This window comes from Xylocopa sonorina, chromosome 7 (genome assembly GCF_050948175.1).
Source record: "Xylocopa sonorina isolate GNS202 chromosome 7, iyXylSono1_principal, whole genome shotgun sequence".
Taxonomy (NCBI): Eukaryota; Metazoa; Arthropoda; class Insecta; order Hymenoptera; family Apidae; genus Xylocopa; species Xylocopa sonorina.
In genome coordinates, this window is record NC_135199.1 from 9,752,137 (window position 1) to 10,040,494 (window position 288,358).

At 50.7% G+C, this 288,358-nt stretch overlaps 2 protein-coding genes across 23 annotated transcripts in view; one reads left to right on the plus strand and one right to left on the minus strand.

The window, feature by feature from the left end:
- Positions 1–13,515: 13,515 nt before the first annotated feature.
- Positions 13,516–239,678, plus strand: LOC143425658 (uncharacterized). 3 transcript variants are annotated; one of them, XM_076898631.1, is made up of 13 exons: positions 13,516–14,016; positions 14,607–14,965; positions 122,138–122,197; positions 172,665–172,769; positions 229,728–233,903; positions 234,107–234,409; positions 234,526–234,595; positions 235,184–235,599; positions 236,231–238,189; positions 238,271–238,393; positions 238,470–238,636; positions 238,726–238,940; positions 239,032–239,678. In XM_076898631.1, exons 5-13 carry the CDS (start codon positions 229,746–229,748, stop codon positions 239,451–239,453), a joined length of 7,833 nt encoding a protein of 2,610 aa, XP_076754746.1. In that variant the 5' UTR covers positions 13,516–14,016; positions 14,607–14,965; positions 122,138–122,197; positions 172,665–172,769; positions 229,728–229,745; the 3' UTR covers positions 239,454–239,678. The 3 variants fall into 3 exon arrangements, with proteins under 3 accessions (XP_076754746.1, XP_076754745.1, XP_076754744.1); XM_076898630.1 differs by lacking the exon at positions 122,138–122,197 and having other exon boundaries at positions 13,516–14,020; positions 172,656–172,769; XM_076898629.1 differs by lacking the exon at positions 122,138–122,197 and having other exon boundaries at positions 172,656–172,769.
- A 7,734-nt stretch (positions 239,679–247,412) lies between these two features.
- Positions 247,413–288,358, minus strand: part of Dlg1 (MAGUK family member discs large 1) — a 430,262-nt gene continuing 389,316 nt past the window's right edge. For 15 of the 20 annotated variants that reach the window (XM_076898648.1, XM_076898641.1, XM_076898639.1 and 12 more), the window contains 12 exons: positions 253,728–253,941; positions 253,474–253,631; positions 253,146–253,395; positions 252,942–253,044; positions 252,122–252,160; positions 250,966–251,007; positions 249,683–249,781; positions 248,371–248,520; positions 248,084–248,256; positions 247,910–248,019; positions 247,740–247,831; positions 247,413–247,614 (listed from right to left, as the gene is read on the minus strand). In XM_076898648.1, the coding sequence (XP_076754763.1) occupies positions 247,505–247,614; positions 247,740–247,831; positions 247,910–248,019; positions 248,084–248,256; positions 248,371–248,520; positions 249,683–249,781; positions 250,966–251,007; positions 252,122–252,160; positions 252,942–253,044; positions 253,146–253,395; positions 253,474–253,631; positions 253,728–253,941 (1,540 nt within the window). In that variant the 3' untranslated portion in view covers positions 247,413–247,504. The remainder of the gene's footprint in view (positions 247,615–247,739; positions 247,832–247,909; positions 248,020–248,083; positions 248,257–248,370; positions 248,521–249,682; positions 249,782–250,965; positions 251,008–252,121; positions 252,161–252,941; positions 253,045–253,145; positions 253,396–253,473; positions 253,632–253,727; positions 253,942–288,358) is intronic. The other 5 variants (XM_076898636.1, XM_076898644.1, XM_076898646.1 and 2 more) reach the window with 5 other exon arrangements.

Sequence of the window (288,358 nt, forward strand, 5' to 3'; positions counted from 1 at the left end):
ATACAATAATTATGCATAATGAAATTACGAAATAAAACGATTTGGTAATCACTTTGTAGCTCAATCAATATTACTAGTAAAACAATAATTGTATTGAAGAGAAAGATTGCGAAAACTTTGTTGTTTTATATAAAACCTCTAAATATGTGCACATTTGTGTAGAGTTATATAGAAATTTGTCATCTTCTCATTGTTTGTTTCTTGTCATGCTACAACTTGCCTGTCCTAATAAGTTATCAGCGCAGCTGAAAATTAAAATTATTAATTGGTGCTTTACCGTTTCTTCTGTACAAAGCTGGCGCACAAAATGATTCAGATACTTTCCGAGGTGATGCGCTCTTTTCCGCGTAAATAAAAAAGTATCTCTTAAAATATGAGAAACGGCAACCAAAGTGAAACTAGTTGATGCAAGTTTCATTTATCCAACGCGACAACTTTGATCGATCGTCCGTGAAAAGGTTATTCACGTTACTTGGATACCAATTTATTTACGTCTACATGAAAATAACTTGTGCGTTTGCGAATAATACGTAGAATACGTTCATTAAAAGTTTGTTACCTTGTTATTCTGGCTAAGGCTACCGCTTCGTGCACGTAAAATGTGATTCAACGTTTGGAGAAACACGTGTGAATATATGCGCGCGAGTATAGAAGTTCGCAGACGTACTGATACTGACCGTGTATTACAATTTGTATCTCAATTTGTATGTCTTGTTCTTTGCTCCCACAAATATAAAAAGACAACATTCGTTAAAATTTACGTGTTTCCGAATCTGCACGCGAGTATTTTATTGTACGCGATAGTCGCGAAAAATCGATTGCACGGTTCGATTGCGAGCAGAAGTGTGTAGGACAAATCGCGGCAGAAGTTACTGCTTATACGTCTAGAAATCCCTATCATTATTCAGAGGTACGAATATAACGTGCGATTAGCACATGCATTCATAACAGATAGTATGTTCAACACGCGCGAACGGGCATACGTATATTACGTACGGTTAAAACATGCACGGAAACCTGTACGGAGAACTCGATTATATGCTTATGACAGACAATTAGATGCTACACAGCGACACGGGCAATATCGATTTGCATATCTACGCAAGCACGTGCGTTTATCGATGTGGGAGGAAAACGCGCTCGCCGACGATTCTCCCGGAACACGGACGGAACATGACCGCCGAAGAAAAGGACGAAATCACCGGGGGCACGAGTCGAGTTAATTTTAAGTTATACGTGAAACCAACGAACTTCGAACGTACAATATAGGAAGATGAATTAATATCCAGAGATACATACACTCGCGCGCGCGAACAATACGTGTTCCACGACTCAATTATTCTAGCTTCCGTAACTCTGTCGATCGCGAGGTTAAGGTTTCACCGTGTTTCCTTCGCAGTGTCAAGTTCTCGCTCGATCGCACTTGAAACATTTACGAAACACAATTCTCCGTTCGTCTTCGGTTTCCTTCTCCCCTCTCGCGAGTAAATAAAACTCGAAAGAAAAAGAGAAAAGAAATAAATAAAGCACGTTCCGGTCTGTACAGTTTTTAAAGATTCGAATTCGAGCGTGACATCCCGCGGCGTACAACGACGACTGCACATCGCGAAACGATAAACCGAAACGGACAAACCGTGCGGCGTATGCAATGGACGCGATAAACACGGGTTAACCGCGACGACTGTGGCGCGTCGCGTTATCGACTCGAAATGATCGACGGCGCTTATTTATTTTCGCATGCCGTGCGCGTCGATTTCACAGCTTTTCGTACGAGGGAACGCGTTCGGTATCGGCGCGTGCGTACCCGTGTCGTCGTTGCGAGGTCAGTGGAACGGCGACGGCATAAATCGGGCGCTCGTTAAAACGTGACTTACGGCACTTTCACGACCGAGCGAAGTTACCAGCGTGCTTGCAGCATTCTCGTTGCTCCCACTATCCGCGATTCGCACTTCATCCACTGGTCTCTCGTTCCCTCTACTGATAGCTTCTCATACCTCGGTCCTCTTTGCCGCGTTAGCGATAAAGTCGCGGCTCCGACGACAAATGCTAGCGACACCTTTCCGCGGTAATCTTCTTGTCAATTTTACTTTCCGTATACTGTTTGCCTTCTTTTTTTTTTGTAGGACGTAACGGAGTAATTGATACGCGTAACTTGAAATGAAATGTCGCAACGAGTCCTTATTCCGCTGTTCTCCTTCCATTCGAAAGTAATCGATCACAGACGCATGCCAGGATTCGCTCGGCTGGCTTGGACGACCGATAATCACGTTTTAAACGAATCGATGTAATATTCCATTATATAAGACAACGATAGAGTTCTCGATGATCCCAGAGCCCGATGATCCCAGGTTGCTCTATTAATAGACTGACCTTCCTTGCGCTCTCTAAATAGGTGTGTTAGTAAGATAGCGTGCGTTGCGTCCGCGATTAGACTCGTTTCCATTACAGGAAGGAAACAGTTGAGTAACGAGGGAAGGGCTGGGTGATCCTCAAGTGAGAATAAAAGAAACTATGCCGGCATCCCTGTGCGGTGGGGATCAAAATACACTCACCATATCCTCTGCTTGTTGTAAGAGGCGACTAAAAGGGGGGAGAAAGATCAGGACCTCCGATCGGTTGCAGATCTAACGTTTGCACGATACAAATTTCGAATTTGTATATGTTAAAGTATAAATTTTCGGTCGTTATCCCGTCGATTACATTGCGCTCGATCCCGTTTAATTTGCACACGCGTACACGTACTTTAAAGCGGCTGTGCCGATCGGGGCGCATTTGCATGATTCGATGTTACGCGTGTTCGAACGAAAGGGAACTAAGTTCATTTCGATGGCCGCGTGAACGAATCGACGCGTATGTCGTTTTCATTCGGCCCGTGGATCCCCTTGGAGAAGCGAAACGTAATACCAGAGGAGGAGGGGAGGAGGAGGAGGAGGAGGAGGAAACGATGGAAAGACTAGCGCGGGAAGGAAAGGAGCAGGCGAAACGAGGAGTAGGAGTAAGAAGGGAAATTGTGTAATTTATTCAGCCGAGCAAGGGGCCAGCAGCGGTGGATCGGTGTGCACGCGTAGGTGAAGTCGGCTGACGTAAGGGGTGGGGTGGCGCCAACGTTTGTATCGCGCGGGGGAAACTTTTGCGTGCTTTCGAAAATTGCATCAACCACCGCGGCGAAACAACAGAGCCGAATACAATCGTTCGTCGCAATCTCGATAGCTTACGGCATCTGAGAAAATCTTCTTCCAGGCTTTCCGATCTTTACACGAACGATACGCTCGCTGCACCACTTACGTAATTGGAACGTAGAAGAGACTAGGAACGAACGTAGCGTTTTGCCTTTTGAGTCTCGTTCGAGAGTTGCGTTCGAGTTAGTCGAGATTTTTAAACAATCTATACTGCTCGTAAACGAATGTAATCGCACGTATCGACACTTTCCGCAGGCACCGTAATTAAATAAGCAACCGTGAATGCCCACACTGTGTTGCGGCAAGTTCCCGAACGACGAGGGAGGGTTTGTTGGCGTTAATCTACGATACACAGTCGCGGTGGCGTTCCTCCTCTTTGTCATCGATGCGTCGTCCCGGTGCAAACGATATCCGCTTAAGAATCGAGTTACGAGACCACAAGTAGCGAGACGAGCACCACTTCTGAAACGAAGTACTCACCCGGGGAACCCTTCTTGTGTCTCTCGCCCCCCCCCCCCCCCCCCCCACCTTTTTCGCCTTGCTCTTTCTCCCGACGACGCGGTATAGCGAGTAGTCGATCGGTCGGTCGGTCGGTCACTGAACCGCCCGCGCCGCCTTGTAACTCCATGCCATTCCATCCCATCCTGCCCCGCGATCGAGCCGCGGTACCGTTAGAATCTTGTCCCAGTCTACCTGGAAACTAATTCGACGACGACGGCCACGACTAAGCGGACGGCTACGTCGGCTACACGTTCACCACGCCCCGCGGACAGAGACACACACACCGGGGCCCGCCGGACAAAAGAAAGAGCTTTATCTATGCTATTACACGGCAGACAACCTTGAAATTGCAGCGAGGAAAGTAGCTTGAGCGCCAGCGCGCCCGCGTTTCACGCTTAATTCTCGGTGAAAAAAGGAAAAGGGAAGAAAAAAAGGAAACTACGTTTCTCTGTTCTGCGGAATTGTACCGATAATGAAACGGAGATTTTTCTTTTCCTTCGCCCCCCTTCCTTTTGGTATTCGAGTTTTTGCACGCTGAAAGTTATCCGAGTTTAATTCGAGTATCTACGTATTGGACGATTTTCGCTCAACGGTGACTATTTTATTGTCAATGAACGTTCTTCGAAGGGTAAAAGTGAATAGAGCGTGATTGTCCGTAACCGTTGGTTAGAAGGAAATGCCACGGTAATCAGCGCTCCAATTACAAATTCCCTTCCCGATTCTGGAATTAAATTTCGTTCGTGGCCGTTGCGTTCGTAATTATGCGTTGAAAGTTCCGTGTAAACTTTCTTGCTCACATCCTTCTCCCTTTTTTTGTTTCCCCTAGTCAACTTCTTATTAACTGGCCTGGTTAGGTCGGTCTTACTCGCGGCGGATACAAAGTTTGCCGAGTCTAACGAGGAAATCTCTTGAAAATTCTAATCTGGGGAAAATTGCGCGACCACGCTGGGACGTTTCGTGTTTTTAAATAACACAATGCGAAATATCGTTGCGAGCACACGTTCACGAGTGGAATCAAGCTGATCAGATGGAAATAAAGAAAAGAAGGACGACCACTTAGAGAAGTAAACGTTGCATTGGATAATTGGTGCCAAATACAAATGTCAAATTTATCGATAAAGCCTCGCGATTAATTAATAACATCGAACGCATTTGCATAGTGGCCATCAATCACGAGGCGGAACAAATAATCGGACGATCGTACGGTAATCGATATCGTGAATTGATATAGGGACGAACGGTCGTCGTCGAACGGTATCGCAAGGACGCGGAGGGATGAAAAATGAAAAAGATCGTCGAAGGAGGAAAGGGAGGCAAACACGAAGGCAGGGGATGGACATTGGTGGCGGATGGTAGCGGTGGTGGTGGTGCTGATGGCGGTAGTGTGGGCGTCGGCAGAGCAAGGGGTGGAAAATGGGCTACGGAGGGTTGTACGAGGCAAGTACGAAGAGGGGGATGGACGCGGTCACCATGGCAACCATGGCTGGGTTTCAGGGCCCCGGCCGATGGTTTGGGTAATGTTCCGCGCCTTGGAATGGATTTCTCTCGCTTCGCTACCAAATGGGGTTTAGTCAGTGTGCTAAGCACACGCTAGTTCTTTCTCTTCTCCCATCTTTCTATTCCCTCGCCGTTCTTAGTCTCCTCTCTATAATTGTTCCTCCTCAACTTCATATGTTTTCGCGCCCGCAGCCACGTTCTTGTTAATCGAGCAACATTCCAGTCCTCTTCGTCTCGCAACAACCGGATCTGTTGCATTCTTGCGCTTAAACGTGGATTCTTTCTTTCGAACCGCGTTGGGAAACGTTTTCATCAACGACAGATTCTCGCGAGGGGGTGAGTAATTTACCGTGATGTTAATTCGCGAACAGTTTGTATCTCGGATTCCTTGGGGAAGATGGCGCGCTTGAACGGTTGCATAGTTAACGCGACTCGTTCAGGACGAGGCCAGGATTACAAGGTCCGTGGAAAGCAGTTGATTAATTTCCCTGGGACGTTCCAAACAGTCTTTTCATTCAGCGTTGTCGAAAGCAAGCTTCGCACGGTGAGCCGAAGGCTCGTAAACAGCGGTAAAACTGTCACGGAACTATGACACTCTGTTTATTTTCCCCGAGAGTTCGAGTTCTTTCGAACGGTTGATCGTTGTGTCCGCGTTCTGTCGCTTTTCGTAAACTTCTTACGCGTCAAAAGAAATATACAACTTCACGTAATTACATAACCGACGGTTTGTTTTTCTAGGGTAAAACGGGGTGAGTAGTAACGAGAAATTGGTCGCAATTATTTTTCACGGCGCTGTCGCGACCACCGTGACAACAAGTGTGCTCTTTAACTTTCGAACGTGAAACAATTCTCTAAGAGTTAATTAACGGCGAACAATGATAATAAGACGGTTAAGCATAGGTCATCGAGACGGGGTTTACCCGTGAAGGGGTTGCATTGTTAATTCCGAGCGGAGGATTGCGGCAGCGCGTTGCAACGGCATAACGAAATCAGCCCGCGGTGTAGTGTGGCTGATATACCGGCGTAGTCATGTACTTGATGGGCTTTCCGCTAACGAGAGTTAATTGCAGCATAAATATGCCCGTTATGAACGGGTGAAATGATTACGATAAACTAGAGAGCTGGAACGGTGCTGGAACGAAGGAAACACTCGTAAAATCACGAGGGCAAATAATGAACACCGATACACGCCGCATCGGGGTCGTTCGAATATCTATAAGGCAGTAAAACGATTTATTTGTTTCCTATCGAGTTTACACGATCGTTCATTACTCCTCTATTGTCGTTATTCAACGTACACGCATGTGCTACATACCTACACGCGTACACCTACGATAAACCGCCGTCACGCTTTTATTTTCGCTTTCTTGCTTTCGATCGGTCGTCCCATTTCTTTCCGATTCAATGGTCTAACGTTACGTAGAACGCTCGACGTTTCGAGGAGGATTAAGGAAAATCGTTATTCACGATACGTAACTTTTCGCACGAGTTTATACGTTATGCTTGTTGTCCGCCGACGATTATCGGGGGATTGATAAGTAAACGTGAAAGAAATACCCGTCCGTTTGCTGCCCGTTTGACCTGGATATCTATAACCCGTTTCTGTCTCGTGTCCACCGGCTCTCCCTCTCTTTCTCATTGGCTCTTTTACTTTTCTCGTCATCGTCGTTTCTCTCCACCCTTCCGTATACCTTTTTCCTTTAGTAGCTCGTGAACACGAGGAGCCTTGGAGCACTTTACATAAATAACGGGGCTCATTTCCGTGTCGTGTGAAATGTTAACGATAATCATCGGTTTAAGTATGCTGACAAACCACTCGGTTTCAATTTACACGCGTAATATACACATAGTTACATCGACACAGAGTAGATAGCAGTATTCATAAACCAATTTAATTTGTAAGATACACGGTATTTTACCCATTAAATGAATTGGAAACCTAGTATAATTCTATCCATTTATATGCATACGTATCCGCGTATTTGTAATAATACCGCGAATGGTACTATGACTAATGGTAAACTTGCTCGTCACTGAAACAACCATCCTTTCATCTTTCCACCTTGACTACGAGACAACTGTACAATGACGTTTATATACATAGGTAATAGCTATTCGAACACAATAGAAGCGCGACTCGTTCAAGAAACATTCCCTTTGACCAGGAAGCTTTTCACAGTGCCAATACGTACGGAGCGTCCCTTGATAGATAATGATCGACGAAAACACTTTGAAATCCCAACTTCTTTCAACCGTGCACGTCTGAGACCTGAAAAATCTCGAACCGAAATTGTTATCAAGCATCAGATTCATGGTTTTCCCTATTAGCTTAATATTTCCTTTCTCATTGGAGCGCGCGCGTGCTCGGAGGCTTTGATGTTCAAGATGCATTAGCGTTTCTTTCACCGAGGCAGACGTCGTTAAAGCGAGGACGCGTGGAAAACAGAGATGTGGCGCATGGGAAGGCGAGTGTGCCAGAAAACAGTCGGAAATGCCAGGGCAATCCATATTTTCTATTTCGATAAAGTCACTGTCGTGCAGTTGGTTCAAGGTCACGTGTACGGCCTCCACGATTCAATCTGACCTCCTCCTCGGATTGCAATCACGATCGGAGTGTCAGGTTTAGACGTGACTTGACCTGCCTTGACCAAGACTCGCTCGACTCGTAGTTGACGCCGTGCTACAATCTCTTTCTCTCCCTCGCCATTCTCAGCCAGTTTCCGTGTCCCTACGGTGCAACACCTATCGTTTCAACAAATAATGTGCTCACCTTCAATTTCCATCCCACGGCAACGCTTCACTTCTTGCGAGAGTAATTGAAAGTGCACGAGAGGCTTCGTGGTATATAAATTCACCTAGAAGTTCGTCTACAATTTTGAAACCATGGATGATTTCATCTTTATCCGGTCATTTCTACCTGGCCTCGTTTCTTTTCCAAGGAACCAGGATTGAGTCTGCATTCTCAGCGTGTCTCGTATAGGCTGAGGTAACATTGATTCAGAATCACCCTTACTGCGTAGTAACGAGCACTTTGGCAATAAGTAATGCGTATATCTAGGTCATCTAGGGGTTAACGTGATTATAAATAATCAGTAATTCCTTCTTCAATGACGCGCCATTCGTTCACAAAGTAAATAAATACTTGCACGTAAGTCAGTCGTACACGTACGATAAGTTATCAGTAATAAGTTACGAGCTCGTTTAGGAATTCGTCGGGTGAATCGCGAAATGTACCAAGGATTTACGATAGATACACACGTTCGTGAAATTTCCATTACGTCGAAGCTAGTTTAAAGTAACGCAGTTGTGGTTGATTAAGGAAAGTGAATTGATTCTTTTTGACAGCACGTGGTTAAGAAAATTATGCAGGCAGAGATAGTACGTTATAAAATCCAATTACATTGATTATTTATATTCTTTCCGACTTCAAAGCGAACGTGTACACCTGCGCCGTTTGTAAGGCGGACAGCATAATTAAGCTGTTATGACGCGTTCGGAAAGATGGGCAAGTGTGCGTGTTTCCTTTTAACCGACGTACTGACCTACCCTCGCTTAGACCTTGGAGTTTGTTCGCAACTCGATGTTTCGTTACCCGTAAACGTTCCTTTTTGAAAACCACGCGTTGAGCCATTCCGAAAACTTTTACGATTTCTACTCGTAACGGTTGTATATCTCCGTCTACGATCTACCGATGATACAAAACACAAAGCGATTTTGGGAAATTTATTGCACGCACTGTCGTCCGCTGACTACTTTGATGGGATTAGTCATTTTACTGCTCCCCGTACGAATTTCATGGCCCGATCTTGACGTCATTTACAACCTATAACATTACATCGGTGTTCTTCGTAGGACGCGCACGGGAAACGAAACTAGTTGCATCACAAAGCGGAGTAGAAAATGCCTATCTGTATACCACACACGGTACGGGAAAGAATAGCCCAGAGAAAGGAACAAATCGGAATACACCGTTACGAAAGTTATTACAGTTACACGTATATATTTAGCACGGTTGACTGGCACAACCGTGGCCCTCGACAGTGGACTCGAACTGGCATTCAGCCACTATTCCCACGCACCGTCACTACGCGAAACTATGTTATCCAATATGTATCCCTTCGTGCGCACGATTCATCTCGACGTGGCTGCCTCCCGATTCGCTCGTATCCGCAACGATAAACAAAGAATCACGAATCGGAACACGCGTACGCTCGACAAAATTCGGACGCGTAACTCGGCGTAATTACCGCGTTACTAAATCACACGGCTGGTGGCGTCACACTGAGCGAAAACTGCGCGTGGCAGGCAAGCGTGTTAATGTATCATCGGCATCGCACTCTCGACTTGCTTCGAATCTAACCGGATCAAGCCGAGCGGAATGTAATCTGTAAACAAAACGGCGCGCATAACTAGCTGCGGAAACGTTATTTGTCCGTAGGATTTCGCTCGACGGTCCGCGGTAGTCGCGAAGTTTGAAGGCTGAAACCGCGGGCTCGCGTAGTTCTATGGGAATGCCGGTTGATCCGAGATGGCTTGGCAACAACGCACACGGTTACGGGTACGGTACGACGACGGTGCACCCGCTGCACGGCATGCAACGCTGCAACCGTCCTGTGCACGGGCTGGCCGAGTGTGCACGCGTGGATCGTTGTTGGCTGCATATATACCTACGCGTGTGCGTGGACGTAGCTGACGACCGGGAGAAAGATCGAAAGAGTCAGCCAGCCGATCGACCGACCGACCAACCGACCGACCGACCGACCGACCAACCGACCGACCGACCGACCGACCGACCGACCGACCGAGCCGTACGAGAGACGAAACGTCTCTGAACGTGCGCGCCTCCACCGCCCAGAGAGCTTTCTCGCGTGTTGTTGCCTTGTGCGTTTTACGAGGCACGCGCTCGCGAATCAAGTGCACTTTCAAGGCTGCCGGCAGAAATTTCCTCTGGCCTCGTTCGAAAAACACCCGGGGACACGTGTTACGGCTCCGATCAGTCCCGTTCAGGAATATTCCTGACCGCCAGCTTAACGCGACGCGGAGGCCTATACGGAATCGCATATACGGTTCCTCGAACGATTTTTCTCTTCTACATGTACGCACACGTGTCCCGTTGCGATTGTCACCGGAATGAAATGGAACGCTTTATTAGCTGATAAATTTCTCGCGTTTGTTTCCCCCTCGAACGTTATCGAGAGGATACGATCGAAATCCAGTCTAGCGGAACGGAATAGTAGAGCGGATAAGAAATAGCGTACGTAAGAAGCGCGGTGCCCTATTGTAAGGATACGAAGAGGAACGTTTCGTGCCGGAACATGAAATATCTACGCTCAAGCTCCGACAAGGAATATGTATATCTAATGCGCGTCTGGCACACGGTGGTTTTATTCGAGGCACCGCTCGAGATTCAATTGGAGAAAACGAGGAAAGCTCACGGCGAAACAGCGCGTACTCCGTCGGGGCGGGGGCTTTCGAAACGCTTTGGGCACTTTCATGCATTGCGAAAGATTCAAACGGAGGCCGGAGGAGAATGATTTGGGTCGTGACCTAGATTTCATATTCTCTGCTCCGCTCTTTCCCCGTCTTTTCTTTCGTTTTTGCGCCTTCCTCCACGTACGCCGCTTATTCGCGTTGCTACATCGTCGAACACCGTAATTGGCTCCGGTTGATCGCCGCCCTTCCATAAGAGTCGTCGATAACTTTGCAACTTTGCCAGCCTCAACGCTCCGATGGTTACCAATTAATTGTAATACAATACGGACGTGTTTCACGCGGAGCCTAACACTATCAAAGGAAAGCTTTAACAGCGTGTCCCTCGTTTACGGTGTTCTCTTTTATTCTCAAATTGCTGCAATCTCGTTATTTATCGCTTAATCAAACGCTTCGTTATTTGCGTTACTCGCGCGGCTTTCTCATTTTATTTGCACCCGCGGTACGAAGATGGACTCGTAAGTGTTTCGCTTTAACGAAATGACTCATCTTTAAGCGGCGCTACAAGGGATACGAACGGCTGTTCGCACTTCCGTCGGTAATCTTCGCGTGAAATTCCCACTTTGGAGAAGTGCCAATTCATTCGCGCGCGTTCTTAACTAGGCGCTCCTCAAAATTGGCCCTAACACTTATCTGTACGATCGAAAATGACGCGATACCGTTGACAACAAATAATCTCAGTGATCAATGTCGCGTATTCTCTGTTAGTCTCGTTTTTTTTCCCCTTCTCTATACAGCGACAACTTGTTGGACACTAGCGTGATCGCGACTAGACACGTACAAAGATTACCCAATATCTTTGGTAAGACGTAAGCGAAATTTCATAGCTGTCGGTACATACCGTCATGACTAGGATTTCGACGGTGTTAAAAAGAATAAAGACGCGCGGAACCTGTAATTTATCATTCTAGTGGCGATTATCGCGTGAGAACGCCGATGGGATACGACGAGATTATGTGCGGATTTTATTAATTTCGCGTAATTCAAGGAATCTCGCATCATATCTTGCAGTTACTCATTCGCGCGATTTTTTTTTTACGGAAATAAAAGATAACCGTGGTAATGTTTTTAATTGCTCGTTACCACGTATACTTGTGTATAGCTTGCATAATAAAACGAAGTGGCACAATAATGCCACTTTTGTTTCGGCCTTTTTTAAAACGGAGACTTTCGAAGGTATTACCGCGAGAGGTTAACGCTATACATCTTCTGGATAGTTTCCAGAGGCAAGCAGGAGCCACGGTAAAGTAATGATCTCTTTTTTGGAAACCTTCCAATGTTTCGCGATTCGATAGTTTTTATATTTCATGATGTTTGCAATATTTTATGCACGAAGATTTACGCGTAAACAGGCTTGTATTATTTTGCAACATATCCAGGAATTCCTGCTACTCACGTTTGCAGTGCTACCATTTGTCACTTTTGAGGTACAAAATGATTGTGCATACATCAATCGGGCATTTCTTTGCTTCTGTCTGGGGAAAGTTAAAAGCACCAATATGACCTATCAGAAACTGTTGCATTTCATTCTTAGAGATGCTATAAACATTAATTAATTGAAGGAATTTGGAACGTTATGTCGTGCGATACTAGAGTCACACAGCTGTTCGCGAGCAGCTTGCGAACAGGTCCTTTGATGTACCGCCTCCCAAACGAACACTGTTCGTTGATCAGCTCGTTGTACGACACTTATTGTTCGCGAAAGTGTCTTTATTGTCGGCAACTTAGCGCAAGTTGGCAGCGCAATGTTGGTTCGAGTACGCATTTTTATGGTTATGTTGTTTCATCGATACTTAAATTATGCCTACTTATCCTCTAAGAAACGAGAGTTAACAAGTATAAGCAATAAACCAAAACGTACTCACATTTTGTTGGTTTTGATAATCATTTCTCTTGTAATGTTGCTGCTATATACCTGCTACGTAAAGTGTTCCAATGTACCCGTGTAATAACCTATCTCCTTCTTGTATCGTTTAGCGTATCGTTCCGAGGCAAACGGGAGACACGAGCGTGCAACCGGTGCATGATTAGTATTCGTGGCCAAACCTCTTTACCGATTCCCTGAGCAATTTTCTCCGTAAGCATTAAACACTAGGATAGCTTTTCACTGAACTTCTTGCTGCAATGTCTCGCTCGACGACGACATGCCTGGCAATTATCGACGACTCGTATCGGATTCGTTGAAAAATGGCTTTTAAATGGTTGAGGTCATGTACTCGTTCCAAAACGATTTGTTTACACCGAAGCGTATACCGAAGAAAAAAAAAAAGAGAAGAGAGAACGTTCCTCCCTTCGTCCGATTTGTACGACTAAGTAGCGCGCGCAACAGTCGGGTTCTCGTTGAATCGATAATTAATCGTTTAATCTCGATACGATCGACAACGTCTCGAGAATCGAAAATGGCGCCTGATTATCGAAAGAGGCGGCAACGTTCACGGGGAGCTGTTTTAAAATCCTTTAGCGTGCATACCGTTCGCGCGTTCGGGTACGGTTGTGCGCGGCATTATCGCGGTGCACGCGGTCGCTCACGAATTCGGAGTAACGAGTAAATTCCGATAAGTTACCGGTGTGTCGGAAAGTTTGGTGGGACGAGCCGGGAGGGAGCTGGGTGGCGAGACTCGACGGCTCGCTTGTTCGAGGGGAAAGAGCGGGAACGCGAGAGACCAAGCGCGAGGACTAGAGAGAGGAGTGCGCGCGGCGAGGAAGGTGAGCGGAGAGTCGAAGCGAGGGAAGAGCAAGAGGCAAGAGGGTGGCGGCTGTGAAGCCGTGGAAGGCAGGCGGGGTGGCGGTCGGCGGGGGTATCCCTAGTAGGAGGGATAGGGAGGGAAGGAGCGCGCTATCGGCGAGCGCCTCGGTTCGGCCGAGTCGGCCGTCGTCGGCCTCGATCAGCCGCTCGGCGCTCAGTTCGAGTCGGACCTCCGTCGTAGTCGGATTGTGTCGTTCTGCCGCCGCTGTCTCTCTCTCTTTCTCTCTTTCTCCTTCTCTCTTTCTCTCATTCCCTCCCGTGGGCACGCGCGCGCGCCGCCATTGTGTATGTGTATACCTCGTTCTCCCTCTGTGTCCCCCTTTCCCCTCCCCCCCCGCCCGCGACGACAACGAGTTCCGCCCAGTGAAAAAGAATCGAGCTTTCCTGCAAACAAGACGCGTCCTCGACGGCAGTTGTTTGTTTTCTGGTTTCGCGGTGTCGCGGTGACACAAACAGCGAAGTCGAAGAAGCAAGGGACCGCGCGCGCGGTGGAGAGGGGGAGAGACAACGAGCCGCGTGTACCGTGCCGCCAGTGTGGGTCTCTCTTCTCGTTGTCGTCGTCATCGTTGTTGGTGCGAAGAGTTTCAGTCAACGGAAGGAGAAGTAGGTTAGCACACGGTGCCTTTCGCGTCCGCGGTAAAATATATCCGGTTCTCCGACTAGCACTTCTCTCTACACCTTTTACCTGGTACCGCGGAGTGTGTACCATCCCGATGCGGTGACGTTCAACCAACGCGCATTTCTTTTACGTAACGAAAGCGCGTTAGAACGCGCGCGTGCGCTCTCAATGTGTAATCCGTCTTCGGTTTCTATCCTTCTCGTTTCTCGGTTGGAAGCGAGAATCTTCGATCATCGGTAGTAGTACGTCGCGTTCTCGTGCGTGCTCGTGTTCCATCGGATCGGCCGATCGGTCATTTTCGTCTTGTTACTGGTGACTCTCTATGGCATTTCGTGCCGCATTGCTTTCCCGTGTTTCTTGCCTGATACATCGATCACCGTGCGCGCTTCGATTTTCGCGCTTTCGTCGCGGTTCGTTTCCATTGTACCGAGTTACACGATTCGACGCGAGATTCCGTTTCTTCCGATACAGCCAAGTTCACGTAGTAAAGCGCGCGCCTTCTACGCGAACACGTCAGTCTTCGTTCGGCCGCCGTTACCAGTGTTATCGGAAATAACGTTCGTTGCTTTTGCAGTAAGGAGTTCTCTTCGCTCGGATACGTTACCCAGGCGGCTACATACGTACGCGCAGACATTGGAGACCGGTGTTATTCAATCAACTTCAACATCGAGTACTTTCCATTGATCCGTTTTCGTATTGTTTTGTGGTGCTTCGTGAAAGATGTGTTCCTTTAAACTTCCAAGTGGTGCGACTGTTCTATGTGTGATTTAAATTAGTGATTTGTAAGAAAAGCCGATTATTCGGTAGATAAAAAAGAAAAAAAGTGAAAGTTTTATCAGTGCAGTACTACGCTTATCTCTGTGGATTATTGGATATACTATACACTACTCTGCGTCCTGCCGACGGAGCACAACATCACGGCTCACAATTTATGTATGTACTAAAATACTGTCTTAAACGTTACTTTCGTGATTGCGATCGATACGAGTCCTGGTCTTGTCAACCTCGCGAGTGCTATCTGTTTTTCGGTCAGCAACCATGCCGTTATTTTTCTCTGCTATCCTCGATCTTCTATTTACTTTTCCATTATCTCTTTCTACGCGAGAATTTCGAAAATTTCTCGACGCTCGGCGTTCTTTTTTTTCTTTCCTTTTTTTTTACGAACGTAACCACAAATCGAAAGAACCTACAAGTATGCGTAATTGCGTCATCGACGAACTCGTTCGTTACGAACGCGTTCGTATTTCGTCGCGATACTCTGTACGAACCTTTAAAAAACATCATATCGCGTCTGAAGTTGGAGTCGTAACATATTCCATGCGTTTCGTTAATGTTCGTCGATTCGAGAGTTACGATTGTCGTTTGAGGATCATTTTTAACCGCGTACGGGACACGAACGGCGTTCTGGATATTAATTAACGAGTCGCGGCTCAATTTCGAGCTGTAGGGAAATTGAATTGGCTTCGACGCGGTTCTTGGCAGCTGTCACGGAGCTCGAATATTTGGCCACCGCGATAAATTCCATCCCGATGACTTTTCTCTCGCGAGCTCCGATCAGAGGCTGTTTGCAAACAGATTTTCCTCGGATTCACGGCTGGATGGTCCTTTCGAAAAACATCGAATTCATTTTCTTTCCCTACCGAGTCGTACCAACGACGTCCTTGCCTCTCCGCGTTGTTGTCAATACCGATGTTTTTCCTTGGAATTCGAGCGACTGAATAGTTACGCGGAAATGTCGAACGATATGGAACAAATGTTCACCTGTTTCGAAAACACAGTAACGGAGCGGAATCTTATTGTCCTTGAAATTGCCTGCTTTACGGATAACGTTGAGGCATAATCTCGAGAGTACTTGGAAGGCGTATTAGAAGCGATAAATATCAAGGATAAGAGTTCGTTTGCGACGATACCAGTGCAGTATTATCATATCGTTAATCGCATAAACACGTAGATAAAAAGTGCGCGGGAGGGGGAAGGATTGCATAAATTCGTCGAGAGATTCGTTTGCTAATGGATGGATTTATTTGTGCCTTTTTGTGTTCGCAATTACTTTGACGATTAATGGGAAGTTTTAATCTCCTCGCGCAATATATACCTCGGGAAGGGAACGTCGATGGCCGTTCGACGATCTATTTAAAATTCTTCACGCGGAAATGTTATCTTATCGGTGAAAGAATGTTCTGCTGAGAAAGCGAAACTTCGGAAAGTCGTTGCGATCGTCCTAGACTCTGTTCTTCGTCGTTGTTTACGATTTGTATCGTACTTTTATCAAAGAATTATTACCGAGAACTGCAATGTCATCGATATGTTGGTATTGCGGTACACTCATCAGAAAATTGACCCTTCCAACTTATTCTCTTACACGATCACCGTTGTTCATTTATTTAATGTATTTCATAAAAATAGTACGTGCCAATACGTAATATCATATATTGTAAAAGTTTTGTATTCATCGTTGTTAATGTAGAATATTCGTGCAAGAAATCACGAATAAATCCACTCGGCTTTAGTTGTTCTAACACGACGTATCCGGAATAAAATGGAAATGAAATTTAAAATATTTCATACAATATGTATCGACAATGTTCGTCGAAATAATTAGTGAAGTGTGTTCGTAGAACGATTAATTCAATGTTTCGTGAAATTCGTTGTAACGGGGAATTTTCATCGAATCGGTGAAACGTACAAAAAGATAAGTCGCGAACGTTCGAATGAATAGGGTCGCGAGCTGCTGTGAATGTTTGAAAAGCTTGCATAGAAACGAAGGATCATAGCGATACATGCTCCGGAATTCCGGAATGTGTAATTAAATATAGAAGGAACTTTTTAATGCATAACTATTTTGCGCATCTATATGGGGAATTGTACGGAAACCGCGTCGACAATTCTATTCGCCTATTTTCCAGCTTTTTTTTATTAAGCGAAATGTTTCGTACGTTCCAGCAAGTTTTAACGACGCCCGCTATGTGAACGTTAGAGAGACACGGTTAAACTGCTAAAACCGCCGAGAGTACTTTCTTTTTAATTGTATTTTAATGAAGCCCATGTGCGCTCTTTAATCGACATCGATTGACTTTCCAGCCTGTCGAATGCGAGCCGTCGCGACTTTCGTTCAGAGAAAAAGTGTTCGTTCGTTGGTCATTCCTATCGAGCGCGTAGCTGGAATAGTTTTTAACGAACGTAATCGTACATTAATAGAACTGCGATCGGAAAATATAAATCTATTATACCTGTAAGGCCTGCGACATTGATTGAGATATAAATACCATGCAACGCAGAAACACGTGTAAAGAACGGTTTTGGTTGAAAACCTAGACTCGACTAAAACGCGATCCTGATGTATAAATAGCATACTCTCTCGCGACAACCGCGTTTTAACGCGATATCGTCGATGCGTCGTATCAACCCTTTAAGTGGCTGCACTTTGCACAGCCAGAAGCTGGGACTTTGAATAATTATTCGCAGAGCGTAACCGTTTGCAAGCAAATTAATTGTGGGACGTCCCGGTAACCTCGTTACTCTTGCTCCCCTCCTCCTGTTCTCTCTTCTTCCTCTTTCGCGTATCCAAGGGTCTTCACGTGTAGATCGACCGAGACGAGAGCCGTAAAACGTTGCAACGGAGATACCGCGAAATTATCGACGTTATCAACCGTACAGTTTCTTCGTTAAGAGGTCGTGCTTTCAACATTTATCGCATTACGCGTGGCACAACAAATCGGATGACGCGGTTCGACCGTTCTTCTTTTCAATCGTATCGGGTAATCCGAATAATCACAATAATAAGACGTGCGGCTGAATAACAAGGAGAATCTATACTGATTGTCCTATTACGGACGCGAGTAATTAAAGATACTTTCTAGTCACGACGTTGTACGTAGGTATTCGTGCGCGTGCGATTAAAGGGAGCCACGTCGTCATTTATCTATCGCATATGCGAACGACGTCAACCTTGCATTTTTATCGCCTACTCTGCAATTAATTGCTCTATGGAAGCGTAGAAAACAATCGTAGTCTGCCATTTCGTATCAACGTTCTTTATAGCTCGCTTATATTAAAAATCCTCCGTGTACAGTATGAGATTTAATAATAATATATTTTAATGCTCCTTTTATCGAACATTACCGATTGTAATGTTTGTAAGAACAGCACGCCCACGCACGCACGTGCTTACAGACTCCGAAGGTGTACGACGTCGCGTTGAAGGTTCGTCTGAAAAGGCGAGCGCAGGTTTCATTCTCAGCACCTGCTCACAGATTGAGAGGACAATGTTCCGGCGTCTGGAAAATTTCCCTGCTCTCCTTCTCTCCCTCTACTTCGACTCTTTCATTCACAAAGGGGAACCACCGGGTTTCACGAATGTTCGCTGACCTTTGTAACCTTTTATTATACGTACACGCTCGCACAATGGAACGGTTCCTTGCGCGGCGTAGCGTCCTCGTAAAGTCTCACAAAGAAAAAAATCGTGACCGAGATGGCAAACGTTAATGGCGTTCCCTTTCAACGTGGAATTTTTTACCGTGAAAAAACCGCACGTCTGCCTTTCAGGAGGCTTTCGAATTGAATTCGATAGGAAATTGCGCTCACTTTTTTGAATCGCGTTCATGACACACAGTCGATCCTAGCGTTTCGAACGTCCTTCGATACTATCTAACGGATCGAGCGTGCAACGATTGAATTAGTTCGTCCCAACGCGAAGGAAATGTACGTTTAAAAACAGGTGTGGGAATATATAATACATGGGCGGAAAAGGCTATATCGATTTCGAGGTAAGAACGGAGCGGTCCCTATGACGAAGCCATCCTGCAGCTTACGGCATAAATCTCGTCAGCTTAGCCCAAGTAATGCTGAACACGCGACCAAGGATCCTTTTCCGAATGTATGTATATATACGCTCATACAGGAACGTATATCTTCATTCTCCTACGTATTTTTGTATCGGAGCGCGAGCGTCGCATTTCAGATGCTCGATAAATTCACGAGTGAAAGAGGAAAGCAGACAGCCCCTCCGGTTCGTATTGGGCTTCGTCCTCGAAGAGAAAGAGAGCAATTTCACTCGTTTCCCTTTGGAATTTAATTCGAGTCCCCGCAGCTTCCTTTTCTTCGAATTAAGATCGACTCCGTGTTCGGACTCGATCATTTTTCACTCGTCATTTCTATCCACTGGTACCCACTTGAAAGACGAGGATGATTCATAAAGGGAATCGCGAAGGAAAGAATGGTTAGACGTCCTTGCGCGCGTCAAAAGTTCAATCGAAGGAGCGGCTCGATGGGTAGATGCATGCGTTGGATAATGCGCGTTGTGTAGTCGTGTGTCGAAGCGATCGGAGAAGATCGCCGGAGCGGCTCCTCTTTCTCGTATCCATCGACCTTGAGTAGTTGTCGGGCTCCCTCGAAGGTTACCTGATCGGTTCGGCGTAAATGAATCCAGGTAATCCGGCCGTAGCCAATGCGGACTGTTTCAACCGCAGATATTCCTCTCGTTCAGGTAGCGAAAAACGTCTGGGCTCGAGATTAATACGGAGAAAGAGAGAGCCCGGCGGCAACGATATATCTCGACACCTATCGCGAAAGATTTTAATGAAATACGAGTGCGCGTGTTCCCCGTGTAAAACGTTACCGGTAACGGATAACGCGTGACGTTTTACGAGCTCCCCGGCCCGTTCGCATTTCTCATATTTCCGGCGTTAAAAAATCGTCGAATGTCACGCGTTTATCGCGGTCGTTCTTTCGGAATTCTTCTGGGAACGAAGCGTTCGAGCCGCGCGTTTTTCGCGGTAGCCGCGTCCCTCGCCGCGTCCTCTGAAAAATGGCCGCGACTTTTCACGTGATTCACGGGGACCAACTTGAACGACGCGTAAAAGGACGACGCGATATTCCTCGACGTTTCTCCGGGATCTTCCGTTGTCCCCTTCAATGTGGCGTTTTTTTTCCGGTATAAAACGCGAGAAACAGAGGATGCTGGTGTTCGCGGTCGATCCGCAACGCGTTTATCGACTCCGACGCCTACGATTTAAAGCGCTCGTCCGCGAGGTAAGGACACGTAGACCGCGCGGTGGTTTTTGCTCGACGCGTTGGAGGAGGGTGGGCATCGTTAAAATTGATATCGAGGAATAATGTAGGAACGTTTCGTCGACGCGGAACGGCTAGACGATGGAACAAAGGGAGAAGTGTCGAGGTTGAAAATACAGTCCGCGACTCCTTTTTTACAACCTTTATGGGATAGTAGACGGATTATCATAATGGTAGCTAGTTCCGCGAAACTTCTTTTGATCGTACTCACGAGAGACGAAGGCTCTCCATTGTTGAGCGTAGAGCAGATTTATGATGCGATCCACTTTGCCCTCGCTTCTCGCTTCCGGTTATTACGCGAAAGTCGGACAAGAAAAGCTCAACTAGGATACGCCGGCATGGTTAGACTCGGCCGTGGGTGGCCGGAGGGTTTCTTAAGAGAAGGATCTTGAGCGAACGGATCCAATCTGAGAAGAATCGTTTCATATTTTTCGTCGAACGCGTCGAACGATCGGGGGGAAGAAAAACTGAGAAGTTCCTCTGCTTTTCGATCCGATTCTTCGATAGGTGTACATATATACCACCTCTCTACTACTTTTCTTTTTTTTTTTCAGAATATTACATCTCGTTAATGCGAGCAATTTCACCTTCTCGATCTAGCTTTTAAACCACTTTCTCCGGTAATCCACTTAAACGGATTCTGCTGCATTTTTAAATCTCCCCGTGCAACAGAGGACTCTAGTCACCTAGGCAAATGAATTGTTAACACGGCGCTTATTCGTGTCGCTTAAGTTTTCCGGCCGAGTTGCTCGCGTTAAAACAACGCGGGGCGGCCGCGCGACGCATTAACAGAATTCGCATCCCGATATTTATACCCCATTCGAGCCGACAGAAATAATCCAGAAATTGCGTTCAACCGTTAACTTAATTGCAATCCACCGTGTCAATCCATTAACCGTTTCTCTCCGTCGTCCGGTGCATCCGACTCTCTCGCTCTACCCCTCGTTCGCTGCCCTCCTCTTCGCGTGAACGCTATCCATGCAAATTTGCTCGAACACCGTAACAGACGTTCCCCCTGCGGATCGTCTCTCGAACCGAACGCCCGAGTGGTGTGCGGAGCCTGCGACTTGCTATCAGTTTCGAGGGATAGAGAGCATAATGGTGAAATAAAATGAGCGCGACGGAATAGAACGCCGTAGAAATGGAGACATCGAACTACCAGATTTATCGTCGGTACGGCAATTCTCTCTCTCTCTCTCTCTCTCTCTCTCTCTCTCTCTCTCTCTCTCTCTCGTCGTACAGTGTACCGGATATCTCTCACCGATACGATACTTGAAGGTATTTGTGTCATTCTCCGTGAAACAGAGGGATATCGTCGAGGGCAGTTGTTTGCTCGTGAAAGGAGTATTGTATGAGAGATGTTTCTCGGGGTCATGGTGCTCCAACTTCCAAAGTAATTCATGCGTCGTTGTTCTTGGCTTTGACTGGAAAGACAGTTTGGTACGCGGAGTTGTGTAGGCAAACGTACGACGTTATACCCATTCGATTATGGGTACATTAATCGATCGAAGGAAGGAAGAAATTAGTTTTTCGTGTCCAACGTAGCTTCGAGTGAAAGTAAACGTAAAGGAAGTTGGTGAATGTCCGTGAAAAATTGTTTCGCGAGCGTGTTTCTGTACTCAAACAAGGTCTCGTCGATTGTCCTGTCGAATATGTATATTTGTCATGAATAGCAAGGCCTTATCGAGCGAATCGGAAGTAGTTCCCGTAAAGGATACCCGTGGTGGACTATTAGATAGCGGCTAGGGACAGATAGAGTGTGAGAAATATAGAAAATGAAATTTCGAAGCTTTTAGAGGTTTGTTTGGCGCGTAACAACGCCCCGACGATGTCGGGGACCCTTTTTTGGAGGCACACGCCGGAGTGACGAAGCCCTTTCAACCCTCTGCTAACTGGCTAGGGTGGCTCTGGAATGGCCTACGTTATTGCGGAGCATTGTATGCGACTGGTTCTACCAATTACCTACCTGGAACCTCGTATATTTCGTGTCTACTTTAATAAACTTTTATCATATTCCTTGTATTTTATGTATTAAAGTCCGGCTCAATTAGCCATGCTGTTTCTTCCGAAACTTTATCCGTAATGTCTTCGAGTTACTCCTGAGATTCGAATGAACTTAATTTTTTTTAAATCGTGCCTCAAAAGCGAAATCGTTTAAACGTTGTTCACCACTGAACTGCCTCGGCCATTTGTCATTTTGTAATTTAGGAATATTAAGCGGGTCGTTTCGGAGAATTTGTAACGAGTATAATCCGTAGGTCGAGATCTTCCACCGCCCCTTCTCTCGAAAGAAAAAACAAAAATAAAATACAGGTACTCTGACAAAGGATAGAGAAGAGGCCATTGATATTTCCGGCGCTATAATCCTGCTTGTCGGACGATTCCGAGGGTGGCCGAGAGAAGGGTCGCCGGTTTGGGTAGAAGGCGGCGGGACAAACCATCGCAATAAAGGATTCGTCGACCGTGGAAAGCCCTCCCAGCGGAGCTGGCCGAGCTCCGGAAAAACTGTCGGGTTCCTATCGTACGGTGTTTCACGGGAAATTATACCCAGGGCAACTAATTTCAATTTATGATTTCGTCGTCGCGTGAAACTAGCGCGGACTTGCATCGCACCCCGATCGGTTTCACCCTGCATTACGTAATTAAAAAGGATAGGATACTTGTTTCTTCTTCTTCTTCTTTTCCTCCTCTTTAGTTTGTTTTCGTTCGCATCCCTATCGATTCCCCGTTGAGTAGCATTGTTACTCCGGTTAAAAATAGTAATATCGAATGCTCTCTCGTATGCGCGATATTATATCGATCCCTGGTACGTATTTACTCCGCCCTCTTTAATTCCGTAAAGAGAGACGGACTGTTCGATTATTTTCAGTCGGTATATTTTTACTCGGTTTCGATCGGGACTTCCGCCGATATGCTTTCCCAACAGCGATACGCTGGCGATCTGTAATTCCGTGATTACACGGGGCGGCCGCGTGAAAGTCTGACTGATGCGTTTCGCACAAAAACTTTCCCTTCCCGGCTGTCACAGGGAAATCGATCGATGCATAACCGTAAAACCGACGCGCGGGTACGCTAACGAATCGAAGAGATTGATGGATCGTTTCGGCGGCCGTTTCTACCGCGGGCCGGCAAGTTTGGGAAACGAAAGCGACGGAGGATCGACGCGTCTGGATAGAGAAAGCGCACCGAGATTTGTTTGTACGTCTGCGATACTACCGCAATTTATCACCACGCTCGAGGGCGCGAAAGAGGACCGAGCGAGGGTGGGACGATAGAGAAGCGCGGTTGAAGAGGCGAGGCGGAGGGACAGGGCAGCAGGGAGGATAATCGCAGGCCCTTCGGTAAATAAGGTTATTCCTCCGTCGAGTCGGCACCCATTCCATTCTGTTCACTGCTATCTCGACCCATCTTACCGGCTTCGTGCTCTCCCTTTTCGTTTCCTCGTCCATATTCACACTCGGCCCTGTGGAGGTACGATTTGTTGGAATTAAGCGGTATTTCAGCGGACTGCGCGACTTCGTACCGCGGGACCTTCCCTCGTTCAATTCTAATAACCGCGCGCACCGCTCGTGTCGTTTGTTTATTTAACGACAGAATATTTTAGCCACTCGCCGATCGCCATATTTCCGCTGCCCCGGTTACATTATTTAGCAGCTCGAAACATAAGTCGTTGAGAGCCGAATCGGACAGTTTTAAATTTAATAAGGTATCCCGATACGTTTAATTCCAGCGTTCTAATTGAAACCACTTTGCGGGCCGATACAAAATACGGTACGATACATCGATACCGTGTATCGCGAGCCGAAGCGTACGAAATAAAAGCAGCCGCTCACGGTATCGTTTCGGTTTTTCTGGCTGCTTGAGCCAACCTCTCGTCCTGGCCAGTCCTCTGTAGTTTGTTTTCCAGTTTAACGAGCCAGTCCTTGCCACACGATCGAGTCCTTTGAGCCGGTGTACTTTTTTCCCTTCCTTTTATCGCCCGCTTTTCACCGTCTCTCCGCCCGTCTACCCTTCCGCCCGCCCCTACGCCTTTCCGTACCGCCGCCACGGCAAGTCCCGATCCGTTCTTTTCTATTCGCTCGCGATTGGCTTAACGAACTGTTATTCGCTCTATTAGTATGTTTTCTATTATTCCGGTTAGCACGCCTGCTAATACCGATGTATCACGTACCGTTCTCACGGAAATTAGCGGATTGTTCGCCGGCAGCTCGACCTTCGGAGATCGATCGCGAGAGCAGCCTTTGCGGACTCTGAATACGCCCGTTACGGAACATTATACGGGGGCTACGCGAGATCCTTCGTGACTCTCTGACTATGTTATTTAACACGTTCACCGCGAACGATGCCGCGCGGTAGGGTTTTTCGAATCACCCTGCTACGGAGTGTTGTTACTTGAACACATAAATTTGCCTTCACGGGTGTAAACGATTCGACTCAGGGGAAATGAATTGCACGAAATTCGTATTTAATAGGTTGAGAGGTATATTGAAGTACGCGACGCGTGCAAGGTCGCGAGAGCAATAATTTCCATCTCGGCGAGCAACGGTATTCGATTCGACTAGTTTGAGCCGAGACCGGCGCGCGCTCCTCGAATCTCTTCTAAATATTCTCGCCTCGACTAGCTGCTAGGTACTAATTAGTCTCGTCGAGGCTCCTCCCCCGGTAGCTTCTCTGTTTATCTACGCGAAGCGCCCCGGAAACGGAGTTTAATAATCGAGCGTGAATTCGCTCATTAACGTTTCGCCTGGGAATCAGGTGGAACCGAAAGGGGAACAGCCATTAGGCGAGAACGAGCTGATAACAGGGTTATCAGTGATTCGTGCCGCGTGACAGGCGAAGATAATCGTATCGGCCATTGTATTCGTCTCGATTCAGTAGGAAGTTGAAGCGTAGCGAACGGAGCTAATCTCGGCTAGTATGTAGACAGACAGACAGAGAGAAAGAGAGAGAGAGAGAGAGAGAGAGAGAGACTGTGAAGGCAACTGTTACAACGTTTTGCTGACCGTTAGTTGAATGTCTAAACTTTATCGTTTTTTCTCGGCTACTGAAATACTGACGCGCAGGAAATCGCATTGTCGCGACGGTATATACCTAGAAAGTGACATTCTTTAGGATTTTCATCGTCGCGCGATCCGGAGCACGAAATTGCAAGTCAACGCGAACGAGAACTTCGATTCGCTCGACTTAAAGACGAAGATAACACTGTTGGATTTAATAGAAGTTTGCGGTCGATCGAACGAAATTCAAAGTGAAAAGAACAGCGCGAATTACCATTCGATCATACCTGTTCAACCAAATCGTAATTCATGGGGTATGCTTTTTCAATTTCGTTTAGTCGATCGAATTACTTGACCAAAATGAACCGTGTACTTCCGCTTCAACCGCAGCTTTATGCGGGGTAGCTCGATGCGAGATCCTCGGCACACGTATCCCCAACCTCGAAATGTTGCACAGGCGAGCGTAACCGCGAAAAAGTAAATCTTCTTCTAAAAAGCAACAAAAAAAAAAAAAAAAGAAAATGCAAGTAAAGGTTGGTCGAACTGAATTTCCCCCACTGTGTCACGCGGAGGCGGCAGTCGCTTAACCGAGCGTGCACGACCAATTAAACGATTTACCCGATTAACCGCTTAACTGTGTCGCTGTCCTGCGAAAGATAAATTCTTAATAAATGACCATCTGAAACGCGAAGAGTTGCAGAACAAGAAAGCTCGCCGGTGGGGGATGCGTTTCAATTTCCGCTTTCGCTTTTAATTTCGCTAGTCGCTTCTCAGCGCTCGCCTCTCGACGTCTGGTTGTGCATGCCTCGCAGCCCCTGGCCACTGAAATTTCCCTCGTCTCGCCCTTGCTTTTGCCACCCTCGCAGCTTGCCTGGATCTCTCTTTGTCCGCTTTTCGAGAGATCCGTAACCGTTCTCCCCGCGTTTCCCCTCTCGGTTTTCCCCGTAACCCGTCTTCGTCCGTTCGCGACAACTTCTCCGCAATAATGGCAGGAGTTACCGTGGCAAGGGCTCCCACGTTCTGTCGGTTTCTAAACGCGTCCGTCTCTCGTCTGGTGCACGAGACTCCGTTTCTTTTCTTCTGTGTACACTCGTCCTTCCTCTTTTTTTGTCGTCGCTCTCTCGTCGTCTAGTTTCTTGTCGCCTCACCTTGCCACAACAAGTGTCTCTGGCTGGTGTTTTAAAGATCGTCACTCCCTGTGTGTGTGTGTGTGTGTGTGTGCGCGTGTGCGTATATGGTTTCGCTTCGGGGCGTCGGGATAGTTGAAAGGATTAAAGCTTTTTTTTTCTTCGTTCCGAGGCGTGTGTTACTCGAGTCGTTTCGTTGAGAAACGTAATCGATACCGCTTCTATCTTTTAAATGTCTCCTCCTGTGGCAACGATGTTGGATTTAAAAGGTTTGGGAATCGTAAAGGAGCTGGCGATTCGATTGGCGACTGTTCTACGTACCTTGAGAAGGAGAACGTGCAGTAAGCGGATCCAGGAACATTATCATAATTAAATGCCCGGGGAGATCTCTCGTTTCGTTGTTCTGTGATTATGTTTGTATCACGGTCCGTGCCCGAGAGGGGAGGAGGAGAAAAATCGATTTCACGGCGTGATAAAGTTCTTTTCCCCGGTACCTGGTTGCTTCCTTTATTCCACGCTCTCCTTTCCGACGATTTGAGCGCGCCAATGTAAATGCAAATACGGCTCCTCTCTAGACCGTCGTCCCGTCGTCTCCGCTGGTCCTCTTTAAATTCCTCCGTGCTGAAGGACCGTCTGCCTTTCCTTCCAGCTTCGTGCCTCCCTTTGGGAATTATTACCACGACTGACGCGTCGCTGACTGGGACGAAGGTAACGCGTTCGTCACGTCGATGACTTCGTAGTTTGTTGCAATGTTTCTTTTTTTTTCTCCTCGTTCTCCCTTTCTACACATTTTTCTTTCTAACTCGCTGTTTTTTTCCCTTCCCTCCTACCGTCACGCTCTACTCGCTCTTTTTTTTATTTGGTATTCGTTTCGTCCTATTTCTTTGTTCCCAACGAAGCGTCCTCGATGGTGATACACGCGTTGCACACCGTGCACGGTACGGATCGATCGATATTTTCCGGCCGACGTATCGCTTTAATAAATATAAGTTCGCTGTAAAAGGTAATCCGAAACACGGGAATCGGTTGAAAACGAAATAAATAAATATCGCGGGCGCGCGAGAGGGTGGAGACGATCGAACGAAAATAAAACGCGCGGGGCATCGTGGATGCGCGCGGCGGTGAAGTGGAATCGATGAAAGGGGTAAAATTTGAAGCACGTACATCGAATTTACGGGCGGCTCTTATTAAAGCGTGTTACACACGTCCGCCCTTTTACTCCCTCTCTGCCTATTTTTATATATATATTTTTTTCCAGTTGATATCGTGCAGTCGTTATTAGCGTAACAACGCGCGTGATATCGTTAGTCATCGAGATCCATTATTAAAATTATTCGAAATGTTTTTCGTACAATTAAATAATGCTTGTTAAAAACCTGGTGTTGTTTCGCAGCTGTGTAAATAACCGGATTTTTTCCAGACCGTAAGCTCTGCCACTTTAATCGATTTACCGATTTAAATTGATTATTCCAAACGATGTACTTCCTCTGATCTCTCTCTATCGCTATCTTTCTCCTTTTCTCGCTCGATTCCCCGAAGTGGTTCGCGTTCTGTGGAAACGTTCGGACGTGAGATATGAATTATATAGGTGAGAAGATATCGTAGCGATTAGCGTAACAGCAGGGTTGCTTCGACCCTCCGTTAGCGTGGACGAACCTCTCGTGCTCCTCTGAAACCCCTTTCGTAACCGTTCAAGTTCACGAACTATCTGCAAACTGCTCACGGATAGGGAACGTGTTCCTTCGTCGTTCGCTCAGGAGTCAACTGCTTCAAAGGAAAACTCGTGTACGAGCTACGCGAGCTGTTTCCTCCGTCAAACTCCACTGTATTTCCCGCAATCTTTATCTTCTCTTCTAATCTTCTTGGTCGAGCGAAAACAACGTTTCGAGTAGAAGTATTAGGTAGGATATATTCCTGTTTCCCGTTCGATACGTACGATTGATTGTAAATAGAACGATTAGTCGAATAGGATTAAATAGAAGGGCCTTTCGCATAACATTGAACGGTATCGTACGAGGGAAACGCAAATATCCTTATCGCGTGTGTCCACGGCGGTACCATTCAATTTCACATTCCCCTCGCCGAGAGCACGATTATCGAGAGAGCAGAACGGACCGGAAGAACGTAACGTTCACTTAGCGGAATCCGATCGAATTCTATTAAACTACATTTTTTGGTCGAATCTCTTTTCGATTTAATTGTTCCGGCCGAGCAGAGGTAGGGGAAACTAGCGGAAGGTCGCGAAACGTTCTCGCTTGTTCGTTACCGAACACCTTACGCACCTTGCACACCGGTTCCACGATTTTTCCACGGGAATTCCTTCGTCGACGGGTTTCCGTATCATTCAATTATCCTTATCCTTATCGCGGTGGCATCGAGGACTTCTCGACGGGAACGGGAAACGAGAGAGACGACGGGGCAACGGGATAGACAGTGAGAAGAGAAGACGCGGCTCCGTGGAGAACGCGCGGTGGGTACGGTTCGTTGGTGGAAGTTGGACGGGAGCGAAACCCGTTTCATCGGATACCAAAGAGAGTCACGAAGAGAGAGGCAGCGCGGATGGAGGGACGGGCAGAGGGAACCGCGTGCCAAGAGTGACGATGTAAACGTCATATATCCAGAGGGAAAGGATATTTCGATCTCGATGGGTGGGCCGACTTGTCCCGGCGGTGTATCCACGGGACTCCACGAATTCCATCCTGCGTATCGAGCTGGTACGTGTACCGTTTCGAGGATCGGGACCGCGCTACGCGTTTCACCTCGCTTCGAGATCGAACCGAGCCAATTTCATGGAAACTCAAGCGGGACGTGCCGAATCGATCCGTGATAACGTCAAATTGTTACCAGCTATTACCGCAGCGTACATCGGAATACAAATAGAAGCAAAAACATCGAAACGACGGTCGATCGACAGTCGTCGTGGAAAGGCATCGGGAGCAATCGTAGCGGTTCTCGAGGAGGCAAGAGAAACGCTTAGCTATCGAGAGTTTCCGCAGAGGCTGGGGGCCTCGAAGAAGGGCAGAGGGGGTACGCGAATTGGTAACGGTTGGGAGAAAGTCGTTTCAATTTTCGCGGTTTCGAGATAATGAAATTTACCGGTGGCTTGATTCCGTTGACGAGCGCGAATCCAGTTCTGCCCGTAAGTGGGACGACTAACGGCGTAACGGTGTCTACCTCGACGACTCCGACCGCGTTCCATCGTTGTTTTCCTGCTGTTTCCGCGATTCGCTGCCTCCTTTTAATCGCTCCTGGAATGGTAACGAAGCCCGTCTCGAAAACGAAACGAGGGGGGGAAAGAGGAAGGAAAAAGAAAAATGAAACGGAGCGTCGTATTTTAAACGCGTCCTCGCGATACGCTGAATCGTGAAAACTACTTTCGCGTAGCCTCCGATAAAAACGGGTCTCGCGTAGTTCATAATTAAACCAGCGGATGGTAAAGGATCGCTGGGTGGAGGATCGTAAACTTGCCCGGAGATTTGCATACGGGGAAACGGACTCGCGGGAATCAGCGAATAAAGTTCGCGCGAGGAAAAGTTGTCGGTGTAGAGATAGCGAGAAAAAGAGTGAGAGAGAGAGAGAGAGAGAGAGAGAGAGAGAGGGGTCGTTTCGAATTTTCGATAAAAGGTCCGACGATGTCTCTTGGAAGTATCGCGTGATCGATAACTGGTCTGCGGAAACGAGTCGCACACCTTACCGCGCCTCGTAAAACACGCACAAATGGATGTACCAGCCCTCCTCCCGTCTACGCTCGCGCGTAAAATACGGACTGGTTCTCGTCGGCTCTCTGTATTTCCCTCGTTTTTACGCGGCGTGCTCCGCCGCGTCTTTCGCCGTTTTTCCTCCCTCTTTTTCTTCTTTTCCCTTTGCCCCTCAGCCCCCGTCTCGCTCGCGCGTTGGAGACTGAAACTTTAATTGAAGGTGGTTTATGCGTTTCGCCTGGGTGCGAATTCATACTGCAAATGGACGAACGCATCGCGTTGTTTGCCGAAAGAGCGGACTTTCCAGCGACGTCCGTCGCAGTTTCGCGAGGAACAGGAGGGAAACGGGGAGACGTGTTGCGCGTTCGTTTCGTAATTACGAGCGCGTGTAACGTCAGCTCGCCGATGACTGTGCGCCGAGTCTCACGAGGACTGGCTGATTACGTTGCCGAGTGGTTTCTTCGACGATAAATCGCTGAGAGAGCGACATCGTTCGAGGTCGAACGCTCGTCGCGATCGTGAAAATTGCCTTAATTAGAAAAACGCGAGTCTCGGTGCCGGATCGACGTGCGTCTGCACGCGCGAATCGCCGCGGTCCCGCGGTCTCGAAAGAGAGAACGTTTCCGCTCTATTTACATACGATTCTATCGGCCGTCTACGGTAGTTACCGCTCGTCGATTCATTCTTCGCGTAATTAGCGCGCACCGAGATTCCCAACGCGAACCTCGTTGATTAACCCTCGACTAATGTACGTACGGTAACGCGCTCTGACACGTTTCCACGGTCGAAACTCTAATCGAATGACTTTGAACAGCTTCGGCTGGCAAATTTTCAGAAAATTCCCGTTAACAGCTCGACAGGTGTATAGATGGAAGCTTTGATACTCGGAAATCAATCACGTGGAAGTATTTTATTAACGGTAGTGTGTAGCGAAGTGTTAGTAAATTTTTGAGTTGTAATCGCATCGGTACGAAGCGTTAAACAGTTTTTAATTAAAGAGAATCGTGGAGAAATTTCTCTCACAAGATGATTTCAATTTGCTAGATATTAATTGCAGTCGAGCAGTTCCGTGAGCAATGAACGATTCATAGAACCTCGTTGGCGTTGAAGTTTCTCCTTTTATACGAGATCGCCGGGCAAAAATGATTCTTTCTTTTTTTTTTTTTCTTCTCGTTTTCAATCTCGCTCACCCGTGCTCGTTCGGTCTTTTCATTTCGCTCTCAGCAGACTGCCGCTGGATCTCACCCGTACGCGTGTTCCAGGTGAATAATAAAGGCAGGCGTTGTCGCGCGCGTTGTCGCATTGTTTTCTTTCGCGTTGAACCCGCGCGAAACCGTTCGCAGGATGGGATTCCGGATCTATAACAGGCGGTAATTTTCGATTGTTCCACGGCTGGATGTCCCACGGAGGATCGTAATTTCACCGTTACCGCTCGCCGCGTTTCAACTCGACTCCTTTCACGGCGTCCTGGCTTTCAAGGACGCTCCTCCACGGAATCGTGTAAATCACCTGAAATTCTAATAGCGGCCACGATACGCATCTCTTGCGCATCCATTCATTCTTAATTGCGCTTTGTACTGGATTTCTCGTTACCGATCCTCGTAAAGATACACGGCCCCATAACTCTTATCAAACACGACGTTCAGCCGTAAACACCCCCGTCGAAAAACTACTCCGCGACGTGCCATAGCAATGTGAAATAACTGCGAACGATCGCTCTTCGAAGTGTCGTCAGCTGTAATGCTTTCGTAACCGAGGGGACGATAGCATCGTACAATTTTTGCTTCATCGTTCTTCGCCGATGGACGAGTAGAGTCGAGCTGAATGACGCGCAAAATCTCTCCTCGCAGTTGGCACGAGGACGTCGAGAGACCAGCCAGCGGCCATGGCCGAGGGAGGGCGAACACTGGCTGCGATTATTCGGTTAAAATGTTGATTCGATATCGGGAAAACGCGTGCCCGGTGATTTGGTATTCCGGCAAGGACCTTAAACGGAACGGCGGGGTCGGGACGGGTGAGAACGGGGTAGATGGAGCAGGAAGGGCGGGCCGCGCGTGTCTGTGACAGTAATAACTGGTCCCCCGCGTTGCAGTTGCGCCGTCCACGAGGACACTTGTCACCGAGGCTCGAGCTAGTTCGAGTTTAGTTGGCATGCGCTAATGCATACAGTCGTGGCGCGCCGCATACAATTATAAACGCGTTTATATCCGTGGACGTCTGGCCGCGGCTGGCGTGCACGAACCATCGACTTTCTCTTTTGCTTCCGCCGAACAATACACCCTGAACCTGCTCTCGTTACTCGTTCTTCCCCTCGCGTCGTCCATCGCTCAATTTCGTTGCTTTTTCCCCCCTCGCCTCCATCTCCTCCAGCACGTGGTTCGCGTTCCGTGTTTTTCCTCCCCGTTTGATCATCTCGGCGATTGTTCGTCGACCAGCGAGGAAGGGCGGTCGGACTGGGACAGATTGTACGACGATAGGGTTGCAAGGGGTTCTCTTGGATTTTCTAAGGAGATTCGAAGATTTCGTAGAAACGAGCAAGCGTGTAATCTAGCTGCCTCTCGGTTGGAATTTTATTCGACGTTTGTTTAGTGCCTCTAAGATTACGTGATCGGGCCGTGAACAATTTGATTACGCTTACACGTGTAACTAACTACCTACGCACGATTCCAATGTGCGTTGATTCGTAAAATAAATTCTGTATCCTTCAGCAGCCTCGTAACGTACAACTTTTAATTATAAACGAAAACTGCAACATCACGTCCATGAATTAATTGTAGATTGCAGGAGTTAATTTTAGACTGCGATAATTACTTGAGCTTTTATTGTATCATCTAGATATTTGCCAACGACGCGCAGGGGATCGCGGTGCGTTTCCAATTTGCTAGACCACCGTTTGCGTTTATTTATTTTGCGAACCGTCGACGCGGTTGCTGGCTATATCGGTGGCTATCCGGTACCAGCGCAGCGCGAACGGTATTTCGAAGCGGTGGTAAAAATTGGCTTGATTTTGTCTCGAGGTTTCGTGAACGCGATGTTCGACGTTGAGGAGATGTACAGCGCCGGGGGAAGAACGCGTCGCACTCCGTTGAACCGATCGGAACAAAGATGAGAAGCGAGAAAGGCCGCCGGTGTATCGTGGCGAGAGATGAAAGACAGGGCCAAGGGTTTTCTCTCGACCTTTCTCTCCTCTTTCCCTCCTCTTCTTCTTTTTTCCAGTGGTCGATGTACGCGTGTGTCGTTCGCGGAACTTAGGTCGAGCACAATGCTTCTCGTTTATGAGAGGGACCCCGGGGTGGTAGGTTTACGACTTCAGGCTGCGCCGTAGACCCAACGAGGCAAGGGCCGTGCCACGGACGGGACCGAGTTCAGGGAACGATAGAATAAAGAGGGAAGAAGCTATCTTCGAAATTTTCTGCTCGCCTCGTGGGCCCTTCGAACGTTATTTCGAAAAATCCCGGCGCTTAATTGCCCTCGGAGTAGTCGACCAAATGTTTACTCTTTTTTCTTTTTTTTTTCGTTTCTTTTCTTCTCTTACCTCCGCCCTTTCTCTTTCTGCCTTTGCACGGCTCTAGCCGGAGTATAGGGGAGCCGTCGAGTTCTCTGGACGAAGTTACGAAGAAGTTTCTTGGGCTTAAATTGATCGTTCGACCGTGAGCAGCGAAGGATTTCATAAGTTTGCCTTTCAGAGAATAATGATCACGGCGATGGTATTGCATCGATCGAACCTTCTTTCGTTTTGATTGCGGAATTCATTGTTACCGCTTCCCTTCGCCGCGAACCGTAACCTTTAACTTTTTCAGTGGTGAATCTCTTTTTTTTTTACACAGACGTGTAACGTAATAATTATTTGCATCGCGCGAAGAATTCGGGAATAGAAATCGGGGCTTGGTAGGCGTAATTAGCACACGTGCAGATAGATCCAACCGTGGATACAGTAATCACTGACAATGAAAGAGTTAAGAGGAAAAGTTGGAATCCCAAGTTTTGTCTAACGTCGGAACGCCGAAGCAAACGTAACGAGAGTCGAGGGTAAAGCTACCCCGTCAAATAACCCGGCTCCTGCTTCCGTTCTGTGAACGCAGCCGGTTTGTTCCGTCGAAGTTTCCTTACGAGTTCGAAAAGACAGTTACCTCGCCGCGGCACGATTTTATCCCTTTCGATCCGAGGTCGGGGAACCTCGCTACGCCGCCGCGAACGATTCTCAACCGCGCACGATTTGCACGATTATTACCATGGAAATTATATAATCAACGCGCAATTATCTGTTACCACCTTTATCGAGGTCCGTTATGATAAACGCACGCGATTATCATTGAAACAGAGGCATCAAACTGGCTGCGGTCGACGGGATCGAATAATTTAAACGCAGCTCAACCTGATTTTCAGAGCGTTGCATCATATTTTATCGCGTATTGCACGTAACGCGTATACCGCGATGGTTCGCTATTACATTTTTCCATCGGTTTTCGCACGCGTTCCACGTTCGTGCTTCGTTCGACGGAGAGCCACGTGCATACTGCATTTAATCGTCGGAATCACCAGGAACGGAAAGATATACGCTCGAAACGAGGCTGTTCGTCGCGGATGAATTAGAAATACGAGAGGTTAATGTGTTTCTCGCGTTTTGCCAGTTGTATATCCGCCATCTTTTCGTGCTATGTTCTTAGGGAAAGGAATATATCGTCCTTTGGGGACGCATCTGTTGCGGGGTCATAAATTTCCACCCCCGCTTCTCGGGGTCCCACCTTTCACTCCCGCCTGCACGTTTCCTACCCCCTCGCGCGATCGTTCGCCCGCGACTCTCGTAAATCATCGGGATCACAATTTTTCTAATTTGATACCTCGACCCTCCGTCGCCCCGCGCGGATTATCGGTCCATGTCACGGCCCAACGGCCGCATAAATGTTCCTAGGCTGCCAGCAAATTGCCCGAGACCTTTCAAGGTCCACCTCGAATACGAATGCGCCGCTACCCATCGAAAGTATCCATGCGGATCTTTACCTTGTACATTTTCGAAATGTCATCGTTGCATTATCAAACCGTAGATACGGTATATCGTCGTTAGAAATCGATTAAAAGCTTCGGATACGTTATCAGCGACAGTTCACATGAAAGAGAGTTCTTACGGGAGACGAGAGAAGCCAGAGGCAGGCACGAACAGTTCTAGGTTGTCTGCAGGGAAACCTTTAACTCGACACGATTCGTGCCCTTAACGAAAACACCCCGCGGCAGTATCGGCCGGGCTCCGTTAACGAGTCCACGGTTCTTCCTCGCCTCGACCACACAATTTCGAGTCAGCGACGTCAACTTCACCAGTTAAAAGATATCTCGTCGACGATAAGACCAAGCTCGGCAGTTCGACACCCGTCGTAACAGCGCGTAGATTCGTCGCGACGATCGAACGTCCGCCCGTGGTCGAACTGTGTTCGAAGTTAAGATGGAGGGTAAGATTTCATCGAGGTTGGAAGAGCGGAAAAAAGAAATTAATGATAATCGACGGAAGGTAACCCGGTATCCTTCGAAGGTCTGGTTCAGGGCTGGGTATACACACACACATATATGTATATACACACATATACTGGAAGAGGCTGCGACGATCGTGCCGCTGGCGATGGCGATAGTAATATCGATTTAGCAAAGGTCCTTCTCCGCCTCCTCTGCCTCCTTACCTCTTGTATATACTACGTGCTCCGTAACCGAGATAAACTCCCACCGTATTCCTCCTCCTACTCATCTTTGCTTCCAACCCGCTTCGCTCGCTCGCTGGCTCGCGCGCGCGCGCGTTCTTCCACCCTACCTCGTTTTATCTGGTTATTTATTTCTCGTTGCTGGGTCTCTCTTTACCCGTTACGCGTTCGCCAACTTCTTTCGCGCAGCACGGGATCCGCTCGTTTGGGCCTCTCGTTTAAAACGCGCGCCGCTAGAGAAAGAACACGGGAACCCCCGGGGGAACGATAATCACTGTTTGCCCGGGAACGTTTTCGGTTCATTCAAAAATCGCGATGGGTCTTGGCTGTGCGGAGTAAACAAGTTTCCGCATCGGTTAGATCTTGCTGCTAATTCGATACGATTCGCGAGCCCCGATTAACTTCGATCGAAAAGTTCCACCGTTGTTTCGAGAGAAGGTCGCACGAGTCTCGGTAGTAGCTTGGAAGCGTTTACACGCGACATATCGGAGGAGCGTGTGTCGCGTCAGATGCAGGCCAGAGTCGCGTGCAACGTGTTGCTCGGCTGTTGATCGAAATCCGTGTTAACGTTTACCCTGGCTGGATGGTACGCGGGTATCGAGCGCGTCTGGCAAACACCGTGTCCTCGGCGTTGCGCCGCGAGCTTTCTCGCAGGTTAATGAATTATTTAACGTGTCTTCCCTGTCGATTGTCGGGAGCGAAGACAATCGAACGATTTCGCTCGTCTTTTGTTATTCTTTACCGCGACCCGTCCCGCTACGGCGAGACGGGGCTTCATAACGACCGGCGCGAACGGTTGGGTTCTGAAATAAAATTTCATTAGCGGTTAATTCCCCCGGCCGGACTGTCGATACTACTCGGCTTCGATAAATTCTGTACGCGCGAAGAATCGGTCTCGATCTCGAATTTCCCTTTAATTTCATTAGCGCTCGCCTGCGGCTTACGCGGGACGAGATCGATCGATCTCCGGTGAATTCCGCGCGGCGCCACGAACGTCCCGAGTACGGTTGCTCGATCGATTTTCGTTAAGCTCGACACGCGTTCGCGACGTCTCCGCGCTCCTCTCCGTCGTGTAACGAGTAGTAATCGTATCGACGCGCCGCGGGAATAAAGCCTGGCTGTTTTCGGGCTCGTTTTATTCGGCAACGGGCCCGGTAAAATCCGCGGAAAAGCGGCACGGCGACGCTCTGAAATATCTCCGGTGTTTCGCAGCACCGTCGCCGTTTCATAATTTAAACTGTTCCTCCCGTGGCGCCTCCGCCGGCGCCCGGCTGCTCGATCGAACGATTGTAATTTTCACAGAAATAGAAGCGATTCTTCGGGGAAAACGCAGCTCCGTCCCGTCTGCTGTATCGTTGCATGCATTATGGATGCGTTTTGTCGTTGAGACGCGCCAGGGTTTGCGTTCGATTTGATTTGTTTCGAGTTTATCGATCAGCGCTGGTATATGACGCGTCGAAGGAGTATATTCGTACGTTTCTGCGATCGGGATCTCCGTGGAACGATCGCGAGCAGGTAATCGAAGGCTATCGAAACGAGAAATCTTGTTACGCGTCGCTTTCGGATAGAAGAGAGCGGTGCTGCTCGTGGGAAACGCGGAGACACGATTCCGCCGGTGGAAAATGCATAAACGGCGTAAAATGCGTTCGAGGGGTGAACGATATCGTGGTCGTGGCACCGGTGCATCGTCGGAGCGCGACGCGGCGTGTCGTACAGCAATTTGCTTAGGATTGCGACAGGAATAGAGGCTTGGAACGGGTGCTCGAGGCAGAGGTAGGAGTAAATGGGAAAGAGAAAATTACGTCTGGCGAAGAGCAGCCAGGGAAGGGAAAGGCGCACGAGACCCGGCGTCTTTGCTACCGTGTTCTTCGTCTATTGTACTCTTTGGCGAGTCGCTCTCAGGCAAAATCGTACTGGTAACTAGGAAAGCGAGCCTCTCGTCTCAGGAATTAGAACGTTTGTCTACTCTTTTCCCTCGCTCTCCTAATCCGCGCGAACGATGATGCTCGGTTGATTTTCAAATTGCGTACCACTTCCACCTGGTACTTTCCTCCGGTTTTTCTATCTTCGCTCCCTTCCCAACCGCCTCCGCTTTGTCGCGTTACGTAAACCCGTTTCTCTGGCTTTTTACGCTTTCAACTTGCGAACCGGCCACCGTTTAACGGCCAGCCTTCCTTTCCTTCTTTTTTTCCCTCGTCCTGCCTGACGCGATACGTTTAATTGTTAACGAGACACGCTACTCCATTTGTCCAGGAAGCATTTACTCGCTTAACTCTAATCGAAAGCTAGACGTAAGAACTGGCTGCGTTCGTTAAAGGTAATAATTTTCGAGGAAATTTCAAAGTATTGGCATTAAAAAGTCTCGATTCGTGGAACGAGGCTTTTACCCCTTAAAAAGAGATGTCGCTTTTACTGTCAATTGTTGCATCCACGCAGAGTCCCGCGATCTTCTTCGTAAAAGTGGACAACTTTCGAGTAAAATCGAGTTTCACCGTTTATCGACTGGTTTTCGTATTGATCTTGCAATTGGCGTCTCTGCAAGAAATCGGTCGCTGCCGGTATATTCCACTGGGTCTTCCGCTCGAGATCGAGACGAGTCCTGGATCACTAAAAATAGTCGGTTACGGGTACTAAGAATAGCGAGCTCTCTTAACGCAGTACGTAAATATGATAATTGGAGGAGAGTCGAGCGGCGGAACAGCCGAACGAAGAGAAAGGACGGAGGATCCCACTGAAGTGGGACCGCGGTGGTAAAGTGGATTAAATGGAGTAGAAGCGCGATTTTCGACGATTCTTGTTACTCGGGGCATCGAGGGTTCGGGTTTTCATTACGGATTCGTTCATTGTCGCGTTTCACCTCGTACGAGAGAGAACGGGAGGGACGGAGAGAAAGCTAGGAACGTTTCGACGCTTTTAACGACCTTATAACCGTTGTGTTTTACTGCGGCAACATTTTCCCGGCTACCATCTCCGTAAAGAATTCAAAGCCACGGGGCTCTCTCTCTCCTTCCGCTTTGGCCTTTTTACAGCCTTAGCCGCGTGAAAATGTATTCGCGAGGGAGAAACGGGGCTGCTGTCAGAGATTTAATTCCACGCGTAAAAACAACCGTTCGATACGCAGAAAAAAGAGGAAATTACTGTTTGCTCGGTTGACCAACATCTTCATCGTTTAACCGCTCTCTTGGAATTTTTGGGAAACTCTTCCGTTCTGTACGCGATTGCTTTAACCTCGCCGTTTTCCGATGGCCTTCCCGTTTAAAAAAAACGGCTCGCATTAACGCGACCGAGACAGATGCAAATCGATCCGTCATTACACCCGCCTCGTTATCCGGTAGCGCGACACTGTTTCCGCTGCTTACTTAAGTCTTTCTTCCATTAACTTTCATTTACTCGAGACGCGGCATAACGAGCCGAAAGTAATTTCCATTTCATTACGGTTATTGCACGAGACGTGTTTATCAAACCGCTATTAAATAGTGGGAAATTTAAATGCTAGAACAAGCGGGGCTGATAAAAATACGTTCTATAACCGCAGTTATTTTTAGATAGCACGTGCCTGACCTCTGCTCTTCTGCGAGCTAGTCTTCTGAAATCGCTGCTTTTTCGTTCGTTACCGTCCTCGCTCCGATTCTGTCGTACAACGCGAGTACATAATTAACAATTATACCAGTCGCGCGTAATTATTAGTTTCGTTGGGACGATAATTGCAGCGGGAACGCGGTACGATTTTCTATCGTGCGTCGTTTCCTGTAAAAGCTCGTATCGAACGATAAACGTAACGAAGTTAACGCGAAGCAACGCCCGATTTCTTCTGCCGTCGTGTTATCACTGTGCAATCACTACCACACCATCGGTGTCATCGCTATTTTCACGTTGGACGTGAAAAATCAACGAAGTAGCTAGCAGAATCGTTGGCGTAGATACGGCCGATACAGATTTCGTAAGATAGTCCGCGGTATTAACTGCTGGGAAGCGCTGACAATTCGCCGATAAAACGATCCCGCGGTTGACGCGATGGGATCGGAGATCGGTTCGATACGGGCAGCGTAGATATTTTGGCAGCCGCGGAATAATAAAAATAGTTTTCCACCGCGGTAATGGAATCTGGTGCTGGCAACGAAAACGGCTGTATTAATAGCCGCCCCCGTATTTTTAGTTAACGAGAAATACGGCATACAAATCGGTCGGTTATTGTTTCGAACGGTCGAGCGGGCTCGAGCGGAAAAATTCAACGTATCATTCCAGCGCGATAATTAAAAGCGCAACCGTTATAACCCGACTCGGTCAATATTACCGACGTTCGACTGTTTGCCGATTTTTTTCATCCCAACCGTAATTCCATCTAAATAATGCTCGGAGATACAGTATCGGTTGGACGTCGGGACTGCTTTCTCGTTAAGACTTTATCGTTAAAAAAGAACCATGCCGTTTATCAACATTAGCGTTACTCGTATTTCGCAACTTTGGAGAATTATTGCCCGGCGTGCGTCGGTTGCTTAAACGCTCTGTAGCTATTGTTCCTTCTTTCGTCGGACGAATCGCGCTCAGAATCTAATTTACCCTGGAATCGCTGGCAGCTACGGGAAATTCCGGGTGCCCAGCGCGCGTGTCGCAATCGTCTCCCGATTGTCGTCCACGGGCACGGGGACATCGCGATACAAGCCGTGTGAAACGTGGCAGCTCGAGCGATGAACAAAAGGAGGATAACTCGGAAGCAATTTGGTCGCTAATAGATTCGTTGGTGCGCGCGGCGAGCGTCGTTCCTCGCAGCGTCCCTCGTACGGGACGCGCGAGGTGGCCGAGCGAGCGGTTCCCCGTTGTATTCCGGGAGTCCTCGTTCGCTCTCGCGGTTATCTTTCTCGGGGCGATCGGCTGGCAACGGCTCTCTCCACGGGTCAACATTCTCGCGGGCGAAAACCGTGGAATCTGGCGTGCCCGCGCCTCTCGTTCCGGCTGTATTCCGGGCTGCTCCGCGCGCCCCGTATTAACTGGAACGGTGTACGCGAACGCGCGCCCGTTCCTCCTCGATTTTACTTCCATTCGCTCGTTCGCACTTCCAAAGGAGATATCGATCGCTTTATTCGCGGTGTTCGCCGGGTTTGCCTCTGTTTATTCGTTCCCGATCGTCGGCTAGATACGCGTCCGCCGCTACGTGTACGCCACGCTTATTCGTTTAACACTTTGCGGTTCGGAACGCACTTTATCCGAACCCGATAAGCCAGCTTTTCGAACTCCTATACGAAGGGAGGCACTGTGCTTTCGAATTTTTACAACCTCTAACGTACCGTTTGTAACGCGTTATTTATACGTGCTTCTCGTTACACGAAAGGGGTTGAAACGATACCCATCGAGTTCCGTTATACCGCTGCCTGAACCAGATCTCTTCTAGCTAAATGGAATAAGCAAATAATAAAACTCGCTAACGATCTAATAAAAAATCCCGACGCGTAGGAATGCTCGATGCAAAACTCGACACCGATCGGTCTATTAGCGTTACCTGTCAGCTGCGGTTATTAAACGACTCCTACGTACGGTGACGTCGAATGTATTTCGATCTGATTCGTCGCCACGGTTTCGTCGAGCAGATATCGATCGTTTCGCTCTTGTTACCGGCTAATTGTAATATCAGACGTAGATCGGGCCGGTCTGTCGATTCCGATTCCGTTCGTCGATTTACCGCTCCGGTGGTGTAAGACCCTTCGATCATTCGATCCGTCCCGGGGCCGTGTTTGAAATTTTAATTACTCGCGAGTCGTTGCTCCGCGTTCGTGCATCGATCCGACGCGATTCTTTAATCCGCGCGTCGCGACCGTTGATGGCGGTGGTGCACGCGTCGATGGACGCGAACCTGCACGGTCACCATTCCGAGTCCTTCGCTCTTTACGAGCCGCTGAGTAATTAGTTACAAGGTTACGCTGCTCGTGCATACGCAGACTTGATCGGGATCGCGGGCACTTATCGTCCGAGCAATGGGATCAGCTGTGCCCACCGCAGTTGCGTACGGTACGAATCTAGGTTAAAACGTTGCCCTTTATCGAATTTTCCGATAAAGTACCTTTTACGTCGACGAAGGAGTACGCGTGGCGTGTATTCAGTGGCGATAAGTCGGTTTGAAACGTTTAAATAGCAGGTTGCATTCAGAATTATAAAAATATCCGTCTAATCTGGAAGAAATAATTTAGCGCGGCGAGCAGAGATAAGGAGAGAAATCTCGCCAAGTGCAAAGATAGCAAGCGCATCAATTGTCTCTTATCAGACGCACATCCCGTAAACCTCGACGAATTTCTTTATTAGTATCATTGCCAAGCGAACGCCTCTGGGAGTCGGTACCAGTGCGATCCACTAAATCGCGGAGATATCAACACTCGTTTACCGTACCGATCCGCGCGCGTATCGCGGTCTTATCCTCGCGTTTCACCTCGCGGAGAGAAGAAAAGGGAGAAAAAAGGCGGAGTTTCGCTGGGAAATTAACGCGGCAGCTGGACGCAGGCGCTGAATAAAGACCGTTTTGTCGCGTTTTATCGCGCGCACGGCCGCGTAATTACAGAAGGGTGCGCGCCACCCACTTGCGTTCCTGGCCTGTGGTACACGCGCTCATTCACGCCCGTCGTTGTTAGGGACACACTTGGCTCTGCAAACTTACTTTACGTTCGTTCGCGCCGAGCAAAACCGAGAGAATCCTGCGTGGGCCGCGAAGGACGCTGGCAGAGCAACGACTTCATCCGTTATCGAGCTCATAGGAGAGAGAGCCGCGCGACTGTTTAGCCGTCTCACGGTTCGCACGGGAAAAAAATACCGCGTCCTTTTTCGGCGTTTCGCGCGTTGGCCCCTAATATTTCAAGGAGAACTGGTTTCAGCGCAGGAGACAAAGCGGGACTTTTATAGCCTCGAGGTGTGTCTTTGGACGGGCGCGGTCGTTTTCGTTTTACGTTAATCCAGGTTTAATCGCGAGGTTCTATGATCGAGGGGTTTTCGGTGATGAAACAGGCAATGTTCAAGTTCCGCAGCTGTTGCGATGTAAACCACGGGGCGCGGTGTAGTTTGTTCGTTCTTTGTTATCGGCTTTTTGTATGCTTTGGCTGTTCAATTTACAGAGGAACAGTGGGCTGGTGGCTAGCGGAATATACATGTAGGCGCACGATGCGGAAAAATGAAACGGGTACGATGTAAATGAATTTTAATTTCCCCACGGACAGTAACTTTATTCAATCGCGTTGTTTCGGCTATTTTCCTGTTACGCCAAAGCAAACGAGGGTATCGACGTTTTTCGATACCCAGCGTTCCCTATCATTGCCTGTATGCAGGTTGTTGCAAAACCTGGCTCGTATAATACGATACCCAAGTTCGAAATCCCTTTGTTGTATTCGCTCGCGCGCGAAAGGCTCGCTGGAATTGAAGTCCGTTTACGCGCGTGCACGAAAACGCATGCGAAACAACTTTCGACGCACGGAGGCAGGAACGACGACTTCGGTTTCGTCTTCTGCATGAAAATTTGATCAGACCCCGCTAATGCGAGGAGAAACGTTCGAACGCTAGGAGAGAATTACGCTCGCGCCACCCCGAAAGCGAACTTCTAGCATCGCGTTCCGCCGTAAACACACTCGCCCATTTACCTCCCATAGAAACAAACACGATTAACATAATAATTCACTCGCGCAATTATAAACAGAATTACTCGCGCTAATGCATTTCCCCCATTAGGCTCTCGCGTGCATACGGGCGTGCAAAGCGATTTCCTTGGATATCGAAATCGGTGGACGAGCCAGCGCCGGAGAAAGGAGGCGGAGGGTCGCGCGAATCGGAGCGCGCGCGGTCAGAAACGAGCGGCCGATACTTTGGTAACGCGTTCATTCCTACCGCGTTATCTCGGACGTGTAATCTTATCCACGATCTGTAAACACCGAGAGATAAGTACCACCGGATAAGCGGTTACAGGTGGTTCCCCTCGTTCCCCACCATTTCACCCTTCGCATTTCCTTCTCGCCCGACGTTTCTCGGTCTCTCCTTTCCCCCGTGGCGGTTTCTTCTCTCGCGCTTGGCTCGACCGTCTTCGCTCGATCCCGCTCTTCCCCGTTTCCAGCCGGACAGATCCGGAGCACAGGTACTTCGCCGCGATAGATGCACGCTCCGATCGGCAGAGTGGTTGTTGCGTCCACGAACGTGAATTTAAACGTACGATCGCGTAGGAAATGGGTCTAAAGATCGACCGAACGATAAAACGAGCTAGCCGAACGACGTACTAAACGGGTATAATTGATTTGAACGGGAAGTGTCGCTATCGTCGTCGTTTCGTAAATGCACGATCGCGTCGAGTCACTGTCGCGCATTAAATCGATATCACGCGTTATCAGTGGCACGCGTTCCTATTCTTGAAATAACTGGACAACCGCGTCTACCTTACCTGCTAACCGGATCGTTCCTCCGCGAGCGAAAACCAGTTCCACGCACGGAGGCCAACAATTAATTGAATCGGCAGGGAACGCGGATCAATTAACGAGCTAACGCTCGATCGCGTGTTTCTGCTGTTTATTATTTGCCCGGGATTCGTTGCGCGGGGGCACGCGAAAAACACAGAGACGGCGAGCGTTTTCCGTTCAAACGTAAACGGTAACCGGGCGCTATCCTAATCTTAGAATACCATTTGGCGTGCGCGCGCGCGCGCGAACGAGCGCCACGGCATTTCAAAAAGAGCAACATTCGAATTGGCGACGATCTCGAGGCGCGCGAAACAGCCCGCACCTTTTGTCCCGTGCGTCCCCGCGGTCGCGCTCGCCGTCGAAACAGCACCACGGTAGACGAAGCCAGCCCGACGGCGGCGGCGGCGGCGGTGGTGGTGGTGGTGCACCGTGCAACGCGCTACTTTAGGGTCAACGCATTGCCAAGGTGGCGGCCATGTGGCACGTTCCGGCGCATGGCAGAGCGCTTGCGTGCACACTCGACCCGGCTTATCCTTGATTGGCCGCCTCTCTACGTGCACGCATCGCACCAGCGTGCCGCGGTTCTGCACTCACCGCTATTATTAATCCCTTTAAGGGGCCACGGGCTCTGAAATCGACGAATCTCCGCTCTCTGCTGCTTCCTCTTGCTTTTCTTCGCGAATTCGCTAACTAGATTGCCGGACTACTTTGCGCGTTTGTTGCTCCGTTCGGTAGGATCGGTCTCGCAAGCTGAAACGTCCGGTATTTCCCGTCGTGTTTCACTCTCGGAAACTTACGGAATTTCCATGGAAAAAACTGGAACCTATAAACGAGCCGCGTTGGCCTGTAATTTATTTTCAAGAGGTCGACAACAATTTGTACGCGCTTCTTGTCCACGCTACGGTTAGACGTCGGTAACGATCAATTCAATATTTGCTGACGCCACTTGGAATACTGCCGACTCGTCTTATATATCCACTGGTTGCGGAATAAAGTAGACCAATTTCTCATATCCCTCGAAACGCGCAGGCACCGCAAGGCCGATTCGACGTGCCAGTGTATCACCGGTGCGAGCTCTATCTCTCATCGTAGCGAATCGATACCAGCCGTTTAAAAAGACTCGAGGGAACGCGGCGAAGAAACAGATAGAAAACCAGGCCGCGAGTCGAGTAAAATCTGGCCAGCGAAAGGATTAAATGCATCGAGGCCATCGCGCAAGTAGCGCGCGAACGTGTCGATGCGTCGTTACGCAGACGCACCGTCGTAAGTCGTTCGTAAACACCTTTCTTACTCTCCGCTTCGTCCGACACGGTGACTTCTTCGAGCCCTTCGCCAGAGATCCTGGTACACTCGTACCCGTAATCCGCGAGATCGACGGTTCGCGTCGATCGTAAAGCCAACTGCGAGTATCCACGGTACGATTAATTGGACACGAGTCCGCGATGCGTTCGATTCATCGACGATGCGCCGGTACAGCGGTCTTTATGGCGTCGTGAAACTTTATCGGCTTTCGTAGTGGAATCTTGGCGATGTTAAGCCGACGGTGACTTCCGTAATGTTTAACCTACATAGGCGCACGTAGAGACGTGCTCGTATGGTTTAATGCTCGTCCTCTGTCGACGTCGGTGCCGCGCGGTCGGTTGTCCTCAGAGTCCCGTTCACTTTCTAAGATCGTTAAGGGATAAATGTGCGAGCCGAATCGGGCATTGTGCGTGGCGTGGCCCGTTCGTTTTCGCGCACCGTGTTACCTAAGCCCCCGAGAAGGAAAGTCGACGGAGAGAGAACGACGGCTCGATTTACTCTCGGCTGCATTCTTCGACGTACCCCGGAGGAATGGTGCGGGGGAGCGTTTCCAAACTCCGCGAGGATCCCCTCGTTGATTTATAGGCGGTGGGTTCAGCCGGTGGACGGAGCCTGGCAAGTGTCTGGCACGCCCGAACCGAACGCCTCGGTTATTGGTTACGTTCACACCCGCGTGGTAAAGGTCGCAACGGTTATGGAAACGCGGTTGTTATACGATCGCAGTAATTTTTCCAAATAAAAGAGAGCGGTTTCGGTCCGCGCGAACAGATTGAATTAAATTCCGTTAAATAGAGAATCGGAGAGGATATATTTTTCAATTTCACGCAGACGCACACCGCGTACGCGCTCTGTTCATTTTATTGCCCGCGCTATGATAAATTCCAGCGGAAAGAGCATTCGTGTTTCGCAGAATTTCGAGATAGACAAGAGAGACGCGGTGGCTGTTCACTGTTTAAATTCAATCTATTCCACGACGTATTAATTAACCGAAGTACTCGAGCGTTCATCGACTTTAACGTAGCGAGGAATTTTTGCCGCTCCGTGTGCTAAATTGATTTCGACCACGGGAAAAAAGAGAAGCAGCGATACCTCTGACCGTCATTTTTTTCTTTTTTCTCTTGGCACGCTGTTGTACGAAACCACCGGCAGCGGCGAAAACGTAAAGTAACGGCAACGAGCGGTCGGTTGTGTCACGCGCGACGCTTCTCATAAAAGAATCGTAGCGTTATACATCCGGATTTGCGTACCGTTACGCGGGATTGCTGTTACAATAGGGCCGTGCGAAAGCGGCCGCCACGAGTCGAATAGTTATCCGCGGGTGGGTAACTCCTCTGTCGTAACGGAGTTTACCCACGGTGCACGTGCTCCGGACGTTTCGTTCCGCGGTTCTAAAAGCGATCAATTTAAAGGTGGTCATTTAATATTATCTCGACGATCGTTCCCTGCTCGACGCGAACGGATTTCCTTCTGGTAGCCGGCTTTGTTCGAATTAGGAGCGCATTACTCGAGACGGCTGTCCCAGTTTTTCGACATCCCCCATAAACGGGCCATTCATAGATATCGCTTGTACGGAACACAAAGGACTGCCCCGTCCCCGAGTAATCAAGAATACAGTTTAATGCGCAATTGTAATCGGAATATCGCGTTTTGTTATCCGAGGGTACAAAGGAAGAGCGAGGATACTTGGAAAATACGAATGGTTAAGCGGATACCTTTCGTCACGGATGACCCCGATATATAAAACGGCGAGCGGTTAAATTGTTTGCGGTTGCTCCCACGTGTATTATCCCAGCTATCACACGCCGTGGCTATCCTGCGATCGGCCACTCGCAACGCAACAGTTGACGTCCGTCGACATTCTTCCCGTTTCCTTTTTCCTTCGCTGCGTTTACGCGAACGCGAATCCTTTCCTCGTCGATCGTCCTCGATTGGCTTTCTTTAGGCCGTCGTCGTTCTTCTCCCGTCTTAATGGCTGCCTAGCTTCTCGTCCCTCGATTCCATTTCCGTGTCTCCAGTCAACGATTTACCGAAGTGGAACGCGATATACCGTCGCCGCTTAATCATCTCTCGTCCCTCTTCGTGATCTCGCTCTCGACCCTTTCTTCCCTCCTCTTCCGCTTACCCATCTCTCTCTCTCTCTCTCTCTCTCTCTCTCTCTCTGGTTTTTCCTTTTCCATCTTCCGTTACCCCGCGAAAGTTTTCACTCGAGCCAGCAAGGACTCGACTAACTGGATGTTGGCTCCTTAGTCTGAGCTTCTGGCGCGGAACTTCCATTTAATTAACCGGCAACTCGCGTCGCGATACTTCACTATCGTCTCTCCGCCGCTTATCCTCGTTCATCTCGACGTCGACGTGAAAGTTTCCCGAGAGAATGCCTCCTCTCTTTCTCTGCTCCACTCTCGAAGAAGTTGGGCGGTTACAGTTTGTTGCAGTGCGTGCACGCAAAGACGTTTCCAGCGATACTCCTTTCCGACGGATTCGCGCTGTCTACCGTCAACGCGTTTACGTGCATCGTGCGCGATCAATTATGGATCTCGTTCGGTAATTTTTATTACGCATTTTAGCATTTTCCTATCCTGTTTGCCCCGTTCGATCGTCACTCGAGTTCACTTCGAGGAGAGCTACCGCTTTGCCTTGTGAATAGCGACCGTTTACTTATGAATTCCCAACGGAACGGTTTCGAATGACTCCAAGGTTCGATTTTACCATTTCAAATGCTTGCCGTGTAATTACACCCGAGTTCCTAATAATAGCTTGTTTCGACCGGTTGCTCGACGCGAACTTTGCCCCCGTTGATTCAGTTTTCTAGACGTTCTCGCGCATTCTCGTGTCTTGGAATTAGCTTTCGTGGGTCGATTAATCTTTTACGATGTGATGATCGATTAGGAGGACCGAGCACGGCAGACCGTGTTGTCACATACCAAATTGGTGTTGCGTTTGGTAACAGGAACTGGCCGGGTGTTTGATATTTCTGGACGTAACAGTTAGCGCTGCGATACAATGGGCGTTAAAGTGTTTACATAGGTACCATATAGGAACTGGCTGCGCTATTGGTACGAGTAATTTGAGGCCTATCTAGCCCTATAGATCCTCGCCCGGCCGAGCATAATGCTCGGTAAACGTTATAATCGGGGACGATTAGTAACAAAGTGCCAAGTCGAAAACACGTGGCGTTGTTACTCCTCTATACGAGTATCAGTCTAGACTGTAAAGAGCCAACATCGTCCTCTGCTAATCCGACTCGGTGACTCAGTGCCAGCCATTCGATCATTTTTCTTATTTAAACAGACGGAACTTTACACCGTTTCCATTGTGTCGACGCGTATAATAGGACTACTGTAAAAGGTTTAAACGCTCGAATCGGTCCGGATTATCCGAGTACACTCCAGTGGCAGCGATATTCGTCGCGAACGGTGCACAGTTTCCCGGAGTCCTTGGCTTCGATGGCTCGTTGGCTCGTTCGGTGGTGAAATTTTCAAACGGCGGCGCACCGTTCCGTTCGAACGCGACGCACTGCCAGTCGCGGTAACAAGGCCGCGGTGAAATTCCAATGCATCGTGCTCGATAAAATGTACCTGTTCGAGTCGTAGAAAAATTGGATGGGGAGACCGCGACGATGCGTCTCGTTCGACTCGCGGAATAAAGGGTGTCACGTAGACGCGCGGTTCTTAGCTTATCCGCGTTGGGGTTGGTAAAAGACAGAAGGGGCGAGGGTTCCCGCCTCGACTGGCGCGCAGCGTCGAGGAAGACGCGCGTCGAAGTTGAAAAGTTGTTACGCAACTCGCACGTTTCCTTGTTTTTCCACCGATGGCCGGTTTTTCCTCGTGTCAGCGGTTCGTGCTCCGGCGCCGTTTAAAGAGACAGGGCGGGAACGCGGCGGTGATCGCTACGTTGAAACGCCGGATAAATATAGACCGACCGCGGCGTACCTCACGGACGACGATGAACAGGCTCCCTGGCCGCGAGCGCGCGAGCTCCAACCGTAATTATACGACAATTAGAAAGCAAGGACACGGTTCGCACCGTCGACGAAGCGTGCACCGAGCCTCCGTTACAGTTCCGCGGCCGTCCATCCCCGCTCGCGGCCGTTTAACGAGCCTTCCACGGAATTTCCACAGGCGACGCGCGTCCGCCGGTAAACAGTGGCGCTAACGCTATCAAAAGTGCCCGCCGCGCGTTAATAATGTGCCCTGCCACTCGTTACTTCGACGACGGCCACGTTAACGCGATATCCGGACGATGATTTTGTTCCGAGTATCCGTGACCCAGTTGATCCGCGCGTACGTGTATCGGTTTTCGTAACGCGTGCAAGCTAGTTCGACTTCTCGTTTGCAAAATTCCAAGTATCGAGCAGAGTGCTTATCCATCGATCGCGAGCGACGAGTAACCGGGAGTGAAAGGTCCTCGTGGAAGTTTGTGAACGCGTTTCCGCGGATTCCAATTCGAGTACCCGCGAAGTCGTTTGGAACGCGGTAAACTAACCTGAGAAACTAGCGACTTTTTTTCCGAGTGGCGTTCGATCCCAGGTATTTCTGTTAATCATCGTGACTTAACGAATTTCACGCGGGACGCGTGCACACACGAGTGCGATAGCGCGTTTTCGATCGAGGTCGACGTCGCGCAAGCAGAATTTCACGGCTGCCTCTGGGATCCGCGCTGTTCGAGCAGTTTTAACGAAACGTTTCGCCGATCGAGTTGCTGAACGCGATAAAATTACGGGCAATCGAGATCCGTAGCGGCCGCGATCGTAGTTACGCTCGTTTGGGGAATAAATATCCGCCGGATTGAATATGCTCGTCGTGTCGTTGCAGCGTTCGAGCACGGTTAATTGTATTTGTATTAGGGGCTATCGTATAATATTGACGCACGGCCGATTACCGAAAACGGAATTAGCGCACGGGCCGACGGGTTTCGTACGTTCGCGGTTCATTTGCCGATGAAAATCGATTCGGTGAAATTTTCATGCCCCCTCCGCGCGCTTCAGGAAAGACGAGTCAGTTTTCGCGGCGGACGGATCTCGATCCGAGATCGTTAATTAATTATTTTATATCGGCCCCCGTACCTCGGCCGGATATTACAGTTCGATTCCGTGGAATTACGCGAACGATCCGTGCTCCGATGCAGTTTCCGATTCAATTCTTTATATCGCCGTTTAACTGTACCACGGATAAGCCGATATAAATTTCGTATCAATTTTATTCTGTATTTCACAATTTCGCGGCCCTCCGCTTTGCGTGCCAGGCTCGCGGCGCGAACGCCATCGAAATATCTCCGCGCGAAAGCGGTAACCGTGTTCCACGAGGAGCAGCCGAGTTGCATAACAAGTATAAACAAGACGAACGGCACGATAACCTCGGGTAAGGTTGATTTTATTGTTAAAAATGTTAATCGCCGAACGGAGACGAGAGAGAAGATTTCGTTTTATCTTGCACGCGTCCCTGATCTTTGCACGTAGCACGTGAAAAAAAGTTGGAACAATGTTATCGTCGCCACGTAGCCGGAGCAGCGCGATTTCGAACAGCTCTTTTCATCATTCGCAACGGGGGATCGTTTCGAATCCCACTTGCGATTTCCTGTCTCGTCGTCGTCGTTCGATCGTCGATATCGATAGGAACGATTAATCTCTCGCCAGTGGGATCATTGAAAATGACAGATTTTTCATTTCGATAGCGAGTGACGTTCGATTTTACGGCAAGTTCGATAACACGTCTTGGCATTGTCGGCGATCGTCAAGATAAAACGGAACCGGGGATTCGAGGAGAGAAATAAAGATCGAAGTCTCTTACTCGCAGGAGAAAAGGAAAGTGGGAATCGAAATCGATGCTCGATCGTAAGGAACGCGATTCTCTCGCTACCGTCTCCCAGAGAATCGATTCTTCGATCGATCGTTTCGAACGACAGAATATTTGTTCGAAGATCAGGGAAAACTGAATTGCCATTTGAAAAACTGAAAGACGACTCTTTAGCGAAGACTTTCGCAGGAAACTCGTCGATTTTCGCCAGCGTGGCGGTGAAACATTTATCGATATCCCATCGCATCTTCGTCTCCCGTATCCCGCGATATTTTCACCAGGAACGATTAAAGATCTCGGCGTGTACGTTGCAAGCAACAAAGGGGTGTTTAACGCGTGACGGGGGGGTTACAAACTGGCAGTTTTCGCAGATGTTCCGGGTCAGCCGGCAGCGAAGGGAAATAATCGGTTGAGCGGAATCTCTGGCTGAAATTACTGAAACGCGCGGCGAGATAGGGTCGACGCCGCACTCTCTCTCTCTTTCTCTCACGAACGGCAAGATAGCGATCCTTCCGCGGTACCCTAATTAAATTGAATCACGAAATACCCGGAGCAGGAAATACCCAATGAAGACGTACATTAACAAATTAAAGTGCCTCCTCGTTCGAGAGATCCCTGGACGCCTGCCAGTTTTCATAGGAGCGCCGGTAAAAATCTGGCCCCCCCTTATGAATTCCCTTCTACCGCGATCCGATCGGTGCGAGCAACGCTCTCTCCATCGGCCCGTGTCGATCTCTCCGCGAGAAGCTACGAGAACCGCTGGCTCGTTCGATCCGACGAAGAACCTTGTCGGTGGCCGTGTAAATTCACTTTGTCGCTTTGTCCCTCCGCGTCGCGACCAATCGAACCCTGACCCGTTTCCAACGGATGTTATCCAGCCTGTTCAGGTTATGCTTCGCCGCGGCTATCGATCGCCGCTTTCATCCCCTAACTTACTCGTCCCGTCCGCCGATTTCACCGATACGCCCGATCTTCCATTAATAGAAACGAGCGAACGCTCCGCTGAAATTTTCTCGATCGATCTTCGCAGCCAGATACTTGAACGGTGTTGTTTCGATGAGAACGCGCGATGGTTCCGTTCGAGGAGCGGGACGCTTTTGGGGCGTGTGCTCCGTTCTCGAACGGATGCCGATTAAACCCGTGAAACGCGAATCACGAGATGCCCAGCCCGCAAATACGTCGACGGTGGGATAAACCGACATCGTCGGCCGGGAGGAGATGAATCAATAAACCGCGGCACCGTGATCCCGCATACTGCACGTTTACACGTACCGCCACTTTGTCGTTTATTTCCACGGCTGGCGTGGTGGAACGTCTGGAAAAATACTCCGTGGTAACCTGTCCTAAAAACCTTCGCGTTCCTTTCCGCGAACTGTCTTTTCTCTTTTCTTCTTCTCTTCTTCATCTTACTTGAACGAACGATGACCGCGGATACTCGGTACCGTGTCCGTTTCCCGTGGCGTTCCTCTCTTATCGATTTGAACTTTGAGACGAGCCTCGCTCGGTAGAAGATGATCGGTCGGAGGCGCGGAGAGCGGTGAACGCGTTCTTTTGTTCCGTCTCGGTCGCTCGTCGGCGATTAATCGCGTTCCAAGCCGCGTAGTCAGCCGCGGGTTATGGAAACGCGTAGTTGCGTCACACATCCGCGCGCCACTTACCATTTTACGATTCGGCTCGCTGATACGTTACGCGTTCTTACGTAAGCATCTGGGTTTCAAGGGTGAGGACGCGTCAGCGCCGCGAATTCCGCAAACATCGCCGACTACCTGCTAAACCCGCGCAATCCGCCTGTTATCTCCCTCGGACCGCGGCGATAAAATCATTATCGGTGGCGATAACGCTTCAGACATTGTTGCACCGTCGAGCTCGGCTTTAATACCTCGCGCGATTTAATCGCCAGGTCGTAATTAAAAAGCGTCGTTCGCACTCGTCATTGTCGTCGAGTAGACCGGGAGGACCGGCAGACGGGAAGCGAAACGTCGCTGGTAAATTGATTATCAATTCGCCTTGTCGGAGGCAAGGAAAAATGTTAGCTATGAAATGTTAAGAATCTACAGAAACCGATGGAAACCGGTTCCACGTAGCCGCATAACTCGAGAGCTTGCGTTCGACCGGCTCAAAGACGCGCTCGCTATCCCACGAATGGTTCGGACGGGCCCTCTACCTGCATCAGGGAACGGGTATTGACGTTTCTATCGTCACGGTTCACCGGACGAAACGGTCGTGCCGCATGAAAGTTAAATTTCAATCGCGAACACATTGCCGGACGAGCGGATCTCCGGCAGTCGTGACCCATTTCGCTGAAAATTTCCTGCTAACTCCGGCTGGCCGAAAGTCAGACATCGTGGACCGCGAGCGTCGTTTAAAGCGCCCCTCTCGAGGCGACGACGCTTTACACAGCCCCCCCGGCTCGTCGTCAAACGCGACGAGATCGCGTAACGATCGAGGGAAATTCGTCGCGGTCTCCTTTTTCTCGGCCGCTCGCATTACAGCTTTTACTTCGTAAAGCCGGAACAGAAAAGCTGTAAACTCGCTCGCCACGTTCCTGCGCGACCTTTCGCGACTGCGGTTTCCAGCTTTCAGATGTCTTCGACGCTTCCGAGCTTCCGTTCGTTCGACGATAATCTTTGAAACATTCCGTGGGCGTCCTCGCGATTAAGATACCGCTCTGCCAGTTCCTTTCCACGATCGTAACCGTTGCTCTCTTTGATCCGCGAGCGAATCGTGGAAAGCTTAACAGTGGATTCTCTATCGTTTCCTGATTTCGCGTGGGTATTTACGAGGGTATTAGATGATACAAGAGTAACGCGATCTAGAATCCCATTATACAAACTACATGTTCGCAGACAACTGATATTCGAATGCTTCCACCGTGCGGCATTAAAATTGATATTCGTAAAAGGATGACAAGCATCGGCGCGTGCCATCAGGTTCTCATTAATTTCGCATTTCCCTGAAATTCACGTGCCGTTACAAATCGTTCAAATTTGTCACTAATTTGACGTTAATCCCACGTCCCGATAAAATTCCCATTCGCGTTCGCTCCGCGAATAAAGTCAGGAATTACGAGCACGCTTGTAACGGATACGAAGGATACAGAGTCGATCGTCGATTCCGAATAGTTCCTTCGAGCATCGAGGTACATCGTCGCATCGCTCTCGTCGCTTATGCCGCGTGTACCTGTGTGCGTGGTGTATACTGGCCTTAAACAAGGAAGCTCTCGCCCGAAAATAGTCGAGCGAGGGGAACAGGAAGAGAGACACGAGTATAGGCGCGAGTACGCGATAGCGTTCACGGCGCGGAATGTCCGTGATACCGAGGGATCGATAATACCCGGCAACGTGTCGGTCTACGTGACGCACACGCGGACACGCGCGGATGCACCGCCGTTGGAGGGTTGGAGAGCGCGCGTTGCACGCGTGTACGTGTTTCGAGGCCTCCGTGGAAGGGTAACGTACGAACGTGCCTCTCTACGTGGGCAGACACCATCGTCGAGAGAGAAAGAGGGAGGAAAAAGAGTTAAAACAAAGTGTACGAAGGCCGTTCGCATCGGTTTTGCACGCTTCCTCGATTGGATCCCCGGCTCTCTCCTCCCCTGCGTCGTTCCTAGCGGTCGTTTTCGTTCGCGCCGTTTCGCGTTCCCTTCTTTTCGCTCGCGTGTTATCGACTCGCACGCGTGTGTCACGGTGCGCTCCGGCTGGCTCGTTAAAGGTTGATTGGCAGAGTGACGCGACGAGTTATTAAAGAGATACGAGGTAATCGCGCGGGCGCCCTCGAGCCGCTCGAGCCGCTCGAGCCGCCTCGTAAATACCCGTCTTCCGAGCACTCGATGAAGCGATTCTTTTCAGGACCTTGTACCGAAATTCGAACGCGACCACGCGAGCCAGATCTCGCTCGTCGATTCCAAGTAAATCGCCTTCATGCGCGATTACATTTATGGCTGGACGAGATGCTCGTTGTATGCAAAGATATGCAAAGTATTCGTACCAACGTGCAAATTATAATCTCCGCTGGCGAAACGAATCTTTATTTCGCCTCCACCCTTCGAACTAACCTGTTCCGTTTATAAAAAATACAATTTGCATATGTATCTACGATCCGGTGAAACACGATCGAAAATTAGACCCTTTTGACACGTTCGTGCTGTAAACAGCCACGAGCCTCGGACCTTTAATCCTTTTCTTCGACGTTCAACTTTTTATTTATTCATTTAGATAACGTTACCGCTAAAAACTGCCTGGTACATCGTGTATACGAACGTTAGAACGGTACACGGGAGCTCATTAGCGGAGCGGAATGCTTCCGTTCGCCTCGTAAATTGTTATCCGGCCGCGTTATGTTCGCTTCTCGGAGTGGCTGCGTCCATTCTTGGCGGGGACGGGGGTTGAAAACGGTATGATACCAGCCGCGAACGCGTCTTTTATCGCCGTGTTAACTGGCCGCGTAATTTAGGAACTCCGAGGCGAGGAACAGGTCGAATTAATCGGACATCGAATTTCCACGCTCCGGCTACGGTCGTTCGACGCGAGACAGGAGGCCGCGATGGAATTCGCGCGTTCCCCGCGAACGCGTCGACCGTCTAAAATTGGATTTCGCCGAGAAAAAGTGGGATTAGCCGGTGGATCGCGAGCCACGGCGGAGGAAGTTGTTAGTCACGTTCATGACCGCTCCGGAGAATGACGGGGCGGTTTGGCTGGCGGAACGTTACTTTGGATTTATTGCGTCCCCTCGAACTCTCTCGACAACGCTGACACCGTTCTGGCCTCTTTGTTGGTTACGAGGTTCCCAGATGGAATTTCGGCCAAACAGTGATCGATTTTCTTCGGAGGAATGTGCCGTTTCACGTCCCGCGATTGCCGCTCCTTTTCCTCTCGAGTTCTTTTCATTTTCTCGCGAAGCAGCCACGAATTTTTAACGTCTCGAACAATTGACATCACAAGGGACTCTTCGCGAGCGATACATTAGAAATATCGTTAATTAAAAACCCAAGCTTCGTTCCGCTGCGCCGCTCCGTTCGCACCCCCCCGCGCGGTAATAAATTTCAGTTTGCCAGCTGAGACAGTTTCGCATAATCCGGGCCGCGCGGCGGCCGGCTTTTCCGTTCAGTTGACCGAAACTGATGTTAATTTTCCCCATAAACCCCCGGTAACGATCTCTAATTTCAGGTATATACGCGCTGGCCAATGTGCCGCGATTCGAACGTTGGTTCGTGCACGTACGGTACAGCACGTATCCCGGAGCCCTTCGCTCTACCCACAATCCGGTCCGTTTCATCGTCTCTGACCGTCCTCCACCTGTCAGTCTTCGCGCTGGTCGTCCTCGTTCCCGGTCTATTCGCCGCGATTATTATACCGACGGACGGAGGCGCGATTTCACAAATGGACGGTGCAACGAACGCTCACGCTGACCCGCTTCTGCTATTGCTTTACGCCCCCGCCTTTTTTTCGCGTCCCGTTGCTAATTGCCAGGAGCAACAGGTTCGTCTAGGGGCGCGCGTAGGTGGACCGTCCTTTCGCGAAGCTCCTAGATAAGCACCGTTTCCCGTGACCATCCCTACGCGTAAGCGTATCAATGGACCGATTGAACCAAGACGTCTCGCTCCCCGAACTCTCTCGACCGAGCATTGTCAGTAGTGCTCTCCAGTGGTCTTTGAGTTATTTATTCGACCCTTACGGGTGATAAGTACGCGCTGTTTTTTTCTCACACAGCGAACGCTTTGTGCGGAGCAATCGTTGATTTGTAGCCACTTAACTCGCGTATGGCTATCGGCACGAACGAGCGATCCCAGATATCGCGCGATGATCAGGCGACGCGAAGTCACGTATGTACTTATCGGCTGCGATAGGATTGATCGTTCGAAACGAAGCATGGGAAAGTTTGGATCCGTCGACAGGCTCGCGTTCCGTCACGGGGCAAGAGGGGCGAGGGTGTCTTCCGTTGAGAGGATTAGAATGCACCCCACGGCGCCGTCCTGCTAATGCACCCTCCGAACACAGAGCAAATGTTTGACCAACTACCCTGTTCGATCGCTTCCGACGCTTATTCGTTACTTCCAACAGATTTCGAGGAGTCGTTACAAATATTTATTTAAACAGGAATCACCTGTCGCGCGCGTATCTCCCTCGAATTTTATTCCGTCCGTAGGCACGCGCGTTTCAACGCGAATCCAACATTGACGTAAATACCGTCGCGTACTCGGCTAAGCGGGACTCTGTATCGTCGTATCAGCTCGCTTGCAAACTCTCTTATCTTCCTCGAAACGAGCATTTCTTATCCAATCCGATGCTCGAGCAAATAATCGATCGAGATCCTCGCAGTTGCCAGTTTCGCCTGTAAATTCGCCGTTGTTACGCTCGGTTCGCCTCGAATCGGGTCCCGTCGTTCGCGATTTAGGTAACAACCGTTTCGCGGTACGTACCGGACGATTAAGCGGTAGCAAGTTTCCGCGAATTCGTCTGGCGATCGTATCCGGACACTTTCGTCGTGAAGCGACCTCGAAAGAGCCGAATCTGATCGAAAAGAAAAAAGGGATCCCTCCCCGTCCGAGTTTCGCGGAGTTTTACAAGCGGAAATTGCCCGCGGAACGCGACTCGGATCGATCGAGGCTGCACCGGTGTCTCTCGCGAACTGATTATCGGTTTCGACGAAGTTCTATCTTCGGAAGATAAGCTTGGATAACACGGAGAGGGTGGTTCGGCTGGGATCTCGATAAATCTTTAATGCGATTTGCGATCGAACTTGCGTATAATTTAACGAGAAGTACGAGGCACGGTTGTATAACACGGGGCGCAGGGATTAACTGCAAAGCCACCGGGACCGTGTAAACAAAACACGATCGGATCGATCGGGCGAAGAAACGAATTAATTTTTTGCCCGGCCGCCACCTTCCCGGTTCGTTCCCAGGGATAGTTGTTTAATTCGTTCCATTGAAATAGTCGCGTATCCGTTTTGCTACGTTAATCGAGTTACCAAACCGTTGTCGTGCGGTTCCAAAGTTCTAATAACGATCGAAATCACCGAAAATCGAGAGGCGTGAAGAAACTCGAAGAGCAAACGCGACCGGTTCGCAGCGAAGAAGTTGGTGGCTCGACTCGTTCGCGATCGAGGAAATGAAATCGTAATTAGCGGCCGGCCGATACGAAATCGTCCGCGCTGCACTTTCGCGTCGCGATCGGCAATGACGGGAAATGGATTGCCTCAATTTGTCCGATTGAAACTATCCCGACACTATGCTCGGAATTCCTATTAACCTTCCTCGATCTCCCTTTCGCCGGCCTCTACCACCGCCCTCCGCGTTTCAGCTGAGTTCTCCTTTCCCTCTCGTTCGCGCCCTTTTTCCGTCCCTACGGTGCGTCCGTTTCTATGTATCAGCGTCCACCCCCGCCGCGGCGCTTGGTAGTTTCGGACCGCGCGGCGCGATATTTCATTTGGTAACGCCAGGAGGGGAGGATCTTGCCTCGATCCTTTAAGGGTCCTTTTCTCTCCCTCTCTCTCTCTCTCTCTCTCTCTCTCGCTGTTCGTTCTCCTCGTTCGTCAGCACGTTCGTGTGTTCCTACGTTACTTGCATTTGTACACGTCGCTTAGGCAGCCCCGGAATGCGAGCCATTTTTTAACCCGGCGATACGCCGCTCCGTTGATAGTTCCTTCCGGGAGAAATTAGGCTCGCGGTCTGATTTATGCGTCACGCCTTCGTCGGGAGATGATATCGCGATCGTGCTCGATGCGTCTACCTTCGCCAGCAAATCGTTTCTTTAACGAGCGTTTAAGACGACACCCCGACGTCTTGAATCAATTCACGAGCACACGTACGCGCACACGGGTAAGCTAGTTTACAGGAAAAGTTCCGAGACGCTGTACGCGAGATAATTGAAAGGAACGTCGGAGGATCTGTTGGCGAATCAGTTATAGGTCGTTACGGAGTCCGTTCGAGTCCCTCGAAGTCGGCTGAGAACGGTTATTCGATTGGGAATCGAATAAAGCGGGATTACGTTCCGCTTTAGACGTCGACCGTTTCAATCGGTGGCTCTGGAACGCGGTTATTAATCAAAAAGCACGGCTGTCTTATCGGTGCCGTTCGCGTTCGTCAAACACGCGAACAGCCCGATCTCGTTAATCATTTATTCGAACGGAACGTCGACGACCGAGGTAGGCCGGGTAGCTAGTATAATGTATTAATCGTTGAGCAAGTAGAGATCACCCGGAGTAGATCCGTGATATTTCAGCTGGAAGACTCGGCTCTTTCCTCGCCCCTCGGAGGCATTCGCATTTATTACCAGCTTTATTCCGTCGAGCTTTCCCAGCGATCGGCTATATAGTCGACGCGAACACGACCCGCCCCGCTTTCGTTCACGGCCCGGAAATCAATTATTCATACGGGACCGCTTCCTCCCAATTCTCGACGACTACCACCCTTCTTCTCACGCGTTTCTCCTCGCCGCCGTTGCATCCGAATCGCCAGGAAGCTGCGTAAAAAATCAAAACTCTCCTCCGCGTATACCTCTAACAAATTTATGTACCGTTTCGGTGGTTGTACACTTTAAAAGTTGTTCGAGCTTGAATTTCACGAAAGTGTCTTATCTCCCCTTCTAATTGGAATTAAGAACGGGTGGTTGAAATATCCTTAGGATTCGTTAACGACAACGAGACGCAAGGGTCTGCTCGTGGGGTGGTTTCCCTTGGTTCAACGGCGAGCATCGGAATAACGAATGACTCCGGTCGGTAATCCGTCCGTGCTCGTTTCTGCCAGTCGATGACAGGCTGGCAATGCCGGAGTGGCGAAAAGAGGGACGGAAACGAGGGACACAGGGTCTCGGGTCATTGGTTTTCGCAGGAGCGGCACAGTATCGCTCGAGTTATCGTCGCGCACGTGCCAGCTCCGCGACGCGAACTGGCTTCTAATGAACACCCCGGCTAAATTGAACCCCGCACGCGGCCCTGTCGGAGAAACCTGCGAGAAATGATCCTCGGCGCTGTCTCTCCCGAAATAATGCCAATATTCGTTCCCTTGCCCCATCCTCGAAGCTACACGCGTATCCACGTACAAAATCAATCGGTTCTTCGAGGTCTTCGATACAGAATCGCGTTACAAATCGCTTTGACACGGATTTGGGACAGTTACGAGCAACGTAACAATTGACAGACTGTGTGACTTGGAAGGTGATTTTCGAGCGACCAGTCGATTGGTAGCATCGTGGTGACGATCTTCGTCGAAGATCGCGCGAAACCCACCCCTGTTTAGATTGTCGCGCGGACGGCTCCCGCGATCAATCGACGAATCAATTAACCCGAATTCGAGCGGTGCAACGATTTCGCGGCGACGGAGATTTATCGCTTCTTCGGTGCGGCCAGCAATTTTTCATCATTGATACATGGCCCGGACGAAACCAGCGACACGGTACAGGATGTTTTCTCCTCGACTCGGGGCCTCTGCATCGATAGATTTCGGGGATACGAGCGGCCACCCTCTTTCCCTTTTCCCCTGCGACTCGCCGCGATCTCGCTACCGAACATTAATCACGAAAGTTTTCAAGGTTGTGCCCGGCCCGGAATTCTGGCAGCCGAACCGACGAGACGCTCGAGACCTTTTATCCTGCACGTGATTTCGTTTCCCTCGAGCGTGTTCTCTCCGTTCGTTTTCTTTTTTTCTTTTTTCCCCTCTCACCCCCCCCCCCCCCCCTTTCATTCTTTAATCAGATACGCGTTACAGATCGGCTCGCTTTCGTTCATTTGTTTCATTCGTGCCCGCTCCGCTATTTATCTGAAAGTGAGTCATTAGCAATTGTAATTGGACGCAGCGAGATGCCGATGATAACAATTATTGCGGGCAGTGTTGAAACGATCCCTAGCTGATACGATATTCAGGGATTACGAAGGTGTAACAGTTTCAAAAGATCGACGATTATGGCGTATCCATTGTTGTCCGATTCGACGTGGAATAGCTCGTAAGTTGAAGCCCATTGTGCCCCCACGGTTCCGTGAAACGCTTCTCTCGTTCCTGACAGCGTTGCTTTCTCACTAGCGGACCTTTCGACCTCGTTGCGTTCCCTCCGAGTGCTGCGAGGGAATTTTTCACTCTCGAAACGCGCGATGGTAGGCGCGAGATTAGCGGTTGTAACATTTTATATCGATCCGTTCCTCTCCCCCTCGTCTCCCGTTTCCCGAATGCGTCGAATCGCGCGGGCTTTTTGCTCGTCGTCGATTCTGTGCCGCTCGAATAAATGTTAGTAATATTACATTGTGTTCCCCCGGACCATTAATAATCGCGGCTTAAATTAGTTACGCGCGCGCACACGGAACGAATCGGTAAGTCCGTCCGGGGGAAGGGACTGGTAATTAATTTCGACCTCGCACAAGCGACTGTAAATTACGCTCCGGTCAGGTATCGAGGGCACAAATTTATCGATCGTTCAATGTTGTTTTTGCGAATTTTCTCTCCGCGTGCCACGCTCTCGCGTACAGGTAAACAGCCCCGTCATACATCGGCCGCGAGCAACCTGTAAATATTCCAACAGTATGTGTACGGTAACGCGCTTAAAATTCCATAAAAAATTACACGCCCGCGATGCGTGGCGCACAGGCGTAATTTAAAGAAAAAACCATTCGCCGTTTCCTTCGTTCCCAGACACCGCTCGGGTCAATTTACCCCTCGAGCAGACGCGTTTCCTTCGTCGAACGCACCCTTCGGAGAGCTCTAGCCTGTCGTAGACTAAATATTTCCCCAAGATAGAGCTCTCCACATTCTTTCGTTTCCACCCTTAAAACCCAGTCCAGGCAAACAGGGACTTGTATCAAACCAGATTTATCCCCTTCGAGATCTCTCGTCTTTTAAACGCTAAACAGAACGAAACGCTTATTATATCGTTCCGAATATAGTTCTTGTGTAAATCGCATATACCTATTTCAAGCGTATATGACCCACAATTTAAAAAAGTGATTCAGCTCAGCCTGTTCAGCTTACCTTGGAATTCTTCGGGACCTTTTATCACGACGTTTACACCGGAAAGGGCTCTCTCTGTCTCCGGGGGCGGCGGTGGTTCTCGGAATGTTGAATCTCGTACATGTGTTTCGGGCTGGTCGTGTTCTCCGCTCGAACGAGCCTCCGCTTCGCCGCCCCATCCACGGTTTCTCCACCTCCGTTTGCCCTTTCTCCTACTAACACCCCTCTCTGTCTCTAGCCATAGCTCGCGCAGGGCGGATAATAAACTTGGTTTCAATCCCCAGATATTTCTGCCTCCTCCGCTATTTCTCTGTTACAAACGGATAATCGCGCGGAACGCGAGAGAACACGCTCGCTAATCTGTGTAGTAGGTGGCCGAAGTGCATCGCTTCGTTTGCGCCGCGGCGATTATAGAATTTTCAACGTAGGAGCAGAAATCGCGCGACAAACCGTCCGTGAGAACAGGTTTACACAGTCAGACTTAATACCTTCCTTTAATCTCTCGGCTGTGAAAGACGCGTGCGTGGGTGGTATTGCTCTCTCACGCGTCTATTGATGCGTACAAAAGCCCTATCCGCGTATGCCCGTACACGCTCGTTTATACCCACCAAAGACACACGCCCGTTTATATCTCTACCAAACAGGATGTTTTCTATGATACAATCAAATGTAACGCGTTCTAGCTCGTCTACTTTGTCTTTTACCTCGACATGGTGTACTTGGCAAAGTGTCGTAGATCTTTCCTTGAAACTCGTCGCAGTCGAAAACGTTCGATGCTCAAGATCGTCAATTTCCACTTTCAATAACCGCTCGACTGGTTTCACTTACCTCGACGCTCGAAAAATATCAAGCTACTCGCGGGCCTACCTCGAACAGACCCCTGTATCATCCCTCCAATTACCGGATGCAAATATCGCCGCGGTCGTTTCGTTGAAAACCTCGTTCTCTCGAGCGTCGTAGACTTTTCACCGGCGATTACGCGGCAATTAACCGATCCCGCTCGATTTCGCTCGATTTCGCGAGGCGGTGGGGCCGCCTCGCGCACCGGATCAGGCTCGTTAGTCCGCTCGCGCGATTTATTCTTGGCGCGGGCGTCATCGCGTTCGAGAGCCCGTCGTCACGGTCCTGGGAACGACAAAGCTTTCGATACGTCCTCGACGCTGATAAACCGGCCGCGGGAAATGGACGCGGGCTCTCGACGGCGGCGGAAGGGTGCGAGGTTTTATCGTATCGCGGATTTTCGACGATTCACTCGACGGGCCGCGATCCCTCTCTGCGAGAACTGTTCCACTTTTTCGTAGAAATCCCACGATCCACTGGCTACGATTAATCGGCTCGCTACCATGTGTACTTTCGATTACTCGAAACGAAAGCGCTTCGATTTGAGAACCGCTCTTTATAGCGGTTTCGTATTGATAACGCGGTGTTGTAAGCGATAAAACGTAAGGTTGCGGAGCACGTCGCATAAATAACCGCGCGAGCGTAAAACGTTTCAGTCACACGTTTAATACGTCGTTATAGGGATTTAAAGGGCCGATAATCACCCGCGGAGATCGTAAAGAATCCTGGGTGCGAACGATAGGAGGTTCGGGTCGCTCAGTCTCGGAAGTTTTCAGAGCGTCGAATTCGCTCGGTCGCCGCCACGAGTAAACGGCACGGGAACGTGCCGTCGTAACCGTTACGAACTACCGGTTTCTCTCGTGTAATAACGCGGAACGAAGCGTTAGCCGCGCTCTTATCACGAATCGATTCCAAATACTCGTCCGGATTACCCGCGATGCTCCATTTACAACTCGGGCCGCCTGTACGGGGACTCGAAAAACCTGTTTTATTTTCGCGCGGAGGAAAGTGTTCGCGCGGATGCACAGAGAGCGTAACGACGCGTTCCTCCTGTTCTTTCAATTTCACCAGGACACCCCCGCGCGGTCTCGCGCGGCGTTCGCCACGAAACGCTCGTCGTTGCCGCTCTCGCGATCCTCCTGTTCCGAGTAATGCTAACATTAGCCGAGACACGTATCAAAAGCGTTCTGTGTATATCACAGCCGGCGAATCGCCGTACGAATCGTGCCGAGAAATCGTTGGAACGCGGCCAATCCGCGTCGGCCCTTTTAGAACCGAGTACCGAGTCGCGTGCTACGGAAATCGATAGATACTCTCTCGGTTCTCGCGGGCCAAACATTGATTTCGTCTCATCGTATAATTTCCCTCGGCCCCGGGTAAATGCGTCAGTGCGAGACCCTCTCCGTGTTCCCTCTTACCACCTTTCCGACCCTGAAAACTGCTTGGCGCTACGGGGATCCGGTAGCGACCGAGGAAACAATTATAGATTAAACTGTATCCAATTTTCTACTGGATCTCTACCAGCCGTTTCGATTCCAAAGGGGGCAGCTTTAAAAGGCTGCTTCGCAACGTCGTACATTCCCTGTTATAGAGCGCGTTCTCGTAAAAGAATTTCAGCTTTCCGTTTTTCTGTTCTTTTTTTCTCTTTTTCAACTGGTATTGCGTAAACGCAGCGATCGACGCGTCCGAACGAACGACGCCCGGTTTCTCGATGCACGCTAGACAGGGGCTATCGCACGGCGGAAGAAAGCCGCGCGAGTAGGTACTGTTACGACGAGATTCCACCGCGAACGTGTTGTACGCGTAGACACCAGTCGTCGGACGGGAGGCGAGCGTAATTTCACGGTGAAAAGTCGCGGGACAGGCAGCCCGTTGCGGTTAAAACCACGAGGAGGTTCGACCAGTCGCGGAGGCCAGCTCCGTGGAAAGGGAAACGGAACTGGGCAGAAGTCGGTCGTAACGACAAATCATAGAGCGAAGCCGGTGCTTATCGTCGGACTGGTCAGCCAGCGGGTCTCTGCCGCGCCACCCGTTGGCATAAATACGCTTCTTCTTAGCCGTGGGTGGCATCGCGAAAACGTGACAACTCGCGGAAAGAGACGCGCTTGGCGATCAATCAGTTGCAACAGAGCGCGAGAGAATTTTCGAGCGCCCAGGAAATTGAAATCTCGAGACTCGTATACCCAGTAGCATAGATGATTTTTGGTATCTATTTGGGAACTGTTGTCGGTATTGGAAAGTTGTTCGCGTTTCGACTATCCTTATGGTAATCAACTTTCACGTTCTGGTAATAGGCGTTCACGAGCAGACGGTTTCGAGCAAACGGTACCGGATGGTTGAAAATAAAAGCCAACGACATTAGAGACGGTTCCGCATTCGGTTCGCTATTATGGAGATGGCTTGGTTAAGATTAGGTAGGGCACGGAGGTTCCCGTATCGATCGTGCTAACACGATGGATTCCAATTTGGATGCCAGCGCCGCGTTAAGCTGATCGTTAACCGGCGCGAACCTCGACTTGGCCAAGATTCCCTGCTTTAAGGGTTATTAGTTGGTACTTGTTAATAAGCTGGTTAACGGTGTCCTATGCTCGTCAATCATGGGAACGCGCTCGCCCAGCGTGATCGTGACACTGTCTATTAACGAGCTCGGGGAACTGTTAATTATTCTCGAACACTCGGCGTATATTCGCCTTCCGAAACTCGATCTTGCGGTACCCGTGTACCTCTACGACGTCCAAGCGGAATGATTAGTTTCACGCGAACGATTTATTCCCGTTTATCTTCGATTTATCCGTGAGCCACCGAAAGATCTCTATCTCGCTGCCAATATTTCCTCTCTATCGCACGAGATCCCCTTTTCTCTCGTTCGAAATTCCTGCGCGCGACTAAATCGGTTCGAAAATTTGTAAGGGAATCGAATGGCCACGAGCGTTCGCGCGGGTGCTGGAGAGGAACGGGAAGGCGGAGAGAATCCGGCAACCATTCCAGGCATACTTTACGTCCGGCTTGATTTGCGACGGGCCCACGATATTAATAGCTTATTCGAGGCGGGAATTGGAGCGAGTATCGGCCAGCCAGCCCGCGTTTGCATCGCGCTTGGCCCTCTGCACCCTGTGCACCCTGCGCTACGCCGTATTCTCCCCGCCTCTCGTCATCGTTCGCTTGTTTACATCTCCTCTCTTTTCCGCGTCCACTCCGCTCGGTTCCTCGCCGATCGATGCTCTCGTCTGCATGCATTCTCGTTCCATTCGCTTTGCTATTCCTTTCTGTCGTGATCGTCCCACCGCGAGCTAATTATAGCCGCGGTTGTATTCCACGATTAGGGACGAGGAATCCATCGATGACCCGAATACCTCGGTTGGCACCGTCGAACGGTGCTTGTCCAGCGATTCGATCGATTTCGTTCCCTGACTCGAATCGTAGTATTCTCGATGTTGATTGCTCGGTGAAATTATTCGATACGACGACAATGGGTCTGGTGCCAAACGCTCGAGCCAACCGGCTGTAAACGCGTAGATCGGGTAGCGAGAAAAACGGGCGAGAGATCGAGGAGTGGAGATTACGGCGAGCAACAACTCGGTTCGTCCCGAAAGTAGCTCAGGACGCGATCACCGTGAAACAGTCGCGTTGCACACCGGGTTCCGCGAAGTAATTACAAGCACCCGTAAGCCCAGGTTCCATTCCGCAGAGTCACCGACGCTACTCCCTCAGGTGCACGTACCACGAGCCATCGACTCTCGCGTTTATGCACCACGCTCGGCTACTTGAGCGTGTTCTTCCTCGCAGAAGCGTCGCGTCGCACTTCATTGCTCCGGCGTTGTTAGCCTGGCTCGTCCATTACCGCCCTCCTCCTCCTCTCGCCGTTCCCGCTAACAACCGCGCGCCCTTTAAAGGGAGAGACCGGGCCCGCCGTCTTTCATCCCCTTCGTTACGCGCTCCTCGTACGCGACGAACCGCCCGAAACTTTTCTTGTTAACCAAAATGCCGAGTGGCCGCTGCCGCGGTTCGGTTCGCCGCTTCCACGAGAAATGGACGTTGCGAAATTGTGTTGATACAGGTTTATTTGATATAACGTTCGCCGCTGCGTCGTCGGGGCTGAAATTGCCACGGCGAGTCACGCGGACGCGGGGCGAGCCGGGTTCTGCGGTTTTCCGGAATTTCCTCGCGGATATACCATTGACCTCGCACCGCGGTAATTCCTTCCGCGCGTCCTCGAATCGGGTAGAGACGCGTCGCGGCTGTTCACGGATCGACTCTCAAGTTGAGAGTAATATTTTCCAGGCAGCGATAGATTCATGGGGGCGAATTGTCGCGGGAAGTACGCGCGCGAGGCGAGGATAGAAATTGGAACGAGCGATATCCGCGTAGAAATGTAGCCGGTAACTCTGTTATCGGCTCGGCGACTTCGTAATCGTCGAGTCGAGGAGTTCAAGGTCTTGGTAGAGGATTGCCAAGTGGTACGTACGTACCACTTCCCGACGCCAGAATCGTAGCTTCCGGCGGAAACGACGTTAAGGCGAGGGTCGCTGGTCGACATTGGGAATCGATCGTCCCTCCGACGGGCAACGGGGACTGACGTCCTAACGTCCGATCCCAGTGCGCGCACGACCACGTACGCGGGGACTCGTCGTCGCTTCCCACTCGGTTTCACGCCCACGCGATACGCGTTCGAAACAGTTTCGCGCGACGGCTCGCCGCGACGTGGAATGCTTAGGTAAATGTCCAGAGCAGCCGAAATCGGCGTCCCCGCGGGTTTCCTCCGAGTTCCACGCGGACTAAAAATGGTCACGCTCGCGGGGCCGATCGCGCCGTAAAACGCTCGATCGAAGCCTGGGACCGCTTAATATTTAGATGGATACTCCGGCTGGGTGAAGTTATCGACTCGATTGGAATTCGAGAGTCCCCGTGTCTCACCGGGGAAGGTGGCAGCCGGTGGATCGATGGAATCATAAGCGAATACCGATGCGAAAAGTATTGGAAATACATTTCGAGCGAAGACTGGGATGGGAACTCGGTACCGTTGTTCGAACTTGGATTATTTAGATAAATATTCCGGATAGTTGAAGTTCCTCCGTGGCCTGTTTGGAATTTCAAATTCTGCGCGGTCGACTCGCCGAATCGAGAGAGCCGGTTTTCGCGAGAGACGCGACACTTTGGCTGGTTAGCCGCGGGAACCACAATCGCGGTTCAACGAGAGGACGGAAGGATCTCTCGCGTCTCCCGTCGATCGCGCGTCCGTCTAACCGAAGACAGAGAGACGGCGAACACGTGCAGCGGATAAAAGCATTATCTCCACCCGTAACCACTTAAGTTTCGCCCGGTAAGCGGGTATAGACGGGGGACAATGGACGCGGGACGCGTGCACGAAAGAAAGAAGGGAAACGAAGGGAGAGGAAGAGGCGCGCGGTATCACGAGTACCACCGTGGGGGGATAAGGAGAGAAAGAGAGAGAGAGGAAGTAGATCGGCGGACAAAGAAGGAACGGGAAGGTGGCGATGGCGCGGCGAGGCGTTCTCCTCGATCCCCGAGAAACCGATGCTGGACTCGGGCCAGCGGCAGCATCCGCTCCACAAATGTCGCTAAATATATACCTAAGCTAACCGTTTCTAAACGGGCCACGAAACTTGGCCGATACCGCGATACCGCGGTCCTCCGCGGACGGGGTAGTCAAGATGGACGGGACGACGAGATGGAAAGACTGCTATTGGGAACAATGAGCGACCCACATAGACAGGGGCAAATAACAAGCGTGGCAAAGTAACGGAGAGATAATGCGCGGCTCCGTTATCGTTGCCCGATAACTCGTGTGTCGACGACACACGAACCTCGCGTGCTGATCTTTTATTTAGAAGCGAGCGGAGAGAGTCGTTCTTTTTTTAATCGTTCGCCTCAACTTTGAGAACGACGTCCTCGACGATCGTCGGATAACGCGTACGTAATTGTAACAGATCGATCGCGCGTAACGCGCGTCGGTTTTGCAATCGACGCGTCTCGGTGCACCTTGTACACGCCTCCCGCTATCGATTCGTTTCGAGAGCGACGAGGCGAAGACGATATTCCGTTCTGGAAACGGTTCCCGTCGCAGCGAGTCAATTTTAACGCGAGGATCTCGCGAGAACGACTTCCCGTCGAGGGAACGGACACGGATCGGGCGTGATCGAGACCAGCCGACGCGATGGAAAGTTGATCGCGAGAGAGAAACGCCGTCTCGACAATGTCGAGTCGATTTCTGCAGCTAGTTCGGAAACCAGGCCACTTTTGCTTGCGGAACGACGCGCGGAGGGTACCGATTTCGTTTCGATCGTTTGCTTTTAATCCCGGATGCGTTTACGAATATACACGGCGAGAGATTCACGGTAATAACAGCCAGGTATTATTGCAGGATTAATTCCTGGCGTGTATCGCCGTTAAAAGTAGAATCGGATCGTGTATTCGCCGACAGAACCGGTTCCATTAGGTTATTGCGGTTTAATTAATTTCCCCGTAATTCAGAGGCAGCTCGACTCGTTCGCTTTATCGATGTACACCGTATCTGCCTATCTTCTCCATCGCGACATTCTGCTCGTCGTACGAACCAATCTTATCTCCGGACGGAGATTTAAACGATTCGCCTTTGTTGGCGAGTCGATTCGAATCGATCTCAAGGAGAATTTAAAGGGATCCATTCTCTCTTCAACCGTATCCATATATGTGCGCGTACAAGAAGGAGATCTTCCGGCGAATTGTTACATTTCATAATCGAAAGTACCAACGATGACGATGGGAGGCACGTCGTCTTCGTTGATTGCGTCCGTACCGTGTTCACACGAGGGCAGCTGAGGAAAGCGAGGTCGACTAGTTGTCGACGCTTGTTTCGCGGTCGTTGGTCCCCCGTCCCCTCTTCGTTACACCTCACCTTTCCTCGTTCCTGGTTTCGTCGGTCCTCTCACTTTTTTTTTTCCCCTCGTTCTCGGAGCTCGCTCGCAGAGAGGAACGAGCGAAACGAGAATCGAAACGATACGACGACGACGGCGATGGGCACCAGAAGCTGCGTTTCTGGTTGACCATGAGTACAGGACTCTCGACCATAATCCTCGGGTAGATCCAAACGCGAGAGGAGACCATTTTTTGCCTCTATCCCTCGTCTTCGCCTCGTCCTACCGTCGTTTCGCCTTTGTCCTTTCGTCGTGTTTCGATTTAGTTACAATCGAGCAGCTCCTTCCCACCAGAATCGCCGACTATCATTAAATATCGGAATGGCTCTCGCGTTTCCTCCCTATCCCCCCTCGATCTCCCGATCTCTTCCCACTCGCGAACTTCCACTTTGCCCCGAGCTGAACGAGCTGACGATGCAAACGCAGCTTCGATGGAACGGCCACGAAAAAACGATCGGATCGGAATTCTCCGTGAGAGGGGAGACACGAGAATCCACGCTTGACAATTCCGCCGTGGTGAACACCGTCGATGGAAAGGTCTTTCCAGTACCTTTCTTAGGTTAAATCGTGCGAATAGAAACTAATCTAATAGCTAAGAGATTTTGCAACGGTTTGCTGCACGGTCAGCGAGGATCGGAAGCAGCGAGGTTAAGTCGCGTCGACTCGACACGACGTCGATGCGCCGGTTGCGAAACCGGCACGATTGCGACGACGAAACGGCCGCGTGTCGGCATATGATATACCGGTCGGTCGGCTGGTCTGGCTGTCGGCCGGGATGTCAAGGCCGCATACATTTACATGGAAATAACGCCACGTTCGAGGCGAACGCGAACGAGCGAACGACTCCGTGCGAGACCACCTTGCCCGTGGACAAGACCCGCTCCCTGTACCGACTCCAGGTGTAAATGGCGCCTGGTGATATAAGCCTGACGTAACTCGGACCGTCTCGACGCTTTCGAGAAAGCTATTACGAATTTTCGAGGGTTTCTGCGTTGCGCAACCATCGCTGGTGGTTCTTTATCCGGATAGCGGTCGTTCGTAATCGAGGGATCCGTAGGATCGTACCACGGAAAAGAAATTTCTACCTCGCGTTCTCTCACGGTGGTGTTTTCTTTCGTTCCCATTCATCTCGAACAATTTCACGGCGTTGGTATCAAATTATACGACGTGATATTTCTCTATCGCACTCGAAGACGTCTGGGTAGCGGTGGATAAGCGATCTCCATTTCCCTGCCTTCCGTCACGGTAACGAGACACTTTAGGCGGAAAAGTAACATATCGTTGGGCGGACGAAAATGTTTGCAGCTTCTATCGTCGACGTGGGCCGAGGGTCGCTCGGGAGAAACGAGGGAAATATCTATCCCGCGGAGTAATATCCTTTTTAGTAGCCACTAAAAGTTTCACCTTCGCGTAGCCGTAACCGCGCGCGCTCCTGCTCGCTGGTTGTCGGTCGCGCGCGGAATTCTAAGGTTTAACCGTTGTCCGTGGCATTGTCGCGCGCCGAGGGACGCGGCCTGATCCGTGAAAGGTTAGCGGAGCCGGTGAAAACCGAACTCGATTCGCTCGTAACTCAGCGCGCGTTCGCTCGACTCGATAAACCGATATACGATTTGCAAATTACGCCCGACGCGCGCTATCCTCCTCTCCTATTCGAGCCCAGAGGAGCGAATTCGGCTCCCGCCGCCTTCGGATGCCGAGAATACGCGGATAAATATCGACCAGACGTATTTCAATCGAGACGGATACCGGCATTTTATTCCATCGATCTATTCTCGATCGCGAGGCATCGCCGCGGCGACATCGTTCGCGTCTCGTCGGGAATAATTTCCGCGCGATTCACCGAGCCGAGTGGATTTTCGCGTTCGCCGCGCAACGACTGGAGAACGACGGTGGTATTTTCGCGTCGGAGCCGCGAGGACGGGTAATGTATTCGAGACGAGCGGCGCGCTTGTGAGTCCGAGCCGGTCGTTCTTCGAGAGGACGATAAAAGGAGCTCGCGGGGACGACATCGTGTACCGTGCCCGTACGTGCAGCTGATGGAGCGCCGATCCGGTCTACGCTCTACGTGGCCAGGCTTCCGCGCCACGGATTGCCGTTATTTTAAACGCGCCACGTTCCATCGCTACGATTCTCGTCGACTTTATTCGACCTCACCGACAAACCCGATGAAAATGAGCCTGGCTCGGTTCGTAATTCGAAATAACGCTGTCGAAGGAGTGGCGCGCTTCGTTCGCGCGTTGTTAGTTCGCAGCGACTGCTCCGTTTTCGAGCATTAACGCGAATCGATTCGTCGCACGTTCGACGGTTTTTTTTTTTTTTATCGCGTTCCTGAAATTAACGCGTATCAGCGCGAAACGCGTTATCGGAACTCTCCGCTGGTCACGCTCGAGATTAGAACGAATTCTCGCGGAGACCGCTCTCCGGCCGATCGTGCGACAGCTTCGGTTATAATTGCTTCGAACGCGGCGACAATCGCGAGCAATCACGTTCCTCGGTTTTAACGAGGATCATTGCCGACATCACGCGTCGACCCGAATCCATCTCGTTTCTCGGCCGCTGCTTCTCTCGGCAGTGTGTCAAGGTCCTCCGCCTCGCGAAGGATGCACGAGATCGCATCGGGATGCGCACGTTCGCGCCGGTGCACACCGGTGAAGGTGACGCGGTGACGTTTTACCACCGCTAACGGAAAACACGCTCGGTTTTTTTTTCCTTTTCCGATCGCTTCGTGGCCGGAGAGCACACCGTATGACGTCTCCTCTGACCTTCTCTCACCACCGAGGGACACGCACGGATGATCGATGGTCGAGAGAATCGAAGGTGGTCGAGCAAAATTTGTTTTAAACGACGTTGGAAATTTTATCGGATGGTTCGCACAGGAACCCGTGCTCGAACAATAAAAATTATGAGTCGTCGCGGAAGGTTCGCGATCGAATTATAACCGAGGAAAAAGAGGAAGCCTGGCAGCGCTGTTGTGCTCGAAGCGCATCGCTTCTCAATGATAACGAGCTGCATCCTGTTATCGCGCCTCCCCTGCTCGCAGCTCCGACACAGATACCTTTTCAATTCCCCGTGTCGAAAGACACGTGACGCCCAGCGAACGTACGCGGCTCTCCCCCGTTGGAGAACGCGCCGACGGCATAGCAAGCAGCTCTCGCGACTCGAGATTTCCTCTCGCAGCGGCGTTACATCGCAACGCTCTCGCGGTTCCCTCGCGAGTTCGAACCCAGCGGAGAATCGTACGCCGGAAACTAGGCTGCTCCTGCGAAACTACCCTCCGCGATCTTGCTCTCTTACGCTCCGCTTCGGTACGTCGAGCTCTATCCAACGGTACATACGTTGCCACCTAATTCTATTACCCACTCTTCTCGACGAGAAACACGCGGAACTCCCGCTGCAACCGACTCGCGAGCCACGGAAATTTCAGCTGGAGAACGTTCCGCGAAAAATTTGCATTCCGCCTAGGAAACGGGGAAGACGATCGCCTATCGTCGATAGAGGGAGACGAGGTTGGAAATAAATTCGACTGGAGCGTTCCTCGATACCCGTAGCCGGGTCCCGCGGAACGGATAGTGGAAATCCAGCTACGGGTAGACCGATAAAAACAAAACACCGACGCTCCCTCGCGAATCTGGGATACGACGTGTATACAACTTCCATTTCTGTAGGTACGATTGGACGATCGCGACGGGAACAATTCCCACCGATCGTAGCATGAATTTTTCAACGCTCGCTACCGTCTTTCCTTTCCTTTTTCCTTCGTAACGGGAGAGAAAACGTTGGTAACGAAGGACGCGTGCTTTATTACACCTTCGCCACATCGGGTACGTCCACGCGCGCGTATACCATTATCGCTGAAAAGCGTCCGGATTGCGGCATCGACTGATTTAGTAGCGTTTGTTGTGATTCATTGTTGTACAGCGGAACGTTAGCGCGAAAAATTGGCGTCCACGGTCGGCCAGGCGTATATTTTTAGTCGGTTCGATTCTTAAGCTACCGGTTCGGTAAAACGAGCTGCGTGATTAATCGAATCGCTCGTATCTAAATCTGGCTCATTTATACTTAACGCTTCGCGCGCTCGAGTATGAATACCAGTTGCCATTGGCTGGTTGTCCCATAAAAAAGTTGGCCGGCGAAAGAATCGGGTGATTAATTTCCGCGACGACCCGACGGAAGTATCCGAATATTCATGAGCGATATATAGGTACGCGTACGTTCTACACGCGCGACACGTAATTCTCGAACGTGTACCTCGGGTTTGAATAATTCCGACGCTCTTGTCCGTGGCAACGTAATCGTGGACGGCGATCCGCGGGATTTGAGAAACGGCAGATGTAATCTATTTATCACGGTGGCCTTTATCCCGGGTTATTATCGGGCCTCCCCGCGTAGACGGGGGCGGCTGCGGCGGCGAAAAAAGGTCAGGGGTGGCACCCGGTCTCGGGGTCGCTGTAACCGAGTTCATTAACGATATTAACCGCGAGACGCTATAAAACACCGGACGATACCAGCTCTGCCGGTTTTATTATTCACCCGCCTCGGTGTTGGTGCGCATCCATGTGTACAAGAACGCCGGCCGTGTCCACGGGCATGTTTCGAGAGATATTTGAATTGCATCAGCACGAAGTTGTTATGAAGTTATTCGTTCGAGAATGTTGAACGAGTAACGGGGAACGAGCGGGATTTTACGCCGGATTTTATGGCCCCGTAGAGCGTTGAACGTAATTGTTTCTGTTCGAAAATGCACCGCGTCGTAGTTTCAGTTTCGGTGTACCGTTTCCTTCTCGCGCGCCCGAGAGTTCCGTGTCTATTCAGTTTCTACGTTATTCGCGCAACCGGCGTAATTTCTTCTCTACATTCCGATAATAACGTGTCGGCTATAAATATGCCTGCGAACTTTCCAACATTTCTCCCCCCCGATTCCTCCGCATCGAACGGTAACAATTATCCTCGCCAGTGGTCGTAAATTAACTCGATGGCTAGTGAAACCGATTAATATTGCGAGATACTTGCTACATAATTTCTCGTTAACAACCGACTTAACATAGTAGCAACTTCACCGTAACCCGATTCGTTGCGATGCACATCAATCTCCCTCGACTAGCTAATCCCTCGAACGTCTTAACCATGCGACGACCCACCCGTCGCTGGCCTAGCTGCCGATCGAACCAATTCAGGTCATCCCTCTAACGTTTCTTCCCTCCGAATCAATCTTCTGCTCGGTCCTCGCGCACGTCTAGCAGATTTCCCGCGACGTTACCAGCCTCTGTCAGGACAATTTCAGTTAGAATCTCGAAACGCGCGGCTCCTCGCGACACTGGGGTCGTTTCGAAGGCGAAGTCGAGGGTGGTATACTACGAAACTCGGGCACGAAGGTGCACGCGCTCGAGCAGGGCAGTCCTGGAACGCTCTGGAACGTTGCCAGACCCGACGAGGCGAGCGAAACCAATCCGGTGGATTCGAGTCGCTCTCCAGCGCCTCGGTTATGGGGCCTCGAAGCGCGTGGACCTCGTCGAAAATTCATTTTCCTCGCGATTTCCACCGTCCCCTCGTCGAAGAGTAACACACGTGCCGCGTCTTGAGGGAAAAATTGCCTCGCAGAGGAAGCGGAATCGGTCGACGCGCGATTCTCTCTCGTTCCCCGCGATACGTCGGGTCAAATCGACCGCGCGAGTCGGCCATTCGTTAATTAAATTGCCAGGGACGCGACCGTTTCGGGGAATTTACGATCTCACCGGTCGAAGTTAATGACTCCTTTCATTCGGTGATGTTCCGGCGATTAAAGTAAACTGGTTGGGGATCGAGGTCGCGACGGGGCCGACTTCGAACCGGTACCGGTGAAAAAGTAAAACGCCGAAACGCGATCGTAATTAATGCTCGCGCGTTAACCGTCGCGTTGGCGTAACAAGAGATTCCTCCGCGAGTACGTAGAGGGTTTCGATCAATCTGCCAGATGAATAAGATTAAACAGCGTTGCCTGGTAATCGAGGTAATCGTTGCTGGATGGTAACTCGTAAATATGAGGGATCAGCTTGAAACGAGAATGGATCGCGGGATACCGTGTAAACGATTGATTACAGGCATTTTATCCGGTTGATCGTTCGCTGAAAAGGTGTACATAATGGAGGTTTTTAAAAACGGACTCGCATACCTCGCAGCCAACTTAATGACAAGATTACGTAACGGAAAGTATGATTGATAGAACGTTAATTGACGTCTCGAGTAATTTCGATGTTTACCAGGAAGCAGAAGATTTCGACGTATCTCGTCAGAAATAACGAAAGGGTTCGAGCGACAAACGAGGGTGCATTGTAGAGAAGGAACGAGCTGATAGGACGAACTTGCTAGACCTCGAACGTTCCTCGAGTACCTTTAATTGAACGACGAAGACGAATCGAGCTCTCCGGAGTCTCTTTTGCCGGCTCTCGAAGCCCGTCTGTTTCTTTCGACGTACGTGCACGGCCCGCGTCCCCGTCAGAGAACTCTTGCTCCTCGTTTCCCGTGGGCAATTTTCAACGGCAAATTAGCCCCGCGGGGCGAGTCCCGCGATTTCACGCTCCCACCCTTGCCACCGCGTTACTTCCCGCCTTTTTTCTTCGTCCCCTAAGCGAGAGGAACGCGCGAATTCGATCGAACGTTCCTTTAAATACACATCCACTTGGATAGCTGATTAATAATAAACGAATCTGGGTATCTACGAGTTTTTACAGGACGGTCGCGCATGCTGCTGGATATAATCGATGCTGAAACTTAAATCAGCTCGCAGTTCCGCCAAGTTCCGTAACGCAAATCGAGCGGAGACAGCGGATGAAGTATTAACGTTTCTTCTTAAATGCATGCGGCGGATACGCGCAGGGGATGAGAATTGTTCGCCAACCCTCTATATTGGATTTCGATACCCTGCACCGTGTTATTCTCCGCTCGTCTCGAACCCGCAAATTTCTCAGCTGCACTCGAAACTTTAACCCCTGCTTCGCGCATCGATTTTATCTCCTCTTTTTTATTCACAGATTCCGCGAGATAATTTTAGTTTTGTTTAGAATTTCCGTGGTCTCTCCCCGTGATACGTTGGGCCGATTCCGCGAACAGTCGTTAACAGCGCACGCCGCGTATTTATTACGTCCTTGGAAAGACAGAACAGACGCATCCGCTCTGACGTCGAGATAGACTTAATTCCCTGCTTGTAGGTCTCAGCTTCAATTGTTGGAACTCGGCTGTTCTCGACGGTTTAGTACGTTCGTTTGCATACTGTAATTCGTTGCGCTACAACGTACCGCGGCACACTTTCGCCCGTTGGGATCCGCATCCCGTGTCTCGGCGCTCCAACCTCGTTTCCATCGGGAAACTTACAATAACGTATCCCAGCTGCGCGTCATTAACAGCAATTAAGAACAAAGTTGCCGCGTTTAATAATAGAAACAGCGTTCCAACAAAAAACTGGCGAGCGATCGTTCGAGAAGCGACGTTTTCAGCCCCGTATCGATCCTCGTTTTAACGAGAATCAGATTCCTTTCGAACCTTCCGCCGTCAACAATGAAGTATCTGTCGCTGCGAAGCGAATCGACTCGCGGACGCGACGCGTCCCGATGCTAATTGCAACGACAGAAAACCACTTGTTCCTCTGATCGAAGCAAGACTCGGCTCGTTCGAATCGTGAGAACATCCTCTACTCGCGTCTCCCAATCGATACGCCGGGAAATCGCAGGAATTTTTACCACGCCGCGAGGAACGTTCGCGTAAGATTCCCGAGGTGTGCTACGCGTAATCACGTCCCGGCGTTCTCGTCATTCGCTGGCCCACGCGGCGAACCGTTCACTCCAGGCCCATAAACCATTCAACTTTGCCCACCTATCGACGGCATTGTTAGCCCCGTCGAACACGCCCAATCAATTTATATGCCCACACGTTTCGATCGATTTCGGAGTAAAAAAACAAAACAAGGAACAAATTGGGGGAGGAAAAAAAAAAGAAAGAAGAACGGAACAACAGGGGAAAAAACAGCGGGGAAAAAGAAGGAGCGCGATGAAAATCAACGCCCACGGGTAAAATCCGATCGATGATGGAACGAGCGGCGCGGATTCGTCGCGTTGGGCGTTTCGACGATTAATTAAAGCCCGTAACACTTTCGATAAGCTCGATCGGCGCGCGTAGAAGCTATCGCCGGATCAAAGAGGTTCCTACCGTATTTTCGCGTCTCCACCGGCTAGGCCTCTCGATCGCGAATGATTTACGCAGTTTGCATAAATACCACGGACGAAATACCTGTTAGCTGCGGCGTGTAATTATAGTAGCGAAGCGTGGTCGTATCGGCGCACGGGTTAGCCGAGGTGTGCGGTGAACGCAAACCGGTGCCTCCTCTCCTTGAGGATAGAACCACGCGTGCGACTGTGTGCGCGTGCACGGTGTAGACGGTGGCCACTGGGAATCTCCATACGTTGAAATCCGTCAACGCGAAGCGCAGAGGGTACGACGCTTCTTCGATTAAGGAACTCTGATAGATTAGATCGTTATCCGGCTGGAATGCGAATAACGCGCGCCCCCGGCGTCGCTTTCAGCCAGCTTCGTTCCGAATTCCTACAGCCGCGACGAGGAACGGTGGTGATTCATTGCTTATTGCGCTCGTTGAAGATCGTCCGCTTTGATGTCAACGCGCGGATTACCCGAGCGCGAGGGTTCTCTTCGTGCTTGGATTTTCGACACGCCAGTTGGCAATTGTTCTTGCACCGATTCAGTATCGCGAATCGATGTTCGGCTCGTATTCTAACGACTGTCGATTCGATCGTCGAAGATACGGTTCTTTTGTGGAGCTTTTTCAAGCTTCATCCTATGTTATGGTCCTTGAGGCAGCGTTGTCGGTAATTGGAAAATGTAAGGTTCAAGGATGGAGGCAGGCTCTTCGGAGATGTCGCGTCCAATATGGGACAAGGACGCTGGTGTCCCAGCGAAGCCACTTTTCCAGTTTTCCTATGCAAACTCTCATTTTATTACCAGGAATTTTTCCACGAGGCAACCATAGAGCTATCTCGCGCCGCGCTCTTCGCTGCCGAGACAACGTTTTTATCTGCAAGGACAACGCGCGCGCGGGTCTTTTTTGGTTAAACTCCACGTTTTCTTGCCCTTAAACGAAGGACTTGGTGCACATGCTACGGGACGCGGTTATTATAATAAGGGGCGCGTGTTTAGTCCCGCCTAGGGCCATCTGTTCGCTCGGTGGTATCAGCCCTTCGGTGTCAGACACATGTCGGACAGTCGTGGCAGAGAAAAAAATGTCTATCCACTATTTTAAGACCGACTTCATCCTCGCTGGCGTTGCAATTTGTAACCCATTAATACCAGCGACTCCGCGACGCAACGCGTCTCATTTGCAACATTGTTTTTCTTGGCGATTTAGATGGAAAAGAAGAGAATCGCGAACGAAGCACGGCGGTAGCGCGACGTGACCGCAGGATGGTTTAATGGTCTCGCCGCTCGTACGTTTAAGGTCGGCTCTCTGTTGATCGATTACCGCTGAAACGAGCCGGAACGAAGCAAAAATCGAGGATCGGGTCGCAGGCTCGACGGGTACGCGACACGGCAGGCAGGGAAGCGGCGCGCGCTGGGATCTTCCGGTGGGCAATTTTCCTGCGGGTTAACATTACCAGCGTGGTAATTATCCGTTCGCTACCGTTACCGGATCCTCGACGAGCCGCAAGCTCGCCGAGCCAGGGAATCGCGGTTGGCAAAAATTACTGGCCAATTAGCGGCTGGCTTCTCACCCTTTTTCCCCCTTTTATCCTCCACCTTTCATCCTTCCTTCTGCACCCCCGTTTTTTGCCCCTTTATTTCGCCACGAAATTGCGCGCCACGGGATATCCACGTCATCCGCGCGATTGTTTTGAACGCCATTACGAGAGAGAAACTCGCGAGCCCTTCATCCTTTCCACTTTCTCGACGTTTTCGGTTAACGAACCTTTGTTCAACGGATCTCGACGCGGCAAAGGGACCATCGATCGACTTCTATCGAGCGCGTTCGCGGATATCGAACGTCGTCGAACACTCGCGGAAGCAGCGTTCGCGTGAAAACGAGAGAGGCCATAAATAACTGTCATTGATTACCGATAATGACCTAACCGGATCATCCGTCAGCCCCTGATCAAAGCGGTTGCCTCGAGTTCCTTTTTACCTTTTCCTTTTTCGCGGATCGTTCCGGTTGAATCGCGAGCCAGCGGAACGGGTTAGCGAGCAGGAACGAGCGTCGAACGGCGAGGCGGCGCAAAGTGGCGAGGAGAAAGCGACCTACTTCGCGGGCCGAGTAATTATAAGCCTTGAATCGAGTAAACGAGTCGTTGAGGCGGATAGCGGGAAACGTTCCGGCGTCCCGTCGTCGTTCGCACCGCGTCATCCGGTTTAATCTTTAAGTTCGAACTTTAATCCCAGCCCGATCCGCAGGCTCTCGTTCGCGCTTTTCAGCTTGCCCCCGCGTCCCCGTTTCCGAGCAGCGCCAGCGACTCGTGAACGACACGATTTCGCAGTCCGCGATTGATTTATCGAGTGACGCGAATTAGACGGCCAGATATTGTTTAATTGCCGAACCGGGCGCCGCGGTAATTCGCTTGGCTTGGCTTCGCGACCAGCCACGTCGAAAATTATCCTGAATTACAGCGAGCGACGCGAAGAGTTATCGTCTCGATCGATGAGCTGTACGATTTCTCGATTCGCAATCGTTCCACGTCGGAACCGGAGGCTTCCTTTCGCGCGACTCCACGGAATTACACGAGCAAAATGGTGGCGCGTGTACGCGCGCGAGCAGTTAAGGGTTAAGCCAAATTCACGGCCAAGATAATCCTCCGTACGTAACGTTCCGAGCCGTAAACTCGGAGATTTCCATAGGCTCGCATCCAGCGAACTCGTAAAACCGCCGGGACGCCGCGTGGACGTTAATTTTATCGAGAAACTCGGGCAGCGAGACCGCGGGCGATAAAAGAACTCGGATCCATCGAAGGATCGCCGTGGCATCCGCTAACGCGGTCCTAACGCGGTCCTAACGCCGCGAGAAACGGCCGAATTAAAAGTTAACCGACTATAAAACGGCGCTCGCCCGCTATGAAACATCATCGCGCGTACTCAACGACGCGTCCTTCCACGGTTGTTTAACCGCGCACGAAGGTCGACGCTCGACGGCGTTATTCCTGACCCGGAGTAACCGGGACGGCCGCGAAAGGGGAACCGGAAGCGGCGCGTTCCTTCCCGCTTTAACGCATCTCTAACGCGAGCTTACGCAACCTCTTAACCCTCTCTACGTAACGTTAACGAGCGCGTAGACGTCCGGTAATTTATGCTCGAACCGTGGCACGCACGCCAGTGTAAATTACGCCACGCCTTAGCCCGCGAGCGAGGCAACGCGGGATTCGTCCCTGTCGTCCGCGAACGCCTTCCACCGGCTCGATTCAACGACGTTAACTTTCGTTCTCCATGCGCGCGGTGACGGGGATTGAAGGCGGCGTCGTGTATCCTCGAAGGGATCCCAGGATAATCCTTTGAGAAGGAAAGGCGGAATGTCTCGCGCTCGTCGGAGCGGTTCGATGCTAAGGAAATTCCTGTTCTTCTTTGCGAGCAGCGCTCACTTAATTCACAGCATAATCTATACCCCTACGGAAATTAACATTAACCCCGCTATATATATATATATATATATATATATATATATATATATATATATATATATATATATATATAATATTTACTCTATCCATCGAACCGCCCCAACTCGTCCAACTCCTCGATCCTTCGATCAGAAAACGGATACAGGCGAGACTCGCGCGTCCGCGTAGCTCGAAATCGAGCGTACGTGTTGCACGTGCCTTCCACCGCCCTCGGAAACCGCGGCACCCCTCCGCTCAGGGGAGAAAGTATACGAACTCTCTCTCACCAACCGCGCGTCGTTTCGCAATCGTCCGCGATGGTGGTGGTGGTGGTGGTGGTGGAACAATGCGCGGACGATGCACGCGCGCATCACCCTCGTAAACGCATATGCATGCACGTGTTAACGCGAAACCGTATCCACCCCCTTTCCCGACCGCCGCCGGTCGGATACCGGAGACCCGTCGGGATCGTCGAGCGTCGGGGGCTGCTGCATTGATCGGGAGGGTTCATCCACCCTCCTCGCGCGCCTCCTCCGCGCTCGGGCCGAATAGCGCGCGTATGGGTGGCGACGGGGGCGGTTAGGCAGCCCGCAGACACACGCGTCACCTTTAAGCTCGGTTTACGCGGTACGATATCGGTGCTCGTCGAGCTGGAACACACTCGAGGAGCGGAACGGGGAACCGGCCTTCGTGGTTCGAGGATTTCTAACTGGAATGGTCGGAGTTCGATCGTTTGAGAAACGGAGTTGAAAAGGTGCGAGGGTCTCTCTGTAATCGTAGCGATGTTCGTTTTGGGGGGTTGAAATCGTCCACGCCTGGTATTCACGGGACGCGAGAACGTATCGATATTTCAGTGGTTCGTTTCGTGTACGCGTAACGTTTGCGAGCAGTTGTCTATTCCCGAATCGAAAACAAATGGCAGCGCTGAATTCCGTTTCAGAAGGGAAGTAGACTAACGACGAGGTGGCGTCGGTTACGAAAGCGAGGACTATTTAACGAAGCTGCGAGCGTGTTCGAGAGGAGGAAATCGGCGAATTTTTCTCCGGCCGTTTTCGCGAGAAACGGGGTTTCAGTAAATTGCGTTCGGGAAAACAGGGTAGCGCGAGGGGGAGCAGGCGTTACGGTTACTGCGAGGCGGGTATCGGGCGGGCTGAAAAGCTGGAGAAGAAAACGAAGAGCGCCGGTGGATGGATTACGTACACACGGGCGCGGGCTCACAAAGGCGCGGCTCCGTGCATTTTCTAACAAAGGATTCACGGTCACGCATTTTATACGAGGCACCATTTACTCCATTCATATTTGAAACCGATACGCTGTTTTCCCAGCTACGCCGTGGATCCCGTTGAAACGTCAAGCGAATTGAACGTTCCGTCGTTTCGTAACCGCTGGAAAATTTTCGAGAACCGCCCATCGAGAGCACGATTTTCAACGCGTTACAAATTTCGATATCGAAATAATTGAAACGGTCGATCTCGTTATTTTATCATCTCTCTTTCGTAACGGGACTCTGCTATTTTATCGGGCTAATTTTTCCCCTCCGAGCGGAAGCATTTGTTTGTTCAAAACTCGATTCGCCGTGGAATCGCAACGCGTTTAAACGGCAATATTTGTGCGATACTCCGCGGAACAAGCGCTACTCATTACAGCGAAATAAACGTCGAGCGAATCGTAAAATACTGTTGACGAAAGATAACTCTCGGCGACTCGATTGATTCCATTTCCATCGAGCGAACCGGACCGCCGAAACTTAAACGGCGCTGCCGTTATCAGTCGTCCGCGTTCAGCAGCCCGATCAAACAGAAAAAAAAAACACGCGCGCAGCCACCGTCATCCCAGCCACTGTTATCGCGACGTCCCGATTTTACAACACCGTCGACGTCTCCCTGATAATGGAGACCGTATCCGCGCCGCGTTCAAATTCCATCGCGACGATTGAAATTTCCAATGCCGGTTGAAGGACGTGAAACTCACGTCGCGGAATGTTGAGCAGGTCCAGGACAGTAGGCTACACGGTGGTGAGTGTGACAGAGGGAGAGAGAGAGATTGAGAGAGAGAGGAGAGTCTATATCGATCGTGAGCTCCCTAGTTTCCATGGTCTCCGTCTCCATGGGATTGGTGCACCCACGGCTGTTGCACCCTGTCTCTCCCTCTCTCTCTCTCTCTCTTTCCCTTCTCTCTATCCATCTATCTATCCGTTTCTATCTCTGTCGCCACTCTGCCCTCCCTTTCTCTCATCTGTTCCGACTCTCATTGCCCCGTCCCCGCGCGGAATTACCACCAGCTTCCGGGTAACACGGCCTGTTTTACCGTCGCGTCGCCCGTTCCACGAGCCTCCGTGTAAATCTTTCGGATTACCGTTGCCACGATTTTTCACAGTTCCTCAATATCGCAACGGCGCTCCCTTATTCGAAAACGCACGCCTCCGACGTTTATCCCGCTGGCTGCTACCCCCGCGGGTTTCGCGCAATTTGTACTTTATGGGTCGCGGAGGGACGGTCGACCTTAACACGCTCCGGCTGCGTCACGTATCTCTCGCGCTGGTACGCGTCGCGCATCGATTTTACTCCGCGAGCCTAACGTTATGCACGCGTGACGCGCGATTACGGACGTGATAGAATTATCAATCGAATTGAATCAGATATGCTCGATATATACGAGTTTATTACGTTTCGTACGTTGGTTATCATCTTTATTGGCGTCACAGATCGCGCGACCTTACGCGTACGTGGAAACACGCGCGCAAACTGGCCTGCGAACGAGCACAGGCTGCGTTTGAGGGTGGTCTCCTCCTACGCTGCGAACGTGTTAACGAGACACAGGTTTCGAGTCGAAGTTGGTCAGTAATTAATTACGAAAGCAATTACTCGAGCGATTCGCGATTTTTGACGTCAGTCGCGAGGTAATCGAATCAGCGAAGCGGATCGACGCGACTGTTCGAAAGGCGGCTCGTGTGGGTGTCGTGATGATGCTGCTCGCGGGGGCGGCGAACATTCAGAAAATTGGAAAAACCACCGATAGCGAAATGTCAAGGTTTAAGGCTCGGACGCGTGCATGGGTCGCTCGATGGAAACCTAGCCAGCGGTTTTCCATTTTTAGTATCCCGCGGTGGTGGATGCCAGCGTCTCGATGGCCCCGTTACGTGCGTGGAACTCGTTGAAGATGCTCGCGAGGCGAATTAACGAAAGTGGATCGATCGATGCCTCGTTCGACGCCTCGTTGCCCTTTGCTACTTCGGATAAGATACTCGAGATGGGTCTCTTGCCGAATGACCAATTCGACGCGTCTCTTCCCTATCGTTTTTTCGTCTCTCTTTATCGCAGCACACTTTGGAACTTTCGACTGTTGACTCCGCGAGCGAGCACACGGCCAATGTTGTCCGTTTCGCGAACTTTGCCGCACAACAGGTCGTTGAACTGTTGATTCACTCGAGCGTAATTGAAGATGCGCGCGGATAAAAGTGTCGCACGGTTGAAACGTTTGTCACTGCGGCACAGCGAGAGTGCAACGCTTCGTGCGTTCCACGTTGCACTTTTCTACATCACTGTCTCTAATTGTTATCCGTTGCACACGTTTCCGCGCGACGCGGCTCAGTCTCGCGCGCTTCAGGCGCCTCTCGAGGTCTTTAACTTTCTCCCACCTAATTTTCCGACTCTCTAATAGCCACTGCGCTTTTTAACCTCGGTTCAACTACTTCTTCTTCTTCTTACCTCGTCGTGCGCGCAGTCACGCTGTTTTCACTCGAAAGAGAAGAATTGCCAGGGACGTTTCGTAACTTTGGCGGTCGAAAGTGAAGCGAATCCGCGGGAAGTACACGAAGCATCCGACGCGTTCAACGTCGTTTCATTCAGCTCTACGCGCGTTCGTCGCCAGCGTCAGCTCGCAAATTAATCACCGTCCCAATCGCGGACGATGGGATCGTGAAAGAGCGTCGAGAGAAATTCGAAGAAAGGAAAATGTCCCTCGCTCTGGGGCTGCGGGACGCGACTGCTCTCTCCTCGCGTCGGGTGGAGAATTTCATGAAAATGGGAGCGACGTAAACTCGCCGGGATAGCCGAAGAGACGCTAGGTTCTTTTTTTCATAGGCGAAAGAGAAAGGAGAGAAGCGGAACACGGCTGTCTCGATGGAAATTCGATGAATACGGGAGACGAACGCCAGAGTTTTTCTACGGACTACGTAAACGCAGCGTGATTAGCGATTACACCGGCTGACTGACTTCTCTAATTGTGAAACGAGCGCTCGCGTTAACTAACGACTCGCGTGCTACACTATTCCGCTTTTCACATCGACTCGAGTCATTTTGTTAACACTTTGAACGATATTTACTCGTTAAGGTATATTCGACCATAGTAAAGTGTACACGCGATAAAGCTCCATTTGTCTGAACCCGTTGAGAGAAGACGATAACTAGAATTTTCCCTGCTGAACTAGCTCGCGGCAGTGGACAAGGTAATAGGAGTCAGTTAAGACAGGAGATCCAGTTAACCAGACTGAACGCGGGAATTAAAATGCAACGACGTGGTCGTAAAGCTTCGCTAAACACACGGATCGAAAATACCGAGCGGGTATTTCAGGAGTCCCGACGAATCAGAATGGCGGGATGCCTAGTTATATTTTTAATCTTCCAATGGTTGACGTCGAACGGTATTCACGGATTCCGCGAAGCAGCTTGAGTCACGGATTGGAAATTGCGCGTGTACCGTGGACCATCGTCGTTAGTTGGAGTCGCGAATTCTCATGGAAATTCCACGGGACGCGACGGTGACCCACAAAACGATCGCAGGCTGGCTGATTCCAGGCTAGGCTGGCAAGACGCGGACCCGACCGACCATTCCATCCGCTTTAAGAAAGCTGGGCAGAGTAAATCAGGTTCAGCGGAGCGTGGTTGGGTCTTGCAGCGAAATTTCGAGGCTGCCGCCACCGTTGGAATATCGTCCCTCGTCATGCGAACCCTTTCCACCCCCTGTGTCTAGAGCCGGGAGCAGCCGCTCGACGACGCGCCTCTAGTCGGAAACCACGGCCAACTTTCGAATAAAGATTGCACGCCCTCGAGAGCAGACTAGGGATCGTTCTGAATAAAGGGTTATTAGTAGCACAATGTCTCCTCCTTTGGATGCTTTTTTCTTCTCTCTTCTCATCTCGTTCCATCGTTCTTTCGTTCCTCCATTCTATTTTCTTCGTTTGGCGGCATTGTTTGCTCTGTGCACTCTATAAATACCTACCTAGGATTCGTTGAACCGTGTATTATTAGAGTTCGTGACGAACGTTGGATTCGTGAGTTTTAACGGTACGTAGAGCGTTTCTGCTGTGGCTCGCAATTTGTGGAATTTCAATTTACTAAGGAAATCGTCTATTATTCAACGAAATAATTGTCGCTGCGTCGATGCAATCACGCGTGTGCCCAAGGGTACACTTTTTCTATCATGCAAAGCGGCTTATAAATATTCGTTAATGTGCGCGCGTCTAGTAAGGAATTAGTAATTGATATTCCACCCGAAGTTTGTTAAGAACGAGTCACGGGGCAATTAAACTCGAAGTCAGAAAGCCATTTATTTCAATGAACTTCCAGCTTTTAAAAGCATGTAAATCAAGGCCCGCTACGTTCCGGGGAATAGTTTGCCTATGATAATTAGCACCTTTTCCAGCGGCGATATTCATCATACCGGCGGTTGACCACGTAGTAACCGAAGGGTGTGGTAGGAGCGGGACGAAGGTCAGGCAAAAAGGGGAGAAAAAAGGGATCGGAACGAAAAACGTAGGGTTCGGAAGATTGAACGTTTCTGGTCTGGCTACTAAACCCGACCGCAACTTCGTGATTCATATTAATACGATGGTTTCCGCCCGTTGCTCTTCGATGCTTATTTCTCTGAACTCCGTTTAGAAATCCGTGAAACGCTCAGATTCTCGTCGCTTCCGTCCGAGCACTTATCTCAAAATTATTCCCTTCGAATAACTCGATAACAACCAACTATCGTTAAACGTCGATGAGAAATGTCCCCGCTTCGCTGTTAAAAAAGCGTCGCGAAAGGGCAACGGAGGTGAAACAAGAGTGAAAGCATTAAAAACTTGGCACTCGAAGAAAGCACGGACGCGCTCTCGTGCCATAATTAGTTTTTCGAGCGTCGCGATAGCTCGACGGGAGAAGTTGGCCGTTTTGGAATCTCGTCGCGATAATTACAATCCCCTCGAGTCAGCGGGGAGAATTATACGATTCTTCGAACGACCAGGATTGTTCGCCGGAAACGCTAGGTGTTCTTCTTCTTTCCTCGACTTGTTGTCGATGTTTCCTCGAACTTTCCTCCCCCGGCTAGCTGGCGGATAGACAGCGCGAGGTGCCGCGCAGTCGGAGAAACGAAGACGCGAAGGGGTGGAAAGTTTTCCTTCCTCTTCGACAATTACCAGACCGATTTTCCTCGTTGATGGAGGCAGCTCCCGTGGAAACTCGGTCGTTCGAGCCAAGAAACATCGATGCGTCGGATAATTGCTGCATCGTCGCGTTCTCCGTTCACGTTTCAGATAATCGTATCGCGTGCTGCGTGACATTTTTTTACGCGCTGTCAGAAATGTTGGAGCCCTTCGACTTTTCCGATCGAGTCCCCGTGGATGGAACGCACGGGCCATTCGTTCTCGCGCTGGTAATAAAACTGAAAAAATCAGAAAGTTGAAATTAGTCACAGAGACTCGAGCGCAGTCTCCTTTCCGCCAAACTCATGAATATGCGGTCCGATAAATTCTGAATATTCATACTCGAAAATATGATCAGATATCTCACTTAAAATGTTTACTCAAGTGGATTTCAAACTTTACACCGGCTACGACGTGCAACCACGTGAAAATCCGTGCAGTCACGTATTTGGTTCCGAGTGACAAGAACGGTGTAAGAAGATCCTTGCCCCCGGACTCGATATCAACCGCTTGGAATCAATTAATCACCTCTCACGGTTAATATTCGCTTTACACGAAGATGAGGCACGTTCGCCTTGGAATCGCCTCGCGTCAGATCGTCGAGTGAATATCGAACGTGATTCCATCGTGCACGCGTGGTGCGCGGCCCCAGTCTCGACAGACAAAGCCAGCCAACCGGTCAGTCAACCGTCCCCGTAGTCGTGCTCGCGCGTTCACGCGCATGGACTGTCGAAAATAAAAGGGGTGTCTCCCCTCCCGTTTTCGAAAAGAGAACGGCCGATAAAAACAGAAACGTGCGCGCGAAGGCTACGCGAAACAAAGGCAGAGGGTCGCGGGGAAGGGGGGTTGGAGGGGAAGGGTGGTGGTTCGCCGGCGCTTTGAAATGAAAATTCCATTTCGCCGGCTGCTTTCGTGCGGTGGCTCGCATAGGCCGCGAGTGGGCGGAAGCTTTCCGGGGGAATCTCGTTGGCCCGGTTTTCGGCGCGAAAACGTTTCGCGTTACCGGAGGGAAATGTTTGCGTCGGCCGTTTGGCAAAGCGGAAAAACCTCTCCACAAAGGAACAGGCGATGGACGTGGCCTCGCTGTTGCTCGCCGTTTCAGCGCGGGATTCTTCGACCCGCCGCGGAATCGCGAACACGCCGAGCGCGGGAAACGTTGCGCGGTACTCGGTGAAAGCGGTGGACCAGTTCTTTTTCTGTCTTCGATTAACGAAGAGGAACGGATTGTGATTTCTCCGCTGTTTACGCACGGTGTTTTGTGAACGTTGTGGCTTCTTTCTCTCGTGATTACACGTAAGGATCCTCTGCTGTGCTCGAGTCGAATGCGTTCACCATTTTCGCGAACTCGTGTCTCGAATAGACGAACGAGGCCTGTTCTAATCCAGCTCAGTGCGCGTCGCTCAAACCCGATCCCTCGTCGATCAAAAGTCGAAACGAGACGCGCGAAAGCGACATGGTAATTCACGGGTGTAGCGCGGCGCGGGAAACAATGTTTCCTAAAATACGCGCGTAAATAAAGGTCCGCCGAGAGACAATTTGGCACATGTGCGCGAGCGTGCTCGAAATTCGTGTCCACGGCACTCGTCCCCACGTCCCTCTCGCGCGGCCCTTTGTTTTTCACCCCCTGGCCGCCGCTTTCCGCGACGGTTCCGTGCCATTGGAAAAATATTTGTCGACGCGTCTCGAATCCGGTGGAATTTCGCGAATATTCGCGGTCGTATAAACGCTGGAGGTTTTAAACGATGACGTTCCGGGTCGTGGCGATCTTCAACCACCCCCTTCGACACCCTTCCGTTTACTTTCCGTTTATTTTTTTACAAACGAACCTCTCTCGACAAGCTCGTATCGATCAGCTATCGTTAAGCAAAAATGGTTAGAATAATTGTACGTGATAATTGAGATTTATCGCACGGTTTAATTGTATTCGTTGTTCCTCTTGTTTCAGGTAAGTTCCACTGGGGTTTCCGCAAATTGGAGCGGCCCGTTCGCGGCGTGTGCGTTTTAATGGGATTCAGGTATTTGGAATATCGAGTTTACTTTAGCCCATTTAATTTGTATGAACGCGTGCCGTAGAAAATTATCGAATATTGGGCATCGATAGAATTCCCAAGCTCGTGATTTATTTGCCAAAGCCCCTGTGTCGGTGAAAAAAGTCGGGTCAAAAAATCGGTGCTTTTTCACCGCCAGGGAAAGGGGACATTAATACGCGAGTACGCTTCTTGAATGGAAGCGAGTTAAGCAGATATTTATCGAAGAGATCGGTATTTATAACTGGAATTTCCATCGAAATTCTTCCGTCAAATTCAATCTCACTTCCGAACGATTCCCAAATCCATTCTGATCGCCGTGAGTGGTTAACGGTCCCGTCGTCGAGGAGAACGATCGGCGAACGGAATTCACAGATTCCGGAAGGGGCGAGGGTCCCTATACAGGAGGCGGCTCGTGAATATTTGAGAATGGCCGCGTTACAGGTTCCTCGAAATCGCGATGCACGGCATCGGCCGGATAAGAGGTCCTTGGACCGTTGTCGAACGAGCCGTCGCGTTCAGAGGGAAGTCGAGTGCACGGCTCGATGCATTATGTAACCGAGCAGAGTTACCCTCGGAGATTCCCGGCCTAGCTACGGCCGCCATCCTCGTCTTGACCTGGAAATTTTCGGATACCTGCGACGGAGCTCGTTCTACCTCCTCGCGTGGATCCTTCGAATATTTTTCTTTTTTCTTTTTCATAGTAGGCGCGTAGCTACGTGGCAAATGCACGCGACATTATTGAAATCGCGATAAAAGAATACTCGCCACTTTGGTTATCGTCCCCGACAATTTGAATGCAACACTTGTTCAAACAGGGGGGGTTGCACGAAGTAGTCGAGTGGTATCGGTATCTCGACAGTTACATTTACCAGTCCATCGGACAAGATACAGAGTCCCCTTGGCAACTTTATTCAAACAGACAGTCTTGAATGAAGTTTGTTCCGTGGAAAGGGAAGAAAAATGTTCGCCCAAGGTCTGGATGTTTGAAGAATAAACCGAGACAGAAACCGGCTCGACGAGCGCCTCGCGCTCGAAAATCACGGTGTTCGAATAGCAAACCGCGAGTAGCGAGACGCTCGACGGATGAAAGAGAAACGCGAGACACAGAATCTTAAATCGATCCATCGAATGCAGCCGCTCGAATCCGCGTACCCATTGTGCACGATACATAATAGGCGAGCAGGCGTTCGTAGGCGACGCGCGCCGAAAACCAGCGGGGTGGCAGCGCCATTAAGGTAACCTGCGGCGGCGTAACGATTATCATAACTGTAAATATTTGCCGTGACTGTGTAGCGGCAACGACGTAGCGGCATGGCAGCCGACGATGTATCGTTGCATTCGCCAGGCATTCCGTTCCACGATGCCGTTTACCGTCGTAATCTTTCGCTGTTCCGACCGTCTGTCTCTCCCTCCCTCCACCATTCACGGTTAAGTCTCTGCCTCCCCGAGGAACGGGATCGACGGCCGAAAAAGAACGGGGACGCGCTCGGTTCCGGAAAGGGGGTAGCAGACGAAGGACAGGCATTCGAAGCGTACGGTTTCCGGAACGGAGCGCAGAAAAAGAGACGCGCACGGTTAGGCACCGCCTCGAGATCGTCTGCTCTCGCGTTTTCGTTCTATCGAAGACTAGGACGCGTTATCGATACCACGTCTAACGATTTTTATTGTCGAACCCTGGAATCGTTGAGTCTTCTGTCTTCGCAACTCTGTCAACGCCAACAAGTATCGCTGTAATCGAAAGTACGAAGGCAGGAATGTTTAATCGCGGTCGACGGCTAGAACATCGTTTTTCCATGCGGACGCACGTACAGCGAGCGTGTCGCCCTGTTGAAAATTCAACGATTAATTGCCCGTGCACCGCGTCATAATTCGGCCTGGCTGGTATTTGCCCAGGACCGTCGGAGAAAAACGCGAGCGTGTTCGCGAACAGTCGAGTCACCGCTCCGATTTTGCGAGCTCGAGGTCTTGGGACCGGCAGTGGACCGGTGGCATCTGACGCGTCCACGTTTCTTGCTCCGTTTGATCGATTCGAGTTCAAAGCGGACGCGACAGATTTTCCTGGCTCGAGCCAGTGATATTTGAATTATTTTTAATCCCGCGCCTGGAGAGCCAAGGTTAAACAAATAGGGATTTTTGATAATGGAGAAAATTGGAAGCATTGTATCCGGCGATTATTGTTCCGAGGGTATTTACCCTTTAATACGGAATCACGCACGCAATTTGCTCGTCAGAATCGAACGAGTCCCCATTGAAACGGGACGGGGAGTTCGGTCGGCCGCGCTTTCATTACAACGGCCTCCATCGAGCCGCGAGTTTTTCGCGAGCATTTGTAAAAATAGCTGCGACGCGTAATGCCACGGCGACGGATTGAATTACGCTACCCCCGCAAAATTTCGTGTCGCATTCAACGTCGTAATTTCGCCTCTGCCCGTTCGCTGTTCTTTTGTTCGCCCCGATCGATCCGACCGTGGAAAATCTCCGTTTCAACCCCTTTCTCTCTCTCCTCCTTTCTTCGCGTCGCCCTTTCTCCCCTCGCTGTACAGCATTTTTCGCCCTTCCCCGCTGTTTCGATTGATAACGTGACGCGAGGAGGGTGGAAGGAGAAGAGGGGGGAATCCGATATCCCTCGTCTGAGCGAGTAATGAAAGTTTCGTCTGCCGGGGCACTCTTTCCGCTTCTTCTTCTTCTTCTTCTTCTCGTTCCGTGGCCGGCTCCTTTGTCCGCGGCCGCGCGCGCGATCAGCCGAGGTGAGGAATCTCGAGACGGTTCAGCTCGAAACAAAAAGGCGAGAACGTAGAAACGAGCGAGCCCAGCCGGTGGGCGTAGCGAAAGCTAGAATAAATTTGCCCAGGGATCTCTGGTGTGTATAACGACGAGACCTCTCGTTGGTGATTCGACGCCGAGAGTCTCCCTGCTCCGACCCCCCGTTTCTCTTTCTCGCTCCCTCTTCCCTTTTATAGTCGAGTAGTCGATGTAAATCGATCGTGAGAATAGTCGATTCGATGGGTAAAAACGCGACGGGAAACGGGACGCTTGGATACATTCTATCGTTTCTTCTCGCGAAACGATACAGAGAGTACTGCCGCTGGTTTCTCTTTGTGCACTGAGCCAGAGGAACGGAGGTGGCGTTGAAAATTCCCCTCTTTCGGAATGGGAACGCGTTACGTATACGCGGATCGTTCGCGAACGCGCTCGCCAGAGCGAACGAATTGGTCGAGGAACGTTTGTGGAACCGAATAAATTAATCGAGAAGATTATGCGAAACTCGAAATCTATTCGAGCCTCGAAGGGGAGATCCACGGTGTACTTATCGCAAATGAGTCGCGCAAAACTTGCGTTGTATCGCAGCGAGTGCACCTCCGAATGCTTCCCGAAAGACCACTCGCCCTGAGAAGTCCGAGAAATCTGGGAACTCGACATTTTTCCAGCGATAGCGAGGAGCAGTTCGCTTTTAACTAGCTTCACTGGGAGCTCGTTACACAGTTTCGAACAGCTTAACCTCCCATTCAGCGCAACTTTCGCGGAGGAGATCAATGAACTCAGGGGTGGAAACTGTCGTTGCGATACATTCGCGAACCACCGATCTCGTAGTCGATCGCGGTGTTTATCGCTTAAGAGAAGGAGCTCTCGATGGTTCGAAGCGGTTCGTCCGCGATGGGTTCTTGCCACGCGTTCACCTTATTACCCAGTTCTTTAATGACGCGGCCGTTTTCGCCATTGTGTCTAACCATTGTTTCCCGCGAAACAGCCGACTTCTATTCGATCGCAGTTGCATAACGAGTGCCGACGATTCACGACTTCGTTCGTCGGATCCACCCACCCTCGCTCGCTCGCTCGCGTCCTCGTCCGTCTCGATGGATCGTTGTCCGGGAGACGACCAATTACCAACGAGTTTCCTCTCATCCGCTGTCGATCGATAGCTTTTTGTCTCGGGAATTCGTCGTATTCGCGTTCCACCCGGTGCGGATCCCATAAATTCGCGACGCGACGAACGATCGGCTCGCGGACTTTTATCGCCTCTTCTGGGTTCGTCGCGTGCCCCTGCGCGCGGTCGATTCGCTCACCCTCGCGAACGAACGCGAAGTCGTTCGTAACGCGACTAAGAACGATGTAATCGAGGCGGGGGAGTTTAATTGGAATCCGTAGTCGATTAATTTCTGCTGGAAATACACCCTCGGAGGACGTATTGTCGGAGGTTTTTAATGATTTCGCAGGGCTCCCGTTCGCTTTATCCCCGGGTACTCCGCGTGGAAGTGGGAGCACAATTAAGCTGTGTAATTTACCGCCGCGACGGTATTGTCGCTTTGATCGACGCTTAATGAAACGCTGTAGCCAACAGAACCACCGTCTAAATTTAGATCTGGGTCGTCGGTTTTATTAGCGCGATTGAACTTGAACGCGTTCTCGATTCCGCGGCCAGAAAACCACCCTCCGTCGACGTCCAAAGGACGGGGAAGTAATTTAATCAAATTGTCCCGACATTTACGCCTTTTACCGTATTAACTCGGTTTTATAAAGATTAACGAGCGTGCCGTACGACCCTGGTCTTTATCTCGGTCGAAAACCCAGTTTTCTCGTATTATGCTCTCGAACGGAGGAGTTATCGATCATCGAGAAAGACCGTGGATAAATAGCTGGCCGCGGTATCGCCTGTCTGGGAGTCGATCGAATGTGCTCGGCGATTTATTGAAATCAATTAGCCTGATTAAAACTTCATCTGTCTTACGTCACGCGTTTCGAACGCCTAATCATCTATCGTCCGCACGATAACGCACGATATTCATAAATCATTCGATTATTACCATCGAGATTCCAGATCCAGAGTCACGCGTGAACCTTCTTCCATTCCCATCGCAGAAAATGACACGATTTCGCGTTTAACAATAACAATCGTAGCAGCTATAAATTCCCCACAAATCCCAGTAAATCACGGCTATCTCGCATCCCTCCGTACCAGCGTCTGTCTCCACGCAATGCTTCCTCAGCTCGAGATCCCACCCTCTCTTTCTCACTCTCAGCTCGAAGACGGTGAAGAACGAGGAGCGTCGCAAGAAATAGCGAAAAGCTCCGTTGGCCGGCGCGGTGACGTCGGCGTTCGCCATAACGGACGCCTAATGGAACCGAGCACCGGGAAAATTAATACGGACGGGCGCGATAAGTAAGAGTTTGCCCGACGTTTCAATCTCGCGGCCGCGGGGCGGAAAACGCGGGCGCGACGCTCATTTCTCTCCTCCGCGGCAACATCTCTCGTCGCCCCTGTAGTCGACAACGGGGACATGGAAATAATCTCGTTCGCCGTTCACGCGCGCCCACCCGAGAGACCGCGTTGATGAAAACGCGCGAGAGGAGGCGCGGAAGAGTTCGACCGGAAGAGATCGTTTATTACTGCGAAGGCCTCTGGTTCACCGGTTCCTACCGCGGTCCGTGACGGGTCATTCGGGGTGGTTGAAGGATGATTTAAGACCCTGCTTGGGTTCAAGGTTGAGGCTGCTGCTTGTCGATGGAAATTTCGAGGGTGGCGATCGTCGAGTCTTGCTTACCCTTCAATTTTTTTCTCATCAGAATCCCCGTGTACTCTTTTTTTCTTCTTTCTTTAAACGAAAAGGAAAGGTTTTCGGTTCGAAACTATTTCGATTTTCCGCGCAAGTTCACGGTCGAATATCCGTAGAGATTGTTGACGCTATCGCGGCGAGGATTACGATAACTGGTTGGACAGGTCGCAGGACGAGGCTCCTGCCAGGACGAGAAGGAAAGAGAGAGTTCAATTACGGCGGCACGGGGCGAGCGATCGATCAATGCAGGTGAAACACGCGCGTGAATGGAATGGGCGAGCAGGAACGAAGCGCGCGGGGAACGATCGACCAGCCAGCATTCGGCGGATATTAATCGACGTTACGTATGCTCTCCCTTACATCCGTCTCTGTTCGTCGTTGCGTGTATGCTAATGAGCTTACCGGGAAACCTGTACTCATCCTGAATGCCGCCGAACGATCGCCCCTCCTTTATTTCGCGTGCGCCCCGAGACCAGAGGGGGTGATCCAGTTACGTTACGTCGTTCCGTAAACTCAGCCGCCGTTCAGCGCTTAATTGTCAGCAGCCGTGCGTCTTCCGCGCTTACTCTCTCGCCTCTGCGGTTTTTAGCCGCACGGTCACGGTCGTTCTAATTGAATCTTCAATTATCATCGGCCGTACGACGCTCGGCGTTGTTGTCGTTTCATTCCGCTCGAAACGTTCACCTCTGCTCTTTCTGCGTTCACAACAGCTGTACCCGCGGCTCGAGAACGAGCACGATCGACTCTGTCGTCGGCGTAAAAAGCCTGGAATACTAGATTAACAGGTGCATTAGCCAGCTAATCCGGGCAAACCGGTAAACTGGTTTCATGAGTGCCTCGCGTTAAGCGACGACGATAGGGAAGCGTCTAACGGTATGCTTTTTCCGCGACACAGTTCTCACGGTAACCACACGTCGAAGCGGTTATTAATTCGACGGGGGTACGCGGCACTTTATCTGTCGCGTTTTCTTCACCGCGATCCCATCGATCACCCTCCGGTCGGACGGCTCCCAGCGCCGCTCGCGTTCCTTCCGTTCGCCGGCCGTTTCGCGGCTCGTAGCGCCGGTTCACGTTCCAATTAAAAGTTCCGCGTGGCTCTGGCGCGCGATTCAAAGCGACGCCCCCGCTTTTTCGATCGTTATCTTTCCAATTCGCCGTGCTCCTCTGCTGCCCCCCTCGCCCCGCTCCTTTTATCGCGCCGCGACGCGTTACGTTGCGCACTGCGACGCGAGTTACTCCAATTTGCCACCCCGTTCCGGATCGAGCGGCGTTTCCTGCTATTTTTCCCCGTGGAACGCCCGCGCCCGGGTCCCCGCCGCGTTAACGAGTCCCGCCTATTGATTCCCGCTCCCTTGAGCGTGTAACGATTAGAACGAACGGCCGGTGATTATTGCCGCTCTCGAGTCGTTGCTTGCTTTATGGGATCGCTCGACGGCCGCGAGGATTACGTTCGACTTTATTTATTCGACACGCAATAGATATGAAATCATACGCGCATGCATATTCATTCGCACCGCGCGATACACGTGTGCGATACGTGTTACTTACGCGCTTGTGAACCGAGGCGCGTGGTCGCGATTCTTTGACAATACGCTGCGACTCCACGGATCGCGCGCTATTCAGATAGCCGTCGAGAAGGTTTCGCGAGGCTCGTCGAAATCGCGGGCGCAAATTGGCCTCCCGCCGGGGCGAGGGTAGCTCTCGAGCCGCGGTGCTCATTAACAAAGTGGAACGAATCCAGCGTTGCGCGTGAACGCGCCGTGCGAGAGTTAATCAGCGTTGGCTAATCGAGTCGATTCGCGATAACCTCGCGCTGCTTCGACTCCGCGTCGCTCGACCGTCCGATCGGCGAGGGATGCTTCCACCCCTCGCGTGTCGCTCCATCTTTTCGGTTCCGTTGTAAAAAACCTCTCTCTCTCTCTCTCTATTTCCACTCGCTCGACCCGTTGTGCAACACCTGTTGAATCGTTAACCCGTCTAGGTTTAACGAGGATGCAGGTAAGTCGGCGAACGGCACAAATTGCTCGCACCCGCACGCGCGTGCAGGAATAACTTAATCGACGGTGTCTTTCGAGTCGCCATCGCACGGGTAAAAGGGTTTCCGATGGCGTCGCTTCTCTTTTAGCGTTTCAACGGTTTTAAATTATACAAGGACGCAGACGGACGAACACGCGCGTCCTCGATCTTAAAAGCGTGAAGGGATAACAAAAGTGTGGAGGCCGTGGTAGATCCGTCGATAGATTTCCCACAGCTGCGCACCCGCATAGAGGATTAATCCGTCCGTCGAGCCGAAATTGAGCGTGTCCCTCTGACCGTGTATCTCTCTCACGTGGGGAATTACTCGGATATTTCGACGGGTGTTTCAGCTGGAATCGAGGTAGAAAACTCGAGGCGCGAGCCACGCTAGCCGGGTGAACGCGAGACGAAAGGAGGAGAGAGCCGCGAGGCCGATTAAATCGAGACAAAGCGCGGTTTGTCTGTCGTCGAGCGTTATCAGGGATCGTTAAAGCCCGAGCGGCTGCTTCGCCTACGTAACGTCGGCGCACACGCCAACAGGCGGAGAGTAATTATCGAACAATAAAGCGCAAGGTGAACGGGAATCGAGCGCTCGTGACCGTGCATCGCCGGCCGCGAATGCAAACTCGTGAGCTGTTTAACGAGCCGCGCGCATTGTACGCGAAGATAAGGTCGGGACTGGGTGTTTCGATCGACTCCGCGAGGGAATCGTGTCGGGTTGAAAAACGCGGCCAACAAGTCGGTCGCTTGCGCCACGCGCTGCTTTTTGCTCCTCGTTGCTCCTCGAGTTTGTTTCTCTGTGCTTCGTTGCTCTCTCGATCCTTTGTCGAGCCGACGAGACTTTGGAGTGCGGTCGTTCCGCGTCTAAATCGGAACTCCGCCATCGACGTTGCCTCGCATTGTCCGACGGTGGTTCGCTTTCATAACGAGTCGCTGGTTTTAAGATACGCAAACGCCAGGAATGGAATGGGGCAATTGCTTGATCAGTTTTCGTTCAACTCGATTTTGACAATGGGCGAAGTTTCGACTGCGCGCTCGATTCAGCCTACTTCGAGCAGGGGCTCGTTCGTCAATCGTAATCAGCTTCCCAACGAGCGCAACCGTAAAGTCCACTCGGCTCGTCGTTCGAGCCTCGAGCGGATAGCGAGAGGGAGGATGTTGTTCGAAACTCGACGAAACCCGATTTAGAACTGTAACGAGTGCCCGTTCGGAGCTCGATTAAATTGCTTTTAGAATACCGCGCTAAGTAACAGGCTAATTAAATCTCGGCCAGCTTTCTCGGCGCTCGAACGAGCAAAATTGATACGTTTAAACACGTCGCGTAAATTAACCGCGTTATGCTCGATAAGAACAACTCCCACGAGCAACCGTTGCCGTGGTTCGACCAGTGTGTTTCCGTTTAATTAATTAATGCCAGAAGGAAACCAGCCAGGAATAGCGGCGTTGAAAGTTTCCGCCTATCTGATCCGCGAATTTTTGCCCATCCAACGGATTATCCCGATAACAGCGCGGGCTGGGTTTGTTGTTGAACCTCTCGTCGTTCATTTTCTCCGGCGTATCCGACTGTGGAACTTGGTTGACTCGATCCTCTAACAAGCCCCGGGCGGCTGCTGAACTTTCGGCAAACATTACGATCAAACGTGGCGAGAACGTCACGGAGCCCCGAATAAACTGTTGATTCGTGTCACCCGCAGCCTCTCCGCGATCCGGCTCCGAATCGCTCCAGGTTTCTACTCGTCGACGACGACGACGGCGACGCAGCACACACCGTTTCTCTCGTTTACCAGCGGGTCGCCTTGTAATCTCTCTCTCTCTCTCCCTTTAAATTGTTCTGAACCAACAACTAATATCGAGACGCTACTAAAAACGTCTATAGAAGTGTCTTCGAGATCTAGCGCTTGCTAATAACGACTCTCTTCTTCTTTTCTCACCCTCGTCACGCATCCATTTCCACGTATGCTTCCCGATAAAGCGACGAAATCGCGAGAATCAAATAGCATCCATTTCGAAGTTCTGCTGTGCAACGAACAAGCTGGACTGAATGAAGACGCTGAACAAGCGGTTTGGAAGGATCGCGTGTTACTTCGACGAGCAAGCCCCCGGACCCGTGTTTACCTGGCTCCTCCGTTCGGAGTCGTCGGATCCGCTTGTTCGGGGACCGCAGAGTGGTGGGTATCGCGGTCGTCGGGGCTTGGTAATTTTTCCCCCGCAGAGGAAGATTCGTGCCGGCGATAAAACGGCCGGGGCGACGGTCTACCAGGCGAAAGAACCCTGAGGAAGAAGCCGGCGAGATGCTGGCCGCAGATAAAATCACATAGCACGCACGAGCCATCGCGACGCGGTGGCGGCGGCGGCGGCGGCGGCGGCGGACCGTCCCCGCGAAATCACGTTCGTGGAAACGAAAACGAGCCGCTTGTCACTGCTCGGGTCTTGTAATTTTCTCGAGGGAACGGCCACCGCGGAATGCCTCGCGCGAGCATCGCTATTCTGAGCGCGACCGACCGCTTATTCGAGGAAACTCTATATGAGAGGCGACGCGTTATTTAGCGACCCGTGAGGAGGAAGAAGCCCGTCGCCGTCCACGGGAATTCGCCTGGAGAACTCATTGTCGCGCCGCGCGCGAGATACGACGGTGCGACGTCGAATTTATTCGCACCGCCGTCGGAGGGGTCGAGGGAGCTGGTGGGATCGACCCTTCGCGTTCGCGATTAAGAGATTACTAATGAGGAACAGTGTCTCTCGTGGTCCAGATATCTCTCCTTCGATTAAGTGAATTATTCTTCGTCGAACGCAAAGCGTAGTGGGCTTGAATATTTTTGTACGCTTGACGACATATCCTTGTCAGTAGACGCGGAAGGGTTAAGGTCTGTTTACGCGTATCACGTTGAAGCTGCGTCAGCGTTAATATCGATCCCTGTTCGCGGTCGAACGCGTGTGTTCGCAGCGAGGCGGATACGTCACCGATACGTATAAATAGACGTGTGATCGATGGCGTTTCTCGCGGCGAGGCACGGGATGTGCGTAACGACGCCGAACGACGTCGACGGCGAGCTCGCGCTCGACGCAACAAGTCCTCCTTATCCGACGCGGCGGTTTCTCTTCGAGAGTTACTTTCCACCGTCGGCTTTCGAATACCTGCGCCATCGCAGCCGCGAGGGATCGAGCGTGTTAAGTAACGCTGAACGAGTTCGTTAAAATTAATTTATCCGCGTGTTAACACGGCAGATAGCCGGAATGGATGTTCGGGATTCGGAATTCCTCGGAGGGTTTAGGGTCCGCCGTGGTGGATTTTTCGGTGGGCATTGGGTTACCAGCCGTGATTTATTAGCCAGTATATCGCCGTTAAGATATACCACCGAGCATGCTAATTTAATGTCGAATATAGTTAACATTTTTATGGATATTACTTTCGTTGCGCCGCGACTATAATGCTTGTGACGCGTAAAATGAACATTCGTGGAACTTGCGCTCGTAAAAGTCGAAACGGGCTGCTCAAAAACTTCATCGACTCGGAGCAGTCGCCGCGTAATCCGCCGTCGTCGGAATTCCGCTGTTACGATCGATGCGCATCGACTTTGTAATTTCCCATAATTTCCGGTGCGCGCACGCGAGGTCTGATTAGGGAAACGTCGTCCACGAGGATCCGCCATCGCGTCCGTTTCGAGCGCGAGGCTTCGACGACCTGGAGCAGAACGAAACGGATGCGCGATCGCGTAAGACCAATTAAAGCCGCTTTATATACGTATCGTGACATTAACACACAGTGACGCCTCGAGGCAATATATTTACACGGTATCGAGCGGGTAATTAAATCGCGATTTATTTAGAATCATCCATCCCCTCGTTACAGTCGCACACTCGGAGTCCAGGTCGCGGTTACAACGCGCACACTCTGAAAACTCTCCGCACCGTCTCCAGTGGAACTCTATAAAATCACACGGCACTCCGTCGTCCCGTCGATCACTCTCGAAACAATGCCGTGGCCGCGTCGCGTCGCCTCGCCTCGCTTCGCCTCGCCGCGATAATCCAATTACGAGCGACGCCGTCGAGGGGCGGTCGAATTAATCGGCCGGGAGATAAATCGCGCGAAACGTCCCAAGCCCGGTGAATCGCTTTTCCCCTTTTCGTCGCGATTTAACAGCCTCCCTCGCTTCCCTCTTCGCGATGTCAGGTTTTCGCGGCGAGACGGACGGTAGATGGTTCGCCGTTGGCGCGTGTAATTGCCGTAGCCTGGGCTGCGCGGGGAAGACGGTTTCGAGCGGAAACCGCGAGGGAACCGGAGGCTCGATCATTCCTCGAGGAGCCTCCTCCAATCGCTGCTCGTTACGCGTTCACCTCGAGCCCGTGTCTCGTTCTGGACGAGCTCGTTTCACCTGCACGCCAGCCAGCGCCTCTCCCTGCTTTGCATCGGCGCCGCTCACGTGTTCCCTTCGTTGACCTCGCGTGTACCGACGCGCGTGCAGCCGCGTTGTCGCGGGTGCATCGCGAAATCCCACCGGGATCGACGACATTAGACGCTCGGGTCACGACGGCGCGCTCGTGCGGTTCACCACCGATCACGCGGTTACATGTGTTCAAGGACGCCCGTTCGAGTTGGAATCCGTGTCTGTTCGACTGGTGCACGCTCGATAACCCCGTGGCCTTGGTGGATTTAGGCGCGAACGAATTCATTCCTTCTCGATCGCTCGTTCACCGTGTTGCGTGCGATCCTACCATTTCCGCGATGATGAATGTGTTTCCACGATACTAAAATGACCGCGTGCGGTCCCAACAATTCCGCGACGAAAGGTAGTCAGCTTATAGACGCTTGGAGTTTTATGGGTTATAGAAAGTTTGATAAGTAGGGTGTACAAGTGGCGCGAGAGCGTTTCCTTCTTTTTTCTCCGTTCCACGGGGGACCCTCGTGAAACCTGCTAGACGATATCCGGATCAGATGCCGGGGTGCAATTGCACGGGGCGTAAAGGAACGATCGAGTGCGATGCTCGTTCTTTGATCGAGCGTAAAGCGAAATAGGGCCGCATTCTGTTCTAACGGACGAAATAAGAGGAACAAATGGAACCTTGTAGTGGTATACACGCGATTTAGAATCGCGAAAATTGTTTGGATCTTTTCTCCAACCCATTCGATTCGTGTGGCTGATACTTCGACGCTGTCTATCTTTGACATTCGGAAGCTTCCGCGCTCTCATTCCGCTCGGCAACCCCTCTCGTCCGGCAGGCGAAAGATTGCGCGAGGGTCGACGGGTAGCGCACGGGGTACGCGCGTGCGAGCGTGCGTGTCCGGAGCAGCTCGCGGCCGGGCAAGAGGACGAGGGAAAGAGCGAACGCACGAGTGGGGCGCACGTGCGTGTGCGTGAGCCAGGGGAGGAGGCGTAGGGAGACGCAAGGGTGAACGCACTCGATGCACCACGCGCGACGGAGAGCCTCGAGCCAGCGCAGCGACGCGCGACCGCGAGAGAAAGGGAGGAAGAACGCGTCGAGCGAGGGTGGCGGAGGAGGAAGGAGAGTACGCGAGCCGACGATCGTGAAAGTGAGGCGCAGCCATCGATCCGGCTGCGCTCGTGCGCCGAAACGGTAAATGGCCGTTCGGCGATTCCGCTCCACCCTCGCCGCGTTCGACTTCTCGATCCTCCTCGACGTTCGCGGGGAAACTTCGCCGCTTGGCTGTTGAAAACGTTCGCGCGCGGGGTGGCTCGATTCGCTCGCGCGATCTTTTGGGTGAAGTTTCGATCGCGACGTTCGTCGCAAGCTGAGACACATTTCTTTTGTAGACACTGTAGACGTGGGATGTGTAAGTCTGTACACGATGCATTTAATGGCATCGCCATTAATGGCGGTGGAGTTGGCGATCGATAGTTTTTGGGGACACCTTTGGATCTTTGTCAGACGAGCGATTAATTATCCAGTTGGTTCACTTTTTTACGTTTCAATTACGATTCCGGGGGAGGACGCGTAATTGGCTGCAAAACTAGTGCCGTTTATCGCGATGGTGCGTCGCGCGCGCCTTAGCGAGCGTTAAGTTCGCGACAGGTGTCACTTACACCGGTTGCGACACTTATAATTTCATTAAGCGGGAGCTTAATCTGATATAACGAGTGCGTAGCGATAAGCGCCCGCGTAAGCGGAACGCTGGTTCGTCGTGGCTTGGAGTAACAGTTAAGTCGATCAGCCTTCGAACAAAAATTCTGGTAAACGCGTTCACATTGATCGTGCCCAGTAATTACTCGTCTCCTGTTTCTTGTCCGCGAATGCAACACGGTCGTTCAGTTCCAATCGAATTCACGCGAGCACCGATCGTAGAACGAGCAGTAGGTGAAATCTTGGCAGAACGCTTTTTAAAGATCGATCGGATTCGAGGGCGCGTTACGAGCACCGATAATTTACCAGCCGGTTCTTTTTAAGCCGATACCACTACATTTAACAGCGTGGCATCTGAAAAGTAAAGCCCGCAGCGTGCGCTTTCCGCGGTAAATATTTGTTTGATGAAGTGGCAGTTATCGCGGTGCTCCGCGTTACGGGTAGAATAGATGGTATGAATAAAGTGAAATATTTACTCTCGCCACGCGTTTCAACGCCGCGCTTAGGACGCCGTTCCTCACGGTCGCGCAACGCGATCAGAAGTCGATCGATGCTGAAGTACGCATCGCGAGCGCTGCGCATTTCGCTTTTGCTCATTTTTCCACGTGTTTCAGTAATCGTTTCGAAAAGCGAGACAAGGGCGAGCGAGAAAGAAATATGGCACGTTCGATCGTTCCGCGCAATTACGAGACTTGTAATTGCACGGTTAACAAGGTTTCGATGACGCGTCGCGCCGTGGACGTTACGAACTTCTGCCAGCCTGATCGTTTAACATAAAAGTTGAATTAACGCGCCACTGCCAGTTTTAAAGGTACAAAGCTGCGCGACATTTTTAATCGTCCGCCGTTCAGAACGGCGCGCGTATTATCGAGCAAAGCTGGCGAGCACTTAAAACGTTCGATAACCGCGATTATCGTTAGCGCCGGCCGAACGAAATTTCGAAAGCAATTCTCGTTTTCGTTAATCCCCGTTGTCCGTGTCGGAACGATCCGTTAAATATTCGACAAGCCGGGCGGAGCGCCCGGATGAAATCAATTTTACAGGACCGTCGCGCTCGGTCCATCACGAGCCCGCCTGCTTGTCCTTGCGTCTCGTTCGTTTCGTTCGATCGATGGCTGGACTTAATTCGCGACGATATTGCCACACGTATCGGTAAAATACACATTGCACGCCATTTTTGAAAATGCAATCACTTAATCCGTGCGCACCAGCGCGATCTTTCGCGAATGAAAGTCGGACGTAACGTTTGTCCCTGATACGATGTAACGAAATTGCCAGCTACATAGTACTTATAAACATATTTACGGGAAGCACACTCTGTAATATCCATATAGACGGTCCGTGCAATCTGGATAATGGAAGGATTTGCGGAGATTAATAACGATAAAACAAGTGCCTACGCGTGGATACAAACAGACCAATTCCTCTCAGCTCGCACGTGTGAACATTGAAATCGCATCGGAATCTCGACAACCGCCGCTTTAAGCGTGCCACCGTAATTCGCAACCCTTCCTCCGTGTCAGCGGATCGTCCCGTACGGATTTCGTTCCGCGTATCGTAAAACCGTACACGTGCGCACGTAGCGGCGCGATTAGATATCAAGAGAGTGCCCCGAAACACGGGGGCAACCGTGAAACGGAAGAAAGCTCACAGCGATGAAACAATTTGCGGGGGCTGCGTCGAGAGAGCGGTACCGGAAACGCGCGAGTTCCACGCTCGACCAGGAACGGTCCAGCACCCAGCGCAATAAACAGAAACATCTCACGCATGCACCCACGCACACTATTGCGCGACACGTACACCACGAACGGTGTACTACATCGAGCGAACGTCGGAGGGGTTCGTTAGTATTCCGTTCGTATCTCGCGGACGATAAATCTGGTCCCGGGGATCGTAGTCGTCGGCGGCTGGGTAAAAAGCGTTTTTCGCGTTTACCCGGGGCAAACGGTCCGCTGGACGGGACAAAGGAACGGTTTTAGGTCCGGTCGGCGCTCGCGCGTCCACTCTCGAAACGTAAACGGGGTGTTTGCTCGATCCGCGGAGGGTGATTAAAGGGACTGGGAATCGAGAAACGTCCGACCTCCCTCCCTGGCGTAAGTTGCCGAGTTCGAAAGCCGCCGCAGCAGGTTCCCGACACGCTAACTCTTTTGATTCCCGGCGCTCGAGTTCCTGCCTGGTAATTAAATCCCGAGCTCCATCACTGCCGCTCGGCCCGTTCAGACCGCGCGCGCCCACGGCCAGGGAGGGCTCGTCGAGCTTTGAGCTCGCAAAGTCCACGAACTATCGAACGCCAGCCAATTACCGTAACTAATTAGCCATTCGAGCTCTCGAGCTTCGGAGTTGCTCGCTAAGCCCCGCTTTAGCGCCGATGCCGCGCGACGAAACGCGCGCGCCGCCCCTACCGCCGCGGAAACCACCGCTGGCTGCGGGACCGGAAGCTCGCTGCCACCAGCGCGCGACTTTGATTCCGCCACGCGCTGTTCGGGTATGCTTCGTGAGATTTGCTTTGACGCGAGGACGAGTCGCATCGTCGTCGAGCGTCGTCAGTGGTGTCCAACTGTAACGAGCTGAGAAGCTTCCTTGGGATACTGGAAATGTATCTCGTCGTAACTGGCCGTGTAATCGAAACAATTGTTCCGTCGCGACAATTAGGACGGTTGTCTTCTTTATTCGATAAGTTGCTCGAAAGTGTAAACGAGCAAGTTTTTCACAAAGGGTACTCGACCGCGCGTAACTCGATTTTAAATCTTTCTGTTTACGTTCACACGCTGTGAATCGCGGACAAGCGAGGGAGAGAGCTTTGTGGCGCGCGTATGAATGTTTAAAAAACAGGGATTGTAAGAACGCGTAGACCGTCGACGGTGTATGAAAATGAGATTCTTAAAGGGCAAAGGGTGCACGTTGAATAGGAGGTTCAACGTATAATACGGGCTGGAGAGCAGAAACCAGACGTTTTTAGATGGAATGAATAACTATTCTCTTTAAAAACAAATCAAAGGAAGCTTCTTGAACTCTAGAACGGGTGTCAAACAACTCTGACCCGGGGTTTCCTAAAAATACCCTCGCCGATTGTTATGTTATTCTGTATACGTCTTCGCGCGCGTTAAAATACGCGCAATCGTCGAAATCGATGCTCGTAGGGTGTGTTTATTCTCCCTGAGATAGCGGAGAGAATAGCCAATTGTAAAAACAAATCGCCACGGTTGCTCTCTAAACTCCAAAACTGATATCGAGCGGAGTCCAGTTCGCGGGGTCTCTGGAAATAACTTCTTCGATTGCTATATTTGATCGTCCGTGTATTATACGATATATAAAAACCGATGCTGGACCAACGATCGCGAAACGAAAAAAAAAAAAAATAGTGAAATAAAAGAACGCTTTCAGAACCGACGTCGAACGACTCCGTGACCCGAGCGTGACTAAAAATACCTTCCTGAATTGTTACACGATTGTCCGTGCACGTCCATTAGGGGGCATGCAATCGTCGAAATCGATGCTGGTCGAGCGTGTCGCGGAGTTTCTCCTCGGAGCGGTACGCGACGTTCACCGTTGACCGCGTATAGCATCGATACGATCGATTGGACCCGGGTAATCGACCCGACGGAATAACCGTGCCGACTTCTTTCCCCGCTCGTCCAAGTAAGTTCGATCGCCGCGCGCGGATCGATCGCTAACCGATTTCTGCGTGGCGAGGGGCACGAAAGGGGCGCGCCCGTGGGAACCTCGACCCCGTCCTCCAGCCGGCGCGATCCGTCAAGCTATTTGGCAAGTTAATACCGCGCGGCCTGCTCAAATTAACCAGAGACAACGTTAAGCCCGTATTTGACTAGCCGACAGCCGAGAATATTCGTTCGAATTAATCTGCGGCCTGAAGCGAAACTTTGTCGCGCGTTCACCATTTCCCACCTCCTGGTCTTGCTCTCTCTTTCTCTCTCCAGTTGTTGTGCAGTTGCTCGTCGGACGATCCTCGAGATCGTTCGCGGAGAGAAATGACGCGCGATTACGGATCGCATCTGGGAACTTGGTTGATCCACGATTACGCGAATCGTTTGGCTGAGCTTCCTCCTCGTTGACCGTGGCTCGCAGCTCGGTCCCGGGCAGGAACGAGTTTCGCCGCGGACGGGAGGGACGCGTCGCAAAAGTTTAAGCCAGCCGGACAGTTTACAAGGGAGCTGGCTTGCCTGTAACTTGCGGGGCCAGAGTTCGAAACAGAAACGTACCGTAGCCGCTCTCCGTGAACCGGCTTGAACATTGAATAGCCGAACGGTCAAGGAGCGGTAGAGATTGGTCCATTAAACTTTGCGCCATTCTATAAACCTTCTCCACCGGGGTGAGGCTCGTTTCTTCGTGATCGCGGTCAACTGCGATGTAGGCCGGGTATTTAAAAGACCGTTTAGAGGGGATTTGAGAAAAAACGTTCGAACGAAACATCGCGGTACGGTAATTTCAATAAACATCACGGGAACACGAAACGTTGCCACCTAAAATTGCGGTCCGCGTTCGAATAACGATCGCGTAAACACCGCGAAGTTATTGCTCGTGTCTGGGAAAATCGCACCTCTTTAAATCGAGAAATGAACGCGATCGATTTCACCGAACCACCTAGTTCCCCCTCGTTTTATATTCGTACGATCAAAAGGAGAGCTCTCGATGGTCGGCGATCGGTAAATCTCGCTGGCGCACGGACCGCGCGGCTCCAAAAACTTATGCGAATTACCCCCGGCGAACGAGTGTAGGTTCGCGAGCGTAAAACGCGCGCAGACAGAGGCGATAGGGCCCCTGGCAGGAAAAAGAAGCGGTTCCGCGGCGGGGAGGAAGCTGCTGGCTGTATAAAGAAACCGGTACAAGCGGGGCCGTGCCAGTGGAAAACGGCGCGAAGATGAAGAGGAAGGAAGAGAAGGCGAGGACGGGGGGGTGGCCCTGGCGCAACCGTGGCAATAAAGTGTGTCAGAACTCGGTGGCGTTCCACCTTCTCTTCTTTTCCGGCGTGCTCCGGTATAAAGTCGCCCCGCGTGCGCCTCGAGGATACGCCGGCGGCGGAACGCTCGGGAACCACGCTCGAGATGAACGTATCGCTGAAAAGCGGAATTGCATCGTATCAAACATCACGATCCAGTAAATCTCGTGAATTTGGTATTCCTCGAAAGGTTTATCGTTTATTGGCAATTGTACTTTCGTCGGCTGAGGGGGTGGAACGAACGAGCTGCGTATCGCGCCAAGGAAAAATAGCTGGCGCGAGTTAAAAATTGTGTCGATCATTAAATTTGGAGAGTCGTCGATCTTCAATCCTACATTTGAAGCGCGTTCCATTTCCGTGCTCCGCGTTCGTCGCGGCGAAGAGTTCGACACTATTATCCGTCGATTCGTCAATCGGTTTTCGTCGTTTTCAAGCGACAGCGTACAGATATCCGATCCGATTGATACCAGTTGCCAAAATAATGACTCGATTGAATATTCATAATCGATGCTGTGCGGCGCTGCCACCGTTCGAATCGAGCCAGGACGAAGCGCCAGTTATCCAATTTGTACGGCATAGAAGATCATGGATCCGCGGTTTGGGCGTCTCTCGCCCCGGAATTACGTTCTGTTCGTCTCCTCGTTCAACGTGCACGAAATCGGAATCAATTTCATATTAAATATCCAATTAATTCGGTAGATATCGCTCCCGCGAATTTTCCCTCGATGCGATATTCCGGGAGTATTATTTCCAGGGAAACGGAAAGATAAAAAGGGCGGAACGAGCCGCGGCGCCCGCGCCCGCGCTCCTCTCGACAGTATTGTGCTCGATAATTAGTTTTCAGGCAGGATCGTACGTCGTAATTGGCGAGGGGGACCGATGCAAAAATCGAGAGGCACGATCGCTTAACGAAACCGTTGTAATCGTAGTTAATAAAATTGCCGCGGCTAATTTTATCGCGTTTACCAATGCAAACCGTTTCCGCCCCCCCGTCGTCGCATCGACCGCCATTCTTTCCTCCTCGTCTCCCTTTTTCCTGTCTTGCCGCGCTCTCTGATATTTCTCCTAGCAATTTTATATATTCCGCTCTCTTTCCTCGGTCCCAGCTATTTCCCTCCGTCTCCACTGTCTCGTCGTGGATACCTACGTACGGCCGTTGCTCGCGAGTATTCGCGCTGCGCGTCGATTTGTAACGACAGCGCATAAATGTTCTCGAAATGCATAGATCGATGAAAAATTCATGACCGAACGGCAATATTTATCGCCTTCTAGACCAATTTGATTTGAAATTTAAATGGTCGATTAAACGGTTAAAATTAGTTGATCGATTCGCCGATGTAAACGCCGCGTTCAGCGTTATCGCTGTCTTAATTAATCGCTTCGCAGGACTTTCGTTTCTTCACACGAACAACTTCTTTAAACGCGGCACTTCGTCATTCAAATTTATAGTTTCTCTTTACATCGCGTACTACCATTCTACCTCGCATCTCGTCGAGGTGTTTTAAAAATAATTACGAATCTTATCATTCACGTAGAGTTGAATCCTATAAAAGAAACAAGCGAGTGTCCGAGAGATACTTTGGAGCGCTACGTATTTATGTACGGCTTTCCAAACGGTACGTGCATAATGTATAGCCTGTGTCGTTCGCGTTCCACCCTCTCTCGCCTCTCTTCTTCCTTTCGCTGCTACGATCCTCGCAGCCCTTACCGTTTTCCCATTCGCGTGCGAAACGTACGTTCGTACAGAGCCCGGGCGTAGTTTAACTAGGTGTCAGTGTGTAACGTGTATGGTATACGACGTGCAACCGGTCGGACCGTAAGATCCACTCGGCCAGGTGATATTTTTCGCCGGAAAACGCGCCGCCTGGCCGCCTACGTCTCGTGACCCTCCGGCACGCCGCTGGCCCCGCTGCTTACCTGCCGGAAACTCGCCGGCAAATTATTTACGTTCCCATCGGGAGCCAAGCCGCGCCGTTTCGACTACGGAAAATTTTCTACCGTTTGAAAGCGATTTTAAAAAGGCGACAAGTTTGCCGCTCCTCCCCGCGGAATAGGGTTTAATCTTCCGGGAAGTTCTTTCGAGGGTCGCTGTTGGAATTCCATCGCTATCCGCTCGTTCCCCGCAACTTTTTAACGCAATAACCACGGGTTTCCTCGAAGCTTCCGTCGTAGGAGACAGAGCAATCTGCTGTTTTATCCTTTGGAGCGCGTGGCTTGGCGCGTGGTTCGCTCTGGGGGTTCAGGGTGGGAAACAATTAAGGGTAGAGAGCATCGTGGCTTCGTTCGATAAGAATGAACGCGCGTATGCTCGACTGGATGGATTCAGCTGATTTATTTCTCGTACAGTGTGCAGAGTGGCCTTTGGAATCTTTGAACTTTTTCCCACCCCTGACTGTTTGACTTTTACCCCCGCACCTTTCGATCTCTCCGCGACCTTTCGCCATCGTTCCATCGTCGTAACTCACCACCCACGATCCCCGATCCGGTCCATGCGAAATGTTACGCGTGGACTTCGATGTCGTCCCGTGGATACGCGAACCGATGGCGGCACCTTTGACCTATCGGAGCATTTAGCAGCGTTTAATGGGGTAGCGTTTAATTGGGGCCCCTGACGCGGAGGACCGTGCGCGTAGATTGGCAACTGCGACACGCTGCGAATACGTCGTTCCAAGTTTCTCTAATAAGCAACGCGCTCAGGTGTCAAGCATCTGGTGCCCGCTAACCGCTTCGAAGCCGTTTTAGAAAGTCGCGCGGCGATTCCGTCGCTGCTACCCCAACAATATCCTGGCGCGAGCCAACCCCTTTCGCAAAGTGCAATGTGACACAGTCGAGCGACAATCGATACCTTGCGTCCTCTGACTTCCCTTAACTGTCTACATCGCGTTTAGCGTGTTTCCCGCGAACAAATTCCACTCTGAAGAACGAAGAATATATTTGGCGGGTTTTTGAATTGGTGGTAAAGTCGATCGCTTAGTGGGGGTCAGAGCAATTCCTCAAGTTGGGACACGGGAGAAAACTGGAGTTCGAGGGGTGCATTATAACGCGCGCCGCGCGTTGTAACCGACTTCTACGATCCGTGGTAGCAGCCGGCGGCCGCGATGGCGCTTACGCATCGATTTCCCGTCAGAGACTTACTTACCGTACGTCGTCGTGGCTGAATGCGACGACCGAGGCCAGGCCACGACTGTTAGACGACATCGTCACTCGGGCAAAGAAAATCGTCGTAAACAAAGTCGAGCGCCACGTAGCTGAAATATTTAAAACCGCCAACCTCGAACCCACGGCGAGGAGCGTTTCCGTTCCGCGCGACCCCTTTTTCGCCCACCCCGCTCGTTAATTGAGCCATTTGGAAGTTGAACCGGTGAACTTTCCGCACATTTTTTAGCTCCGCCGTTTCAGCGTTTCATGACTCGACGGGCTAATTAAACGATCGCGACTTTTCCCGTGTATTTCATTCGACGCTACGAATTTTGCTTGAACTTTATCGTTCGGAAATGAAATCGCACCGCTGGATTACCGTATCGGTCGTAACGTTCCACGGTTATTCGCGTTCGATTAAAAATACACGGTCCCCGTTGGTCACACGGATCGCCTTTATACGCGTCGCGTTCTGATGTTTGTGCAATGTATCTCCAACGGATTCGATCGTCCTGGCCAGCGACAACTATTGGAAACGATCTCGAACGGAATCCGTGTTACGTAAGGATTTAATGGGTCAAAGTCGGTCGGTTTTGGGCTAGCTGCGATCGGTTTAGACGGTGGTCGTGTCGCGGGCGTGCACACGGTGAGTCTTCTCTCAAGTGCACGGAATTTAGAGCGAGCGAATATACAACTGTCTAGAGTACAACTACATCTATAAATACGTTGCGTTATTAATATCAGAGAGCTGTCGCGGATGCGGAGTACCGTGTAAGTTTGATACGAAGACACGTCGCGGCAAACGAGAGGCGATAATGAATTCATTAACTTTCTAGATATCGTCAATCGCCCCGATTAACATCGTCGCGTTACGAAGCAGTCTTGAAATAAACACGGTTGAAGGTACTCGCGCACCGTCGAATGGCGAGCAAAATCGGACGGAGAGACACGCAACGATTTGCATACTCGTATCAGGGCACCGGTTATCTTGGTTTTCTGCGCGACGATTCGTCGCGTGTACATTAATCGTCGCATCGACTTCGGCCTCGACACGCACGGGGCCAGCAGTTGAGTCGACGACGTCGTTGATGCTCGACTTTTTTCAATTAATTACTCGGCTACGGAGGATAGCCTGTTTGGCAGCAATTATTGCGGTCGATCACGTGGCGAATCGGCCTTGTCAGCGACGAAATACGAGTTGGCGTCTATTTGAACCGAAATCCGTCGAACGATCCCGTAGATTCTACGGTCAAGTGACGAAACGTGACGTGCGCTCCTTTCGTGTTTTTCAGTTACAACGATTCTCGTCGACTCGTGAATTTCCATCCCGCGTTTCTCTTTCCTCTTTTTCCGGCTACCGTTGGAAAACCACGACACGGATATGTCATATTTTTCAAACTTCTAGATTTCACTTGGAGAGCACGCGTGTCAGTTCAGACGAGAATTGGGCGTATCAGGTTCATGCCATCCGCCCACAGAGTTATCCTTTATCCATGTCCCGCGAATTCGAGCTCTGTTGCACGGTTCCATCTAACAGACGCGCGGGTTTTTCACGAAACGCGATACCGTCCCGGCAATTCGACTCGAAATAAAACGGAACGATTTCCGTCCACCGATCGGAGGTTAATTAACGATCCGACCGGCGTTATTCGACGATTTACTCGTTTCGCGAGAAAATGAGGCGAATTAGTCCCGAGGCGAGGCGATTTCGCGTTGAGCGTCGTCGAGCGACGACGGGCAACGATTTCGATGGTATTAAAGGCCATAACGATTGCTGGGGATACGCGTCGAGTTAATTAACGATCGAAGAAGAAGAAGAAGAAGAAGAAGAAGACGACGATGGCCTCGAGTTGGGCGCCGCGCGCTTTCGAGCGGAACCGTTCCGAGGCTCTTAAGCAAAATTAATGAAAAATCGATGAAGACCAAAGCGGTACACACGGTGGCCGGGTTACCAACGCGAATTAGAGCCACCACCGTTCAACGTCCATTTTCGTGAAGCCTCTCCTCTGGCCGCGTCACGCGAAGGCGACTCGCCGCGTAGACAATTACGATCGTCCCCCGTTAATTGGTACCCTTCGATCTTTGGTCAGGACGACGGCAACAGGCGGGCCTTGGATCGTATCTCCTCTGACATTTCGCTGTTTCGTCGCGTTATTAGCGCGCGTTTAATACGACCTTGCACGCTCGCAGATTTACGGCTGCTTTAACGTTTCAATTTGTGGCCATTAATGGGCAATTAGTACTCGTCGCGGTTTATGCGCGGAGAGCGAGGATCGTTCTTGCCCGATCTCCTCCGTTCCATTGGCTCGCATTGAAAATAACGCGTAACGCGATTATTTTATTCTCGTCCCGTTCTTCGCCCCCCTCAACAGTATCGATTCCCCCGTATCGTTGTCGAGGCTCGTAAAACGGTCGTAAACCACCGAAATAACCGTCCACCGATAGTCGCCGCGGCTAATGAACAGACGTCGCCGGGGTTAATGCAATCATTGAAACACCCGCGTCGGTTCGTACGACAAAAGCGATTCGCTACGCGTCGACGAAGTTGGCTGGAACGGAAGAGCCTCGAATAGAGCAGTAGGTCAGATCGCTTTCTATAGGAGGTGCGCTTGTGCATCGTTACGAGGTATTCAGGATCGATAATGGGTGGAAACACACGCCGCGCATCGATAACAATGTGCGGGAGCCGGGGCTCGAATTATTTATTGGATCGTGACGGATTTTTAATGCACGCCAAATCCGCGCGCACCGCGCACGCCTCCACCCCTTTGTTTTATTTATCGAGAATCGGATTGCCGCGAATCGGGGAATAACGGGCACTCTGTGTTCTCTCGGTCTTTCGCTCTTTTTCCCCCCTCTCTCGATATTATATCCACAGAGGGGGAGTGAGAGAGGGAGAGAAAAAAAGATCGTACGCGTTTTTCCGTTGATTGTCATCGATTAAAGTTTCTGGTTTGATTTCGCGGCTTTTCGATCCGCCCGCGCAAAACTGTACGGTGAAACTCTCGTTGTTCGTTTAATATTCCCACTTTAAATGATTAGTTGCCGTTCGCGGCTCGTTGAGCATTTTGTTTACCGGGTTACATCCGATATTTAACTGTAGAATATTTCTGTCCGATCGTTTTGAATGGAACAACACTTTGACCCAATTAATCCAGCAATCAAATTGGCGGACGCAGCGCTGGATATATATATATGTTCCTTTACGATTCGTTTTCATACCGAAAATAAATATTTCGTCGATTCTCCAAACGTTTCGCACCGAGTTGATTAGTTGTAAATTAATCAACTGATTTGTAGTTTCACCAGTGACATTATTTTTGAGCTACCAATACTTGTCTTACAACTACACGGCATTTAATCCCAGAACTCTTTAAAAGAAAAATGCTTCCTCGAGTCAGTTTCCGTCGATAGCCATGAATTTCTCGATTGGCTAACGAGGATCGCCAACGGTTCCTCGTCGACCGTATCCGCGATCAACCGAATGGAAAACGGAACCGAACGAACGATTCGTCGTCATGTCTTGAGAATTTCCTGCAAAATCGCGCGAAGTGTCTTAATTACCGTTGTCACCGAACGCATGCCTCGCTCGTGCCCCAATTAACACGATTTTTACGAACACGCGCGGCCAGATTCGTCGAGGTCCAGTCGCAAGAAGAAGCGCGGCTGGATAAATTGCTCGACTTCCGGTTCGACGGTGGCCGCGAAGAAGGGCAGAGGGACGCCGGGCGGTAGGCAGTGAACGAGGTCGAAAGGGAGAAGGAGGACGAAGGCAATTGAGACTGGCGACCGCTAATAGGGAGATTAATTCGTTGTCTTCTCGCTTCTCGAGCCAGCCCCTCTCTCTTCTTTTTCTTCTCCTACCTTCCGCGTCCTCCTCGCTCCTCCAGCTCCCTCCCCTCGTTTTCCTATTTGCCTGGCTGGTGATGCACTCCGAATGCGTTCCACGGAATCTCTTTTCTTCTCCTTCGCTCACCGTCGCGCCCTCTCTGTCGCTCCCCCTCGCGGCCGTTCGTTTCCCACAGGATACGGCCAGATTGCGAGGAAGAGCGAGGGAGAAACCGATTTATCGGCCATTAAGAATCGAAGAGGTTCCGCGTTTAAATTGGAGAGGTTAACTGCAGCCTCTCGACGTCGCAGCATTCATCCCCTATTTGCGAAATAGGAAGCGTGGTCCCGTCGAGCCGCGGAGGGGAACGTTTGACGATCGACCTCTGTCCTTTTGCGCGTCCCGCGTCCTTTATTGCGCGACGTTATCCGTTTCTCTTCTCCTCGCGGTTACGCTTGCGTTATCGATAATTGTATATTATGCAGGTATTATTCTTGACATCGTTACGTCGACGCGAAGAGTTCCCCGATCCCGTGCAATTAATTGATTTTCCAGCGTGCCTCGCATCGATCCACCGGTTGAATCGGAAAAGGTTACGCGCGACCGAGACTCGAAGATTCGTCTGGTGTATTCCACCATTGTTCGAACAGAGAGAAAAAATTTCGACGAAGACCGTAGCTGCCTCTATCCTCAACATATATTTTATCTTTGCGCGTTTCGTTTCACAGTAATGAGGTTCTTTCACGTATGCGATAAGTCCCAGGACAATCAGTACCGTGCGTACGGTTATCGTAATTAATGGGGCCTAGCAATTTGAGAGATCGACGGAGCCGTGGGTTCCCCCTTTTGTCTAGAATCCCTCGTCGATCGCTTCTCAATAGCGAGTATCCTGTTCGAGTTTCTGCGCCGACTTTCTCCGCACTTGTTACACCCGCGAGTACGGCGATCGAAGGCGTATGCCCTCGTTAGATCGGCGATCCGCAGGAGAGAATAACGAGGGGGAACGCCAAACTCACGTGGACCACGGCCAGGATGAGAATTTAAATCGTTCGATAGCGTCCGCTGGAACAGGATTCGAGGGCGTCGTCGAGAGGAGGCAAACAGAGAGGGATCGGATTCGATTTCAGTACGAATTGATTCGTTTATTATCCGCGCGTTAATTAACCGAACACTTGCCAATTATTCTCGATCAATCAGAATAACACACGCGACAAAATCTATTATAGACAGTAAAGAACAATATCAATTTTGTAATTGTCGATGCTCGTTAAACGAACGATCGTTCGTTCGCCTAGAATCGGGTCGCTGTAATCGCCACCCTTCCACTCCGTTCCACCCCTGGCGGTAGTCACGCTATCGGCACTCTTAAATTCATTTAAAGTTCGCCCGTGCGATCCTTAAGCCCTGTCGACGTGCCGGCAGGGATGTTTTCCTAATTTTTCCCCGGACCGTCTACACACCCCGACTGTTACCGTAGCTACCGGCCAGTGGCGTAACATCCCGAGCCAACTAGGGGAAAACTTTGCTGCGCGGCACCCGTAAAAATCACTGTGTCGTCGGGAAGTTGTTTTTGCGAGACGACACTCCCGGGGTGGCGTCTCCCTCGGTCGAGTTTGCTCCAGTTTCCCATCGTCGCACAGCCTCCGCGATACGTACAACGCCGATCCACATCGTCAATCGTCTCCTACACGCCTTGGACCGCGTCGTTACCCTAGCTTCGACCCCCTGCGCGCTCGTTCCGCGGGAAATTCAACTCCATTCAACGCGTAGAACCGGTTCTCCCGAGTGCGTTTATTAAGCTCTGTAAATGGCTCGCGTTAGAACGAGGATCGCAGCTGATCATCTTCGTCTATCGAATTCCCAACGAGTCGGTAATAATACTTCGGCAATGGGGTCTATAATTTTCTGGCTGCCGAGTCGTGGTATCTCCTGTGAGAATTATGCGAGCGATATCGCGAGGAATTCTTTTATAGAGATTCTATTAGCAGTCTGTCGTAACCCATTGTTTCTTTCTTGGCTAACGAGCCCACGACCATTCCGTAGCCGCTTACCACGCAACTGTAATAATAGTTGATAACATTCCACGGTGATCCATGCTTAGCTAGTGGCCACCGAGCGACCGCAGCTTTACGATCCTGTCGTGGAACGCTGTGGAATCTCGAGCGACCATAAACGAGCACGAAGGTGGCCACCGTCCATTCCTGATCGACCGCGATCGAGTCGAGTTCGGGGCGGCTGTTCGCGGGGGTTGCTCCGTGCGGCTGGAAATTTCGATTCGCCGCGCGTACGCGCGTCGGGACGCGTGTAATATCCGGCACAGGTGCCGGCTGAGTGGGTATTAACGCGGCGGGGGTTTGTCCCGAGAGTGGCGCGGAATGGATTCGCAGAATCTACGCGGGGAATCTCGCGGCGTCTCGTTTAGGGACGAGTTACGCGGGAAAGGGCGAGAGAGAGAGAGGGAGAGAGGGTTCCGCTACCGCAAGGGAGGCGAGAGTTGGCATGCTCTACCGTAAGACGCTCGTTTCCCTCATTATCGTACAACTGCATTCCGGTTATTGTGTTGCCCGTAATTACGGTCAGTTACGCGCGGACGGCCGGAGCGCGCGTAAATAATTGCGCAATTACATGGGGCAGGGAACGCGAGAGAGCGAGCGCGCGCGCGTCCACCGGTTTTATGAATCCCCTTTCGTTTCACGCCGGCTGGATCGCGATTTCGAGCGCGCGAATAATTAAGAGGGGACGGGGACTCCTCGCGACTGTCTCCGTGCGAGCGACGACACGTCTGGCTGTTTCTGATGTTTATCGAATTTATGGGACTTTTAAAACTGGGATTACGAGGATTCGCAACCCCCTTCGAGTCTCGCGTAGGCAAATTTCCCGTATGCGGAGCAAAAGTTGAACGGTTCGATCGATCTCTCTGTACGCGTTCCCCTCGACAGAGAGATTAAACTTTCAAATACGGTATTATACCGTCCCGTTGCTACTTTATCGCGCGACTAAGGGGTTAAAACACGTGTCATTCTAGTTAAATCATACCAAGCAATTGGGTTAATTTCGCTCGGTGAGAAGCGAAGTTCACCCGACTCGCGTCTTCATTTACACGCTGTCGTTGGCGGAACGCCTGCCAGAACGCATAATTCGTTTCTCGAAAACCGCGTCGCGCGGGGTAAAACTTGGGAACGGTACAATTTCGAGTTTCCCTCGGCGAACCGTTTCGAGGGTGAGGATGGTTTCCAGTAGTAGTCGGTCGCCTCGCAATTCTCTCTGTTCCGTGGACCGTGTCGCATCCTTTGGGAGCATCCGGCGAAAATTCACTCTTTTCATCCGCCATTGAGCCCGTTTCGCCGCGGTATCGATAACGTCCGTCGATGAATCGGTCGGTTTCCGGTCGCGTCACGGGGCCGGAATATCGCGGTGAGACGTCCGGGCCGTTGTCTCGTGGGTAAAGAGCGGTTTGGCTACGAGGCCTTAATTAGCGTTCCCGACAGGTAGGTACCTAACTGTAGATTTAAAGGCGGACCCGTTGATCCCGGCCCGTGGGTAATGAACTCCGTCTCGCTCGTTGAACCAAGCTCGAGAGAAGGGGAACGAGAGGTAGGTAACGTGGAGACGAGTGAGAGAAGGGACGGATGAGGAGGAAGTGGTTTGAGGGTAAGAAGAGAATCGTGTACAGAAAAAATGTAAGAGATCGAGAAGCAACGCAGAAGAAAAAGGATGGCGACCGAGGAGGAAGGGTAGCGCGATGGAAGGCAGAGGAAGTTGCCGGAAACGGATCTCGCGATAGGGTTAACGGCATTAACTCGTCGTTCGGTGTCGTCGCGTGACCCGCTTAGTGGCCGTGCCATACGTCGAACGGCTCGTTTGTACGAGTTGTGTTCCAGTGACGGCGATCCTTCGTCTCGCTCGAGATGTCGGGGCGGTGTTATTGGGTCAAGGTGAAGGCCTTCCCGGCCGTGACTCTTTGGACGGAGTACGCGTGCAGGGAAACCTGCCACCGTTTGCATTCAGCTTTTGCTCGGTCGGTTCTGTTGTTCGGAGGGATTGCGGTCGGGGAGAATGAATTCGAGCGAGCGGCTGCTTTTTGCGAGCGCGCCTGGTACACGCTGGGCAAGAAAACACGGCGTAGCGGTCCGGTGATGGACGTTTATGGTCCGTCCTACGTGGCCGTTGAAAAGCTGTTCTTGCCAGCGTTATACGGGGTCACGCGGGGGTTTAAGCGATGTCAAAGTCGAAGTCGTGCAGGCGTCGGTGAATCGCGGTGTTGATCGATGACGAAGAGGGACGACGGTTCACGTGCGCGCGTTCCGCAAAGAGCTAGCGGAGGGGAACCACCGGGAGCTCGACACGAGAAGCGTTCGAACACGCCCGATACCGAGCGACCCGTGTCGTTTCGCGACCCAGCTCGAACACGGGTCGCGTGATCGCTGATAAATAAAACCGTGGTCGCCGAGCGTGCCTCGTGAAACGGTCATTTCACGGATTAGGGATCGCGACGCGCGCCACTCTAGGCGAACCTTTAATTTAGATAAACGATCTCTTAGGAGGGGGACTGCATCGAAAGTTTTCGAAAGTTTCCCCGGTCGAAGTTCGCCGTTCGACAAACTTCCCGGGCCCAAGCGAGCCGACCGGCGACGAGCGTGTAGATAATAGATGCCACGGAGGAGCTGCCGCAAACAATTACGGATTCATGGGACCGGGGACGGTTTATTTTCGATTGTTCGAGACTCGATCCGGATGATTCACGGTGCTCTACAGTTGACGAGGGCAAACGCTGTTCCGCGAGATTTTTTCCAAATAAAGGATACCTCTCCTTTAAGATCCCTTCCCTCCTTCTTGCAACTCCAAGTGCCTACTACTACTACTCTGGACATGGTTAAGTAGATTCTCTCGAGAGCCAAGTGGGTTGAATCGTGAAAATTTCAACGTTTCCTCGGAATTTGTTCTACGCTCCTGTCCGATTACAGTCTGAGGTAACCTTTTACCTTAAGTGCGATGTCCGTCGAAAGTTTTAGCCGATGAGATTGCCCGCGCGCTTATCTGCGCACTAACCGGTTCATTTTTGTGTTCGCAATAACGACGGGCGGCTTTATCGGCGGTTCGACGAAACATGCACGCCGGGGGCGAGCGTGTCGCGCCCGGGTTAAAGTCGCGAGGTATGCTGATCGGGCAGAAAATTTGTCGCGGCCGCCGTGAGGTCAGGGACGATCCTCCGTGGCGATAAACCCTGACGAACGAACGGCGGCTAGCGTGGAAGCATAACGGATAAGATTGCCCCGTTGCATAGGGTAACGTCGCAATTTCGGGTAGAATTGGGGACACGATCCCGTTACGGGAGTCGGGGACGTTTCCTTTCCGGGGGTGTTATTCCGGTCGTTCCGTCGAGCAGCCGGGAGAATCGAGAACAAGGCGGGCGGACTCCAAGAATAATGAATACGACCGGGAGCGTGATGGTAATGGAAATTAGGAATTTACGCGGATACAATTCCGAGAGTGTTTGTCAAAACTTGTGGGGCTTGAGAAACGATCCCCGGGGGATTGCCAGGCGCCGTTTAAAAATCAATCCAATTTCGGCGCGGCTTTTTGAAGGACGCTGGAACGGGTCACGGCGACGCGTGGTTTTATACAGATCGTGCAGGTTCCAGGGGAATTATCGACCGTCCTGCACGGCGGTGAAAGTAGGAACTGGTGGAAGTGGACAGTGTTTAGGATGTGAGAATTGATAGAAAATTTAGTTGGTTCTACGGAGAAAGTGGTGCTGTATCTATCGAAACGTCGTTGGCTGCTAGAAAAGTTCGCCGTTGGAATATCCACGCCTCCCTGCCATTATTAAAACTCTTACTCTCCCTCGAGGAGGATCTCGAAAACTTCTTATAGTGGAAGGGTATCTGGGTCGTCGAAAAAATCAATCGGGAATTTTCGCCGCGTCCGTCGACTGAATCCAGCAAGGGTTGCAACCGAGGCGGGTCGAACCGAGGAGAGAACGCGAGGGTGGCACCGTTCGAAGTTACTTGGACCGACATGCAGGCACGTAAGGTAATAACGCGGACGTTGGTGGCAGCAGTTTCACCGCGGTATTGTGGCGACGAGTAAGGTCGCCGATGCTGCTGGGTGGTTGTTGGCTATACCAGTGATGGCCACGCGGACCGTTCCCTACCTCGAAGGACCCGTACCATGGGTGCTCTCAGCTCCGCGCTGAAATTCTGCGATATTGTAGACCGCCGCGTCCTCTCATCCTGTTTTCTTCCGCTTTCCGCCCTTCGATCTCTTTCACCCGGCTCTCACAACCTGTCCTTTCCTCGTCACCGTCGTTGCTGCTGCTCCCGTCCCTTCGAGACTGCTCTCATCTAAGCACCGTGCTGCTCTCTCCTCCGTTGTGTCCCTTGACGCTCTCTTTTGTCCCTCGGACCACTTTGTTCGGGTCTGTCGGATTATTGCGGTCACGGAAACACCGGGGGAAGGAAACACCCCTTTCTCTGTCTTCGAGCGCCTCCGTTTCGCCGCGAGCAACCTCTCATCCCCTTTACGAAGTGCACCGTCTGCTCTGATATCCGGATTCCACGCGTCGATGTAAAAATTCGTGTTTGACGCGTTGATGCAGTTCTTTTTCCGACCTTTTCATATATCTATGGTGGGCACACTTTGTTCGATACCGCTTGATTTGTAGATGCAATTTTTAATTGTTCGTTCTTCTTTTCTCTGTTACAGGTAAGTGTCTCATCATTGAAGATTAAGTGGGCGACGTTCGAGCAAGTATAATATTTGTAAGTTAATCACGATGACATACTTTTATCCATATTTTTTTCTAATTTTCTCAAGATCAGTTCTTCTGAAAGACTAGGTTTTATCGAAAGGTATCGAAAGGTTTAATAGCGCGGAGTAACTTAGTGTCTTCGATTTTCACAGTCGAATAGACAGACTCGAGGTACAATGATTACGAAAAGACTGGCAATTAATCGCGGGATTCGAGCCACGTGTACACGGAAGCTGTTTCATTGACAACGTCAGTAACGCGGAGAGATGAGCGGCGAGGTGAAAGTGAAGCGAAAGCGAGTGTAGGGCGTAAACGTTGCGCGAGGTTATACGAGGCTCCGTTAATCTCTTGGGACGGATGCGTAACACGTGCGTGCGAAATGATGTGTGCCATGAAACGGCGTTACGACTCGCTCGCATGCTTTCCTTGCGAATGCAGAGAATAGCATCCAGTCGCGCGTTCCCATCGCGTTCGCTCGATTTTTAGAACATTCCCTCGTAACCACATTCCGAGGACTTTGAAGTCTTTTACACCTGTTAACGCAAAAAGCCAAAGGGGAATTAAAACGCGAACGGTGATGCAATCGATTCGCTCGAATAAATGGGAACAAAAAGCAGCCTGGTTAAATCGTTTTTCTAAACACGATCCCGAGCGAGTCGAGGCGACTCTGTTGCTCGATCGTGCACCTCGAAAAGCCGGGTGCTCCATTGTATCGAGTCGAAAGGGGGGCTGAGCAGCGTCGAGAGCGACGCGGTTACATCTCGATCGTCGGGACGCGGGCACCGTTTTTGTCTTGGCTGTCGATAACCTTCGATTTCGGGTAACCATTAGACCGCGTCCTGCTCGGACTTCTTTCGTTCCGAGTGTCCTTCGACGCGATAGATCTCTGGTTGCTTTTTTTTTTAGCGGCGTAACGGGGAAAAATGGTGGCGCGTGAAGGGAATCGTCGAGCGTCGCGGCGAAAAATCACGTCCGCGACGCGATGCTCGTACGAGCTCGGCCTGGCGTGGCTTGTACGTGTGTTATCCTCATTCATTGGCCGTGTCTCGGTTCCACGATCGTCCTTCGTGGACGATAAGGATCTTGCTCGCGCGCGAGCACGCGTGCGGCCGCGAGGTCTCGACCGCGGATGCACGAGAACCACCAGGACTGCCAGGATGACGACCGTTAAGGACGAGGACGTTGAACCTCCGCGGCGTACGGTGCTCCCCCTTTCGTGTCGGCCGCGGTTCTCATTCTTTTCTTTCTATTTCTGCCTCCACGATTGTCCGCCGCCTCCTGTCGAGAGCTTTCGCAGGACGTCTCCTCGAGGACGACTTTTTGCGAAGCGTCCATTTTCTTTTTGCGATTTAATTGTTTAGCGGTTTACAGTTCGACGTAGGACGATCAGGATTATTAATCGAATCTTTATTTACTACATTCGGGACGAGGTGTAGTAGCAGTTTGGAAGAGAAGAAGGAAGTTGAATAAAAATCGATCGATATTGCGCGTTACGAGTACTCAACGAGTCGACCGTTTCGCATCAATTTCAGTCGCACGATAATACCGTCATTCTTCCGCGGTGCTCCCCCTTCCTCGTAATGCGAATTACGTCGTCGAGAAAGGAAAGAGTCGAAGACAGAAACGAGCGAAGAGGGCGGCGGGGTGGAAAGTTAGGGCGCGAGGGCTAAACTCGAGCGGAGGGTGCGAACGAAGTGAGAAGCTCTGCCCTCGAGACACGTATCGTGTTCGAACACACGCGTGCAGAGCATCCACGTCCGTGTCTCTCGTTATTGTGCCGCGTGAACCCTCGCTGAGCGTAGTCTGATGGGGTTTCAGGCGCCCCACGAACCATTCGTGGCCCGATGGATCCCGGGTCTGCCCTCCCTCTTTCTCGTCAAGGGTCATTTCTTCGTCTTCTTCGCGACACGAGTACGCAGCCATGTCCCCACGATCGATGCGCGACAGGTTTCCGTCACGTGCTCGAACATTAATACCTTTCTCGTCGACGTATGGATTTACGGCGTCCACCGTTACCCTTTACACCTGTACGTTACCCCCTAGTTCTGGTAGATCGATCGATCCAGCGATTTCCCAGTATTGGTCTCTCTCGTTCGACGCTTTTTTGGATCACAGACCCGTTCAATTTACACGCGAGCAGAGTTCGTAGCGCGTAGCAATTTTTGGCCGAAGGAATGCGAAAATCGTGGCTCAGCTCGGCTGAAGAATTTCGGTGGCGCCCGCGGGCGGAAAATTTGATCGAGCGTCCAATTTTCCCCGTTGTGGGTGGGCTGAATCGATAGCCTTATCGCGCAGCCATTGTCAACGGCAAGAACGGTCCTCGCGGCCGGATGTTGGAGCGTCGTCAAAATTTCAAAGTTTATCGGCCCATGAACGTCGAGCTCGAGCCGAGAGAGACACGCTCCCGCTTTGTCGTCGCCGTCTAATACCTTCCCCTTTTGCCTCCGCGCCGGTTCGCCGTTCGACGTCGAGTTTCAAGCTGCTTGTAAACTACTCGAAGACGTCCCGTAATGCTCGCGCGACGACGACGACGTCGACGACGACGCCGCGTCGACCGGGCGACCGACGACGCGCCTCTTCGAGGGCTTCCCTCCTGTCGTCCAACGTTTTCGTTGTTGCGCATTTTCATTCCGCTCGAATTATCCAGCCGAGAGGGAAGTTGAGGAGAGGATTATTGGTATTTCGATAAGCAGCTCCTAGCACCGGGAATTTCTGGTTTCAGTTATTTACTCCACCGTAGGAAATTGTAGGAATTTCGCTGGAAGTGTGAAAGTTACTTTTCAATCGTCTCGACGTCTCTCGTGCTCGTTTTACGATCACCGATTACGTGGACGCAGCGAAATCGTGGGGTTTCCTTCGTCATTAAGGGACCCTAGCTGCTCGCAACTTTGATACTCGTCCAACGATCTGCTCGAGTAGATCGTTTTTCGTAATATCGGGTTTCTGCGAGGCGTTGATCGTTGGGGCACATAATCGTCCCAATCTGCCGACTATCCTCGAGGAATTCGTGTGTGTGTTTGTATTCAGCGGATAAATGGTTCGATTGAAAAAAAAAAATGAAAGGGGTGGAGGGAAAAGCGTAAAACGCGATCGACTAAGGGTACATCGCGAGGCTAGCTGGTTTAGAAATTCCTTCGCCGGTAGAAAATTTGAGGACGAGTTGCACTTGTTCTTTCGTGGTGGTTGCTCGTCTAGCTTTCTCTCTCGCCGGTGTTACGCGGAGAGACGAGGACGCCGCCTGTGAACTAACGAAATTACTCGGTCTGAAAGCAGGAGAAACCGGTTTCAATCGTCGACTCTCACTAGACGCACCGCGCTCCCACGTGAATCCGCTCGGATGATTGCCGCCGGTTGCAGTCTAGATCGCGAATTAAACGATGCGTTGGACAGCCACGCGAGAAATTCGCCGGTGACCTCGAACCGTTTCGAATCGATCGATCGTGTTTGAAACGCGGCGCGCGCGGCGAAACGATGCCCTCCGTGTTTTCCCGATACGGGGTTGAAGGAACGCGTCCCACCCCCCGCCGCTTGAATAAATCGAACTGGGTCGGGACATTATTTAAACAGGCTGGATGAATAATACATGGCGCGAGGGTAGGCCTCGCGTCTTTCGAATCATCGTCCTTCGACGATTTACTCCTTTTTAATTGCGATTGTTTTCCTTCTATAAATACAAAAGTTGGAAAACTACGACAGAAGCTACATAACTGTCCGTGTAACAAAAACGCTTTCAACTCCAAGAGTACCGTAGCTAGAATGTAGGAGGACGGGTTGAAAGAGCACAAAGAGGGTTGTTCGTGAAAATTCTATTAAAATTAGTCGAATGCTTTAAGCAATTTTGCGTAGGAGGTCTCGAGATCGCTCACGGTCAGAATGAAATACCTTTGACTACGCAACGTCTACAGCGCAACGAAGATAGAGCCACCATTACCATCGTAACATACGCAATCGTGTTTGAAAAGTAGAACAATGAAAGGAAAAAAAGAGCAGTTTCAAGTGGATCGTCTAATGGATCGCCGTTTCGTGGGACGTGGTCGGGTGGAGGCGAAAATTCGAGCGAGATCAAAGGCCTGGTCGTTTCCTGCTCGGAGCAGAACTGTTACGGAGCCGTTGCGCCGTGTCCGTGCCGGCGTTCTAGCCGTCTAATCGAATACAGCAACCTTGGAAAGGCTCGAAAGAAGGTCCCTGGCAGGCCTCGAGGTGTCTCGATGGAATGGGGTCGGCGCGATCGCGCGTACGTGAAATCGCGCCGTTCGTTCGCGGGCCTTCGCCACGGACTTTCTACGAGTATCGACGCGCGCGTTCTCCTCGAGCCGCGAGAGCTTCGCTCAAGTCGCCGCGAGTCCAGCTTTTTTCTTCTTCTCTTTGTTTTTTTCTTTCTCTCTCTGCGGTTGGTACAACCCGTAGCGGACAGTTCGAATTTCACACGTTCCCGTTTTCGACTAGTCCCGGTTGCATTAGGGCATCCTGGAAATGGACCCGCGGAATTTCCCCCGTAATTCGAGTTACCGCGGCGACTATCGAATGTCCAATTTCTGCGGCGCGAAGCCCCGCGGAATGGCGGCCCGTGGATGATTTACGTCGAAGGCACGGTCGGAAAGAGCAAATTGCGCGGATCGCGTTGCAGCCCAGCGTCGCTTTAAGGACGGAAAAATTGTCGGACGAGAGCAAACAGCTGGTAGAAATAATAAAGAGCGTGGTTACGGTAATTGAGCTGAAATTGAGCCCGGAAGTCCCGGGACGGTGGGTCGAAGGACTCGCCTCGTTCGACTGTTATCCGCGCTCTCCTGCCACGGTATACCTTGTTCCGGGAGGGGGGAGGGGTAATAAAGCCCAGCGCTCCGATTCTTTTTTCCACGTTTGTCGACCACCACAATTTTCGCGGGAATTACCTCAATCTGTGCAGGAATTTCGCGGACGGTCCTCATGTTTCCACGGACAAGATTTAATTATTCTCGACGGTGGAAGAAAGTGCTCTGTCGTGAAAAAAGAGTTGCTGGGAATGTTCCTTGGAACGCGTAGCGATTGCCAACGTGTAAATGGACAGTTTATTCCCGAATGTTCGTGGTCAACGGAACAGAGAGGAAACGAGAGGGTAGGTAGCCAGCGAGATCGATCGACGAGGGGATCGAGAGGGATAGAAAGCAATCGAAGGGACCGTCTGTCAGCGGGAGGGTGGACGTTGATTGTATCCCGGTTGCAAATAAAAGTCCTCGTAATTGGATTCATGCCCTCGCTCTCGAAGATCCCAGCTCGACCGTCCCTGCCGTCTCTACGACGTTGCTCGGCCTAATTTCGCGAAATAAATGTTTCCTGCGAGCGATAAGTCGCGGAGCGTCAATTTGCCCCTCCAATCTCTGCCTCTACGTTTTAATCTCATTTGCATACGGTGTTCCGTGAACGTAGCTCGCCCAAATACGCCTCCCGTTTATTTGACTTCGTGCCGGGGAATAACAGAGCGAGGGAGAGAAGGAGAGAGAGAGAGAGAGAGAGGCAGTCGAGGAGAGCTTGTTGTTGCCATTATTCGCGAGCGAGCGGAGGTTTCTCGTTCTCGGAAAAAGTGACCGTGCGAGTCGCGAATCGCGAAGAAATCTCGCCCGTTGGCGGTGGAAAACCGTAATTCGCTAATTGGCCGGCCTAATTAGAGGCGAGCCGATATTAATTTAACAGGGACGGGAAAGTAGTCGCACTCGCGGGCGTTGCGTGCATCGTCGCCGCGCGGAATCCTCGAGTAAGGTGCGGAAGGAGCGGAGTATTCGCTGCGGTATGCGTGGAACGAGCTCCGGCTGCCGTAGTTTACCGTTATGTTTCCGCGAGAGTCGTCACTTCGACGCGCAGACCTCCCTTCTCATTGTCCAGACGGGCTGCAACAATTTCCTGGACGACTTTATTACTGTTTTTTCGACGGAGCGTGCGTTTCAGGATCGAGTCGGGACCATTTTCAATTCGAAGTCATCGATGAGATACAGCTTCAGTTTCAGCTTCCTCCGTGGATGCGATTCGTCGCGAGAACTTACGTCCATGAATATTTAAACCTGAACGCGTTTCATCCACCGTCAAAGGTACTTTTTGCCCGCGGTGTGCAGGTTTTCGCGAGGCGTAGTCACGCGCGCATAAACAACGGAACCGTTTGATACCACCTATCGGATTTTCTTCGCCGATTTCCCTTGCGCCAAGCCCTCCGTCTCCTTTTCTGCTAGTCTCTCTGGCTTTTCCGTTATTCATGAATATTCCAGCGAACGATTACCGCCGAGCTGCGTCGCGGCTCTCTGCCATTGTCGTTTACCAGAGTATAGCGATCTCGTTGCATCATTCCACGTCACAGTCGTTTCATCGCGTATCGTAACGCTAACGCGAGGGACGCTCGAAAAGCTTCGCGGGGAAATGTAAAACGTGACTCGTTAACCGATCAGTCCGATGAGGATCGTCCGTCGTGTCGAAACACGGGGCTAATTAAAGTTCAGAGCGAGTATCGCGAGTTCCACCCGACGTTTCGTTCGAGCTAGATACCTTTGTGGAGCTGTTTCGTTCGCTTTTGATTCGACTTCGTACTCGATTCGCCGCGATTTACGAACCAGAGCTTCGATAGGTTCGTCGTTCATCGCGGCATTTCGATTCACTTCGGTCTCGTCGAGTTTTCAATCGAATTTCTTTATCCCGAACTGTGTTGTTGTTTAACGCGTATATCGAGTTGTTGTTTCCGTTCGATGCACCATTCTTTTCGTTTTGCTCGTCCCATTTCGGTCGAATTTCATTTCATTCGCCGTGCTCGGCTCTCCCCTTCGACACGGTTCGTTACGGCTCGTTTTAGCTCAGCCCTGCTCAACATGATGCGTTCAATTCGCTCGAATGCGATCTCCCCTAATTTCATTGGTCCAATTAAACTTCACTTGGAATCAGTTTATTTCGGAAGTATTCGATTAGAATCGTTCCTCGATGCTAATCGGAACGACACCGGTTACGAAGCGCTCGACCGACGGTACAGCTTCTCGATTCGGTTCGCGCGTGGACGGAAAGAAAAAAAAAAGATGGTAATGCCAGCGTTGCACGGCGAAACTAACGTTTGCACAACGAGACACTTTTTTGCCAGGCGATAAAAAACACGTCAAGCGTTTCGATTCCACTTATCGCCGGAGCTTTTTGCCCGCAGATAATATTCTATCTACACGAGCGTCGTTTAATTGGTCCTGTTGCTGCGTGTCGCGCTTCGCTAAGCGAGACTTTCACCGCGACACGGATAAAGCCGACCATTTTTCTCGAACAAGATGGACGACCCTGTACTTGCAGCGAATTCGACTCTTACTTGGAAACTGTACGAAATTCCGAAAATCTTGATCAAAATTCCAGAAAACGACCAAGATCGTCGCACTCTTCGCTTCGATTAATTCAGGAACGCGAGGCGAAGTTGAAAATTTTGATTAGAACCTCAGCAGATATTCAACATCCCCACCACATGTACTCCTTCTCGAAAGTTCGAAAATTTTGATGAAAAGTTGGAGGGTAACGAGAAGGCTCGAGGATCAAATCAGATTCGAAAATTCCGGTCGAACCCTCGTATCGGGAGCCTCGCGGTTCGCGAAGAAACGGGGTGGACCGGCGACATTGTTGTTGCGGTCGAGGGAAACCACGATCGAGGATCGCGCGGAGCAGCGAGCATGGCCTCCGGCCAATTAAACGCGATCTCGCACAGACACGGCGGCGAGTTACGAGTGCATTTCCGCAGGACTCCAGGCAGCAGCTAGCCGCCTCGTATGACGTAAACGTTATACGAGCGACTCCCGTATAAACTGCGCCCGTACGCCACGCGGTGTACTTGTCAGGGTATGTACCGCACCGCGATATAGTTACCCGCGTAGTTACAACCGGGGATTATCATTGCCGTGGCACGTAATTGCTTCTCAGCCGTGTACGGTTCCACGCACCGCTACGTGCACGCGTCTCCCTGTGTTCTACGCGTCCAAGTTTATGTTCGCGCGCGGCGCGCGCGGCTGGTACACGCGTTCCCTCGAACGATAGGGTGCCGTTAACTTGTCGCCGGCTACGACGGACGACGATATTTCGCGCCTCGAACTGCCCTGCTACGGATCGATCCTGCGTTCTCTTCGTTCTAGGGTCATCCTGAAAGTGTCACGGACATTCGAGTTCGAGTAAACGTCGAACGATCTCTTTGGAGGGTTGAACAACCCCCTTTCAGCGTGGCCATTAAACGAGCTGGCCAACGAGAAGAATGGATCGAGCTAAAAATGACAGAGGACGCTGTTGGTCGGTCTATTTACCAAATCGGAGCGATCGTGGTGAACCGAGTCGGTAGGGTTATCGGTGTTTACGATTCAGACCTTCGCGAGCGTTCGACGGTTCCGATCGCTGGGCACCAAGCGAGATCGTGATTTCGAAACGAACGATTTTCTTCTCCCCGCGGTCGTTTTCCATCCGCGCTATCGGAAGTCTCGAGGAGACGCGCGAGATGCCCGACTCAAGTGGGACATCCTGTGCAGCAATTCCAGCTATGCGTGCGGAGCCACCTTTCTCTTTTTCCACGGACAGCAGTCCTGTTGGACGGCGAGCAGAGCCACTCTCGGTCGGTTATCCGCCGTCGCGTTCGACCGAACCTCGTTTCTTCGTGACCTAATTATCCTGTGATACCCTTATAAAGTATTCACGCGCGCGCGCCCGTCACTTCCGATTTCCGCTGATAATATCTCAAGTATTCAGCGACGCTTTCGAGGGGAATTTCAGTTGACTGGCGGACATCACAATTTCCAAAATTTCCACCGAGTCTCATCAGAGACAGATAGAGAAAGAGAGAGAGAGAGAGAGGGAGAAAACAGTAACGCGGTCGCGTCTCGTCCGGAATTTCGTTTCAGGTTTAACGCGGGAGTAATTTCGTTCGCGGGGACCGTTCCCGTCGGTTTTCCAAGCGGACCCGGAAAAACCGGTGCCGCGATTCCGCTGAATATCCGGCTAATTCGTATGTAAACTTATGTGAATCCATTTCCCGTCCCGTGTGTACAAGCTGAAACCATGCCCGTTTAATTCGCGTTTCCACTCCCTTTCCTCGGGAAGCAGTGGTTATCTCCGCGCGAACGGAAACCTCCGTCGGCGGCGGCGTTGCCCGGCGGTCTCGCGAAAACCGTTTCCAGCTGCGATCGAACCGCGTTGCCAGCCGGGGGGATTAATCAACCTGTTGGGCTCGGAGCATCCGATCCTTCGCGCGGTTAAATTTCAAATTTAAATGCTCGTCGCCGTTTCGAGCGGCGCGAGGAAGAAAAAACGGAAAAGGGGGAAACAGAAACGCTGGGACCATCGGTTTGGTCGCACCGCCTGCTCTCGTTTCATGACCGCGAACCACGCTCGTGCGAACGAGCGTTACATCGCGTTTCGATTTACTCTCCGTCGAGCGGAATCACCGTTCGCAGATTATCGAATTCCGCGGGGTCCCTCTTATCATCGATTTCCGCTCCGTGGAACGCTAATTCCTAATACAGCCGATAACCGTTCTCAAATATTAGATTCGTCGAGGAGGAGGAACCTGTTGAAGACCCGGACGGCTTGAGTGGATCAGCTGCTAGAGCAAACGGGGCAGTCCTCGATAGAGTTCTCGTTCCTTTTCTCGTCGCGCTGCTGCTTTTCCAATAGTTTCCTCGAACCTCTTCGAGTCTTGCTAAACATCCGAATATTGCGTTCGAAGTATGTCTAATGGATACGTTGCTTCCGATCGACGCTGCGTTACACCAGTAATATTAATCGAACGCAATCGCGCGGGTATTTGCTCGACGGTTTATTACCACGGTTGACCAGGCTGGTTACGTTCTCGATTCAATTGAACGGGACGCGTTTTTTCGTTCGATTCGACCGCAGCTGGTTGCGAACGAAGCTCGAACCCACCACTGGCTACCATTTTTCCGTTCTATTTAAGGTGCATCGCGGTGTTCTGCATCGCGCGCGAACGTACAGGCCGTTCCACGTACACCGCCACCGCCAGTTCAATGGATCGAATTGAAATGAAGTGGTTGGGTGTAATAAGTGGAACGAGGATAATGGAAGGGAGAGACGCGTTATAGTTGGGATTGAATAGTGGTCGCTCAAGGCCGGTTTTCCTCACCGCGAATAACTTGGATCTTATCAGCCGTCTCGTCATTATACAGAGACAGGGACGCGTCTCGTTTCACTTCGCTCGAATTGTTTCATCCCCTTCCCCCCGCCTTCGTCCTAAAATTAATCGCCACGCTGCATCGTCGATCCTTTCACCGTGGCATCGGGAAATAACGTTTTCCGCGAACGCGAGTCGCGATTATACGAGATCTCGGTACCCTAGCGTAGCTCATTGGCTCCCACGCCAGGTTCTGCGTACGCGCACCTCCGGTTTTCCTCGAAACACACTTCCTACACGGGACATAATTCTCCCCAGCGCGACGCCTACCGCGCAACCTGTAACGGATACGACCTGGCGTGCACGCGGGTTTGCTCCTCGCGGGTTCGACGCAGCGCGTGCACCTCGGAAACGGTGTGCACGCGCCGCTCCGCCTGCGCGTTGTTTCTATTTATGCCAGCGTACGTGTACGCTAACGAAGCGCCAAGGGGTTAGAACGCGCCTGCGAACCAGCGAGACCGCCATAGATGAATTTCTCATTGGAGAGAAGCTCTGCGGAACGTACGAGGCACGAAGCGTCGTTTTACGAGTGGCTGTACGGGGCATTAGGCCTAGAGCGAGAGCTCGAACGGGACGGGATAGCTTAAGCAGATTAGCCGAAGTGTCGTCTTAGCGAACGGATCGGTTCGGATCGAAACGCGCCGCTGGAAAATGGACGGCGGAAGTTTAAGGTCCCTCGTTCGCGTTAATGGCCTGTGTCGATGGCCTCGAACGGGGCAAATAGACGATCTTGAGTTGATTCTATTGCGTTGGATTTGGTAACGCGAGCAAGAGATCGGTTCCGTTTGTTCTCGAGGGGTAGCTGTAATTAATTCCTCGATTATCGGTGCAGGGTTTGATAAAAGTCGAAACTCTCCCTGCTCGCGAAGTTATTTAATAACGACTTGCTTTTTTATTCGGACGAGCTACTCGAATCGATCGTTAATTGCGTTTAAAGTAAGTATCAGAAACTGCACGAGGACAAGTGGAAAGTCGTCCGTCTGGGGAAGATCGCGTGCCTGCGGAAATCCAGGAATTTCCAGAGCGTTCGTTATGCGGTGAAATGGAATTCTTCTTCTCCGCTGGAATCTCGTATCCTCTCGTATCGTTGCGATTCTTTCGCTGCACCTTCTTCTCTCGAGAACCGTCTAATGATATGTATGACTTGGCGCGCGTATCGGTGCGCAGACACGATTCAATTACACCACGCGTATCCGCGTGCAAAGAATCGATTTCTATCTGTCGCGATATCGAGCATCGTTACAAGCGAGAGGAGAAGGGAACAAGAATTCAACGAAATACGATTTTAATGGTACCGTTCCTCTCTTGATAATTGAAAGAGTAACCTTCGATACGTCTGGAAAATACGTTTCAGCGTCTCGGAATGCTCGTCCTCGTTCGATTCTCGACGAGGTCTCGAAAGATCTGTTTCTCGACGCGACACGAGGTGGCAGTGGGCAATTGTGGGACGCGCAATTGCTAGATACCGAGAACGGAAGAGTTTGTTAACTCGAGCGACGACTTATCTCTCAACTTGCCGTCGTTGCGACAAGTTGCGACGTGGCGTTGCTTTTGCTTCCCCTAAGTCGTTTCTCTCCCCGTGCGGATTTGCCTCCGCGTGCACGCGTTCCGCTTCGTGTCCGAGGATCTAGCAACGCGTTGTTCAAGTGCACAGAGAGGTTCTCCATATTTTTTCGCGACGGTCCGACGACCGTTCCGTCGCGGCTTCTCATTTGTTTTGCGATACGATTTAGCTTTGGCTGAAAGTAGCTGGAACACGAGGTACACACAGCTCTCGTTGTAGGCTTCCTTGCTGTTTCCGCTTCGTCTGGTTTAATCCGTTTCGATTCGAGTTGGCTGGAACGTTTCCAGCTTAAGGTATTCCCTGCGATTTATGGGGGATGGTTTTTTATCGGGCAAGTTTAGACGTTCGTCGAGTTGTTGCAGGAAAATTGAAATGTAAATACAATAGCGCACGTCTTCCGCGTATTTTAAATGATTCCAATAGTAGAATTTTCGCTATCGAACGAGGAAAGATCGCGAGATATCGAGAGCAGAAGGAAGCTCGCTGCGTCGAGAAGCTAGTTTCGTAGCGGCGCGCGTTAACAATAACAGGCGATAGGTGATGATAATGTTTATCGAGAGAGCAGGCACGAAACGTTGTTCGATCCGAAAAATGGCTGAGTTGCGGTCCCATACGGTCGGATGGAGGGTTGAATGGGAGTCGAGCGAGGGTGGGACGGGGGTTGGCGATGGCGCGGACGGGAGAAATTGAAACGTCGCGCGGAAATTGAACGGCACCGGCGAAACCTTTTCTAGCGCGGCCGTTCCCTGTGCAGCGTTCGTTCCCGTGCCCGCGGAAATGGGAACGTTGCTCGTAAACGGGAATCCTCGCGAATCCACTCGACGATTTTTCGACGCGGCGACACGCAACTAAGCCCGTGCCGCTTAATGCATCCTCGTTCCGGGGACGTCCTTTTCCGGAGTAAAACGCGCGGCACCAACTCTCGAGGCAATTTCACCGGTCTGCCCTTTAGATTTTCGGTAGCTTATCCTCAGGAACGACGCGTTAATGGTTGTTAAATCACATTACCCACATCCATTCGCCTGAAGAATGGAAATGAAACAAACGTTCCATTAACAGCTGTTCGAAAAAGCAACTATGATCGAAAGCAGTCCATAGATGCTCCACGAATCGTTGGTTCCAGGTCTGGATCAAAGCGATCAGATAAGAATCGGTAAAGCTCGCTACCTGGCTTCCCGTCGACCTTCGACAGCTCGATCGAACAGGTTGCACCAAGGCGCGCGCGAGCGAAAGACCATTGGTCGCTCTCGAGTCGCGCGAAACCGCGGGCGTTAACGAGGGTGGTTCGAGAGGCGAGCGAACGTGTCGCGAGAGTGGCAAACTGTTGCGGAACCGGTGGTTAAAGGGAGAAAGGACGCGGAGGAACGCGAGGAGCCACCGTTGGCAGAGCTAACGACGAGCATTATATTCAAACGAGCTCCTCCCGCTGATTAACTCGACTCGCTACGGCCAGTGATCCGCTAGCCAGACGAGGGCGATGGGGGATACCAGCGAAGCGGGAACCGGGAAGAGGATCGGGGAGTCGCCTTGAGGAGAGCGTGCCGTGTAGGAAACGGTGGTGGGCTTCGTTGTGTGAGCGGCACGTAAGGCGTTTAGACGTGTAGAACGCGCGTGTCCGTGATATGGCAAAGGGAGAGAGAAACTGTGGGAACTGGAGGATAACCGGGAACTGGCTCCTCGGTTTCCGGGAAACGCAGTGGCGCTTAATTGGTTTCTGCTCTCGGGTACCCCGCTAGTCGAATGCGCTTCCTACCAGAAACACCTTGATAGGAATCTCATTGGGCGCGGCGCACGAACGCTTTCCAGTTAGCGATCTTCGCCCTCGCGCGGCGTGACCCTTACGCCCACTCCGTACGTCGCTGTCTTCCACGATGATTCTTTCGAAAAGCTTCGCTCTCGCGGCCCGTTTAGGGACCGCGAAGCCCGCGAGCGCACTTTTCTCGTGGAGAGGGAATATAAAGAGGTCGTTTACCGGTACGCTCGCTGACAGGCCGTCCCGGCGAGGAGCGTTTAAACCCGTGAAAGTTTTGCTCGATTAAACAGCTCGCGGAGAAAGTTGGGATATCGTCGGGGGAAAAAAACTGTTTTCACGAAAACGTTCCTCCCGTTTTACGACGTTGCACGCTTGGAGCCTGGTGCAGCGCGGTTCGTTTCAATTACAAAAATACTCGACGCTGCGAACCTGCGAACGAGGAACAGAAATTTTTCAGCCAAATTGCCGTCCAATTATCTGGCATCTATCGAGCAACAACGTACCCCGTGCAACGAACGAGTAATCGTTGAACGCTCGTAAACGCGGAGAGGCAAAGGTCCCATCTTCCGACTCGATTACCCGTGCGACGGATCGAACCGATCGGCTATTCAACCGTTGCACCTGCAACTCTGTAATCGCCGATGCATCGGCGTTCCGTGCGTTGCACCTGCGTGCTGCACTAGAGCAACGTGCCTCCTTAGTGGGTCGCTGTTCTACGATCGATATGTTCACCTTGTTCAGCCGCTCGATTCGCCCTAGTGACCCAGCGTCGCTTCGCCAAGTAAGAGGATGCACTTGCTCTGGAAACCGTGCTAGCCGTTTTCACCGTCCCCGTCGATCGATCCGTAATACACCAATCCATTAGCCAATATCGTGGTCCAAACATCGCAATTACTCATAATCGTGCACCGATACCAACGAGTCGATGGCTCACCGCGACTCTCCACCTTCGTTTACTATTCGCACAGTATTATAATTAGGGTGAATCAACGCGACAAGCGACGCTCTTTAAAAGCACTCTTGGATGGAAGGTTGCAAGCTGGACTAATTTTCCGAAGAAAATACCAAGTTTCCAAGACTCGTGACCAAACGACTAAGGACTAACGTCGTTATCTCCTAATCGAGAACACGAAACGTGCCTGTGTCTAAGCAGTGCGTACAATCTGGATAACATATACATTGCCACGTTTTGAACGTGTTACCCTGTACACCGTTCGAGCAACGTGTACGTCGTTCAGTTTTATCGCATCTCCCTAATCTTCTTACCAACGCATCGCGTTGTTATCAACCTTAAAACCAGTCTCCCGATCTAGCTACTCGTATCGAAGAACACGTCGATCCGCGTGCTCTCTAGAAAGTTTCCAGTAAAATCGAGTCTGTCTGCAAAACATGGTTCCGTTCTCCAACGATACCATAGATCACCAAACCATTTTGCATCGCGTTAGTAAATCCCGCGGATCAGGGTCGCGTCCCCTCATTATTCGCAATTACACAGGTGTCCGCGAGGGCAGGGTTTCGCTGCGATGGTCGTAGCAGGTAGCCATTAGGATTCGCGCTCATTCGATCGCGAGTGTCCGCGCGATCGACCTGGCGAACCGTTACCAAATTACGATGTAACCGTACGTGGCGTCTCGCGGTGCACCGCAGCTACGTACAGAATCGTACCGGAAGTGGGAGGCGTTCGCACGCGGGAACGTTCGTCGGTCGATCGTCGACAGCCTGGCGACGATCTCAACTCGGACGGGTCGTTTAACCGCGTTGACAGCGCGCCCGTGGCTTGCGGTTAAGAACGATACGCTGGTAAGGAGGAGGATCATCGCCGGCGACGCGGCGCGAACTTTGTTTCCGCATTGCGGACGTCAGCCCAGCGGATGCTGGAGGAGTGGTGGTGCGGTTTGCGTGGTTGCCTCGCTGGAAATTGATGGCGTGTACGATGAGGAGGAAAATGGATTTCAGGATAGCCCGGCGGAAGTTGAGACTGTTGTTTAGAGAAGACGGCTGTTTGCCGGCTGTGTTCAGGTCCTTGATTCTCGTTTGCGCGCGGATGTCTAATATTGATACGTTCGAGCGATCGATACAGGTCCGGTTCTTGTAGTTTCCGGATAGCTTCTAATTTCGGAGGGATCGTCCGAGTTATCGGGAGCGGTAAACGCGAAGGAACGAACAGTTATTTCGGGGCGATAAAAGTTTTGATACAAAGAGATAGAGGCTGGGGAGGGCGGACTTTCGTAAAAACTTTCGCGCTCGAAATTGCGTCCGGTGGCTGTACTATTCTGCCTAGCTGGTATTTCCGTTCGAAAAAGGAATAAACTCCGACGTAGGGGTGAAATATTGTTTTCATCCCCCGCGTAGTTTCTCTCGAGCGTGCAGCTTGTCAATTCCAGATTTCACGAAGTGAAAAACCGTGGCGAAACAAACGGGACGGTATTTTTGGAAATTGCGTTTGATCCGCGATGACAAACTGCGAGCCGCCTACGTAGGAGGAAGCGATCCATTTTTCAGGGCGAAAAAATGTATCGGAAACTCCGCGCCGTTAACGCGGAATCGATGACATCCTCGGAACTTTATTTTTCCACTTAGCGAGTCGTGCATCACTGTCGCCCGGTAATGTATTCGCCCAGATTTCTCGCTAACACTCTCCTCGAACGTTTCAGGAAGTTCATTTCTGTTCCCGCGGAGAGTACATAATTCAGGGAACGACGACACGGTTCCGTTCCGGGAACTTTATGAAATGTGTAGCTGCAAAAATTTATACCCAAACAGTGGGAGACCCTTGCGTTCTATTTATTTGCATACCACGGTTCTTATTTCGCCTCCCCCCGCGTACAGAAATTATTCCTCTAAACCCCGCGCAACCCCTCTCTTACCAATTTCCCGACGAAGTCGCGAGAACGTTGAAAAGTTAACCAAAAAAGAGCAAAAAAAGTAGTCAGAATCGAAACACTCTGTCGTAAATTATCGTCGATGAGGGGAGAGAAGCGTATTCTCGCGGAAGGTTCACGGAACGGTGGCAAAGTTTGATTAGGAGTACCGGCGAGAGTTAACGCGACATCGATCGCTCGCGGGGTTGGCCTCCGTCCGTTCCTTTGCCCCTCGCCACCCTTCTCATTATTCTCCGGAGCGCGCTATAAACGGAGCGAACCGTTCGGAGGAAGTTCTGCCGGTTTACCTGCATTATTGAATACTCTTTACCACGGTTATTTTCGGATAATTTGTACCCAGCGAGATTGCACGTGAATATTGAAGCGACAGTTAACACGGCTCTCTTGTCGGTGTCACTCGCTCGCCTCGAGCACCCGTGAGAAAAAGTGTGCGAAACGCTTGTCGATCGAATGTCGGGATTTTTTTTAGATAATCGCAGCGTCTCGAGAAAGCAAACAGGGGTACGAAAGGGGAGGCGAACGGAGGACCCCCCAAACGCTTCTCGAGTGCCCATTAGACATGCACGATACTTGCGATTAGCATTCGATCGCGGTGCGGACGCGATGCTCGCGATGTAAATCACTTTTATGCCGGCGATTTACATGTAATTCAGTCGAACCGCGTCTGTTTTGTTTTATGCGCCGGGGAGCGCGCGCGAGAGCTCGGCTGGGTCGTGCAATTATAGGGAGGCGAATAGAGCGAAATTATAGGGATCCGTGAAGGCATACGGGCGAAATGAAGGATTTAAGAAATTGCAGTTTCCGTCGAATCCCCTCGGGGCCCACCCACTTCAAACTATTATATCAAAGAAAATCGCATTTCGAGCCGTCCGTTCCGGCGCGCACGGTTCTCCGCACGGACCCACCCCTTGTTCGTCCGCGAGATTTCCGCGATCATCGTACGATCCGGGCGAGTCATTTCGCGGCAATCAGTTTTCCCTCGACTTAATCGCGTCGCTCGGCTCGCAACGCAACGGAATGCCGAGGAAACTGTTTAATCAACGTCAGTTTGACGCGATACGAAGTGTTACCCGATGCGATTAAGTCGTAAATCCGTTTTGCTTCTCGCTTTGGAACGCGTTGCATTCCAGCAAGAAATTTTTCAACACTCCACCGCTTTTGATGTTCCAACTCGAACATCGTTTTAAACAACCATCCTTCGATCTTTTCAGTATCTTGTAATTGTCTTTGATCGACAAATATTCCACGTATCGCTATACGGTAGGGGGTGGATCATCGAAACGCAGACCGCGTTCGGCACTAGTCGGCGTCGGGAAAATCGTTCCCGTTTATTAATTTACCGCGTAAGGCAGCACAGCATCGAGCAGGGGACCGCAATTCGGTTTCGGACGAAAGTCAATTAAGAGGCGGACCATTCGCGACCGTGGCCGTTCGACCTGGAAAATTTCACTTGACCGCGTGCGGTCGTGTTATCGATGCCCGCGAGCGAGCCACCGGGGAGTAAACCAAATTTTTACCACCCTTTATCCTTCGTTGCCGCCACCGTAATCACTTATCGCTACTTATCCACACTATTTTATTTTCAAAAAAAAAAAAAGAAGCTAAGTATATACTCCAAAAGCCACGAACAGACGTAACGTTTCCTACGATCGACATCGCGGTGGATAACACCGCGTGTAACGTTAATTCATCCAACTAATTCAGCATTTATGAAAACACGGCGGACCAAAAAGCAACGGTTGGGGGGGTGATTTGTCGAGCGTGCCGTTGCTTAACGTTTCATGATTTTCCGGCTGGCCGCGGAATATCCCGGCTAGCCCATGGCCACGGTGGATGGCGGCCGCGAACCGGTCGGCTCGTCGAACGAAACGAGAACAGCGAACGCTGGTGTATACGCGATGATAAAACGTGTATAAAGCGCGCGCGGCGGTGCGCCCGTAACGAAAGGCAAACGTTGCGGGTAGAACCGCGGCCGTGGTCCGTTCCCCGCGATATCCGATCGCGAACGCTTAATTGATCGGGCCCGCGTTTTCAGCTCTGTTTTCCTCTTTATTGCTTCCGTTCGCTGGCTGCCAGGCGAGCCAGCCGATGACTGGTGTTATCGAGCGCGAAAGATTAAACGAGACGCGGCCGGATTGATTCGGGGTTACCATCGGCTATATAAGTGTGCGTCTGCCTCGCGTATCGTTGCTCGCGCGGGGGTGGCCGCCACCCCAGTTCCGCGTCGCTGATAATTAAAAGCGGTTTAATTAACAAGCTACGGTGCCGATCGAAGGGCAAACTCGGCTTCTGGAGACGAGCCAATTCATCGGGAATTCCATATTCATCGCGCGCTCCATTAAACCCGCTACTCTCGCGACTGCCACACCTCGACCACGGCCAATTCCAGCCGCAAACTTTCGAAAGCTGACACACTCCTGGCCCCGGTACCGCCGTCGTCCCATTTATTTCAATGCCAGCCGAGATTATCGGCGTTCGATTTCGGACCCCGTTGGCCATTAATATTTACGCATCCGATATTTACCGCGACCATCTCCCCTTTCTCTTTTATTTTCATAACTTTCTGCCCATTTCCTTCTTTTCTCTTTTTTTTCTCTTTACCTCGTGACGCGCGCTGGGAACGATTCGGCGGATTTTTGGCTCCGATTTTCGCATCGTCGAACTCCTATTACCGGCGATGGATATTTATTGGTTATTCAGTGCGTTTGGAAACGTAATGGGAGCAGGTACCGTACAGCACGCGGTGTTTGAATTATTGAGCGGCGGGACGGTACGAAAGCTCGCTCTTTTCGCTACTAAACTTGTTTTACTCAAATAGAAACCGATAAAGTTGACGGACGACTGAAATATATATATATATATACACACACGTATATAAATGTATGTCTTTCGTTGGTAAATTTTGATCGTATACGGACCTTTCAATTATATATTTGCCATCGTATGTACACGTTGCTCGCGCATGGGGCTCAAAGAACGCGATTGTGATTACACAAATTGTGTTTGGAAACTAGAAAATTATAGACTTTAGAATCAAACACGCTGTTCAAATAACAGAACGCTTTCACGGTGGAGCGCAGCGTGGGCGTGTTGCAATTGGAAGCACCGTTTGTAATTGGAAATACGATTTGTGAAATTTCGCTTGCGAAAGAGTCGGTTCCCACGACTGTAACTAGCAAAAGTTAAATACGAAAAGAGGGTGAAAATAAAAAGCCAGATTGATTCGTTCCGCGCATCGCCGGGGAAAGCATTTTATACAAATTGGAATATTTTTTTTCACGTCACCGTGCGGAATCAATGCAAAAGGTATTTCCGTGGGAACGAGCGTATTCGATTTCCCCGATAATTCGATCGGACGCCGGGCCCGCTGACGGGCATCGTCGACCGCACGAATTTTCATCGGTATCGCGTTGAATTTTTCATTTCACCGAATTTACTAACACGTGTGTATCGCCACCTGTGGAGCGCTCGAAAACGCAACCCCGTTGTTTGCTCCTTAATGAATCTGTCCACCGAAAAACGACATCTTTTATCCAGGGACACGTTTAACCCGCCAGATTTCAAGCTAATAAGACTATACATCGCGCGTCCCACGCGTATAACGAACCACCCACGCTCACTAGTATCAAACTCCATAAACCTCGTACGAATCGCGGGGAGATCGTCTAACGATGCGTTTCTCCGAACGCGTCCCCGTCGTTAAAGGACGAACGCGACGACGCCGCATCCGTTTTCCATGAAACCACCCCTCACCTTCTGGCCCGTCGCTGGAATCGGTTTTCCCGGCGACCTCGTGGGAGTGTCTTTACGCGGGATTTTACGACTAATCGATGAAGCTCCGGGCAGAACGGAGCGAAAATAGAGGCGAAAGATGGTGGTCCGGGTGGGCGGAGAAAAGGGGATGCTTAAGGTGGATCCGAGTAATTGGCGAAGTCATATTTTCCCGGAGCATCGAGAAACGCTGCCGCGGTTGCTACCGCCCGGTCGGGGAAAGTTGCGCGGCAGTTTCACGGGGCAAACTTACGGACGTCGACGACGACGACGAATCCCGGAAACGGCGTTCGACTTTCCCGTACGGCAGGGGACGAACCGTTCCTTTCCACCGCCGTTTGGTAACGGCGTTACCATCTATCCTTTCCAGTTACGGGGATGCTGACGAGCAGGGGACCCAGTTTGGTAGCCGCCTCGCCGACAGATTCGCGTACAACTTTTATTGTCCGTCGAATTTATGGGGTGTTTGCCCCGCCACGGAAACCCGCGGTCGGCATAAAAATTCCGAGCGATACTACCGAGGTCTCCGTCTCGCGAGTTTTATGAGAATTTGTTCGCGACGATCGTTCACAGATCGTTTCCTTTCCCTCTTTCTCTCCTCTATCTCTTTCACTCTCTCTCTCTCTCTCTTCGGAAACGATCGTCGATCGCCGTTTGCCACGAACTGCTTTCATTTCAGATTCCTCTATGTTTCGTACTCTAACGACAATGGCTGTAAAACAGGAGACAGTGAACCCTTTTCGATCGTTTTCGATGTATGTGAAGGAATGTCTCGATGTGAGAGAAAACCGTGAGAGCTTCTGGAGCTCTCTCACCCCTCACGGAAACGTAGGACGTCGACGGGGTGACGCGCGCCCCGAGACTACCTATAAATAAGTTAAATTGACTGTAGTATCGCTGGCAGACTGTAATAGTTGGGTGCGATTTCGAGGTTAATTCGATCTGTACGGTTTTCCATCGTGGCCGGCGTGCCAGGAACCAAGCAAACTGCAAACACGACAAGGTTGGCGGACCAATTAGCTCCGACCTTCTCGCAGCGTCTCGAAACGATGCCGGTCTCTGGCCTCGGCGTGCACACAGCTCGGTTTACAAACGCTTCCTGTTTGCCCCTAACTGAAATTTCCCGAAATTGAGATCGCGCCGGTACGCCGAGGCGGGCGTACGCTCCGTTTGCCTGGAAAATGTACGGGGCACGTCGATGGTTTCGATGGATCGTTAAGTGCTCCCCGGTAATTACGTGCCTACTTAATATCGTGCGCGTTCTACCGTACGCGAACGCGATCTCGCTTTGAGATGCGAGTTGTCATTTTTCAGTCGAATCACTTTATCGACCGCCCTTTAACTGTACGCTGCAACTGAAGTATTCGAATTCTCGTTTGGAGAACGTAATTATTCCAATAAACCTCTCTTTTTCGAGGCAAAAATCAACTATCGAAAGAAAGGGATATTTCAACTTACATTACGAGTAATATTTTGGTTTCTTAAGTGTAATCTCTGAAGTGAAAAAACTACCTTTTTCGGTGGAATTCAAGACTTTACCCACTACAAATAAAAAATTAACCCTCAAATTTTTTTTCGCGATAAAATGGCCAACACTTAGGGGAGTAAAATTGGTCATTACAAATTTCGTGTGAGAAGTCGTCTTTAAGGTCAATTTGAATACGAGCACACGATGGAAGATCCCGACGATCTTCCATATTTCACTCGCAAATACATTGATCGGTAACAGGCGTATTCCTTATCGCTGACAACATCTCGCGACAATATTATAATTAGAAGGATACCCAGTTTCCCCGCGAAGGCTCCTAGTTAGAGTCTTAATAACTACTTTCAGGCTTCGTCCGTGGTTAAGCACGCGGAAGAGATTTATCAGCATTGTCCGTGATAAGAAACGGTGCGGGAGCACGGTGAAGTTGATTAGACGATTAAGTTCCCGGTTTTCCAAACTCAATTACATCTCGAGGAACGAACGTACTTGTTCCCATTGGATGTATAGGATACTCGACTCGAAGGGAGTCCGAAAGATCTATTTCCAAAGGAGTACAGAGGGTGCGCTGTGAATCGAGTCGCGAGGGTCGTCTTGCGTCTCGATCTCTTTCGATTCTCCTCGGTGGTTCCTCGCAACGCGTGCACCATTTGCCAAGGACTTGAATCGAGAATCGCAGAGGGGAGAGGGGTGGATCTTTATTTTACGCGTTGGGCTGCGGGAGACGTAACCGATTAACCCTGTACACGAGGCGTTTCCGTCCGGGGCGGGGGTGCGGATGCTCGTAAAAGTTTGTCGACGGCTGAGAGTGCGCGCGGGTATTCGCAATATCCCGTGTAGGACGTGTCATTCGTGTTGGCGCCAAAGTGGCTTCATCGATCTTACACAACCTCTTACCACCTCCTCGAAGGCTGAACGAGCCGGTGCGCGCACCGCCTCGTAGCCTGCTTCGAACCGCTTATAAAAGCCCGTCGCCGTCGCCGCCGTCGTCGTCGTCCTCACCGTCTATCCCACCGTTCGCCCTCTTTCTCTCGTCTCCCCCCTGGTTTGTGTTCTCTTGTTTGTCGAGCCGAGTCAGCGATTGATCGACTAATCTCTGCCATCTACCTGGATAGGCCTCTCCTTTTTCAGCTCCTTCCGCGGCAAGGCCAGGAGGGCAGAAATCGATTATCCATCGATCGCGAAATTTCCAGCACATTTTTCACCCCCTCTAATAGGCACCACCCGATAAATCTTTACTTTTTGCTGTCCCAGTATGGTGCGCCTTTATGATGTCGTATATACGGATTTATGGGGGCTTAATTCTTTCAGCGGTTCGACGACTATTTTTGAATGAAATAACAAAACCAAAAGAGAGAATAGAGTGTAAAGCTGTTTAAAAAAAGAACCACGATCGCCCAAAATCCGATACGCGCGTTTCACGTTTTTTTTTTTTTTTTTTCTCGTCGAACTACGACCGTGGAGGCAAACGAATGGTGGTTATAGGGCGAGAATGCGAATCGCGGAGCAGTGGGAAATCAGGTGGAAAATCGCGGGCTGACATCGCCGGAGCAATTCCATTAACGTTGGCACGTCGAATCGTAGCCTGTCCCTTTCCACCCCTCCGCGTCCGGTTCTCGTCGCTCTCGCGTGGACGCGTGCTACCCGTGAATTTTATGAATAGCCAATAAATTAGCCCGCTAATCGAAATGTGATCAACGAACGAGCACGGGGAACAGGACGGAGGACGATTATTTTTCCTTCTTCAACGTTCGAACGGGTCTTTGCCCTCCGACAGGCTCGTCTTTTCGCCTGCTCGTGAATTGACCGCATTACTCTATCGGTGTTATCCGGCCGGCTCGTTGAAAACGAATCGCCTCTGAAAGGATCTGCCGGGGGAATTCGCTGCACGATCGCTGTTTGCGATTCGACGTGATTCTATTCGAAATCGCGACGCGTACGTCCCTTTTTCCCGTCCTTTATTTCAGCCAAATTGAACGCGCACCTCTTACGCGCAATTACGCTACGAAGCCTGACGATTGATATATTAATCGCTACGCCTTCTTTCCTATTCAAACCTAATTCCTAAGCTAAAGAAAGACGCTGGTTCCTCTGTTTCAAGTAAAGTTTCCTACGAGAAAATGGCTCGTGGCCGGTCGGAATTATAAACTACCCCTGCAGTGCTATCCGGATTCCCCCGTTACGTCGTAGAAAATCCTGCCAGAGTTGCTCGCCGTTAAATTAGACGGAACTACCACGGATAAGTCGGTAGTTAATTTTATTCAGGTTATCGGGCGAAAAGCGCCGCGAAAATCCGATATTTCGACATCGAGCTTCGTTCCGGTTTATACGCTCTGAACAGTGGCTCGGTCGTGGAAGGCCGGGGCTCGCGCGAGCCAGTTCCGGCCGGTGGTTGGAATTTATGGGCAACCTCGATCGTCACAACCGCCGAGATGGATATTTTCCAATATTAATAAACGTTCGCCGGCAGAGTGCTCGACGTAATATACCGCTTATTCCCCGCATTATTAGTCGCGTGGACGCTGGCCTCTACACGGACACGGGTACACGGACACGTTGGCCTTTTGTCGGCAAACGGTATAATCGACGGCCAGAAATATAAAGGAGATTTTATACAATCGTGGCGACGGTTCGTTCCGAGAAGTTATGCGGTATAACGTTCTTAACGTTACTCGCGAGCGGTGCATCGCTCGCGCGAAAATCCATATCGCCTTTTTTCCCGGGTAAAAATTCTTGCGCGACCCCTTGGTCTGCTCGACGATGCGAGATACGAAAGGGGGATGAAGAGAGGGGGAGAACTTGCTCGAAATCCCGGGTTGATTTTACGTGCTCGCCGGGAAGAAGCGCGCACCTAAGGGAAAACTTTGAACCCGTCTCGTAGGCGTGTTCTGCTTCGTCGGGGACAACCGAGAGAGAGGGAGAGAGAGAGAGAGAGAGCCCCGCGTTGCCTCTCGTAACTCCGATGCGCGGGGGTGGAAAACCATTTTATCCTTTAACCTGTGACGCATAAAACGACTCTTGATTGCGAGGATTCACTGAATTTCCACGCTCATGACTTACCAATTAGCGTATCCGGTATTAATATTTACATTTTCGTGCGGGACCGCACGCACCGTGGACGATGCGCGACATCAATCCGTGGAAGTTTATATTACCATATATCGCTTATTTATCCGGCTTGTTATAACCGTGTTGCCGTGGCAGCGGCCCCGCGCCGCCATTTATCGGGCAATTTATAAACGTCCGCGACGTCATCGATCACCTTCTCAAGCGGTCGAACAATATTTAAACTTTCGTAATATTCTCTCGCGCGTGGCTCCGCTAGGATCCTCCTGGATCCTCGACGTCGAACGATCTTTGCACAGCCGTAAACCGTCCGCTAATAAACGCCCGGTCCGCTGGCTGTCCGCGAGGGAATTACAATCGTGGCTCGATGTCCGAGGGCGAGCATCAACGGCCACGAGCCCTCTCTTCACGACTTAATTCGAGAGAGATTTACGCCGCTTAATAAAAACGTTCGTCCTACATCCAGTCGACGACGATGCTCGGGAGAAGGTTTTTCTCGTTGACCCACGACCTTCTTTTTTCTCTCTCTCTCTCTCTCGCATCCTCGTTTCACTCGGTCTCTTATTAAAGAGCGATACGCGTGGGTGGTAGCGGGAAGAAAAGAAAAGAAAACCGGGTGGAACTATGCCTGACGGGCTTATTAAAATACCGATCCGTGGAAACGCGACTGGCTCCGGGCCAATCCTCGAAATAATGTCGATTTGTAGCGGAGGCGAGCTCGACCGCGCGGCGTGTTCCTTCTAATGACTGGCCAACGATATTAAACTGCGACTGAACCGACGGGAAATCGAGCCACCTTGTTATTCGCTGTGACGTGAACGCGTGTACGGGCTGTGTCCTCGTTGTCGCGAGCAACCGACACGCTGAAAAGATTGAATTTGATTCCAGCACGTCGAAATCGTTTCCTGTACGCTTCTCGAAGCGGTACCCGGAATCGATTCGACCCAATAACCGCGCGAGAGCGAACCGTTCGTTCGCCGCACCACCGTGTATCTTAATTAAAGCGCGAAACGTGACCGTCTGGAGGCGGACGCCCGGGGTGTGGCGTAAAATACGAAGGCGGAAGTGGAGAAATCGGAGCCAGGGACCCGAGGGGGCCCCCCGGTTCACCGCGAAACGACCGCCGCGAAACGAGAGCGCCGCTCGTGATTCGATTGGATGTCGTGTGGCTCCCGCGCAGATTACAAGGTTAAGTTCGCCGTTACGCGTGCTCGTGACCGGATACGATAAACCCCCGCGCAAAGCCTTGCCGTGCACCGTGGTGGTTCGGGGCGCTCGCTGTTTCGGCACTTGCCGCGCTCGCTCGATGTATCGCCCAGGGAGCGGAACTGCAACGTTCAGCAACGTGTAATAGAACGACGGGGTGGACGGGCGCAGAGGCTTCGTGCTCGATCTGATTTCGCCCCTGCGCTGTTTCTTGTACCCGGTTTATCGTGTATATACGTTGTTTTGCTCGTTGAGTATGACCGTACGATACATTTCTGGGTTTAATTAACGGTGCGCTGTTTAAAATGCGAAAACTGTATTTTGTTACGGGTATACTTGGACGATTCTCTGAAGAAACATTCTCGCTGCTCTCGCATACGAGACAAGTGTAATCTCATAGCGGTGACCGCGAGAAATGACCAACCTCGGAAGAGATATTCCTAACCGAACACGGGCTGATACTCTCGCTGGTGCACGCGAAAACCTCGCGAGCCCTCAGGTCGTAAACTGGCGCAGGGAGCAGCGGCGACTGCTGTGCCAGGTCGTGCATTCGCCTCGAACGAGACCGTCTCGTCGCGACGCGACGCGTCATCGCGTTGAGAATCGCCGGAACGAGGAGAAAAGTGGAAAAAGCGAAGCGGCCGCCAGTATACGAGACAGCCCAGGGAAGATACGGGACAGGGGACGCGCGATGGGGAAGCGGGAGGCAGGCGAGCCGACGGAAATACGTTCAAATGGAGCATTTACATCGTGGAAATTCCAGATTCCATCCCGACAGGGGTAGAGAAAGACAGGGAACGGTGAATACATTCCGGAACTCGATATCGACCGATCGGAGGAAGAAGTCGTCGATGGAATAACGTTGGAATTTATGAGAGCTCGCGCATTTCCGGCTGTCTCGTCGAAAGGAATAATTATCGCGCCTTCGAAGCCCCGGACGGCTCGCTGAATTCCACTATGGGATTCCCCGATTTAACGAACCCCCTCCTGGTTACATTTCACGACGTCGAAACTCTTTTCTTTTCTTTTCTTTTCTTTTCTTTTCTTTTCTTTCCTTCTCCCTTTCTCCCTCTCTCTCTTTCTCTCTCTTCCCTCTTTCTGCGTGGAAAATCGTTAAACTCGACGGCGTCCTTACACGGGGGAGCGAAGTACGTAAGGAGCGTTCGAACCGCGATGGCGGACGGCCGCGCGCGTGTTCATTATCCGACGATTACGCCCGAGCATGGCTGCTTCGTTTCGTTGTTAACGGTTGATTTCACGGCTCGATTTATGGCGAGCAATGAAGTGGTTACACTCGATAATTGTTTCCCAGCGACGCTAATGAATTTCATCGCGACGCTGTAAAGCGAGCGTGGGCAGGGGCTCGCTTTCACGGCCGGAGGGGGCGGGCGGTGGTTGTAACGTCGTGCCCGCGCTTTGCATGTGAATCGCGTGATGGAATTAGCGAGTTGCAATTTTCATCGTTAATTTAAATATTTCAAAAGCGCGCACGTTAATATTTAAAACGCGCGACTCCCTTTTGAATTTCAAGTTACATTAATCTTTTAAGAACCGACTACCGATGAATATTCTCTACGGCCACGCTCGTGATACGGTTGCTAGATTATTCGTGAAATTCAACGATTAATCAAATAACGCGCTCCGTTCTCCGAAAATGTTCCTTCGAGTGACGATAAAATTCACTCGTTCGCCGTGTGGTCCATCGATCGAGCGACACGCGAGCAGGTGGCTCGCAGCAATCTTTCCGTCACAGAGAAAGAGAGGGAGAGAGAGAGAGAGAGAGAGAGAGAGAGAAAAAGCGCGTTCTCGCGTCGAATGAATAAATAAATAGAAATTGAAAGGAGGAAAGTAAAATTTTCACGCAGAAATCACAGAGAACGTGGGCGGCTCGCGTACGCGGACGGGCGCAACAGCCGTGTTTTTCGTTCGTTACTCCCCGACGATCGTCGATCGGATCGTTTCGCGTTACCGTTAACCGTTCGGTGCACCGATTTCCAGTGATCGCGTGCGGTGTCACGCGCGAGCGTTAATGACTCTCGTTATTGACACATCGCGTGCCGGCCGCGGTGTTTCCACCTGCGAAACACACGGGACACCGAGACGTGTTATTTTGTTTCGCGTTTCCACCGTGTTCGCCGGTAATTAAGCGGCGGCTTTTCTTCCGCGAATTGAATAAAACATCGCCCGTTTCAGTCGTCTAACGGCTCGCGATTCAGCGCCATCCTATTCGTCGCAATTATCGCGATAGTCGTCGACCGTTGATCGCGAGAGATCCATTAATCGGTAATGTTCCAGTGAATTATTTGGGAACGTTCCACGAGACGCGCTGTTGCGAGGATCCTTTTAAGTATTGCAGGCTCTCTTGGCGTATGGATATCGATTGATATTACATTTTAGCGATAATAGATTCACGCGAGAACAATAAACCCTTGATTACCCGTGTTACTCAAAAGTTGTGCACATATATTTGCCCTGGTTGCGTAACGGTTTTAAAGTTTATGCAGAAACAGAACTCTGTCGGTGTATAATTTGCATCAGGTGATTCTAACGCGACACGAGTCATTACGCGTCGACCATCGAGTCGCGAGGAAAGAGAAAAAGTAGCCGTCGCGTAACCAATCAACGGTGGCCATTAAATTTGATTCACCTTTCACTCGTTGGCCGCGCGAGTCGTGCGTTCCGGCTCCTTTTCGTCCGTTCGAGCGCGATTCATTTCGAAAAGTTGGCAAGAGCCTCGCGGGGTTAAATTGCTGCCACTCGGCGCGGCGAGGGCCTCGCGAGACGAAGAAGTCTCGACTTTCGAAAGTCGCGTTCGAGGGTCGTTCTGGTTTCGAGTAAATCGTACAAAGCCGGCAGGGACAATCGTCCTCGAGGCGAAGAACCGCTCGTCGCGATTAAAAGGCGGCGAGAGGGTGGACGAGAAGAAAGAGGGATGCTCCCGGATCGATCGACGAGTGGTTCGATCCTTCGACGAGGATCGCTCGAAGGATTTCAGCGTGGAATTCGCGGTTACAGAACGCTGGCACGTCGATGACCAGCGTTAATCGCGATACGGACGAGCGTGTCTCGCTCGACGGTTCCAATTTGTTTCGACACGGTTAACGGACTCGTACGCGAAGGAAACGAGGGACGAAGGACTCAACGGTTACGCGAGTCGCCAGTGGAAATTAACGGGACCGCTGCGCTCGTGGCGTTTTATTTCGAGAAAGGCGAAGTCGTTGGAAACCTGCACGATTGCTTGTCGATATTGTGGATTTATGCGCACGGCTCCTCTTAAGAATGAAAATAAATAAGTGAATAAGTCCGCGTTTCGATTCTCGGATACATACACAGCGCCTTTAAAGCACTCTCTTTTCGTTCGAACGTGTCGCCGCGTTTGCTATTTCCATTGCTCGAACCAGCGCCGCAATCATCTCGAGTCCGCACTTTCACTAGAGTTGACATTTTCTCTTTCAGCGGACGTAACGATCGGCGAACGCGAAATAGGTTCCTCTCGATCGAAACTGTACATTTTCGACGTTATCACAGACAAAACCGTTGGCGTCCCACCCTTGCCGCGCGATCAATTCCTCCCCGGTGTAAAGACACAACAGCAAATAACCGAAGTAATTAGAAAAGAGTACGAAAGTTTGCAGTCCAAAGTTTCACTTAGGTTTGCTACGGGAGTTGAACTCGACGAACGAACTCTTTACTCTCGAAGGTAGAAAAGAATCAACGTAGAACGCTGGTCGCGTCCAAAAACCCGTCCGTCGATACAGCGAGGGGGCGAACATCCCCACTGAAGGAATGCTCGACAGAAAACGAGCATCGGTTCGATCGATCGCGATAGAAATTACGATGACCGTCGACGCACGTAAACGGAATGCGAGATAGTAGAACGGAGTAAGGGTTTCTCAAAGTGGAGGTGCTATTAATCGAGCATCGATCTCGTTATTCCGGCGTGGCAGTTTGTTACACGCGCACGCAACCTTCTCGAAGGCGCGTCGATGCTATTTATGCAACGATCCTCGGTTGGATCTTACCGGCGGTGATTTAACGGGCAGAACAGTTCCTGTAACTCGTCGACACGTCGAATAAATCTTGGGAGTAACCGAACGAGTCGAGGGAGGTCAAGGAAAATGGCCCGGAGTGAACGTACGGTCCACGAAACGGATATTAACGAGTGTGTCTTGAGCGTCGAGAACCCGTTCGAGCGGTGTAGGAGCGTTTCATCTGCGGAGGATACGTTTTTACGGCCTTGATTTCCACACTAGTCGGTCATTAAGACGATCGGCCGTAAACTCGGCCGTTACGCAATCGAATTAATTGACCGTTGCTCGTAAACGTTCAATTCGCTCATTAACTCTTCAACCGTGCTGTCCTCCTTTTTTGCGAGCGCACCAATTCCGGGATTTATTTTACGACTCCCGTACGCAGATGTCTTTCAATATCCATACAGACGCTGTCATTAGCAATTGCATAACGACTCGGTGTTTATATTCAATTAAAAAATCGGCGCGCCGCTCGCGAGCATCGTAGCTATTACTTTAATAGATATTAAAGTGGCAACCAGGCAAAAAATGCTCTCGCGCGCTATACGTTCGCGTGTGCCGATTAACCGGAACGGGTCGCATTAAATTTTCAGTGATTCGATGCCACTTTCGCGTGACTAAAAATATTTGATGTCGCGGCGGCGAAACGTACAGAGTTCGATAAATAACACGAGAGAGCCTGTTACGGATCCTTTTTGCAGTCGTTCTTGCGCGGACACATTCCACATACTTAAACGATTAGCGTCGGCTATTAAATTCTAATTAAGATCGATCCAGCCAGGTTTAATTTTATTCCTGGAAAAAGTAGTCGTACTCTCTCTCTCTCTCTCCACGATCGGCTAATGAAACCTACGTCCAGCGGCCCGTTCGCGGTCCATCGGCCCGTTTCGTATCGATCTCTCGGCTGTGGCGCGTCGCGAGGGTTGCGTTTAACGTTGGTTACGCGTCGCACGGCCCCGACAACAACAGGAAAAGAGAGAAAACGCGCGCGCGGGCACGATATCGATTATGCTCACTTCTGTACGCGACACTGGCCACGGTACGCGATATAAACTCACGCAATCTGCAGATCCGCGCGGCTAAACATTTCCTCTATCCGTGTCGCGCGAGCCACGCGTCGCGGCTTGAATTCGTGCGCCGTTTTCACCGTCCCGTGCACAGATTCATCGCGCGTAGCGTGCATCGATGCACTCTCGTTCAAAAATCGCGATATTAAGCTTAAAAAGCGCGAAAGCCAACGTCCACGAGGGGTCGCGTAATTATTCTTTGAAACAGAGGATGAACATATCGACTGAATCATTCAGCAGATCGCGAAATGGAAAGCGTAAAACTTGATGAAAGTTGCGACGAACGTCGCGTTGTCGAATTGTTTTCAGCAAGACGTTTATCAGGATTAAGCAAGGTTATTAATAATCTTGAACGGTTGTGCATAACGTGCAGACGCGGCACGTATATCGGGTCACCCGTGTATCAGAGCACAAACAAGTTGGATGGAGGAGGAACGCGCGCATGCACGCACTGGATACGCGTTTGATCGACGCGTTTTCCGCTTCGATGAACCCGACTAACGACGCGGCGCAGCGCGTCGCGTAGACAACGCTGAAACGGTGCACCGCTCTCGCGGAATTCGCTCCGCGCACGGGGTGGCAGCCGGTTTTTTAATTACTCGACACCGCGCGCCAGGGTGGCGAGAATTCGCTGGTGGGGCATTAATGACGCGGTAAATGAAACGCTTTGAATTCGTACTACGAATAAATGGGGGATTCGGTTGATCGATTCTTCAGTCGATTCGGTTCTCTGCTGCAAAAGGAGGGGAGTATAACCACCCTGTACATATCTTCAATTTTACTCGAAATATTGCTGATTTAGGTGTCACGAAAAATTAGTCACACTTTCGTCACGCGCGAGTCCTTCAAAACTTCGCTGTCGATAATCGGTTTCAGCGGTCGTTGTTAGCCTAGTCTGGCCTGGTTGGAAATTGCCCGGTGGCACGACAGCAGCCGAGTTCGCTGGCTTGTTACGGCGCGAGGGGGAGGAATACCGTAGAGGAACTTTGTTCCCGCTGGATCTTGGCGATTTCACGCCAAGTCTCGTGGAACTTGCCGCTCGAATCTTCCGCGAGCCTAGCTCGCGACAGTTTTCGGAGTTTTGCGTCGACGCTACCGGTCCCAGCGAAGATGAATGGCCCCGTTCGAGGGGTGAATTAATCGCGAGCCACGCGCATTGGCGGCCGCCTCGTCCGCGCTCTGACAGCCACGCGGTGCCCTCGATCGATCGTAAATCGCGCGACTTATCTATTGTTCGCGATTCGATATCCAGCGTGTATCAGCGTTGTATCGAATCGCGAATCGCTCTATCATTTCGAGCGTCTGAATCGCTTGTTGGCGAACGATTTCTGCTATTACGTCGCGCGATATTAATTTTGCAATTTTTTATGGCTAAGACGACTCGAATAACGTTGCGCAGATGGAGGATACTATTAGATCGATGGAGGAACTGTCGCTCGAAGTACGTGTAACAGTTTGTTCCGCGTCGAGGTATCGATAACGGAGGTTTTAGATTGCGAAACGATTTATAGTAATCACCGTTATAACGTATTTAACATGGCACGAGCAAACAGACGCACTCCAACTAACGACTCGTCGCGTTTCATCGATGAAATTAAAACGCGACGGTCCGGTGAAAAAGCGAGGGTGAAAGTTCCGCGGAGGGTTGGAGCGGCGTTTCAAAGTTCGCGCGGTGGCCGCTGGCTTAAATGCTCGCAACTTTTTCCATTGTGCATGTACACGCGCGGCTCCGCGCCCGGAATCCTGAAGGTAAAAAGCCGCGAGGGAATATTTTTAGTCGACCGGAGCGGAGCCGACGAACGGGCGTCGCCTCGTGCCGCCTAAATAACCGATGACGTCAGAAACCCGGTAGACGATGGCCTTTATTCTCGTTGGGGCCTCGAGAAGTAGTCGCGGATTCTTCGTACTCGCGACCTCTCGAAGGATATTCGAAAGCATCCGCGCATTTCAATTTATAGAACGCTTCGAAAACTTTAACATCGAGAGTTGAAGTTAAGTTCGCGTGTCGCAGACATTTTGCCGGCAGAACGGATGGATATGAGAAGAAACACGCGGTCACTGGTGAAGACCGCTGCCAGACGGATCGGTCTTCGAGCCGACCTAGAGAGCTCGCTCGCAGACTGCCGCGCGTCTGCTACAAATATATTGAGCCGCGCGTACCAAAGCCAAAACTGTGGACCGGTAACTATCGCGTGGATCTCATTCCATTGAATTGCGTTCAGGGACCGTCCGGTCAGACGCACGCATGAATGACTATTTTGGCACCGCGCGCGGCACACGCGAAGCGCTCCTCCCGCGCGAAGCGTCTGTCGTTCTTACTTTCTCTTCCCGGGTCTTGTGTATTTTAATTGCAACGGCATCGTCGTCGTCGTCGCGGCTGAATTAACGTGGCGCGGGTACGCGATTACGAAACTTGAATAGCGTGAAAGTGAAATGTAGGACTCGATTCAAAAACGGTTCATTGGAAAATCTGGCAGCGCGCCAATACTTTTTATAGCCACCGTATTTATAGCGCGCTTATCTTTAATCGAGAGATGAATTCATTTCCCGAGGCAACAGGCGATGATTTTATCGGGCGCTGTAACAACAAAACTGCCTTTTCAAGGGCTGAAGCGCGCGATGGTTTCGAAACTCTGATTGTACGAACGCGCGTGCAGGTTGGAACGGTTGCATGGTACTTTGAGAGCGTTTACGTATATACGGATGTTTGTAAGGCGAGGATGCTTAAGGGTGAACAGTGCGTGGCGAGCGAGAGTTTAAAAGGAGAGTCGTTAGAAACTGCAACGAGTGCTGCGCGGAGGGGTTTAAGAAAGCGAGCTTCAGCGAGAAGAAAAGAAGAGGTTGGATAACTTTTAATTTCCCAGTGTATTGTTACTTTTTTAATAGAATAAAAGGGGCGATTACAATCCGGGTAACAACAAGCACTACTCTAATTGCTGCTAGGGTAAGCTGATTATTCGGGACTTATTTCGTTTGGAAACTTTTCATCTAAAGCAGATTATTCGCTCATCCGCGTCCCGTTTACCCTTTCGTGTACGATATCAGCGTAGCAGAGTCCCGTAAATAGAAATAGAAATCTTTTTATGAATGTATAACGCGATCCTATGCTGGTTGAAGCGTTACGAGCGTCCCTCCGCTTCGAAAGGGTTGAACTCCGCCAAGCTCGGTTGCAAGGCGGCCACGATGGTTTCGGGCCTCGCGCACCTCTCCACCCTGAATTATACGTACACGCGATAGTCGTAAATATTGTCACGGAGACCAGGTGCGAAGGTATCGTTCACTGTATTATTTGTATTCCCGTGGCACGTGGAACCCGTTCCCTCCCCATCTTTCTCCCTTCGACCGCAAGATTTATACGCGAAAGTAGCACGCGAAATCGGCGCAGCCGCGGGCGCGAGCACGCACCAACCGAATCGATGGGGACGGAGTCGCCGGGACGCAGATTGCATCCCCCTGGCGAACGTTCAGCGACTTGGAATTATCAGACGGCAGGCACAAATAGATACGGCCCGATATACGATTCGACGATCGCTCCTCTTCGCCTTGGCTGCATTCGAAGTTAATCTGGCTGGCAGTCGCCAAGAACGGGTGGTCCTCTTGTCCTGAAAATTGAATTCTTCCAGCCGTTCTTCCGCTTTCAGTCTCCGAACGGAGATCTTGGATCTCGTCGATCTGACTTCGGATAGTTTAGCAGAGGATCGCAATTGGCAGGCTATAGAATATAGATCTGGGATTTTAGAAACTTCAGTTCTCGCCCTTTGTTTCACACGGATTTAAATTATCGCGTAGAAATAGATTTCGTATTCCGTAAGTGAGTTTCTATCGTAATTTCTCACTCGTCTTCGAGAATGTCGACGATTACTCGCCGGTCGGAAGCTCGAGGGATTTATGCTCCGCGAATACTTACAATTTTTTTCTTTTTATCTCGCACTTTGATATACATAGTCTGCGGTGTAAAACATTTATCGTTTGCATAAGTAAGGTAACGCGAATTAATTTGAATACATGCATCTCGAGTAGAAGCGACGTAAAATAGAAAAAAAAAAGAGAAAAAAGCAGGCGATTACACGGAGCACGAGAAAGAGACCTGTATCGGGATAAAAATTAATTTCCCACGGCGCGTATGCTCGGTATCTCGTCCTTACCGGGTTCCAGTGGCTCCAGCCCGCCAAGTCAGAAACGCTATTCGAGTTATAAGAAAAGGAAGCGACCGAATTCCACGGGGGATGAAAATTAACGAGCTCCGGCTGCGCATTTCCCGATTTTCGAGCGGAGAGGGGAAAGAATATTCCCGTCTGAGGAATCTGTAGAATTTCACCTCGATTCTCGGCTGTACACCGTGGTCCGGATCTCGGCTTCAGCGGTACCAGGCGCAGCCAATCCAATCTTTTCTTCCGCGCGCCATTCCGCCGTGTATCCTCGCCGGTTTGTATTCGCCGTTATCTTTTTGCGCGTTCGCGGCATCGTGTCGATTATTAACACCAGAACGGAATGATTTATTTGCGAAAATAACGAGTCGTTCGAAGAAACATGTTATTGGAATTCGATTTACATTCCTCTCGCGGAGAGCGTATCCAATTTTGAATAGGGTACGTCTCGGTTCGAATTGAAATTTGTTGAAGAGTCACATTTCCGTCGGTCGTAGACCGAGTTCGTCGCCCATTTCGAGGGATACGAACCGGCGCATACCCAGTTTCCATCGGGGATTTTCCGCTGTAACGCGGATCGACCGTGGAAAAAGCTGACTTGTTGGCAGCGGGCGAAGAACAAAGTCGTTTAAGTGCGCTGTAACGAGGCGCGGGGGTGGGAGCATCGGAAGAAATATCGTCGCGAGTCGATTCCTTTCGTCGAAGACAGCGTCGTTCAATGGATTCGCTGAGCCGTGTATACGGCATTGTTCTATTTTCTGTGAGACTCCTGTTCCTTAAAATAAAGCGCGGAATGATGCATCGGTCGATGCGCAATATACGAACAATGGATGTTTTCGATGAAATATTTAATTGCGCGTTTTGTCCCGCCGAATTTGGTAGCGTTCCTTCCCTTCGCCAGTCCTCGCCGTGTATTTTGGAACGAACAGCGCGAACATCGTATAGACACGCGGACGTAAATTCGCGAGCTTGTTTATCTAACCATTTACCTCCGCAGAGCCATACGCGACAGCCGTAACTCCTCTAAATCTGTAAAATCCTGTAATAAATAGTAATCCCCGAGGCAGCACGATTCACGGATCCACCATCTGTACGATTTTATTGCCTACAGCTCATCCGATGGCTCATCGCCTTACTTACGTCCCAGAGATGTTGCCGCGTTTTTCGAGTCCACTAATTTCTCGCACTCGTTGCTTCCACGGTGAACGTGGAATTTTATATCCCCGTTGCTCGATTAGTATCTTGGCGCGACTAGAAATTCCCACGAGGCGGTAATGGGGGAAATAACGAGAGGCAGAAAGGGTTTAATTGGGGAACGAAGAAGTGGTCCAAGTCTGGGGGGTGGGGACGATGGCGGTTTAACAAGTATCCGGGCGAGTCTCGTTCCAGCAAGATGCAGGACCGCGATTTATCTGCGAACAAGTTGCCTTTATTACCGCAACAACCCGCCGCGGCGCATGAACGACGGCACGATAATACGTTTATGGCGGCATTAAACTTGCCACCGTGCTGGCGTTTACCAACTTTCTTACGCGGAACTCCGCCAACGACCGACGGTCGACGAAGATTCCCTGGCTCGTTAATAACGTTTCTACGATCGTTCCTCCTCGCGAGTCTGGTCTCGATCGTCGGATCGGTTTCGAGTTTAGCGCGACCAGCAGGCTTTATTTACCGGATCGAACGACCTGATTCCTTTAACCAAAATTCGATATTCCAGCCTCGCCTCGAGTCAACCAAATTGGATGCAACAACTTTCCGATATCATAGGAAATCGAGGCTGCTCGTCCACTGGACGATTCGTTGTCCGTCGCGATTGCCATTGTCGAGGATCGCCAGCGATTCTTCTACGGCTGTGAACGATATTCGTGTACGTCGCGTTACGATAAAATCGCGATCCTCGGATTTTTATCGAAAACCAGAAAGCAATTAACGCTGTAACAGAGCGATAACTCGTTGTTCTTTGACAAATGACCCTGTTGCGTTTCGCGAGCGCTTTGAAAACCCGACTCAATGGAGGCTCGAAAGTAAATATTGTTTATGGGAGTTCGATTATTAACGCGCTTTTGTCAATTACCCGTTCACGCGAGGCGTGCAGTTAATGGAAACGCGAAGACCGCGGGGCGCGGCGGGAAGTTAAAATCTGAAACGTCGAATAAAGTGTTGCGCCGCGCTCGGCCAATTAGCAGAATAAGACCGGCAACGGCAGACGCGAGTATTCAGTGGAACTCTCGAAGAAGTTACGGCCCTTACCGAGCTTGCTAATTGCTCTACGGCCACGCTCTCTTTCTATCGTTAACTTCACCGAATCCTGTACACAGGCGCACGCATCGCGTTCCCACTCTTTGCCGAACCACGCGGCCACCTAATTATTCCGGAACCGTTGGTATCGCTTCATCTTCGCGCAGAGCAAACACCATCGTTGACAGACCCAACAATTCAATCCTCGATAGCCGTGCATAAACTTCGCCGTGCGTTCTCTACCGGGTAACGCAAACTTACACGAGCCCACCGCGCGGCCTATGAACGCGCCCCGTGCACAACGCGATTTGTCTCTCTGCTGGAGCGGTTGATTTGCTGTTCTCCCGCGGCCAATCGCAATTACTAAAATGGACGAAAGTCATTTCTCCCCCGGGGACAGGTTTGATAAAATCGCTGCGCAAAGGCATGAAAAAAAAAAAAAAAACAAAGCCAGCGGACGCGTCGCGTTGGAACGCGAGGGTGCCGCGAGGGAGAAGGAGGCGGAAGCGGAAAAAGCGTGATGGCCAGGTCCCTCTCTCTCTCTCCTTCTCTCTCTTTCTCTCTATTATCGGGAGGGCTGGGTAAAATTTCGCCCCTGCCTTTTCGCTTTGTACGCGCTCGATGCGTTTTCGCCCTCTCCGCGAACTTTTCCGACGACCGGTCATCGATTGCAAAACATTTTAACATGGACGCGGCCGCTTCGAGGCGGCCCTTTTTTTCACCCTTTTCACCCCGCCCTCCGACGCGGCACGCTCGTACGCAATTACCACGTCGCGTTCCTTCGCGTCCGCCCACGGCTATCACTCGAGGAATTAAACTTTCCTCGTGGCGCACGCTCGACTAATGAATCATCTTCTTCGTCATCGAGTGCTTGAAATGACGCGCAAGGGATTGTTCCAAGTTCCGATTTGTCTAAATTATCGATTAGGTATCTTTTCGAATTAGAAGCGTCTATGCGATACCCATCAAGGTTAGGTCTCCAAAGAAGACTGTTGGAAGGAAAGCAACTTTCCAAGCATTCGATCTAAAGTAAGACCTCGTTCTACGGAGTGCTTTCTTCGCGAAGCTTTTAACGCCCGCGGCATTAATCAACGACAATCATTGGTTAACCAGCGAACGCGCGAAACACCGACAAATCGATCACGTTTCCGCGATTTGTTTTCATTCTCGCTGGAATCGGAGCAAATTGCACGTCGTTGTTTCGGGACAGCAATGGTTCGAGGCCCGCGATCGCGTTAAACGGCCCCGGTTTTATCGACGATCGTGGATCGTTCCCGATCCTCTGTCACGAAATTCGATTTCTTCACGATCGGACCGCGGCGTGTCCGATCTGTTCCCGCGAGATCGCCACGAGATCGATTCGCCGTCCCTTTAACCTTTAATCCGGCTCCGCGGCGTTATCCGGACGATCGTTAATTATGTCCTCGTTGCTCCATCGAGAAAAATGGGATCGGTACCTATCCGTCGATTATTGACTACTTTGCGCGAACAAGATCGACACGGAGATATAGGAGAGAGTTTAAATCGTCTTCTCAGCGGTTTTCTCGTCGCGTTTAACTAGAATTACGACGCGCGACATTTTGGAAAGTTATTTCAGCAGCTGTACTCGCGTCTTCGATGGCTCTGCGTCAGATTCTACGATGAACATCGCGTTTTTCATATAGAATTGAGTGATCGATGCAACGAGGACGAGCAAAACCCGTGGCACGACTCGCAGCAAGGTGTTTACACGAGAACTCGTGCCTCGCAGTCTACGATTTCTTCTCGTCTACTGATTGTAATCCCTCCACCTCATCCTCACGGTCGGACAATATAAGAACGGCGGTTGGTGCATTTCCAGGCCAGCAACACCGTTCACCGAGAAACGCATTGTCGTCCGTGGGATCGAAGGTAAAAACCATAATCCAGGCGGAACAAGAGTCAACGAGAGTCAACGTGGGTGGCTCGAACCGGGTCTTTATACGGGAGGTCGTTTACTCGCGGATCCAGTCGTGGATTATCCCCTGGCTGGCGCATACTAGACAGGAATCTTGCTCGTTTCGCTCTTTTCCACCCTTTCGCGTCGATCCTTCTTTTTCCGTCTGCCGCGAGCCGGTACTCACTCGATGCTCGTCCGTGCCTCCTCGCTAATCGATGAAAATTTCTAACGACTCGCGCGAGTCGAGCGAACGCGTGGAACGTGTCCGCGTTAACGTTCACGAGTTCTCCGAGTTTCGATCGAGAAAAGTGTCCACAAGGAAGTACGCGCGACGCGAAAAGGGTTCCTTTGAAGACACAAATCGTCCATTGTACAGCAACCGACGTCGCTTCAAAGTGACTCGTACTGATCTTTCAAAGAGGAAGAACTCGTAGGAGAACTTTGTCCTCCTCGCCTCTCCAAGACAAATATTTGCGAAGCTACTTCATCCGCCGGGATTCCTGGCTGGTACCTTTTCAACTTGAATACCTAATTTCACATTGGAAACTCGCGGACTTTAGTCCGCTGAAAAATGTACCTGAATTCTGTATTAACCAACGGATTCATCAAAGAGAAAGGCGTTCGCGGGAAACGATACACTTGAAACGGAGTAACGTTTCGTGGAAGAGAAATTGTTCGCGTAAAAAACGTAGTATGGAATAGAAAACGGTACACGAGTCAAGGGACGAACGTATTTCATTCGAGGATCATTAGGACGCGATGAGATTTCGACGCGGAATGACTCAGGAACTCTTGTCGGCTGGACATTGGTGATTTTTCTTCCGAGGGGATCGAGAGGGTTCGCTGATCGATACTCGATTCGCGGACGCCGTCGCGGTGGTCCCTGCGCGAAGAAACGAAATTACCCTGACCGTGTAACGACTCCGCCGCTGTTCCCTTCTTATCCGGCGTTCAACGGTTTCCGCCGACTTTTTCCGGTTTCCACCGGCGTGATTTTCCGCATTCCACCGCGCAGAGACGCCATTAAAGCCCGGAGCCGATCGATTTCGTTGCCTTTGAACGAAACTACGTTTCCCTCGGCTACGTTCCTCGTCGAACGACAATATCGACGGTTTGACGTTTATTATATTTGACTTCCTCCGAATCGAGGCTCTGTCTGTCGGCGTCTATCTTATCGTGCCTGTCGGAATCTATTTTCGGATTTCACTCAGACCATTTCGAGATCCCACCGCCTGGTCGTTGTAAAACCGTTTCACGAGCCCCGTTGCGTTACGAAACGATTCACTGAAATTTCACCGGAACCCCTCATCGCGTTTATATTTTCCAGGTTTTTCCGCTCGCACCTGTGAGTTACCGTGATATCTAAATTCATGGACAAAGTTCGTCCGCGGAGCCCAATCGCGCGCAACGGTACCGCGACGAGACAATATGTACTTATGGATATGTCCTACGGAAATGGCGAGACTGTCCGGAAGTAGGGCGCAAGAGGGTGCTACGGGGCGCTGTGACGCCTGAATACTCGAGCTCCCAAGCGCCTTAAATTAATCAGCCGCTTACAGGATTCCGTCACCCACGCTATTACGGTCTCTTCGTTAAGGAAGAAAGTTTCGAAATTCGTCCCTGTACAAACTCGGTCCCAAACAATGGCTAATCGTCCGCTACAAACTCGATTTCCCCCTGTATGGATGATAACGCCATTAAACGGTCTTCAAACGCGAACGCTCGCTCGTAAAATAACACTACGATTAACGAGGTACGTTCGTTGAAATCCTCGGGTTTACGACGCGATTCGAAATCAACGTTCGCGGCGCGACGATTGCCCTGATTGCTCTGGGGAAATTTACGGCGATCACCTCGCGAACTATAAGCGTCGCGTTTCGTCTCGATCCCATCGCTAGGCCGCGGCGGCGGAAACGGTGCGCAGACAGCGGTGGTATTTACCGCTCGGAGCGTTCGTTTCGCCGGCTGCTCGTTGCACAAGCAAGTCGAGAGAAGAGGAAGAGTAGAGGCAGCCGCGTGCCCACGAACTTGATGGAACATCGAACGAGTGACGTCATTCGACCTCGCACCCACCGCTCTATTCTCGACTTTTCCGCTCGCGCACACCCACGTGGTTAGGTAATGTGTAATAGCTCGCGCGTTACAGAGCTGTGCAGTCGATTCACGAGCCTCGAGAGTTCTCGTTCTCTGTGTCGATTAATTTTCGATATGATTTCTATTTTTTTTCGATGCTCGTGTTATTCTTGCGTCTCTTTGCGAAACAGATATAGGGTTCAGCTGTCGCAGTGGATCGTAGAGAGAACTTTGAAGCGAGCCTTAATGGAGCGTGAATCAACCCTTCGGTCTGTCCTCGAATCAGCAACTTATATCCTCCTTCTTCGCTGCTCGATCTCGCGCGTTGGCGCGCGGATTATCGCGCGAGGCACAATGAAAGAACATTATCGTAAAGCGGTCGATGAGTCGAGACGAATATAAATTCGCTGATAGGCGACGCGGCCTCGATCGCGCGCCGCCTCCGCCTCCGCTACCACCGCCAGCCCGTGGCTTTATTTATCGACGAAGCCCAGACGTTATACATCGAGCGTTAATTAAGCGTTGGAAATTACTGATTAAAGGCCGATCGCTGGCACGCGCGGCCCCTTTCAAACGCGGCACCGCTGCCCGCCCCCGGGAAAAACGCGATCCAACCTTTGTGAAACCGCTTTCAACCACTGTAATTCAATCCCGCGGCATCGACGTTTCTCCGGTACGTCGAATTCCGAATGGCTTTTCAATCCGCCAGCCAGAAGGGGGAAACGTCGACTTTTCTTGCGGCCACTCGTTAATTAGTTCGAACGTGTAGAAGAACGCGTGCCGCCATTTCGTTTTTCATCCCTCGTCCTCGTATCGCGACCAACGAGTAATGGAAGAAATGTTAACGAACAGGAACCGTATCCTTCTCGCCTTTTCATCCCATTAGAGGACCATTAAATCGAAAAAACGTATGGACGAAGAAGATACTTTTAAAATGTCCCGAAAATCGATCGAATCTACAGGCAGTGTCGAAACCATTAAACGCGTGTCGCAGATCGCGGTGCGATTTCCCCTGCAATTGTACGCGGGTGTAGCCTGAGCAGCCAGCCTGAGCCAGATTGAGCGGGGCTAATAAATAACGCTTAACATACCATTAATAAAATGATTTTTAGCCGGCTGTGGGCGTGCACGAGCATTCGACAGCGGGATTTACCGGGGCCTTCTGCGCTGCCGGCTCGGATGATAATTTCCAGTATAATTTTGGAGCATCGTTGAGCACCGATCGCGCCGCTCGGTGGTTTCTGGCATGGATTGGCTCCGGCGTGGTCGCATCGACGTTCATTTTGATATATGGCCAGGCGAAATCGTATTCAACGTCCCGACGACCGGCGTCGCTCCCGCGGACGAGCTTCCAGCGCAAGCGTTCCGCGTTAATTCCGCATTACGCGTGATTAGCGCGACGTGCAACGCGAATTGGGTGAAACGCGGCCAACGTTTTCGCGTCTCGTTGCGAGTCGATTTCCACTTTTCAATTCTCCTTTCAATTCTTCACATTTCCAGGCGGGTTTACACGCGCGCTCGGTCATAGATCGGCGAGTAACGTTCGCGTGGCAATCGCAACGGACCGCTTACGATTCCAAACAGGCGAATAACACGCTCCCGGCACAGATCGTTTCCGAATTAACCGTTTCTACTCGGTTATCAAATCAATTCACACATCGGATCGCTAGTCTGCTCGTTATAGCGTGTAACCGCGATTCCGGATGATCGAAGTCTGGTGGGCGAAACTGCGCGAAAGCCAATTCCATCGGCGTTACGGGCTGTACCAGTATAATATTCTTTATTTCGACGATCTTTCGAGGCCAGGATTATAGCTGTGGATCACGAATCCTATTATACAACGAAGGAAACGGCGCCGCAAATTGGCCAAAGAAACGCTCCCGCTTACTTCGTAGAGGACGAGCAAACAGAGCGGAGGAAGTCTTCAAGGCTGTCTCGAGGATTTATCGATCGTCTCGATCCATGGTCGAGAACTGATATTTTCCACTTGGAAACATTGATTCTCGAGAGACGATACGGTCCTCGAAAAAGCGAGCAACTGTGTCACTGACCGGGCACGAGGCGACGATCCTGAGACGCGCGGTCCATTAGCAACCACCTCCGGGCGCGTTTCGTTAAACGTCCTCGGCGAAGTTCGCCAATTGAATTTCTCGCGGTGGTCGGACGTGGAATCCTGAATGCAGTCGCAGGATCATACTTGCGATTCCACTGGCGGAGCTGGCGGATGCTCGCGGTAACGGGTGCGTCGAGAGGAACGGGCGTCTGCAATAAATGTAAATTGTAAGATGACGTCGCCACGGCGAAACGAACCTACGAGTCCTCCAATCTCCCTCCACCTTCCCGTCTCTTTCCTGGTAACTCTGTTACACTCGGTTCGACCAATTAACGCCGCGCCGTCGTCGAACTTAACTGAACCGCGGTTCGTTATCGCCGAGTTAAGTCGGCGCGCGCGAGCCACGGTTCTCCGTTCGAGTTAAAGAGCGGGATGAACGGGGTGGCCGACTGGAAACGGCGGCCATGGATCCGCCCTTCCGGCACCCGACCGCCCTGCAATTAGCCAGACGATCCGCGCGTCTCGAACAACGTAACGTCAGCTCGATAATCCATGAAAACCCGCCGCCTCGGCTGTTTACGTGGAACTTCTTTGGATTCCCTTTGCGCCGGAAACCGCGACGGGGGATGAAAGTTTCCCGGGCAATTAGAGAACGCGCGAGCCCCTGGTTGCCAAGAGTTTGTTTCGTATGATGGATTGCGCGCTTTTGTGGACGCGCCACGTTGCGAGTTGCCCGTCGAAAGAACCGCGTGAGTTGCCGCGAAACTGAAGGTTGCAACGCGAACATTGGTACGCTGGTACAATGGTTCCTGTTACACGATGGACTCGCATAGAATCCTTCTGAAACGCTAGCTCACTATCCCGTTGGTTGGCTGATTATACACTTGGCTTGGTGTTTTTCGTGAAGGAATTGTAACGTTACTCTGAAGGATGGATCGAGCTGGTCGATCGATAGCGCTCAGCGATTAATTGACTCGGGACACCGTGATTCGTCCCTTGATCGACGATAACAATTTCGCAGGCTGGTTCGCCGGATGCTCTAGGAATCTCGAATGACAAATCGAGCGCGAAAGGAAGGACGAAACGGAGACGTGGGGGCTGGTGATCGATCGTAGACGAAAGGAGGGCTGAACGCAGCCATGACCGTTTTCTTTTCTGCGCCTGACCTCTGCCCCCTGACCTATTTCCTCCTTCTTTCGTACCTAGGCCATCCTTTCCTTTCCACCCTGCGTTTCATTGCCATCATCCCCTCTCAACCTCGGATCTCCGCGAATCGTTAATGTCAATATTTTCATAAGCCACAGTCGCGATCTTCCCCCAGAAATTCAACAAACCTTCTCGTCTCTCCATCGATCTTACCCGTTTCACCAGTAGTTCCCTGATAATCTTGCGTTCGCCACTCGACGGAATTGATAATCGTAATAAATCAACCTGCAACCTATTAAATATGACGATAATATCGAAACGAGGACACGCAGAGACTCGCGATAAAGTACAGAGAGACGCGCGACAAAATTTAGTACGTGTTTTCGCACGGTGAAACTCGTGCCTCGCGGATACCCCGAAAGTGTCTGGAAAAAAGCTGCGCAACTATCACGGCGTAGATAATGCGCAGCTAATTATACGCTAGACCAACCGTTCCCGTTATTATTACGCTTCTGGCCGGAGTTTATTTGCGTTGGGTAAAGCGATGCTCGTTCGAGGGACCGTGGCGGACTTTCGTTTTTTCCTCAAGCCGACCGCAGAGCTGCGCTTCACCTGCACGCTTGCGGCCTGCCTGCCCCGCTCCTGTAATTCCCCGCGCTAAAGACAATGAAGATTACGCTGTCGTAACGATCCTCTCGGTTGCTGCCTGACCGTAATCAGCGGCAGTCAGCTCAGACACGGGGAGAAAGTAGTTACGGCCGTTTATCGTCCGGCCTGGGGCTCCTCGGAATGTCCGGGACTACTTGATAATCGACCTCGGTCAACAGTCGCCAAGAAGAGGCATCCTTAAAAAGAGACACGCAGCCCACGTGATTTCGTAACTGCAACATATAAATCACGTGATTTTCTACCATTCGATTTTTGGTCGCGAACAAAAGTATCGAGTACGATTTCTGTATCGCGTGGAACTCGCAATGGCGATGCGGAGGATCGATCGAACGTATCGAAGTCCTCCGCATCGAACACGGATCAAAGTACGCGTTCGCGTGACGCGACAAAAGTTCCGCGGACAAAGATAAATAGTAGAAAGTTGGCCGGACGTTCGAGGAACGATCGCCGGTTGTAGAGGACGGTCCAGGAATTGGAAATGAAGATTAACAGTTATTTACAGTCGAGCTATCCATCATTCGACGCGAGGCTGTAGTCGCGGGGTTGTAAGAGAGTCGGATCATTAGGCGGGGAAGCGTTGGATTTTTCTTGAAACTCCTTGTGCTCGTAAAGGGAAGCCTTTTACCGTTGAACGTAAAAGGGTATCGATGCCGGAGGTATCTGGTACCCGCTGCGCCGGTTCGAACGGGGACAGCTGTTTCCACGTTGTCAATTTGTACCACGGTGCATTTAATATGTGAAAATCGGTGTCAATTAGCCGGGGTCTTTCGAAACGTCCAATTACCGACGACTCGATCACCGATAGAAAGAAAGATCGTTAATTGCTCCATATACCGAAAATTCGGTCTGTCCGACGATCGCCTGCGTACGCGTCGCCCCTCTCCTATTAATTCCTCGAGTGATTTATGGCGAAAGCCACCGTTGTATTTTAATCGCGCGCTACTGATTAAGATGGGAAAAAATCCACAAGGCAATTATCAATGAATTATAACTCATTATCGGCATTTCATTCAGCGTGAGCGTGCGAAGCGGCGTCCCCATTGTCTGGCGCGGCTCGAAGGAAAGGAAAACCGCAAGCCAGCGGTATCGTTCACGTAACGATACAACCGAGTACTAATGACCGGTATTCGATTCTCACGTCTGCGCGAATCAGCGAGCGGCGAGGAGGACGCGGGGGCGTACGACGCCTGGAACGTGATAGAAGCCTGAGGACGGTGATCGCCGTTTCTCCGTCGAGGAACGACGAGATCGCGAATTCCCATCGACGGCACGGGGAACACCCCCGGAGACGCTTAATAGACGGCGACTCTGTCTAAGCTGGCGTTCGAAACGCGATGAAAAGTGCGGCCTCGAGGTACGAGGACGCGAGGAATGCCTGGGAACGACGCGAAATAGAGTCTCTAGCCGAACGTTGCACAAACGGTGACGTTTATGGAACTATTAACCCTTCGACTGCGAAACCCGTGTGCGCGCACCATCGCGCGTCCATTAATACACGCGAGCGGTGTTCGAGTACGCGTACGTCTCTACTGTTCGCGGATACGGAATCGTAATCTGTATTATAGCGAATTTTAAGTGGGCTGGAAAAGGAGAACGTGTATCTCCTCTATAAATTTTCGCACGTCCAGCAGTATGAATAAAAGTATCGCGGGTTTCGCGAAGCGAACAGCTCGCGCAACGAGTATAAAAACGCGTCCCGGTCAGTTTTAACTGCTACTTAATTCTAATCGTTTTTTGCGCTGCCCCGCATAGCGAAAGGGTTAACGAGGCTCTTTAGGGTAATTACCACAGCAAGGAATATCGGGTCTTTGTTATCGCGGTACGGGACAGCTGAAAAATGGATTAATCCTGATAATCCTTGAATCGCGCTAAAAGTCATAAAAACGTTCGCAATGCCATGTTAATTCTCCTTACCTGCTCGATAGCTTTAAGCTTCCTCTTGTCGCGTTCTAGCCCCATCCGTACCCTCGCCACGGCTGTTGCGAGCGGGGAAAAGAGTCCAGATGGAACAGGATAATATCCGTGGAACGATTAAATCCTTATAGACACGAATATCACGAGTCGCTCGACGAACGCTTTTCAACGTATAATCTCTTCATCGGATAATTTATGCATCCCTTTCACCGTGGGACGATTAAAGCGTTCGTTAACGGGCCGGCGATTTTTACGACTTCCACTCGCCATGAACGTCTATCCACGGCGCTGTTACAGATCTCTAAAACTTGCTCGTTCCAGCCCAGCCATCGGCGAGAGGTAGCGCGAGGGAAGTTAACATCTCGGAAACTTCCGAACTCCCGGAACACTTTACGTCATCGTGCCTCGTATATTCATCGTCGACGAGCATCTGCGTCAGGACGGGCCGGGCTGCTTATTACGTCAGACGCTCCTCGTTGGATCGCGTCGACGCGTTATCGCCGTTCCCGTGATATTCCGCGAACGAGATGCTTCATAAACAGCAACTCGCGTCACAGACACCGTCGGGTTACCACCGAACGCTGCGTCCCTTTTTCGAAAAAGTCCCAGCCAGCGGTAGTACCTGGTATCCATGGGTATTCTATTGCTACGAAAGTCTCCATTATCCTTCGAAGGATGTTTCGACGCTACGAGAGCTACGTGAACAGTGAGGACACTCGATAGAAAATTTGAGAGCATCTCGCTGACGAAACACGGCGACGTCTTTTAGTCCCTTTGGTATAAAACGGTTGAAGGTCCATTCGAATTGATAGGTTTACTCTCGTTACTTGTATCCAGGATTCCATTTCCAAGAATACAAGATACATTTTTTTGTTTTCATTCCGTGGAATCGTACGTGAAGCAATAGTGTTTCCGTGGAATCTTCTGTGGAAACGATGCTACGCAATCGATTAGGTTTGGTACGCTGGTATTTAGCGTCATTGTCAGTCGACGATTATCCACGGGGCTGGCACGATTTCGTCGTTAACCATCTGCGAAAAGATTGACGGTTTTCGTTCGGATCGGGGTCTTATCGCAGCCTTTCAACGATCATCCCCCATTCACCGTTCCCCCTTTTCACGTCGCCTGATTCCCGTCCCTGCGGGCCGACCCTCGTTTACCAGACAGAGACAAAGTGTTCCGATATAAATAATTTATCCGGGAGGCGAGGTTCGCCGCGGCAACGGTGTGCGTTGCATTAAATATGAAATCCAATATAAACTTTTCCTGAAACGAGGAGCAACTCGGCATTTCCCACCCTACAACCACCCCTTGGAGCCATTACGCGCTTGCGCGTGCCTCCGCCGGCGGACGTAAAATCTCGCAAAGGTCGCCTGGGTTCGACGAAAGCATTAACCGTCATTGGTAATTAATCACGGCCACTGTTTCAAGCCTGGCTGCTGTAAAAACCGACAACCGCGCGCGCGCGCGCGCGCGCACGCGTGCGCCTGTTAATGAAAACGTTTAACCGGCTCGGCTAATTTCTACGTTACTAATCCGCGGCGCGCGCGTGTACATTTTGATCTGTTGCGCCTGTTCCGAGATTACGAATTAATTTGGAAAACAATTAACGCGCCGTGACGGGCCGTTTCGACCGTTAATTATTTTATGACGAGCTGCACGCGCAGCCCGGTTAAACGCGAGCGGAAAGAAGGCGCGCGCGCCGCCGCGGTCGTTCGGATATTATCACGTTAATCGCAGCGCAATTTTCATTTGGTAAACAGCCGTTTTCCTTGGTCCGCGCACTGTCCAGTCTATAATTAAACGACCGTTCGCATCGCCACGCGAAGTTATACGCGCAGCCGTGTACGCCGCGCAAATTGGAATTCCTCGCGATAGTTTTAAATCGAATTTAAGGGGCCGCGCGCCGCTACGGACAAGTTATCGAACGGCTAGCCGGGTGGCTCGATTGAATCGCTCGCGCCATAACAGTTCCTAAAACTAACGGCACCAGCTACGTACATATTGGCCGTTTTTGCGCGGCGTCCGTGCTTCCTCCGCGTGACCAAAGCTGGACGGGAGTAAAGCACATATCGACGTTCAATCGTGCACCGTACCTCCGCGGCTCCGATTCTCTCGTCCATCAATCCTCGACGAACCGCGCGCGTTCATTTTCTTTTTTTCCCTTCCCTCTCTCTCTCTCCTCTTTTCTGTTCGATATCAAACTCTTTCAGCGCGCGTACGTGTTCTCGCTATAAAGCTACAACACAGCACAAAAGGGCCACCACCCCTTCCAGTACGTTCGCCAGAATTTCAAAGCAGCTTTCGAGTGTGTATCCTCGCGCGCGATAGGAAAATCGCCGTACTCCGACAAGGAATATTAATAACTTCGCGCGCGTCCGAATTTCCGGACGCTGGTCGTTTACCAAATTTGACAAACGATCCATTTTGTCGAACCGACCAGCTCGCCGCTGGGCTGCCCGGGTATCGCGACTCCGATCCACAAAGGGTCGCTGAAATTCAGAACCCTCGAACTCTCTCGTGTATGTATCTATGTACGTATGTATGTACGTCAGCCGAGTTGAAGAGCGTCTTTGCTCCGCAGGGTCGGATCGCTGATTTACATGTTTATTCAGCGCGGAGTTACGGGCGCTCATTACCAGGGAGGTCATGTTTGTTAAACAGCGATGGGAACGTGTTCCGCGCGTTAGCGCGGTATTACGCGATCGAGAGGCGGGACGCTGGCCATTCGGGACTCGATTGGGCTGCACCTTTTTCCTCCTCGGGTGAGATCGATTTTTCTAGCGGATTTAACCCCGCCGTACGCCGCTTGGTGTTGTTTGTACAGGAAACGGACGATTAAATATTGAGATATTGGATCTGAATATCCGAACGCCGGTGATTAAATATCGAGTTTAAACGATGTTCTTAAAACATATTGCTTTAATCCACTTTGCAGCGCAGATTTCCCGATTGAAATTCATCCGCGCGTGATTCGATGAGTACACAATCGACGATTGTCAGGTGTAACTCGAGACGCGAAAGATCTGCGCGTCGCAGAACGGTTCGCGGTAAGCACAGATTCGAAGCGTCGAACCTCTCGATGAAAACGACGGCGCTGATCGTTATTGACCGGTACGTCGACACGTGCGCCAGCCCGTTTTAATTTCTCGCGACAAATATTTGTCGTATATATCGCGCCACCGACACAGACAATAGAGTCGATATGAATTTCGCAATATTCCCCCTGCTGGGGCGGTCCTCGCGCGCCTGTCCCAGCGAGGCGTACTTTGTCGCGGCGCGTACGCGCGACGGACCACGGCACGAAACTCATTTCGCTTATTTCTCGCTTTTTCAGGATGCAGAGTCAAAGCCGGAGTAGCTCGGAGGTGGAGGTTGCGCTTATGCGCCCCGTAAGCACGGCTGGCTAATAGCACCGCAGCCCATCCCTGACACCCTGCAGCCACACCAGGTGGGTTCCTCTTTCGCCAGGGCTTTATGTTTGTCTTTTATGCACCGACTATCCCATACGTCATTTTACGCGGTGGGTTTTCGCAACGAACATCCATCGCGTCCCGACCTTTGACGAGGGCTGCACAAAGTCGAAATCGACCCACGTCATTTTCATTTGGCAACCGATGGTGCGACGGAGTTTGGTATCGTCGTTAGTCCAGGGTCCTGGTAGATCTCTGGTCCATTGGGAGGAATTACGCCAGCGTTTAGCGTCGGGATGATTCTTGCAAAACGCCACGGCTTACGCGCGAAAGTTTCAACGATGGTAACCGCGCGACGTGGGACCGTGAGAGGCTGCGGGAGTCTCTAATTATATTCCAGTTGGAATAGCCTTTTAAATGACGCGAAATAACACGTAGCCGAGGATAAAGTAGACCGGTTCGGGGGGATTAAGTGCGTAGCGAATGTCGCGGGATAACGTTTGTTTTACGAGTCCGTAGCGCGGTTCGAAAGTTTCGTTCGGGGGTTGTGGGACAAGGGTCGCGGAGTCTGACGCGGAAGAAACGAGGCTGGACAGTACGCGAGCTTTCGATGGTCCACGCGCGATGAGTAATGGCTGGCGACGCTGTCTGCCGCACGATTTCAGGAACAAGTGATGATACGGATATTAATAACGTGGCTGACTACGTTGCTATTAATACCAGCTCTGTCGTCAGACGCGACTGTTGTGTTTGGAGACAGTTCAGTGGAAAATTAAGCGGCAGATCTATCGTAGATGGAAAAGCGTTGAGCGTACTTGTCGAATCGTATGAAATTGTGCATAAAAATAGATGAAAGTTATCAAAGTCAATTAAGGTCGTGTAAAGGTCGCATGCTACGCTCGATAAGCTCGCAGCTGTTTAAAGTTATTCGAGATCACTCAAGTTCAGACTGTGCCAAGGTCTTGGCAGATTACACGACTTTTTATATCGCACAGAGAGTCACACTGGGGGAAGTTACTTCGAGCCGCGTAAAATTTCCTACCTCGAACTCGCGGACCCTTTACCCACCGCGCTCGTACAGGGAGAATTGACAGGTGAAAACGTCCGCGGTCCATAAAGAGGCAAAAAAGGCAGTGGGGGCAAGTTTACGATCGGCAGAATCGCGCTCGTCCATTCACTCGGCGGGGCTCGCGGGCGTAACATTTCGTACGCGATAAACAGCGCCCTATCGAGAGAGAAAGAGAGAGCCCATTCCAGTGGATGCGCGCCCTCCTCGTAATACCGCAAATCACCGTGCAAGATTTACGGGCGCGGATCGGAAACGCGCGAAATCGGTGCACCCGTTAAATCGACGGGATTGTATAATAGAACGTCGTTTTTTTACGGCGGGACAAATTTATAACGAAAATTACGGGTAATTGAAAGGCGGGCGGGCGAGCGAGCGAGCGGAGGGGGTTGCCTGTGGGCGGACGGGCGGGCGGAAACTGGAGCAAGGACTGAGCGAGATCTAGATCCACTCGAACGATTTGTGGCCCCCGGAGGAACGGAACGAGCCACGGTGTAATTTCAACCGGAGGCACGTGGAGCGGTTGCGCCTGCGTTTCCCGCCGGCCGATACCAAGGACGCGGGTCCCGATTAAACTTCCCGCTGGCTCTCGCGTCCCGCGAACTAATTCATACCGCCGTCTGCGATATTCATGGATCTGAAATTCCCGGCACCGTTTCGAATATTTAGCACCGGTGTCGTATACCCCACGGCGTCCCCTCACAGCGCGAATCTTTGCCTCCTCGTGCGCGATCGGGGGGTTTCGTTGCAAATGGATTTCAAATTCAAACGTGGGCCCTTGAAAGCAAAGAAAAGGAGAGGGAAGGAGAGCAACGGGTAGAAAGGGAAGAAGAATCTGTTCGCTTTGAATATTTCACGCGTACAAGTTACGGCACCAAGAAGTTAATCTTCTCCAGCAACACGGAACTTCCTTTCCCGGTTTCCAGCTCGCCTATAACTCGCAGGAGAGCGCGCGTCGCGCGAGGAACAGCGCTTCTCGCTCGGCGCCGACGACGTTCCCGGGAAAAAGATCGCGACAGCCGTCCCCGGCGCGGCTCGCTCGCCGGAGTGGAAAATCGTTTTCGAAGTCGCGTTTAAATCTCGCGAGCGAAGATAAACGCGAACGATCCCGCGTCTACCACCCCGCCTACGGTGAAATATTCCCTCAGCCTCCCTCGCCATCCCCCGTTCTGGATAGGCTGTTTACGGTAATAGTCGGCTCGTCGATTTACAGTAATTTTACACGCGCCTAATTAGCAATTCCGATCGAGAGGCCGCCGCCCCCTCTGTCCGCCGTGCACGCCTTTGGTAACCGGTTCGCTCGCCCCGATAATCTACCTGGATCTACCTGCGTATGCTCCGCGAGCGTGCGCGCCCGTTCGTGACTACCGGTCCTAGGAGGACCGTTTGCGCGCGTTACGCGCGGACTGAGGACGCAGGAATAAACGGAACGGAGGAAACTCTTTATTCGCGTGCGGAAAGAGAAGTCACGGGGCGGAGAGGGTGGCTCGCGAGCGCGTAAAGGATTATTTGATACGCAAACGTGCGGTAACTAGGCGATGGCGGGCGCGAAAGTAGGGTGAAAACGTAGAACCTGGCGGTGGAGGAGCGAACGGGGCCGAGGGGAGAGTTAAATAGTACCGTAGGAAGACTGGGACTATGGGGAACGCTTCGTTCGTAAAGCAAACGCGATGGCGAAAGGGTAGAATGCGTTCTTCGCGATGGTATTCTTGCGCTGAACAATGTTGCGAGAGGAGAAAGAAAAGGATTCGTCACACGCAGCGGTCGTTCCGAAGCCTTCTCATAACGATCAGCGTACGAAAGCTGCAACAAGTTTCGAACGCGATGCAAAAACCGGGGAGAGATTCGCGAAAGTGGTTGAAATCGTGTAAGCGAGGGGAACGCGTTTATCATTCCATAGAGCACGGTCTTTTACGCGTAAAACCTAGCCCAGAAAGGAGCGCCGTGTTTATGGAGCATTCCCGTCCTCACGGTTTACCGACATTGCGGCGCGGGAGCGTGACCAAACGTTTTAGAAACCGTGCATAAAACTTTACGTCCCTGCTACCCCAGAATTTAGCTGCGCCCCGCACCGAGGGTCAGCGATACTACGGTCTCACGAGCTCAGCGAAACGTGCTCGTAAAAAAGACACTCGAATCTCATGGATAGTTGTAAAACCGGCTGGTCCCTTCTTCTACGTCTGTCCCGCTCTTATTCTTTTTTCTCGTCGAACCAGACGTTTAACTGGCAAATGACCGATATAGTTGTTTGATGGGTGACTAGACGCTCGCGCAGTCACGAAAGCTCCTCGCTCGAACTGGGTACGTGCCCTTTAAGTCCACCGTCCTGCTTTCGAACAGAGAGTTGCGCACCAACTGGTTGCACGCATGGTGTGCCGCAGTTTTCGAGGTCGAAACGATCGACATCCTTTCCCCGCGGTTGAACTTTGCTGTGTATTTTTAATAATTTGGATTTTCGATTCTCGTCTTATTTCGCGTTTCAGGGGTAACCCGCGAAATTGCCAACCTGGCATTCACTGGGCAGACCCGCGTACGTGTTAGTCGAACGGCCATCGTGTATGTCAACGGTACGTCGAGGGAACGAGACACGCGGAACGTTGAAGCAATTACGCAGCACGCTCGAGCTTAATGAAAAACGGCTAGCGGCGTAAGCGCGGCTTAATTATCGCGGCCGGGTTTCTCGCGGGAAAAAATTCACGCGAAAACATCGAACTCCCTCGAATCGATTAACTGCTCGATAATTGACGGTTGAGTAATTCGATGCAGCTCCTCTTAAGGGCGTCGAGCTTGCGCTTCCCCTTCAAGAGAGTTAAAGTGAAGTAAAAAATTGAATGGAAATTAGCTAAAAACCGTTACGAGTTTTAGAGTACACTAGCAATTAGGCTTTGTACGCTCGTAGAAATTCATATCGCAACGCGTAAACGAAGATTCGTTTCACCCTTTGAACACTCTAGCGTGTACTTTGAGTATCCTGTGTGTTTTCGTAAACTCTGTACACGCGTAAATCCCCCGCTGTTTACTAATGATACCTAAGGCACTGTATTATCAAAAACAACAATTATTCCATCCGTTCACCGGAAGAGAGACAAGCAACGAAATTCGTTATCAAATATCTCCTCTCCAGCGGGACGTTCCATTACGGTATTTTCCGGTTTCACCGCTTTAAATCCAGTCGTTAAACGCGTGCTCGGTGGGCGCGCTCGTATTTTCGCGCTTCGTGGAAGAATTTCCAACCGTGCGGGCGCAAGAGAAAGAGAAAGAGGGAAGAGAGAGGCGGCGGAGGGTGGCTCGCAGAGTTTTCGTGTCACGAATTCGGAAGCCCGTTACCATCCACGGGGATTCGTCGCTTTTCTGGATACGTAGCGGAGAGAAAGAGGAGACCCTCCCTCGTTCCGTCGTTTAAACCCTAGCTGGAGACCCGGAATTCCGGCTTGAAAGGTCGCCAAGTTTCGTTGCGCGGCCTCGCAGTTCGCCTTCCCGCCACTTCTCGCCCCGTTCGAGGAACAACGGCTCGGCCAACGTACGTGGCGTGCGCGAAATTGCTCGGAAACTTTGGCAATAAGTCGACGCTCCCGAGCCACCCGGAAGATTCTTCCAACTGTTTTAAAGTAAACATGTGCACGCCGCCGTGGGGAACATTTTGATACACGAGGCTGCCATTTCGATCTACGTATACACGTGCCGCGTCGTTTAGGGGTTGACAGTTTTACGGATCCAGCTAAATACAGGGGAATTAAGACGCTTGGGTATCAACAAGTATACAGTTTCCTCACTTTTTCATATCCACGACATTAGACACCCTCGACAACTATTCCTCGACTCTTGTGCAATTTAACAGAACAATCACTCTCGAACAGCGTCTTCGCAGCGACCTGAACTCATCACGGAGGACTCCATCCCCCAGGAAATCGCGTTCGCAGGAAATCGAATCCGCCAGAGTTCCCCGTACATCGTAGACAAAGTGTTGTGGAGATCGGATACGCGCGATGCGGATAATCGGGGCTCTCGAGCGTCGGGACGCGTTTCCGTTCGCGGCGAGATATGCTCGATAACGCGTTTCAGCGGGTCTCGCTGCGCGCATAGGCCGTATCAAGTGGCGACGTCAGTATTCGAGGCGGGTTACGCGTCGAGCGGGGTCCGTGGCAGCGCGAGGGATAGAGGGCGAAGAAGAGAGCGGACGGCTCCTCTGCTCGCATGAATATTCAATCGGCCTCCAGCTTGATTCCGCAACGACTACCGTCCTACTCGTCGCGGGGACTTTCTCAACCGCTGGTGACGTCGGTAATCATTTGCGAAAGAATCGACCGTTGGGTGCCTTGGCTCGATAGGGAACGAAACGCGTTCCTACCGATAGCGAGCCAGTTGTTGCCACTATTTAACCACGCCCACGGATCGCCGTAGTTGCTCTTCTGTTTGGACTCCTTGGGAAATTTCCTCCCTTTATCGAAGTCGCGTGGGTGGCGGCGGATGGGTCTTTATGTCGCAACGATCGACGCTGAGAACGGTGGGGTAATAAATCCGGGGCTACAAGCGAGCGGAGGGCACTCGTTGAACGTTTTATCGACGACGTTGCCTGTAATTATTACCACGATGGCAATCGAGTTGCATAATTTCGAAAGGTTTTCCGATGATGGATGTCGCGCGCGAAGTTCCGCGCGGTGGCACGCGGAGAAAGCTGTTGCAGCTAGACGAAATCCGGGCCTCCGGCAGGATACGTACCGGATTTCGAGGAATACTTTCTATTTGGCTTGGCTCTTCGTCGAGCTGTACATAAAGTACAACCGCTGACAGTTTGCCCCGCACCACTTACACGAGTATGCTGACATTCGTTGCTGAAACAAGCTCCACCGAATTATGGACGAAACTTTCATCATCGTAACCCGATGGATAAATCAGTGTCCGTCCAATAAAGGATATATACTACTGGTGCTTCCGGAAGCAATCGTAATAAACTCGCGTACAATTCGCAGGAACCGCAGCGATTGACAGTCGTCCCGTCAGTTCCACCCCCTAGCTTTCCTCTTGCCAATCGGTTCATGGGGACGCCTCGAAGACCAAGCTGGCGGAGAGCATCGCGGGGGTGCACTCGCGCGCGAAAATTATTCATCAACGAGGCAGAAGCTAGTTTCGCGAATTTTAATCTGATCGCGAATTGGCCGCGGCCGGGGTAGTTTTTTGCGGCGCACGCCTCGGCCACGCGGCCTGGAGCGGATCGCGTCAGCTGCAGCCGCGCGTTTTTACCGGAAACGGGATGGTAATAAGGCGCGCGGCACGCTCGCGGCCGCGCGGCGATTTATACGCGGACCGGCGGCGATATTCCGCGATAATAGTCGCGGCGGCAACGGTGACGATGAACGGCCGTTGAAACGGCGCGACTCGCCGTTAATGAAACAGTTTCGACGAAATAATGAAATAATGCAACGGCGCCGCTGGTACCCGCGCGATTTAAATTGTTCTTTATGCCGCGCGGCTGTGTATCCGCTCGCCTAACTCCGTTGGAACTTCTGTTCGTTTCCAGAACTTTACAATTGTCTCTCTGCGGCGGTGCACCGTGTTCGCGGATTAATACTTCTCGAAAACGAGTCGACGAAAAAAGTCGACACATTTTTTCGTTTCATCAATCACCGTGCCGCGTTCGCGGACGTCTTTGGGCGGGAAAATCGAACTGCACGCGAACGCGCACGTGGCGGGACGCGCAAACAGAGGGTGGACACGGCCGCGTTTGTCATATCTGTTCAACGCCGGATCCCTTTAAACAACGCCGTCGCAATTTCCGTCCGGCCGCGAAATTCCGATTACAAACTCCCCGTATCGTGCCGCGGCGCTCGCGCTCGCGGGCTCGATAATAAATTTTATAGGTTGGCCCCGGCTCGCTAACGAGCCGGTCGCGACGTGCACGCGAACACCGAACGCGTAATGGACATTCGCTGCTAATCCAGCGACGAATCGATGGACGAACGATAACTCGGACGGCCGCGAGCGAGGCGCAGCTGGCCTGTCGCGGTTAGAAGTGGCCCTGTCACGGTTATCGATGATGCATTTGCCACGGTAAATACGGCTACGTGTCGTTGACACGCGGTAATTATTTACGCCGTCGAATCCGTAAATGGTTTCCCGGACTTCATAATTTCTACGCCCGATTCTCGTCGTAACCGGGACATCAGCGTCGAACGTTTTACCCGCTGCGTTCTTCTACGCCCCTACATCGCGTTTCATCCCCTTCCGTTTCGTTCTGTGAAACGCCAGAAGCTTTCCATTCTGGATAGGGTCGCTCCAGTGGAATAATCAAAAGTAGACGTCTCGCGGTTTTCGTAAAGTGTACGAGGGAGGGTTGACTCCCACGCTCGCAGCAAGATGAGCTGTTGGTTGCGAAGCTTGTCTAGCCTTGGACTTGGGTCGTCAACTCCGCCCCCAAGTTGAGGACCGAGAGGCACCCTCGGACGGACAGAAACGACTGTCGCATTGCAGCGACCGGTATTCCGGCTTACTTTGTAAACTTCCGAGTCCACCCGTTTCGAGTGTCTCGAACGTTCGACCGCCAAGCAGAGTCGAAGTTTTAATGAATTTTTGTTTTAACAAAAGCGCGATCCGTTTCCGCTGTCCCGTGGAGACGCTACCGCGGCGCGTCCCTCTTTTTCAATTCCAACGGAAAGGAGATTAATCGAGAGCGACGCTGACGGAATTTCCACGCGTGAGAGACACGGGACGAGCTCCGTGTTTCCAAGAACCTGTGCTTTTAATCGGAAAACAAATTCATCGGGAGGAAAGCCTGGGAAACGAGGCGAGCGACGCGTGGAACGCGTCGAGCAACGCGTATCGTCGACCGCGAGTCGCGTCAATATCGATTCGATAACTCGGACACGCTCGCGACCGTGGTCCGTGCTCCAGCGTAAGCGGGCAGCGGCCGCCCCCGGCGAGAATTAATTCGTTTTACGTCACGCACAGGAATTTAATGACAAATATCGCGTCTCGCGCAGCGATCTCCCCGGCCGCGTGTCGGCGCGCGTGAAAATTCCCGGCTACTTCGAACAGCGCGCGCGGCAACATTTGTACTTCATCAATTCGCGATCCCGTCGCGGACGGGTGATCGACGATCGCCTGGAACAAGTGACACGGTTATAGCCGGGGATAATACGGTTGCGCGAACGAGTTTGTCAGTTTTCCGAAATGTCGGCTGGAATTACATTTTTCAGCCCCCTCGGCTGATTTTTCCGTTGTTCGGGGGAAATAGATCGGCCCTGCGAAAGAGGGGGGAATAGAATATTCATGCGAACCGTTGTATGGATGGTTCGGAGGTTTTTCAGTTGTTCAGCGAGATCGATGGATCGCGAAAGGGGAGGGCGGAGTATTCGCGTTTGAACGTTCAGTGATTAAAATAGGCCTGGAATTTCAGCTTCCTTTTGTTACACGACTCTCTCCTGTAATCACACTTCTCCGTCAAATTTCCGATAGAACAATTACAGAAGTGTGTAACTTCCTACGTTTTAAAGTTCCGTTTCTTTCCTTTAGTTTATCGAGGTCGTTTGCTTTTCCCCGCGCTCTGTGATTGCAGTGGAAACGGAGAACGTCGTGACTGTTGCTCCAATCTTTGTCTCCGTGCTCGGACAAATATCAAGAACTTTTAAACGACAGCCACCCTTGTGTTTAACCATGTATTTAACCCAAAGGGGTACCGCACGCTCGCCGCAAATAGCCTGCGCTACGAATGGGACGGAACGCGATCGGTTGATCGATTTTTCCTCCTTTTTTTTTCTCCATCTCCTTTGTCTTTCCTCCGCTCGTCCCGTTTCATTTTTACATCAGCCACGCGGTTGGATCTTTCTGGGGCAATCGCGGCCAGGATACGCCCCGCGGATATAATCCTGCCTCTACGCGAAATAATTTATCGGGTTTCGAAGCGAGGCTCGAAACGAACCGATCGCGTCTCTTCTCTCTTTCTCTCTCTCTCTCTCTCTTCTCTTCCCCTCTATCCCTCTTTCCTCTCTATCTCTGTTCCCCTGTGTCTGTGTGTATTTTGCGCCGGTGGCTCGTGACGAAACTGCCGGATGGCTCGTAAATCCATCGAATAAGTTATAACGAGAGGGTCGAGTTGCACGTGAAACCCTGTGATGCCGGGCTCGCATCTGTCCCGCCCGACCGACCGAGCCGCGTAATTGACTGCGAGCTTTTTTCCTCGCTCTCACGACCCAGCGAACTCTTTCGCCAGTGTTTGGCCGCAAAACGGCCTGAAAACGAACGGTAGAGGGGGAGGGAGAAAATAAAACGAAGACGAATCGTTTTGCCTTTGCTCGGTTTTTCGTCGACCGTTGGACACGATTTTTTGCGACGCGTGCCGGTCGCCTGGTTTCTCAGCCAGCGATTCCGGCTCGTCGCAGTACCGGTTTGTTGGATTTCCCATATTTTTTTTTTTTTTTTTTTCTTTTTTTTTTTTTATTGGTTCCAGTCGTGTTTGATCGATTCCGGGTTTTTATTGGCAGGTTGTCGAAATATGTTTGTCGTCGGGGATGTCGATAGGGCAATTAACGAATCTGGCTGTTAGAACCCTTCGCGCGTAACCTGCTGTGTAATTATATCGAATTGACCCTTGGAAATTTTCGGATTGGTCTATGGAGGACAATCTTAATTTCTCGCTTCGATCGGAAGACGACGGAGATAAAGTAAAACAGGAACGTTACGATCGAAGTGTGATCGATCGGATCGGCAACTTCATTAGGAACGTTCACTGGCTTGTTCGGTGTTGCGCGGCGCGTTCCACCGGCGCAAATGACATTTCGGAGCTGCTGATAAACGAGAGATACGAGTCCCTGCTAATTTTGAACTATGCGGCCCAGAAATGCGAACAGCAGCGTATATCCCGAACATCCATTACGGTTAACCCTATAATGCAGGGGTGGTACCCGTCACGGCTGCTCGTCGATCCTAACGATAACGGCCCCTTCCCGCAAATTAAGCGCCGCTCGAGGGTAACTGGCCCGAAAGATAAACTGTCGCAAAAATCAGGGTTAAATCGCGGCATATGCATACGAGAATTCAATCCCAAGATTCAATCCCACCGTGCAAAACCTGTAGAAGCTTCCTCATCGAGCGCAGATCAGCCACGCAAAATCATTCGCACGGTGCACACGTCGATTCCGTTCGATCTGTTGCGAATCGAACGTACGATCTACCGTTTCGAAGCCAGACTGGTCAGAAAAGCAGACATCGTACTCCCAACGGGTCTCTCGTCCGGCTCGCCGCGAAAGATCGAGAGGATCTATCGGCGAGAGATGGCCGCGCGGCGATTAACCGCATGCGCGTAATGAATTTACCGCGCGAAACCGATGATCGAATTAAGCGTCGCTCGTAGGTCGTTAGGCAAGCGAGAGGTTAATCGAGGGTATTAATGGGGCGGGCGGCGGCCGCGACCGCACTCTCGTCGCGCACTCTCGTCGCGCACACGCGCGAGCGCGTATAGAATCCCGGTAAATAGGCCGCACGTGTTCTCTCGCGGCGGTCTCGCGCCAATTCCGAACTAGGCGAGCACCGCCGCCGTCGTCTCGTTTCCCCTTCGACGGGTCGCCGTTACGCCCGCCTTTTTCCCCAACCACCGGCTATCCTGCGGAGAATATCGCAGCCGCGAGCCGATTATGCCCCGCGCGAGCCAGACGGAGAGAGATCGCCTCGGCTACGCGCCGGGAAAACCGGTTTACGGCTCGACGCCCAGCTACGCGCCGCGTCGGGCTCCTCGCGTGCGAACCTATCCGCCGCGCGATTCGCGCGAACCCCGTGACTCACGATGCGCAACCGGCGACTATGTTATCTGTCATCTCTTTTTTACTTTTACCCCGCCCACGCGTCGCGAACCGTTTCGTTGGTTTCGCGGTTTTCTAGGTTAATCTTGTTTCGCTTCAGTTTTACGGTTCTATATATATATATATATATATATATATATATATATATATATATATATATATATTTATATATATATATAATATATATATATATATATATATATTAGCAACCGTGTCCGCCGATACAGCCGACGGAATAATTCATGGACGAACGTGCGCGAGTTCTCTCTCGTTTTGCTTCTGTTTCATTTGATTATTTCCCTCTTCGAGTACTCTCGCATCGGTGTGTATAAATCGGAGATAGATTTAGCGGCGGTGCCATTCAGTCGTTCGTGTACGAAGTATGGAAATTTATGGAACGTTTATTTCGTGCTGCTACAGTGTAGGATACTTTCTGCGCGCTACTCTACGCTTGACCGTGCCTGATAATTCCTTGATCCAATAGCCGTGGACCGAACCGATGGACCATGGACTCGTTTAAACGTGTACGTGGTGTTCGCGTATATACACTGGTTGTTATTGTGGTCCAAGTTTAGCGGGCGCAGGGACCCTTTTCCGTTGGTAGCGCTGATTTTCCTGGTTCGCCGCCGCTTTTTCCGGTCGTTCGTATATACGGTTCCGTCCGCGAAGGCGGAATGGAAGGAAATTTAATAGGTATCACGGGGATGCCGGAAGCTTGAGCGTGGTGGAAACAATGAAATTTTAACTCAGCGGGGCTGCTTCGCCGCGAATTCCATCCGGTCGCGCGCGCGCACTTTTCGATGCACGAGCAATATTCCGTACCGCCATCGGCGGGGCGCAGCATTAACGAACCAGGGACGGCGGAAAATTAATTATCAGGCTCGATTCGACCGCCCCGCGCATGTTTCCCATGACACCGTCGACTACTCGTCCCGCGCTAATTTTCCCTCCGTTCAGAGCGGCGAGGCTTCGGCTTTCAGCCGGTAGTTCGACGTTATGTCAAACTCCTTTAAGCGTACGTTTCAAAGGGATTCCAAAGAGGAGTCGGTTGTTCCGATCAATTAGCTTGTCGCGTGTACACGTGGTCGTTAAAAGAGAGGTGGATCGACGATCTCCGTTCTCGTCTTTGGAGCGATCATTCGTCAGCGAGACGGGTATATTTGTAGATAGACGCGATCTCAGATTCTTCTGCGTATACCTGCGAAAAGGGAGCTCGTCACGGTCGAACTATATGTATAATTAATTTCCACTCCCGATATTAATCAGCTACGAAAGCTCTCGGGACCCGTACGGTTTTTGCGCGGCAGCCAGCGCGTAATATTCCACTTTTAACGAGGAACAATTTCGCGTGTACGGGCTCGGACGCGCGTGATCCGAACTAAAATCGAACGGCTCGCTGCGAAACGCGATACGTGGGACCAATTAAACGGCGAACAGACACGCGGCGTTCGCGCGGATACCAACGATAAATATTTTCCGGGCTAATTCCGCGCGGCATTAAGTTCCAATTAAGGGAATCCCTCCCCCGTCCCGTCCTGCCGTTCATAATCATTTATGGCTCCGCGAACCGTCCGCCCTCCTCGAGTCGACTAATTTCTGCCAATTAAATCGCGTTTCGACGACCTCGCAAAAGCTCTTCGCCGCGGAACCTCGTCGCACCGGCCGAGATACGGATCTAACAAGCGACAAAGTAACCAACCAACCCGACGCCCCCTTCGTTTCCCTTCGCGGGTCCCCTCGGAGGACGACAAGTGTCCGCGCGGCCGAGGGTAGGCCAGACCAAGGCCAATGAATATTCACGGCCCGCTTTTGCGGCGCAACGAGTCATTTGAATTTATACGCCCCGCGTCCACGGATTATATCCACGGTTCCTCAATTCTCCTCTCGACTCTCCTCGTCCCCGCTTACGAGCCGCTCGGCTCAGTTCAGAAGCAATTGGTGAAGCTGTTCGCCGAGAAATTCGCTGGAGAACCGTTCGACGCGACGATGCAACGGCCACTGCCGCGGTGTGAATTGTCGCGCGAAACTTTCCGGCTGCAGTTTGTTGGATATCGACGCGAACGTTCGGAGGCGTCGACGAAAATCAACCCCTCTGACGATCGAGAAGTCGACGAACCGATGAATGCCGCGAAAAATTATTCTTGTCGCTTCGCACGATTATTCGGATAGTCTTTTAAATCGTACCGTTCGAAATGGCGGCTGAACGTCGCGTTTCCCCCTCGAGCAATCGTCGATAGGATGTCAATGCGAGCGGGAGCGGACGTTGTCGCGGAGAGGGCGGCGACTTCGAAACAAACCGGTCGAATACTCTTCAGCGCGAGACGATTCATTAAAAAACCGAGAACACGATGAGGGAGCTTGAAAGTTTTCGCGCAAGTTTCGCCCCCGGACGAGAGCAGTCCGAGAGCGTTGAATGGCAAAGTTTGGAAACGCCGGTACTGGTCTTCTCTGCTTACCCCCTTTTGCCAACCAACCCCCCCTACGGCCTTCTTCGCCCGCTATCGCAGGAAAATAAGACGCCGCGCCGTCCAACGGTCTCGGAGTTGGATGGCTTACCCAGTTTCTCGAGCGAGCCTTAATGCGAACTTCATTAAAGATTTCTCCCCGCCGGTTTGGATCTCTTGAACTTCTATTCATATAGATTTAACGCTCGTTCAGAGATTTATTGTGCAAACATTTGCCTCATTTTCAAAATGCGCCATCTCCGAGCGATTTTATATAATCACCCGTTTCACTGGAAATCCGCCCTGAAGGGAGGTTCAAGTTGTCCCCTCGGATCGGGATAATGTCCGGCCATGCTTAGCGCTTTGCCTCGGAACCGGGTCGACAATAACGCTTTACATAAATCGATCGTCGTCTCTCGGCTTACGGGAGACTCTTAATCTCTTCGTTTCGCGTTCGTTTCGAAAGCAAAGTCTGCGAACGTAAAAGCATAGCGCGTAAATTACGCGAACGATCTGCTACTTATCCGCAGCATCCGCCTCAAAGTAGAGAAGAGCAGGGCGAGGAGAATGTCAAAGGATAAAGGAGAACCGGAAAATACCCGACTCGATTTTCGCGCCAACCCAATTTCAACGATTTCGATCGTACCCAGGGATGATGGCGGGATGGGAAGCGCGCGCCAAGTCCCCGGTTTCTTTGACTTGCGAATTATTAACCATGCTGCAACGTTCGCCTAGGTCGCGGTGGTTTTTGAACGCACGTAACAGGGCCACGCGGTCGACGAGAATCAGGGTGAAGAAGCGCGGGGAAACGCGAGAGAATTTTCGAGCCACGACCGGATTTCATCCTCGATAAGTTCTCTTTTATGCCTCACGATCTCCGCCATTGTTCCGCTCTACGTGGAGCCCGTTGCGGAGCGACGTTTTCGTTAGGTGTACACGTACGTCTGCACGAACGGGAATTTATCGTTTCGAGAATAATTAACCAGAGCTGTTGCGTCGAGTTCAACAACGATTGGCTGCTGTAATTTACACGGTTTTAAGTTTCTACGGTGGTGAATTATTGAGCAAAGCAGGGGGTAAAGAACTGACGGTCATAACAGCGCGGATTATATGGATGAATCAATAATATTTGAATTGTCCCGCGCAATGGGGTTTATTTAATTTATCATAAATAAATAGAGGAACGTGTACACGTTCTGTTGCATAATTCGATTCAGCTCGGAATATTGATTCGTATCAATCATAATATTGGACTTGCTATTAAATCAATGATATCCGGATTGTTCCGAACGACGCGTCGATTATAAAAACATCGCGCGAAATAATTTCGTCGCCTATCGTAGTCGGGACTGGTCGAGCTTATGGCGCGAATCTCTGATGCGTTTCGCCGTGAAGGAGCATAAATGCGACAGACGCCATGCAGAAGAATGATACCTCTCGTTCTCGCGCTCCGCGGAGAGAAACCCTCGTCCCTTTGAAGCCGCCTGCCGGCCCTCAATTTTCTTTCCTACGACGCGATTGTTAGCAGAATTCTTTTCAACCCTCCTGTTTGTAAATCTTCGCGCGCGAGGGTCGCCACGTCGCTCCCGGTCTTTCTGGTATTCTCAAAGAGAATACGGTTTCCTGCAGTTAATGGCGAAACGTTTCAGTTTTTATTCTCCCCGCGACCAAACTATCAGTCGAAGCGACGAGATGTTCGATGTACAATTGGATAAAAGAATCATTTTTATCTAGGCAATATCTTTATCAGTTTTTTTCATTGGAAAAGATTTTATTGGCATTTTAGGTTTTCACGAATCGCGAAACACGCTGAAAGAGAAGGAATAGCTTTTTCTCGATCGCGATATCCTTTTCTTGTCGATTTTCCCCGCTCCCAGCTTTTCCCTTCCGTTTCACGGTTCTTATGCGCGATCTTGAGCAAACTTTCGCCCCACCTCACCCCTTTCAACTTCCGTCATCGTTGTCGACCTTCCGTCTGGCCTGTTATCGAACGACACGAACTTCTCGGCGAACTTTATAAGCGGGGTCATTCTGGATAACGAATTTCCATGGTTTCCGCCTCGCCTTTCTTCCCTTTATTCCTCCTCCAGCCACCCTTTTTGTCCCGTCCACCTTTCCCATTGCCGGGATCTTTATGATTCTATTTCTGGTTAGGCTGTAATCGAGCAAAAGAATTCCCAACTTCGTCCTCGCGTTTAAGAGGCCCGTTTCGATTCAACTTTCTCATCCTTAAACGGGACTTTCTTATTCATTTCGGTCTCCACCGTCGACGGTTATTCGGTGAATTAAAAACGACGAGAAGCGTCGCGCTCAGCGATTAAATTGGGAATGGTAACGATTAACATAAGGTTTGCAACGAGGGAAACAGCCAACGAAAGAAGAGCAAATGCAATTTTTCCGCGTAGCTAAACTGAATAGATCGAGCGAGGATTGAAATCGTTGAAAGATCCATCGACAGTCCGACGTTATTCATCGCGAAGCAAAGAATAATTACGCAACTTTTCGGTACAAAGTATCGAATAATAAACATTGTTCTTCCCTTCGTGCAACTTGGTAAACCACCGTACCAGAGAGTACGGGATAATAATTGCGGGAAGTTACAAGCGTAGAACGCCCACAGTATCTAAGTAGAAGCCGTGGAGATCTCCGTCGTACTCTCTCAATATCGCCGTGTACCGAACTTCGTAATAAGGTGACCAAATAATGCTTGAAAATACTCGAGAATATCCGTCGATAAGAAAATCTCCAACTCGCCCTTAACAGCGAACCGTAGTATTTTAATTCAACCGATATCATCCCACGCAGTTGGAATATTCTCCCTGGCCCGTCAATTACGAACGAGTTCGAAAGTCCTCGAGCCTCCCGAGGGATCTGGGGGCGAGCCTCGATTCTTCCGATCCTGGGGTGTCCTGGCATCGAGCCGATTACCGCGAGTTACTCGTCGCAGATTTAGTTTCCGCGGGCTTAACCCTTTGCGCTCGATGACTTTTTCGATCGGGCGGCGCTGCAACTCGAGACAATTTCGCGCTTAAATGAATGTATAGAAGAATTGACACACGAAAGTGTTATATATCGATATATTATCTGTGCTTACATTTTGAAAAAGGTAATTATCGAAGTTCAAGTTCTGTAGTGCCGTTTGGTGCGATATTTATACAAAACACTTACCAGAACATTCTGAGTTGCCAGGATCTTGCGGGTCATCGCTGCTACTACCGGATTCACTGTCTATTACACTAATTTTTCTATTTCTCACACCCGATACGTCATTACTGTTTACACTTGCTCGAAATTAAAGACGAGTGGTGAAAAGTTTCGCGATACGTGTGCTCGCTACGACCGTCGAAACTGTACTAACGCTAGACACATCGTATTCAGAACTACAGTCGTAGAGGAATTTTACGTCACAATGTCACTTTCCAACCGAGGACATAAACAGCCCAAGGGGCTTATTCACGAACCAATACTTCGCATCTATCAACTCGAGATAACGAAATTCAGCATAAATACAACCGCTCGAGTTGCCACGCGAAACATCGTGGCGAGTGAGAGTCGCCATTCGAGCGCAAAGGGTTAATTACATATCGACAGGTCGATCGTCTCGCTAACGATGTTTACCAGCTTCCAGCGAGCTCGAGAGACTGCGAGCTCCGAGCGACCGGAAGTGGAGGATCGCGGTTGTTGCGCGCGGCCCCGCGGAAACGCTCTTTAACTTGTCGCGGCCCCGATTCACGAGTCTGCGATTCCCTCTTTACGTTCGTCGCCCTCTTCGTTTACTAACTGGTCGTTCCGTTTATTTCTCTCTCTGCCCTCGTGGCTCTCGCTCTCGTCACGAATCTTCCGTTTCCGTCAAGCAGTGCCGCTGCGGAACACGTCCCGGCGAATGAATGGTTTCTTCCTACGTCCACACTGCCCGTGCGTATACGTGTAGCCGTGATTGTCATTTCTTGGCTGGTGGCGGACGTAGGAAGCGGAGGGTGCGTCTTCTTTTTGGGAACCCTTCCGGCACAATGGAAGGGGCGCGATCGTTCATCCCTCGGAGCCAGAAGAGAAGACGAAGGAAACGGAAGGTTACAGTGGTATAGTGGAGTCGATGTTTAATATTTAAACGGCTTGGAACGGGGTTCTAAATATTTAGATTCCCAGCCCTTTCTCTCTTGGCGAGGCAAGCTGGCATTTTACCTTCAACGCCGTTTTTCTTCCTCCACGCTTCTTCTGTTTCCCTCTGTCCCTCGCGGCGCCGTTTGTGGTTCGTAATGAAATTGCTCTAGGTAGAGAGCTCTCTCTCCTCCACTTTTACGCGTTGACTTTCACCTCTTCCCTTCCTCGGCTCGGGTCTGCCGGGCCTGTTTATTTTTACACCCTGGCCACGGCGGAGAACCTCCCTTAATGTTGTTCCTCCGCTGTCCTTTTAGAATCTGACGAAAGTAACGCCGCGCTCGCAATATCCTTTCGCAAAAACCCTGTTTTCGACTGGTAACGCGGTTCCTCTAATTTGCATCGCCGAGAAGTCGCTAAATTCGTGTTTAGCCTCCCGCCAGACGCGACCCCGTGCTCTCTCAAGCGTTCTCGCGAGCGTTCGAAATGGCTGCCGCCTGTAATAGCGTCGGATTTTAACGAGTCAAACCACTCGAGTCGCTTCCGAGCGGGTCGTTTTTGCAGGATTTTCAACGTCGAATCTCTTTTCTCGTTAATTAACTTTCGTCAGTCGCGCGAGTAGATATCGATTACGCAATTTGCTCCTCCGTCTCTCTGAAGATCTCTTCGTTAAAAAAGCCCTCGCATTGCGGTAACGCGTGCGTGTACACATCGACGCAGTCGTTTCACTTGGAACGGGACGGGCTCGATATTATTCGGGGCAATCGAAGAATCGTGCGGAATAAGCTTCGCGACAACGTAGCGCCGTGTCTGTTTTGCATAATTACAAGCCGATTCCGAAATATGCAAATTCGATGAGTCGTTATCGCGCCGCGCCGCGATGAATACAACCGTGGAAGGTTACAAGAGCGTTCGCGCAACGTTTTACATACGCGCGCGGCCCCGGGGCTCGCGCAGTTGAATTCGAAACGCTATTTAATATTTAGCAGCCCATTATGAATCAATTGGGTAGCAGAGATCTCCCGCGTAATCCCGTATTCTATCCGGCGGATATACACCGTGATACGCACGTTGATTAGGGCCGATTACGTCGTTCCCTGACGGCGCTTCGAATTTCTATCGGCATTCCTTCGTAAATTCCCTTCATCCCCCGATCTCGCGCTGGGAAATCGCGCGCCAGCTGATCATATCGAGCCGATCGAACGTCCCGCGAGAAGTGATTTATCTCGAAATTAAATTCAATTATCAACGATAAAAAAAAAAAAAAATGACAAAAAACTGGCGAAGGTCGAACGAGAGTTTCAACGACGATTATCAAATTTATCCGCAACGCTGTCTCCGGTAGGTGGCCATTAATCAGAAATCAATTCGGCCCGCGTTCGTAGCTTGTTTGCGGCGTCCGTTTGTTGTAAGCCAATCATTCCACAAATGGTCCTCTGCTGCCTGTCGGACGGCCCCTGTATAATTGACCAAAAGCTACTCCTCGTTCTCCACTCGCGATTACGTCCGATTCGAATTTATCCTGAACCCTTTCTTCTCGCATCTGCGAAATGCACGCACGTGCGAGCAATGTTTAAACTATTTATTCCTCCCAAAGAATCAATATTCCGCTACGTTCTCCGACTGATCGGAAGCTGTAACGTTACAAACTCTCCTATCCGCGCGACCCTCGCGAAGGGGTAGCGAACTGGCCTGGCGCCAGCAAAAGGGAGACCACCGATCGATGGCCACCAACGCTTAAACGATCGCACGGCCGTGAACGTTGCAATTAATTCGTACAATCTTCGCGGATAGATCTGGTTATAGCCGCACGATCGGAGCGCGGTCGATCAATCGCGAAATAACACCCGGCTGGACGTGAGTCACGAGCGACCGCGGAAAGCTCTCGAGCTGGTTCGCAGGCTATATAGTCACCTCGGTTACCGTCGAAGGTCCCATTCGACGAGGGGCATTGCTGTGAGGGAGGCGAGGTAATAATTCTGGGTGGCGGGCACGTTTCCTAGGGCGCGCTTGTCAATCGCCGGTGCCGCGAGCGAATTCTGCGTCTCGCATTCGGAATTCGCTTTCTCGGTCGACCTGGATTTTCCCACGGATAGGTCTACCAGGAATCTGGGTCTCCGGCCGATAAACTCGTTATTCGCGGTCGACGTGTCTCGTCCTCGGGTGAATATCGATCGCGTTACCTCCGCCCGTAGAAGGACCGAGGCTGGTTAGCGGTAATTCGGTGACCCGCTATCGAGTACGATCCGTTCCGGAAAACGCGGAACCGTCGCGTTAATCGCTTCCGCCCGTGTTTCTCCCGCTCGAGTTTCTTATTATATTTACCGCTTGGACTTTAAATCGCGTTTTCACTAAGCAAGTTTCGCGCGTAGTTTGATATACGCCAGGTATTAGCGTTCGTATCGGTTTATCTGCGTTCTCGACGCGCACAGTAAGCACGATGATGCGTGTCGGTCCCGATAGATTCGCTATAATAAAGCAAAACGCCCCACAAAGGGGGCATTAACGATATTCTGTCTGTCGAAGCGCGCGCGTGATTAACGATTAATTGATGCGGATTAATTATTTGTCGAATGATTTTTCTACCTGCGTGGCCATTGCGATCGCGCGCTGCATGGTTTTCGAATTATTCTCGATGATACGTCGCTACGGGTGATGGATATAATATTCGAGCGATCGGCGAATGCGTAGAACGAGTTGGATTATTAGTGACGTAACGTTAAACGATCTGCCCGTGTCAATAAATTTCTGGTGCGAACGGACTGACGAATCCATCCACCGCGTGTGCAAGTTTACTGGGTCGGTTTCCTTTTCTGCGATGTCTCGAAACACCGTTCTCATTGGTCTGACCCTCTGCTAAATTTTCTTACCTGCGAGTCGAAATGAGTCACCTTCTCGCATTCGACTCGGGGAAATAATACAATCGCAGCTCAGTATCGCGCGTACGCTCGTCGCGCGAATTAATCGTCCCTTCTGTCAGCGCTTGAACCGTGCAACCGGTTCCAACCTCGTTACCGTTTCGTCGTAAAGTTCACGACTCTCGCCTAGTTTACAGTGAAATTACGGTGTTCCGAGTACGCTTCGAGTGTGTTCCGCGCGATTTGTCCTGAGAGCGATGCGAGCAAGCGGATTCCGCGTAAAGCCCACAGGATCCGTCGTTCCTCCGTCTTTTTATCGTCGATGGTAAGTACTGTGCTCCAATCGAGAAACACGGAAATAAATGTTTTGGGGGGGTAACTCGAACGTGAAACAGTATTCAATTCGATCTGTTTACCGAAATTGTCACGGACGCGCGCACGAAATGACGGCTACCGTTCCGTTTAATTTCCACGGTGATAAAAAAAAAAGGAAAATAGGATCTCCGCGTGGAGCGCGCGCGATTACGCGAATTTCATTTCCCAGCCACGATTGAACGTTACTAATATTCTATCACACGAACAATTAGCCCAATACGCGGTGGCTGTTTTTTGATCAACGCGCGCGTCCTGGTTGGCCGGAAAATAAACGGTGGATTTTTCACGGAGAACCAGACGAAACCGAATTGAAAGCCGGCGACTCGGCGCCCGGTGTTTTAGCGCAATTTGCGATGCAATTGCAGTCAATAGCGCGGGAGTTAATTCCGACGGATCCCTGTTTCAACGCGTCGTTCAAATTCCGCGTCGCTATTAATTAAAACGGATATTTTTAATTCCGGCTGCTTGTTTCTGACACGAACCGGCGTACGCCCGCGGGCGGTGTTTAAAAATCCCTTCTGGGTTCCGGTTCTCCGTCTACCTCCCCCTTTCCGCTATTCAACCTCCACGCGGACGCGTGGTTTCTTCTTATTTTATCGTTTAATACTCCTAATTAATTCAACTCGGAACGAATAGCAGCCTTCGACATACTCGAAAGGCAAAAGCTTTCTGTCTTTCTTTTTACGTAGTTTACAGGGAAACAGATGTCATGCGCAGGGCACAAGGGTTTGACGCGTTAGACCTCCCAGTGGTGTTATTTAGCAACACGGTTTGCGATTCTATTGGTGCTTTCTTTTGACACAAGCTCTGTAAACTTCGCTGGCCTTTTTCCTCGATCTACCTGGACACTATCGAGACGCTCGCACGGGAACAAAAGAAAGGGACCATTTATAGCTTTGTTTTTCCTTGTACGAATAACCTGGACGGGATAATTAAAAATCTGTTTTCCCTCTGAGAACGTTTCCCTCGAAAACAGGGTAATTAAACTGGTTCGATGGGAGAATAGGAAGGTGTAACACGGGACACTTGAATCTCTGCTACGCATTCTTGTCTTGTCCGCTACCTCCCACGAAACAGATTCCGTTTACGCGCCTCGAGATAATTTCAAGCAAAACTCGTGGACTCGCGATAGACCCTTGGTCCCTTTCATTGTATCCACGCATTATATCCCGGTTTTATTAAGCGTCGCACAATGGAGGCGGTTCCGATCGGTTCCGCGCGTCGATCGATAATCCCTCCCCATTCATCCGGCGTTCAACCCGTTCGCGTGGATCGCGTTACTAATAATCCTTTTCAAGAACTAATACACGGCCCGTGACGCGCGGAGGCCGCGTCCAAATTAACAAGATCATCCTCGTCCGGCCATAAATCCGAGAACAGCCGTGGAGAGCAAGCCAACGCGTAAAGGGAACGAGAGGTGGCGGCTGCTGCTGCTGCTGCTGCTGCTGCTGCTGGCTCGAAGCGTGTGCCCTCCTCTCTATGTACGCGTGTACGTGTAGCCAGGCTCGTGCACGCTCTGGAAGCTCTAAGTAATTACGTTAGCCGGCGAATTAATTAACCGGCAGGCGACGGTTATCGATGCCAGCTCGAAGAGGCGGCGGACAGCAGCCGACCAGCCTATCGATCGAGGTGGCCCGATCGATGGAAGGAGAGACGCCGGAAGCGTTCACCCCTCCTCCGATCAAGACGAAGGATCATCGATCTGAGATCGTTCGTTGTCATCGGCCGTCGCGCGTCGTCCGTCGTCGCTACCTTTGCCATCTATCCCGTCTAATTATCCGTGATAGTTATGTCGTTCGATGATCGACGCGGCCTGGATCGATCCGTCGGATAAGCGACCGCGTTAATATTAATATGTCGTTGATGACGGATTTAAGTCTGGCCCCATTTGGCCGAGGCGCGGGTTAAATGTGTAATTATTACGCGGACGCGATCGGAATTTCGATTCGATGGAGAGATTATTCGAGTAACGTCCGCGCACGGTTAGAGGAGGTTACCAAGGGATTCCTAAGGAGGGCAGTTTCGGGGCTAATCGCGCTCGAAACGTATAGTGCTTCTTCCTATGTAAACAGAGCGTGGAAGATTATTTCTAGAAGCTGGGAGGGGGAGGCAAGGATCGATAATTGGATTGGAGTCCTCCGTTTCTTGAAATCGTTCGAACGTCAACCAACTTTGTCCGTCGTTGGTTTAATCATCTCCTTGTTCGCTTTCAACTTGGGATTCGACTGAATTGTAATTAATATATTTCTTATTAGACGATTGTAGAAAGAGGAGACGTCTCTGCTTCGCGTCTCGTCCGACAAACCGATCGAACGATCCTCTCCCGAGAAACCTCAGCAGCGAAAATGGTTAGCCATCATCTTCGATCCGCTCGTCTCGAACATTGTCGAGGTTTTCCACGGATTAGGTGCGGTGCAGCCGGTTCGTGCACCGGAGAAATGAAATTCAAAGAACCGTTCCGTGATCTATCGGCTGCTGGAAGTGGCACAGCCGCGTATCTCGGATCTCCGGTGAGGGAGGGGAGATTTCCGAGGGCAGGGTAACGGCGAAGGCTGCATCCGGCTTGAAAGCAAAAGGTCCTCCCTGTTTCCTCGAGGCAGGAAAATAAGGGTGGTCCGACGCGGCGGCGAGGAAAGCACCGAGTGGATGGGAAGCCGTAGCATCGATCCTTGCCATCCCCGTTTTAGAGATAAGACAATCTTCCTTCGAGAGACGTCTTCCCCAAGAATTGCATTCGCGCGAGCGTATTACTTGGTGCATTTACGATCGGAGGGCAATCCCCTTGGCCACTCTGCTATCACTCGGAAAGTTCAGCTGTTCCACGAAATATTGCGAACAGCGACGCGTGTGAGATTTAATCACGATCAATCGTTCTTTTTTTTTTTTTTTTTAACTGGTCTCGTTACTCTACATTCACGCGCGCGATCTGGAAATTAGAAATTATGTAGAATCGCGAAGAGTTAATTGGTGTGCGCCGGCGAGTGAAACTTTCGATGAAAACGGCGTTCCGCTCGGTGCTGGAATGGCACCGGGGAACGTCTGAATGGGCGAGTACAATGGCGAACATGTTGATACTAACGACAATGGTATTAGATATTGGACGTACATAACTGTTGGCGTCGGGACGAGAACTCAATTATTCGTCTTCGAGTCCCGACTGAGGCAAGTTCATCGATTATCGGAATCTCTATGAAAGCCGCCTCCCGTCGAGACAAATACGATTGAAAACGCTATTCCGTCCGATCGATTTTATCTGCTATTATCGGCCCGATACAATCTGACAGCGCGCTACGGAATTTCTAGCTGCAACCGTGACCGACTTCGCTCGGTGTCCTTAAAGTAGAAGATCGTTCGGAATGGTTGACTGATTGCGACCGTTTCAACAGCGGTGAATTTACGACGCGTCTGGCTGCTGGCTGTTTCGAACGAAGTAGACCAGCGGACCGAGCAGATTCCGTTGACAAGTTTCCAATTAGATTTCGCCTTCGCGTTACCGCTCCCGTTCAGTTTTCTACCCTAATTTCTTAACGCGTCCTTTGCCCGGCGTCGCTCGGCCGCTCGGCCAGTCTTTGACAAGAAAAACGAGACAACCGGTTTCCTGGGATGTCCGTAATTGGCTTCGAAAAAAATCCAGAGCACCACCGAACTCACTTTGTTGCCGATTAGTTATCCGATATTTAATGGCTCAATCAAATATTCATGAGGCATATTTATGTATTCATGGCCGTTTGAGAAACATCGGATTATTAATTGGAGATCCGAACGCGTCGATTAGAAGAACAAGCGCTTTTTCCCAGCCAACTGTTTCCAACGGCGATCCTCTTCTTTCATCCCGTTCCGTTTTAATCGATTCCATCGATTAAATTTCAACCGGCGACGGTGGCGAGCCCCGATTGAAACCGGCTGAAATTTAGGGGGCACCCTGAATAATTTCAATCCGGAACTGTCTGCCGTTCTTAATTAGATCCAGTCGGATAGATTAATTGCTCGATACTAGTCGGAAACCGTCGTTACAGGAGGCTCTATTTACGATACTTTCGTACCACCTGTTACCAGCCGCGATAACCTCCCGCGTAATGACGGCCGGAAGTTGTCGCGCCGCCCCGTCGACGCTGATTAAACTCGTATCATCGGTGACGAGCGCGCGATTATTTTTATTCGACTCGCGTCTGAAAATCGGGGACCAGTTCGCGGCGCGCTTTCACTCCAGAAGAGGCGTCGCCAAATTCAAAATCAATATTTAAATTCCATTAACCCTCGATAGTCCGATACACGCTCTCTCCGCATTCAATTTCCCATCAAAACGTGAGGCACGATCGTAAAACGCGGAGCTAATCGAAAGTCAGCCACGATCCGTCGAAAAGGGAAACGGAGAAATGCGGCGAGCTGTACGGCTGCTTCGTTGTCGAAAGGCGTTGTTTTCGTCTTCGACAAGCAGAACGCCGGTGGATAAGCCTGTGATACGTTCCTCGAGACGTCGTATTGCACGGGTCTCTCGTGTCCCGGACTCCAGCCTGGGAACCGTCGGACAAAGAGGGCACTGGCAAGGGGAGGGTTGGGCGGTAGGTGGAGGAAGCCAGCAGACGGGGTTGAACGAGATATTGCCGGTGCCAAGACGCCGGATGTGTAAGCTCGCGAACCACCGGGAGAAAAATACTGCGATGACGGTATACGACTTTATTTCATCCCCCTCTCGCCCGTAGCGATACCGTGGCCCCAGCCCCGGCCTTAGACTATGGATATTTTCATCTCTGCTCCCCTGGAAACGTTTGCTTCCGATCCTCGAGGAGCCTCAATTTCTCGTGAATGCTCGTATATAGAAATCCGACCGAGTCCTTCCTAGTCTCGTCTATATACGCGCACTTACACGCGCGGCTCGACTGCCAGGCGGTTCGTGGATTTGATCGCGCTAAGAAGATGGTGTCTCGTGGTACCGTGCTCTTTTGGCACGTACACGGTCGCTCGTGGAAATTGCAATTTTCACCGCGCTAAGTGTTTACTGGTGACGATGTTGTGTTATTCGAAAAGTTAAGGGTGGACGCATCGAGGGAGGTGTTCGTTCTATTGTCACGAACGACGAGCGTCGCGTGTAACAGGGGTCGACGCGGCTTTCTTCCGTCGAATGAAAACCAGTCCCATTGGCTGTCAGAACGAAAGGGAGCCGGCAATTTAGTCGAGGGATTTTCCCCGTGTTTCCCTGGCAAATCTTGTCGCGCGTTACAGCCGTGTCTACGCGGCCAGCGTCGGAGATCCGCCGCTTTTTCTCATCCCCCGTGTACGCCCGGCCTTTCATTCCGCCGGTGGCTGTCGACTACTCGGATGCTTCCTCTCTCGCTTGTCGACGCTGCCGCCGCGTTTCACGAATATTCCCAGATTGAAAAGTCTGATCTCGCTGCCGAAAGACGAGGCAGCCGGTTTTCCTCGCAGGACCACGAGAATCGACGATTTACGAAACGAGTGATTCGCTCAAACGATCGAAATTAGAATATCGTTGGCGAGATTCCCTTTCGAAGAGATAACCCCGCATGCCTGTGGCGCGTTCAGCATAAAAAGCCTGGTTTTTTCCGTTTCTTTCCTCCTTCGCGATGACGGTTAATAGACATTAACAAACACGACTTTTGCGTCAGAAGGCGCGATGGTGCGTCGGTGCAAATCGCCTTTCGACGACCGCGAGGTCAGACAGCGAGGCGGACCTCCAGGGAAGAACGCAATCAGTTGCATAACGCGCCGATGGACGCGACCGTTCTATGAATATTGCATAGAGGCGCGTGTCCACCGGACCGTGGATGTCCGATTTAATTGTAAAACATTGCGCCTACATGCTCGCTTTCATTGATATTCTGTCGATCGACGCGTTATCGAGAAATAACTCCACCGTGCGACGTGCTTCCCAACATTTTTCGCGTATTCCTTTTTTCCGTTCTTCGTCTGCTTTTATTATTTCTATTCTACTCTCCGTCGCGTCCCGTGGTATTTTCGAGCGCGCGTGTCCGTCGCTCGTCGACGTTTCCCCCGGCAGACGGGAAACTCGGTTGCGACCGTCTGAATCGTCCTTTCTTTTCAACCCCCTTGATCGTTAAGCGACGCTCCCCGCGAGGCGCGCTTTCAAGTTCAAGTCCAGAGAGCGACCCGCCGTCTGTACCGTGGATACATCTCCCTTTGACTCTTTGAAACGGTCACGTCCCGTTCGATGTATCTAATTCCCGGTGCAAGCTGAAAAACCGTCGGGGCCCCCATTCTGGATTCCGTTTACGTGCCGACGCGACGATCGTCTCGCGACGGAACGATCCGCGGGACGAGAAGCCGCGCCTTCGACACGCCAGTTACGACCTTGCCCTGATTGTAACTGCCTGGTGCTTTCAAAGCTCCCTCTCTCGCTCTTGGCTCCCTCGCAGACACTCCAGCACGTTCTCATTTCACGGTTCACCGGCGCGCCGCTCGCAGCAACGTTCCCATTCTTTCCGATTCCTCGATCGTCTCCCGAAGCGAATTTTTCCGCGGGACCAGTCGATCGCTGGAGAACGCATCGCAGTTGTCGGCGGCCTCTCTGCTCGACGATTCGATCCGATCCTTGATCCTTCTCCCGCTCCGCCCGTTGTTTCGTGAAATTATCCAGTTGCGGGGTGGAACGCTGGAAGGGGATAATCGCACGGGGCGAAGTTCTCTACTGGCGTCGAGTAAAGGCGATGGTTCTGAGATGGAACGAGCGAATGATTCATCTCGTACGCGACTTCGATGACTAGCGGGGAAAATATTTGATTAATACTGTGCTCGTTTCTGGAATTATTTAAATGTTGCGGTAATGGATTTGCGGTTTTTGTGGTATAAAGTAGAGTAGACTTTTATGCGGAGCCAGGCAATAATTAATACGCGTAACGAATTCGTACGAAGAATTAATGATTCGTTCGGCGAGTTGGAGTGAAATTTTAAATGAACCTCGAAGAGTAATAAATTCAATATTTTATTGCCGTCAGTCTCGTATTAATAGTAACGATAAAAAGTCGAGAACGGGATTCCACCGGATGATCGACGAACGATGATCACGCTCGTATATTCTAGCTTCAAAAAATCAACACGTATTCGAGTATTATTTATATTTATCGTGAAACAACCGGCGAAAAGATGCGTCAAGTCTCATCGTCGATACTTCGACGGAAAACAAAGCTGGGTTCGCGCGAGACGCGGAAATCGACTGGTTCTCGCGTCTGGTCGCGGGCTAACGAACGAGTAACGAGGTCGATCGAAACGCGCGAAAACAAAAGGGGAAGAGAGGAGAAAACCGACGTGCCTCCGACGCCGTGGCGGACGTGCGCGGCAGAGGGTGAGACGCGAGGCGGCGGAGAAAGCGAGGGAGCTGCATCGAGACTACCGAATGCAATATGATTCCCACCTCGACGTCGAGTCCGCGCCTCATGGAATATGCATGACATGCTAATGCGACTTGTACCTAATCTAATTATACAATTCCACGCGAGCCGCCGCCAACCCCTTCGGCCTGTCCTATCGTTTCTTCGAGGGTACGCGCCACGCACACGCGCACCCCCTGGCACCCGTCTTGGTGTCGCGCGACGCACCCGCCATCGGAGACCTCGATCCCAGATTTCGTAGACACGACACGAGCCCGTATCTATTTCGCTGAAGATCGAACGGACACGATCGGGAGAATTTCGTATCCGCTGGCTGCGTTCGTTCCTGTTTGTCCGCCGTTTCGAAACGAGAACGAGCATGGCTCGGGTTTTAAACGCGTGCCACCGGTCAAGGCTGGTTCTCCTCTGTTACTTTTCCACTTGGACGCACACTGCGCGTGCGAGTAGGTTTCTATTAACTCGCAGCAAAATTTCTTCGTAAGAGAAGATCGAAACACGAGAGAGAGAAAAAAAGCCTCGTTTTACCGTTTTACCGAGGCTTGTAATTCGTGGCAAATTAGAGAGCTTCGATAACGCTTCCGGGAGCGAAGGTTCGGGTTAAACAGCGCGGTTTATACGCCACTCACGGCGTTTCAATCGCGGACTCCTCTCGAAGGAAACCAGCCGATCACGAATCGAAGCCTTTAATTTCCAGGTTCGACGATTTCTTTCTCTCCCCGTTCGACTCTGTTCCGCGGTTCAATCCACCGCGACTGGTCACGGCGAGCGTTCTTGCTCGTTTTTCCGGCGATACAGCAACCCCCCGCGGCGTGGATAGCCTCGCGGATCGCTCGTTTTGCTCGTCCCGATGTTTCGACGTGGCGGGAATTCGTGGCCACGGGATCTCCACCGATACAAAAATAATTCATCGCCCCGTATTATTTATCGCCGATCGCTGGCAGCGCCTTCGAGATTTTTTTTCCTCCCGTCGATTTGTTCGCCGCGCACTTACCCCCGGGGTGTTCGCGGGCTTTTTACGAGTCTGATGGTCGCTCTTTAGACGCAGTCTAAATTATTACACTTATACCTTAAGAAAACTCTTAAACCGAGACGATTAATTCCATACTGACGTTATTCGACACTGTTTCACAGCGCGTAACGCGTCTCTCGTCCGCGGTAGAGACAATTCGAATATCGTGTCATTGTGTCATTCTAAATTAAGATCGTATTTTCATTGAAGGTTTCTCGCGTTCTCCATCGCGTTCATTCAACGGACCGCCGCTTGGCAAGACATTATTCCCCGGCGAGCGGACGCATAAATACGCGCGAACGTGAACTCTGAAATATGCAAATCGAGCGCAAAGGTTATTACGTCTAAATCTCGCATAAATAATAAACGCTCGCGGTGTTTAAAAGCCGCGCGGCTGTCGAGGCCGCGCCGCGCGAGGGGTTGCGCGCGTTCCATTCGGAAAGAAATCCTGTTCCAAGGAACGGTCGATCGAGCACGGTCTATCTCGACGGAGCTTGGCTGTCGTCGCGTGCGAAAATTCGTCGAGAAAAATCGAACGGGGCAATATCGTACGTGACCGGTGGGCGGGCTCCACGTTAAACGATTGCCATTGAAAATCGCTGCTCGCTCTCGCCGGCTGCTGTAGGTCGCGATGACTGGGTAACGCTAAAAATAGTCGTCGCGAACGATGCCGCGGCTATTATTAAGCTCCGATCGATGCCGAGGATGCCGAGGCAGTCGTGGCGTAGCTATTTCAGAGCAATCGCCGCGAGTAACGGGAAGAAAATGCTACGCGACCGTAGAAGGGACGCCGTTTCTTCCTGCTCGTTGCACCGGGAAAAACGCGCGTTCCGCTCGTGAAAGATCGAGCCAAACGCGCGCGCGTCCTTGGCCAGCGAGGGGATATTACGCGCGCGTAACGAGCGATCGCCTCGCGAGTCCGCATCGATCGATTCGCGACTGACGCGAGACCGAGAATCTAGGAATGACGGGAATACGGAAAACTGGCACGTCGACCGGTAACAAGATGACGATTAGCGACCGTCGCGAATAAATCTCGGTCAGATATGAGGGATTTTGTAAAAAAGAAACTCGAGATTTATGACTGTCGTTCGTTCAATTTGCCGTTAAAGAGAATGGATTGAAGAGCGTGTTTTCGAAGAGACAGGAACGCGTTCCTCTGAGCTTGTTACTATTTATGAGATACATTTATGTTCGAGAGAAAGGAGGAATTGAGTTTTTTAATCAAAGATTTTTATCTCGCTCAGCTTGACGCTCGCCTCCGAGCATCGTTCCAAGCGAGCATCCGAACGTTCAGAAGTGAAAATACCCACTCGGGACGGATATTTAATTACACAGGAATTAACTTTACTCGAAAGGCAGCAATGCATCGGAGGAAATCTTTGTCTGAAAAAACCATTCAATTCCTCTCGTTTTAACCGCCGTAAAGAGAACTAATTATACCCGATCGAACGCTCTTTCGTCTCCCATTGATCGGAGCAGGCTGATTCTAATTAATCAGGGGAACGTTCCGTGCCGGGATCCCGCGGGAAAACCGAGTGGAAAGGGTTTCGCGTCGTCGCGTATTCAGAGCGGCAGTCGGGCGTTCAACGAATTTGCTCCTCTATATTTCCACGACTCGGTACGACTTCCTGGCTAAATATGGTCGCGATAAATCCCGCGGCCGGTTTATCGGGTCCCGTGGCATTGTGTCTCGGTGGCCTCTCGAACGCGAAACCCACGATCGAACCTTCAACCCCGTGGCTGCGACCTCGTGTCTCGTCCCAGCAGCCGGCTGTGAATACAGCGGGCGCCGATACTGTCGAGTGGTAAATAAGCCGATACGCGTCCCTATTATCTATTATGGGATACCGACCGAAATAGAACCCGGAGTTTATTCCTTCTCCGGGGAGAATAACTTTCCACCGGATTGCACCGATGCGGATTTATCGAGGGCTCGCGTCTGGGAAGGTCGGGGCTTTCCTGACAATTTCCACTCGCTAATTCTTCACTGTCACCGTTCTTCCGCCTCTCTTCTATTTAACTCCATCGCGAAAGATAGCAGTTACAGTCTATCCAAATTTTTGCAAACAAACCCCTCGTGTAGAATACTCGAAACCAGCTCCCCTCAAATTTAATTTGATTTCGTAATCGACGTACGACTAGTCTCAGAAGGAAAATGGAATCATCTCTCGATACACTGGGAAGGATCATCGAAAGTAGCGCGAGCAGGTTGCCGGGAGCGTGTTTCCATCGAGCCGCGATTTCCTGGCACGGGGACCGGGCACGATAAATCTCGGACAGGCTGTTTATCGGACCCGTTCCATTGTGCCTAGTGGCGAATGCTGCGCTGGTACCGGTGCCGAGGATCGGGGGCGTGAAGTGTTTGCGTGCGCCACGGCCCTGGCAAATAAGCCTCGCGATACGTTCCGGCATTATCCGCCACACCCCGTTATCCTGCATTATCGTTCGCCCCCCGGTGGACCTAACGATCCGCGTGCACGCGTTTATCGAGCAGCCCGGCTATTCTTTCGATTCGAATTGGCCTTGGAACCGATCACTTTCGCCCACGCTCTCTCATTTTACTCCCTTTACGTCCTTCCCTCGTCTGTTTCTTCAGTCGTAATCGGTATCGTTCGAACCTCGTTATTTACGATCGCGACTAACCGATGGTGTTGCATACCCGCGAGCTCGCATCGACGATTAAAGGATCTTCGACGGGATACATCGAGGTTGCCACCGCTGTAGGCTCGGTAGCGCGCGTGCTGCAGATTGCTCTTGAAGAGCGGTAGTTGGGAGCACTTGAACCGACTACAATGCAGTTCGCGGGTAGTTAAAACTAACTAGAGATTCCGCCCGCCCCGTCTGCGTCCTCCTGCGCGCATAGTTTACAGTATTGGCCGACTTCCAGCTCTTCCGACTCCCGGATTCAATATCACGTACGAAGGGGGATGTTTATAGGGTGGCGCGCGGGTGCAGTTCGAGTATCGTGTCGCGAAATCTCCTGTTCCAAGACGCGACTTTATTTCACATAGCTCGACTCTTTTACCTCGCGCGCGTTCGTATCGGCTACGATTTCAATTGCAGATCGTGCTCGCAATAAGGCGAAGCATATATTTGCATACTCGACGCTGAATACGTACCGATCCCCGGATCTCCTATCGGAGGGGATCCTTTCTCGACGTAGATCGCCTTGTCGCGACAATGATCCGCAGTTAATTCGGTAAGAAAACGCGCGAGAACCGATCCGAAACCGATCGACCCAATTAAGAACGGGGGCGGAGCGATGGAATTCATCGTTGTCAGCGGATCGTCGTAATGATCGTCGCAAGGGCGAGCCAGGGAGACGGGCTGTTACCTCACCTGCAGATTGGCTTCAATTCGAGCGCGTCTTAATGCTCGCCGAGCGTACGACGGTCCTGCGAGTGCGCGGTGAGACGCTACGATTCGGAAGAGCCCTATCACGCTTAATTATTTTCCAATGTCGGGCTGCTCGTTTAATCGGATCGCCGCCTAATCGTCTCCTTCGTTCTTCCCTCGTTCGAGACGGTCTTCTTTACCCGTGTAACACCCGTCCGGCCGTGACGAGCGGCTCGCGTCGCTGGAGAACGGCGGCCCCGCTCGCTCGTGAAAGCCCCATTCAGGAATTCCGATCGATCCCCGCCACTCGAAGGAAGCGCCGGGAGAATTGCGGGTCTCTGCTCCGACGGAGACGAATACGCGCCTTCCGACTCGATATCGAGGCCACGTCCGTTTAACGATCGAATCGCTGCCTTGGGATTGGATTAACTTCTTTCGTCGCTTCGCCAGTTGATTACATTCATTGGTAATTGCTCGTTTCTTTTCGTAATGGAACTTCCCCGTTGCCGTGCGTTGGACAGTTGTATGTAAATCATATTTCTTCGCGTTCATCGGCTGCATTAGTCGCAACAAGAACGAAAGGAAATTGATAATAGAATGAATATTTATTGGGATACTGTATCGAGAGAATAATTGTTAATTATCCGTGATTTACTAGAAGAAATAACAATAGCAATGACATAGTTCAACATAGATTCAACGCGATCGATTAAGGGTTGATAAACCCACTTCGATCACCGTAAAACCGCGAAAAATAGCCTCAAACGAACCATCTGGTGGCGCGTCAAACACCAGCACGGATTCGCTCGAGGACACCAGCCCGGAAGTTCCTGGAGTCGCTGAAAGAAACTCGACGGAGCCCTGGGTAGGGGTGGACGCGCGAGGCAACGAGGGCCGAGTAAATCTTGGCGAGGGACGAGCGGCTAATTATCTGCCGCCGAAGCTTATGAATTTTAATGCCGTAAATTTCAAACTCGATAATCCCAGTCCCGTCATACAATTAATTGGAACGATACGTTACCATCGTCGCGGCGCGCTCTCCCCCTCCGCCCACCTCCACGACCGCTCTCTCGCAGCGTCGAGTTAAAAACCGAACGGGGAAGAGTTCGAGGGGTCGGACAGGAGGATGAAAGTTACTAACGACGGCTTTTGTGGACCGCCGTCGCTAGCGGACCCGGCAACCGTTGGGGTGCACGGATTAAGCCGCACTCCTGGAACGTTTGTCATCCCTCTCGCACGCGCCTCCACCCTCTCCTAGGCTCGCGCGAGCCAGTCTGGCTTTTATCGACTAACCCCTTCTCCACGCGTTCGGATTTACCAATCCCGAATTGGTTCCTTGTTTCGCGCGACCGTCCGCGATCCTGTCCATTGGAGATGATTGAGTAATTAGGCTGGAAACGCGTGCCATCGGGGCGGCGTTTAAGGGCGACTCGAATGGGATCGTAAATAGTCGTGGACAGAGTTGAAATTTTTACCTCAAGGTTCGCCGAATATTCTCTGCGATGGAGTAATACCATAATTGGATTAACATTATGGATTCATACGAATGTATCACCCCGTTCTGTGATTATAATTCATGGAATCCGTGTATGTTATTTAGATTAGTAATATGGTTACGTTAAATGATGGATTCAATTAAGATACTGTCTATTTGCATGCAATAAACGATAATTATCACAATTTAATAGAGAAGCCGGTGTAGCGGCGCTTAGTCCCAGAATAGGGTCCACAGGGATCCCATTATAGCGGCGCTTGATCCCAGAATGAGCTCTACAGAGATGCCCCTATAGTGGCGCTCGGTGCGCGAAGGGTTAACACGTGAATCGTGGTACGTTCACCGGTGACCCATGAGGCGTACACGGATACGCTCGCTGTTAGGCATCGCTCATCGCTGGCCGTGTTACGACGCTCGTAACGTGCTCTGCGAAGCCAGGTTTTTCTTTTCCCTCTCCAAACGATATCCGTCAGCTCGCTCTAAGAAGTTTCGGTACCGCGAACGCCATTTCGCGGCGGTGTTTGTTGATTTCGGTGGGCATTCGCGGGACAGGAACTGGTCGAGGCCGATGAATATTCTAGGCAGCGTGCCGGAAAGGCGGGTTGAAGATCGCAAGGTCGGTCAGTGCACTCGAGCCGCGTACGTGCGATCCGGCTGGATCGTTGCCTCGCTCGCGCGCACCAACGTAGAAACGAGCGCCGTCGACGTTCCCCGTCGTTCTGACCTCCATTTTCAACGCGGCGGAATATTTCTTTTTGCCACTGTAACTCGGTCGCTTTCTAATCGCCGTTATTAACGGTGCCTTTTCGCGTACCGAGAAACGGTTCGCAGTTGCGCGCCTGGTCAACTCCTGAGAAAGTTCGAGCACTTCGCGGTATGATTTATTCCCCTTCGAGGACGATTACAGTATTCTCGTGAATCACGATGACCCCTTTCCACGTCCGATGTTTTCCACGACCAAATTCCAGTCGAACTATTAAACGTATTTTCACAAAGGAGAACCGAATCGGCGACGACTGCTGTAGTTGAACGAAAGCAAGTTAAACGGAATATCGATGGAGTCCGAGATCTCTTCCCTCTTGAGGAAAGTAATTAAAGCTGGGCGGGTTTCGCGATAACACTCGAGGCCCGAGCGAAACAGTCCAACCGAACGTGGACCGAAGCTCTGTCAACGCGACGCTTCTTCCACGGAGGGTGATTTTCTCGCAGAAAGTCCACGGAGAGACAGGAGATAGAGGTTAGCTTGATGAAAGAGTGGGTCGCCTTGTCCGGAGGGGTGTAAACCCCGTGTTCCGCGTAAAGGAGGACGAAACGTCGACCGACCAGTTGCAGCCTCGTCTTCTGGCCGTTACTCTTCGTCCGCGAGACGAGTAACCTGCTTTTACGACGATTCCTCGGGATGGGTAGGGGAGCAGACGGCGTCGACGAAATCTGCGAGGCGCTCGAGAAAATTTTCAGCCCTCTCCAGCCACGACTCCTGCAGCCTTTTCCGCCCGTTCGCACGCGCCCTTCCAACCTCTCTCGCCCTTCCTTTACGACCCGTCTACCATGGCTTCGTCCATGTTTCGAATGGAGCCCGACTCCTTTTCCCTTCGCGACCCTTTTGAATTTCATTGCATGATATGGCGCCGTCTTGCTGTGAAAAAAACCACCCTCGACCGTGTATCTGTCTCGTTCGCATTGTACGGAAATTCGAGACCGCGATCCTGCTGTCCGGAGGAAGGGACAGATCGAAGATTTGGGGAATACGCGTGCACGCGTAGGGTCTATAAAAACTGGCCGAGGATATTGAGAGATATGAAGTAAGAACTCGATTCCGTTTGGTTGGGTTAGTGGAGTTTGCGTCCGTGGAGTATGAGAAAGTTTTTGTATCTCTAACTCTGAAGTTCCTGAAACGACCACGTCTACGGAGAGCAAATATTTCTCTTCCTCTGTCGATCTGCGAACAGTTTTTTCAACGCTTCGCTCGATTCCTTTTTTCTCTCGTTAATTTCAAGGTAAAAGTAGGGGATCAAATTTTTTATTAGCATTCAATAATTTGGTTTTTCGTCGACTATAGCCAAAATGAATTGGAAAAAATTGGAAGAGTCAATCGATTGGCACGAGCGCGCGTAGCTATCGCGAGGGGGTGGGTTCCCTCGAGAGCAACCCCTCGCGAGATGGCCCTTGAATCGTTTTACACGCTTCCAAACTGTCTTATCCGGGAAAGTGTCCGGGTAAAGTTGACTGTAGGAAACGCAAGGGGAAACTTACGCGCCGTGCAGCGTAGCTCGTTTCCTCACTGTGGCGTATATATTTTTGCCGAGCGCAGGAATACCAAACATCAGCGCGAACTAAATTGCTATGCAAAGTTTGTCTTTGGCCGTCAGCTAGAACAGGCGTGTATCGCTCGTTATTTCCTGCCACCGACGTTTAAAGTCGAGGAGCGGCGTCGTAGCCCCGGAGGATCACCTTCTGGCCCCTCTTTGCGCCTAGCCAGTTACGCAAGCGGTCGCGGCCACTTTCTAACTCGTTCCGATCGAGCTAGATCCTCGCCTCGCCACCGATACCGGACTTTTTTGAGATCGATCTCGAGCGTACCGACTCGTTCGTATTCTTGATTTATAGCGTTTATGAATGAAATAGCTGCATGCGATGCTTGTGAATGAGGACGGCTGTGATCGATCGTGCACTGCTAGAGATCACAGGAAGATAGCGTTCTGATCAGACGCGAAACGAAGGTGAACGCGTTAATGTTCAGTTTAATATCTAATTTCTTGTTTCAGTTAAATCTTTTTTTTTTTTTTTTTTGTTTAGCGGAATGCATTCGTTATTCGAATGTAGACTGAGAAACGATCGTGATACGAGTTTTACGCGATAGCGTATACTATGGAACACGATGGAAAATTTTCTTGAACACGGGACACTAATTACCAGTCGCCAATAACGCGGTCGTTTGGCGCTCCTTTTACGAGCTCGGCGTAGTCGCGTGGAGCAATGTCGCATGCACATCAGCGTCGTTATCTTGCCCGTTTTTCCAGCGAACGTTGACGGCACGCGAGACAACTTTCCTCGTGCCAAATTGCGCTTCACACCGCTTTCATTCGCGAATTCAACCGCGACCAGCCAGCCGTCCCGTCCGCCTCGTTAATTGTTCGACTCGCCGGTGAATCCAGCGCGCCTAATTGCCGTCCATTATCTCGTCTTAATGAGCTCAGCGCGCGAAAATCATCTTTCCAGCGACGAGCAAACCCGATAATCCGGCGATATCGCGCGTTCCCCGGCCTCGCTCTTTATAGATTTCTCCTCTTTTTGCCTCTCGTTCGCATTGGTCGAGCCGCGTCATCGACGGCGCTCCTCGTCCGTCCCGTTGGACGGTCGAACGCGAGACGCTACGCGATGCTAATGGGCAAACACTCTTTTACATCGCGGCGCGACGACGCTCTTTTATTTTCGCGCAGTCCACGGTTTCGTCTTCGGATCGTGACGCGCGTAAAATACACCTACGTCAAACGGTTTGTTAACGCTCTCGCAATCGGCGATGGCGTCGCTTCGAGGCTCGAGTAGATCGCGCAGATTTCCCTGGCAATTTGAAAACTTCGTTCTGCCCTAAATTTTCAACTAGTTTGTCACGACAGTTCCGATTATTGCAAGGTTTTGATATAGTGGCACGTTTCTAGTTCTTGATGTTATATGTTTTACGTTGACGTTGACGGTCACGTTCACGTAAAGTAGTGGCTTTTTGAAGATTTAAAGCTCAGCAGTTCTAACGCGGTTCTAATATGGTAATGTGTTTCTCGGAGATCGAAAACGGGACGTTTAAATGCAGAGTTATGTGTTTTTCACGTCCTTTGCGCATCTCATAAGCTAAAGCTGTGGAAGTCGTTTTACGTAATATTTACGCGTTTTCGCATCTTATCTTCCCCGTCGTATAATTTATCTCGCTGGATAAAGCCATGCAAATATCTTGCGTTGCGCAACGGTCAATTTGCTCTTTTTTTTTCCTCCCGATACGCGTAAATTCGATTGCGCATCGAATATAAAATTTATCACGATCGCTCGTTTTTCTCTCGCTTCGAGCCACGTTAACGAACAACCGATCGGATTGTTTCCGAGCTAAACAATATGAAAAACCTGAAAACGTTCCCCGCCGTCCCGCGTTACATCGATGGATTAAAAACGAATCAATGGACTTGATACTCGAGGCTAACGATGCTCGTCGATCTCGCGTGAAGAAAAGAGACGAAGGAGAGGAGGAAGAAAAATGGAAATAAAAAAGAAAGAAAACGATTGTGCAAGCTGGAACCGTATACGTGGCCGTAGCAATGCGTTAACCTTTCACGGTCGAAGGCTAAGATATTCCTGCCGCGGCGTTTCCATCAGCGACGCCTCCATCCAGATCCATTATTCATCCCCCTTTCGAACGGGACCGAGTAAAACATGAAATTTCCAATTTCTGTTAGCCCCTCCGCGTCCCAATAAAATGACCAACTAACGACAAGTATAAATTTGCCGCGCCGTATCCTTGGCCGTCCGCTCGCTGGAATTACACGAGTGTACCGCGGATGTAAATTATCGCGGCGACGCTCGCCGACTTTCGAAATCGTTCGAGTAATTATTATAATCGACGGTGTAATGCCCGCTCGTCCCGATGCACGCGGCGCGTACGGCGAGAAACGAGAATGAACGTCGCGGCAATTATCAAACGAGACGCGCGCGTCGTCAATTAAAACGCGTGCTGCCGTTATAGCTCGACGCGTCAACGTTTTAACGAACCCCCGACGAATTAATGGTCCTTCAAGTTCGATACATCCGCGTATCTCTCTATCGTACTCTCTCTCTCTCTCTCTATCGAGTTCTGGCGGCAATCGAGGGGCATCGAACTGGTTACGACGTAACAATATTCTTCACGGTAGCCCCGCGTCATAATAGATTACGTTATCCAAGTTAATCCGAGGAAAAGTTGCGGGTACGCCAGCGGAGGGTGGCAGATTAGCGTAAATCTCAGCACGGAGAAATCGTGCTCGAAGAAAGTTCCGCGAGGGAGTCCGATGCGGCGGGTAGTTTATCCGAACGGATCGACTCGATTCGGTGAATTTATTTCCCCCGATTTTGCGCCGGAAGATCGATTGGGGTGGCTCGCAGGAGCCTCTCGAAGATGGCGGAGCGGGGAAGCGAACCGGTGAACACCGTCCGACAACGAAACTGTTTAGATACGATCGAGCTGTTGCGAGATATTATCTGTAATATGCCTGGCCTCGTAATAATGGTTACGCGCTCTACGTGTAACAACATTTCCCACGCGTGTACGTGAGAGAATCGTTTTTAACACACCGCTTTCTCTTTATGTTCCAGGTAAATCTATCCAGAGGATTATGAATTGCTTTCTATGAGCCTGTCCTGGATCTCCTTCGGGTAATGTGCGATCAATCGTGTAGTAATCAGTTTAATTTATCCGAAAATGTTACGATACCCGCGCACAGTGTAGCGCCACTGAATCTTCCCCCTATTTTAACGGCGTGCGATTAGATAGCATTCTTTCTCGAACTTGAAACACGATTTTCAGTCGTGTACCTAAGAAACTAGCAAACCAGAGCACCTTAACATTTGAGGGTACGAAGTGCCATTTGGAAAAAACGCGGTTGTGGACGGTCGAGGAACGTTTCACGGTGAACCTCGAAGGAACGCAAGCGATAGGTTCGAGGAATGTTCATCGATATTGAGGGGACAAGGCTGATTATTTCGCGGCGAGTCGTCGGAAGTGATTTATTCGCTGGCGTGAAAGGTAGCCGGCGCGGGCAGGGTGCGGGGGGTGGTCGCGAATCGTGAACCAGCCGACGAAGAAGGCACGGGCGGGAGCCAAGATTAAACCGAGTGCAAATATTTAATTAAATCCGAGGAGCGCGCATGCCTGGCGGCGGCAGTTTACGGCCACCGTAGTAATTTCTTCTCCCGTGGCACGCGGTGAAAATGGACGCGCCTCGATGCACTCTGCTTTCCAATTAATCGAGAGTGCGTAAGAAAGTGTCGCTGCTGACGGATTCACCTCGTCCCGTCGCGATTTTCCACGATTCTCGCTCAGAATCCGCTCGCCTTTTTTTCCCAACTCCCTCCGCTCGTCTACTAAAACGACATTCCGCCCTTCCTTAACAGCCGAAGCCAATTTAATTGATCGCCAAGTTAAGCCTACGTTACCGCGATTGTTTCAATTCTATCGCGACGTGCACGCGCAATTTATGCTGGCGCGAATATTCGGGATATTCGAAGCACTCCAGGATGAGATACTTTATCGCCGACGCATTGACGGTTATGCGTGTTGCACAAGCGGTTACATAATTCTACTCTCGTGCGCAAGCAAGGACGATTTTACTCTCAGAGACAGGTACGCGTATAACTTCGGATTTATTCAACATTAATTCCTCTATTGGAAATAGTTTGCTTAACTCCGTCAATCTCGAAGACCATTCCATCGACGTTCCTCAGAGCGCGCGGGATTTTTAAAAGTATAACGCTTCGGGGGATGTCGTTAGCAGAGGATTGTTGAAAATTGTTTCGCTGCGTAGAGTTGAACGTATCGAGATGGAAGAAGAAAAGGGACGACGGAATCGTCCGCTTGACTCGAGCGGAACTGCGCGCGGGGATCACCCCGACGTCTAGAACCTCTCTCGCCTGCCAGACAATGGCCAGAGTGGCGTAAAACTTTCCGAGGGAAGTTTCTTGCCCCGGCTGAGGGAAGAAATCGTCACGTTTAAATCGCGCCGCCGCGCTCGGACGTCCGCTGGGTCACGCAATTTGAAAGTTAGATTGCTTAAAGCGGCGTTTCACGCTCGTCAAAAGAGAGCGCGCCACCACCCCCGGCTACTCTGTGTCCTCGATGATGGTCGATTGAAATTTAATCAACGTCAATTTGCTTCTCTCGGAACGAGAGAGCGTTGATCATTGGAATTTCATCGAGAACCAGCCAGCAACGCTGCTCGTAAACGAGCGACGCGGAAGGAGATTCGATTCTCCCGTGAATTACTTACGAGTGTTACCTGCCGCCGGGAGAATCACGGCGATAAATCATCGCGGAACGGAACGGTCAACGGGGATAGGCGTTTCCAGAGTGTCCAGACGTTTTCTATTATTCCGCCAAGGCTTGTCCTGGGAGGATATTACGTAGCTGAATCCGGCCAGGAAGGAGACGAAAGCCGAGAAATCCTAGACGGTCGATGACTCCCTCCGGAACGCTCCGGGCACTCATATTTGTCGGTGATTCGAGCGATCGGATTCTCGCTCTCTTCCCTCTTTCGCCCTTTGTCCTCTCTGTTTCGAGCTGTTTGCCGCGATTCTATTCGCCCGCTGCTCGGAATTTCGCGTACTCAGCATCCTCGAGCGAATGAAAATGGCTGGGGAGGAAAAGAGAGAGGAAAAAAACGGAATTCGAGGGGCCACGGGACGGAATTGTTTCGAACGACGAAGGGTTGGGGGGTCTTGGAATAAGTAGATCTGCTCGGGATCCTGAGACGCGGAGCAGATTGTCCAAGCTGGCGGAAAAATTGGAAACGTCGATGTGGAGCCGTTTTAACGTCAAATCCATTAGAAACTGTTCCTGTCCGTCGTTCGTTGCCTCGATGTCGTTTCGACGTCCTCGAGGAACCAGCAAACACCTTTCTCGACTGGATCCAGAATCTTCCCAAACGTGAACGAATTTCTGGGCACGAAACACCTGGCAGCAAACGTTCCATAATTGCAAGACGATGAGATCTCGCTTTAGGGAGCGTGGCTAAAGCAAAGACACGCGCGTACGAGCTGATCAAACACAACGAGCCAGCCTGTATAAACGACAAACTTAATATCCAAATACCGGTCCCGTCGTTGCGCCACTTGACGGATCCCCAGCCGTGGTCCCCGTTCGCCAGGTTCCGTTCCTCGAATGCAATCTACTCGAGGACCGTTCCAGTCGGTGTTTTCGCCGTGAAAAGCTTGGGGGTGCATCTGGGGTGCATCCAGGGGCGTTGGTGAAAGTAGAATAGCCCGCGCAACAGGGCAAGACGTTACGCTCGGCCTTGAATTCAATTATTCCGTTCGAAACGGCTTTCGCACCGTGTGTCGCGAGATCCATTGTGTTGTGTGGTGCACGTTCCCGTTGTCGGGGGTGTCTGCAGCAAACGAACGATCGAAACTGTGCACGAGCGTCGCCGCGCTTTGTCTCTTCGCTTGTGGAACGCGTTCCAGGTGTCGTTCGAGATTTGCATAATATAAGCAAGCGCGTTCCCTTGGGATTAATTGCCGTTCTGTGACGTATAGAGTTTGGAGGATTGTAACATTTTTGCGGTCCCTGAGTATCTCTAGAGCGTTGCTCTTAGAGATTCAGAGGCTAGAGGAATTCTAGAATGTTGTGGGTTCCGAGATTCCCGGGAATCCCAGAAGGAGCGTTTAGAGGTTTAGCTGGGTCTGCGGGTACGCCTGCGAATTCTGGGAGCTTCGATAGCGTTGCATTCCTCGAGAGCTAGAAGAGTTCCGAGAACGCAACGTTATGGCATTGGCTGTTTCTAAAAGTCCAGGACGCCGATCTTACCGATGGTACCAATTTCGTGTTTCATCGCTAGGCTCAGCGAACGGCCAGTGATAAGAGAGACGACAGACGCCGAGGGCAGGCGTCGTTTCGCGTACGATTTACCGGCGATGCTGCGGTCCACATTTTACTAGACTCGGTCAACCACAGGCCGCGGCATTGCAAACGATCCCCAACCCGTAAACGCAGCGACGAGTCTCCCCCTTTTCGCTGCCGGCACATTTATCAAGCGTTCTTCGAGAGTCGTTCTCCCAGACTGCGGGACCTCGTTACTTTCCCCGATTATTTTCTCCACGAGCGAGTGCTACGTTCCAACAGCGCCCCTCTTCTTCCTTCCGGGGTGGTTCAGCCGTGAACAGAACTCTCGAACGACTATGAAGTCGAGAACATTAAATTCTAATTCGCCGGAGGGATTTCTTAGGAACGCATAACTCGCGTTCCCTTTTCGTCTTCCCTCTAAAGAATCGTTCCGTGTGACACGCGACACTCTTTAGAGACGCGGCGTACGCTCAGCGTTATTATTCCGTTGGACACTCTGCACGCTGCATTTTTATACGCAACTCACTTCGTTTGGTACAGACACTTACAACCGCTCTTCTGTTCGCGATGCTGTCGTCTCCTCGTAAATTCGTAAAGTAAATTCGCGAAAGTCTTCTCAGAGAATCCAAGCTGAATATGAGATTGCGCAACGCTGAACGGAAAGTTCGATCCCAGCCTCGTTGTTTACCTCGAACAATTCACGACAAACCGGTGCTCGTTGGTCGGGACACGAGGATCCAGCGAAATCGCTGGTAAATTACCAGGAATGCCTGTGCTGCATTTAATAAGTAAATCCGGGAACTTCATGAAGAATTCATGAACGCGGCGTTGATCTATACCGAGTGGATCTCAAGACATCTACCGTTCCAAGAATCTTACTACACCCTGCTACAAAAATTAGAACAAAACAGAAGCAGCTCGTTTCTTTTCGAATAACAGTGGTTGCCATTGGATCGAACCTCTGACATTTTTGACACACTCAACGAAAAACGAACACGTATATCGCATACGTCGCGGCAGATATATAACACTTTTAAGAAAGAGGAACGAGTTTCCGTTCGTATCCAGTAGAAGAACGTAGACTACCACTGCGAACGGTTTTTCGCGGCCACCTTCGTTTCGAGGATGGATCGTCGATTCGAACTTTCGCGAAAATCTCACCAGCCCGTAATTCTTCGCGCGATTGCGTTTATTTGTCCGCTCGTAATAACCGTAAATTCTCCTTTATTCTTAGGAGAGCGCCGGATCTCCATAACGGCGTTCGTCCCCCAGCGAGGTTTGCGCAGTCAGCAACGAGGTAGGAGCGTCGGGTCCGCGCGAATCGAGCATGCGAAACGCGAACCCTTAAGTAATAACACGTTCGTTCCGGAATTTATTATCGACTTGTCTAAGCCAGCCTCTCGCCGATACTTTCCAATTCGTCTGCTCGAAACCTTTACTTCGTGCTCGTTTCGACGGTGTAATTAGTACGTCTAATTTTATCTCTTTGCTGGACCTCTTCAACCCTTGCGAAGCTATTCGTTATTTTCTATTCTTCTCCATCGTTCATTTTTGGGGAACGTTTCGAGTAAATGTCGCGTACGAAGTAAAATCGAAGATTACTTCTTCATCATCAGAAACGTCGTGGAACGAAATCGTGATAGAAAGGGGTTCGCAAATGCGAACGTCCTGCGGAGACGCGGACGGGAAATTCACGTGGGCGCCTCTGGTTGGCGTTGTCGCGTCCTATTAGCGCATAAGTAACCCAACGGAAAGATTTACTCGCGGCTCGCAACTTTAAAACCAGAAAGTTAGCGTAGTTAGGAGTTTTCATTACGACATCATCCGCGCTCTCACGGCTGGAACCGCCGCGTAATTTCGGCTCCGCGCTCCTCCACAAACGTTTCTCATCCACGGGTCCACTGTCCAAGTTTCCTCTATTCCGTTTTAATTCCATTTACCCGGACTTTATCCCTTTCCCTCCGCCCCTCTCTAATCCGCGTCCGCGCAGTCGTCCTCGTCGTTTCACGCGGACCGTTCTACACGCTGGCGAGCCAGCACGCGTGTGAACATCTGCGCGTTCAAGCTTCGTTCATTCGCATATACGCGACTCGCGCCTGTTTACGGCTTGTCCCGTCGTTTCCTTTTACTGTTCACCACCACCGGTGTTTCGTCACGGTGCTTACCAGAGGAACACCGTGGACAAGCTGACGTAGCTATTATGAGTGAAAGATGATCGTGTTGACAAGGTGTATTCGCGACGAACGCTCGTGTCATTCTTTGCCAGAGTGGTTCGTCGTCGAGCGAACTTGGAGCTGGTGAAACAGATAGATCAAAAGGATAATTGTCGATCGAAACGTGAGTCATTCAAATTCAGAAGACAGAAACGAAAGATAGTCGTTAACCTTTGAATCTGATATCGCGAACGTCCTGAGAAAGCTTGTTCTCTCTTTCGCGAGTCGAAGGAATATCGCGAAAGCATCGCGATTCCAATTTTCCTTCGAAGGAAGTCGATTCGATCCTCGATCCTCCGCTGACCCGATCGCCAAGCAGCTTGCCGCAGCGCCAAGTGATTTAAATCGCGACTCGAGCATCCCGCGGGCCATTCGTGGACTGTATACTCGATCGATGAGAGAGAATAGATGGCGAGAAAGGTTCCTTATAATATAATTGATTCATCGCGATCCGCTGCGCGCACGCCAACGCCACGGACACGGTCCACCGTCGAGCATAAATCCGCCTCGCGATTCCGCGGGCTCGATTAATTTCCACCCCCCGTTAAATCATGGCACGCACTCGCGCGTGTCTGAAAAAGCCGGAGCGAGCGGCTGGAAAAGACGGCGGTGGAGTAAAAGAAAAAAAGGAAAAGGAAGGGTAGGGCAACCGGTGGCAAAGGGGTCGAGCCCTCTTTCTCTCCGTTTTAACCTCCGTCGACGTTCGCAAGTAGTCGTGGACGTTTTTTCGTTGCCCCCTTCGGGGGTCCCCGGTGGATTTTCGTTCCTTCTGAAATTTTATCAACCCGCCAGCGCAGCGACAACGAAACCAGACGAGGGAAAGAACGAGTGCAGCCCCGAGCGCGGACGTTTAGCCTTTCTCTCGCGGATTTTCGTGGTAATTAACCCTTTGAGCGTGGCGTGACCGTATATAGGTTGTTCCGTCCACCGCGCGTCGCGACTGCTCGCCACGACGCTTCTATTGCCGGTAATTTAAATCGTCTTAAATCGTCGGATAATTTCATTATCGTCGTTGTTGATAACGAGGAAACTTGTCGAGGAATCTTCATTGCGTTTTTCGTTACGGAAAAACGGGGAGAGAATTCCAGCGACTGGTCTGGTTTAACGAAGATATAAGAAGGCGGTGAAGGATGGGAACGCGGCGCAAAGTGATTTATAATTACCGTTCTGATCGAAACAAATGCGGCCGTGTCAACGACGGCGGGGCGATATTTCAACGGGGTGGGCTGCGGAGCAGTTGGGCCGCGCGGCGCCGCACGGCGGGCGGATTTATGCGGAAAAAGGGCAGAAATCGACAAGGAGGGCAAGAGCAACAAGTAACGCGTAAAAAGTGGCGGGCAGAGTGAAGCGATTTACGGTAAACTCGCGACTGCGACAATTTATCATGCCGACAGGCCCGAGATAATCTCCGATGAACCTGTTACGCTGCAAATTAAATTAAAAATGATTAAAGCCCGCCACGTAGACTGCGCCGCGCGTTCCCTGGACGCTGGCGATCGCTTCGTCGTACGATTGTTTCGACGGGGTTCATCGAAATCGATCGAACCCTTGCACGTTCGTAAATAGCGCGCGTAGAGCGAAACTTTATTCGCTACTCTTTAAACGATTCATCACTGTACTCTTTTTACTCGCACGGTATTAACACGAAGCCGCTTAGGATAATTTATTCGCGCTGCATTCGTACAAGTTTAAATCACGGTGATAATAAAATCGTAGCGATGGAAGATTAATAACGCGCGCAACTTTTCCCTCTGAAACGGGAGTTTTATTCGCTTCGAAACTGAACACATCTATTTACTCGTATCACAGAATTTCTCATTAGAAAATATAATGAGCGAAGTTTCACATTCACTTTCACTATTCCCCGCGGTTCACCTTTAACGTAAACATTGCATTTCGAGATTACTCTCAAGGAACGAATCTCTCTCTCTCTCTCTTTCTCTTTCGATTCTTCTTCTTCTTCTGCTTCTTCTTCTTCTTCTTCTTCTTCGAGAGAGAGAGAGAGATATTGAGAGTACCGTAGTTCGGAAAAGCAACTCGACGAACGGATCGACAAAGGTCAGCGACGCGGCTCCGAAATAATCCCGCGACTCTCATTACCGGCGTCGTTAATCTCCGCTCGGAGCAGCGCGGAACGAGCCAATTAATCTTGCCCGGTAAGAGTGGAGAACGCTTGTAAGCAACCAGAGCGACGCGGATGAATAATTAAATCCGTCTCCGGGCACCGATCGCGTCTTTCGAAGGCTTTCGTCGTAGCCGTCCCTCTCGAGAGTCGAGGGAACGGAGAAACAGGAAGAAGGAAGGGCGTGCAACGAACCGGGTTCCGCATCTTCCCTCGGCTAGTTGGGACAGGACGGTGTACCGTTACCAGCGAGGGAGATCGAGGGACTGGACGATCGAATGTTCTCCCTGTGGACGCGCTCGAGGACCGTCGAATAAAAACCGTCGGCCATAAAGGCGTTATTAATGGCCGCAATAGAGACAATTACGGGGATGAATATTAAGGCCGCGGCGAAAGGTTCGTCGGTGCGAGAGATTGATTAGATTTTTCTCTCCCTGCCTCGTAGAGCTACGCCTTTTATTCTTCGTTCCGCGTAATCTTACGAGGTGCACATCGTAAACAGCACCGTTTCAGGATTAACGTATCCGCTTCACTTTGGCTGGACAGCGGAGAGCTGGTTCAGGAAAATCGCAAGAGAAGTGGGCTGCGCGTTTCACGCCCTCGCGATAGTTTGTTGACGGTATTTATGCGCTGTATGAATAATCGAAGCTATGGGAACGAGCGAGATCGCGGGGCGTAAAACGGGACACTGCCTACCGATGCCTAGCGCGTCGACCGTAGTTATTAATCGTGGTCATTAATACGCGTGCTCCATTAAATCATGGTAATTATTGCTAAGGTGATTCGTATTCCAGGTAGTCGCGCGAAAGGCCAAACACAGTCTCCGGTTCGCTCGTAGGAGAGAAAAGGCTTCCTCCTTCGCGTTTCTTCCGAGTTCTCGAATAAAGTGCGCGATTGTCGTTGAATTATCGTAACGCGCGGAACAAATTCGAAGCACCGTCGAGTCGAGATTCCACGTCCCGCGTGGCGCGAGATCAATCTTTCCGTCCGCCCTCTGTTACCCTCTAAAAAGATAGTGATTTATCGGCGTCGAAGCTAAAAGAAACTCCGGCGAACGGGAAAGAGTTCGTTTCTCACTTTTCCCATCTCGAGGAGCGTATGGAGGTCCAACGTCTCGACGTTGAAGAAGCGCCGTGCAGGCGATCTTCATCGAGGCAAAAATAACATTGGCCGTGTTGCTTTCACCGTGATACGAATAACAGCGGGGGCCCCGCGTGGGCGAGCGCTCGCCGCGTGGAATTTATTCGCCCGTGATACGCGTCATGGCGCTTGGCCTAGTTTTCGCGACGCGCTCTTTGAAACCGCTGGTGCACCACGTTTACGGGGTAACAGCTACAGAAGCTCGAGACTGTTGATTTCGAAGATGGACGAAATTTCTGGCGAGTCCCTTTTTATCGAGCCTCGAGTGCTCCGGGAAATTGTGAAGCCACCAAAGAGGTCAAGGTCGCGATGTACACTCTCGTTCATAAGCCAGCGAATAATTAACATTGCGGTTGAGGAATGAAGCTCGCGAGATGCAACTGGAAATTACACTTTACAAATTTACACGAACTTCGGTTGACGAAAATTCAAACTACATCGCGCATAATAATTTGTTCATTTATATGTTCAAAACTTTCTAAAGTGGAAGTAGAAGTTCATAGACGACGATACCGTGATGAAAAACAGAAATAAAGAATTGTAGCAGGAAATTTGCGACGAACGGGAAACAAGCGTCGATCAATCGACGGATAAAGCGTCGCGTCGCGGCGCCAGCCGGGCCACGTCGAAATTCCGGTCCTCGTCGCGGTGCGCAATTGGTCTGGAAGGGTTTACATGCAATTTACCGGCGCGGAAGCACCTGCAGGCTTTAAACGGCGAACAAACGACGGGTTTCGCGTAAAACTCCCTTCTATGGAGGTCACGCTCCGTTCGCGCGCGCACGTACGCGCGCGCGCCCGTATAAGGAGCTTTTTCGAGAGGCCCCGCAGCCCCCAGAGCGCCTGAATCAAACAGCAACACGAGTCGACTCGCCTTTTCCTTTTTATCCTTTTTCCCCGTTCCATGCTTTCGCGGGGGACTTTTAATTTTAATTACGAACGAGCCGCGTCGCAGCTTTCGTTCCCCATTCTTCGCCATCCCCCGCACCCTCTGCCCGTTCTCGTACATTTCTTCTTCCCTTTCCTTTTTTCCGCTCCCTCTGAAGCTATTCCGCGTCCACCGAGGGAACAAAAGGCGACCCCTTTCTCAGGAGTCGTCGCCGTCGTTTTCCGAAACGGGGCTTCTTTTTCCACCGAGCGAACGCTTTGTTAACGCGGTTCGATATGTGCGCCTCCGTCCCTCTGCGTTCCGTAACCCTATTAAGAAACGAGATTTTCAATCCCACTTACGATTTACATGCCTCCACTCTGTACTCCTTCCCTCCCCCTTGGTAATTCCTCTGCTGTTCTGCTGTTTCAAACGTGCTGCAAGGGAGATCTGAACGAACGAACCGCGACGCAAGGGTTGCTTCGTCCTGGATCGTTCGTCCATTCCGTGCACGCAGAAACGCGATGATCGATCGCGATGTATTTTTCATCGTTACCGATACATTAGACTACGAATTATGCATTACGAGAGTGTATCGTAACGTTATTATCAATGCTAAAAGTGCGACTTAATCCAGAAATCTGGAATCCCATCGATCATCCAGGGATTAAATTAACCAGCGTGGAGCGTAAGCTGGCTAAAATTCCGCGCGTACGTTTATTCGCGCTGGTAAATGATGGATAAGCTCGTTCGTATGAATTGATAGAAATAAATGACACGTTTAACGAACAATCTTTCGACAGCGGGTCGCAATTATCGCCGCAGCCGTTACGATTTTACGGGGAAATTCACGGGCCGATAAATCACGGCTCGTCGTGGCGGCCGCCCCCCAAAGTCGGTTCGTACGTTCGACCTGGCTGATTGCATCGAACAGTCTCTTAAAGTTCACCCCTTCGACGACTGCTCGTTGTCTTGTCTGCGAATCTGCAAGCACGTTCGCGTGCCTCGAGAGGGTGGTAATCCCGTTAGGAAAACTTCCCTCGTTTCGTTCGACGCGATTTACGAAATCGTACCGGCGGAGGGCGTTCGAACAGTTTCGGAAGGGTAGTTTCGAGAATAAAACGAACGCTCGCGTTCCGAGCAAATCCCGCGGAATTTTGAGCCCCCTGTACCCGGTTCGATTCGAAATTTTGTAATCGCGCGAGTTTTCACTTAACACCAGTGTCGAAGTTGCGCGACGCTACCAGCCCGCCCTTAAAATTATCACGTAAATTCCCGAACTTTATACGTGCTCCCTGGAATCCACTTAAACTCATCAACTCCGCGCTGAAACCGAACTTTATATATTCCGAACAGGTGCTTTAAACTCTCCCCCATTATCCCGAACAATCGCGAGTCGCACATAATGCACGACGAGGTTCATTCGCATCGATTACATTTGAACTCCGCCGGTTCGCGTCCACAGAGCTCTACGAACAGCTTTTAACGAGCGTTTATCAATCCTTATCCGTATCCCCGCGGTTGTAAAAATAGAGGAGACGGAGGCAAGTTCCGGAATAACTCCGATTCGCGAGTTACAGTCATCTAAAAGCAAACAGCCGTCTCTCTTAACTACTTTTGTCGACGTGGAATTCAGTCGCGCGATCGATACGAGGCGTTCACCTAACCCAGTCGATTTCCACCGTTTTCCTCTCCACCGTTCACGGCTCGCCTCGCGATATTTACGAGCGACGACGTCCTCCCCGTCTTCGAACCGCCACGGAAAACCGAATTTCCCGCTCGTGGCCTGTTTATTTTCCTCGAGAACGCATTGTCCGCTCGTGTCTCGCGATACACACGCTCCGTACACCGCGATACAGTCTCAACTTTGATAAAGTAATCCGTTTAACCGATACTGGTTTCCAGCCTGCTGCCTACGCGTCGATTCCCATGATACCGGCCGCTGATAGAGCTTCCTACGTGTAAATTAGTCGCTCTACCTCGACCTGCTTCGAGAACTACGCGACGCCTTTAATTTCTCGGTGTACAACGCTCGAGCGCACCTCTGAACCTTACCAAACGATGCATCGATAACGTTCACGCAATATTCGCGTGTCTTCGTACGAACTTTCGTACCGATTCGTGCTTCCTTTCATCGTTTCGTACGGCGGAAAGTTAAGAGGCAGTTTTGCGATTGGTTTATATTAAACAGCTTCTTCTTGAGGGAGCGAAAAGTTGGCGAAGTTCACCAGGCACAGCTTTGATCATCGGCTTTTTTCCCCGTCCGGCTTCCCTGACCTTATTCCGAGCGTTGCCGCTCGAGCGGTCGCACGATATCTATCCGCTGGCTCGCACCTTATTTTTAGTGCCCCCCGGGGAAATTGTTTACAACTGGTCGCATTATGAAATATTACCGTTGTCGTATCCACGAAAGTCGTTGCGAAAGCCCCGCCGCTCGCGTTACGAAACCTATCTCCTCGGTTGGGGTTAATGGACAACGAGCGAGTGATCTTGAATAATGATCGCGGACTCTCTGTCTCTCTACGGTTCGTCGCGCGAAACGACCGTCGAGTGATTTAACATTGATCCTTGGAGGGAACGAAGTCGAGTCGCAGCAGCGCGTCTCGTCGACGATCTTCCGGTTAGGGATAAAAAGGACGACAATCGAGCGTGTTCAGAGCGCCGAGGACGTGGACGACGAGGAAACGAACCACGAGGAACGCTGCCAAATTTGAACGGCGTCGATTTCACGTAGTTAGCCTGGAGAAAATGAGCGGCACGACGAAATGGATGGCCGTGTCGAGAAGTTATGAAACGCGGTGATTTTGAGTAATGATCCGGGGCGAGGATAGTTGCGTGCGGAGGGAAGAGAAATCTATCGACGATCCAGATAGATCAGCGTGGCAAACGAAAGGTCGCGCTGGGCTCGAGCGTCGGCGAAACAGTCCGATCGATCAATCCGGTCTTCTTTTCCGTGCTCGGTTCCTCGGAAACGCCCCCGCAACAGACGCGGCTAGTCAACTCGTTGTCAAACTTTGAATAATTGCAGTTGGTACCTCGTTTGTTTCAGCTCTTGGCGAGGCGAGCGTGCCCGCCATTATTCATTTTCGAATTCCGCTTCGAACGGGCCGGCTATCGATCAAGAACCACGATCTGCTTTACATGCCTGCGATAATAGAGTGGTTACTCCGCCATTTCGCGGATACTTGCACGGCTCGATGAACGACCGATAAAACGTTACGTATCGACCCGAGGATCGCGTTTAACGGCGTAAACGGCGATCTCGAGAGCGACTCGCGGTCGCTCGCGAGCTACAGACTGCTGCTGGCCGAAGTCGACGCGATACGAGGCACGGTTAAAATTAAAACGGAAGCGAGCTGTAATTTTCCTTGCACGCTTATATAGTATCGGCGTGGAAGTTTGAGAGTAATAAGTTAATAATAGGCTACCACGGCAAGGTACACGTGGCGGTAACAAAGAGCCGAGAGGGTAGAGGATCGATCGAAAGGCTTGCGCGGAGCCGTAACGCACCACCGTTCTCGAGCCAGCGGAACAATGACGAAAAATAGGTGGTCTCGAAAAACCGGGGTGGCTCGGTCGTTCGTTCGATTCGATAATCCTCGGATCTCCGAGACAGGTTGAAACACCCGGACGGAGGGAAACGAATCGCAATGGAGAGAGACGACAGCCGAAATAAAATCCCCGTTGAGAAATCCTAATCGACCGGGCGGGGGTTGAATTTATGCCCGCCGCGTCGTACACAATCGTGTCACCCGCGGTTCATACCAGATTATATTTCTCACGGATACGATCTTCGATCATAATTCACCCTCTTTCCTCGAGCTCCTTCGTCGCCGCTTGTTTACCGAAATTTATCGCACGCGAACCGCCCCGGTTGTTTCCCCGTCGACTCGATACACGAGCAAGATTGAAAAGTCCGTTCAAAGAGAGAGAGAAACGAATCGAGAATCGCGTAAACTGTATAAACAACATCGATTGTTTCGCGATTGCAGAGAAATATTCGAGTGCGAAAAATATGACTTAGAGAATTATTACAAAGGTTTAAAAAAATCGTATGTATAATACCACCCCATTAGACGATGTGTGCCATGTTCTTCTCGATTCGAGACGAAGACAGTCAGATGGGAGGATTAACATTTCCTCGACGAGGGACGTCGACGGTGCGGTGAAAGAGCGTGGATTCGAACGGGAGTGGCTGATATAGGGAGGGTTGCCAACCGATGGGAGGTGCGAACGACCGTGAAGTGGCAGAGGATGTTGGCCCCGTGGCGTAGGGGCTTGTTTGAGGTACGGATGCGTTTGTTGCGAGAACGGATGAGCGTGGATGCCATGCCAAGGTGGAGTGGGTCAGTCGAGCTCGTCCCTCTTTGTCTTTGTCGCTCTGGCTCTTTCGCCTTCCGTTCCAACCCCGTTCACACCGCGGCGAACCCAGGTACAATATGGTGGACGCGCGCGAACACACAGCCGCTCTGCACACAAGTCCACGCCCGCATTAGTTTTATTGCTCGTCACGACGCCAAGGGTTTAAACTGCGAATAGTCTGGAAAAGCGTTATTAGGATGATCAAAGATTCGAGGCTTCTTTGAATACGAGCGACTCTTCGTCCCTTTGACGCCATTGTGGACAGCAGTTCGGCCGACGAAACGCTTTGATTGCTCGGCTATCGAACGCGCTCGATCGCTTCGATCTTCGCGGTTCTACCAAACTTCTATATGCGTATAAATCGTGTCTATTTTCGATTAAATATAGCGCATAAAAATTGATATTGCGTGTTTAATAGACACGAAGCAACGAAGCAACAGCTTTCGAAGGAACTCGATTCCGCGCGTTTTCACGTCGATGAGGAGGAAAGCGAGGAAAATGAGAGCCACGAGCGAGCACAGCAAGAAAGTATTTCGGCTCGACTACGAAGCTCCTTCATCGGATTCGTGGCGCGTCGCAACGGCAAAAAGTTGGCCCGGGAACGTATGTTCGGCGAGCGCGCGCGTTCGCTCGTACCGGAAGAACCAGTTCTCGCCGCGTGGCGAACATTTAAGCCGCGGCTTAACCCGGCTTAAAGCGTTACTCGGCTCCCTCGCTCGTACACTTCCGCCACGTTCCATCGCCTGACCGCCGCGCCGCGGCTTTTAATCGAGCGCCACCGGATTATCGCGACCCGTAATCTTTCTCCGGCCCTCGAACCCGCTCGTCATTCGCCTCGATCGCGTATCTTGGAAAGTAACGACGCTCCATCCTGTTGCGGTACCAAACGTCGCGAGTAGAAAATGAACATTCTCGGATTACCAGGGAACTCGGGGTTTAAAAAGTTTCGCGTCGCGCTTTCTCGGCTTTCGCCGACTCGGAATTTGCGTAAACCAACTTATTCTATTTCTCGTCAGCTTGGAGCGTCAAAGTGTCGCGACTCGACGCTCGGGAACTTCCGACTTCCCAACGTTTCGAACCTCCGCCTCTCTCAGGTTTCGTAATTCTTCAAATTTCCGTTTCGCTTTCCGCGCGATCTCGGAAATTCCCTGAAAGACCGTTTCGCGGTTCGTGTTTTTATCGAATCCACGGCTAGATCTCTCGTCACCGGCCGATCTCTCTGGAACCGAGAACATCTCAATGTTTGCTCCCGACCACCTCGGACCGGCAAGTTTCGAAGATTTCGAACTCGCCGTGAAGTTCGCCCGCGGGATCTCGATATTCTTGAAATTCCGCGAACTTGGAGGCGGTTCGCGTAATCTCGCAGGACCTTGAGGCTGTGTTCGCGATCCTCCGGAACGATGGATCGTCGGATTCGCAGCCACGCCGTTCACCTCGCAATCGCGTTTAATTATAAAAATCGATAGGGATCGCGTGACGCTCGCGTAACAAACGGCGCGGGTTTCGCAATTCCGTTTTCAGCCGGATCAGAGGGCGCGGTGGAGAAACTTAGATGGCCTAATTAGATGACGAACGGTCTGCTCGAGAGGAGTTCCAACGAAATCACGGCTCCCTTCCGATGCTCGATTCCGACTGCGAATGAATAGGTGAATATCGCTGCCTTCTGATGGATTCCAGCTCTCCCCTCCCCTACCCTTATCGAACTCAACAAGCGGGGATTCCCTAAGTCGACTCTCCGGAACCTCTGATTTCTCCAGAGACCCTGTCGAAGGGGGGGAAGGATCAGATTGACCGAGGAACAGCCAAGCGCGGAGGGGCTTCGATACTTCCGTAGGCTTTCAAGTATCCATTTCCGCTCGCGATTGTCTCGTGAACTTATCCCGTTAAAGCGTCGCGATGTTCTTTATTAAAAAATGCCGTTGGTCCCCGGCAGTTGGGAGTCGAGGCGCGTTTGACGGAACGCGAATAGCACTCGCGACACTTTTCAAAGGTCACGCTCAGGGAAATGCTCGCAGGGTGGCTTAGTTCGTGGCGCGGAATGCGCGGGGAACTCGGAACATTTTTCCATCGCGTACAAGTGGACTCTTCCGGCATGAAAACGCTTAAAATCCCCCACGTCTGGCAATAAAAACGCGGATACCGGCTGAGACCGTAAATGGCTTGATAAAAATGCATTTGAGACACGGCTGCGCTCTGTTTATCGTCCATCTCGTCGCGTTATCTTCCCTTCTACTCTATCGTCCCTTATCTCGTTAAATCCGATTTACCTGCGAACCCTCCGTTCGATTTCATCCACCTTGAACCCGTTCCCATTCCCACCTCGCTGCGTACTACGCTGAAACGTATACATCGACTACCTCCGGGACATTTATTAGCCGGCAATAGGGCGTTATCGAGTGGTCTGGCGCGGCTGAAATCGCGGGAATTCCGTTGAACCGTTCCCCCAGGAGGCGCGTACGACACCGTGCACCGACGCACACGTACGCATCGCTCGCGCGTGCACGTTTCAGAAGCAGAAACCGAGTGAAACGGAATGGGACGGGGCACAGAATGGAGCGGAATGAGAAACGAACGGGGCGAAAGGAAGTCGCGGAGGAAGGACAGAATCGCGATGGGGGTTTGGGGGCTGGTTCGAGAAGGGCCTTTGACTGGCGCACGAGGGGACCAAACTAACCCCTCAGGTTGCTCGGTCTGCAAGGGTGCGCGATATTGATTCTCGCCTACCACTTCCACCGACGTTGTAGGTACTACCTGTACGCGCGAGTACCACCGGATCATGGCGGTGGCGGTGGTGGTGGTCGATGGTGCCGGTGGTTGTCTCTCGCTTCCCTCCTGTTCACGCAGACGGCGGTTCGTTGCCACGTCTCAATGAGTCACGACGCGATCGAGTCTTCGTGGCTCCGCCAAAGTCTGCCCTGTTGTCCGATAATCGATAACGATCGCGATTCGAGCGAAGTCGTGTCTTCGACGCCCTTGGATCAGTTGGCGATCGAATTCGTCTCGTAATGCTCCATGAGATTCGGAGACGTCGTTACGAATACGAGTCATGGAGGATTTGGCGGAACGATGAATCATGAGTTTTCTTGAATTTCGTCCCTCTTGTTTGGTTGCCATTATAGATGATGCACGAACCGCTGTAGGTACTTTAATAATCGACATCGGATGCGAGTCACGTCCAACAGCTGAACAACGCCATGTAATCTAACGGTGGACGCTTCGATTCGAATCTACTTTGACTTCATTCCCTCGGCGTTCTCGACGATTCTATCTGTTCGCCGGAGTTTATCAGGTGTACTAGCCGAGTTGCGTTTAATTGAGCCACGTCGCAAGGTTTCTCTATCAATCCTGCCTGTTTAGGATCGTAACTCGACGTCATCGGTCTCGCTGAAGAACCCTCGCTTCCGTTCCCCGGTGCAGGTTGCTGCTCCACGCGATGATCTTATCTTTCACGGAGCAACGCCAGGGCCAACGAGATTAATAACGCGAGATCGGGCTGCCCCGTCGTAGTTCGAGTTGCTCGTTGGAGAAAATAAGGGCAGCGGAGCGAGAGAGACGGAATGAGAGAGATCGAGGTAGAGGGGCAGGGAAGAGGAGAGGCTGGATCGTAACAGACAAATACAAGACAATGAAGATTAATGTTTCAGCTTGGCTCCGTGGCCTTGCTGCTGCTGGCCAGCAGCACATCGTGCGAACCGAATTTTCGGTGATCCGCGGCATCTCTGCTCCTCTGCTCTCTTTCTCGAACGACCTCGTCGCGTAGAAATTATAAGATCCTGTCGTCTACAAAAAATAATTCTAAAGAAACAGCACACACCTAAGGTACGTAACACGATCGACGAATGTACTAAAGTTTTTCGTTTCGTTGCTAATTCCAGACCAGCAGTCGGCGTGACATGGATGTGAGCTTCACGAACGTATTAGAGGGGGCTCGCCAGTACTTCCAGGGACTGCCCGTACCGAGTACAGGTGGTGCGACCGCGACAGCGGATCACAACCTCGCTACATCAACGAGTTCCGCCTCGCCTACGTCGTCGTCGCACGACCATGCCACCCCCTCGTCCGTGGCATCACCGTCACCGGCGCCACCCGCACCGCCAGCACCACCGCCACTATCGTTACCGTCGCAATCGTCTGCGGCTGGCAACAATAGCGCCGGTGTCAACGGTGCCGGGAGTAACGGTCAAGAAACGAGCCAATACCTCGGCGAGGTCAGGCCATCGTCGGTGGACAACGCGGCTAGTAGCTCGAGCAGCTTCTGGAGTCCATCGGTCGAGCCTTATCCACCGCAACCGACCAGGGTCGAGGTCCCCGACACGAGGCCAGGCGACGAAGGCTCCTCCATGGACGCCAGTTCGTCGTCCTCGAGCATCATCACTTTAACCGAGATGCAACCATCCAGCAGTCGATCGTCGTCGGCGTCGAATTTCTCCCAGAAACAATCGGCCACCTCCCTCTCGTCCTCCGCGAACGATTTCCATCACCACGGCCAGCCGACGACGGCGATCGCGCCCAGTTCGCCGCACCTGCACCAGATGCAGCCACCTCAACAGCCGCAATCGCCCGGTCCGGTCTATCAACAGTTGAACCCCGTCTCGAGAACGTCGTTCTCCACCGCGGAAATACTCGCCTCGACGCATCAGTCGAGCTATCAAACTGCCACCGATCGACAATCCCAATCGAGCGCGCCGGTCGTGGCGCAGAGGACCCAGTACTATCCCCGGTACCATCATCCGGACATCACCAAGAGTGCCCCGGTCCCGTTCACTCAGAACTCGATCTATCAGTCGTCGAGCGTGGCGGCGGCGACCTCCACGGGCAACGTCCAGCCGACCACGAGGCCGACGCCGGTCGAACAGAGCAACGCGAGCTCCGTTTCCGGCCAGGGGCACGCTCAAGAGCAAAGGGTCCCACCACCGCCACCGCCACCGAGTTCCTACGGTAATAGTAACGCTGGCCCGGCAGCGAACGCCCCCACGATTTACGGTGCACAATCGCAGCAGAACTATCGCGTGCCGCAGCATCAACCGCAGAATCGATTAGGCGCGTCGAGCAATCCAGCGATGGACAGGCCGCCGCAAGAGAGATCGCACTCGTCGCGCGTCTCCTCCTCTCCGTCCTGTTCGCCGCTGAACCCGTGCAGCCCCCGTCACACCGGCAATCTGAGTCACATTCCTCCGTCTTCGTCGTCGTCGTCGTCGTCGTCGTCGTCGTCGTTGTCTTCGCCATCGTCGTCGTCCTATCAGAATCTTCCGGCGCACATTCCTTCGTCGCACTTGCCGTCGCCCGCCGGGGCCATGATGGCCCCGCATCATCACGCTCAACAGCCGCAGCCGCAGCCGCAACCTCCGATGCAGCATCAGCAACAGCTTTCTAGTCGAATAAACAACGCGCCCCCGCATTCGATCGGGCCGAGCTCGTACGCCAACCGAATGATGGTCCACGGAACGTCAACGGCCTCCTCGAGCTCGAACTCTAATCAGATGCCACCACCGCCGGCGCTCGCCGGTTATCATCCCGTCGCCTCGCCCCATGACGTTCCTCATCACGCCACCCCATCGCCGCACAGACAATCTCCTCACGTGTCCACCCTGCACAATCCTCACGCCTCGCCCCATCACACGCCGTCGCCGCACAGCAGCTTTCAGCCCCATTCACCGACTTATCCTCCGCCTCCGCAGCCACCGCCGCTCCCGCCACCCCCAGCGACCTCCACACCCCACTCGTACACCCATCCCATCACGTCCCAGCATTACCAGCCAAGCACAGGTGGTTACACCGCGAATCCGTACGGGCTGCCGCCCTCTCAGTCTTCGTATCATTCCTTCCAAAAGAGTCCCCAGCAGACGCCGCCGCATTCGCAGCCGAGCTACTATCAGCAATCGAATCGATCTCAGAGCCAACCGTACGTCCAGCAGATGCCGATGCATCCAGGCACCCCGCAATCGATCTGCTCCGGAAACGGAAACACCAACGGCACCGCGGTCGGTTATCAGCAGAGCAAACCGGTTACGTACAACGGGGCCGATTCGAAGAGGAACTCGATGGAGCTGTCCTACGGCACCTATCGATCCCAGCAGCAGACGTCCGTTCAGAGGAGCGGGAACACGCACAATCTTCCACCGATCGCCGCCCTGTCGTCCTATCATTCCAACAGGCGGGAGTCCGCGAGCAAAGCGCAATCGGCGCTACGGCAACGCGGCGGATACGCGGCCGCCGGAAACACCGGCAATACCGGCAAACTTTCGGTCGTAACGCCGCCCACTTCCTCGATGCCAGCGCCTCAAAGGGTCTCCGAGTATCCTGTCTCGTTGCCGGCCATGAATCACGCCATGCCGGTCAACGGAAGAACGACCACCGTGACCAACTCCTCTTACAGCAGATACACCGCAGCCCAGCACACTTATCCGACTTACGCGACGACCATGGCGCCCAGCCATCAGGGCAGCAACTCCTCCAGCAGCACCACCGTTACCTCGATCGGCGTCGCTCCGTCGAGAGCCACCGTTCCAGCCACCACGATACACGACTATCAGACGACGGACGCGAGTCGCACGGGACCCTCCTATCATCATCAGCCTGTGCGATCTACGGAGGAGTACGGGTACAAGGAGTACCCGTATCAGAACTCGACCGCGTCCACAGTTCAGTCCTCGGTTGCTTCGTCGATGGCGACACCTCCGCCGCAGACCAACGGCGTTCGCAAGAGAGAATCCCCTCTGGATTTGTCCGTGAAAACCGTGAAGACGTCCGCGGACTCGACCGCTCAGGACGACATCGAGACCATCCCGACGGAGAAACACGTCAGCAGTTCCACGCTGATCTCCTCGCGAAGCAACGGTTCTAGGACGATGCTACCACCCCCTGTGCAACCCTCCGCGCAGCCAACACCGTATCCCGCGTACGACAACCGATTGTCGAGCAACAACGCGAGAACCATGCCGCCCAGCAGCGGCGTCCGCGTCTCGACACCGCAAACTGTCTGCGCGCCCAAGGTTGACTTTCTGCCGGACTTCAACTCCACGCCTCTGCGCCATCACCACGGCCAACCGCACGAGAATACTCTTCAACGACGGAGTTCGACGCAGCAGCAGCAACAACAACAGCAACAACAGCTGTACGCGCCGCCCCCGCAGTCCCTTTCCTCGCAGCATCCTAATAATACCGCTTCACTGCCCCACATGTCCACGTTCAAGAAGTCTTCACTGCCCACGTCGCAGGTGTACAACTCGGTGACCGCGCCAGCGCCACCGCCACCAGCCCCGTCGTCCTCCTATCTGGCAGCCAACGACTCGCCAGCCTCCAGATCCTCCAGGTACCCACCGCAAATGGTGGACCCCGGCAGGATAGGCCCAGCCGCGTTGCCTCTGCAAGACTACCCGTCTGACCCGTCCAAGTACTACCTGGACAGCAGGAGCAAGTTCAGCCAGCCGACGACGCCGCAACGGGATCGCGCCACCTCGAAGAGGTTCGGAGAGATGATCTACGGCTACGGGAGACCAAACAAGCTGCCAAGGTTGGACACGTGGATCCAGCAGAAACTGTCGACCGCGAAAGCGTTGTACGAGCAACAGAAGAGGCAGGAGAGGAACGCGCCGGTCCCGCTGCCGAACGGGACGCTGGTCGCGGCGAACGCCTACGAGCCGAGGTCGGACAGCGGTTACTCCTCGTCCGAGTCGGCGAGGTATCAACAAGCGCACTGTGATAAGAGGAGCTACGCGGAGCCGAAAGGCGCTCATAGCTCGCCGGCGTACGGTCATCCGGTGATCATGAAACCGTTGAGCGTGCACTCCGCGCCGCAAACCGCCGGGAACGTTGGCCAGCAACCGGCGTACTCGAGCTACAGGCAGAGTCAGAAGCCGACAGGGTCGTTGCCGCCACCCGGGGCGACTTTTGGCGGGCAGCCTGCGGAACCGCCGAGCAACACCGGTGCTGACAAGCGAGTGCTCAGCTTGCTGAGGAACAGTCTGGAGAACAAGCAACAGAGGGAGGAACAGATGAACAGTCAGCAACCTATTTTGGCTAATCACAGTCAACAGAGCTTTCAGAATAAGGTACGTTTAAGATTTTTGTCAATGTGGCGCTTCTTTTCTTTTTTTTTTTATTTCGCGAGCGATAAGAGTTGTTAGACGTTGTTAGCGAAATCCCTGATCGAGAGGTTGTAAGAGTCGTTTTGAGCGAAACGGCCACGGGGCCGCCGGAAGTGAACGGTGGCTGTCCGTTATCGGGCTAACGCCTGTGTTCTCTATTCCCGAAGGTTGTCGCACCGGTCGAGCCCAAAACGAACATAGGAAGGCACAACCTGTCACCGTTCACGGCAGCGAGCCTGCTGGAACGAAACAGCAACACGCCGCCCCATTACAAGTTCCATGTGCCGAGAGCGGTGGACTCGATCACTCAGGAGGCCCCCCGTAGCTTGTACGGCTCGAGAGTAAATTCATCCGCCACGCTACCAGGCAAGGAGGCACTCCAGGGACCGCGAGGAGCCGAGAATCAGATCCACCGTGACAAAGAGGACGGCCTCGCCGCGAAAATCAGAACCAAGGCGGAACTGAAACAGGTGAACGGAAATAACTTGCCTTTACGTCCCTTCTTACCCGGTGTTTCTGGCGCATACCAGCGATTTGTTAATGTACGATGTGTTTTTTTTTCTTTTCTTGGTGTTTGTTCTTCAAGGTGGGAACCGGCCAATTCTCGGCGAAACCGACGACGATACCCTCCCAGGACGCGTCTTCTACTCCGAAAGGTAGCTTTAGATTCTGTTGGTGTATCAGATTGATGTTTCGTGAGTTAGATTGTCAGTATCCGCGGTGTCGTTAGCTCGAACCCTTTGCGCTCCGCTGACACCCGCGCCAAAAGCCACCGATTTTCACCGCGAACGATTTTTCCACGCGAGTCGAGTAAAACGCGTCGAGTGTACCAGCCGTATCGTATCGTCGCAGAGTCTCGGAACGCAAAGGGTTAATTTCGTACGAGATTATTGAATGTGTGTTCTTTTAAGTTACTTTCTCATACCGAATTTTAGGCACTCTTTTAAATAGTCCCTCGACAAGTGTATATACGCTAGATACTCTGTCGAGAGCGTTAGATGTAGATCCAAAAAAAAGAGTACAAAAATACCGCTTTGTTCTTCAGAGTTTTTCATTTCTACGCATTATTATTGCCAGCAATTTTTCTCCGATCCACTAACATCCGCTACTGGTCTCGAGAACGAAAAGAAACAGACATTCGAGGGACCTTTAACCGCGCGATTCTCTCTACTCCGGATCTACGCGTCTGTCCACGTTCCACGAGCCTCGCTTTAATGTCCGCCTCTCGAACCCTGTACTTTCAGAACTAGACAGCGCCGCATCGACCTCCACCCCGCAGTCCGGCTCGTCGGCTGGTAGCCCGCCTAAATTGACGCGCGAGAAGGTGGCCTGTCTGCCGCCGCGCAGACGGCTCTTCTCCAGAACGGAAGAGGAGAACATGCCGGTGGCCGCGACGGTTCCGGTCCCGGCGCCAGCGCCGGCGATCGCGTCCTCGGTGCCAGCCCGCGCCAGCGGCTTCCGCAGCTCCTCAGAGACGTCCGTGTTCGACTTCAGGGAGAGCGACTCCGAGGGCGAGATGCCTGTCCTCGAGCGGCAGACGCTCGAGGAGATGAGGCGGGACAGAAAGCAGCTGTCGAAGGTGCAGCCACCCGTACCCCTGAACGACGCGATGTGCATGGACATGACCTCATCGACGGACCTCGTCAAAATAGAACTGAAGGTAATAAAGGCGCCGTTTACGTAAGACGATTGCCACCCGCGTGAATCATTCTCTTTGCGTCGTGCAGCTCTTCCTTCCAGAGCGGAGTTGACGAGAGAATTAAGCGTCGATGTTATTCGTACCGAGGCGGGCGACCGTACTCTCCCGTCGTGAAGTCATTTTTTGGAAGCTATTAAGTCGTAACACGTGGAACGTCCGGTTGAATTCTTCGGTCGATCGCGTTCAGCCTCGTTGAATCGGTGAAACCTCGCGTGTAAACGCAAGATCGAGGAGTTCAGTCAGAATCGAATGCACCGTGACTCCCGACTTAGCGCGTTACCTTCGATTTACCAAGGCACATCGATTGGGAATGAAAGTGTATTTATTTCAATCGCAGGAAACGGACATGTTACGACCTAATACGTTAATTATTCCAAAGAATGAAACCACTGCCGATGCACATGGGAAATAGATAAATATTCGCTATACCTCGCCGATGATACGCATAGCAACGAAGGTATCGAGCTACACTTCTAATTAGCGGTTACGAACGAACCAAACCAAACCAAACCAAACCAAACACCTGGCCCTGGCTACCATCCGTCCGTCAGTCGCGGGGGATCTAAACGATCGTTACGCTTGTTGTCTCCAGGAGAACGACAAGATCAACGAGGTGGACACGTTCTGGTCGTCCACGTGCGACAAGTTCATGGAACAGCTGCGAACCGGCGATTCGATCAAGAAGCGCGGTCGCAAGAAGAAGATCAGTTGCACCATAACGTCGAAACTCGAGGACACCGGTAACGACAGCAGCAAAGAGTCCGACGCGAATACCTCGCAGATCAAACCGGAAGACATCAAGCAGGAGATACAGGACGCGGGCTCGCCTGTGGACATCAAGAACGAGTCCCCAGAAACGAACAAAGACGAGGAGAGCGCCGCGACGAAGGAGATCAAGGTGGAGGTGAAGACGGAACCGGAAGCGAGCAAGGACGACGAGGAGAAGAACTCGAGCGACGATTCGGAGGAGGTGCCGTTGATTCGACGGACGAGCAAGAAGATAAAGACGGACGAGCACGACAGCGACTGCGACGAGGAGATAATATGCAGGAAGAGAAGGGTTCGCAGGGGGAGCAGGATTAAACTGCAGTCGTCCAGCGGCAGCGAGTCCTCCAGCGAAGAGAGCGACGCTAGCACGGAGTTTGGCCACGGGTCGTCCGTGGCCGACAGGCTAAGAGCGAGGAAACGTTGCGGTAACAACAGCACGGAACCGGAAGGGATGAAGCTACGATCCAGAGACGCGACCCCGCAAAAAGCCAAGCCTGAGAGAGAGTCGAAGTGCTCGACTTCGAAGACTTCCTCGTCGCAGAAGGGCAAACCAAAGCCCCTCTTCGGAGATGGCAGCGATTTCAGGCCTGGCTGGGAGGAGGAAGTCTACGTGTACAAGAAATCGTTGAGGATGCCGCCGAGATTGATCACGGTGTCGAAACCGTCGAGGTTTCACAGGTTGTCAACCTCGTTACCAGACCTGGACCCAGGATCACCAGCCCTGTCCGTCTCCATGGACAGTTCCGACGTCTGTCTCAGTAGAAAGAAATTGGTGGACAGCGACGTGGAGTCCAATTACAGTTTCAGCACCACCGGGATTGGGATTGGTAGTAAAATCGATGACGAGGAGGCCACCTCGTCCACGACGATCTCGTGCCCGCCGAAGACGATGAAGCACTCCAAGTCGGAGGGCAGCTCCATCGTCGACGTCCTGGCCCAGAGAGTGGGGACCAGCAAGAAGGAACAGAAGAGGAAACAGAAGGAGAAGCTGGAGAAAGCCGTGAGCAAGACCCTGCAGAAAGGCAGCAACGAACCGGAATTGCTTCCCACTCCCAGCCTGGCGCCACTTCTGGATATACCCAAGCTGGCGAAGGGTAAATCCCCGACGAAAGACAGCAAGACTCTGAAGCCTATCAAAGTGACCGACTCGTTCCACCTTGGTTACTTCCGCAAGGAGACGGTGAACAATTTCCCTGGCACGTTCAAGAACAACCACGCGCTTCCGAACAAGTTCTCCACGCTGGTGCTGAACAGCAGGACCAGAATGGAGACGCGGGTGTTGAAGAAGCAGGCGACGATCAGGGAAGTGTTTGGCGAGGAAAGGCCAGCTTCAGCGCCGCCGATGCAAAACCACGACGACACGTCGCAGGACGATGACTCGCAGAACGAGACACCGGAGAACACGTTAGGCAAAGAGAGGACTCTGAAGCAGAAGGTGGTGTCGCGATTGAAGAGCGTTGGGATCCTGAAGATCGACAAGGGGATCCTGCACCCGAAGCATCATCTGAAAAGGCGGAAAGATCTGCTGAAATCGTTGGCCGAGAAGAAGCTGCAGGACCTGAAAACGGAAGCGGAGGAGGAGCCGGTGCAGGAGGAGACGAACGACGCGCAGGAAGCGGAGAACAACGAACTGGACGACGAGACGAACGAGTCGGAAGTTCCTAATAAGAAGAAGCTCAAGCTGAGGACGAGTAGGCGAAAGTTTCGCTCTGGATTCGACTACATTCGCAAGAAGAAGAAACCATTGAAGAAGGACGAGACGTTGCCCAAGGAACGGAAGAGGGTGCGTTGCGTAACTCTTGTTCGATCGATAATGTATCGTTGTTGAGAGATCGGTTACTTATGGATCTCGTTTCTCTTGCAGCAAGTACTGACGAGGCCCAGTCCAGAGTGTGTCGCGGATATTCAATCGGAGATCAGAACATGGGTGATCAAGAAGGGCGTCGGCGAAACGATGTTGCATCGCGCTGCCAGGCTTGGTTACACGGTAAATATTTCCTCATTCGATCGAACTTCTCTTTGCCTCGATGAGCAATAAAAATTGCAATTTTTTCTATCCGCAGGACGTCACAGCGTACTGTTTGGAGAAACTGAACAACGCGCCGAGTCCCAAAGACAACGCTGGGTACACGCCGCTTCACGAAGCCTGCTCGAAGGGCCACCTCGAGATCGCGAAGCTGTTGCTCGCGTACGGAGCGAACGCCAGTGAAAGTGCCAACGGCGGGATAAGGTAACTTTCGAATTCCGCGGGCCGTATTACAAAGTCAGATGCGTGTGATTGTTCCGAATTATTAAAATACAATATGCTTATTGTTGCAGGCCACTTCACGAAGCGGCTGAGAATGGTGCTGAGGAACTCGTACGGCTGCTACTTTCTTACGGAGCGGATCCACTGTTGGCCACCTACTCCGGACAAACCCCGTTGATGCTAGCCAAGAACACTGACGCCTATCCGATCCTTGAACAACACCTGAACGATATCCAAGGCTGCGCGAGTACACCGTGGTCCTTTGGCGGCCCCTCCTCCATATTCGGTACGTCTCCTCGACTTTTCGATTCTAAATAGTGGTAGCCAAGATCGTTCGAACGACGAGGCTAACGAAAGATCTAATTTTAACTGTCTAGATCCAGAAGAGACCGGTTACAACCCCCTGGACGACCCTCCGCTGAACAATCTCGAACCCGAATTGGACGAGATCGAGATGGAAGTGAGCGAAGTGAACCTTCCGGTTCTCTTCTCCCTGATGAACGACCCTGACAAGTGGGTGCTCCTCCAGGACCTGATGACGGCCCTTCGAATAAAGAGCAGGGACGCGTTGCTGCGCCAGGTGAATCCCAGAGCCTACGCTGGCCCGCCGGCGATCGCACATCGAGACGTGATGAGGGAGCTGAAGCTGCAGGACTTCCTCGAGCAGTCCCGTTGCTGCCACCTGCACAGCGGCGGCGAGCGCATCAATGTGAGAGGATCGAAGGTGACTCTGATCAAGTACAACGACAAAGTGAGGTCCCTGTTGAACGTCGAGAAGGTGGTGATCAGCCTGAGGTGACAGGAGGCCCAGCTGGGGTTGTTGTCACCCCAGGCAAGACCGTCTACGTCCGCCCCGAGGAAGAGTTCGAGCGTGTCGCCCAAACGCGAGAGGCAGGCGAGAACGCGACAGGGTAACAAGACAGCCGCCACGGATTGAACGTGTACCGCGACGTATTGTTCGCCGTGCAAAGTCGCAACCGCGCGCGCTAAGCGTAGCGCGTGGAAATTGAATTTTCGCTCGACCAACGCGTCCCGGCCGTCGAGGCAACGAGGGCCGGGACCGGAACTCGCGTTGGGCGCCAAAGATGGGCCGCAGGCGACACGTCGAGTCGGACATCAGAGGCCGGTCGAAGATGAGGATCGTTGAGTGAGAACACTGCTCTCTGACGCGTTCTATTAGCAGTATTTATTGGCGGATGTTCCATGCGGAGCACAGTGATATTTTACCCGTATGTCCATTTTGCGAGCTGAGCGATTATTGGTTCTTTACTGACGCTTCTAGACGAAGATCGTTGTTCGATTTGAGCGTCCTGTATGATACTCCTATTTAACGCACGTTCGATGCGAATTCGAAAGGTAGAAAGAGGGAATCCTCGCGGAGAGTCGGAGAGAGGCAACGATGTCGATGGGGAATGGCTCGAGCTGCTGCAGTCGGATACTTTTTAATCGTAACACACTGGGATCTGGTGTACGTCCACGCGCTTCTTTCTTTCGCTGCGTACTCGATTATTCGTTGAACGAATCGACATTCGGAAAGTTAGTTAGATGACAGGAGCTTGAACGGTCCGCGCGCGTTTCTCGCGCTGATTAATTAATTGCGGTCGTCGCGTTAAGATTCGGCAAAGAACGAGCGTCGGAATGTACCATCGAATTACCATCGGTTTTTCACGTTACCACGTTGTTAGTTTCCTTTCGTTTCTTTTCTTTCTTTATCTTCCATTTTTTTTTCTACTTGTACCAGGAAGTCGATTAGAATGTAATTCGGTTACGTGTTTACCGTTTAGATTTAAGCAACCGTTGGTTAGTCGTCGAAAGCATTTACGTTTTCTGTTATCTTTACCTTTTAGTTTTTCTTTCTTTCTTTTTTTTTTGGGGTGTGCAATGTCGCAATTTACCGACCGTTGAATGCGATCGATCAACGGGGTTTGGATCGCGTAATATTCAAGTGTGCAATAACTCTCGTCCAACTTACGATCGTTAGCGATGTCCCGTTGCTGGTTTCGTTCGACCGTTCGCTCGTTGGACTCGAGGAAGCAATCGCCGCGTTCACTGTTGTCTATATATCGTTCTACTCGTTCATAAAATTTATTCGATCGTTACATTATTCAAGTTACATTGGCGTTTCGTTCTCAAATGAAATTGAATTTTTCGTTCACACGTTGTTCCTTGATTTTATAGAACGATTCTGTTATTATCGTTTACATTTGTTACGCGCTACCATGTTCAGCAGTGAACGTGTTCAAGGACCGGTCGTCGCATTTACCAAGGTGATACGCTGGTCGGGGTGCGCCGACAGGACCGACATCCACGTACTTATACTTCGGACCGGAATGCGTGTCGCGTTGGAACGGAAGGTTTGAAAAACTGAGGAGAGCAGAGAGAAAGAGAAAAAACTCCTAAACACGTATGCGTTATTTAGCTAAAGTTAGACGCTCGCGAACGCGCGTTTCATTTGTCTCCGTATACACAGAATTATCAAGCGTTCTGAATTATCAGTCTCAGGGAAATATCCGTATGCGTATTCTCGATATCCTATGCGTTGTATCGATTCGAACAGGGCACGCAACCAGGCATCGTTCATGGGCCCGACAAACGGTTAAACGTTCGTTTAGATGTTGTTATCGGTTTGATTGTTCTTTTCTTTTTTGGCAATGTACATTTAGCGAACAGAGAGAGAGAAAACGAGAAAGAGAGAGAGAGACAGAGAGAAAGAGGGAGAGAGATTTTTCATTCGTTTTCGAACGTTCGACGAATACTTTCAGTTGTCGGCGCGATGGGACGATGGCTGGTCGCTCGTTTACTCGCTTTAATTTTATTTAGCTGACAATTTTTAAACGAATATTACCGATTAATACCGTGGACGGGGTGCAGTTTACACGTGTACATACCTATTTTCGAATAAAACCGGGCGTCGAGGGACCCCGGTTTCCTTTGCGGCTACGTTCGATAACTCGTGAATAGCTTGGAGGAGGACGTCGCAACTGCGAAACTTGCGGCTCGATCACGTTCCGCCTACCACATTCGCGTTTCTCGTGTCGAGTACCGATTCGGATATATTCGAACAATTTTTTCCAGATTTTTCTCACTCACTGTAATCGAGTACATTTTGATTAAACGTGTCTCCCGTCCAAGCATTCCTATAAAACTTCAATCCTGGGCTACAAACGCTTTCCTCTGTTCTTCGTGGAAGTATTGGAACGATTTCGATCATTTCTCTTAAGTACGTTTAAAAATGAATTGAAAAGAATATGTTTGCTGTAATCTTAGCTTCGATCGTTCGATTAGAATGCAGCGTCGATGGTACAGGAAAAACGTGGGCTAAATTTTCGCGAATATATTTATCTTGTAATGGGGAGAAGGAACGTAATCGTGAGAATCGGAACGTGGTGAACGCGTGTTTCTGCGGTTGCGGTTCACCCCTTAGGAACGCGAATCGAGATTGAGGAGGACACGGACGAGGCAGAAGGGTGAAACGTTTATATGTATAAATAAAAAGAGGAAGTAGAAGAAAAGGAGCAGATGGGGGAGAGTGCGAAGAAAGATGTGACGGTGGGTGGCGAATCGTAATGAGAATGGCGGAGGAGTAACTGTACGTACTATGCGTGTAATGTACCTTTTAAATGTAAAGTAGATACCGAGTAATTGTGTAAGTAGCCAGGAAGAACACGACACTTGTTCATATTATTATAATAGCGACGTGCACACACATTTACGCACGTGTAAACATTGTGTAAGGCATAAATAAAAGAGGTACCGGCGTTTTAGAGTAACTCGCGTAAGAACGTTGTAATTGCAGCGCAAAAACAGCGAACAATACGCTCTGCTACAGGCGTATGTATATATATACACACACACGGAGACACAAAAGAAAACACACACATTTTCTCGCAATATAATATAGGAGCTATCGCAGTTACTACCGCTACTAATTATTATTACTATTATTATTATTATTATTATTATTATTATTATTATTATTATTATTTCATTATTATTATTATTATTATTGTTATTATTATTATTACTTCTACCAATCACCGATTACTACTGCGACTACTACGATTACTGCTATTACTATTACTATTAGCCACTACCACTACTATTACTATCACAACTACAAACTACCATTACTACTACTGTCACGACTATCCGCTTTTTTTATTGTACGATATATACATAATAGCGAACTATGAATGTACATTTTCTTAGCTGTAACGTTTCCTTCTACCCCGATTGTAATTTATATCGTGTCCCGCCCGGGGACGCATCTAAATGTGTTAAAGAAACAAAAATGAAAAAAAAGAATCGCTGCTGCTTTACGAGAAGATTTACGGGAATTCTATGTGAGAAACAACAAAATATATTATATATATATATATAAATATATATAAATATATATGTATATATACGTACATATATATATATTTTATTTCAGAAGTTTAGTTTAATGGATATAATAATGTTAAACGCGAGGAAGAATAAAAATTAAATTCTCTCTGTGATTCGTCTAAAGAATGGAGCTAAGGAAGTAAAAAGAAGAAGAAAAAAAAAAGAAGAGAGTTACGATTATATTAATTGATTAGTATTATTATTGTCATCGTCATTTATCATTGCTCTGTACCGTACGGTTTATCGAACAACACAAGTCACAACGGACCGACAAACTCGATTTTCGTAACGAACTCGACTCGTGATTTTTTCTTTTCGCTAATAACAGTAACGAGTTATCCTATCGATGTAATAAAAACAAGTATTTTTACCGATCTCTGCGACTCTTTGATTCCCCACAACTCGGAACCGAATTCTCTTCCCCGTTTCAGAGATTCTTTTGCGAGCTAAGACTGCTGCTCTACATTCATTGAATCGACAAGAGAAAAAAGTAGAAGAAAAAGCATAAACTATAATTGTAGCTCTAATTATTTATTAACAAAAAATCGTCTTCAATCCAAGACGATTACAAAACCTACCACCTGAACCCCAAATCCGTGAAGCATCCAGCCGATAACTCGCAAAAGGGTCGAAGGAGATGATGGCCGAAAGGAATGGGTTACACGTGTCTCCCAGGAGCGGCAGATTAAAATTGGTAAAACGTTTATTAACTATTTAAAAACGATGAAACAAGGTGAACATGAGATTGACAAAATTCAATAAGTAATATTATTAAATAGACTATAGAGGTGTATAATAAGTGTCTGTAGTAATTATTCTCTTTATACGTTCCTTTACATCGAGCCAGACGTTTTATTCTCGTCGTTTAATAACTCTATGCTTTTTCAAGAATTTCATCTTTTTTTTTTCTCCATTACCACTTCGGCGAAGCCTAGCCACTGTTTTCTCTCCCTCCCTTCGTATCTCGTTTGCGTTCAGGCACAACCTGTGCGATAATACAACATTATATACGGAAAACGCGTCCTCGCCGCTCGGCTCAACCCTCCAACGTGAAGACGATACCGGTTCCCCTAAAATTCATCTTCTTTTTTTTTAATATACGTGCGGCGGCTGTTGCGCAAACGACTCTCTAAACGCAGGATCTGCCGTAGGAAAAATAGCTCGTAGAAAGCGTACCCATGTTAATCGTTATACCCAGAATCGACCGGTGTGCCGTAACGTTCGCGCGACACGGTTTCGCTACGGACAAACGGAAAAGAAGAAGTAACGGAAAATCGGCACCCTTCCGCGCGTCTGACCGTAGGAGTGGCAATCGACGATGGCGAAACGATCCGCGAAATCGCTGGTACGATCGACGGTTGCGAAACAAATGGTGTAGGCGTGTGTGGCCATTGCGACGATATACAGTTTTAGCTACGTACAAGCTCCGATTAACTCTCTTTCTCTCTCTCTCTCTCTATTCGATTCAATAACTCTTCGCGTGTATTCCTGTGCCTTCTTCGTTCGCTCTAAGTACCGTGCGTGCTCGCGACGCGCGACTTTCCTCCAGTGCGAGTTCCCTATCGATTTCGTTCCACTGAAACGCGACGCGATCGAAAGAGACACCGTCGAATCGTGAAAACGACGCCAGGCGAAATTACGCGGTTCGCAGTGGTCGAACAGTGCGGTGAAACCGAGGAGATCGAAAGCGAAGGGAACGCGGTGTCAATCGCCGTTCGATGGGAGCGTTCGATCGAATTGTAATTGACGCGGTTCACCACGCTTCGCGATATTTGGTCAACCGATCGGAACGAATCGCGCAACGTTACGACGCATCTCGTTGGTCGTGAGATACGTTCACCGATTTGTCGCGTCATTCCTCCTCACGATCGTGTATCTCTTCAGCAGCGGCTAATTGGTTCAACTTCGCGTTACGACTCGCTCGGTTTCCTTTCACTGTACACGCGTCCGGCTTTCTTCGGATTGGCACCAGCCAATCGTAGAAAACGAAACGCGATTCACAAACGGGCCATTCTCGTAAGCATAAACCAGCCACGGTACTAATTTACCGCGATAACACTCGAGAAACATTTCGATTGCAACCAACTTGCTCGATTTCACGCTAACACCATATACCATCTCGATTACCCGGGTACAGGTATTTACAATAATATATATATATATACCTACTATCGTAATAATAATTTAGTAGTGGTATTTAAATTACAATAGCGTTCATTCTTTCTCAGCTCGCCGCCTTTTCGCTCGCTTTCTCTCTCTCTCTCTCGCGCGCGTGCTCTCTCTATTTATATATATATTTATTTATATATATATAATATATATATATATAATGTTGCACATAACCCAGTACTGGCTTAGTAATCTAGCTGTACAAAACATTATATATCGCTATTCTAGCATCTAGAGATTTGTCCTGTGAGGTTTGATGATCAATGAATGAGGTTCCGTAACATATGCTCGGGTCTTGTCATTTCTTGTTCTTTCTCTCGGTTATATTTATATATACTCTCCTCGGAAAAAAAAAGAACACTTGTATACTCGTTTTACACAGTGGAACAAACTCCCCATAAGAATATCCGTTATCTCGCGTTTCTAGTATCCTTCGTTAGATTTGTTCCAGTTCCGTCCGGCCAGGTGCACTCTACCATCGATGATCGTATCGATCACGACTCGCCTCTGTCTCCCTCTGACTCGCTTCTTATTGCGATTAAGTACATTAAAAAATACCGCGCTACTTCGCTCAGAATTAACCGGACCAAGCTATACATATATAGTGTATGTGTATGTGTGTATCTGTGTGTGTGCCTCGGTGAAGCCAAGTATTACTTTTTCATTTTTTTTATTGATTATTTTCCATTCGCGTTTCGTTTGCGTGTTACTTTTCAGCGTATCTCACACTTCGTCCCCTTTATGCCTCTTTCTTCACCGTTACGCTTTCGTCGTCGTAGTCGTCGCGATTTGCGCGTGGAAAAATTCTCTGTTTTAAGCGTCTAACGTGCTGTGCGCGTCTTACGAACGATCGCGACGAGAATCTACATCTTAAACACTTATTTATTATTTCTTTTTGTTTTTTTTTTTTTTACTTATTTTTCTGTTTACTTTATCTGTTTTGTCGCTCGCACGTTTCTCGCCTGTCCATCCTCGCTCGGCCTCCGCCAAGCCTCGACTCGAATATTCGTTTGTCAGTCCGCCTCTTCTTACGTGCCCAGCCGTGGGACACGCGGAGAACGCGCCGCGGCTCGATCGATCGGTGACGAAACCGCGGACGCGAGTCTCTTCCAGTAAAACAAACCGCTCCACGACGCTCGCGAGTCGTCGTACGTACGCGTTAAAATCGATCCGGAGACGAATATACGACACTGTGTCCTCCCTGTTGCGTTCCCCTCGATCGTTGCGCGTAACGAAAAAACAGAAGCGCGTGTTCCTAACGATGGGTACCGCGGACGTTTACGCGAATTCGCGTTCCCCTTTACGAACGCTATTAAAAAGAAACGAAGCTCTCGAACGCGGAACCGTCGACGCTGCATCAACGTGCACTTTAAATATTTCCTATATTTCCGCGTACTATTATGCGCACTCCGCACCCCTCCGCGCGCTTAAACGTACCGCGAATGCATAAACGGCCGCGGTCCATTAAACGGCGAAACGACTCTACGCTCTTCGATTCGATGCGACGAGAGAATACGCGTCTCGACGCTCGTGGTGTCGTGTATCCGTGCTCCGACGTCCTAACATCGTATTAAAATTCATCTGAGAAACATCATGAAAATATCGTGGTACAACGAAACACTTGCGATATTAACACTATAACAAGAGGTCCCCTCCCCGGGCGGGAGCCTCGCCTCCGTCGCCGGGAGGATCTCTAAAACGCGTTACAATATCCCGCCTGTCGGATCTCACGTCGAAACGGATAACGTGCGATCACAGCGGTACACGTCGTCGATCGTTTCATCCTCTTACATAAACAACAATAAAATCAATTCTTGCGCACGAGCTCGGATTGTACGAGTTCCCGCGATGGAGACCTCCTGAACACGCTTCGTAACATACAGCTACCCTCTCTCAGTTAACCTATAATCCTCTCCCGTGAAACGATCCGTCTCTCTTCTCTAAATCTCTTTCCTTCGTCTACATTTTTTCTGGTAATCATTCGCGGCGCTGTCTGCGTTACTCGACGCCAAGTCTTCCGTCGACAAGCTTGGTGCGCGGCTAACGCCTTAAATGGGGCATTGTGCTACTCGATTGGAGGGGGTGGGTTACGTGTAATCGCGTGTTCGCGTGTAGGTGTGTGTACGTGTGTACGGTGGACTGTGGTGGAGTACTTGTGTGGGACGGGTTCAGGATGGGGACGGGGAAGGCATTAAGAGTGTTACTCGATTATTTTATTAAGAGTAATTAAGCTTGACGCCTCGGAGGTAGGGTCCAAGCGTTCGGACCTGGCTGAGCGTGGGGGGCAGGACGTCACAGTTGCTGGTCCCTGCACGGTACCCAAATGTTCGGTCCTGATTGCTCGGCGATCACCTCCTTTACCTTCACGTAGATCTCCTCGGGCGTGTCGCCTTGCACCACGGCTGTAATTCAAACAACAATTTCTCCATCTCGAGTATCAGTTTAAGGAATGACCTGTTCACCGTCTCAATTGTGATCGATCACTGTCCGTCATTGACAAGTTACGTCGTCGTCTGGTACCACTTACCAGTAAAGTATTCTCCAAACTCTTGCTCCATCTTCAACGCTCGCTCGTACGTCTTTTTCGCTTGCTCCTCGGTCATCCTCTTGTTCATTTCTCTGCGAACCGCAAACGTCGTTAAATCGTATCTGCTCGCAAGTATTAGTAACAGGTAGTCGAAGAGAATCGCCACTTACGTAATCGACTCGACGGATTTCGGTTTAATGAAGATGGCGATCGGGTACAGCTGCGCCACTTGTAACCTCTTGATGGCGTTTCCGCTCACGTCGAGGATACAGTGCTTCCCCTGGATCGATCGATCGTTTTCATTCGTACACGCTTGCACAGTGAACTTAGCAATTGTTGCTTACCTTCTCAGCGACCTCTCGCACGGATGCCACGGACGTGCCGTAAAGATTGTCGTTGTACTGTCCGGCCTCGATGAACAAGTGGTTCTGAATGTCCCTCTCCATCTGTTCCCTGGATGCCACGAAATGATAGTCCCGTCCGTCCACCTCGTACTCTCTTCTACTCCTCGTTGTATCTACGGAAATCGAAAGAGGCGTTCGAACTTTTAAAACTCTCTCTACGACTGGTTTTACTAAATCGATCTGGTATCTCGTGCGTTTGACACTCGAATGGCTAAAGTTCGACTCACGTGGCACGCAGCTGCCGAATTTGTCGGGGAACTCCGAGATGAGGTCGTCGTTGATACGATCCTTGAGAGGACCGAGGATAATGACGGGTCGTGTGTACTGTATGGTGAGCTGCTGGACCGCCTCGTACGACAGCACGTTTTCTTCGCTGCCTGCAATTTTCGGTATCAGTACACTCGTGTCTCCAGTCTGGTCATAGGTGCTTGTGATAGAAAGCATTTTTTTTTATCTCTTTTCGTTTTTTAATTTTGTTATCCTCGGTTAGAATGTTTGCACTCTTTAAAAAAAAAAAACAGCTAGGGGAAACGAAAGTGTTTTCTTTTGTTTCCTCTCTCTCTTTCTCGACGTTGCAAGAAACGAGACTTCGTTCGATCGACATCTTTCTCATCTTTTACGAGAGAGAGAGAGAGAGAAACGTTTTCGATCGGAGGAAAAATCTGATTTTCTTTCGAATGGGTGTATATGTACACAGAAACGCGACCGAGAATTATTGCGTATTACAGTTGTTCACCTCGCTGTAGGTACGAGTCATGCTTTACCACCTGAGGAAGTCGAAGCGGGTGTAGGCGGAAGTAAAAGGGTCGTAAGCTCCCTAAAGTCTAGAAACTCGGGCGATCGAAGTGTACAGAGGTACGCATTGCATCGGTTACGGGACGGCTATGCTAATGTACTCGGTTGCTAAAGGGTTTTGTACTCGACAAGTCGACGCTACGTGGACGTAACATGATTTTAGTACGGTTACCAGATCGCGCCGCTTCTTATCGTCGACTTCGTGGCGCTTGCGAACGCTTGTTCCAACACCGCAGCGTGTTTCAAATTCGAACGATAAACTCCCGTATTCAAGAAGCGATGCGATCCCTCGTGATCTACACAAACTAACTGCGACTCTCGTTAGAATTCTACGTGAGTGTGATTAGTGTTAGAGATAAAACAAAAAAACAAAAAAAGGAAAACCGACAAACAGACAGACAAAGCACGTCGCGACTGTCCCAATTGCGCGAAGCGGCGTTTTATATCAGCGTTCGTAGATATTATGGGTGGGTGTCGGGCAACGAAAAAAAAAACAAAATAAGTAAACGTGAACAAAAAGAAAAACCAACAACAAAATAAGAAAGAAGAACAAAACAGAGAACAAAAAAGAAGAAGAGAATTGCGATTAAAAAAGGGCGGTCGTATCGATCGAAACCAGGTACGGTAGCGTGTTAGTAAAGAACCTATGTATACTGGTATCTGAATGGCTCATTCCGGTTTCCTTTTCTCTTTTTTCACACAATTCGACTCTCTTTTCTCGTGTATTTTGTTTGTGTCACTTACTAATCTCCTCATTATTCTCATCGTCCTCCTTTTCCAGATAAACTACCGTCAGTTCCTCCATATAAGGCAGTTCGACGCGATATAAAATTTCTCTACTCCCTGCGACGCAAGACAGATCTTGTTGTGAATCAGTCAAAAGAACGGAGGAAAAGGCGCGCGGATAGAAATGAAAACCGATGCCACGTGAAATCGCTTCGTGGCAACGGGCCGCGCGCTCGTGTTAGTCTCGATGAGGCGCGCTGGTCGTAGTTTTAATGAAAGCTTGGTGATGACGATTTAGTTTGTCGCGTGCCGTCGTCGCGTTTGCTCGCTTTTGGATCGGTACCAGGCGAACAAAAAAAAAAGAAAGAAAAAAAAACAACAAAAAAGGTGGAAGAAAAGAGCAATTTCTCGGTTGATTAACGATCGACACACCGTGGATGTTTATGCATTTATGGGGCAATATAACATGCTCGCTGTCCGGTGCATCATCCGTACGCACACCGTGATGCACGATGGTCGTTTCGCTGTCACTTCCAGGCATCGCGTTTGATGCATACGTACGGTCAGTGTTTTCGCGGTTCTAGGGGGGGATGACACGGGGAAGATCTAAGGCCGTCGTAAAACAAAATGAGACAGGAAAAAGAGAGTGGATATCATAGAGATGAAATGCTCGAAACGTGAATGAAACAAATCTCTATTTGCCAAATGGAAGCATACGTGCGCGCATAAACATCCGCGGTCTGACGAAAGGATCTTGCGACGTCCCCTAAACTCCCTTAAAATCTCCCCTCGGACAAAAGAAGAGGAAAAAGGAAGAAACAAAGAAGCGGATATAAAAAGAAAGAAAGAGATTCCACTACTGAAATTCCGCTAACTGAGTCGGATCGATTGCTCGGCTCGCGGTGTTCCTCTTCGAAGTCGCGCGAGGGTCGACGGAGCGTCGTTCAAAAATGACGACGCGCCGCGACAAAAGGACGCTGTCGAACAGTGCGCGCCCGTCCCGCGGTCGGATCGTTATATCGCGGTAATGAACGTGTGCTTTGTTAATTGACGCGACCGAGATGAAACGGGGAGAGACGAGGGATGGTGGTGGCTGGGCGTGGGTGACTCGATGGGGGACTCGGGGAATGAAAGGGCGACAGTGAGAAACGGGGACAGACAGAAAGATGCAAATATGTGGAGAACGGGTGAAACAGGGGGAGAGAAAAAGTGGTAAAGTGAAGAGAGAAAGAGATAGAAAGAGAGAGAGAGAGAGAGAGAGAGAGAGAGAGAGAGAGAGAGAGACAGAGAGACGTGATTACCTTCGGTGTTAGTGTCGTCCTGGGTGTAGCACAGCATGAATGCTAAAACATAACAAGTTCAATATTTCAGTATACGTTGCGTACTAATAAGCGGCCGTTAATAATTGCTAGGGATTAATTTCAAGCTTCAAGCACGAACAATCATCTCTCCCCTACCGTCGAGATTAGCTCGAGCTTTTCTGCGGTTTTCACTCGAGTCTTTCTGCGGTGTACGCGAGTTTCAGTCGCGTTTCGTTACGTTCCAATCGTTTCGTCGATGCTCCACTTTCACGACGATCTTTTAACGGCGCAACACAGTCAAATGAAATAAGAACGTCCTCGGGAGAGCGTATCGTTTCGCTGGGGGGAAAGGTTACGAGTTGGATACGCGTATCGAAGGGAAGTCGTTGCCAGGGAGTTAGAGAACAACCGTGCTTTTATGCACTGGGAATCGCGAGAGTAATTGGAATTCTAAGGACTACTTTGCCAGGTTCTGCAACAAGTCTAGCGAGTTGCTCCTGCCGTTGGTTACCGTCGTACGGGCTTTCTTCAGCAGAGATTTAGTCGGGGTTGTTTAGCATGGTATTTAAGTAAACTAACGATCTGGAACGAGCTTCTTCCAATGTACGGTAACGCAACCGCAAAAAAACGTGTACGAGCACCGTCGATAACTTTCGTTGGTCGCTATCGAGCAACACGTGCTGAAGAGATCTCTACAAGCGTTCGAGGGGCAGCTCTAACTCTACCGCGATCCATCCGATGGTTAGCCAGTTAGAGAATCGAGCGACGTGTCGCTGCTCGACTCGATTGCGATATGGTTAGTGATCAAACGTATGATGCGAGTGTATAAGTGCTTTGTGCAGGGATGAAGTTGCAGCGTGCCGAGCGCAAGCATAGAAGAGAATGCACGAAAGAAGAGACCACTCGATAAAGTGTAATTATATGTAGTTCATATATAGGGTCGCTGATATCGTTTCTGTTCATGTCTCGCTTCTTTTCATGTTTTTTTTTTCTTTTTTCTATTCGATCGATTAATTCGTTTTCGTTCGTCGCGAACGACGCGATGTGTAAAATCAAAGTAACGCGTGGTGCACGCGTGCGTGTATGTGTGTCGTGTTACAGAGTGACGTGTGATAGTATCTTGTTTCTTCGTGTTGAACTAACTTGGAATACTTACGTGTAGGATCGTTTTCGTTCTCGGGTGTCATGGGCGACCCTACACAAGCAGGCAAAAACAAAACACATGTCACGTTTTTACATGGTAAAAAACACAAAAGCTCAATCGGAAGTTGGGCGTATTCGTCGTACCTGTCACGGACTACTACTAAAGCGATATTCTTTTACTTGCCGACACACCTCTAAGCGAAACGGAAATTAAAACGAGGCTCCGCTTTTTATCCGTATTATCGAATCAATATCTCTCTCGATTCACCGGGACCTGCGCGCTCGATCACCTCCGGTTTAATTAGTGGGTTGGCATTGGTGCGTGTGTAACAAGAAAAATCTCTACGTTAACACCAATCAAGTCCAAAAAAAAAAAAAAAGTAACGAAATATTATATAAAAGGAACGACCAAACGTAACGGAGGGGGGCAAACAATCGATACTACGGAGGGGTTAAACGACTCCCACGACTGCGAGTCATACGAGAGCCGATTTCTACTGAGGTATCGTCGACGCACAACACTTCGATGGATCCACAAATGATACGTGTATAAAAAAAAAAAACGTAAAAAGAAAGTTGGTTTGGTACACAGATCATTACAAGGGAGAGTCTCAAGACACACGTGGAAGATACTAAATAATTGTAAATCCAGGTACACGAACTAGGTAATACGCAAAAAAGTATACATATATAAATATAATAGTGACTGAGAAATACGACGAGAATAAAAAAACAAATAAGTCACGTAATAAAACCACAATAGATAATATACGGGATCTGAACATGCACAGAACGTGCAGGATACGAATTCGACCATGTTTCGTGATACTCACGTTCCTGGTCCGAACCGTCCTCGGACTTGTCGTCTTTGCTCTTCATGAACGGGAACTTCCTGCTGAACGAGAAGTTCTTCTTTTTCCTGTCCAGCGTCGATTGCTGTGGAAAATTGACAATTCTCTCTCTCGTTAAGGGTAATCTGATCGACGCTCGAGCAGCTCGCCAAGTTTAATTGGCGATCGATCGAACGCGGCGCTCACCTTGTCGAGGATGACCGGCATATGGCCTTGGAACTTGACGGAACGATCCCTGGCGCGTTGCTTCCGCTCCCATCGTCTGCGCGAGGGTATTATGCCGAGGCCTTCCTCCTCGCCCTGAGGAGTCACTCTTCTGGCCTGCCACCATTCGTCGTCGCTGGCATTCGTCACGTGTAAGATTTCACCGTAACGGAATGCCAAACCGCGGCTCGGCAGCCCGTCGTCCTTGTTGGGATCGTAGTCGAACAGCGCTCTGATAACGAACAGAAATTCGTTCGTTCCATGATCTTCAACCTTCTCGATGGTTAGAATTCGAGAATTCGACACTTACCTAACGTAAAGCGATTTCTTTTGCGAGGTCCTCATGAGGGTGCCTGTCATCAAATTCTGCTGGGAGATCTGCTGTTTAAGATCATGGATCTTCGCCTCGAATCTGTTGTAGTCTTCGGGCTTGTACTGTACCACGATCGTCACTGTCTGCCCAGTGCCCTGAACATATCGCGAACATGTCGTAACGGTTCGTTAAGGGGGTTTTCCGGAAATGTTCGCGGATAAAGAAGGGATACATTGTGAACGTGGTGGTACCTTAAGAGCCGCGGCGGCCTCTTCGTGGGTGGCTGTCCGAAGATTGATGCCATTGACGCTGAGTATCTGATCGCCACGGCGCAGTTCACCGCTGAGATCGGCCGGACCTCCGGCTAGGATGAAGGAAATGAAAATCCCCTCGCCATCTTCGCCACCGACGATATTGAAACCCAGTCCGGAGGAGCCCTTGTTGAGCACGACCGTGCGTACCTCTCTGCAAAAGTGGCAAAGCGCGCCTCTTTAATTACGCCACGCTCCGCACGATTAGGCTAATTCGAGTTGATCTACGTTCATTGAGGATTCGTTTCAATTGGCGGCAATCTCGAAATTAAGTCGCAAGAATGCGCGCGTCGCGCCTTTGGTTTCATCGCGACAGTCGAAACTGTGCGACGCTGCTTTTTCCCCGGTTTAATCGTTAACGGAGAAAACGGTTCCACGGTAATGGATGAGCGCGACTCGTGGCTCATATCTCCGCTGGAGAGGGATGAAAGTTTTTTCATTAAGAGCTCACGTGGTATCGAGTTCTTAAACTATGTCACACAGGTCATTAATTGCTGGACGCCTCGTACAGCTTTAATTAAAGTCACCACGCCGGAAACACAAGCCTCGCTCGGCGATATAATTCTTCAAACGGGCATGATCGCGACAAAGCGTCGAGTGGAGCACGGCTCTTAATGAAATACTTTCGATCGCTGTAATTCTAACAACCGTTTCCGGTTGATTAATCGTTGATATCGTATTAAACGAAACAGAGTCCACGACTCTTGCGCAATTCTAAAAAGAAGAACAAAATCATTCGTTTTTATTACACACACGTTGTTCGACAAACTAAACATCCGTTTAGGAACGAATACGTTTCACACCACCAACGAGGACCAATAGAAAAGCGCTGTAATTAAGATCGAAAACGGATTAACCACGCATATCGGCCTACGCAACGATCGGTTCGTTCGATCAGCCGCTCGTGCTGGTTACCAGGCGTGTTCGTAGTTGGAAAACACAAAAAGGGAGGAAACACGAGAAATTCCTTGTCCGTGGACGAGTTCGAAAGCTCGGGCAGTTAATCACCAGACAGTGGGAATCGAGTTCCCGCGGGTCATAAAACTCGACACGAAATAGTTTGTACGACCGCGACCACAGCGTTCCTCCAGCTGGTGAACACGTTGCGCGGCTAGATTCTAAGGGGTGCGTGACACGTACTGGGGCTCGTTTGTCGATATCCCGTGTTCGAGGTACCAGCTATTGTAGGCACCGATGCGCGCGTTCCACATAGAGGATGATGTATACGGTAACAAACCGACGGAGCTTTCTAGACAACACAATTATTCCACATAGAAATCTAGGCAAAGAAATGAATCGATTATTCCCGACAGAAGATCGAACGATCGAACTAATAAATAGTTCGCTGGATTTAATCGCGTCGAGTTTAATTGAAATTCTTCAAGAGGGTTCTCTTCGATTCACCTTCGTGCTGTTAAGCCACGCCAATAGCCTCTGATTGCGATCGATAATCGTTCAATTACTCTTTAACTTCGTTTCTATAATTATCCTCTTGTTGCTTAAATAATTGCTCGCGCGAGGTATCTGCTTCCCTTCCAGAGCCTCCGAAAATGTTCCCGTCTCGTTCGCCGGCCGATTAAACGGCATTTAGCGAGTCGTACGGGTCAGCGAACACGTCTGTTCCAGTGTAGGAGCGTATTCTGAAGCGTCCTCGAGCCGCGTCAATCACAGGAGTTAACACGGGTAACCACGGTGTCTCGAGATTGCTGAGCCTGGTCGGGGGTGGGTGAGCGGATCTCTCGGGGTGCACCGCGGGACGCGCAACAGCGTGTACGACGCGCGCGTGACAGAACTCGTAGACGAGCGCAATTAACGCATTAATTAAGGCTTCCATTGAAATTCGACCGTTTCAGATTGGCTGCGCGCACCGCGCTGGAGCACGGCTGCCGCTGCCAAAGCATCCGAGGACTCGCGAAAACGGGCGCACGTGACGTCGTCGACGAGAGTCATCTTTGTGCACGGTTGAAGCTCTGATTTACGCGGAAGGCGGAACGCTGCGCTCGGCTGTCGACTGCGAGATTTTCTTGCCTCGCGACCACGGTATCGCGTGACAGATGCAATATGACAGCGGATGATACGTCTCGAGGCTCGTGGGGATCGGTGCGAAATAATCTGCATACGTATGAGCTGCTGTTTGGGACGATAGACGTTTAGAAGTGACGTGGAGAGGTAACGTTTCCGAGCTGCGTTTACATTACTTGTAGACAGATAGTTATTTAATTTCTTCGATCGCTTACTTAACAAATTGCGGATAGATAGATTCATTCGGTGGCAGGATACTTTGCATTGCTTCACTCTCGTGGCAGTAACGAAAATACGAGAATTCATAGTCATCGCGATGCGAAAGGTACGCCACGCCGCAACGCTGACAAAGTAATCCGTGAGATCGCAGGAATCGAGTTGGTAGCCGAAAAAATTCGTCGAGCCGAGTTTGCATATAGGGGACCTGTCAAAATTAGGTTTCGCGTAGGGATTGTCGGGATTCCAGCGACACGATCGTGGAATCCAGAGTATCAGCTCGACCGGGTCGAGGGTAGCCGGTAATTGGGTTCTGTAGACAGATAGTATTGCCGGAATTGGGTTGAGTGTTCCAGGCACGCTAGTGTCGCCCAACATAGATTCAAGATCGCTGATACCGTAACCTTAACAACGTCTACTCGTTCGCAACCGAATTCCAAATTACACTGCGAAACATCCAACCATCGCTAGTTACATTTTTCGGAACGTAAAGCTCACGATTTGCAACAGCACGCGCGACATACGAACGCGTTACCTTGCTCGAAATTGAACGAAGCGCGAGGCGCGATGCATCCAGAGCCACTCGACGCGCAAAGCTCCGCAACGGACACTTTGTAAATATTTCACCGTTAAATATCGCGGGACAGAAGCGGCCGCGTAATCGTAGCGCGAGCTGGTGCAGCCTCGAATCGCGCACGGGCAACTGAACAGCCTTAATTAAGCCTGTGCCGCGAAAATCTCGACGAACCGCGGATTTTCGCGTAACTCGAGGCGCGCGAGCTTCTGCGAGCTTCTGCGAGCCGCGACTAGCGGGCACGGGGGACGAAGGGGAACAAGCGCGGCTCCGGTGTCCTAATTAAGATTCCCGTAAAAAAATTCGAGCCCATTCAGAGGAACGGTTCATCGCTTATGAGTTGGCTGGCTGCTCGCTCTCGGCCCTGCGCTTCCACGGCTAGTTGAACTCCCGCGTCGGGAACCTGGATATTCACCTTTTCTACCACTCTAACTGCGCCGCACTACCTCAGGGGGAGGATTTTCATCCCTGAAAGGTTGATTTTCATTCCGTTCCAGAGGAGCCACTCGACGCACGGGCTTCTCGGTTGCGTTAACAAAGACCTCAAATTAGTGGTCGGCCGGTGCAGCTGCGTTTCCAGGGACTCCATTAAGGTCACGTCGCGGCGCACACGTCGGATAAACCGGAGGGACGACACGCTGCTACTCGGGGGATGCTGGATTTTAATCGTGAATTTAGAGGAGCCTCGCGATCGTTCGATGCTCGACGAGCATCGAGCGAACATTTCTCTTTCCTTCTAAAACCTGTGTTAGAGGAAACGAATCGTTCGACGCTCGATACCATCGCGATTGGGTTCGAACTGGAGATGTCATACAATTCGGCCATCGCGTCAAAACGGTGATTATTTTAAGATCGAGTCGAAGGGAACTAGAGAGAGAAACGGCTCGTGTAGAACCAGTGCGACTCGTTAACGATTATTCCATAGAGCAACTATATTTAGCCGGTACCACGGCAAAGCGCGAAATGTCAATACTTCGCGTGGCGCGCCATAGAATATTGCACAGTGAGACTCCGATACCGTTGAAACGTGGCCTACTCGAATGTCCTCTATATTTACCTTCTCTTCGTCTATCTATCGGCATATCAGTAGGGACGCGTCGAACAATCGAGCCCGTTCATGGAAAAATTGTTCGGTTAATATAGCTCGCGATGGTTGAACAATATATCGTGGCGCGCAAAAATCTGCTGCGATAAGAGAAGGAAAATAGGTGCATGTTTTGTACGCTGGTTCTACTTGAGAGAATACACTAGTCCACAAGAAGGTCGCAAGTTGACTCTTTACCGAGAGTTTATTGCGTCTGTCTTCGTAGCGTTGCAAATGGTATGCAGCCTCGAAGGAGCGATGTTTCATCGGAAGCACCCGCGAATCCAGCGAACCACGGTCACTGTCGCGGACTCCGTCGGTCCAGGTCATGAAATATTTATAACGACGACGACTATATAGGGTCACGATTTCATGGTTAATTGACCGCCGTGAACGGTGGACGCCTTTCACCCGGTAAATTCATGAATGGCTCAATTTCGGTCCGCGAGAACGCGAGAGGGCCCCTCTCGCTCTTTCTCGAGGAACGTCCCTCTTCAAGCGGGCGACGTTCCACGCGAAAGATCGTCCTTCGCGGCGAAATGACCACGTCGTCGCAGTCCCCGTGGAATGCAGCTCGGCGAGATTCAATACGTAGGCACGTAGAAGTTTCGACGGACGTGGTCGAGTCTCTCCCTTTCGAAATGAATTTTTGAAGCTTGCTCTCAGAGACATAACTTTTTGTTGTCGCCGTCAACTGTTTCAATGTCGTTCAACGTGTTTTACGAAAGTGAACTTCTCGAGTGACTTGATCGACGCGTAAAAACATACTTAAGAATGATAGTAGACTAGAAGAATGATAGAAAATATCGCAGACGATCGCGTGTTTGCAGTGGTACTGCGCGCAAGGGGTTAACTTAAACGAAGAACTGTTCTACAGTTCGTTACGATAAACGGAGAAGTATTTCCGTTCGGAATTTGCAATTAAAAATAACTCTGACGTGTATCGAGCGTCTATTTTCGCGAAGCATACGACATGAAACGACGAGACGTTCTGAATAATGAGGAAGATAGCAGAGCGAATCGAATAATGCGAAACACCGATTATACGAATAATTCCTCTTTTAGAGTGCACTCCTTTGAATCCATGAATGACAAGATCGTTCGCATTGCGTTCGAGCTTCGTGTTCAATCCGGTCTCTCGAAATCTACTTTGAAGCCAGCCTTCCACGCTTCTCGTGGAGGTTGGATTAAATTTTTTTCTAAACACCCCTGACTACGCGCCACCGAAAGGAGCCTCGACATCCTTCGAACTATTAAAAGATCCACGAATGAGCGTGCCTACCCGCCTATTCTTGGATCACGCGACCGCTCGATCCATCCCCCCGATTCATCGATCTCAGCGAAAACAAGCTGCACGCTCGAACGAGCTGTCCGATAAAATTCCTGAGAAACGCAGGCACGTTCAAATTCGATAGAGACGTCACTGGGCGCACGCGAGTTTCAGCTGATCCACGCTTACCTGCGCACGCCTCGGATGGCACCTGTTCGTCATTGGTTCCGCAGTGACGTAATTCGCAACGGAAACGAAAATGTCACTGGGTCAAGAGGACAGCGGTCCAACCGAAAGTTACCTGCCCAAAACCTTAACGATCTGTCCATGAATTCTTTAAGACCTCGCTGAGAAACGAACATACGCTCCGCTCGTTCCTCGATTTACAACAGGTGAAACACAATCGTCGCGGTTTCCAGAGAGTCTGCGTGACAAAATCGCATTAATCACTGGTGGCTGTACTTGGAGAATGTTTGTGGGTCAAGACGTAGGCACGCACTCGATTTTTAACTCGACAGACTGGAATTTTCCCTCCCAACGATACCCAGAACAACTTCGAGTAGAATGCATTTTAATTCGTAGCACTCTTCTGGTTAAATCCCAGTTTCCCGAGAAGAACGAGAGGGATCACGATGCGACGTCGCAAAAGCACGTCCATGAAATACCACGTACTTGCTCGTACTCCGGATTCACCGTTGCGAAGCGAGAAAGAAAAGCAAAATCAGCACCGTACGGATGGAGACGAGGCACCCTCATATCGGAGGCACCCTCTCCGCTGTCAGCCAGCTGCTCACCTCGATCACTATCGCGAACAATCACTGGTCACTGATCCGGCCTAGTCGGCGGCTGGCCAATCGGCGATCCTCCGATTGAAAAAAGCGCAGCGCAGGGGTTCGAAAAGCTGCGCGCACCGCGTCGCACGACGCGCGCTGCTGCGTGCTCGCAACTGCGACGCACCTGTTTCCCCGCCAGTGACGTAACAACGCACACCGTGACCCGTGGGCGCCCTGATTCGAGAAAGTCTCGACGACGGGGGTGAACTCGCTTCGTTCGAACGCGAACACCGCCAAGCAGCGATGCGACGAGTTGGTGATTCGCGTTTTGAAAACTCCTCAGGAGAGAACCACGAAACGTGCCACCGTCTCGAGGGCGAGGGCGACGACGACGACGACGACGACGACGGGGGCGTCGCGACGGATTAAAGGCCGCATAGGTGGCCGCCGTGTCGCCATGCGCCGCGCCGCCAAGCCGGCCCCCGCGGGCTATCATCAGATCGATAGAAATAAGCTGACTCTCGCGCGTTTCCACCGCCCTCGCCTCCGCCACCCTCGATCCCACCATAGAACGCCACGATCCGTCCCCTCCATCGTTCCACCGGTTTTCCCCTACTGCGGAAACGGGGCCAAACGCGGTGGGAAGTTCTCACGGAAGGGCTGCCAGCGATCGGCTATATACTTTCCATTTTTGGTCCCGTCTCGACTTCTCGAGGGTGGTTTCGTCTCGCTTTTGTTTTCGTTGGAGGAAAGAGGGGTGGATCGAAGAATAGTTGGCTTGTGTACACTGTCGGTTCGAGTCTTTCGTTAATGGGGCTATTCTAGTCTATTTTCGTTGGAGAAGTCACCTACATTAGCTCGTTTGTAACGCGAACATCGCGGCAACTGAAATAATTTTTAACTTCAGCGTGCGCTATAGTAATTCGAATAAATTATAGTTGAAGTATATCACGGTACTTTGCATTAAAGAGAAACCATTTATAGACCTGAAGAATGCTCGTACGCCACGCAACAGCTTACGCTGCATTCGCGCGTGCATTAGGGGGGTTGAAGAGTAAAAGCGACGAGGGTGTTCCGTGATTTGTAAGAATTATTCTAAGTAAGTAGGTTTAGCAGCGGAAAGGGATTACACGCGGGTTTCGTTCGATCTGATTATCAACTTGCATATTTTTGTAAGTTTTCGCCGTCATCGATACCCTATGGCGAAACGAGCGTTCGCTGACTCGACATCGTGTTTCAATCGATTTATATCGAGAATTAGACAGATGCTAGTTCTTTCATCTTTTAGTTAGGTTCAAATGGAACCAGAAAAAAGCACCACTAGTTACAGCTGGTACACTTGACCGTTATTCCAGTGGAACAACCTCATATGCGCATATACGCGCACCCTTCCGGTTCGATGGCGAAGTTCGGGGGCGCGCGCGTGTATCGGATTTGTACAGGCGTGGATCGCGGCTAATTGCAGCGACCAGTCTTGCGAGAATGGAAATTTCACTCGAACCTATATCGCCTTTTCGATCGACCTACATACACATCGACACTCTATGATCCACGCACGCACACCGCTGCGATCTCCAAACGCGCCCCGTCCGGCGCGCAGGGGTGCAATCGACAAACATTTTGGTCGATCGCGTTTTCTGGGCGCCGCGCAGTTTCGCGATCGAAGCAGCAACGTCCAAACGCAATCTACGACTGGCGCAGCGGCTTTATTATTATATTTAACAGCGGACACAGATCAGCGTCCCATTGCGTATCGACGATTCGAGATTCGTTTTTCGTCGTGGATTTTTGGGTAACGAACAGAATTTTTGTATCGTTTGCAAGTTTCGTTTGTGGGGTAGGAACTGATGTATCGTGTGATGCCGAGGAGGAACGTTTAACGTTAGAGAACAAAATGTCAGCTTGGGAAGCACGTACCTTGGAGTATTATCGGTCGGAGGCAGAAACGGTTCCGGGAATAAAAGGTCACGTTACGCGTTCCTGATCTATCTCGAATCTTGTCAGGGAATCGCGATCCCCCGCGAATATGCTGATAAACGAACAAAGTCTCCGCTACGTGGAGGCACGAGGCCAAGCGCCCGGAATGCTAACCGCGCGGCGGTCCCACAGATAAAGCTTGCCCGTTTGCAAGCATCGCTGGGATAATACCAACGGTCATCGACAAGATATCGGCAATCACTTTACATCGATGCGCTCCATCGTTCCCTGAATTTCAGCAACGATCCACGGACCGTTTTTACCCATTATTAACCCAGATTCGCTTGACCAGCCGTCCCTCTCGCGTTGTAACTGAAAATAGCAACGTTCCGTGAAAAGTTCCATCGTCCACGCGAACGTCTATTAGCATCGAAACAAACTTGTCGTTTCATTAAGCAAATGAAACGAGCTATTTTACAAGTCCTGCCCTCACGGAATACCGGTTCGACTGGTCGTTTGTGTATTCGTTTAATTAGAAGCGTCGCCAAACGTTGACGAACTTTAATCAACCTGGACTTGACCTCGAAACGGAAAAGGTGAAAAAAGAAAGCGAGGCGCGGCATTTTTACGCCTACTCCTGGCCGAAAGGGTAGTTTTGCAGCCTATATTACTGCCGCGTCTTTAAGCTTCCTTCGTCAAACTAGCCTTTCTTCCGGATTCATCTTTCACCCTTTCTACTTCCAATTTCCCCTGCTCCTTTCACTTCCGTTCGTCGGACAACGAAACGCACTTAGCGACTCGTATCGAATGGACGCTTCGACGATAGCGCGTGTGGGTAGTGCTGAAAAAGACAGGAGACGCGAGTGCGGACATTTCCGTCGCTGGTTCCTTCGTTAATTGCGAGAAACGCTCGAGTTCGTGCTCATATCGTTAGTCGAGCACGTGGAAACGCACGAGCCTGGATGTTAACCCTCGATCATTCACTTAAACAGCACGTGACTGATTCAATATTTATATACTGGAATTTTTTATTTGCTCGCGAGACGGAAAATGTTGCGGTTAAAAATCACAACCCTGGATATATCTACATTCGTTTCCAATCGTAGCTGACAGAACGTTACACAGTAGGTTAATAATACTTTGAACGTGTTGCGCAACATTGCGTGGCCCAATAACGCGGGTAATTAAGGGTTGAACGGGGACGCGAAACCGTAATTAATCGGTATTGTTACCTTTTTTTCTGGTTTGCGTCGTTCCGGGGTTTGCGACTACGGTCTTTAGCCGTGGCAATCGATTTTCTCTGGCACGTTATATAGAATGATTCATCGCGGAAGTAGACGTAAAGTGCACTCGCGATTTTCGCCTCGTTGCCAATATCGATTTCGTTATTGTCCAACGACGTGTAATTTCGTGGAAAGTTGCCGCGTCCGACTTCGTTCCGCGATGGTTTTTAAGAATTTCAGGATAGTCGGAGTTTTGTGCTGACAAATAGTTGACGGGTGGTGGGGCAATTTTTATTTCCCGCCGGCGGGCCACGGAAATAATTTGATCACGTTTCACGCGACAAACTACGGCAGACGCCTGCCAGCCAGAAGATGGAAATAGACCTGAAAATTCGAGTTCCGTGCCAGTTTCGAGACTTTAATAGGATTACGAGCGGCGCATCCCCAAGTTCAGCCCGCGAAATACTTTGACGATCGCTATCTTCGAGCTTGTCCGCGTGAGTTCGTTTCTAGCTACATAAACAGAAATTATTCCAACCGCGCGATAATATACTGAAAATTTCTAGGACACGATTGTAGACTGAACAGTTGGAAAACTGTTTCGACTGGATTACGTTAACTGGAAACAATTTGTTACGATTAAATATCCGAGCGGAAAGTATCGTTTTTCGCGGAGAAAAAGGATAGAAATGGTATCGAACGGGATAAATGAAAAATGTTCGTCGAATGTCAGAGGCGGTGGATTTAATTAAAAAGTTTGCGAACGGGGAAAAAAGGAAGACACGCGCGTACATACGAGGCGAGTACGAAAAAACGCGGGAGAGGGCGAAAGGATCGATCGCCTATCAATATTTTCCAGAAACGCAGCTACGAGGCCTGTATATTTTACCACGCCAAACAGAAAGCCACTCTAACAGACGCTAATTGCTACTGAATCGATCGCAACAGGCGTAAGTGAATTAAAATACAACCTGCCACTTCGCGTTAGAGCTCGCCACGATTTTTCGATCAGAAAGACATGAAAAAAAAAGAAAAAAAAGCGCTCCAACGAAGCGAAACGAATATCGCGCGGAAAGATTTTTGATGTTCAATCGTAGAATAATGGTTTAGAGCCATTACGCGCGCGTGATGGGAATCTGATTCGAAGATTTAAAAAATAAGTGGAACGTTAAATCGTGGATAATAAAAAAAAAGAGGGGAGAGGTTAGGAGAACTATAAATTCCAGTTCGTTTAATTGGATGTGAATTAGAAAAACGTGTGCTGAGGTTTTTTCGTCCGAAAAGTGTACGAGGTATAATGGACCGGACGAGGATGAGACACAGGTGGAGAAAGAAGAAGCGAGGAACATAAATCGAGCTGTTTTTATCCGCGTTGGATCGTTGATGGAAGTAACGCCCCTAGAATCCAACCTAAAATCCTCTCTTGTCTACCCTCGTCCAAGGCTTTACACGGTATTTCTGCTGTTTCTTCGATTTAAGATGACTCACTCGTTTAATCCGTCCCTCCTTTTTACGTTACAACAAATGTTCCGCTCTCTCGTTCGAAAAAATCGTGCAATATCTTTATAAATTTTGCAATACTTCATCGTCGGAGTGCTCGCTCGTAAAGTTCGCGAACGATGAACAACAAAGTTCCCATTTAATCGTACCGTTTCAGGATTAAATAACCTCGCATCTCTCTCGTTTCCTTGTCGAGACCTGGGAGGCCATAATCTCGTCCCGGAATGGAATGTTTTACGATTATGGTCATGTGAATGCAGGCATTTTCCGGTCGAAGAGACCCGGAATAACAGACTTCTTTTCATGGCCACCGATGTCGTAAGTACTAGGTTCGTCGATCCGGAACAGTGTCTCGAATCCCATAAAACCACGACCGTGACCTTAAACGAGATTAGGGGACCGGGTTCCCACAATCTTCCTTCCCCTTTCCGATTTAGGGGTGAAACGATTACGCTTGACCTAGGCCAACTAATCCTCCCATCCGATCGAATGCACAAACCTCCAATATACATTTTCCCGAGCTCTTTTCCTCCCTACAGGCCCCATTAGAATCGCGCTCCATCTACGAATCACGATTAAAACGCTATCGATCAAAAGGCTTTCCTTCATTTCATGACTAACCGCTGTGGATTTTCGAATACGTTTAACTGGCGTGTTTCCTTATTGGGACACTTAACGTAACGCGTCTCGTTCGAGATGATACGAAAGAGGAGGCCAAGAATTCCCCGATGCGTCATAAGGCAACGTTCGTCACGAGAAATATTTGGAAGCTCGAGGAATACCCGAGGTGTATCCCCGAGCATAGACGCATTCAGAGGCTGTTCAGGCTCGCGTTCTTTTAAATTCACGACAGCTGCGCGCAGCTCTCGAGTATCGCGTCCCAAGAGGAACGAACTCGAATCTCTCTGATTCAATTGAACCAATCAAACGTAATGCACGATAATCGGATAACCCGGAGGGTCCAACGAAACAATAAACGTTAAACGACCGTCAATGGGCCGCTCGTAGCGCGACGTCCGCGAACGGTTCGAAACGGGGTGTCTCCCGTCGGTCGATTCAGTTATTAGATCGTTCGATCCGGTTTTTTTATCAACCGGCTAGATTCGACGAGGCGAGGGAATTTCACGACGTGACCACGCGTTTATCGTTTACCCGGCAATTGGCCTGTGCGTCGAGTTATCTGGGTTAAACGGTTGCCCGTGAAAGGAGGAGGATTATTAGCGGCGAATCCTCCAAGGAGCGGAGGCGCATCGATCGTAGATCATTACCGATCGTCGAGCAATTATTTCGCGACGACGAGGACAGTTTCACTCGGTCTCCTTTCGTACGTGGGATCTCGAAAGCGCGTCGTTACGCGCCGCGTGTCTACGTGGAATCGCGGTTAATCCACCGCTGAATCCTCTGCTCCTTCGAACGGTGCCTCGCAGCGACGCGTCAAGCTAATTGAAACTTCAAATTCAGAAAAAAATATCGCCTTTCCAACGGTCTAACGAAGCTGATCCGTATTTGAAATTTAAATTTCTGAAAGTAAAGCGTTTCCGTTGACACAGCTGCCCGGAGCGAGTAGCCCGAGGTCCGCGACGCGCGCCGTTAAAGGCAAAGTAATGATTTCCACGACGATCCCCAAGTTGAAGGCAATATCTCTGTCCTGCCATCTCTACCTGAATTACATTGTAACGACGTGAGCTGAGTGTGACGTCCGCGGCGAACTAAATGCGAACTTAAAAGCGTGGCTCGTCCCGGGATTACAGAAGCGTCTTCCTCGATCCTCTCGAAAAACGGGCCACATCCGGCGGGGTATCGACGGACAGAGAACGCGACCCAGAATTCCGGCTGAGATCTTCGCGTAATTTCTCAAGTCGTCGGTGGCTTTCCACGAGCGAGACGATCCGTTTTGCAAAAACACGGGACACGTGCGGAATAGCTTAACGATTGCTCGCTCGCGCAGCAAGAAAAGGTCGCATCGCGGAGCAATTACAGGAGGGCAAAAATGGCTGACGCGACCGTTTAGCCGGCCGCATCGCGGAAATCATTTCTTTCCGCTTGGTCGCTAGAGTAGAAACGGGACAAACTCGCGGAGGAATGTGCTCGTAGGTGGACCGGACATACCTTCTGTACAGCTTATCCCTGAGGATTCTGCGCCCCAGAGTGGCGAAGGGACGCAGCGGGAAGATCTGCTGCCTGTTCCTCGTCATGGTCGTCGATCCTCGAGTACTCTTCTATCGCTAATCGCACACCCCGCTTACTCGTAACTACGTGCGATCCATCTCGCGTCGGTACGATAAAAACTCGTCGTGCCGGTGTAAAATCGACGGAACCAATTTCGCGGCTTTCCGTGGCCGATTTGCAAAAGTTTAGAACCGCGGAAACCGGTCGCACCGCGTTAACGACCGCGAGGCTTGCCCGCCGCTACCACCTGCGGCGTGTCTCCAATCGACTAATCGCCGCGGACACGCCTGGCTCTCTTTAACTGATCGATTTATATCGCTTCGTTACCACCAGCTCGCCCATTCACCGACGTGGACCATCACACTTTCGCGTGCGGTGCTGCGTGCGCGCGAACGCGCCGCTCTGTCCTCTCCTCGCTCGCCTCTCGTCCCGAACAGAGTCCTGCGTGAAACTCGCGCCACCTCCAGGCTTCTCAGCCACGCCGGCAGCGTGAGTTCTTTTCTCGCCGGCGAACTGGTTCGTCCGGAATGGGTATTTTTAGGCGGCAGCCACGCGGAGCCTGTTTATGGGGTCAACACCACGTGAAACACGCGCGACGTATCGACGCCAAATATTTGACGAATCGAGCCCCGCGAATCCACCCTCTCGTTGTCGGTTTGGTCCTTGTCGGGGTCCTCGACGCGGGAAATCCGACTCCACCGGCGATCGATGGTCGACGCTCGTTCTCCAGTTGACGCGGAGGGCACTTCAATTTCCACGCGGACACTTCACGCCCGACACTCGCGTGGGACACTTCGCAACTGTTCCTCGCCAGCGGACTACGCGCCCCGTCGATTCGATCGGAGAATTTTAAACGGACAAGCGGCAGCCTGTTTCAGGTTGCTGCGCCGTGTAAAGGCGGCAAAATGTGCGGCTCGGTTTGGTCGAACAATGCGGTCGAGTCTAACGAAACATACCTAAAACTGTGAATCATCGTTTAAACGTGTAAATTATCATTGAATGCAAAGTGAACAGGCGCGGATTACCATTCGACTCGACGTGCTCGGGCAAATTGTAATTCGCATTGTTCGCTTTGCGTTCGATTTTGTTGAATTAACGGCACCGCTCGACCAAAGTGAACCCACTCGAGTACTTTCCGCGATCGGCTCGTTCGATGACAACCGGTTGACAGGGGAAACGGGCGCGTTTAAACGCGAGAGGGCTGACGAAAAAATATGAGAATTGCCAATGGAGACAGGCGGAACGGGGGAAAAACAGGCCTGGATGAAAATTGAAATTATCCCCGACTTCTTTGTGCGCTGGCTGAAACTCGTGGCTGAAAGGGGGAGGTTATTTTCCAGCGGAGATTAAAACGTTTGCTCGCGCGGATATCGTCACGCCGTTGGCGGTTTTCGGTTTGCGCGATCCGTTGCGACGATTAATTGACCGCGCGAATGGAATTTCAAGTGGCTGTTGCCGGTGAGAGAATTACACGTTGCATCGACACGCGAGATTGAAAGTGTTTGATCGCCGCTAAAAGCTTTTTCGTTCGACTTTTTTTTTTTTTTTTTTGTCGACCGTTGGTATCTTCGATCGGGATCGATCGAGCTTCGATATTATCGCGACAACCTTTCCCCGTTATCCTCTAATCGTTTCTCTCGTCCAACGAATGGGCCGCTTTTTTCACCTGATATACGATTCTAAAGATTAGAAAGTTGCTGTCCGAAGCTGTTCGAACTGGAACGAATTCAACTATGCTCTCAATGAAATATTTATAACGAAACCGTGTCATTAAGCTGGTGGACGCGATCGAGCGTTTCGCAAGCGGTTTCCCTCCGTGTAATGAACGCTGAAAAGAATTTCAGACGCGGACGGACGGCCTCGCGGCTTTATTAAGACCGCGAACGCGATATCGAGGACGTTCGCTCTGTGTCGTATCGTTATGTGTACGCGTCTTTCTTCTCGTTTTTTCCGCGAATCGGTGGAAATAGAAACGGCGAAGGGAAAAAACAGCGCTTTACGCGTGGAGCCCCGCGGAACCGTAGGACCTGGCGCAAACAGAATGCAACAACGGTAAAATCCGAATTGCAAAGCGACCCCAAAGCCGATGTTACTTCTGGCAATCGAAGCGAAAAACGAGAAACGTTCTCGTCGAACAAATTGGAAAAGCAAATGCGAGCATCGCGGTAAATTCGCCGGAATTAGCCGCGCGCCGGCTAATCGTACCAGAAGAACTACTCTGTACATGAATATTTAACGAATCTCTCTGTATTTAATTAATGGCTCGTTATGCCCTTGTTTCCCTTCGAATCCCCACGTTTCGCGTAATTTTCAAGGCTATAGAAATTGTTCGAAAATGCTTGTCCCAGTTCGATTAATTAACCAATCGCTCGCAACGATAGAGGGCCATCGAATGCTAATTAATTTTCCCTCCGTACCAGTTTTAGTTTCCGAGGCCTACGAACGAAATCGATTGCCAAATTTAAAGCGACAGAGTAACCAACCCTTCCCCTCCACTCTAGTGACCCTGTTCATCCGTGACCGTTTACAAATCACGGTAATCGAGCCACAAAACACAGCAAAGAACAGCGTTTCAAATCCTATCCAACAAAGCACAGACAGCAGAGAAAACCTATCTCAGCAATGCCCTCTTCACCCTCGACTCTTGCGCGCCACCGATTACAACCGATATTTCCGCTGTTCGACGCCACACGAACTCGCTTACCATTTACACTTCCACTCACAAGCACCACGGAGAACCGGAGAAGAATTAAGTCGCTCGCGATTTGGTCGAGCACTCGCGAAACCACGGCAAAACTCTCTCGCAGCGGCGCACACCGACACGGTGGTCCCCGGAAACAACGGCAAGAAAGCCGTTCTCCGGTTCGCTTTCACGAATTATCACGTGCCGCGCGCGTTTCGCAACCGGCGGTACCGCTGTAAGATTTCGCGGATGGCCGCGTCACTTGGTCAAGGGGACACACGCTCGCGTAACGGACGGGACGCGCGTCGAAGAGGAGGATCGTTCAAGGACCCTCGCGGCACCTCGGTCGTTCCTCGAGTGACAGATACGGGGCCTGGGTTTCCGCTCGTTTCTCCCTTCTCTCTCTCTCTCGAGAGAGAGAGGCAAGAGGGCCACGCGGCGAGGAGACGACCGCGTCTTTTACGCGGAGAGCCCTCGTTCCTTCTGCCCGAACGGCTTTCCTATGCGTCACACGACCGATCTACACCCACGTTAACCGGTTCAGGGAACGCCTAGAGCCCTCGACCTCACCGGCTACCAGCCTCGACGACGCCCTCTTTGTCCGTTCGCCTCTCCTTTCTTTGCGTTACCATGTGCGTTGCTGTTCCTTTCTGTCAATTTCTCTGCTTCTGTTTCGAGGCGCTGGCTTCTCGAAAAAGCCACTACTCGATCGATCGTGGCGATACGACGCGCATCGCGCGAAGATTGCGATGGTCTAGAGCGGCAACAAATCGATCTCGACTATTACAAAACACACCAACACTGGGATGAGCCTTCGCTGTAATCTCGTTTATAATCGCAGAAGTAGTACGTACAGAGGCCTGCGCTTAGACACAATAGAGTACAGAGAGGAAATCTCATTAATAAGTTAAGACAGGAAGAGTAATAAGAGGAGGATTTTTAAACGAATAGAAAGCACCACTCGAGGAAACCCCTGTTCCCGCACGTTCAATAACCCCCCCATTCATTTTCACCGTAAGTATCCTCGAGCGTCGAAGGTCTCGTAAACACGGCCGAGAGAGATCCACCGCGGAACGATCTAAAGAGAATTTAACGAGCCACTCGACGAGACTGATATTAATTCCCCGTGTAAACGGTCGAAGACAAGCGGTGGAGCGGCCGCTTCACTTTCGAGTGAAACGGGAAAGCGTTTACGCGCGCGTTTAAAAAGCGGTTACGGCTCGCTCGCGAGCAGCCAAAGGAAAAGGGGAGTACGAGGAGCTCGCGTGGCAATTTTCACCCCGGTGATAACGACCGCCGCGGCGGAGGTTATCCGCGGGGCGTACCGCTTAACTGGTTAACGGGTGGCTCAACGCGGATCGATGGGACGCGCGCTCCACGAATTTATGGGATTAGCTTCCCGTTGATTACGCGGCTTTCCGCTCGGCTATAAACCGAGTCGACGTAAGTGTCCTCGTTACGGGCCGCGCGGTGCCGGGACGCTTAATTTCAACGCCGCCCGGTTTCATTGATGGAACTCCGGCGCAGGGATTATCAACCCCCTTCGCGCTCGCAGGATCAGCCGCGCCGCTGCGAACGATCGTCCGTTTCGGAGAAAGTACGCTCGAGTATGTGTGCCGAAAAACGAATTGCGCGACAGGGATTGGTCTCCCTGGGACGTGGTACTTGGGAATCGAAGCGATTTAGTTATTAAGTGTGACCACGAGTGACACACTCTAACGGATGTTCCGAGCGCATATGTGGGAAGTTTGAAATGTAATCCGACGTCGCGCTGGTAAAAGAACAGGGATATCTGTTCCTGGTAGGTCTAACCGCGCAGTGGGAAAGGCGAGGATGCTTTCTAGTGAGAGGACTGTGAGAAACAGCACAGCACTTGCTGCTTGTTCTCTGAAGAGCGCGGTTCGTAAGCTAGACATTGCTGAAAGTCTAATGTGGATTAAAGATCGCTCCACAGTTCTATGCTTCAAAAAATATATGACACATTTTACGAAAAGAATCGCAAACACGAATCCTCGCGAAACAATTGCGAAGCTAGATTCTTTAAATAAAGCCAGAAGATCCTCCAGCACTGCGTCGAAATGCAAATACATCCCCGTTCTTTAATCAGAACCCCCTCGCGAGCGAGCTGCGAGATCGAACCAGTTCACGTTGGATACGCGTTCCACCCACGGAACCGTTGCTCCTCGAGTGCGCGAAAACTTTCGCCGCGATGTAAATCGGCGGTGGCTGTCGATGAGAGTGAAAGCGCACGGGAGCGTAACCGAGAGCCGCGTGGAAAAGGATTGAGGCGAGGTGGGCTCCGCCACGCTCCAGGGACCGTCAATAATTCACAGCAGCCTCATCTGCTACCGGTGCACGCGTCCGTGGCCAATAATTGATAACGCGACGGGCAGTTTTCACGGGGCCGCGCGCGGCTCCTCCGCGTCGCGCGTCCTTTTGAATCGCCCGGGGCGTGTAATGGTTGCCTCTCGTGACTGGCCGTCGCGAATCGACCGCTAACGAGACCATTAGACGTACGAAACACGCCGGTAATTTGATGGAGAAAACTGGAAAGAGTAGAAATCCGTCGTGAGCTCGATCTCGTTGCGCCCGCGGGATACACGATTTTCCTGCTCGTTGCGTGGACGGAATTTGGTTACTCGCTGATCACATCTTTCTTTTTTTTTTTTAGATCTCCTTTTTAATCATTTCTTTATTTCTGTTTAACGATTCAGCAAGTATCAGTACTTTCGTGCCGTTTCGAACGAAACTAGCAAGTATACTTTCCCGATGTTTGCGAGCAGACTTCGAATGGCATAGGGGTGGCGCGATAAGAAAATGTTCGTAAAAACCGGATTAAAAGCGACACGTTCGGCTAGCTCTAGTGGCGAGGGGATTTCTCGTGCGAGCGCGACACAAAAATGAGCGACGAAAAGAGGTGTTTGCTGTCGGGATTTCCGTCGACGATCGCGACGCATAAAATCGTTCGCAGGTTCCACTCGCGCGTAACGCGTAATCTTCGTCCGTGATCCTGTTCGCAGCTTGCCGTGGCCGGGGAAAAAACAGAGCCGGGGATGGAATCGCAACGAGCTTTGTTACGCCTGCGGGACGGAATGCTCGGCTAAGCCGGCGCGGTTGTTTTCTGGAATTTTTACGAGCGCCAGGAACGCGAAACGCGCTCTAACGAGCCAGAAAATTTGCCAATCTACCGGTTGCGCCATCGATTACATTTTGAACGATTCGTTCCCCTGTCCGGTTGTGCTCGCCAACTGGAGGATCGACGCGACTGTGGACCCCGGGGCAAGGCGTATCAGTTTCTCCTAGGATTGCTGCACGTCCCGTGTAATTTCTCCTGCCGTACCATTCCTTTTCGACCAATGTCCCGCGTATTTTTGAAGGATAACACGCGATGGTATGCAAAAATATTGTAATGTAAAAACGATTCTCGATGTTTATGTCCGCGATGAATTCAAAGTGGCTACTAGTATGGACGTATATCACAATAATATCCAAACGAGACAGAAACCTATTAATAACAGCCGAACGTGTGCACAGACGAAATTAATTCTTCTCTGATCGCAAAATACTAATCGCGTCTCTCTCTCTCTCTGTATTATCTCCGTCGATTCAAAGTCTGTTAATTCTTAATCAGCGATAAAGTTTAATGCTTACGAAGCATCGGCGCGGAAAGTGCAACAGCAACGTGTTCGAGCGTTTAAGCAATCGAGCGATTACATAGTCGAAATGGGGTACAAAGTGCAGCTGCGCGTTGCAGCTGCATCGTTGAATTAATAAGAGAGACAGGGTAGCCAAAGAAGACGCGCTATACCTTTTCAACTTTATCCTCTACCATACCTATCCTCGCGCGTGGAAACTGGTAAAACGTTCGAGGCGAACCTCCTCCGGAATAAAACTGAGACCGTTACGCACACAACTATTTCCCAGCCAAGCTGCTCGCCCCTCGCGATTACGCGAGAACGTTCCGTCGGCACGGTGCAAATTGAATTTCAACTTCCCGCGGTTATGTCGCTGCGAAACGCGAGCCACGACGAACGGAACGCCTCTGCGGTTCAACGACGCTGCGGACGATTTCGCGATCGAAACGATCCCAAGAACCGTCCGTTTACGCGATCCTCGAACGCTCGACGATGGGAAACGAATCGAAACTGTCGATTATCGCGACAGACTTCGCACCGAAATGGAGCACGTACACACACCGACGCCACTCGTTTCGTTAGAACATATCCACGCTCGACACGCGAAATTATCTTCGCACTCCATTAACCGCGCGTGAATCGGCGCGAATCCTCCTGTGGCGTTGAAATCGCGATTGAGATCATTTTCGACGTTCACGAGGCGACTGAACTCGCGACGACTGACTGAACTCGCGTCGCACGCCGGGCAAAAGGGAAGAAAACTCGAGGTGGCGAAGTGTGGTTGGCTACCGATGACAAGAGGCGACGCGGCGCGATCGTAACACCGGTCGATTCTGTTACCACGACGTGACTGCGTGTGCGAGCAGTCGACAAACAGCCTTCGTCTCGTTCCATCGTACTTTCTACCTTCGAGGCGATCGAAGGCTCGAGCGTTGCCGGGGCTCTCGCCTCGTCATCGGGCAAGGTAACGCAGAGGAAGCCCCACCGTCTACGCGGTTATAGCCTGCGTATGCATGCGTTGTCCGGCTAGAATCGTACGTGAACCATCGACTCCGCTTCGCAGGGACGCGTACGGTTCTCGTGAAAGCCATCGACGTTCTAGAATCTGAACATTTCGAAAGCGATTTGTTTGCCCTTTCGCTGGCTTTTTTTTTTAACAATCGCACTCACGATGGTGTTTTCACTACGAATTATTTTCTGTTCAACCTACTTGTTGCGTACTTGTTTCCAGGGAAAAATGCGACTCGATGACTAATATTCCTATGAATAGCTCGAGTACTGATAATGCAATGCTTTAACTAACTGTTCCATAGGAAGCATTACCTTCGTAAGAAACTAGTAAATAGCTCGTAAATCAACAGTTCTGTCCGGTGTGGCGCAGACGTCAGCAGGACCTGGCCCCGAGCGTAGGATTGCTTAAGCGCGTAATTTATTAGCCAGGGTCACGAGGCCCCGGGGTCGCGAAAACGGCGGCCATGTGCGTGCACTCGAGGGGACGTTTTCCAGCCGACGAGGAGGACCAGAAAATTGAAACGTACCGCGCGAGTAACGCGCGTAGTTGCAAAACGATTCGGAGATGAAAGAACGAAAGTGTTTTATTAACGACGAGCGTAACGATTTCGTAAGAGCGTTGCTCATAAAAAGCGCACCGATAAACTGCAGCCTTGAGTGGGCGTCGATTTCATAAGCGCCGCTCGTAACGAATGCAAGAAGCAAGGCGTTGAACCGCGTATCCTCTTTTCGAGGAACGATAGCTGAAATAATGTAACAGGTTCTTCGATTAGATGTTACTTTTCATGTATGGACGGACGACTCGTCTTCATTCAGTTGCTCGTTCACCATTGTACGCCATGGAACTGTACCATTTGTAGACGCGAGCAGGGGTGCGTTCGTTCTTCGCGGATAAGATCGAATCTGTTAGCGAATTCGTGGCATCGACGAGGAAAGTCGAGAGAACAACAGAAGCGACGGAAGCCATCGCGGTTTATGCATTCGAACGCAACGTAACGGGCGTCAAGGGGAGTACCGTACGTGTACGTGTGCCAAGAAAGCGCAGTTGCAACTGCAGCTGACGTCTGCAGTGGACAAGGAAACGATTCTCACTGTTCTAACGCCGGCTACGTTACGAGAAATTACACGCTGCCTAGGAACGTGCCGCGAACCATTTCATTTAGGTATACGTGTATAAAAGCACGAGGAGTGGGAACGATATTTTCACAGCGAAGCAAATTCCATACGAATCAACGTGCCCATTAATTACCTGGCGTGGATTAGCGTAACGTTCGTAATAAATAAATGAAACAGTGTAAAATTCGGAACAAGCAGATTGCGCTTCGGGCGCAGCCGATTTATTTGTTGAACAAACGAACACTCATGGTCGCCGTTAACGCGTTTCTCCGGGGCTGCTTTCCTTTTTTTTTTTTTTTGTTGCAAAAGGGAGATAAAATTGAAAATTCAGTGTACAGCTTTATAAAATTCGCGCGCAGGTTCGTCATCGTTAGCGGAACGAAAAAAAAAGAAAGGGTAAAAAAAGAGAGAGAGAGAGAAAAAAAACGGAAACAATGCTTTTTATATTGGTTCGTCGGCGGATCCGAGATAGAGCTTCGAGCGAGCGTTCGTTTGTGTTTTCGAACGATCGCAAATAAGTTAATTAACGTCGGGGGTAGGGAAAAATACGGTCCGATAAAACCAGTGGTGGGCGCATGGTAACGATTTTATATAGACAACCCTTCCCTTTCCTTCCCTTCACGCCCGCGCGCTCCTTCCGTTTCGATACGTATCTCCGCCGCAAAAAGCTAATCTCATTAAGAACAAATTGCGATCGAACGCCGCGCGTGGAAGAACTGCTTCGATTAAACTCGACGAGCGTACACTGTGCAAAGTGACTTACGACCCCTCGTCTTTGTTTTTTCTTCCCCCTTCTTCGCCCGTCACCCCAATTTTTCGCTAAGAACGAAAAAGGAAAAATATGAAAGAAAAGGGGAGCAGAGATGAGTAAAAAGAGGGGTGAAAGAGAGCTCAGGAGAGAGGATGTGCCGGGGGTAATTGCGATCCGCAAAAAGCGCCTTAAATAAACCGCGAGCAGCCAGACCGCAGGATTTATGCCTTCTCCCCCGCGGAGGTGTAATCAGAAATGAGTTATTATTTAAACGGGGCCGGTATTAAACGCGAAACTACCCGCCTCATGACAAATCGAAGTGGGATCCCGTCCTCATCACTGGTGACTTTCCGTTATCAAATTATCGTAATGAACCATTGTGAGCAGGCCATTTTTTCGGTCGCGAGAAAACCGTGCGCGGTTATACAACGCTTCGTGGGATCCCTCGATCGTCGATAGACGTTACGATCGTTGATACACCGGACGGCGTTTCGTGTTTATCCGCCATTTTTCCTTCACGCTGACGATGATCGATGCAATTAGGTAAGTGGTGGGTTCGGAATATGCATGCGATGGCTTCATGAAAATTCGCCTGCAGCATTTGCGAACTAGCGTGTGCACGATGCTGGTACATATGTACGCGAGCACATAATTGTTCCAAGAGTTTCTTTGGTGACTGAGATCGCAACAAGTATGACATTCGTTTGCTATCCACGGTGCTCATCAAAATCTTTCATCCTCTCACCTCTCAAATCCTCTTCACCATGGAAAATCGCTGGATACCAAAAAGCTACAGAAAAACAAACCTACTCCACACGATGCACCCAAGACCAGCAAAAATCGCCACGAAGGAAACTACGTACTCCTCGATGCGTCGAAAATGGACAAACGCTTGAAAACTGTTGCACTCGCAACTCTACCTTCTCGTAAACGTTCCACGGATCGATCCCTCGGGATACAAACGGCACCACTAGCGACTCGCGGTTCTCATCGCAGGACGCGTTCTCGCGATCAGCCGCGAAACTTTTTCCTACGGACAGCTAAGCACGCGATTCTCGCACGACGCGACAAAGTTTCGTCCGATTGTTAGGGACGAGCCAACTGGCACTAACGTACCGTGGCGAGCGTTGGCAAGATGTGCCAACCACGCGGTAGAGGGGTTCGCACACGAGGTTTCACCCCTCGCGCAAAGTCCTAGGGGAGAGAATATATTCGTTTCAGCATTGTGCACCCCACCTAACGTCGAGCTGGCTCGCTCCACCCTCGGCTGTTGGCAGCCCTATGACAGACCCGACCTAGCCTGTTGTCTGCCCGGGCTTCGTCTCGTTTTAATGGATCGCCGTCGGTTGGGAATCGTGCCCGTTACTCGACACGCGAAAACGTTGCTGCTGCACGATGGAATTTTTTCAGGAACCTCCGATAACCAGCCGGGACTACGAGGCACGCGGAACGCTGGTGTTCCTCTGTGCAACCTCGACACCATCGCGCTTCACCGCGAGCGAATAGACCGCCAAGTATGTTAAGTACGTGTCTGAATACTTTTACGGCGTAAAATATGAGCAATTATTTCATTTATTGCTCGGCTGGCAAAAAGAACGGGAAATTTCTATTAGCTATAATGGGTATTCCGATACGCGCCGGAAACCAGTTAAGGCTCTAGCAAGTAATCATTTCTCGTACACCATGCTGCTTACATTAACGCAAGTCATCTCTCTGTTCGAGCGTCCAAGTTTTTCTCGAACCTGATGAATCCTTTCAGTAGCCTCCGTTGGAGTGTTGCTCCTTCAACACTTTTTACGACATGAAAACAGTTAACTAGATTTCTGTATTGGCTTAATTACATTCAGAATTCGATATTACAAGATAATATCGTACGGATCTGGTGACGAGAGAACTTTTGCCAATCGTGAAAAGCAACGAAATTTCAGTGATCGGTTGGCGTTGCGTCGCAGGGATAGAGGCTCGTAAACTGGTAACAACGAAAGCGAGTTTTTTTTTTTCTTTTCGTCAAGACAGTCAACGGAACCGGAACGGAAGCATCGATCGTTCGGATGGCAACGATAGCGAGGCAGTCGTAACACGACCGCCATTCAAATGCTAAATACACAGCGAGAGCAACGGTGTGCCGTTAACCTCAGCGTCACGTATAAAACGCCACGAAGTCATAACGGTTACTGGGACCTTTTCCACCTTGTAGAAGTGGAATGAATTCCGCTTCGAAGAGCGGGCAAGGGTTTTTCGCCACCTTTTTTATCTCGTGGAAACAGGAACCGCCTATCTTGTTCTGCCAGCTGCTTTCGTCGTTGGCCCGGAAAATCGATCCGACTGGGCACCGGGCAAACATTTTTTAATAAGTAATTCCGTTCTGCCAAGAGATCCGCCGCTTCTCGAACCGAGAACCTCGATCGATGACTGCAGAGACGTGAAGTTTGTACTCTCGAACGGGAATACCAGAGAGAGTAACTAGTTTACCGTGCTGGTTCTCGTTCAGACATTTTACTGGTTCCAGTTGGCGAACGTATCGAGTGAATCGACGATTGAAATAATTAGCGATACGTCATTAACGACGTTTCCTGTTTACAGCGGCACCGTATCGTCGGATAGCGATCCTTCGCGCCATCGCTGAACATTGCCACGGATATCGATCGGCAATTAAAAATCGATAGCGATCTTCGATTTCGGACGAGCCGCGGGCCGTGTTGCAAATTATAATTACAACGGCCGGTTGTGCACCTCCGCGTTTCATTAGCATTAATACACGATTGATATTGTTACGGCAACGCTCCGAGCACAAATCACCGCCGCCCACCAATCACGCGCGTTCGCAACAAATTTCCGCGCGGCGTTCGACGCATCCAAATATTGATACGAGCTACAAATTTCGGAATTCCCGAGATTCAATCTCGAACCGCGAGTTTTCAAGTCTCTCATTCCGCAGATTGAAATTAAAAAGTTTCATCCGAGCAATGATAAATTCGTAGTCTCTCGAGCGTCGAGTTCCAAATTTCAAGTTCCAACCACCAGCGAACGAGCGAGCTTCGAAACTGCACGCCCCGGTGTGCCCAAAAATCGCAAGCTTGCGAGTTTCGAGCTGAACGGGCGCGATTCCTCTGAAGTTACCCGGCGCGAGTCAACCGACGGAGCCGCGTCATCAACGGAAACGAGCGCGACCCTCGAAAAATCGGTCCTGTGCATTTTCCCGCGCTCAAATATTTGCCATCGCGATGAAACCGACTGGGATACGAGCGTAAGTCTCCTGCGCGCGATTACGCGCGAGCTTGGATCTCTCTCGCCTTCGCACGTCCGCGCGATGCGCTTCTGTGTTGCATGCTAGACATTGTTCGCCGCGGACAAAGCCGTACGACTGGTTCCCTCGAATACCAGCCGGGGAGGACGCGTTCCTCGGCTTGTTCGAGCAACGCGTAGCGCCACGATGGCGCGTCGAAAAACGACCGAGACGACCGCTCAAGGCCTGTCCCGCGACCTCCACGGTGTAATTTTCAGCTGGTTTAATTGGACAGGAATTCGACGCCCTTTTTGTTCCTCCCGTTCGCTCCGTTCCGTGGCTCCGTTATGCGCGCGTGACCAATATCGGGTTTCGTGGCCAACTATTACTGCTCGGGTAATTCCTATCGCGATTTTACGTGATATTAATTTCGATTGGGAATTTCTATACATTTTTTTTATTCCCTTCGACTTTGATAGGAATGGAAATTCTGGGTACGAGTAGACAGTTTTTTTTATGATACTTTTTGTTGCTTTTAAACAATGAAAGTTGTTCGATAATTGACGCGCATCGATACACGATAATGGTCGATAATTATCAAGCATACTGTAAGATGTACCTGCATCAGCTGCTGACATTCGATAATGGAACAAAGGGTCTGTGTAAAGGGATCGGTGGCTGGAGTGGATTTTGCCAGACCAGGGATCGATGAAACCTTCGTGATGACCTACGATGCTGCCAAACATCGATCAGTTTGCCAGAGGAAACACTGAACAGGTTACCTCGTTTAATTACTCTATCTAAATTCACTGTCGAAGTAGCCGAATATTAACAAGTACGGAGGGTGAATCCAGCAGCTGCGATTTTTCCAAGCAATTTTTTAAATATCCCTTTCACGTTGCGACGAGCGTTCGATCAATCAGAAATCCTTTCGACCAAAGGATCTCGCGAACAATGGCCAAACTCTCGATCGAGTTTCTTTCGCAAACCGTTCATCCCTCTAGCGGGGAACATTCTGTCAATCAATATTCAATAAAAGCCTGGCGGGTGTTCTATTTAAAAAAAAAAATTGTTCGCGATACTCGAAACGCGGTTGTTCCCTTTGTCGCCGTGGGCGTCGACTCGTCCGCCGCGAAATTTTCCGCCGGACGAAACTTCCTTAAACGGCTTTTAAACGGCGGCGCCGAAGCCTCGAGCGGAGCCCGCTCCATCCCCATTTACAATTCAAATGGTCGATACATTGAAATTTTGGAATCTCGTCGGACGAACCTCGCTCGCGCATCGCCGCGGGCGATCGACGGTAGTCGAGCGCACGACGACTCCTCGCGGACAAATTCCAACCGCGCGGTCGTTCCGCTGTTATTTTTGCCGTTGATTTCGGACGGCAATTAACGCTCGACGGAAACACGGCTCCACCGGGAGACACGTATACGTCGACTGTATTATTTCGACGCGGTGGCAAGCGTTTATATATTTTCTCTTCGCAGACGAGGAATTCCGTAGACGGATCGAATGGTTCGTCGAAAATTTGGAAGAACAAGCTTTTCGAACGTGCAGGTTGAAACGAAGAAGAGGAAGGTTGTGCTCGAGGTGATCGCGTTAATTCTTTTCGCTGCCGCAGCGCATAAATTCCGATGCCCAGAGGCGGAAATTACGCAGATGGAAGGATCGAAGACACCCCTGCGCCGGGGGTGGCCAAGTTCCGCCGCCACGAGAAACGCGGACCCCTTCCGTCCACCCAGCCAGGGGAATTTAATTATTAGTTTCGCAGCTCAGTTCCGTCGTTCCCGTTGTACCTCTTCCGTTCATGTTTATGTATGCGTTTCTAACGCGATTTTCGACACGTATCGCCGGAAACGCAACGCGACGACGCTCCTCTTCTGTTCTACCCGCTTCTCGCGTCGAAATTATCGAATTGGGACCCGGGAGCGGGCGTTTCTCTTTTAAACGGTAATTTAAGAGACGAGTTATCGTTGAAATCGAATCGAAAGAGTTTAGATGCACAGTCTCGGTTTGGAATTAGTGTTGTGGAAACCTTTGACGATGTGTTAACGTAACACGCGTCGAGGGCCTTCTGACAAGTGTTCGTTACGCAATCAGCGAGCGATAATGCATCGATCGTCGACTGTTTGCAAAGGGTGCTCCACGTAATAGCGCAGCGAACAGTCGTTCGTCTCTGCAAGGTGTAAGCCTTTAAACCCTTGCCTTTATACCGTGATCAGTTTCAGTATACGCGATTTCGACTTTCCCCGTCTCGTTCGCTCTCTTTCCGGTGGTCCACACCGTCGAACGAATATCAGCCGCAAATTAATTGGCAATTTTCGCGGGCCGCCATTCTAATTACTCGCCAGCTGTTTATGATCTCGCCAATAATAGGGACATTCGATAATTCGATCATTAGCAACTGTCGACACTCCGGTGGCGACCGAAATCATTTCGCGATACATAAAACGGCGGACCGCGCGCGCACGGAACAATAACGGGAACGTTATCGTAATTAATTAATTGCCGGCGATCATTAATTTGATGCGCGCTCGCCTCGTCCCATCGTTACCACAGGCGGCAATCGTTAGCCAAATGTATTCCGAATCAACGGATCGTCGACGCTACTAATTGGCAAATGCCACCGATTCTTTCTACGCAGAGGGATCTCTGATCGAACAGCTGAACAGTGGACACGGTGGTAGCAATCGTTAATGATTTTCACCGTTCGAATTAATTCTGTAGGACCTGTCAGGCCTCCAGCGTTAGATTAAATCCAATTTTCTAATTCAACACTTAAAAATGATGAACACTTTTACAGTTTACGTAGGAACTTATACAGAACAGAAGCTGTAATCGAACCGATTTGTCATTTGTCGATGTTAAATCATTCGGAGAGCTTTTAGATACGTTTCCATCGCGCGTGTCGCTTTTCTTTCTGTCTCGATCTATCCAGAGGAAACACCAGCGCGTTCTATCGATGGAGAACCGACGAATCCGCTTGTTTCCTGTCAATTAACCAAGTCCCGCGTATATCTGACGTCCAACGACTCGACGATCGTCTCACCCCTATCTTCTCGCGCGACAGAACATTATATTAACGTCCGACGCGTCGTTCCCGTATCGCTTTCGATCGAAAGATCGCGATACGAAAGCTCGTTCGTCCCTCCAGCTGTCGACTGCTGAGATTCTTCTCGATTTAAACTGATTAGTATCGTTTGGTCGTACCAATAAAAGCGGCGATGCTAGCAAAGTGTTTGACTGTCGTACAAACGAGCGCATCGACCGCTCGAGATGTTTGATTAACGTCAAGTACTCTCAGAAGCCACAGGTACTTCTATCATTGTCTGTTCCGCAAGATTTTTCGTAGCAGAGAGCTACTAACCCATTAACAGTGAAATGCACAGTGTTGCTTAGTCACGTTGACAGTGCATAGGTGTTTTTACCGTGGCGGATTATGCGAATGTCGCGTGGCGCGAGGTAGCGGTAAGAAAAACGCGAAGCACGCCAGTTTTCATCGCGTTTCGAAGTGGAATTCGAGCAATTAACTGGATGGACCGGAGTGAACGATCGGTAACCCCGAGGACTGACTATGATTAGCTAGGTCTCGATATTCCCCCCCGCGTCGCGTGTGTTTGCGTTCTTGCCGGAGGAAACGCGTAAGCAGTTAAACTAGATCTTCCACTAATGGCCAGGGCGCCTAATTACAAGAAGGAAGCCAAGTGTCGTTAGAAACGCTCCCGGATAACCGCCGAGATGTCATTTGCTGCCTCCAACTTCCGATTACCAGGATTGCTTTGGGCGGAGATTCCAGTTCGCCTCGCGTTCCGAACTTTTTTCCCTCGCCGCTGTCGCGTTTCTAATTGCGTCTCCATCGAGTTTAAACGGCGTCGGGCATCGAGCGTGTAAAGTCCCGAGAAAACTCGCCTCGTAACGAGTAACGGAGCTGTTCCAAGCCGTTCTCGGCTAGCCGCGTGATTCGCCGTGAACGTGCGAACGAAATTTCGATTAAAATTCCGGGAAATGAACGACGACGAGCTCGAAGAGAAACGAGAGCAGTCCGATGAACAGGACAATTTTCCGAGCTGAATCTCGAACGTTGAAAGCTACATCGTATCTGGCGAGGGAGGAAAATTGGTTGAATTACAGCGCGCAGAAATTCCCATACGACAACGGGCGCAACCCTTGCGGCTATTGAAAAACTTTCCGGACAATTCTTCCAGCAGGGAGGGCGCGGTTGGAAGAAACGTCAAAAACGAGACGCGCGGGGCAGACGAAGGGAAGATTCGAGACAGAAATGGTCCGTCGAAGGAATATTGCTTGTTTTCCAGCTCCGTAAAGTCCTTGTCGCGACGGCCACCCTCGGAGAACTGACCGTTCGCCCCTCCGGCCACAAATCCCTTCCGAATCTTCTCGAGGGATTCTCGGATACCGGTAAGAAACGTGGGCGCACGTGCCTCCACGGGCCCGGAAAATGGTCCAACTTCTGCCACTTTCCAAGTTCCCCGTGAACGGGAATAAATTCTCGCCCGAGGGAGGACACGAGCCAACGATTTCTTTCTTGTCGCGCGGGGAACGTCCCTCTCGATCGATCGATCGGTAGCGTCACGAAATTAGGGACAATATTGATCCTGATATCGGTAATGCATCGTGCGCTTAATGGAGATTAGAGTCGACGAGACTTACCGAGCGAGATTGCGCAATTTCTACGTGACCATCGTCTCCACTTACCTGTAACATAAGAAACGGACGGAAAAATTATTAGAAATAACGGAATTAATGGGAAGAAGTGAATTCAGTTTGTGCGAGATGGTGAAATTCGTTCGGTGTAAATGGCACGCATCGAGAACCGTATCGTTTCGCTGTTCCAGATGGTCGTGTCCACCGACGGGGAAATGATCGAACGCGACGCGAATTCGCGTGTCTAAACCGAGCAGTGCGTGTGCACAGGGTCGCGTGGCCCGTGTGTTAATTCCGATAAATGGGATATCCGGCCTCGAAAAATGTCACGAACCAACGCAGCTATCGCGTCTATTGCTAGGTGAACGACTTGGTGGGAGAAAGGTGTACGCTGTTTCTCGTGAGAACGCGAAAAAACCTGTTTGTTGGTTAAAAACTACTCGGTCAACTTATAACCTAGGTATCTATGAACGTTGTAATTAATTGGTATTTTATACAGTTTCGCAATCGGTGTCTGAGCGTCCCGTATACATACGGGAGGCTTTTAATTTCAGGCGAATCGTCGGTCAAAGGATCGAAGGTGTCGCAATGTTTTCAATATTTTCGAAACGCTATGCTTTTCCCGATTGAAACCGCCGAATATTACACCGCTGCCCCCTTTTCGCCCTCGCCGTCCGCGGCATTTTCGGACAAAGGACAACAAACGCGGTAAAAACAGTAGAATTTCAGGCCGTTTCTGGTTGAACGAAACCTCGTCGATTGGACAGAATTAAAACGGTTCGTAGGGGCGATAAACGAAACGGTGTTTGCTCGAACGAGCGGCATCAAAGGACGCCGGGAAACGATCGGCAATGAATTTTTCGAATGGTCCGTGGCGCCAACCGAGGGACGCCGCTGGGACACGTGTAATTCCGATTCGAACGGACGCGCAATTAATATCGGGGGAGCCCGGTTAAATCAGCGCGTGGCGCGAATTAATGTTAATTTTATTCATTTCGTTGCAGTGCTCGGCCTCCATGCAAATACCGTGTAACATTCGTGTCACGGGCGTTTCGTTGCATCTGCCTGCCCGCCCGACGAGAGCCCGAAGAATACATTCGCGTCGTATCTTTCCTTCGCTTTTTCATTCCCCGCTGCCCCTTTTTTCTTTCGCGCGTCCATCCGTCTTCTTTATTTATGACTCGAATGCGAAATGAATGGAGCCCTTGATGCGAATTTATTCGCCGCCGCGGTGAACAATTCCCCGCTTACGCCGGATAAAGGGTTTTCCACTGTAAATAAGTGGGCGGTGGAAAGTGCCACGGTATCGAAGGAACCTGAATGGAACGAGGGCTCTTTATTAATGCATCTGACACCGCGGTCCCAACAATTTTCGAATCCCCCAACCGAGCATTAAGCGCGCTCGCTGTTCGGGTGCATCGCGGCGCGGCTAGAAATGGAATTATGCTTCACGCGTGTGCGAAAAGTGGAAGGTTATGGTAAATTTACAAAAAAAAAAAAAAAACGAGGAGAGGTAAAAAAACGCGTGGAAACTACGCTAAATGCTTGGCCAGCGAACATGTTAACCCTCCATACCCGAGGAGAGATTTGGGCTTCCCGGATGTAAGCCGCGCATTTTTTCGAAAAGTGCATCGTAAATGGTGGACATTTTTCCGGGCGCAATACGGCTTACAACCGAAAGCCTCGATAGCGAGAGCCGTGTTGATATACTTCTATGAACTTTGCTAGTCGCGGCTGCAAAAGTGACTAGTTTTTTTTTATCAGGGAACGTAATGCACGAATAACTCTTTTAAATAAAGCACCGCGTGACTCGCGGCGATAAGACTTATAAAATATATTGTTACGTCGATCGCGTAACTTTCGAGTCACGCTGCGCTCTGGAGACTACTCAAAAGTTTCGACTGCGAGAGTGAGAGCTTGCGATCGTACGCGTACGATTTTCCGCGTACGCTGCGATCGAATTCTCGATTCCTCGAGGACGATTCGCCAGCTATTTCTCGACGATCTGCCGAAATTAATAAACGCGGTTTTCCATCGGGAGCCCTGGTATTTGATTAGCGCCGCGAGCTCCACGATTTTATCGCGCGAGACCGCGGACGAGCGAAATGCATAATGCACAGGACAACGCGGCTGGATGGCTCGGTCAAAATTCACGCCAGCGTCGATGCGATCCTCGCTTATGCAAATGCTTGCATACGTCGCAGCGAGGGTACGTAATTTCGTCGTTTCAACCTCGCGGATAGCAAATTAGTTCCGCGCGAGGAATGAAAAAAAAAAAGAGGAAAAGGAAAAGAACGAAATAAAGGATAGGCTGACAAGGGCGAACAAACGATCGACGACGAGCAGTTTCACTTGAGGAGCAATCAACGCGTCCGATTCTTCGACTTTTAATACGATCGAGCGGCAATCAAAGACCTGCGAACAATTAATGGGCCCAATAACGTCCAACTTTGTGCTACGATCCGAGAAACTAATTGAACACCGATCGCGATAATTGTAAATGGACGAAGGAAGAATTTCTCCTGTTTCCAAAGAGAACCGAGCAACAAAGCAGCGCTCCTTTAACGATTCGAATTGTTGTAATTAGTGGCTCGTTACTGGACGAACGCGGGAACACGAGAATGAAAGGCCCCAGGGCGTAGCAGGCAGGGGAGAAATGAAAAGTTTGCGAACGAACGGATGGGAAATAAGGATCTCTCGAATTTGTGATAGTAGGCGCGTTTAAAGGACGCGTTTAAATGGCGCCAGACGCGTTTCACCCTCGTACGATCTCGGTGGAACGTTACGAGGATCGTGATTAGGGGCTGGAATGGTGTCTCTAATTAAAACAATTATGAAAATTCGTTTGTCCGGCAGTCGAGGCTGTTTCGACCGCGGCGGGAACGTAAAAGACAGATAATTGGCTCCGCGTTCAGGAGGAATTTAATTATAATTATCCGGGCGCAGTAAGCCGCGTTGTTGGATCAAACGCGAACAGGATATCGCAAGGATTCAATCTCAAAGTAACTCGTAGCTCCGAGGCAGACCAATTTGTTTGCAAGCTTTTCCCTTTTTTTTTATTTCGCAATAAACCGACGTTTCCTGCGTTTTCCATTGTATCGTCGGGATTATTACAGCGAAACGAGCGCGATTCCATTTTTCTCTGAAAGCCGTACGAACGAATTCGACTCGTCGTTCAATTATTAATTATTTATCCAAGTGTAACGGATAGACGAGCTGAAGAGAACGCACGATGAATATTTACTAGCCCGTATCGAGAGTAGAACAGAACGGTTAATGAAAGGAAAGGAGTTGCAGGAAAAGTCAAAATCGTTAGCGAACATAGCTGGCATTTGAATATAAACGATTCGAAGCAGTTACTTTTCCCGCAAACTGGAGTTCTAATGAAGAGATAATATGGCTTCTGAGCCGAACCGTGGGAATATGAAAGTTCAGCTTCTGAAGGATGTCGAGGCGGACGATCAGCTGATACGCGAACAAAAGATTGACACGAACGGCTAACGAGAACAGCTCAGCCTTGGTTCCGAATTCCTCGTCGACGCCTCGCCGTCTCTCGCTCTTCCTTCGAACAGAAAACTCTAATAACCTCTCCCGACAAGCGCCGAGTCTCCATAAATGCATAGACCCGTCCACTCGCGGAACTCGGGCAAGCGTCCAGAATAAATTCTCGACGAGGCGCTGCGTGTACCAATAGCGGTGCAAGATTTTCCTCGAGTCAACAGAGAGCCGCGCGCGAGGATGCAAAGGATCGCGAGTGCAGCCGCGAAGTCGTGGAAAAACACGTGGCTGGAAAGTATCCCGGTTTATTTTCATAAGAGCCGAGGACAGCTCCAGGGACTCGTAGCCTCGGCCCGGGCTTAAACCGGCGGGATGAGAGGAAAAGTCGCGGCGCAAGGTAAACAGACTCTCCGGTGGCGCGAATAGAAATCTCCTGGCGATGCCAGCCTGTTCTCGCCTCCCCCTCCTGGCCACCCTGTGCAAATATTCGGCCCTGAGTCTCGGGGAATGAAAAACCCGGCGAAAGCCGATGTCAAAAGTCGTAAGGCGAGCCCCCTCCCTCTCTTTTTGGCGACGAACGTGCGCCGAAACGTTCGTAATATCGCTGGAAAAGAAATGCTCGTCGCGACGCGGACGAACTATACGATGATGAGGGTGAAATACCCTTATCTCTCTCTACTCCCTCTTTCTGTTTCTTTTCGCGTTTTACTTTATGTCGAAATTTTGACGTTGAAATCCTCGACTTGTAGAGAAATAATTATATGAAACGTATACACTGCTAGAATGATATTTTTTGTAAATTAAATGCACGTGCATTCTTTCGTCTTCTCTGGTATTCTTATGTAACTCCGATTGTGTCGTAATCTTGTGCAGAAAGAAGTGTGATAAGACGATCGAAAAATGTGTGGTTGAAAGCGATAGAAAATCTATCTTATCTGGTGTATCGAGTCTCGATCGATATTTCATTATCATCGTGCAGTTTTTCTCGACAAGCGGTAAAAATCGACGCTGCGAGAACTGCGGAACGGACACATCCGGTCGCGCGCGATGCAGAAAGTATGCGTCGCGCTAATTGAATGACGAGAGAAAACACGGAACTGGCAATTCACTCGGAAAGAAAAATCTAATATTCAACGGCACTTTATGCAGCGAATAATTGCGCCCGATTCTGGGCGGCCGGATCGGCGTCATTCATCGAACCAATTAATTTCATTCTAATGAACCAATTCAGCGGCTGCTCG

Excerpts from the sequence above, each read along its gene's own strand:
- LOC143425658 (XM_076898630.1), top strand. The coding sequence starts at position 229,746 with ATGGATGTGAGCTTCACGAACGTATTAGAGGGGGCTCGCCAGTACTTC. Across the intron at positions 238,190-238,270 it reads TGCCCAAGGAACGGAAGAGG|CAAGTACTGACGAGGCCCAG; the intron begins GTGCGTTGCGTA and ends TTTCTCTTGCAG. Across the intron at positions 238,941-239,031 it reads CGGCCCCTCCTCCATATTCG|ATCCAGAAGAGACCGGTTAC; the intron begins GTACGTCTCCTC and ends TTAACTGTCTAG.